Genomic DNA, 243,793 nt, shown 5'->3' on the forward strand with positions numbered 1-243,793 from the left:
GGATTGATATTACTAATAGAATAGTGTAAGGGTTAATTAAATATCCCTCAGAAAGCCGTAAAACTCACCATTTTGAACCATTTATCTTATAATTCCGCAATTTAGTGATCTCGCACCTACCGCTTATCCTGGTGGGTATTCCATACCCCAACACACTCCGGTATTAGTTGCACCTAAACCCCCTCCCCCCAGCCTTAATTCCTAGCTGCGCCCCTGACGATGGTGTAAACAGCTGTGGTCTAACCTATCGTAGCTTCGCTTTCTTTATACCTCCTCCAAAAGTTACTCGGTGCGATCAAAGAAGTTTTCGATCCAAGATGGGCAAAACATACTATAAAAGGTCGTGAGAAGTGCATCAAATTCTGATGTTTCCATGGCATTGATGGTCTGCTATATTGATGATGATCACACACACCTCATCTGGCGTAACTTATGTCAAATATTAGTGATATTTAAACTTAAATCATCAGAATAAACCCGAAAATAAACAAAATAGCTCTTTATTTTTTTTACTTTTCAGAATTTGATTGACATCACTCTTTGGACTTCATTGGCCATAGTTTCTTCAAAATACTGCATGCAATTTTCAGGTCGTATAATCTTAATCGCCTTAACCCTTAACTTTGAAAATATTTACGCTTAATGGTGACGGAAATCGATACATTTTCTAATTATTTCTCTGCTATCTACGACAAAATGTAGATATAAATAGCCGCGTTCCATACTATCGTACCTTCGCTCCTCCTGCTAAAGTTATTTGGTGCCCTCAAAGAACTTTTCGATTCAGGATGGGACGTGACGCTCATCAAGGTATGGTGTTTCGATCAAATGCTGGTCTGTGACGTTGATTATGATCCCGTGCACTGTAACCTCTTTGGCAGTGACACCTAAACCACCCGGGCAAAGCCGTGAGACTAACCGAATGCGCTCTCAAAACTGCGCGGAACAAAAGGCCCTGCACCAATATCGGTCGCTGGACCCCCTGCTGGTCTAGGCTTCTGGGGTTATGCATGTATTGGGGGAATGGAAGGGAGCAGAGGCCCTTATTATGGCATGGAGGTAGCAAGGCAGCAGCTCCAATATTGCCTTACGGTGCAAATGAAGTGTTGAGACGACCCCAGGATTGGATCCCCGATCGAGATAACGGATTCGGAAAATTAAAAGTTTCCCTGTCCTTTGAGCGCACTGCGTTATGTCGCCATGATGATGAGAATCCATGAACGCAAAGCTGTTGTCGCCCCAGCTGTGTTTTAAACGATATTCTATGATGTTGAACTTCAAAACAAGCTTGCTATCTCTCCTCTCTTCGTGACACAACTCTATTATTTTCTCCGTCCTGCGAAGTTCATTTACCGTTTCAAAAATGGATTTTTAATTGCCATTGCGTTATTTATCACTCATTCTGTCATTTTTTCAAGCTAAAAGTTTTTTGTAGATTGTTTGGAGTAAATTTCATCCAAAAGGCGTTCATAGTAAAGGGTCCTGATATTTTCCTTTGGCAATTCTAACGCTGTGAGGATTTTATTTGCCGCTGTGAGGATTTTACTCTCCTTAGGCTTATTATCGAATGCTTTGATGTTCGAAATATATATAATAAATGGTATACCCTATCATAAGTTATCTTTGGTATGCTATGGTATGGTATTTGTCGGAGGCAACTGACAGCTGAAGCCTTTTGCGTCATGAGGGAAGTCTAGATAGAGAAGGATGGAGATCCGGAATGAACGGCGGATCAGCTACAAGACCATATCGACAGCTATGAAGAATGGGCGGATGAGTAGAAATTATGCATCAATGTCACCAAATATTCCCACATAATATTCTCCAAAAGACCAAGAGCCGGCGAAGGATATCGCACCTATTTCCGCAACAAAACAATCCCAAAATTCCAAACAACCAAATGTTTGGGAGTGTTAATGGATAACAAACTCGCTTGGTCCACCCATATATCATCCGTAGTCCAAAAGCCGCAGTAATCATCACAGTTCTACACCCTCTTCAAAAGAAAAAATTTGCCACTTGGAATCAAGACTAAACTACTGTTAAATAATTCTGAAATCAAGTCCATCCTTACTTACGCGTCTCCTGCTTGTCTTCACGTAGCACCATCTCATCTAAAGAAAATTCAGGTTCTGGAAAGCAAAATTAGACGGCGAATCATCGATGCTCCATGGTTTATTAGTAACAAAAAATTCGGAAAGATCTTTCATTGGCCCCAATTTTAACATCTATGAAAATGGCCTTTTAAAAAATTTGAAAATACCTTTGCCGCTACAAATAATCCTTCATTGAAAAATCTCTGGGACTGCGAACCTCCTATAAAACCAAAATACAGGTTCCCTAAATGTGCCCTTAACCCCACCCATACTCCCAATCCCTAATTATCTCTAGCTATTATGCCATGACTCAATTTAAAATATAATCAAATTATTTTTTGCTGTCTGAAACCAACTAAAAAAGGCGAAACACCAAAAAGAAAGCTATTTTTGGCTGGAAACTGCGGAATACGAAAACAAGAGACAATAGGCTGTCCCAAAAAAACTTTTTTTTTTCAAAATTGTCAACCGGATTTCGATGACCCTCGGGTATACAAGGATAGTTCACGCAAAATCGTATGACAAATTAGGGGTGTTGGTATTTAGGCGCCTCTCGCTAACTAATTATTTAAAATTTTTCGAAAATCTTTTTGACTATTCTTGTATACCCGAGGGTCATCGAAATCTGGTTGACGATTTTGAAATTAAAAAAAATGTTTTCTTGGGACAGCCTAAAGAGACATACGTGCGAGTGGGTGGAGAGAAACTCGTCATCGCCATTAACCTGCTTCAAACGAAAAGTGCCAAGGAGACCACAGCTTCAACGTCTCATCCGACAGACCAAGCATTGCTCTTGAAGTGTCCTTCACACAGCATTCAAGCAAGTCCCGAGTAGTCCCTGAAAATTCTTCGCCACCGCCGAGATTTGAACCCGGACTTGTAAAGACAACGCCCTTGCTACCACAACAACTTGATTCCCCTTCAGAGCTATTAGCATACCTCTTATGATACGACCATCCTATGTTTTGTTGTTTTTAAGTTAAATGAATCATCTCTCATCTGTGGATAAGCTTTTTTCTGGATTCCCAACGGGCTAAAAAACTTCATTTCTGCCGACGTTTCGAGGTCCGACTCGGGGCTCATCCTCAGGGCTTCTGAATTTCGTTTTATTTTATTCGTTTATCTTTTAAATAAAACGACATTCAGTAGCACTGAGTATGAGGTCCTAGTCGGAGCTCGAAACGTCGGCAAAAATGAAGTTTTTAACCCGGTGGGAATCCCGGGAAATGTTTTCCCTCGTATTTCACCTGGGAAGCATCAAATATTATTATTTCATCTCTCACCATCTATCCATTTTATTTGCCCATTTTATCATTCTTTGTCCTCATGATCGTAGCGTTTAATATTTCATTATTGATGTTGATGTTGTTGGGAAGTTGTTGATGATAGGAGAGGAAGGATTGTTGAGGAGAGAAAAGAGGGAGAGTTTCTCGAAGTAGTGAGGCAAAAAGAAAATTTATCTTTAAGAATGTGAAGAGGATTTGGAACAAAACAAACGTCTGACGTTAGATTATGCTACCCTTTGGGAAAGGGTGGCCCTGAAGTAATTCGCAATGAGGCCTAGAACTTGATGCAAACGGTAATTTCACCTGTAGCTGATATAGCCGGGTTGTAACCCCGATCATATTTAAAAAAACAGGCACCAAGCTATACTGATCCCCATTTAAATTCTATTAGCACATTTTCATTTTAGGTGCTGACCACACTAGAAGCACGTGCAATCAACACGCTAGACTCACGGGAAATGTTCATATTTGAAACGTAATATTCCAAATATTTAGGGTGGAATGCCCAATTTTTTAACATCAATCAATAGAGGACAAACAATTTTAGATGCAAGGGTAATTAATGAGTGAAAAACGTAATTATGAGTAAAATATGAGCCGTAGTGGCTAGTAAAATGACCTCTGGATACTAATTACAAGAATTCGAATGCTAATACCTAGTTAAATACTCACGAAACTAACAAGTTTGAATATTTCATTTGTAAATTTTCTGTTTAAGACCAATCAAAAATACCCAGAGAAAGGAAGTGAGCCAATTGCAAGAATCAATATTTAATTTGAACAATGCATTAAAATTGATGTTTTCCTTATAAATTTGCTGGACTTATCGCTGGAATATTGTTAAAATCTATTTAAAATCCAACTTCATTTCTCGGTTAAATCTTAATTTCTGAACTAGCGCTAGAACCAGCAGTGTTCATACCACTTTTCCCTCTTATTTTTTTTCATTCATATTTTTCAGAACTAACACTCTTTGCTTTGTCTTTGTTGAACTTTCATGAAAAAAAACATTCTACTCTAAAGAAGTTTTATCCGAGTGTGTCCGCTTTGTCGATTTCTCTGTGATGATGTACATTTCCGGCATGTTATTCTTGAGATCAAAAGCAATTTCTTTTCTAACAATGACCGATACTACTCTAGGCATAGTGTATTTTATCACCATAAATAAAAAAGTTTACATTTTTTTAATTTCATCATAATTTGAGCCTGATTCCAACTCCGGTTGTCTTAAATGTGAGCAAAGAGCGTCATTTACATCGGAGAGAATATACCACAATTTTAACAAACGCTAAAAATGGTATAAAAATGTTTTTAGTTTGAAGCGATGCTTTTCCCTTACCACAAAATATGCAGCGAAATAAGGAAATTGGAGCTGTTAATCGTGAACAGCTATTAATTGAACAGCCAAAATAAACTTGCGATGGAATGAAAATATTATGAAAGGCAGTGGTCAAAATGATCGCCGACGCCGACATGGAATTTGAAAATTGTTCACGGTAATAGTGTTATAAGTGATTTGTGAAATTATATTAACACCACGGGCAAGAGAAAAAAATGATTATTTCATACATTCATTGTCTCTCAGTAAACGTACGAAATTAACAGTATTAGTTACTTATAACAAGGATAATCGATGGTTATTTGAACAAATATGTTTGAAAAAAATGCATTATATGTTCTAAGTAAAAGCGAAAAAATCAGATTCCGAAAAGATCTTATCTCGTGATATCAAAAATGCAGCAAAAACCAGTGGCGCAATTAATTATACCGGGAAATTAACTAAATCTCTCCTCAAAATTTATGCCCAACATATTTTTTCAAATAACCATCGATGCATGCATAGAATATTTCATCTTCAGGAATAGAAAAAAATCCATTTTTTTAGTGAAATTCTACCCGTTAAGGCCTGAAAAACATTTTTGTTGTAATTTGCGAAAGTATTAGCGAAGAAAATATCGTTTTTTATAATCTATTATCCAATTTCGAAAAAAAAATTGTTAAAAACTACATATTTTAAATCTTTTTTTTCTTTCTTTCCTTTCCAATGGAACTCTCAACGCAACCGCCATCAAAATTGCAGTCCCGCCCATGATATGGATCCAGAATCAGCTCGTTGGGGCTTACGAGGGACAGGAAATGACGTTGGAATGCCATTCAGAAGCCTATCCTAAGTCAATCAACTACTGGACGACCGACAAAGGGGAAATCATTGCTCAGGGTAAGTTCACCACGTGCTTTGATTGCCTCGCTGAATAAGTTCAGACATTGGACACAGGATGGACTCATTAAAGTCCAGCTGATGGACTGTTCAAGTTGATCGATACTTCAACGAATCCTACGGATCAGATTAAACCTTTCCCAAACTAAGCATTTTCCTCGCGTTGTCGTAATTAACTTGTAAAATGATATTCTTGACCTTTCCGGATTTCCTATCGGGCAGTGTGCATGAAATGACGTAATTTCAGCTCTTTAGTTTCTCCTTACACTTCTCTCTCCAACAAATAATTTTTAACGGGACGTGAATGTCCTTCCCCGTCTTTTGATTTTTTTTACATTCATGCATGGTTAGCTGAAGTAAATTTCAAACAACCTGCATTAAATATTTATAAATATAAATAGTTATAAATATTTGTAAAAAAATATTATGTATATGTTATGCATAAAAATTTAATGCATTTTATTTTATAAATTTGCATTCATACAAGCTTAACTGAAATAATTTGAAACAGCCGAATTTATTATTTAAAAGAAATGAAATGCGGAGATAAACTCCAAATATACGGATTCATTTTAAAATGTGAATTTCTTTCCATACATGCCTTAAACGAGATAAATTTAAACACAATCTATATATCGACCGCCACTTTATCATTTTGGCTTAATTTTATTTGTAAATTTAAGATAAAAATATTAAATATGGAGTCAATACAACTGTTTTGCAAAACTAATATCTCCATACCTATCCAAGTTAATTTCAAAATATGATATCCATCTTTGTTTTCCATAAATGGATGATACGCAAATCAATTTTTTTATGAATAAATTTTTCCATGTTCAGCTGAAGTTCATTCAAACTTCCAAACATCGCCAAACAGGTAATTTTAAACACGACATGAAATTCTATACTCAATTGAATTTCTAAATTGAATTCTTTCACGTTCAATTGAAGCCTCTTCAAAACTTTTTTCTGCAATGATTTTAAATTCAATATTAAATGCGAAGAGAATAAAACTCTCCCTGCATAAATATGTTCTCCCTATGAATCGCTGATTTTATTTAATAATTTATTTCTCAATTTGCCTCAAACAGAAAAGTCGAATATGACTTGAATTTCAGTTTACTCAGCTGATTTCATTTTAAAGTACACAATTCTTTTTTTATTTACCTAATACACATAATTACAATACTGTATCCAATGCATGTATGCAATACAGACAATACAATTTTAGGCACCCAACAAATTTTAATAGTACTCCGAGGCATTGAAGGCATTAGCGCAAAACCACCTTAAAAATATTATTGCCTCTTTTAAAAATGCCCTATGATTTTCTTTCTCAATTTGCCTGTAACAGAAAATTTAAACTTGCCATAAATTTCAATTGTCTTTTCAATTCATAAAATTCTTCCCTCTTTAAAATCATTTTAAACCTCTTGCCTATGGAATATGAAAACTTAAATACGATATGAATTTCAACTCTCTTTCCAAAAATAATCCATCCGTGCGCAGCTGATTTCATTTGCAAATACTCAATTCTTTCTTTAATTTCCTGAGGCAGATAATTTTAGCACCCAACAAAATTACAATAGCACAATGAGACAATAAAGGCACGAACGTAAAACCACCTTAAATCACATTATTACCGCTTTTCAAAACGCCCGATGATTTTCTTCCTCAATTTCCCTCGAACAGAAAATTCAAACACGACATGAATTTCAATTGTTTTCTATTTATAAAATTTTCCCTATTAAGTTAATTTTTAAACTTTCTTTATAATAACAACACAACTTAAATATGATGTTAATTTCAATTCTCTTTTCAAAAATAATTCTTCCGTAGGCAGCTGTTTTCCTTTTCAAATAGACGTTTTTTTTCCTGATGTAGATAAGTTTAACACTCAACGAATTGACAAGATTACCATGGGGTAATAATGGCAGTAACGCAAAACCGCCTCATATCACATTTTAGGCGCTTTCCAAAACGCCCTATGATTTTCTTTCTCCATTTCCCTCAAACAGAAAATTCAAACACGACATGTATTTCACTTGTCATTTCAATTCATAAAACTTTCCCCATTTAAGATCATTTTTAAATCTTTTAAATAATATAATAAACGGAAAATATTACTGAATTTCAAATGTCTATTAAAAACTTAGACGTAGTTCATTTCAAACAAGTACACCGTTGATTTTATTTTCATTAAGACAATGTTTTCTTTTTCCTGATAGAGATAATTTTGGATACCTAACGAATTTACAATAGTACCCGCAGTACGCAAAATATCCTAAGCTTTCCAAAACACCCTATGATTTTGAATAGAGGGGCATTTTCATAGCTTGCAATACATGTATATTTTTCTATTTTCTTTGTTATTCTTTCAGGGGATAAATATGAGCCTATACTGCAGGACAACGCTTACAAGGTGTACATGAAGCTGACGATAAGGAGCGTGGGACCATCGGACTTCGGTTCCTACAAGTGCGTTTCGAAGAATTCACTCGGTGACACGGATGGCAGCATCAAACTATACCGTAAGTGTCTGCAATTTGAATTTATTCGCACACATTAATTTGAATAAATTTTCCAAAGGGATTATCTTAACGTTAACTTTGCTCTGACACTGGTTATGTACAATCCTACTGGTGATTTCAGAAAAACGTTTCGATTTTGATGCTATTTTTTTCGTTCAATAAAACGAAAGATTTTCTGAATGAATATTAAATCAATTTAAAATGAAAAGTTTCCATATGCTAGACCTACTTTATCGGTTAAGTTTTGTAAGCGTTGACGTTTTGAGACTTTCATTGACTGACGTAAATAAAAAAAATCGAAAAAGTTCTCATTGAAATGTACTTGTGCTCAACGGCTAAAGGAAGAGTCAACACACTTCATATAAAAGCTGTCCAATCACAAAAGTTAAAGGTTTATGGCTCAGAAAACTATATCAATAAATTCTTTTTGTTGGACCTTTCAAAAATATCCAAATTCGATATGCATTTACATAATGTCAATAAGTGGATAATAACTTCACATTGTTTTCTTTTTCAAAAAAATATCTGGTTTATAGGGTTTTAAATGACAGAAATCTATCTCATATTTATTTAAAAATAAAAATATTTGAGAATTAACTTGTTTTAACATTAAATTCCATCGTGTTAATCTGTGAAACAGCAATTCAAGAGCATGAGCTTCTATTGGAATTGTTTTTCCATAAAATAAAATTATAAAATAGGTTATTCATTCCTCAAACTGAAAAAGTTCAGACAATGTACAAAAATAAAAATAAACTCGTTTCTTGTCCTTTCGCTGTTAAGTTAACAACAAAAAAGGGTTTACTATCAAGGTTATTTCAATATATTAAAATGGAGGCATTCAATGAAACCTTCATATTTTTTAAGGCGTTCCGAATCCGAGTTACATTTTCACTGTTAATGAATTTTTACGCGTTACTTTTTTAGCTTTTTTATATTTATTAAGTAGAAAACCAAACGTGGTATCAGTACAGCATGAACCGAGGTCTAAATTAAATATAACGTACCGTAATTGAAATGTTACCTGCGTAGTAAAGATATCAATATGGAGTTGTACCTCGGTCACAAAGTTGTGTAACGTCTTCTGACTTAGGAAAGTTTTCCAATAAAATGAGTGGCACTACTTATTGTCTTGGACAAAATTTGATCTTTTCCATTGTTGAAAGAAAAATCTGAGGTAACACACATGAAGGGTGAAATAAATTTCGGCGCCTATATTCTAGGAGGTTTTTTACTCTGATGTAAGCGTTTTCTAGAATTTAAGGAAAATCAAGGAGAACGTATAATACAGCACAGTGGAGGACGATATTTTTTTAAGTTTTCTCCGCTTAGCTATTTCATTGTTTGAAAATAAATTAATAAATTTATTACCATGGTTATGCACTATCCTATTGGTGATTTCGGAAAATTTTTCGATGTTGGCGCAGTTTTTTTGGTTCAATATAACGAAAGATTTTCTGCATGAATATTCCTTTAAAATTAAAAGTGTCTATATGCTAGACCTACTTCATTAGTTGAGGTTTAGAAAGCGCTGCTTATGTGTGTGGCCTTGGAATAATATACAGCAATAGAGAAATTCAAATTTAATCCAAGAGTATTACTGGCCCCGCTCAATTTTCTGGAACACTTTTTTGAGCCATAATAAATACATCCAAATGAAAGGCAAAGAGTGTATGATACAAACTAACATTAAATAGATCCACGATAAACCAGGTCTGAAGTACACTAACTGTAATTTACAGTAAGTACGGTACGTAAATGCTACCGATCACGGCGCTCACAGTTGTGCAGTTATAAATTACCATGGCTGCCGAGAAAAAATCTACTTTCATTCTATCATTCACGAGCGTCTAAAAAGTTTTAGTGATACGCAGTGGGTGAAAGGTTTTCTATTTCAGCATCGCCAAAAATGTCCGTTGCATCAATGCTTTGAATGTTTATGTGAGAGCAATGATTAGCATGTTATTCCAGAGTCGTATTCACTTGTGAAACCAATTCTGAGCACTGAACACGACAGCATGAAGTATAAACATCACTGTGCACAGTTTATTCGTAATACTGTTGTTATTCTTCTGTCAATCTGTCTCTCTTTCTATCTCTCACTCTCTCACACACAAATGTCATGCAATAAATATGAAGTGACTGAGTAGTCTTGTAGTCAACGTAGAGTTTTGTATTTAAACGCTACATCTCAGAAAATTATTATCTCCAGCAACACTTACACAATCACTGATTTCATACTTTCCTTCCCCATGTCTTAATTTCACAAAAACCTTTGCCAGATCCGTATTACACGGTCGAATTTTATATTATTTGTTCCATACACACTGAACGACAATTAATATAATATCTATGAGGACTTTTAAAGCGGCTTTGAAGGCACATTCTAGTATTTCGTGAGCACTCATTGGTTGCTTACTAATGCTGGAAGGTGGTAGGGTAGTGTCACAGCTTTCTTTGGACAAGACAGGAAGGTCATACGGCGTTTTTCAAAGGGGAATCTTATGTAGGAGATTGAATAAATTTTACTTAATTAATTTACCACGCCAGGATGTTGAATGTTCTTCATAAATTCCATTTTAGTTTTCGAAAGCTGTAGTAATTTATTTGACTTTATTTAGAGTTCCTTAATGACGTAGGACAACAATATCATGACAATTTACGAACTTCTTCAAACGGAGGAGGTATCTATCGGTCATCACCGCGTTAATGACGCCGGTAAAATGGGTTTACTATTGGAATTTCGACGCTCATTTTTTTAACTCGACGGTTGGTAATTCCGAAGGGACTGCATAGAGGATTCTATCCCATAGAAGGCTGATTTCTGCTACCGCTTCGGTCACATTTTAATAGGTTTTCAAAAATGTCCACTTGGTGATTGCAATCCTATCCACTTTTTTCCGATATTTTGCATTATACTGTTTGTAATTGCGAGAATTAACGTTAAAAAGTAATGAATTTGATAGATCACATCATCATGTGCATGAATTTTTGTCAATACCCCTAATTTTTCCTTATTTCCCCGTGAAACTCGGATCATTTTGTCCGACAGCGCTGCTAGTGGCGGCTTTTGTAAACCGATTTAAATCCGCGAGACAACACATTTAGAGGCCGACTTCAGGATCCTCTTTCGTAATAATCGCGGATAATTCTTTCGTTGGAGGTAGTTCCTAAATTATGATAGGAGATCGCTGTCCCATGTCATCAAAAGGACTTGAAATCAAATTCACTTTATAATTGGCTCTTTCGAAAACTAGCCTTCGTAAGACTGGAGGAGGTGACCGACAGCCAGGGTCATGCCCCATGAGGTAAAGGTAAAGAGAGAAGGGTGGAAAGAAAGGCGTTGGTATTAGCCTACTTTTAACGAAAGGCGCCAAGGGGACCACGGCTTAACGTCCGATCCGACGGACAGAGTGCTGCACTTCAAGTGTCCTCCACAAAGCACTCAAGCAGGGATCGGGCAGAGTCTAAAAAATCTCTACCACCGCTGGGATTTGAACCCGAATCGTCACGGTGGGAAGCCACGATACAAACCCGATCCTTTTCGGTAACTTCCCTATATCATTAGCGAATAAATAGATTAATCAGTTGGTTTTAACGTCCATCGTATTTTTTCATTTCTTTAAAGAACTACTTATGAGTAAATAGCGTTGCGCTTGCCAATAATAATAATAATATCTTTATTTTAATTTTTAAAAATTGTTTTAATTTTATTTACGGTTCAAAAATGAATTAAGGTTCATGGAAAAAAGTTGCCTTTTGTTATTTTATTTTGTGCAGCACTCTGTATTTATGTGTGGTGCGTTACTCTTATCCAAACCGTCGCGTCGCCTGGAGTCAACTAAGATGGTGTAAAATGTAATCTTTTCCCCGAAGAAATCTACTGTGAATAACATCAAAAGGTTTTTAATAGTATGATTTCTGAGAGTAACTATGTGAAATTGTTAACGTAAAAAATTTCAAAAATAGTAAATAATGTTTTGTATTATTTGTAAAGATCAAATGTAAACAAGGCACAGAAGGAAAAAAAAACGTTTCCCACGTAAACACACATGAATTACATTTTTTCGCTATTTATTTTTTCTTTTACTTCTAAGTTAGTCAGTTTTCAATCGGTTTTAAAATATTTCCTGAGAACAAAATGCACGATTTCACAATATAATCAAAGTGTTATCATGCATAAAAAGTATAGCATATAAGCTGTTATTCTTCAATATTTTTTGATTTAAAAATTACACATATTCATATGCCTTGCTTCATCGTTTCCGAATTTCCCTGGAGTTCCAGACAGAACCAAGTAGAGCATGGATTTTGCGCACCGACAGCATTAGCGTAGCGGCAAATTTTGGAACTAATCTACATATTTAATGTTTAATTGTTGAAAATTCTAGAGCTATGATCGGATAGAAATGCAACAATTTAAAACAAGCACTGTTGTTCGAGAATTGACCTTTCTTTAAAATTTCAAAAACCTATCATACCGGAAGCTAGTTTCAAATCGATTGCAGTATTCCACCGTAACACACAGACACCAAGTAAAAGACAAAACAGTACAAAAAATCGAAAACTGTTACTTTAGGACGTGGGGAAATATTGACAAGCAGTTTTTTTTGCTTACATAATGGGGTGAGGCATCAAATATTGGCTAAAAATGTTTGATCCCTCCCTCCATTACCCACTGCTTGAGGCTTACCTATTGCTTGAATGAAAAATATACTTGATACAAATATCGAATAGGAATTTTCAATAAGCCTACCTTTTAGCGTTAATGAAATGAAAAACTTTGTTGTGTTCCACCAATCAAAATCCAAAGACAAATATATATTTCAGGTAGTTTCGACACAGCGGCGTCATCCTCAGGAACTTTGCTTATTTTAGTTTTTTTAAACTTATCGTCTACTTAAATCTTATTTCCTGCTTGGGTTTTCTACAGTATGTAATTTAACGATGCTCTTCAGAGAGACACTTACATAAATGCTCACGTTTTTAAGCAATGGATATGGGATTTGTCTCTCTTCCTATAGACCTACTTAGGTGATTATATTTCTCCAGCACGATAGACTATTGGGGAGAAATGTTAAGTCTCTGACGTTAAAAATCGTGTTAGAGCTTTGTATATAGTTTATGAAATAAACGATTTAACACGAATCAAATATGAATATTGATCAAATGCTTAGGCGTACATTTTTACATATATGAGCGAAATATTGTGCATGTTCGGGTGTTATGCTGTTCAAAAGCAGTGTTCAATGATTATATCTTCGGAATACGCAGCCTGAAGTTTACCATTCATATATCTACGTATTCGTCAAAACTATCATGAGCATATCCTGAATCCTAGCTTTATGGATGGAACTTAATGTCAAAGTTCATTTTTGTGAAGAAATTATCGCAATTTTGTTTCCAACACGAAGTTGGTTCGACCGGTGGGATTATTGTATATCCTGGTGGGAATACCATTGGTAAGCCAGTGGCTAATGAATTTCCAATGTCCATTCTATCTACGAAACTTTTATGTTATGCCTTTTTTTTCGTTACCAGGAATAAAATTATTTTTCAGATAAGGTCCTCTTTGCTACCCTTAAATTCACTTTCCAATTGTCTTTTGGGATTTCAATAATAAGAAAACAATTTCAAAATATCCCGTAACGTAGAAAACCGATAACACGCCATTATTTTCTTATTTTATCGGAGGTTTGGTCCGTTTTTCATATTTATCAAGTAAAATTTATTTTTTCTACTTTCCTTTCCTTTTACAATTTTATCCAACTTCAAAGCTTTTACGGATTATAGTTATATGTATCTATGTACGCGTATGAAGATATGTGCTCATTTAATGCATTTCATTATCACGTTTTAATATACTCGCTTTCTTGTTTATCCTTCCGGGGAAACTCTTGCAACTGAAATTTCGATCCCTTCCTTATTAATTAGAGCGCTGAAATTTTCGGGATAACTCAGAACTGGATGAAGATGAAATTTTCTTACGCTTTTACCATGATTGGAGGGGTACCTCGAGTAATATTCCGATGTAAAAATTAAATATGGAGTTCAAAAAATGGCCACTTAATCCAATGAAAGCGCTGGAATCACAGTAGGTGCAATAAAGTATATGTTGGCAAAGTATAAAGTGCCTGTGTATTTTTTTGTCGTTTATCTTCAACAAATGCCGGCGACTTACCATTCCTTTCATGAATTGCTCTGAAAATTGTATATTATTTTATAAACAACAGTCATCTTCCTCTACCATTCTGAAGAAGGTAGATTTTTATACCTTTGCCAACATTTTTTATTGTCCTATTCCTACTCGAACATTATTATGTGACACCTTTTTACTACAAACTCAGCCCAGATATACAAATACTTTCCAGTGACTTTGACATAATATAACTTGCCTTAAGAAATTACTATCTACCTTTACTGCTTACAAAAACAATTCATTAATACAGATTTTTTAAATGCCTACAACCTCGTCGATAGAAATTATGATTATCATATTAAATATAAATTATATCCTACCTCACCTGGTGAAACTCTGCACCTAATTACCATTATAATTAAAAAATGCTGTATATACACAATGCGGAACCGTTAGCAAATCCAACATAATTTCTTATAAGTCAATGAATCCAAATTTAAAGGACAAAATTTTTAAAACACCTGCAATAAAAATGAATCAAAACATTATGTTTCACAAAATTTTATTTTCCTGGAGAAATCTTCGGCGTTTGTAATTTTTTATCAAAAATAATGAGCCAATCTCCGAGAAAAGGAGCAAACATTATTACGATGGTAAGATTATAAACATAAGCTAAATCAGAACTGTTGAAAAATACAAATATTTCTGTACAAGTGTCTCGCCGTAAAAGATTTCCAAAATCTTCCAAAAATTTCACTTGCATAGGAAAAGATTGAACCCGTTACGTGGATATGCCTACCAGTTTGAAATATTCTAATAGTGTAATCCATATGCTTAAAGTTGTCCATTACTTTTCATTTTAAAGATATGTGCAAATTTGTATACAAGTATGGCTGGATTTGTATTTATGTATCTTTATGCCTATCTTTGCACAGTAATATGATTGGGTTATCGTTTTACAAAATAGTTGATAGATTCAAGCTACTTCACATTTTCAGCTCCATTACTCGATTAGTCTATCCCGCTATTCTAGAGAAACTTTTGATTTTCATTCAGTAGGTATTCTTAACATTCGTTATAACCTAATAATATCACCAAAAACATCTGAATTTATTGTAATCAGTTGGTATTTTTTGTATTTTTAGATGCGCTTTCATCATTTATCTCTGAATCGTAAACGATTAACGTAACTTTTTTGTAAGAAAATACTTTGCGTGAAGATATCGCGAGCTGGAGTAGTCCATTGAAGTTTTCACATTCCATCCATTATCCGTACATCATACTCTTGAGAGCGTCAGGAAGTTCCTATTTTACCTCGTTAAGGAGTTGTTGACTTGTGTTATTCAATTGTTAATCGGGTCACTGACTCAATGATCAGTTAATCATTTGCTTCATTATTTCGTCCTTCAATGAATGCAATTTGACTCCCCGTGATCTCCAAAGATAATGAATCACTTCGCTCCATTAAACTTAATTATGTATACAATGATTAAGCGAAACTGTTGTGGTTCTTTTTTCTCCCATTTGGACAGGTGGAAATTTTTTTCAACCCTCCGAATGATTTATGGCGACGGAAACACGTCGCGGAAAACAAAGAGTGAAAGAAAGCGGTGGAATAGTAAAGGGTATTTTTTTGGCCACGTATTAGAAAAAGCAATTAATCATTCGCCCTCAAGGGCTTACAATATGGATGGGGATCATGGCGCCTATTACTTTGGAAAGGAAAGGAATCAAGATCAACTACCGAGGCTTTCAGTTATCACGGCAGATTTCGTTTCTCTTTTCTTGGGTACGTAATCCAATGAGGAACGGCCTATGACGGTACTTTCGTTTGCAGAAATCTTGCAACAAATCGAGTCGCAGCTCTTATGCTAGATTTTCGATTGTTTATGGCAATTCTATGAAATTAATATATGTTTGGCGATCCTTTTTATTCATTGAACGAGGTTCAGGAGTTCGTTGAATTGTTGTAGGAATATTTAAACAATATCGTTTCCTCCAGATATACTTTTTACCGTTATTATGAAATCTCTAAAAATACTTTTTTATTGCGGCTGTTTTATTTCTTTCGCTATTTTCCTCCCTTTCTCTGGTCGCAATCTCAAGTTACTCAATTAGCTTTGATTGAAAATTATAGCTAAGATTAGAAAATTAGTTTTAATCGTTTAAATTAAGATTGCGTAATTTAATACGTAACTAATATATAAAAATACATGCAAGAAAAAAATCCATCGAATGGAAGAGTTTCATGAAATGCTAGTTCTTAAAATACGCCATAAATCATAGCCTTCGTTAGCGATTTATCTCGTCATTATCATCGGACCAAATACGATTTTATGATGAGATGGTGTATAAGAATAAAAAAATTAATTTTCCCGTAGCTGTTTTAATCCTATTCCCATTTTAACTCTCGGCCGAGCATTCTATGAGCGAGGGCATGACTACAAAATCAACTGTAGACCCAGCGACGCTAGCATCACCGTATGCAACACTTAAATTTCATATCTGCGCAAATTTAATAAAAATACGTATCAAGCTAGGACCTTTTAGTGAGAACAGATTTTTTTCCATTTTCTAAAGCTCTATTGCCTACATTTTTTAACCACCGACATTTTCATTAACCTTATGCTCTATTTAATTCCTAGTATCATTAGCCTCTCGTTAGTTTATTCGGTTTAATATCACTCGTTACAATGGAAAATATTTTTTTCATTCGCAACAGCAGCAACTACAGCAACCTTAATTACCTTATTCCTTACGTTCAGTATTATATCAAATCAAGACTATTACACTCATGGCACCGTTAATAATCAACACCTCACAATTATTATAAAGTATTTATGTAGTGTATTATTGTAGGTTTTCAAATCGACATGTGCTATAAATATTATGCTTAACAGGTTTTAATATAACTCCGTGTACAAGCCCATTGACAGATGTATGATCCTTTTTAAAAATACATCACATAGCCAAGTAGTTGCTGGCCCCAAAAAGAATAATATCACGTAGAAGCTTCAATGCTATAGATTTCATACGATATAGAAAGAGAGACAGTGACATAAAGGCTAAAGTGGTAATTCTCACTGTGCTAATATCCCTTAGCTTCTCTTGGGTGAATGAATTTTTTAAATTAATAGCCAACTTTTCAGTTGAAATATTGCTGCATTTAGAGCTACAACTGAAAAACCAATGAAATGGATTTATCAACGTTAATAGGCAACTATAAGGAAGGTAAAATAGCAATTGGTATGACTATATCATTTTTCTACTCTTGAGATGATTAGTTGATAAATCCCGTATAGAGGCGGCCACAACGGAAGTAAACTTGCGAGTTATTTCACCAATGTGTAAGTATCCATAATAAAAAGCAAGAAAGAAAAACTTTTACACATTCAACATGGCAGCCATTTTTTGTGGATGATCATGCGCATCTACTGGTTGCGAGTGTACAATTAGTAGCCATCCTAAAGCTAGGTACATCTGATACTTTTAGTTTTGACTAATGGCTAGCTAATAATAGAAATAATAGTAATAATGAATAATAGACATTATAATAGAAAACAAAAGTTAGCAGTATATCGTCCTTATAGAGCAATGAGAGTGAAATTCCAATACCTATATGTCAATGAGATATCTGCGTTCGGAGAAAAAAATTGTCGCGGACCCTAATCAAATTATTGCAAAACTTAGTGTGGATTTTAGTCGATTTCAAATGAACGGGAAAATTACCGTGAAATGTTCGGAACTCGAAGTTCGCACTCACCTATTCCATTGCGCTTTGCATCCATTTTTTGTTAACTAAAGCCGTGAAACATTGAGGAAGAAAACTTCGTATGAAAGATAACGGGGATATAATGAAAATATTTTCCAAAATTATGTCACATGAATTGCGTATCCAGAGGAGGCTCCCAGACAACCGTTGAAGTCTCCGAAAGACTATTAGGCTGAATTAATTATTTCGTGTAGTTTTCCACACACTACAAGAGTCTGCAGGGATGAAAAGTACTCAAAATTAAACTTTTTGTCTCCCATAGAAGAGTCAATAAACCTTATGACGGTGGTTTGCCTAATACCGCAGGATATTGACGAGGCGCTTCGAGGACATGTTACTGTGGATTACATTACATGTTACTGGGGTGGTTTATGGACATAAAATAGACACACCTAATGAAACGTCAATTTTTCTACAATCCGAAATTACCAATGGTGAATAACCTCTATATAGTCTGGTCGTCGGAGGCCGTCGGCCGTGGGCGTATACGGAAAACAGTTATTTTCGAAATTTTGAATATTTTGAGGGGGAAGTAGGCGGAAAATCGAGGTTTACGGAGTTTAACTTCAAATCATTTTTTGGTTCCCCACATCTCTGAAAATTTTAAACTCTCCAACTCTTTTGGAAGTGGCCGGGATTTAGTATAAATCAGTCGATCAGTCACCGAATGGGATTTATATATTACGGACACTTTTTCCTGTTATTTTCGAAGTATAATAATGATATCTAATGATAAATGTATTTCAACGCTGTTAATACCACCAGTGTCCTAAAGCTTAAATTTTTCTGAAAAAAACGTCTACGGACATTAAGCAATTATACTTAAACTTCACCATAAACAGTTTCGCCCGCCTTCCAGCTGGCTACTTCAGGTCTTGAAAAATGAAACAACGTGTCAAAAACTCGAAGAGAATACGATATAAACCAGTAGGTGTAGTCAACCTGCATACCACCTGAGCACCCCTTAAGCAATTACAACTGCGGTCGTTTCGGTAAAAAAGCAGCGATGAGTACAAATTTCACCATTATTCAAATTGAATTTATTGCTTATTTAATGCAATTCATGGTTTCCCGATGCGTGAGAATTGACGAATATTTATCAATAGGTTTGCTATGGAGGCTTCCTCGGTATTTTCTTCGGGTTTTTGCCGCGTTGATTTTTTTGGCAGTAGTTTCGCCCGGCTCCCAACTGGCATTTCCAGGTCCTCAAAAATGAAACAATGTGGAAAAAAAACCCGAGGAGAATACGGTATTTACCCGTAGGTATAGTTAACCCGCATACCACCCGAGCACCCTACAACAGAATCAACTTTCTAGCCTCGTGCCTTGGTCACAGCCTCCTAAATACTACGCGTCTCCAAACTTTCTCCCGCTCGTAATGACTTTCATATGAGCTTCCATTTTGGTGTTTATTTGTGTCGTTGCAGAGATACCGCACCCCTCGACGCCGGCGCGGTTGCCAGCCACCACGGCGCAACCCAGCCCGGACACGGAGGGTGGCTTAGGGGTCGCAGGAGCAAGTTCGGGTAGTGGTGGAGGAAAAGGCGCGGCAACAGGTGAACAAGGCCCTAGTGAGTGCCGCACCCGAGTTGCTTTTCATTGACAAGGAGGGGGAGGAAAATTTTATACCATTATACATACGCATTTATGGGGAAAATATCATATCTGTCTCATCGCATAGCTTTCGTATCACATACAAAAAATAGGGCCATATTTATAGTCTTTGCCTGGGTGTTTAGGGCCCTTTTACGACAACACTAAATTTTATGATCGCTTTAAGCCTCTTCTAGATCCCTAGCAGTTCCCTAAACCGGTCAGGGAATGAATACTCATCAATATTTTATCATATATAGTCTTCTTGTTATCGACCTCTTCATTTATAAATCAGCCGAGATAGCGAGTATTGGTCAAAATAAATTAAAAACAACTCTTTTAAGCCAAAGTTTCGCAATATAAAATGTATTCCACCCCCAGGCCCACAAAATAAGAAACAATTGAATGGTGGTTTTTTAAGTAATTGATCCCTCCACACAATGATGTCTTTCTAACTGATCTTTGGAACCATGTTGTTCTTCATTTGTTTTCAAGTTTTGTCATGATTTTTTTTCTAATATAACTATGTATTCCAACTTATGACTGCAGTGGTCTTTTCTTATTTTAACATATTAATTAAGTAATACATTATTGATTTCAGTAAATCTTTTGGCAGCGTATGTTGTCTCCCTAAAATGAAATATGTAGACTGTGAAACGGCAGGAATCATTGCTACACGGCTCGCACAATTTTGCGCCCTTGTTGCATATTCTCGAGGATATGGCTTCCTTTGTCTCTCCCTCTAAAAACAAATCAACAATTTTTCTCTCCTCCATCAACTGCCAAAATGCCAGAGCCACAACCAGTATATGAAAAAATAATCCACACTAAATGTACCAAATTTAATTTCTCTAGCTTAACATTTGAGAGAGAAAAGAACAAAATGAATACAGAAAGACTGACTGGCACACCACAAAATTAATACGAAGAGACTCGCATTCACGTTTGCAGCAACTTCTTCCATTGCTAGGCTCTGAAAAGAGTGCAAAATGGGTTATATTGCCATTGTTATGTCAAATTGTAGTATCGCAGGTTGTACTAATCTCAGAGTTTTACTAGTACTCTCTGTCGATAAAATCTCCAAAACTAAGGTCCGTGGGATGCTTAAATAAGAACAGATATCTCTAAAAATTTCATTTTCTTTCAAACTGAAAAATTTGAACAAGGTGGTTCATGGTGCACTTGAGTACCTTCCCTAGCCGGAGACCGGATATATGCGATTGTGTCATTAATGATTGTAGATTTGATCTTTAGCTTAAATTCTCAAGTTTAAATGATTATTTAAATAAATACTAGGCAGAGTACATTTGACAAGTATATGGGGATTTTCAGGGGTCCAAAAGCAGCTGAGATGCATCATTTATATACTTTTTCATCGTCAGAGACCTCTAGAAATGGGATTACCAGCCTCCAGGCAACGATTTGAAATATGGCCCTCTCCGTCTTCTGCAAATTTTAGCTATCACCTTTTCGAGAGAACTGCTTTCCACAACAGCAATTTAATCATCCCTGCAAAACCTTAACACCCCTTCAAGTCTTTTTGCTTTGTAAATGTTTTCATCGCTACGCCACTATCTAGTATTTTACTTATAGCTTTTGCTGCTCCTTTAAAAAAACCGCTTTCGTAAGATAGTCCAGTAACATTTGAAAACATTTTTACTGTAAAGATTATTAGTAGTGTAATGTTCTCATGGTGGACCAATATCAGAACACTTCCTTCCCTGTTTTCACTCTTAATCTTTTGACTTAAAAGTCTGCTTAAATTATGACTGAACCATGATACTCATATTTTTTAAATATACTTTTTATTAATCTATCTTTTAACTTTATATTTATCCATATTTCTTCTATCATTCCATTTTTTTAGCTATACATGTTAACTGTACTTAATCCTTAAAAATTGTGCTTAAACACATAATTGCAAAAAATTGCTTATTTATCCGAATGGTAATCAATAATATAGTAAATATTCCACATTTCACTCTACACTGCCACAAATCTATACTTTCAGCTTTCACCCAAAGATTTTATATAGGTACATAATATTCACTTCTAAGAATATTGTAACATTTAATTTGACTGCAATGACATTATGACAATAATGAATATTTCCTTAAAAAATAATTAATTTCTCGATACAAGTTTTCAATTAACAATTTCGTCCTTTGATTTATATAATGTGAGGGTTCATTACTTATCAAAAATTTTACAATCTTATCATCCTTGGTGTAACAGCAAACAGGTGTCTCCAGACCCAAGGGCAATTTGTTGCACAACCAGAATTGTGAGAGCTGATCTCGCACACAAGGCATAGGTACCCATGTTGCGATGACATCTTGTCACCTCATACATGGGTTGCAGAATTAACAAGGACTAACTATAATGTCTAGGATAACAGCATGTCAGCCACTGCTCATCACTGCCAAATTCAACTGAAACAGCATTTCATGCTAGTTGTGTGGATAGCAAATAACAAAAGGTTTCAGAGTGAGAGATCTCGAACAACAATTGGGAATGACTATGATGAGGTGTAGCTTAGAATAAAATCACAGTTAATTCATTACAAGACTTCCAATTTCTATTATGTACTTCACAGAGAAAGGAAATTAGCCAGTAATTTGTGCTATTTAAACTTAACAAATAAAAATGTTCCTGGCTTCATAGTTTCTGCATTTCTTCACTATTTTTAGTATTCTTGGTGTTATTTACCATTTTTTCCATGATTTTGGTTATATTTCGAACTTGACTACCACATTAAAAACAACAAGCAATGATGAGATCACAAAACTTGCAATCTAGGAGCCCTACCAATTATCTAGACATTATTAACATTGTGAATGCCATTCTAGAAATATTAAATATCTAGGAAATAATCGGATTTGTTTCAAAATGTTTTCTGAAGCATAGACATGTTGAATGCTTTCTGTATCTAACATTTTTATTTATCAAATACGGGACAAACTACTTGAGCTCCTTAAAATACATACAAATATCTTGATCTCCTCATTTTTTTTCCGGGAGGGATGCAACCCATATGCCATTGCTTCCTAAATGACCACTCGAAATGGACACCATGACTTCAATGGAGTAGATGAGATCTCCATATCCTGATGTAGTTCCAATGGCGAGGGTCACACTCAAACTCTAAGCAATCATCTCCTCATACTGATAGCATCTCAGCCCATGCACATAAAATGAACCATTTCCACCTTCCCTATTTGAGGTCAAACATTTGGACGTAACAATGACACGTGCGCTCACACACAAAGCATATCTTTTTCCCTTCTCCCCTCCCCCGCTAAAGTTGTCTCTCTCCACAGAGAAGAAGCTCAAAGGGGCCAAAAAGGAGAGGAACCACTCGCACGAGACCAACGAGATCATGGACGATTCTGAGACGGAAGTGATGAGGGAGAGAGGTAAGGAGGTCTCCCACAAACGAAATAAAAAACAAATGAAGGGAGAAACGCAAAGGCAAAATGGGTTCAACGGCCTTTTTGATTTTTACATGAAGTTGTGTGCAAAGGCAGAAGTTTTTCTTTCTTTTATTTACATATTAGCTTAATTTTTTTCTTCTCTATAATTTTGGTGATATTCATGCCTTGTTTCTTGACTCATGCTTTTCTATACTCTTCACATGCTGCAGGTATTCCCAATAAATAATAATTCATATTTTTTGCAGGTATGGATGTCCTTTTTGTGTCTTTTTACATGAGAGTAAAATTGAAGTGTGGTTTTTAATCTGGTAACCATCCATTTCCATTTGATTTTATTCCTGTTTTAACTTGAAAACTGACTATTCACATGTGTCAGTTTATAGAAACTGATGCATGTGGTTACAAGACTACATCAAGGAACACAGCCTCCATGTAATGTGAAAAGTGGAATTATGAACCATAAAGTTAAGATACACATTTCTTTAGGCTCATCCTATCACATTTATCATTTGTGGTTCCAGTAATAGGGTGCACAATGTAATATTCCTAGCCTTGAGACAATGAAAATGCACCAGAAAATAGTGCATTCAGAAATGTAAAGCAATTTGACCATTTAAGACCATCCATCACTGATCCAATCAGTGTAAGACACTCATTAACACAATTTCTAAGGAAACCCAGTACTCTTGCTACTTTGGGTCCTTTTTCCAGAGTGTTCAGCAAGTCATGATCCTGACTCAAACTTTACTCACGTCAGTTATCGAGCTGGTATATTATGAGACCTCACTCAAGTCCCATAGCTTGCTAAGGCTATACTCCGCAATTTATTCGTTGAGTCCCAATTCAAAATGAGTTATGTACACACCAAGTTCCTAGATGTCTGCTGCTATCACCTCACACTTATGAAAAATCTCTCGTAAAAATACTTCCATGTAACAATTTACCATAGTAATGCTAGTTTTTGATAAGTGGCAGACTATTACTGACAAGAATTTAGATAAATGAAATGTTTTTGTAAAATTTATCACCGAGCATTACTCCAGCTCGAGATGATTGAGCTGAAGTTAGTCTATTAAGTACGAACTGTATTTCAAACACAATTTGAGTCCAATTTTTGAACCACCGAGGTAGAGAGAGGGCTCAAGATTCCTGTTATCTTCACATCATACACAATTTTCCAACAGATTAAAAATTAATTTTTTTATCAATTAATGTCATTTCAATTTATTGTACTGTAGATAATTAGTGTTGATACTCATTGGAATATACTCTGCTTTGACAAAAAAACTTAATATACAAAAGAAGCATAGATAAAGATAAGGTATTAGAAAATTTTAGTATGTACTTATATGCAGATGTCATATGCACATGAGTGAACATATACCCATTTATAAGCTTCCCTTTGGTTAAACTTTTATAAAGTGCCGGAGGAAATCATATTTAGATGAATACCCATCATAGAGACAGTGAGAACTGCCAAGCAGCTCATTCAATGCTGGCACATGCGTCAAAATGTGATGTGGAATCAATCCGTAAGTAATGTCAGACAATAAATAAGAAACTACATGCAATATTTACTATTCCTCGACCCATCTTATTCTTGGTTAATTTCTCGTCAATACTCTGCAAAATTCACAGTAACCAATCATCGATGTCTGAATTTATAGAAAGAAACTCAGTCACTTAAGGTAGCTACATCTGCTTAAAATGAAAATGCAGGTCAAGAATTAATAATATGTATATGGTTTTCCATGCATTTTTGGATCACAGTTTTTGATTGCATACTTTTCTATTTGTTATTTATCTTGCTTTACCATGATATGCATGTTTGGAATGCCCTTCTCAGCTGCTTCACATGTGTTATTTTCAAATTTCTGAATGTTAGTCATAATTATTATACCCGTGTATCCATATATGTAAACACTATGAATGTCATTAAATGAACAGTACCTCTTCCAGTAGGACCTTTACTGTTTATGTAATGGATTTTCCGATTGCTGTAGTCATGCAAGTGGAAGGAATGTCCCAAGAAAAAAACAGTTGATTTTATTCACTTGGAGCTATTGGAAAAACCTTTTTAAATTTTTTTCACTTGGAATCCAAATCATAAATAACTCACTAAGCCTGTAAAAACCTAGAAACCTATAAATGTCAAAATCAAATTAACATTTTTTATATAAATTATTCAATTAATCTGAATATATTTTACCACATGAGTTTCATGAGTTTAGAGTTATTGTACATTGTACCTATAATATATTGTAACCTCGTCCCTGTTTGGGCGCCATCTATGTAACCTACTTCTGGCCGCCCGCCCTTCTCTCCTCTCCCCGGTCTGCCGATGGGTGGGGTGGGTGAGGCAAGGTTACACATACAAGGGGAGAAGTGGGAGGGTTTGAGGTACTCGGGCATTTATGGGTAAGGCGTGGAATGCACGGGAGATCCCGAAGCACCCGGGTGAGGAAAAGAAAGCGGGAAATAGGTGAGGGAATTTTGGGACCTTTCAATGACTGGTGCTTGTAAAAAAGAGAACTTCCGACACGAGATTTTCATTCGATGCAAATTTAATGACAATTTGGTTCACGTAAAATACACACTGAAAAATACATATAATTGACCTTTCTGACGTCAGCAAAAATAATTAATAAGCTAAACCCTAAAATGACGTTATCAAAACAACAAAAGAAAACAACCAAGAAATAAAGAACATTTTTCTTTCCTTCAGTCCGTAGTCAAATTTCATACCAGATTTTGAGACACTTTTAATCTTTATTGAATGTATCATAATTACTTAAGCACTGCATCGATTTTAACAATTTGAATAACAATGAAATACAAACAAAATAAAATACACTCCCTATCCTTATACCACAGTCCAAAAAAAACATAAATCACACATACACGCGCAATCACACATAAGGGACAAGAGAAAAGGGGGGGAGGAAACAACGAATTATAGCAATCTTTGAATAAAGGGCTAAATGTTGGCTTTCTGTTTTTTGGGGGGGAACCTCAAACACTGGGGTTATATTTTGGTACCAAGAAATAGCACTGATGGGGACTTCTCATTAACTTGTCTCTTCCTTCTGAGGGCAAAAATTCAGATTTGGGGGCATGGACAGTATTTATCAGGCCTTTTTGGGTCCATAGTCGTTGGTACACAGATTCCTTTGGTCAGCTTGTACTATGCAGTTGATTCGCCTTCTGCTACGGGCGTGATGGACAGAGCTGCTGGTGAAGTGCGTGAGGTTGACCTTTTCCGAGCACTGGAAAATCTCCCGTACCGTCTCCTATTTCCAAAAAGCTGCCTCCTCCTTCTCAGTCCAACCTCCAACGTCACTTCAGAAATTTTCTCTCCTCCACCCACGTCTTAGTTTCCTTATGTCGAGATAGGCTAACTCAATGATCGCGATCAGCAATGTGACCACAAAAAATAGTCAAGAGCCGAATGATGAAGAGCCGTGACAACTGGTTGCTCATGGCAATGACTAAAGGTCTTGACCCCAAGAATATCAGCTATGTGGATCCTTCGTATAAACCACCCTGGGACTTATGCGCATAGACAATTTATACCCTAATGGATGGGTAAAAATCATGGATGGGGGGGGAAAGGAGGGAAAATGGGGAAAAAAAACCACACGTCACACATCCGTTGTCAATTTTTGGGAGGGGAATTTCTTCGTTCATCATAGGGGGTGGGGAAAACCTTGGGGGTTGAAAGCCACCGACTTGAGTCACTATGCACGGTGGTAGAGGGGTGGGGGGGGAACGCACTTCACTCTCCTGCCTCTTACTCATGCACTTGATAAGGATACGTTAGGTTGAGGAAAGGGAAGGGGGGGGGATTCCACACGCACACATCTACATGCACGCACATAACAAATGAAGAAAGACAAAAATTGCTGGTGATGTCATGTACGAAAGCTCTCCTTTTCCCAAAGCACCCATTTGAAAGGCCCTTATGGAACTGGCCAAGCAGCGACAGTTACAATATATGCCATCATATTCATCTCATATCTCTAGTTTTGGAAAGCAGGGACATTTTTGAATGACACATAAAATTTACAAAAAAGCATAATTGAAATCAATTGATGAAATAAACATATTATTTTCTTGTTGGGTTAATTTCAACCAAACAATCCAGTATGATTGCGACAATTTTCTATTGCATTTTTTGTTATTTTTGTTCTTATAATGCATGGAATATATGGATCTGTAGTGCATTTTGTAAATGTAGCATGTTCATACCTCAACTAACACACCTACTAAGGTAAACTTTTCTTGCCCTGATTTGTAAAGGCAAAATTTTTTTAATTGCAATGGTACTAAGTTTTTATACATGCTATGCCTAAGTGTAAATATTGGGATAGTATCAGTATAAAAATAATTAAAGTCTTCCTGTTCTACCTCAGATTTTTATAATGTAACATGTGCTGTTGTATCAAATCATTGAATATTTTAATAAGTTTCATATCTTGTTACATAGTCTGCTTGAATGCTATGAACCTGTCTTTGCTAGTCCATGAATGTATACCTAATTTGTCTGTTTTTGTGTTCTTTTTACCATTATCATCTTGGTCTCAGAATTCATTTTTATACCAATCATTGTGTTACAAGACTAAGCTTTATAAAATATATACAACTATTGATTTATCCAATGCAGTAATTCATTTGTATAGAGTGAAATTTTATAAAAAATCTACATATTTTGCTTAGTTGGTAAAATATCCCTTATTTTTAATTCCAACCTAAAATTTAACATAGATTTGGCCTTTACTTAGGGATCCTTGACAATGGAAAACTCGGAAATTTCCATAAATATCTTGTTGGAAATACAGCCATTGCTTTTATTATGGAAGGCAAAATCAATGCACCATTTAAAATTAACAAGTATGCAATATTTTTATCATTGATTTTAGATAACTTAATCGAATTTAGATAATAAGAGAAAGTTTGCATGTAGGCATAGGGTTTTACGCCTTCCTGGCATTTATGATGGGTGAGGTCTTCTTAGGTCTGCTTGACAGCAGTGACGTGGTGTCCAACATCAGAAATCCAAAGAAATATTCACGTCATAAGAAAATCCTGAGGCGAATATGGTAAGAGAGACAGAGAGCATCCAAATGAATGACAGATCCTTTTCAAATTCCACTTGAAAACTATATTTACGTTTTATATATGTTTCCACCACATCCAAGGATGAGTAGAGTACCAAATAAAGGTAACAAGGCTCAGTTACAGTTACAGTAAGTCCTCACTTAATGACAACCTATTTAACGACAAGTCGAAGTAATGACAGACTTCATTTATAAAAAAAGGTTATATAAAATTGTGCGCACTTAAGTATTAACTTCTAAAGAAATTGTATTCCAAATTACTGCAGTACACTGTAATATGATTAGTACTGTGCAGTGGGACAGATAAGTTGGATTATCCTAGAGAGTATAGAACACTCACACACACATGTGCGTGCCGGGCAGTAGATATTTCAGAAGTTCTGCTGTCTATTTCATTTTGGGGGACAAAATATACTTAACAAAATATTTAGCACTATCTTTCCAATGGCTCTCTTTCACTAAAGTGATGTGAAAAATATTAAAGGACAAGGTTTATTTTGATAACACACCAGGGAGATTCTGCCTGCGAAGGAGGCAGCAGGCGTACTAGCACCTAAATTAACTTTGGAACATGAGCATAATTCTTTGAAATAAATGTGGATGTGGAGATGTATGGATAGTCCTGTTATAAATAATCAAATTATCCTCATCAAGGGTAAATGCAGATCATATTTAAGACATCAAGTTGCTAACATATGGCTTAACCTTATTTGGATTTGAAATACCTGTGAAAATGCATTGCATTGCTTAACCTAATTCTAACTGGTAATAACAGCTGTGTAGCAATACATGAGTCTACACCACCTATAAATAGTTACTTATCTCAAAGCGAGCAAAACAGTTTCATAACCTAATTTGAGGGTTTTGGGCTAAGATTTAAGTTTTTTATTTTAGTTGCTCTTCTTTATTTTCCATGATGTCATACTCACACAAGATTTTATCAGAATTGTTTTTCTGGTTGTGATTTTAGATGTTACCATAGACTGTCTCTTTTGGAGAAGATAATGTGTACCTTCACGTCATCTTCAGAGAAGATTTCTCAAAATATTAGGTGGTCCTCAGTTATTATATATCATAGTTGATTAAGTAATGTTTGCATAAAAGTGCTTTTGGCTTGGCACAATGTTGCATCAATTTTGCTTTCCATTTATAAGGTATAATTTTAAATATAATCATGTACATTTCAAATGTATTTTTCCAATAAACTTCATGTTTTTCTCTTGAGTTTTGGCCAAAAATGAAAAATTCAAACAACTCCTCTGTCAATCTGTCAGCAAATTTTATTCTTCAAGATTTCAAATTTTGAACGATATTTACAAGGAGGGCAAAATTTCTATGCTGTGCTGAGACAATAATTAATTCCAATGTGTGTCTGAACTGCTTTCTCCAACTAAAATTTAAAAAATGAATTAGTTGAATTTCAGGTAGTTGAAACTTTGATCTATTTTTTGCCATACGTGAAATCTAACATTCAATTAATGTTCAACTGCTACTCTCCTCTGTAATTTTTCGCAAATACTTCTGTTTTTTTACAATAAAATTGCTGACATGTTGGCAAAGGATTAAGCAATTTTTTTTCATTTTGGATGAAAACACCAGAGAAGTGTAAGTGTATATATATGGAGAAGAGTTCTATTTCTATATCTAATAATTTATATCAATCGTATTTTTCTGCTTCAGATCTGAAACTTCGTGGGCGTCCGAATGACAGATCTTCGTACAGGCCTGGCGATGGAAGTGACAATGGTAGTGCAGGAAGATTCCTCGATCATGTAATCATTATAATGGCACCCTCAATACTCCTTATCAACTGGAGATTATCTTGGTTAAGGTCAATGCCTTGGCCACACCAGGTTCCTCCATAGTCGACCTAACTGATGATGAAGGCCCTATCCTCAGCATATACTCACAGACATTGTCCACATTATCATCATTGCTTTCTTACCTTCCCGATAAAATCCCACTCCCAGAATTTTTTTCAAGATTTCTTTTGCTTCAGAGCCATCTCGAATGAGATTATTGATTATTTGATGTAAAACTGGTTTTAAAAAGTATTATCATAAAATTTTTCATAAAATGTCAAAAAATAGTTGGTCTACAATTGAAAAAAATACCTGCATTATATTAGGAGCATGAGAAAAGGATATTAAAACTGTTGTCTGAGGAGAGGTAGCTGTTGTTACATTGATTATTTGGTACACATCACAAATTGAGATGAAGTTGAGAAATTAAGTTGAAGCAAAACAAGTTTACAAAAAAGATATAAATACAAAATTATATTTTCTTGAAATCCTCCTGTTCACTGGATCCTATTTTTTTTAGGATAAGCAAAATTTGGCTTGCCCATTGAAGCTATAGTGGAATGCATACCTATGAATTAATTTGCATAAGTCCATTTCAGAAGTCATGCGCAGTGAGGACAAGATTGCGAATGCATTGTAAATAATTCAGGCATATGATGAAATGAGTTCATGACGTATACCTACATTTGAGTAGTGACCTCTGTCCATACAATATATATACCAATGCAATTCTGTTTCAGAGAAAGGTGTTTGGTATACTATAACTACTCCAAGGAAAATCGAGCTTTGACTCCACTATGATTCATACAAATGTATTTTATTTTATAATGAATTCCCTCCTTCAAGACGAAAATTTCTCTTTAAATAATGCAATCAGTATATTTTTATGAACGTTATCTCACATGGGAATGGTTTCTATAGTTCCCCTGCCTCAAAATTCTCTCCTATTTCTCTTCATTTCTCCAAGAAGCTATTTAATCCTATGCCTTAATGAATTGTGGTGGGATGTGACCTTTTTTAATGCTGCACCTATTGAGAGGACAAGAATACAAGGTCAACCTTCTTACTGCATTGCTCTGAAGACTGTTAAGGGCCACATGTGCTTTTTCCACATGAAGTTATAAAATTATGCCTCATCATTGTACATAATACATACATTCCAGACTTTGGCAAATGCTTTGGTGCAAGGGTGCTTTACTGTGTGAAAAGGAAGACAAAGCTTTCGAAAGAAGAATGTTTGGACACCAATTTGATGCCCCATGAATGAAATACTATGATACAAGTGATACTTGAAAGGTTTTTTTAACCTGGAAATGACACAATGGAATGACTGATTTGTATGAAATGCTGCAGTGAAGTGATGTCGTGCGTGATTGTATAAATGTGAGCCTGTAACCTGTATAGATATTAGGTGCAAGTTTACTGACTGAAAAAAAATTTAATGCATTATTATTGAATGAACTGTAAAATATGCTTTGACCACCAATTGGTTAAATGTTGATTGACTCTGTGATGACTTTGTATCACACAAAACTGTAAAATAAGTTGTATAGTAATATTGGGTTAGGCTAACGAATTTCCCTAGTGCTACAGAGGAAGAAACCAGTTGTCTTTAAGTGGTAACTAGTTTTCAATGCTGCCACATGCTTGCAATACACTAGGCGTTGGATAATCATATTATGTATTGCAATACTAAGAGTGATTTTGAGAAGTCAGTAAAACAGTAACCTCATGTCCTGTATTATTTATCAATTTATAGTTGTGATAACATGGTCATGAAGTACATATTGGTTTTCTGCATATGTTGAAAATTTTTGGTTTGTAGTGTACATGAATAATCATCAACTGTTATTGAAGATTTGTCTATTTAATTTATTTTCCAGTATAAAAATGACTCCTATTGTATTTCTTGGAATCTATTGCAAGTACAATTGACCCCTGCTTTATGAGATGGGTTCAACTTACAATAAATTCGGCATGTGATCAGAGCTGATTCTGTGGGTGTTCTTTTAAATTTCAACTGTCACCGATAATGTGCCCACCTGCGTAATATGTTGTCAATTATTTAAATATATGGCATATTTATAAACGAAAAACATCTTGAACAGTCGAGGAACATATACATATCAGTCTGGTAATATGGCATATTCAACATATAATCGAATTTGCTCAAAAGCAGAACGGATTAGTAGCAAAAAGCAAGGGTCGACTGAATGCAATGTTTTGAATATTTGATTTTATTTTGCTATACAAGACTCAGTAGATAGGAGTTTTACATCGTCTGAGATTATCAATACATGCATGAGGCACAGAGCTCAGGGAAATATCTCTTAATAATCACCTATTAACCCTTTCAAGACGGCGGAGTTTTCGTCTTAGCATTACTGCTGTACTGAGCCCCAAGAGACTCATCTTTCTCGTGGTACGGAGCATTTTTTTAGGGTATTCGTTAAGAAGGGTCTAGCGGATTATTACACCCTCTGAGCTCCAACCTTTTTCGCCCCCTTGCAGCGGGCACTCCGCATTATCTCGGACTCTGAGGGTTGATGTGCTCCCTACTTTCCGGGTTTACCACCATACCTGTGGCATTGGTTCGCAGTCAACTAATGAATTGCTTATATGTATTTGGCACATGGATAATTGTTGCTTGCACGTAAATTGCAGACTTTGAATTGAATTCCTCATTTATTTCTGAGCATTGTCAAATTTTAAACGAAGTTCTAGGGTCAATATCAACGGATTTAATGCATCAATCATTTCAATGCCAAATATATGCTCCTAAAATTTTTCTTATCGAATTCGAACCCTTCCAAAAATCTCATTAACTATTTCTTCAAAATGCATTACTCGAGGTAGAAAGTACGCTCCACACGGGCATTCAGAACACCTGTGGAGCTTCTCTGGAATTGCATCCATCAGTATAATTGTTTTTCTCGGAATTTTTTAAATCCCTCATTTTGTTTGGAAAATACGCTCCACCACGGGCTGATATAACTCTTGAAGAGCTTCTCTGGAATTCCACCCATCAGTATAGAAACGTATTTCTCAGAATGGGTAAAGTTCATTCTTGTTCACATACCCACAATTCTTTTTGATTATAAAGTTTCCTTCACTTCTGTCTCAGTCGTTCTTGGGTTCAGACGTTTGACGTTCTCATTCTGCAAGTGATAACTTTACTGTATTCGTCGTGAGAAATTGGCAGTGTACCGCCAGTGTTTTTTAATCTCTGTTTGCTGCAGCTGGAATCATGGCAAAGAGATTGAAAATGGATCAACAGATATTGGAGATTTTGACCCAAAGTGGTAGTAAGGATGAGACCTGTGCTTCGATTCTGAGGACGATGATCTGGGAACGGAGGTTGCCGGTGAATTGACATCTATATCGCTGCCCTCGACATCCAGGATATCGCGGGAGCTGCGCTTCTCCGCAGCTACGTCTGACGATTCATCATTCGATGCGGAGGAAAATGCTCTCAAGAAAAGGAAGATAAGTGGAAAAGGCACAGACTATGCAAAAAAATATTTAAAAAACAATTTCGAGTAAGCATTATCAATCATAATATGATAATTACACTGAAATCGAGGTATAAGTTAATATTTATCATAGAATGTCGTTTAAAAATTGTAAATGCTGCTCAAAAGACAAATAATTCAATTCTTAGTTTATATTTCTTGAGAAATGAACAAATATTTATTTCGAAAACTGACTGTATAAACAATTGTATGACCACTGTCCCTTACTGCTAAGAGGGGTTATAAAAGACGAGGGGTTCGGGTACCTGCTCCCGGATTCCAAGGGTAAATCCTAAACCCCGAAGCGTTGGGTCCCGAGACAAAGACGATGTAAACCCACGACCATCCTAAAAGGGGGAGAGCTAGAAAATGTATATATGCGGATCCATTCTCCTGGCCAGGAAAATCTCACACGTAAACATACGGTATATATAATATATATATGTACATATAATATAATATAAATACGGCTGTCGTCTCCCAGGTCAGGAAACGTCCACACGTACATATACGTGTATAGTAGGGAAAAGGTTAAAACTGCCTAAGGTCGGAAAGTGTTCTTCGTTTGATAGGGTATTAATAATCATTATTTAAGCCAAACGCTACCTGCTAGCAGGATACTCTGCTACCTGACCACATAGCACAAAATATCTTCTAGATTATCTAGAAAATCTCTTAAATGTCTTGGATATTTTAAATATCTATTAGATGTCTAGAAAATATCTTCAATGTCTAGGATACTTTAAATAATATATCCTACTTTATCATGCCTAGAATATTCTTGTGTTGCACAGTGGGGACCAGGGAGTTCGGACCTACCCTACCCCCTTGAAATATTAAAACATGTTTACTTTGCTTCATAAAAGAAAAAAATCATTCATTTTTAAATTTGGGGGGTCCAGGAGTCCGGACCCCCCTGAAAAATAAAAACACATTCACTTTGCTTCATAAATGAAAAAAAATCATTAATTTTTAAATTTGAGGGGGTTCAGGATTCCGAACCCCCCCTGAAATATAAAAACACATTTACTTCGCTTCATACAAGAAAAAAAATGAAAAATCATCAATTTTTATACTTTGTTTGGGGGGGCCGGGAGGGACCGGACCTGATCCGGAACCCTCCCCCCCGAAATCCGAAATATAAAAACACATTCACTATGCATCATAAAAGGAACAATTGAAAAAAAATCATCAATTTTTATATTTTTGAGGGGTCCAGTGGGTCCGGACCCCCCCCAAATATAAAAACACATTTCTTGCCTTATTAAAGAAAATAAATTTTAAATTTGGGGGGAGGGGAAATTGGGGGGGAACCAGACCCCCCAGATCCACCCACTTGCTATTCCACTGATTGAGGCTCTGTAATACACAAAATAAAATGATCATAATGATAAACTGTGTTGAAATTCTTGCCTAATTTTAAATCATCTGGGGTGGGGCACATGCCCCCTTGCCATAAATCATCCTATGTTGGCTGAGATCATTAGCGTATCATTTACCCTGAATTTTACTGATGGATACAATTTGAATATCAATGTCTAGAAAATATCTTCTCAAAGACATCTTAATGTAGATATCGGAAAAGCGGACACTCAGTTATCTACAAAATAACTAGAAGATATCTGGAAGATATTACAAGATATTTTCTAGACATCTAGAGGATATTTTTTGCTATGTGGGCTGGTAGCAGAGTACCCTGCTAGCAGGTAGCACTTGGCTTAAATAATGATTATTAATACCCTATCAAACGAAGGAAACTTTCCGACCTTAGGCAGTTTTAATGGGTGATTATTAAGACATGTTTCCCTGAGCTCTGTGCCTCATGCATGCATTGGTAGTCTCAGACGATGTAAAACTCCTATCTACTCGTATAGAAACTAGGTCCCTGTAACGTCACGTGGAGTGGTATCGCATGGGCACCAATCTGGACTTTTTCAAATGCGGTTAAAATTGACCATTGCCATTCATCTAAACTGGGATTTCTAAAACCAAATAATTTGTATATTATGAATACAGTAATGGTGGGTAAAAAATTGCAATCAATGCCTTTTGTTTTCTTTGATGTAGGAAACTACCCTATTCACCAGGTGGCATCTGAGGCAGCATTTCTTCCTATTATCCTCAAGTGGACTATACCTGTTTAATATGATTGTTAGCTTGGAAATTTGTTTATATAGCCAGCATAACATATGATACATTGAAATATGAATGTCAAATATTTTGGAATTACATGTCCTACCATCTTATCAGCAAAAGGATCATATTTTAATTGCTCCTCCAAGGTCCTTCACTCAGCCTCTGTGGATGCACAATTTAAGAATACTCAATAAGTTAAAGTTTTTATTGTGGATTAATATTCTCTCGGGATTCCCACCAGGTCAGAAACTCCATTTCTACCGACGTTAACATGATCCAACTCAGGGCATGGAGCATCGCAATGACAACGCATCGGCAGAAATGGAACTTATAGCCCGGTGGGAATCCCAGGAAAAGTTAACCCACATCATTCGCCTTGAAAGCATCAAATATTTTTCAAAATTGTACTCACCTTCTATGAACAGTATGTGGGTGCTGGGCTTCACGGTACGATGGTCGCTATTTATATTTTGAGTCTTGACAACCCAGGGACTTGAAAATTTTGTCTCCGTGAAAGAAATGTGATTAACTCGCGGACACTTTCGTGCGATGACTTTTTATGATTTTCGGCGTGAATTATCAAGAGGTCCAATATATATATATATATATATTTGCATTAAATATATCTCTCTTTACGTCATTATACTTTATTTGATGAACATAAAACCAGCACGATGTAAATTCTTTGCTTAAAAAAGGGTAAATTAAAGAGTTCATATTTGGATTACTAAATTTTCATTCATTTGCGCCTAAGTGTGTGACCTTAAGAAATTTTTTTGAAGAAACTGTACACATTAATTTTGGTCCTATATAGTACTTCACAAGTATGGTCAAAAACTTTCGTACAGATGGGACACTGATTCAACGTCTGCTAGACGTCCGAGATCGGACAGTATGAGGATGGATGGCAAGGAGGGCAGCCAGTCGTCCTCTGGCTGTCCTGAAAATCCATGGCCAGTGAGAGGACGCACCGGACTCGCAGCGGACATCCTTTGGCAACAATGTACTGTATGGGATCAGTTGTCAAGTTTGTATTATGAGACCCCACTCAAGTCCCAAAGCTTGCTTAGACTATATTCCGAAATTTATTAGTTGAGTCCCAATAGGGTAGTTTCCTTCATCAAAGAAAACGAAAGGCATTGATTGCGATTCGTTACCCACCATTAGTGTATTCATAATATACAAATTATTTGGTTTTAGAAATACCTGTTTAGGTGAATGGTAAGGGTCAATTTTATCCTCATTTGAAAAAGGCCAGATTGGCACCCATGCGATGCCACTCCACGTGACGTCACAGGGACCTAGTTTCTACACGAGAGGATAGGATTTTTACATCGTCTGAGGTTACCAATGCATGCATGAGGCGCAGAGCTCAGGGAAACATGTCTTAATAATCACCTATTAAAACTGGCTAAGGTCGGAAAGTTTTCTTCGTTTGATAAGGCATTAATAATCCTTATTTAAGCCAAGCGCTACCAGCAAGCATTGTACTCAGCTACCTGCCAGCATCCTGCATCGCATCAATGCTCAGAGCCTCGCCCCAAGTTCACCTCAACTTGCGGCACCGTGAAGAAGAAAGACGTCACGCTGAGTTTTTCCCGGCATTCATACTTACCCGTCGCATTTTCACGCACTTGAAAATTATCACTTTTCATTTAATCGAAAAAAATAGATATCGTCATATAAAAACTAAAAGCGTGAAATACGTACTCCAGGAGTAATAATCTTTCGATTTAGGCAGTAAAAAAATAATAGGAAACCACCCTATTCAAAATGAGTGACCAATTGTTCCAAGATGTCCACTACTATCACTTCACACTTTTGAAATACCTCTCGTAAAAAATACTTGCCTGTAACATATACAATCATGCAATGGTAGTATACATCGTGTATATTCATGGTCTACATCGAACTTCCATCGGTTAAGTTACCTGTAGACTCGAAATAGACAAATTTTATATGCCTACAATTTTGTGTGTGCTCTCAAGGACCATGATCTGTGCATAGAATATTTTTCGTCCAGCTCCTATACCCTTAGCCTTATCTAGCATGGGTGGCCCTACCGGAAGTAAATGAGAATCACCCCGCCGGTGCATCTCTAGGGGTCATTCGAGCCGCCAAGCCTCTTCACCATGACATGATCTTGAACATGAGCCTGTTAAGGAAATAATATTAATGGCCATGAAAAGGTGCAACATAAAAATTCCGATAAGGAAAATCAGTTAACGGTTATTGATAATAAAATTCTACCTGAATCACCTCAAAGTTCTGATTAAGAATTACTCTTTTATCTCACATATGAATCCCGTTTTGTATATCCCTCCACTCCCACTGCTACTACGCTCGCGCCACTCTGTGCTCGCGTCGATCTCGGCAAGCTCCTTGAGAAAAGAGTATCGTAATCCGCAATTTTGGTATGGCTGCTTTATTGTTGTTTGTTTTGATCGTTCACAAGTTTTACTATGAAGTAGGAGATTACTTCTGAAGTACATAGCTATCGTATTACCAATCTTTATATTATCTGCAGTCTGCCAACCTGCTCTTAGTCAGTTGTAAGTGCTTTGATGGTTGTGAAACTAAGTGAAAATCATGACGAGAGTGTTCGTCGTGCACGGCAACATTAGTGTGATATATCCGGTTTGTTGTCTTCTCTATCGTTATTTGTTGTGTTGAAACTGTGAAAGCTTGGCTTAAGATATGGCTACGATTTGTGAAAACTCGACTTCTACAGATGATGGAAAATTTGTTATTAGTTTGATGAATCTCTCAGACGATGTTCTGCTTCACATACTGTCATATCTCAAAAGTAACGACTTATTGTCCCTTGGTCGGTGAGTACTTTCATTCTGACTATATATTAAGTAGCTGACCAAAATCGTAGATTCACTGAGAAATCTTTGTTTATATCCAATGCTCAGAAAAATGAAGTATTGATTTTTCTCTCGGAAGGTTGTTTGGTTTCCGCCGTGTCATCTTTTGTAATTTACTAGCTTTTATCTCTGAAAACTGAAATTTTTGCTAAAATAAATAATGAATGAACTGTTTGAAAGCTCTGAAATAACCTCCAATGATTTAATAGAGGCTAATGCTTTTGTGGAGAGAAATTAAGATCGCGTGTTTGGAAGCTCAAGTTAATAATTTATGTGAATTTTTTTTCAGTACATGCTCCAGGTTACAAAGAGTAACATCAGATAAATCCCTTTGGAATAGCATTAACTACAAGGCCGATGCCTTGTCTGCGCCATTCCTTTTTCTTCATGAAAATATGTGCAGTATCGGTAGTCACACTCGTTCAATCACTATCACTGGGAAAACGAACAGAAAAAAGTTCCCTCGGAGGACTGCTCGGAGTTCTGGATCTTCAGGCTGTGATTCTTCTTCATCGTCTGATGATGATTTTGTCGATGTCAAGTATAATATTGAGGGAAGCTTTTCAATGGAAAATAAAACCTCCGAATCAGTGGTGGAAAACGGTGAATCGCCTGTGTACCCTTTAGAAGATTTCCCTAAGCTGCTTAAAGATGTCAAGCATAACATTGACAAGAAATGGTTGCGGCTTCACTTGCTTAGCCCATTTTCTCAGCTCTGTCCAGGTTTGCACACACTCCAGTTGCAGTATTTGAGATTATTTTACTATGCTCCTCCGATACTCCCTATGTGGGAGTCAGTTACCAGGCTCAGTCTTCGAGGGTCTCGCCTTTTATCGAAGACTCCAGGAAAACATGGTCCTTTGTATGGATTGTCTGTAAAATTGCCCAATTTAGAGTGCCTCGACATTGGTTGTTGCTCCTGGGTGGAATCTCACTGTTTTATGGCCATCTCCAAGTTTAATAAACTGAGGTAAGCCTACCCATTGCATGCATTTTAAAGATTAGTCAAAGCAATTCTAAATCTTGAATGTATCGACTTTTTTATCATGAGAATTTTTTTGGCTTAGTTTTATTGAAGAATCCATTCAGCATTATTTTTTTAACGTGCATGACTTGGAATTGCCGAGAACAAAATAAATGATAAAACTAATGAACTGCAGGAGTTTATTCAATACTTCAGTGTCTCTCAATGCCTTGTAATTATTAACATGTGAACTGTAGAGATTTATTGACCATTTTTGAAGTCAAAAAGTCCAAACCTGAGAGTATATCATATTTAAATTATGAGGCACTCTGTGGAAGACTTGTTTTCAGTGGAGAAGAATCATATGACTATCTGCTGGGATCCTAATAGTCATCTGCAGATCTTTACAAAGGCATACAGTTATCCATGTTCCAGGAAAATTAGTAATTTTACCATTACATAGGATGGAGGTGGGGAGTGATCTATCCACAGGAGGATTATGCTTGAATCTCAGAATCGTTTTTTTCCATCCTTTTGGAGTGATAGTTCCACTGATAGTGGAAAAATGATCATTTCATGCTATCATTATATGCAATGGTTTTAGGGATACAAAATCCCGTCACTTTTTCCATCACTCAGCCCCTCCATTTTTCCCTTGCTGAAACCATCATTTCGTCTGACCATCTTTCAGCCAGAAGGAATGTACAGCCGCTAACAGTGATTAAAACTCCAAATTTTGCTTTAAATGGAATAAGGGAGGGTGAAATGACTAAGTGATTCATAAAATTTGGAGCTATCTTTTTTTTTTTGGTCCCTGAATAGCTGTTTCTGAAGCTATCAGTACTCAGAATGATACTCTAGCAATAGCTTTTCAGTGACAAAAAAAGTGACCACGCGACCCATCATTTTCTGAATCACATAGTCATTCTGCCGTCCCTTTTTCCATCACCTTTTTGCGTTGCTTTCCGCATTTACAACTGTCATTCAATTAAAAGCTAAGCGTGGTGTTACAATCACAGTTAGTGACCCAGCATTATGATTGGCTGAAAGACGATTTCAGTGATGGTTTCAGCAATGGATAAAGTAATGGGATTCCTATCCCTTGAGTCATCATGGAAATTATCGTATGAATCGTTCATTTTTCCACTATCATTGGAGATATCACTGGAGCTATTGCTCCAGCGGGAAAGAAAAATGATTCAGGCTGCATACATTTTTTAATTTTTAATTAATGTATTTTACCTCTGGTTTATAGGCATGTTTTTAACCCTTTCAAGACGGTGGAGTTCTCGCCTTAGCATGACTGCTGTACTGAGCCCCAAGAGATTCTTCCGTGCACTCCGTACGGAGCATTTTTGCAGGATATTCATTTAGAAGGGTCTTGCTGATTATCACGCACTCTCAGCAACAACCTTTTTCAACCCTTCCTAGCAGGGACTCCACATTATCTCGGTCTCCAAGGGTAGTTGGGCTCCCTCCTTTCGGAGTTTATAACCCTAACAGCGGCATTGGTTCGCGGTCAATCATGTTTTCTTTACATGAATAGGGTGGTTTCCTTCATCAAAGAAAACGAAAGGCATTGATTGCGATTCGTTACCCACCATTAGTGTATTCATAATATACAAATTATTTTGTTTTAGAAATACCGGGTTAGACGAATGGCAATGGTCCATTTTTATCCTCATTTGAAAAGGGCCAGATTGGCACCCATGCGATGCCACTCCACGTGACGTCACAGGGACCTAGTTTCTATAGGAGAAGATAGGAGTTATACATCATCTGAGGTTACCAATGCATGCATGAGGCGCAGAGCTCAGGGAAACATGTCTTAACAATCACTTATTAAAACTGGCTAAGGTCGGAAAGTTTTCCTCTTTTGATAAGTCATTAATAATCCTTATTTAAGCCAAGCGCTACCAGCCAGCAGGGTACTAGGCTACCCGCTAGCAGCCTGCGTCGTATCAGCACTAAGCCTCGCCTCAAGGTCACCTCGCAGGGCGGCAACGGGAACCAGAAATACGTCACGCAGAGAGACTTCCCGGCATTCATACTTAAGCGTCGTGTTTTCACGCGCTTGAAAATTTTCACTTTTCATTTAATCGCAAAAAATAGATATCGTCATTTAAAAATCTAAAAGCGTGAAATACATACTCTTTCGAGTAATAATCTTTCGATTTAGGCAATAAAAAAATAATAGGAAACCACCCTATTAGCTATATGGATAATTGTTGCTTAAACATAAATTGTAGACTTCGAATTGAATTCCTCGTTTTATTCTGAGAATTGTCAAATTTTGAACGAAGCTCTACCGTCGATATTAACGCATTTAATGCAGCAACGATTTCCATGTTGATGTCTATTCTGAAATCGAGATATAAGCTTATGCTTATCGTAGAATTTCGTTTAAAAATTGTAAACGCTGCTCAAAAGACAAAGAATTCCATTCTTAGTTTATATTTTGTGAGAAAGGCACAAATATTTATTTTGTAAACTGACTGAATGAGCGATTGAATGACCGCGGTCGTCACCAGGGTCAAGAAACGTCCTGCTGCATATTTTCATCATTAGTAGGGAAAGGGTTAATTTCCCTTTAGTCAATAAAATAGTGGGTCATTCCACGTCAAATCACCCAGAAATTTTCAAAATGACACCCACCGCCTCGGATTTTTATGAAATTTTTGTCACTAGCTACTATCACCTATCTAATGACCCATGTAAAATATTTCCTCTCTCACTCTCATAGTTTGCAAGATATGAGGAGTCAAAGTTTGAGATGTTTGCTCAGAAGTGGCGCTAGTGGGAGTCAAATTCCAGAGTGCAGGGCACAGGGTAAAAAGTCATAACTCAGAAACCACATAATATATTTGAATGAAATTTTGACCCCTTGTCTATCCAAGTGCATAGCTTCCTTAGTAATGTCTTTTATTCCCCTTGCATTGTTATGTTAGCCAAAATGATGTCAACAGTTGTTAATTAACCGATTTTTTTAGCTCAAAAACATTACTTCATATTTTCAGAATTAACACCAAAAGGCAGAGCAGTTAACTCATCCAATTTTTTTTTTAATTGAAGGTTAATATGTGCTCCAATATACTGTGAAATAAAAATGGTGGTGTTTTGACTGCCACTATGAGTATTTCAGGTTTTACTTTTTTTTCTGCCCCCGTGAGAGGGATTTTGGACACGTACTGTAAGACAATAAGTATAAGTGTATCCATACCTTCATGAGGATATATTTGAAATATTGGTCAGTAAATCTAAGACCAAAAATGTAGTCTAGTGAATGTGGCTCTTGTTCATACAATTTTTTTAATAACAATACTTGGCTTGTGGCAGCTGAGGGGAAAAGAGTCAAAATGGCTCAGAAATGTGAAATGATGCTTTTTCCTGGAATTTACCCATTTTTCAAGTGTTTAGCATACGGACAAATTGGTATCAACATACATTAGACTCTTACTGTGCATTAAGAGGATAAATTTAAATACTAATTTAAATAAAATTATTTAAATAATACACTTCAATGTGTTGAAGGCATCTCCCGAACATCTCTGGAGGCTCTCTCTGGCAACTAAATGCTTTACAGTACCACCAATTCCATCACATGGGGATTTTCCATATGGGTGCATAAATTTCACTTTCACATCATGTTCTTCCTCGTGGTTAGAAATCACTAATCCAAAAAACCAGTGGTCATCATAAGCACATGCAATGTTCAAGTTTGTTAAGATCTGTGAAAAAGTGATTAAATGAGTCCCGCTGAACTGGAGTTGTACAAAGTTAGCCTCACTTTCACAGAAGAAGTACGGTCTTCCAAACCCTTGGTGATGGAAGAGCTGGCAGAGCAAATGGTATTACTTATAGATATGCAGCAGGTTGTCACCAATATCCACATTCCTTGATGGCAACTGGAGTATTAAATTTCTATTTCACTGGGAGAGATAATGCTGACATTATGTGCCACATTGTTTTCTCCCCTGCCTCACATATGATTGTATTACATGACAAACTTGAGAAGGTAATACAATCCCACCTATTCACCCTCACTTTTCAGTGTTATTCCATCTCCCCAAGGTATAAGAGAATTAAGTGCAACCTCTACATTTGGAAGAATAAAATGTTACAATGTATCACAGTGAGGGCATGATAAATTAAAATAGATTCTAGGGTACCACTTTTAGTCTTCTGCCAAATCTTCTTGTGTGTAGATGCTCCATGGGTGTCCAAGTTTATTCTGTGTCTATGATCCGTGTATTTTTACCTGTACATTAATTGTGTGTGCTATGAGTTAGGCCAGCGGTTCCCAAACTTTTTCTTTCTGCGACCCATTTTAGCCCATACGTTTTAGCCGCGACCCCCTAAAAATGGTTGTCTAAGTTTAAGTACATAGTTCACTTTATTATTCGTATTCATCTCGCGACCCCCAGTTTGGGAACCGCTGAGTTAGGCGAAGCTGCTCATTGTGAACTTCAACATTAAAAAAGGTTAGTGTCTCCACTATGCTTCAAAATGAGCAAATTATTTAACTGTGCAGCATTGGAAAAGTAACTGCATCTGATTGCCTCAAAAAAACCTACACACCAGTGGTGCAACTGAACAAAATTGAGATCATGAGTATACTTGAAAAACAGCTGTTATCTCTCAGAAGTGGTGTACCCGGGGAAGTCCTATCCAATGTCTGCAAACATCACAGAATATACTATTTGAAAAAGTATGAAACCTACCAAATATATTGTCTTGATCCTTTTAACAGCCACAAGAAGAAAATATCAAAATCACTGAGAAATGTAAGTCTTGAATTTGCAGAAAAGGCCTGTAAAATCCCAACTCTTTGGAAATTAGTGCCAGGAATGAAAATATGCCAACCATGTAGGGAGGAAGTACAGAAACACTCCAGGTTTGGAAATGAGCTTTCTGATGTTGAAGAAGTAGATAGTGACAGCAATGATAGTATTTTGAATTTTGAAACAAAAGTATCCCAAGAAAAATCAACTGAGCTACGTGACAGAACGCTGCTAGATAGAGAGGAGTCACCTTTAAAATTTCATGGCATATCATCTCACAGAAGGTCAACCTACGCTAAAAGGAAAGTAGAGTCAGCATGCAGTAATTTTAAAAGGAAAGTTAAAAGAGTTCTTGATAAAGAATTATCTCACGAAAGGATGACCCAAAACTGCCAAAAGAACTACTTCAGAAAGTTCATGATATGGATGTGCTCATAGACTTAATCAAACAAAAAGTTGACACATCAAGCACTCATCAAGGAAAGGTACATCTGTTATCATTGGTACCAACTTCATGGAGCAGGAAGAAAGTAATGGAAGAGTTTCATGTGAGTGAGTACACTACCTGCCAAGCAAGAGAACTTTTCAGAGACAATGGAAAATTGGCTGCTCCTGAATTGAGAAAAGGGAAGGCAAATATAAAACATTACAATTAGTTAGGACTTTCTATAAAAGTGATGAGTACTCCAGAATGATGCCTGGAAAGAAAGATTCCATTAGTATCTCCAAAAATGTACATGTTCAGAAGAGATTATTACTTGCTAACTTGAAGGAATTGTATTCCACTTTTAAATTTGACTTCCCCAGAATTAAAATTGGCTTTTCTAAATTCTGCAACCTAGGTCCAAAATGGACTGTATACTGCGACATTGCTCTCAGTGTCCTTCACGTGAAAAATTGAAAAGCTTACTGCTGAAAAATTTTGAAGAATGTGACCCCAGAGATGAAGTTTCATACAGTCAGTGGGTTTCCAGTGACAGATCTCAACTGGTGAACTTCACTGCAACATTTGATGAGTACCGATTAACTTTAATTGAATGAGTGGAGAAACTGGTGCCCCATTCATTTATTACGAAGGTACAGGCAAACTACCTTAAGCAAATGAAAGAAAATCTTGGACCCCTTGAAGCAGTTGTTCTCCTTGACTCTATGAGAACTACTCATATGTTATCTAAGATGAGGCACAAGGGTATCATTGGACAAGTGATAGTTGTACGGTACACCCTGTTGTGATTTATACTCGAGATCACCTGACTAAACAGCTTATTATTTCCAGTTTATGCATCTTGTCAGATGATTTGGAGCATGATATAGCTTTTGTTTATGAAACCCAAAGAATAATATTTTGCTTTGTGAAGGAAAATTTTACGTTAGTCAAAAAATTTAGTTACTTTAGTTATGGTTCTGCAGGACGGTACAAGAACTGCAAAAAATTTCTCAATCTTTGCAAGCATTACCAGGATTTCTCTTTAATGGCATCATGGACATTCTTTGCTACAAGCCATGTAAAATCCCCATGTGATGGAATTGGTGGTACTGTAAAGCATTTAGTTGCCAGAGAGAGCCTCCAGAGATGTTCGGGAGATGCCTTCAACACATTGAAGTGTATTATTTAAATAATTTTATTTAAATTAGTATTTAAATTTATCCTCTTAATGCACAGTAAGAGTCTAATGTATGTTGATACCAATTTGTCCGTATGCTAAACACTTGAAAAATGGGTAAATTCCAGGAAAAAGCATCATTTCACATTTCTGAGCCATTTTGACTCTTTTCCCCTCAGCTGCCACAAGCCAAGTATTGTTATTAAAAAAATTGTATGAACAAGAGCCACATTCACTAGACTACATTTTTGGTCTTAGATTTACTGACCAATATTTCAAATATATCCTCATGAAGGTATGGATACACTTATACTTATTGTCTTACAGTACGTGTCCAAAATCCCTCTCACGGGGGCAGAAAAAAAAGTAAAACCTGAAATACTCATAGTGGCAGTCAAAACACCACCATTTTTATTTCACAGTATATTGGAGCACATATTAACCTTCAATTAAAAAAAAAATTGGATGAGTTAACTGCTCTGCCTTTTGGTGATAATTCTGAAAATATGAAGTAATGTTTTTGAGCTAAAAAAATCGGTTAATTAACAACTGTTGACATCATTTTGGCTAACATAACAATGCAAGGGGAATAAAAGACATTACTAAGGAAGCTATGCACTTGGATAGACAAGGGGTCAAAATTTCATTCAAATATATTATGTGGTTTCTGAGTTATGACTTTTTACCCTGTGCCCTGCACTCTGGAATTTGACTCCCACTAGCGCCACTTCTGAGCAAACATTTCAAACTTTGACTCCTCATATCTTGCAAACTATGAGAGTGAGAGAGGAAATATTTTACATGGGTCATTAGATAGGTGATAGTAGCTAGTGATAAAAATTTCATAAATATCTGAGTCGGTGGGTGCCATGCCTGGGTGAACTGACATGGAATGACCCAGTACTAATAGCATTGACAGCTATAATTTCATCCTCGTAGTTTGGAACTTAATGATGGAACTCAGAGAGAAAAATTGACCATTTCATTAATGATGAAACACATGGTAATATTTTTCAAGTGCTAAATGGCTGATGCACAAAGGTTAAGAAAAGACAAAATATTTTATTTTGTGAAACAGTGAAGTCTTTTCTTAACCTTTGTGCATCATGAAGGAGTTTCACCATGTTACGCCAACCACCATCGCATTTAAATGGCTGAATTTTATCTTGTTTCATTATTGAGGTCCAAGTTTTGATTATAAAAAAAAAGTGTAATTGGCAAAACATTGAAAAAAAACTAATTTTCTCTTTTACTGACAAACGCTTGAAATAAATTGAAGACGTAGGTGTAAGATATATTCCTGTATTTGATAAAATGTGTTTGTTTTTTCAATCCCAGAACTCTGCTGTTGGACAGCTGCCCAAATCTCGGGAACTGCGTGGCCTACATTTCTCTAGCAGCTTGCTTGGGGTTCCCTGTGATCGAAGAAATTGATCTGCGGGACACTCAGTTTGGTGACTCGGACCTGCTCAGCTTCAAGCGAAACGCAACCATCAAAAAGATTATCCTTGGAAGGCAGGTGAAGTACGTGAAGAAGCAAGTGAATTCGAGTGATTCAGAGGATGAGGAAAAACCTCAGAAGAGTGCTGCAAGGGGCAGTGGCGAGACATCCAGCGGTACGCAATGTAACAATGGTACCCTGGGGGGAAGGAAACGTAAGAAATTCCATCGAGTTCGCCCGATGGAGAGGAAGAGGGCTCGTTATGGGGAAGAAGGCCATCCAATGAATGCCCTCGTGATACAAGTCGATCTTAGATCAGGCGTTCGTGTCCAGCAGGCGCAACATGGTTATTTCAATGAGCTGGTAGAACTGGATGACAGTCACGGTAACGCTGTCACCGATGAGGGCATTTTTTCCCTCGGAATCGATGGTTTACCGGCCCTAGAGCATTTAGTCCTGGCAGGAAGCGGGTCAGGCATCACGGATGCATCTCTCAATGCTTTGAAAAAGCGTACAGGGCTCCGGTACTTAGACGTTCGGAGGACACGTGTGACGAAAGCTGGGTGTGAATCATTCATGAAGAATTGCCCAGATGTGAATCTTGATTGTGATTTTGGTGAAAAAATCGCGCAGCCCTCATCAAGCTACTGATGAAAAAGGGATATTTGTTTGTGTATTTATTTTCCTCTGAAGATGCTTTTCCAAGTACAAATTGGTTTATTCTTTGACTCAATAAACATAAATGTGAAAGCATTTCTGCCATCTAAGTTCATAGACACACTCTAGTCATATTGTTTATTGCATTTGGCTTTCCATTTTAAGTGGAATTTGATACTTTTATAATTTCTAAGGGAGGATGAAAAGGCCTCTGCCATTTAAGAATGTTACCTACGTACATTTCCTGTTGCCATTAACATTAATGATATGTTAAAATCTGGTCAATTTTAGAATCTGGCAGTCATGTATATTTTATGACATCATCATAGCCTTTTTGGTGGGTCCAAAATTTTAACTACTAGAGTACAATTTTTTAAATTCCCGTGAACTCACACAGTACTGCTACACGATGGTTGCTCAGTATATTTGAGGGTAGAGCTTGCCCCAAACTCAGGCACTGGCTTGTGATTTCTGCTGGTTTGCAAACATTCAAGGGGGGTGAGTTTCCTTCCCCTGGGCCCCCTGAAATGTTGAAAATGTCCGAAGTGTGCTCTAAGGATTTGAACTCAGTACATATAATCCTCTCTATACGTACATATAATGATCGCCAGGAAGCCATCATATTCCCCTTACTCCCATATGCCAAGAAAGTGACATATGCATAAAGGCTCCTAAGCTAGACACCATATTTGAAATTATCTGCTAGAAAATATATCAAGTTAAATTAAAGGCCACTCTGATATTGAACTGTGTTCAAATGCTTACTCCTCATAATTTTTTTTCGATGTGTTTTACACTTAAGAATCTTTTTCAGAATTGGTTTCAAAGCTCATGAGTCGGAAAGATTTTATTGTATTTATGTGTTAAATTAACGAATGAATGTACCAAATGAACTCATCTTATGCTTAAGTCTACTTTCATTGTGTTAGCTTGAAGATGTAGCTTCTACACATGTGAGGTGATGTGTATACGTCTTACTTTTGCATGAATTTCTCTTTTTAACTCATTCTCTTTGGAGCTTGTCTGTTGACCTGGTCTTCATTTTTCTCCTGTGGTATAGCACCTCCATCCATACCTGCAATCACCTTCATTGCTATAGATATGCTTAAATGTAATATGTATGTGTGAATATATTATAACATGTCTTTGTTATGTATAATATTTCTAGGTTATACTCAATTTTAATAAGAAAAAAGGGATTTTTTTCTGTTTTAAAAATTAATAAGTGATTTTTCTTCTTAAAATCTCAAAGTAAAAAAAATAAATAATTAAAAAAGGAATGAGTGGTGGAACCAGACAATAAAATTTGTAGTTTTCTTGGCAATAGGGGATATTGAAATTATAAAAAGACCAAATCAGAAGCAGGTTTATTCACTCCAGCAAGCCTTTGTCTAATTTCATTGATAAAGACTGATGAAAAATGCAGTTTTATACAAATTAAGAAAAGAAGTAAATTCAGTCTGAAATATTTTGCATATTCCTTAAGCAGCATTTTATGATTCATCAACTCTCATCCTCATAGCTACGATGATGTAATGAGCTTCATCAAGTTCAGTTATTTGATATACACGGTCCCCATGTTATGGATGACCCAAATTTTGTGTCCTTTAATCTTTTAAAATCAAAGAGCAATTTTCAAGGAAACTGAATAAACAAAGTTAGATTTTCGAAATAAATCACCATAACCTGATCTGGCAGTCAAGTTCAATGACTTCAAACTTTGTGGTTTTTTAAGGCTCCTATATTTCCCCGACAATATACTGATGAAGTCTTCACGGGTCCCCCACCAAAGGTAAGTGAGCTAGCAGCTGCCAAGGTATTAACTGTGGAAGGTATTACCTAACTGTGGAATCATCCTTAGGGTATATTGGCACTATAACCTTGGATGATACCATAATAAGGCATCAAAACGTTGGCTGATGCCTCCTCAAATACTCACCGGAGAATCCATGAAGACCTCATCAGTACTGTGTTTATTGCACATCTAATCATTTCCTTTTGCTACCGGCAAGTGGATGGTGCTCTTAGCTTCTGACCAAAGTAGGGGCTCATACAATAGGAGCCCGAGGGAGCCAACCCCTCCCTCCCAGAATGAGGAAAAAAAAATATCAAGTACAGTAGTCTAGATTCCTTTGATGATTCATGCGAGAGGTATGGCCATGGCATGCAGTGGCAGTATGTCGTATATATTACCATATATACCCAAGTAAAAAACAAACCCGAATTTTTCCAGTAAAATATTAATTTTGCATACACTTACCCTTTAAGACTTACTCTTCCAAAGCACACCAAATAACAGGGCTGCCCTGTGCATCAAAATACCTATACATTATTATTCATACGTATTTTGACGTAAATATCATGGGCTTCCCTTTTTTAAAGTGTGTTAACCTTACTTTACTTCTGCCGCCTCAACCATTATCAATCCAATTCATCTCAAGTAATTGCTAAGTACTATCTATCCTAACTACACACAAGACATCCTAAGGACTGAAATCGCCTAATTGAATATGACAAATCTTCATACCAAGATAGGCATGATCATCTCCCATCGCTAAGGCAGCAGCTTTGGAGCCAAACCAACTTTTAGAGTAGCTATTGGTGGGTCCTGGGTTCCAATCCAGGATGAAACCTTTGCAGAGCCAAAATAAAATCCTCTCCTTGTGCAAGGTGTCCCAGAAAAAGGAACTTGCCCTCTTACCTCAAGTGCTTGTCAATCACATTTCTGCAACTTAGTCTGGGCTTAGCTGTACACTCACCTATCCAAGGCAACCTTAAAGTTGACAAAATTGAATGAGTGCATTGGCGGATCTAGGAGGGGAGGGCATGGGGGCAACCCCCCCCCCCACCCAGACCCTTAAAAAATATGCAAGATTCTTTTAATATGGTCCCATTAACATTACGTTCATTTTGTATCACGACGTATCCTTGTGCCCCCCAGAACAAAATCTTGGATATGGCCTTGCTTGTGCCCCCCCCCCCCCCCAGAAAGAAATCCTGGATACGCCCCTGAATGAGTGAATAGTATATAGCGGTATATAGGTACAATTTATTGGCATCCATAATAATTTTTATTAGAAAGAAACATTCTCCCAGGCAGCATTCCCATTCCAACCCAACCAAGTTTCTAAGGCATGTCAACAAGGTAGTTACCAATTTTTTTTCTCATCTATATCAAAATTTAATCCCAGAATTAAGCATTTTTCATTGTTTGATTTTAAATTGACTACTGGTATAAAGTTGAAAATGAAATTTTATTCTTGCAAAAAATGTTTCATGGGTGACATGCACATGATGTAAATTACGCAGTTCACCGAACGCCTGTAGATGGAGAAGCAAGTGCCAGCAGAAGATCAGCAATAGAACCTAGTAAAATCAGTCATGGCAGGAAAGATTTTCAGTTTTAAAAACTATCATGATACTTCTTATGTTGATGTGCTAGATATTGTATTTAAATACTATAATTCTATTTTGCATCATGAAGAGTCTTCCTTTCAGTATAATAATATTGAAGTAAATGTACGCCACACTTCGAAGCTTACATCACATGGAATTGGACTTTTGACATGATATTCTTCGGGGTTTCTGAAGCCATGAAGTCCACTGCCTCTTAAAATGAACTTCCTTTCAAAAAACAGATTCTAAAGCTAATCACCCACTCCATTGAAAACATTTGTTTTATTAAAAATTATTATAGGTTCACTGCAATGATAGTGAAAAGAAACTGAAAGAATATTTCAGTCAATCGATGGAATAGGTATTTTTTAATTTCAGTTGTTTAGCTGTAATTATCGTATTAATGATAAGGCACAAGCTCCAATTAGATTTTGATTTGATTAAGGAAACTAGCCTATTTGCTTAAGTATTCTTTTCAAATTTACATGCATGGAATAGCATACATACATTCAAAAAATGTTATCACTTAAGTTGTGTTTGTAACCATTTCACCCTACACCACTATCACAATTTTCAACCAACTATCTTCAAGTCATCTACAACAGAAACTATTTTCAGGGAATAATTTGTCAATCATAATCTAACATGTTTCTTTCATTCATAAATATTTTATTACGTAAATAATTTCCATTAACAAAACTGTATGTTTAGGCCTTGCAGTAAACTTTTAGTGAAGAGAGAAAAAAATTCTATAACAAGTCTCAATTACAACAATGAAATGAAGCATTGATATCAGTGAACATTAGTAGTAAGTGATTACACGTGCATATACTGGCGATATTAAATTCATGATTTACAACCTAAAAAAAATACACTTCTAAACATTTCATGATTTTCTGATTGCAACACCTGTGTAGAAAATCACATTGATAGGCAGCCATGGCTTATGATGTTTAAACACAGAATTCTTAAATATGTACAGGTTAATATCCCACAGCATATGTAGATTATAAAAGTGTCAAACTAGTGGTGACTTATGAGAATATGATCGTGGAGAACACAGCCACAAGCATGGTATATATGATTATGAAACTGGAGAACTTCCGCTGTTTAAATTATCAAGGATATCATATATACATTATGCTCAAAGTCAAAGGGAAGGTTTAAATTCATTAAGGGCTGGGATTAGAACCCAACGTCTGGATTCTAAGAAAGTATTTCCCCACTAAAGCTGCAAAAACATCCATTTGTTTCAATTAAGCTTTGAATACCTGACTATACTAAGCATGCTAGAACTTCATGGATTACGAAGACAGCTTGATAGATTTGAGGCCTTCGAATGAATTTTAATATGGCCACAAATGCCAGCCCATGTAAATTATTATTTCAAATGAATAATGCACACACATACACTGAGGAAAACTGAGACCTCAAAATTCTATCACAAGATTCAAAACTTAGATTGAATAGCAGCAATATATGTGTCTTTAATTTGTCATTAATTGTAATTAATACCTATCTGTAATTGTGTGACCTGATTCTCTCTTACATATTTGTAATCCTTAGATGCATCTTCTCAGTCATTATCAATCTGTATGAGAAAAAATGAATGAAAGCCAATACTATATAACATTCACACATGCAAAAAATAAATGTGAATGTATTCTTAAATGCTTCACTGGTAGTAACACAAGTTAAATATCTAGAGCAATTACAATATGATAGGCAACAATGGCATTATATCAGTCAAAGACGTATGGCACTTGAAATTATATTTTGCAGATGGTAATTACCTGGAAAAATAGAGAACTCACAACCACTTCCATGTTCTAGTATTGCATTCAAAAGTTAAAGATGACAGGGCCCAATAATCATTAACTAAATCATAAATAAATGGGGTGAGTAGTGGAAATAAATGAAGTCAAAAAACCATAAAGTAAGACATAAGATAACACTATATCTCACTCATATTATTGAAAGTGATCATTGGAAACAATAAATTAATTAATAAGTTGATATATGCTGAATTTGAGCCCATTCTCAAATTTATGAAAATAAGGACAAAAACATGTATTTGCTCAATGAATTGCTTGATTAACCAAGACATTTACCACCTCAAAATCTTATCCAAGCCTAGTATTACTTAGGTATTTCAGTTGTCTGCCTCAACAAAAAATACAAATGCTCTCGCATATTAGCCTCAAAATATAGCCATTCAAAAAATTTCGAAGGGAGCAAGGGAGTATACAATTTGCTTCCTTCAACACCAGACATAATTGAAACAGTTCAAAGATTGTGGTTATCACTCACTTACAATCACTCAGAACCAAAATTGCATTGCATTTAAAGAATTCTGTGATGGGAGGGAAAGATAAATTATGACAGAATAAAAATCTTCCGCATTCAGTCATGCTCTTGTAAGTTATCACAAGAAAACATGTGTCGCCACCCACTATACCCGAGCTAGTGAAGTAATTTTAGTCCTGGTTCCTTTGCTCATCCAGGGTGAAGCTTTCATTAATGGAGGGAATTGCTCACAAGTGTGTAAACGACAACAAACCACATGAGGCCCATGCACAATGCCGAGGAGTTACGGAGAAGCAGTGATCCTCTCAACACGAGTTTGTTACAGCATCAACTTATCTGAGAAAGGGCTAAGTGCATTGATTGCAAACAGCTTGAGAGGTAGGTGACAGATCAAGAAATGAAACATAAGGGTCTCTTCAATTTTCTATCTCTATCATCATCGACAATTAAAAAACTGATGAATGAGCCCAATTGCTTCCTTCCATGCCAGATATTAAAGCCTTGCTTGAACCTTAAGTAGTCAAAACTAAGGATAACAGTGGCCCAACTAGGAATATCCTTTGGGTGGAGATGGGGGAGCCTGGGAGGGTGACCCCCCCAGACATGGGGGTGCAGGAAAATTTTTGAAAAATGACATGCCTGGAAATACATTTCACATTATTTTACCACTTAAAATTAAGCTTAAAGCAGATGCAGTTATTATTCGTCAAAACTAGACAATAACTTTAAATATTTTTTTTGTTTCTCTGAGGCTCTTGGGGAGGAGATCTATCCCCCTCCCCTCGATAGTTACACTACTGAATGGGATTTAAAACTCACAGATAGCAACTTTTGGTTCAAAACAACTTAAAATGGTATACCTCAACTTAGCATAGTCATTAGATATGAAAAGCTCAAATTTTTCTTGAAATTATCTGTACGTGGGGAAGATAATTTAGTTTATCAAGACATAAGTCCAAAGTTATCTTAAGTCCACTTAAAAGCAATTTTATGATTGATGTGTATAATTAAAGGAATACATCACTAATCAGTCTGGTTAATTAAGTCAGGATATGCTAAGATTTTGTAAATGGGGCAAATTAAAAGTTGTAAGAATTTTGGTAGTTAACTCTGACGACTACCTCTGCAGACCATATTCCTAACATAAAGGCACACACATAGTGTACAAAAGAAGGTATGATATAAATTCCCTAATCCCAAAGCAATCAAAACAGGAATTTACACAAGGTGATTATCCTCCCTCGTGTATTTTATGTATCAATAGAAAATGATGAAATCGATGGTTAGTTTTGGATGCTACTAAGGTCTCCCACCCAGTGATTGCTGACATTGCTGCTGACACTTTGACAACTGATTCACCTCCTATTATCAGCCCTGAAGAGGCACTAATGTCAACTATCAGCCGGTAGGAAACCTGAGTAGCCTTCTGAGAATCTGTATGCTGGGACATGAGAATACTTCAAAGTTAAGTTATTTTCTTTTGCTATAAGTTGATTATGCAGCAGATGAATAGTATAGTCATTCATGATTCCCGACAGTCCTTTTAGAACCAAGTTGTCATACGTGATATTTTTCATTTTCAAAGAAGTTAGGAATTTTAAAAGAACTGCCATAACCCATTTCAAGAAAAAAAGAATTAGAAGAAAACAATGAACTATTTGAATGATACCACAGACTTAATCCCATTATTTTCGAAGTACAGAAAAAGCACAGCAATTGGTTAAGCTTGTAACACCATTGATGATTCAATAATCAATAAAACAGCAATATAATTGACTTATATGGAAAAGATAAGGGAATTAATTTGCAGTTCTAGGACTTGGACCAGGAATAGGAACTAAAAATTAAAAAAAAAAACAGTAGATACATTATTTACGCAAAGCTTAACTTGAAAATTATTCCTGCCCATACTTTAAATTACCTGCTATGAATTGAGACATGTTATGGGTGATATCTTTCATGAGACAATTTCAAGTTTTACTTTAGGTAGTTTTCATGATACTCCAGCAAATATCATTTTTTTCTTTTGAAAACCAATCATTGAAAATAAAATATTGATTTTGAACTGGAACTGGGAGAACTGATGCCAGGAAATAACATAAAAGTGGACTGACCCATCCATAGAAGAATTCAAATGATAATAATATTGGAACCAACACATTAAAATCTTTTTCCACTGTGACATCCATAAAACTAAGCACAGAAATGAACACAACAATTATACTCTGTACCATCATAAGCAACTTATTTTGCATTACCTGGTGATATAGAACAATGAAAATACCTTTTAAAAAATGGAAAAGGAAACTGTAAAATGTTGCTTGGGCTTCCCACCAGGGTGAAGCTTTGCAATATCACCAAAGTTTTGAAAATAACTTATCTTCCATCACACAGTAGAGTTGTTCCTGCAGTCATGGTTTTCACTGATTCAAAGAAACTGTTTCTTATTCTAAACAATGGGATAATATTCAGGGAGGCCACTGAGTGATTCTTGCATCCCAATAATTTCAACAGGGACACAGGATTTCAATTGAGCAGCACCTGGTGCAAAATTCATAAGAAATTCCAGAGAATACTGGAAAACATTTCCAGCACCAGTGAGACATGCAAGCCCATTAGATTGTTCAATTCTTGGGAATAAAAAAGTTTGGAGCAGGGAGAACACGTCCTGAATATGAAAAGCAAAGTTTTTCCAAACACCAACTCAATTATGGAGCATCAGCTGGTGCAAAACCCACAAAACATTTTTACATGAACTCAATTCACCGGGAAAATATAAAATTATGTATTACAAAGGAAACTTCTCGATCACCAAAAAAAAAAAACAATAAAAAAGTCAAAGACATAAGATATGTAACAGGATTGGATATTTATTGATCATCACTGGGGCCTACAACATTTACTGCATAAGTATAAAGATCAACCCACAACATTATCATTTTAACATGGTTATTGAAATGGCTGGCCCAAGGGATATTTAAAAAGGCCATTATTGTACCAAATATACTCTTATATTTCATGCCCTCTCGAGAAATTGATGTTTTTTTTTCCTGTTGCCGTAAACCTAAGGTGGTTTTTCTAGGGAAGGTAATCAAAATAATGGGGGAGGCGATGAGAAAAACCAAAAAAATGAGCGAATTTTCAGACATTAGTAGGCATCAAAAGTGAGGCATCTTCGTCGCCAGTTCGGCTTCTGATGAGCAGGCATTGGATCAACCGGGGCAGGGTAGATATGGCCGCCACCCCCATAAACTGCTTTCATGCATTCCTCAGTCATCTAAATTCTGACTCAGCAGGAAGTTTGCAGCAAGGTTTTCATTCTTTTCACAGGCAAAATATGCTTGAACCACCAAATGTTCAGGAAATCCTAAGGCCTTTAACTGAAATCAAGGGAGTAAACCAAAGACAATTATACATTCATATTTTTTAGGGATGGGAAACCTGAATACAAGGTCAAATAATCACATACTACAAACATGGTGTCCACTGTGTAGCAATACACAAAAATTTCCCTGATATATCCAGGCTTCAAAAGCTTATTTGCTTACTATCCTTTTCATTCAACAAAATGTGGCGGATGCAGACATTGTAAATGAATTGATTACATGAAGAATTGTTCTGAATTGATAGCTCCTACATATTAAATCATAATTTTATACATTCATTGTTAATTGTTTGCATCGCTCCAATTGGTGCGTATTGCTTTTTCTTTTTTTCTCCTTGTCTGTCTGAATAATTGTAACATGTTCCTGCTCCAAAATGACTAATTTTCTTGAGTGAAATTACGTATCCCATAAAAATTTTGCATTAACCCCAGTTTCTACTCAAATGTGTAACTATGTGCATCAGACTTCCAACAAGAATAATAAGAGATTATCACTGAATTTGCTTCACTGATTAAATCTTACCAATGGAAATAGAACAAGCTCTGCTGAAAATAAAGAGTAAATTTTTGCCAATATGTCCAATATGAATTTTCTCCATGTTTCATTAATGTCCAAAACCCACGCGAACGAAACACTAAGTGACAAATAAATCAAAGAGGATAGGCAGATACACTTACCCTTTCGATGGCCTCTTTGTCTTGAGGTGTAATTTGAATTAGACTTGACTGGAACAGACCACCTCCAGCTCCACCTTTTGGATAATACAATGTCATAAATAAAATTAATTTAATTAGAAAAAGTACCAATAATAATAATGAGTATTATTATTATTACACTTGAAATTTAATTTAACTAGCTCTAATCAAAATATTAACAAATGGTAACTTATATTATTGATGACACACTGTACAACTAAATATTGACAAATTCTTTTTTAAATCTTTGGCTGCACACTTTGGCTACATTTGCCTTGTCTTATTATGCCATTCACTGAGGTAATCAAATTCACCTGAAGTTATTAAAATAATATTTTTTTCACTTAACAACAAAGAACACATTTTAAACTATTAATGATATCAATTTAATAAATAATCAGTAGCATTTAATATTGCACAGAATAAAAAAATATATTTTTACACCATATGATGAAAAATAAAAACCACCTCCACAGGGATATTTGAAACATTTGAGGAACTGTAATATGATTTATATCTACTGACAAAAGGACGTATTATTTTTTTAATATATGGTTAGAGGGGACCAATGAACACAACTAAACTAGTTATTTACTGTGATGAATAACTTGAAAATGAGTAAGTGGAAATCATAATTTTAGTAAGTGACCACCTCATTTCCTTGTTTTCAACTTTACTTCTACACTCAATAAAAAAATTAATAATGAAATCAGTAAAAATTTATGCCATAATTTAGCCTCAATGTCTTTTCTGAAGCTTACTTCTCCATTCCATATTATATCCATGTCATTTTTCATCCTGAGATGTCTTCCTGAATGACTCACAGTTTGAGTAAACAAAAAATGAAAGCCCTGACCAAAAGCACTTGAAATTAATGTCTAAGCCATAACGCATTTAAAAATTTTCACCCTAATTTTAAATCAGACTAACCAACCCTACTTTTTGCAGTAATTTAACCACGTCCTATGCTACTTTTACATCAATTAATGTCATTGACCTATAGGTTCCTAGAATCTCATGAGAAGTACTCCCTAAAGATAATTCATGCATTTTTTTCCATACATCAGTCTTAAGACTCAAGACCACTCATTCCATTTAAAGCAATCCACACAATGGCATCATAACATTCATAAATTTATGTCAGGATTTTCAAAGAGAACCAAGAAAGTATGATCCCAAAATACAATGAAATTTTGCTAAATACTCTAAGAATAGAAATTCTCTTCATTAATTTAGTAGCTGAATAATTTGAGCAACAAAATACATATAACCATTGATTAATATCAAGTTATTGGATAACATTTTAATTAAAACATTACTACAGAGTTTTTTTCCAAAGGTGAATCTGATTGACGATCTGGATATTTGACGTGTAAATTATTGATACTATACTACACTTGTTTAGAGACTAAAAGACATGAAATGGAAAAAGGTAAAACTTTAAAAGCCATATAACCATAGCAAAACAAGCACATTTATCCGCCATTTTGTATGCCACATCTACACACAATCTAACACTAAGGAAGCATCAATGCTAAAACAGCCATAAACATTTATGTGAATGCTTACGTCAATTACACATAACAAAATCATTCACAACATAAAATAACTATGATTTTAATAGCAATTAGCATTAAGAAACTATAGCAATGAGATGATTATAGTATGATAACACATGAATTTATGTGAGGAGAAATGAGTAGATACTTGATCAAACACTTTCACAAAGAAATCGATTTGATTGAAGATAATGTAACTGAACATAGGAGCTTCATTTATGTTGAATAGACAGCACTTGATTTTTCCACGGAATACCAATTTGTACAGCACCTGTAAGCATCCTGTTAATCCAAAAGTGTTCAAATTCTAAGATACAGAGATGAGGTAATATTAGGTAGAACTGCAGTTAAACCATTTTGAGGGAATAAAAAAATGGCAGCATGATCCACACCTTTGTTACACCTTGACCTGTCCTTTCCAAAATATGCAGTTCAACCAAAAATTTGACCAATGGAGATCTCACTATTCAGCTTGACAACCATGTTTAAGTCATCACAGACCTTCCACCATATCATTATTCCATTTCCATTTCTTCTCCCTCAATTCTCATTATATTCACACTGCTAGCTCCACAATATCCAATCATCCTACTAATGACTACATAGGTCAGTTCTATACTGTACTTAACGACCTAGCTAAGTTTTACGTGATAAAATTAGTGCAATACGAAGGTGGTTCTACTGAGTTAACTGACCATTGCTGACATACTAGGCATTAAATGCTGCATATACATGATATACAACCTCAGTTAAGGGCACAGATATTAAAATGTATTACAGTTTCATTATTATGCTCTATTTGGAGAAAAACTTAGCAACTACAAAATCAAAGTAATGAATCACAGCCACCACTAACAATACTATAAAAATCGAAAACTATATACTAAAAACTAAATACCATAAAAATCAAAAACAAAAGACTGTAATGGCCCATTAAATTGGTTAAGTTATAAAAAGCTTTGTTTCATTATTCATGTTTCACATTATTGTGATAACTTCAGGTGAAAAGATCATTTGCATACATCACTCACAAAATCAGTGGTTCAACCCAAACCTTGGGTTGAACCACTGATTACCTGGATAGATTGCCCCTTCCAGGACATGGGCGTGTGTGAACGTCCAAAGTTGATTGTTTAAACTCCCAATGAAAAGGCCTAATTGTGCTGTTTTCAGGGGTAATTGAGATAAATAAAAATAAATAAAATATAAAACTTAGGTCAATACAGTAAAAACTTGAACCATGTGGTCATTACTAGAATGGTAGAATTCTGTTGAGCAAGTAGAGTGGATATATGTAATGACAATTGAGGAAGAAATGGAGATGGAAAAGTAACATAATAAAAGGTCCGTGATGATTTGAGCACAAATGTCCAATACAAATAGTAATTTTTATTTCTAATTGGGAGAGGTTCTACAAAATAACAGTCCTTGCAAAAGCTTAAGCCCTCAGGTGCACAAAACAATATTGGTGAAATTTTAGGGAGGGGGCAGGGAAAAAGAATAAGGATTTGTATCAACTATACATTTTAAATTTCCCTGATTTCCAGTCTGAATTTTTTTTAACTTTATAACAATGGCGAAGCAGTTATATATAGAGATTTTATGGAGAAATCCAGCAATGAACACAGTTAAATAAAGTCAAGCAGCACCCCATTCAGCCCAGAGGGCAACAATATACCTACCTTGCTGTTCAAACACAGCACCACTCTGGGTGTTCAACACTATTTTTATCTCGTTTGTACACCATTAGAGTTTTTCCCTGGCAATAAACCTGATTTCCCTGAGATTTGATGACTTTCAGTCCTACTTTTTATTTCTTAGAATTCTCTGACTGGTATGAAAACTGGGAATGAAGGAAAAAGTGAAAGCTAATGGCAAGGAGAATGGCCAACAGAGAGCATAGGCATAGAAAAGGAATTTCACACCGTAATCAGCAATTCATCTCACTAAGATGCGTCAAGCAGGTGGCCAATCCAGGGTCATCACAAGATTCCCACATTAAAAATCCCATGACTAAATTTTACCAGATTCATTCTTACTCTCCTCCCAATTACTACGAAAAATTTCTGAAGAGTAAGTAAAATAAAAAATTCTTTACAAAGAATATTTGAATTCTTTGAACAATTAATTTGTTTGGAATGAACACACAGAAAAACTGTAACTTGTAAGCTTAATATAAATAAAATAATTAATAAAAATGCAAGTCTTCAGCCAGCCTCCAATTAGACAATTCTTTTGATTCGCGTATCTCTAGATAAATTTCCCCAGATGCTACAGAAGAGACTCCCCTCACTTATCCCTGACCCACTTCAAATCACCTGTACAGCAACGAACCCATAATCTTTTACCACCAAGTCTGCATCAGCTCCATCACTCTCTGAGGAAATTTAAATTCCCTGAAGTGATCAAGAAAATTTCAATGTTAGCGAGGAAAAATCCTGACAATGAGCTCACTGGTGCAACCCTTCCACCTAACAAATAAATTTTGCATGGACTAAAAACTGGTTTATATAAAAAATTAGCATTCAACTATCTGTATGGAGCTCTAAGCAAAAGATACCCACGTCAACAGTGGTGTTCACAGAAAAAATTAGCGAGGAACTGGACTAAATTTACTGGAAAAATAACATGGAACTTTGGAAGCCATAAGTAGTAATTTTTTTCTAGTGCTTTCCATCCGTGTTTCGTAAGGTCTAACCGTGAATCATATCAGAAGATATGGATACAGCTAAGAAACAACTCAACTCAATTTCAATACTTTACGTGGATCAGTTTGCTGTTAGTTCTGCAGATGAATATGGATAGCGTCGAGTATGTGTTTTCTATGTACACTCTAAAGCTGTGAATCTAATTTTTCGTCAAGCACTGAATTTACTGCTATTTTTTTTCTATACTGCCTTAAAGAATCTTCCAGTCAAAAAACTGTCCACTCCATCATGCTACAAGCTTTTACAAGGACAGTAATGGTGCTTCCAGATGAACTGGCTTTTTGCCATGCGACACTAACAGCACAGTCATATAGGGCCCTGAGTCTTGATGTGCCTATGAAGATACCCTTAAAAGAGCTATAGTAATTTTAAGTCAAGGTAACCACGGTGCATGGTGAAAAGTCGGATTGTCTGACAGCGGCCTAAGCCTGAATTTTAACCTTATTAACTATAGATAGGTTCTTTACACTAAGGGTATATTTTTCCATGAAAATATCACTTGGCATAGCCCAGAATCGAATCTGGATCTCCAGATTGATGGCCAGGGATGCTCTCAGTTACACCACCAAGCCATCTTTCTCCAAAATAAATTTCATTTTTTCATAGTCTTTAAATTTAAAGGTAGTTTTCAAATTTCAAAAACCTGACCGGCAACAGACAGATCCGCTTTTTGAATCTTAGCTAAGCCAAATGATTTTTTCGTAGTAAATTTCATCCTTAGTGTGAATAACTTTTCACAAGTCTGGGTGATTGTATATAAAGCCACTTGTAATACGCAGAGCTCTATAAATATGTTTTTTTTTCCACAGTTCATTTATGAAGCTCGGGTAGAGGTGGCATGTTCACCCTCTCCCACCTCGTGTCGCTCACCTGCTCCGGCCCCACCTCCGCCCCCAGACCTGCCGCTGTGTGGAGGCGTCCCGAGCAGAGGCTGTAGTGAGGGTGGGGTTCCCGAGGGTGGGGTTCCAGGGGGCAACGTGGATCCTGCGGGGGAAGACGCCGGAGGGGAGGTTTCGTTGAGCATGCGCACAAAGGCTTGCTGGTTGCGTGAGATGTGGTGCAGGAGAGCTGGGTTCGTCTGACCTATCTGCTGCAGCACCGGGTTCAACAGCTGCGGATTCTGCTGGATCACCGCGCGCATCTGCTGAAACTGAGGCTGGGACCGGAGGAATCCGAGCGGGTCGTCCGAGTTGCCTCCTCCATCCTCTGTTGTGATCACGAGAGCGCAAGGCCAAGCAAGAGGGCATCAGTGTATATGTCAATGCAAACCACCATGGCTTTACTCTAAATTCAACTGAACTCGGAAAAACTTAGGGGAACACGATCAGGGTTGTTACCAAATTCCTGATATCTAATTCCCTGACCTGTCCCTCACAAAAATCTTCATTTCCTCTAGCTTTTTCACACTCACCATTCGATCATAATGTAACATTTTTAAATAGTAAGAGTCATTAAAATATAGAATCCTTAAACTATATTTTAATTTTTTTTAAAACAATTTATTTACAGTGAAAACATAAAAAAACAGTAAGTATTTGAGAATTGCACTTTGCACATGATTATCACTTAAATTTTTTTTTCGATATACAACTGCTTTTGTCCAACAGATGATATCATCAGGCTTCTTGGGTGAAGGTCTGATTGATGTCTATCGTTGGATGAAACCAGTTGTGCAATGAAAGAAAAAATTTAAGTGAAAAGCATGGACAAGATTTAATCATCAAATCAACCAAGAATTCACGAAGTTGAGGTCATAAGTATTTTTTTAAATTATCTTAATTTATTTGGCTATCGGCTTGCACTTAAAATACATTAAATAAAGAACTTGTAGATTCCAAATTTCCAAAGACAAATTTTGAGTAAAAAAAACCCTACCTCTCTACGTCAAAAATCTAGTTCTAAGCAAGCAAACTGCACACAGATTCTTTTCATATGCTAGTAATGACAAAATTTCCCTGATGCCATCGAAGAGATTCCCTAAACTTTTCCCTGATCTATTTCAAGTCCCCTAACCTTTCATTTATTACCCTGAGATACAAACACCCTAATGATTAATACAATGGTGGCCCATAAAAGTTAGGTTCAGAAATTGCTCAACTCTTTAAACATCTATACGTAAAAAACTTTTTCTCAACACATTTTCGGATGAACATGTCTTAATCTGTTATTCTACATACATCAATTTATTTAGGTACTTTACATAACCAGAAATAGCTTTGCGATAAGAAATTAATGAAATGCCGCCGCCAATCCATAAACAGTCACAAAGCTGTGTATTACAAGCCAATTTTTCATGTCGGGGGACCCATGAAAAATGCTTTGGGTCAAATTAGGGCTACTAAGTGGATGGTGAAAAACATCTCATATACAACGGTCCAGAAGCTCGCAAGTCCATTTTGCAGTGTCCTTGAAGTTATAGCATATCACTTGACAGGGTGGTGGTTGGTATCTGTCTGGATTAGGGATTGGTTCTTTCATCTTTAGAGCTACCAGTTCTAAGCTTCGAATGGGAACCAAACCAAATTAAAAAAGAATCAGTACTGTAACACAATGGGTAAAACCCAATTCCTAAATTTTTCTTGATCATTATTGACAATCTAACATAAATATAATAATGCAATGGATGCATTCACCTTATGAAATTTTAGGAAGTTAACATAATGTCATAACCTAAATCATCAATACATTTTGAATAGACATGAAAAACACTTGATTAACCCTATCAGAGTGACGGGCAGATATATCGGCTCTTATGTAGTCCATTATTTAATTTGCTATTACTTATTACATTTATATTGAATGATGTATGTTTTTGTTCTTTTAAAAGTTTATATTCTCTGCTTTATGGGACACATTTTTATTATTTATATCATTTTTAAAATCACATTTGATAAAAGCATAAATGATACTTATATATATAACTTCAGTTGGTTCTTTCCTGAGTTGGTTTTCTGTTGACTTTTCTTGCCTTTACGAAAAGATACCACATGGCTTATAATCTGATAGTTCTGCTATCAAATAAAAGTGCTTTGGTGAAGTTGTTTTGATTCAGAACTGCTAACTCAGTATATTGTGTTACGTTTCATACATATGAAAGGATTACTTAGTAATCATTTTGGTATCTCCTTTCATCCTTCCAAGCTAATCATTTAGACCCAGTATAACGGAATTGCACTGTCAGCACATGGATATGTAATATAAAAGCTTTGTAGTTTTTTCCCCTAGTTTTTTCACCCTCCACATTTCTCGCCAGTAGCCCAGGAAGAAGGATAGTACTAAGAGGGTTAAGAACCGTATCCAAGAACCAATGCCAGGAACCAAACTGGTATAAGAACCGAAGAAAAAGTAGAACTGGCCCATCCTTAGTCAGGATATTTTTAATCATCCACAACTATCACAAATCTAATGGCTTATGATGGCAACACCATCATCAGCAGAAAAGAGATTGGATGCAATGATGATGGCCAGCCCTTTGACTGAAGGTAAAAAATCATTCAATTCCGATCAATTAATTAATTAAATGCATGTAAGGGATGTGTAGCTCATCTTCAAGAGTACAGTAGACTCTCGTTAATATGATCAACCTTATTACAAGGTTCTCGTAATTATGAAGGAAATCGTTAGTCCCGACGAAAAGGCCAATGCAATTTATAATAAAAGAAACGTTATAACGAAATTACAAACCTCACTCCCGGTCCTGGCGGTTATAAAAAAAGAACTTTATTACGAAGTTCCACTGCAAAGGCATTTAGATGGATATACACTACACTATGTTATAATCATTGCGCTACGTTAAAGTTCTCCTCATATACTGTGCCTGAGAGCGTCAATTATGGTTCTTTCATCAGTAGGAAATACTTCAGTCTGTACACAACATCATGGCGTAGAGGAACCCACAGTTAGGGCCTAATCTGAACCAAGTATCATTTAATCTGTTGTGAAGTCAGTAACTGTTCAGCATTTTGCCCGTCCTCCTTTCCTGCGGACAGCAATTTTTTTTTGCTCCAGCTTCTTAGCACGCCCAGCTAGATCAGTTCGTCACAATTGTGAGTTAACACACAATTGTACATAATACAGTGCTGCATTCTGTAGGATAACCGCACTTCCTGATGCCTTGCATAGGTTAATCAACTTACGAGCTAGGTCTCGGAACACATTTTGCTCACATATCGAGGACTTACTGTAATCGGGAAGATATAAACCCTCGATTGCCTTGTGCCGCATTCTTCTATTGATGAAATCAAGTAAATGTGCTTATTTTTATATATTTGCACATAATTTAATCGCATATATTATATACATGACTCTGAAGGTATACCACAGTGCGACTATAAGTACGGGAGATTGAAGAGAAAAGAAATTTTGACAAAGTATGTTTTTTCACAATAACACCTAAAAGAAAAATTCATATTAACTTTGTTATCACAAACCTCAGCTTTTTCAGTCCCATTAACCCCCATTACAAGAGTCTACTGTACGCGTCGGCTGGTATGGTCTCCAGACAGGAAAACTCAATAGGGAACCTCATGAGGCTACATTTTCTATATTGCCATAGAAGGATGTCACCTTCAATTTTATATGTAATTAAACAAAACTTTTGCAATTCTGTTTCGGAAAGATCTAAAGATGTTGTTGATGCTTCTGAAAGGCAAGTGTTCAGAGTCTATCTTTCATTATCCCTTGAAAGAGCTAATGAAAGATAATGCATTACTTATGATTCAAATCCAAGTGACAATAGTGTACACAAAAGCAAGGGCATGGGTTGTAACAGGGGGACAGAGATTGTCCAAGTGACATATACATATAGTTATCACAGTTCTCTGTTCCCTTCTTCTGCCGTTGGATCTGGTCGGTTCGACTATGAGTTGTACAATATGGCAGAAATCTCCAATTTAAATCCGTTTATGAAATTTCTTTAGCTCTAGGTACTATACATGTACATTTTTTGCTGTGTATCCAGGGTTTTTCCCTGAGCATTGCTTAATTTTAGAGAAGAGCGAATAGTATCCACGAATACTCGAATACAATAAAGTATTTGATATTCGAGATCTCGAATAATTACGCTCAAAGTACGATCTTGAATACCTCGAATACTTAGAATTTCGCACCATACACTTTCGCACGCATGTCGTTGGTCTAGTCCTTTAGTGCATGCACCACCGTTTTAGGCAAGTTGACGAACTGCATCATGTTCGCAGATTAGCGTGGTGAAAAGATATTGTTCAACGTGGGGAACCGAAAATGATCGGGGGAAAAAATCCGAAAATCCCCGGTTTCCCCCACGAAACCCCTCAACAAATTTAAAAATGGTGGGAAAAAATATTGACTTTTGGGGTTCCTTCCATTATGCATTGAGCTACTGCTCCCGAACCATTCCCCTCGACGGAAAGATCATCACGAATTTGATAACTGCAAGGATGTGGGCTTCCCCTGACGCCAGTTTTGTTTCTTTATGCCGGACAACGGCTCCACAACGACGCGTCAAAGTTGATAAAGGTTCGAAATTTTCATTAAAATAATTATTATAATAGTAAAAAACAGCATATGCGCAAGCCCCTGGCTAAATGCATCAATACACCAACATTCAAAAAATTATTTTCACCACTTCTCATTCTATGCTCATCCAGGATGAACCTACAAGATGGAACTCCCTTTTTCAAATGATAAGGCATCTTCCAGAACAGAAGCAAGCCATAACATTAGCTGCTTCTAACCTGAGTTCCTCGACCTCGACCGGAGAAATTTGCGGAAGCATGTACTCATTTTTTTCATATTTGTACATACTAACCACTTCCCTCATTTGCACATTAAAACCTCAAAACTTTAATCTTTTTTCAAGATGTTTTTTCTTCACTAAGCTATGAGTTAGACGGATTCACACTAAGAAATTATATTCAATGTTTTGTAAGAAGTATCGAATAAAAAAATAGATAATAATCAGTGCTGATTTTCGGGTTCCTGACCATGAGCAATGCCGCAGAAACCTACGCCAGAATAAATAATAAGTTGGAAGGAGAAAAACAACTGATGTTATTCACTCATAATAATTACCTAGGGTAAGTTCTCCATACCAATTTGAATAAAGTTATTTCCTGGCGAAAATAAAATTAGGCCAAAATTATGTTCCAATTAAATATTGGTCTAATACCATATCAGTAAATACTATTAAATTCTCTAAAGGCATTTTAAAGACACCCTTGGACAGATGTTACACCTGTGGATCAACATTCACAGGGATATATAAAGGAAATTTGTTACGCATCAGGAAATAATGAATGACCATTTTTGCAAATTTTATTTTTTGCAGAATCGTTAACAACATCGTGGAACAGGTAAAAATCACAGATTTGAATCATAAATACTATTTAGAGTTTTCTATCGCATATGTTATTTATTTCATTCCATTTAAGCATACATACATCACTAGTCATACTCATAAAGATATTTTGTATTACTGAAAATAAGAATTACATGAAAAATAAACTCATTTACCTATTTTTGATTCCCAGATTTTCCATGGATGACAAAAAATAACTCCAACTGGTTAGTTACCAGTACTAAAAAAATCCTGGTTTTCTCTGGCACTTTTGATAGATTCTTTAACGTTTCTACATGAGGAACAAATAAAATAGGGCTGTTATGAATGAATCAAGAAAAATCCTAAATAGTGGATTCAAAGATAGCATGATGATGATGAAAAATGGCCAAAAATGGGTGATGTTTAAATAGGATAAATTGCATTAGCTAATGAAATTAGAAAGCTAAATTGAAATTGCTGAAAACAAACAAGATCCACTTATTTTCCATGAAAATTATAAAAATGGTATTAATAATATCAAAGAACTTTAAAAAAACATAACCTACTTTATTTGCACAAGGACAATTATAAGTATACTATTTCTGTAAAGCAAGGCCCACATCCATCATTGAACCTCAGTTTCTTGGTCAAAGAAGCCACTAATTGATACCAAAGCTCATATGGTATGCTAGGAGTTTCAGATCTCCTAAGCAAAGTACTTTTAAAGGGGAGAAGTTTTATGTTACTACGATGAGGTAGCTAATGGAAAATTGTTACTATATGAAAGTGATGAGACATTTGCTTAAATGTGCAGTAATTTATTAATTGCAGGACAACCAAGGGTACGCATAATTTAAGAGTTAACTGACACTAATATCAAATAAATATAAAACACCTTACTCTTTGAGCCATTTTCTACTACAGGCGGTCCTCGACTTTCGTACAATTCGCACTTTCAAAATTGACACCTTTTACTTGACTTCCGTACGCTAAATTCGGACTTTCAGACGTTGGTCTGTATTTTTTTTTTAATTTTCATGATGTGTATTGCACATCCCAACATTCAATTTTTTCAAATGGCAGTATATGAGAACAATACGAACGTTTACAATGAAGGGAATTGTTGGTAGTTGACTCTAATCTAGGTGATTTATTTGGGGGAGGAACTGCCTGCTATAGGCTCCTTTATCAAGAGAAGAAGAAAGCCTTCATTGGAGAGATTTTTCAAAAAAGTTGACTAGACATCACCAAATAGCTTTCAATAAAACTAGTAAGATCTTCTTTCAAATTGTTTTTTTTCGTTTGAGTGCTATTTAATTCAAGTACACCATCACCAACGATATTGCGACATTGCAGGAAATATCACTCGAATTCCGTTTGTCTTTTGTCTTTTTTGAATAACATGCGAAATATGTATACGCGATCACGAATGTCACCTGCTGAATGTCGAATTTTGGTGTGAAAATTAAGTTATCCAGAATGCGGGTTCAACAATTACATTTTGTTATGCTTCTTGATATGTCTTTTTATTTATAGTGGGCGTAATAAGTAGAATGTCAACTTAAACGGCAAGAGGAAGTTTCACTCAATAGCCAACGGCGTTCTTGATTTTTTAACTTTTATTTACAGCATCTGCATATTTTCGCAAGAAATTAGATGATTTGAGGAATTTTATTAACATATTATTAACATTTAGTGAATTGAAATAAAATCCGTGAAAAAAAAAGGTTTTAGTACGTATATTCCGCTCTTATGGAACGTAACCCCTAATTAGTATGGAAGTCAATGGTTCGACTTTCGTACAAGTTTTCGGGAACGCATTGTGTACGAAAGTCAGGGACCGCCTGTATAAAGAACAATATAAGAAGACAATAATAGGCACTTTGCTAGAATATTTTGCTGCCAAGAAAAAGTAAGGGCAAAACAACGTCAACTCATGTTAAATCAAGGCTAAAAAATAAAGCCCAAGGAATCATGTAAATAAAATCACCATCTAGCTATGATAACGTAATTGATACATTAGGATTTTGGAAGTCCTTCATAAGTGATAGCTTATAGTCAAATGATAAACTGGTGCTTTTTCTCTTCATAAATAAAAATTAAAACTTTTAAAATAGAAAAAAAATCTGATTCTTAAGGCTATCAGTCAGCTGATTACAGAAAGCTGACAATGAAACTGACACTTTTCCTTCTACATAAATATAAAAAAATCTTTAAATTTACACTAAACTGGCTGGTTAGTCCAGTGAAACTTGCAAAATTTCTTTCAATTATAATACATCATTACCACCACATATCATCTGAAACCATTAGTTTCACTTTTCCTCCTATTGTTCAAAAGTTTACCAAGAAAAAGAATTATAAAACTACTCTTTTCGCATTTTTAACAAAAGACAAAATGCAGAGAAATAATTTCAAATGAATTTGATGTATGAGAATGTATTTTAACACTTTCCTGCTGGCGCCTACTAAAGGAAAATATTTTCCGTGCTACGAGTAGTGCAAGAATATTTAAAACCTCACTGTGCAGATCTCCTTTCGGGGAAGGAGTTCCCCTAGAATTCTCATCCCTCCGATTTGGGCCCAACTGAACCGCCTGGTCATTACCCTAGCCACTGGATTAAACCCTCAAACTCTTCTTTTAGAATGAGTCCACAGTCAACTTATTGCATGATCAGTGATTTTTTTAAATAAATGTCGTTTATGACTTTTAATAATTCATCTTATATAAGAATAACAAATATATATTAAGCATTGTAGAAATTTAAACAGATTTCTAGCATTAATAATATCAATGTTAGTTAACACAATGATCTAAGACTTATACTCCATAAGGCCGTTAAAAATAACACTTAACTTTTCATTTAAAAATTGCTTATGCTTATACCAAAACAAAGATTTATTTCCAAATTTAAAAATATCGGAGCATGCAATAAAATTTTTATTTGCAGAAATCATTGACACATCAATCACTTCACCAAGGATTCCTACTGGGAAGATCATAAATGAGCAGAAGGGTCGACCCCAATTGCCAAGGAGTGGCACTAAGTTCTTGCTAAGCTGGGTTTCAGGTAGGGCCCAAATACCTGCGACCATTGCTACCACAGGGGTCACTTCCCTTCCCCTGTGTTAGCTATTTTCATGCATAAAAGACGTAACATCAGCAACAGCCGCCAAGAATTTTTCAATGCAAACGAACAAATGTCAGCTTTAGCCGACATTCTTCTCTTAATACGAAATTATCAGCTGACCTGCCATTTTCAAAGATTAATTAAATTGTTTCTATTGTATATTGGAAGCCAGAGACCAGATTTCTTGTGAATACTTGCAAGGATTCATAGCCAGGGCGTTACGATCATAGTGATACTTTTGTTTCAGTAAAATAAGAATTTTTGTTTGCAAAGCATCTTTGAAACTTCTGGATCCACTGCAAAACATCCAAGTTGCAAAATTAATACCGACAGTTGTGTTCAAAGCATTATTTCCTTTTTATATCTAACTTTAATCCCTAGTTTCATCATATTTCCAGCATGTGGCACGGAAGCAGACGACATTAGAAATTTATGAAGTCTTAGTTTTTGGTTTCATTTCGCTATTATTCCAAAATTTAAAGTGCCGTCCTCCACGTGTTAGATTATTTATGAGGAGAAAAGGCTTAAATGAAAACCTTAGATCACATAGAGGATCAGCTGCTGTTTAACTCAATAGTTCTAAATTCAATCTGCAATTTCACGTACCCTAATTTGTTTCACAACAGAATAACCAAGGCTAGGCTATCACACATAAAAATTGATGATAATTTAAAATCATTATAAAACATCTAATTGTTTATGCAAGTTTCTTACCTCCAGAACACCACGAGACTAAGACGACGTTCTTTTTTCTGTAATCTTTTGTCTTTGAGAAAAGTTATGGCAGGCCAATATTTAACTCATCGCCAATTGAAATTGTAGAATTAAGTTTTCAAAATTATATTCATGAAATAACCATCTAGCCACAAGACGTACCACAATGTCAATGAAAACACAGGTGCTTTTCCAAGCCAAACCCTGGGTAAAGCAGGAAATTTTGTGACTTTACGCAAGTGCACCTGATATGTGATCAGTGCCAGTCTATTTTTCTTCAAAATGTAAAATAAAAAAATTCAAATTATGATACTACTATTTTTAACATGGGTTTTTGTTGCCAAGGTATCAGGGAGCAGACTCGGGTATCCATAATTTAGATTATGCAACCTACATTTGAACTTAAGAATATTTGTAACTTGCAACTCTTGTAATAGTAACTCTTTTATAGCAGGATTCGGAAGGGAAAAAAAACTCATCTTAGAATTGTGCAAATACTAGAGATGGGTTGGTTCTGGTTCCCGGTACTGCCAGTTCTTGGCTGTGGAACCGATATCAAGACCCGGTCGCATAAAGTCAGTACTTTGGAACCGACTCGGAATGGTCGCTAGGATTTGAATTTGGCACCCAAAGCCAAAATGATCTGCAGCGTATTTAACGCAAAAAAGTGAAAAGAGATTAAAGAACTCATATATTACTTTCCCCATGCATGGCTTCCACTTTTTTTTTCTTCTCAGAGTTTCTCACTAACTCGTGAATTTAAGGGTTCGTCAGTTTGTCGCTCTCACCAACATTGTAACATTTCCGTAGCCACGGCCTCTTAGACCTCTTTCAAACGAGCTGACTTTTTGCCTGCCGCCGTCCAAATCACAGTGCCATTCTTTCAACTAACCATCTGTCTCCATGGACGTCTTCAAACGAGTGGAATTGTGCCGTTGACAACACGGCGCCCATTTGGCCCGGTGATGTGCAGTCTACGGCGTGAAATACAGACAATGCTACATTAAGTCCACTTTCAGACGAAACACCTTTTTGTTGGTAGCCATTCACATGAAATTCCGGCGGCTTTCAGACGAGACAACCGGAGACGACTCTCTGCAATGCCATGTTCCGTGCTGTGAACTGCGGCCAGCAGAAAATTATTTTGTCTGAAAGTGGTATTACGATTGAATCATGTACATAAACAGCAATTCTTCGAATACGAGCAAGATGCATTCCAATTGGAACTTTATCAACTAGCATAGATTTAGACTACACAAGACTTTGTTCGTAAGTTGATAAACCTATGCTAGGCATCGAAAGGTGCAGATATTCTGCAGGATGCAACACTCCATTACAATCTTGCGTTAACTCGTGGCCGCCCAGTTTATCCACAGTGTCACTGTACCTACGTGTTGAGCAGTTTATTGTTGAGGTCATAAGAACTGTGACAGTGAAGCATGGGAATAAGTTGTCAATTTCAGTAACAATATAAGCTACATCACAGAATACAGAATATATTTTGAACTAACTCACAAGTTATAACAAATTAATGGATGATGTCATCAGAAGTTGAGGGAGTTTCCCTAATGATCCTGATGATATGCAGTATGTTTACTGTGCTCCAAGCATATTCTGTGAGGCCCTTCAAAATCAACATCGACCATTACTGTTTCCAGTGAATGCCTGTTCATGGTAATATTTCTGCCAAAAAAGACTAGATTAGACCCAGATAGGGTAAAAATGTTGAATGTTGAATCAAAACCTGGAAAAAGAGCCAGTGGCTCCATGATGTAATGTAACATATTGGTCGATCATACATTCTTTTACAATGGGTTATTTAAACTTTTTTGCTTGGAAAATAAAATTATGGAGACGATCTTAATTTTTTTACAAAGCTTTCTTGCTAATTTACATCTTTACATGGGCGTACCCAGCGAGAGGCCGGAGGGGGCAGCTGCCCCCCCCTCCCAGAAGCAAAAATCGCAAATGTTTTTAAGGAAAATACTATTTTTTCAAGCAAATTATTTTTAAATCTAATAAAGAGCTGTTAAAGTTTCCTTAAAATGCTGATTTCATTCACCTTTTCCATGCTTAAATCTTACCCACAACTTGAAAAACCATGGCTTGCCCCCCCCCCCCCCTCCCTAATTTTGATCCTGGATACGCCCTTGCATCCTTAGTGAAATTATTTTCATTCACTTCTTGCAGTGTTCATTTAAATTTGCCAATAATTCAGATAATAAGATTCAACCTTGGAACCAAGTATCGAGAACCGAGATCCGATGGGGGAGAGCCAGACCGGTACTGAGAACCAAAAAATTTAATAACCGACTCAGCCTTAGCAAATACGGTACATTTAAGCAATGACTTGATTAAAAAGTCACAAATTCAGTAATAAGTTGTCATACAGTTCTTAAAAATCAATGAAAGTGATCATTTTTTAAGCATATAATTGCCCAGATATCAACAAAATTACTTTCCATACATGGTAATATTCTGTCAATTTATTCAAGCATAAGAGCAAGTATCAAAAGCTATTTAAGGTAGTGGTTATCATCTACTTTTATTTGGGTATTATTTCTGTATGTTTGCACAGGCATAAATTAAATTGAGCTACCAATATGTGATTGCTAGTTTTTTTTATGAGTCAAATGATCTGATTTAATCAATATCCATACCAAAGGCAATATTAAAACCTGCAACCGAGCTAGGATGCAGGTTATGATCACCAAATGACCTCATAAACCATCACATGACATTATATAAAAATGAAATTCTTACAATGCATATGAGAGTGAAAACTGAATTGTCATTGAAATGATTAAACAAAACAAATTAAGTAGCTCACACTGAAAAGCCAAATGAAATACATTCCAATTGTCTTTCTGATGAGAGATTGCAGAATAAGCTTTACTAATACAAACCTTGAGGAAGGAATGTTTAAATGGATAAAAAGAAGTTCATAAAATGATTTAAAAAACAAAAGCAAATCAGTCATGCAGATGAGCTTCACACATGCGCCATTAGTTAAAAATACAGCACACTTCATCCAAAAAAATTAAAAGGCAAACATTTTAAAATTAAAATACACCAAGTATTTCTTCAGTCTGTAAAATATTGAAAATATGACAGCAATGCACAAACTGCTGAGGAAATAAAAATTGAAATAGTCGAGTATTATAGAATACGGATCTGCATCCAGAATCAGAATTTATATCAATAAGTATTTGTTAACTCGATCAATACAATACAATAATGAACTATGATGTGGTGTTCTCTTCATATAGTTCCACGAAAGACTTTGGGTTTTCCACCAGGATACTGACCACAATTTTTCAAATTTGAGTAGGGTCCAAAATGTCAGGAGTTCTGACATCATTAACCCATTGGAAACTCTGAACAACATTATAGATTACCATTGAATTTTGCCTTGTTTCACTACACAACCTGAGAAACATTTTTTCTACCCATCTAAGCTTCTAAGCAAGATTGCTAATTCATTAGGGAATTTTAGGAAAGCTAGCGTACTCTAGAAAATCGCAAAAGCCTTAACACCTCTTTATTAAGATAGCTGATTAGCAGGTACCATTCAATGGCACAGACACATGGCAAAAGACTACAAGAAAGAGTATTAGTGTAAAGTAAACAGCTCAGCCAACCTGTTACTGGGGACTTTCACAGGCTAAAATAATAACTATAATGCTCAATAATTCTACCTACCTTTCAAAAAGCCACGACAAAAATTAAATGTGCTCACTATGCCATAAAAGCATCAAACAGAGCCCTAAGACTTTAATTCTATAAAAATTCTAACTAATATCAAAAGATTAAATATTAATTCAAAATATGAAGAGAATAAAAATGCTGCATTGAATGCAAATTCAACGTCTAGAATACCTTGCGCATCACCGCCGGGCATTTCACCAGCAGGAGGTGGAGACGAAGACAATTCAGAATCTCTGTTGATGCTGGCCAAAGCTGCTCCGAGGGCTGCCCGAGTGGTTCCTCCCCCACCTCCTCCCGAGGAAGGAGATGACGTGGGAGGAAGATCATCCAACAGCGACGATGGTATTCCCGTGAGGAGGTATTCCACTGCTCTGTCTGGGTTGTTAAAGCTTGCCCTTAAAGCTTCTTCAACCTAGATGTGATTAAATTTTTTTAATGCAACCATTAAGAAGAGTGACTAGGACTTGGCTTTACGAGGATAGATCAGATTGATCAGCAACCACAACAGGTAATAATATTTGGGCAAAGCAAGGCCTGGATCTAGTAGTAAAAAAAACCATGTTATAATTCTTTCACTGAATGTACAACGAATATGAATACATTAGAGAAGGCAAATTAAAACTGAAACATTGAATTACTGCATTTCAAACATGAAAGGATTGTTGTGTAATGTTTAAGGAGTTCGTCTTTGCTTCTCTAATCATTTTGAGTTTTTTTGTAATCATCAGATGAAAATTACCTTGAAAATTTTTAACACATATATTTCGACTCTAGCTCTAGGTAGCTCTAAAAATTGTAGCTCCTTACAATTACTCCGAAAGTAATTCATAATTGCAATAATTTGATTTGCCCTGACAGGCAGTGACAAAAAGATGATATAAATGCATACATTACTATCCAATCGCATGGCATCCAACTTTTTTTTCTTTTGAGAGTTGCTCGCAAACTCAAGTATTTGAAGCTTCGTCAGTTTATTGTTCTCGCCAACATTGTAACAATTCCGCAGCCGCTTTCTATCTAGCCTGGAAATGTGCTGTCTCCGGCGTGAAATACACACAATGCTATATCGAGGTTACTTTCAGAGGATATGACTTTTTAACCACCTACCATTCACGTGAAATTCCGGCAGCTCTCGAATGGGACTATTCTCCACATTTCCCAGTGCCATGCCATGAATGGCAGCCGGCCAAATCGTTTCCTCTGAAAGTGATCTTAAGTGTGTGCACAGCAGTGCCCGCACAGAAAACATCTACCGCATAGGCTAAGCCACGGCCACTCAGTTTATCCATGGTGTCACTGTACAGGAGTGTTACGCAGAAATGCATGCGAATAAGTTGTCAATTAAAGTAAAAATTTAAGCTACATCGCACAATATAGAATACATTTTGAACTGACTCACAAGTTACAATAAATTAACGGATGATGTCACCAGAAGTTGGGGGAGTTTTATTGTTGATTCTGGTGCTATACTATCTATGCAGTATGAAAATTGTGCTCCAAGCATATTTCTCGCAGCCCTTCAAAATCAACATCCACCACTACTGTTTTCAGTGAACGCCTGTTCAGTACTGCAGGCTATACTTCTGTCAAAAAATGAAAAGATTAGACCCAGATAGGATAAAAATGCTGAATTTTTTAATCAAAACCTGGGGAAAGAACCAGCGGCTACCTGATGTAATAAGACATAATGGTCGATCTTGCATTTCTTGCATTCTTTAACATGTTATTTACACTTTTTCACTTGGCAAATAAAATTATAGAGACGATCTTAAGTTTTTTTAAGAGATATGCGAATAGTATCCATGAATACCTCAAATACTAGAAAGTATTCCATATTCGAGATCTCGAATAATTATGCTAAAGGTACGCTCTCAAATACTTTGAATTTTGTGCCATACACTGTCGCACGCACGTCATTGGTAGTTGACTCGGAAAAATGTAGAGAACTCTTAGTCATTCAGTGTATGCAGCACCGCTTTAGGCAAGTTTACGAACTACATCAAATTCGTGGATTAGAGCAGTGAAAAAGAGTTTGAAAGAGTCTGTAGTGTGGAACTGAAAATGATCGGGTGAAAAAATCTGAAAATCCCCGGTTTCCCCACCAGGAGAACCTCAATACCATGGGATAGTAACTATGTAGCACAATTCCCAAAATCCGCTACCCCCTCCATCCGTCAGCCCTCGGTCCCTCCTCTGATGCTTTCCTCTTCTCAAAAATCAAACAAAGGCACCAGCTCAGGCAGGGCTCGTATTACGAAGACCATAAATCAAAAGCTTCAAAAGAAAATATCAAGTTACAGGAGAGTAATAGAATCGTGTTTCACCCTTCCCTCTTTCTCCCCCACTGACCTTTTTCTGCCTACCTGCTTCGAAGTTTCCCATTTCTGGAGGACAACTGCTGCATGAGTCATCTATTAGCCCAAAACGTGTCTAACAATGACTTACAGCAATTGATATTACACTTTATTGGATTGAAATATTAGTAATGAGCACGTAATTTCAAAAAGAATAAGACCAAACACGACGTATTTCTAACTTTATGTAAGCATTAACGTAAGGAAATAAATGTCAAAATACGACGGAGACTGGCAAAACTCGATATCCTTGCAGCTAAGCTTCTCGGAAGTTTATGCGGCATTTTTTTCCGAAAACATATATCAAGTTACAATTTACGAGTTATGCTATAAATCTCTATTGTCACAGTCACAGATGAAGGGATATTTTCTCAGGACATTTGGTTTCTCCCTTCCAGCAATTTGAATTCATCTGCTATCTTGTGAGAACTTCCAAGATGGCCAGAAAATAATTGAAGAAAATCCAATGGAGAAGCGCGTGTATTTTGCAAAACACCTCAGATTGTCTACTAGCACTTCACCGCAGGAGTGGAGGTAAAGCGAGCTACCTGTTAAAAATAAGAAGTTGGATGAAGCTGAGTATCAGATGGGCGTGCGGCTGAAATGGCGTTTGGTAGATAAGAATGTATACATCAGATAGAAATCCATTGTAGCAGTGAAAATGCCAAGATGGCATGCAATCATTTTTTCGTGAGGTGGTGTGTCCACTTAGAATTTTTGAAAGAGATGTTAGTTGAATCAACATTATGCCCAATTGTTTCCATAAAATTAAAATATTCCACTAATCAGCTAAATTCCTGTTTGAATCCTTTAAAGGAAATTAAAATTACCCGCCAAAATCTTGTGTTCCCTGCTGCAAAGGCAACCAAGTCAAACATTCCTGCATTCATCATTTAGTATTCGAGGTATTCGAATATTCAAGCAATGATTTAATATTCGAATTCGATATTCGAGTTATCTGCTACTCGACCCATCTCTAGTTTTTTTTATAGAGCTTTCCTCCTTATTAACATCTTTAGTGAAATTATTTTCATTCACTTCTTATGGTTGTTCAATTAAATTTGCCATTAATTCAGATAATAAGAGTTCATCCTCGGACCCGAGTATCAAGAACCGAGAACCAGACCAGTACGGAAAACCAAAAAAATTTAAGAACAGACTCATCCTTAATTCCCGTAGTGTTTATTTTCGTTAAACAAATTCAAGCACTTTAGAATTGGGCTCCCAGATGCTCTGGCACGAAGAAAAATCAACCAAGATACCTTTCGCACAACAGCACAACCACATTCTACCGCACTCGTTTTAATGCAATGAGGTAAAAGAATTCTTACACAGCAAGCTTTAAAACGAAGAAGGAAAATACTGATACAAAATAGCACAAAAGAATATAAGAAATTGTCTATGCAAAGGCATGTGTGGTTAGTAATTCATAATGAGGCTAAAGAAGGAAAGCTACGAGTTCATTGTGTGGCAACGACAACTAGGTCGGCAAGGGGATGAGGTGGTGAGCAGGCTAAGCTATTGGCCCAAGGGTTCACAAGGTCCCACCCCACCCTTTCCCTTAGGAAACTGTCAGCTACCCAACACCATTTGAAAAAGAAATTCACCCTAAGCAGGCTGCCAAGCATCTGGGAACTTGAATATTTCCTGGGATTTCCAATTATGATATGCATTTTTTCCATAGAATTTAAGATTTTTTTTTGGCCAATTACAAAAAAATGTCTGATTATTAAATGGATATATTCAATATTATCAGATTTGATTCAGTGGAATGTTATGTCATGACAGAAGAACAGACCAACATATTTTAATTATCCATACTTTAATGTGACAAACACTGACCTAGTTTTCAATATGTTGCTGTAATTATCAAGGTGTTCAACAACACTTAAGTACCAAAGTATAAACCTGTCACAGTTGGGTGGGGGGGGGGGGGGAAATAAAAATTCAGGGGGTAGGGACAAAGAAGATTATGATATACACTGTAGATGACACTCAAACACGCTAGCCAAATACCAATTAGTCCACACATCCTAAACACCAGAGCACTATAAAAGGCAAACAAAATAGAATTTTAGGAAGGGTGTAAAGAAATGGTGGGTCACTTAGTTTATTCCATTGAGAACAGTAACTGCAACAGATATTTGGAAAATCACATTCCTTTTCACCCAATACATCTTTTCACTTAAAATTTGAGAATATAAACTGAGTTAAATAGCATTTTCGTAATATTTTTTTGGTAAAGAATCATAATAATTGAATAAAAGGACATTGTTCATAGTTCATGGAAGTCCAACAGTCTGCCACAATTGTTACAAGAGTGTGGAAAAGATTTTCCCTGATATTAGCTATACAAAAATTTTCAATTACTGAGACATTTTCATGACGCAAAGAGCAAATGTAAGAAGAAAACAAATCAAAATTACTTTTACGCATCAAATCTACCGAAAATTTTATGCAACAAAGACAAAATGAACACAAATGTATCTTTTCATGAAGTGGGGGTCCATTAAAAACTGATCAATTCATCCACTTTCATCTTTATATGATTTTACTATCAGCTCTTCAATTTCACCTGATGTTTCCCTGACAGTTATGAAATTCTGTGGCATTCCTCTGATTTGTAAGACCACAGGTCTTAAAAATTTTCAAGCTAAAATAACCACTTACCAGTTCACGTTCATAACCCATGTCGACGATATTGCGAACTATTTGATTATAGTCTTCTCCCATCAACAGTGCTGACTCAGCTTCCTCCAGGCCATGACCACCTCCCCCCCCTCCTCCAGCCTCTCCTTCTGATGGACCCACCGCAGCTGTATCACCTTCCACTCGACCACTGCAAATGCAATTCATTTGCAATTCAAGATACAAATTAAGCTTGGCAGGCGCACATTAAACAAATACGGTAGACCCTCAACTTTAAATTGGTATTGACTCATGATGGATTTGGTACTTGACCCGAGCTGATTTTTTGTGATTATTACAATTTTCCTGATTTTCTTTCTACTCTCAAAATATGTCATCACTTCTGTAACTCTATACTTTATTTGTTAACAAAATACACTGTCCAAACATTTACATGTGTTGACACTCTTTAAACCGACTGCTTCGTACTGAAATAATGCAGATTCAACATAAGATGGAATTTGGTTTATGACGAGTCCTTCGGAATGGATCAGCAATGCAGAGTGAGGTTTTACTGTATGTTCTTCTCAAAAAGAGTTACAGAGCTCTGGACTAATTCATATAACACCAAACACCTCACCTTTTGTCACTGTCTCATTTACCCCTGGATTATTTGCAGGGGTACACCACCCTCAGAATAATGCGGGGAGTTAACTCTCATACTTGGTAGTGCATTACCCTCCTTGACTCTACCCCTTCCCTCAGTTTTTGAGCTCCTAGTTCAAATTCATGGAAAAATAAAGACATTTCCTGTCCTCTCTTCTGCATAGGAGTAGGGTTTCATTTTCTTCGTACACTAATTTGTGCAGCCTCCAAAAGCAATCTGCAGGGTCTCACAGAATGAAGGAGCAAAAAACTTAACAAATCAACCAATTTCCACTTATAGTAAGCCACAACCTATGATTTGAGGAAAGGGGGAACTAGCCCCCACAATCATGCTAAGGGGTGGCCAATACCTTTCCAGTCTTCCTCTTCCTGTGCCCCTGTTAATAGTCACTGGAGTTAAGAATTTTTGCAAAATACTTTTGTTGCGAAAGATCAAGATATTTGGGAATACCTGACCTATTATTCTCGTAGCCAAAAATAACCAGATTCATTGCATGTCTAATGAGAACCAAGGTAAAATAGGAAAAAATCAAATACATGCACATCTCAACAAATTCCCACATTTACTTTACCACAATTATTTTCAACAAATCCCCACACTTCTATTTAAAGAACATACCCTATGCCATAAAACAACCTCCATGAAATAAACTATTTGATAACAATTGTTGTTCTTGCTCCCATATTACTCTTCTTACTCTCTTTTTCAAAAATCCTGCAATTGATTATTCCCGTCAATCACAGTAAAGGCAGTCAGAAATCTACCATTTTAATACATTCAAATACCCGAGCCACAGTCTATTAGGTTAGACCATGGCCTTTCTGTAGCTATCATCAGACAGGTTTTACAAATACACATCAAATAAACTTAATATATTTTAAGGCCATTTCATCCTCAATTACAAATTTTCCACCTTCATAAGCGCACATTCTTTCAATTTAAAACCACAAAATTTTTACACAAGAACTCCACACACATAAGAAAAAAAATTCCTCCAAAAATATACTTCATTCCTCAACCGTAAATGCTAGACTACTAAAACAAAGATGTAGCTAAAGAGTCTAGGAAAAAATGAAAAGGTAGGTGCAGCAAGGAAAGACAGTACTTATTTCTATGAATAGGCTCATTTAACACTTTCATTTTAATTTTAAAGAGTTTAAAAAATTAAGATACCCATATTTTCCTACTTTTTAATCCATCACTACTTTTTGAGCTAAATGCAATGAAAAATTCAGGCGGCTTAACTCATTCAGATAAGTTGATGACATTACTTGCTCTTGGCGAACAGACAGTTAATGCTCCCTAAAGCCTAGGCCACAGGAATGGGCTTTGTTTGGTTTGATGTTGAAGTTTTCAAGAGTTTCACACCAGATAATTTGGTTTATTTACGCCAACATTTCAGTAATTAGGTCTGCCACCATCCTCAGGGCACAAACCAACTTTTATTTCAATACTCACAAGGCCTGTTTACACGATACATTAACACGTACGAGTTAATGTCTGTTTGCATGAATGATTTTTGTGGACCTTAACATGTACAAATGCATGAACCAAATTAGAACAGGTTCTATTTTCTGTGCATGCTTTCGCACAAGTTGGGTGGTTACACGGTGCATTTTGGCGTTCATTTCTCGCATTCATACATTTAGACATTAACCCGTACATGTTAATGTACCGTGCAAACAGGCCATTACATTTACTAATAGCAAATTAAGTACATTTTGTGAGTACAGAGTTTTAGTGGCTGTGGGGTTTGCATGTTAAAATTTGGCAATTAGTGATTGATAAAAGGGTCATTCAATTCCAATTCCCCAAGAACAAAGTTTTGTCACCCACTGACTCAGATTTTGACAAAACTGAGAACATTTCATCCCTTCATCAAGATAAGATAAAGGCCAAATATTTAGCTAGCTTCAGTAGTTTTTCAGTAACAGCCTCTCAAACCTTGTAAGCCTTCTCAACTTCTTCCAACATCAGTTCTATCTTCCCAAAGTGCAGTATTTTACTAAAAAAAATTCTTTCTCATTTGATTCTCAAATTGGATAGATAAATTCTAATATCAGTGCTCTGGTAGCCATTTCGAGAATATTATATTGGCATGCAGTAAATTTTAAAAGAAAAAAAGCCAATACTTTTACTTCTGTGAATGAAAGGACATACTTTTAAGAAAATTACAACCCAAAATTTTTCAAAATTGATGACTACCCTTTTGGTGATACAGTAGACTCTCGTTATTACAAAGTTCACAGGACCAAAAAAACGGAGGTTCCTAATAAAGAAGTTTGTAAGAAGGTTTCTTTTGGGAATCATCAAAAAAAAACCGTACGTGATAAACGTGATTAAATTATGCAGAAATATATATGAATAGGTAAATTCGTGTCAGTTTCTCAACAGAAGAATGCTACACGACGCAATCAAGGGTTGATATCTTCCCGAATACAGCAAGTCCGATATACAAACTAGATGTGTTTCAAGACCTTGTTCCTAAGTTGATAAACCTACAGTCTGCCCGCCGAGAGTTGCCTGATGACAGGCAGAATGGTCTACGTTGGGATAGGGGGCAAGAAAGAAAGGGAAACGCCTACTAAGTGTTCCATGAAGAAAGGAGCCGGAAGGGACAACGAGCGTGAAGGACCCAGCGGAGGAATCACTTGTTTTGGTGGATCAGGTTCATTTCGGTGCTCCTTATGCATTTGACAACGTTGTTTGACTAGGCGAGGGTGTGAGGTGCGTTTGGGGGACAGCAATTGGCTGTAAACCGTAAGGGTTATCCGCCCCTCCTATTGTGCCATCATCGGACAACTCTCGCTGGTAGGACTGTATGCACTGAATCGAAGTATGGTTATCCTGCAGAATGCAACACTGCATCACACTTATGCACTTACTCACAATTGTGACGAACTGATCTAGCTGGGCGTGCGACGCATCTGGAGCCGAAGTTCCTAAATTCACACGTGATTCAATGATACTATGTTCAGATTGTGCCCACTGTGACAGTTCCTCTACACCACACCGCATAGCATCGGCCAAATCGAAAGGTGCCAAATTCAAAATTTGAAATTTTTGAATGCTTGTATCTCTGAAAATTCATAAATCGGATGTGCGTAGGAAGTGGACTAACTGTACATCCAATTTACGATCAGTTATGAGTTCACCATGACTCCACAGGAATGAAGCTTATTATATGATGTTGCGTGTAAACTGAAGAAAGAACCATAATTGATGCTCTTGGGCACAGTATTCTAGAAGAACTTAAACGTGGCACGATTACTAAAACTTAGCATTGTGAATATCCCCCTTAATGCTATTATTTGTGCGTGGAACTTAGGAATAACGTTCATTTTGTAACCACCAGGACCGTGACTGAGGTTCATAATTTCGTAATAGCGTTTCTTTTACTATAGATTGGACCGGCCTTTTCGTCAGGACAAACCATTTGCTTCGTATTAACGAGAACTTCGTAATAACGCTGTTCGCATTAACAAGAGTCAACTGTTCTGGGTTTGGTAGTTCACAATGTTTTTGTTACTGCTGTCAAAATACTACTAAAACAAAGTTAAATGTAATTAATGGCCTGATATAATTTTTTCTGCAATCCTCACACCCATGTAGCAATACCTGAAAATATTCAAAGGAAATAATGCTCAAACAAACAAGTGAGAAAGAATACTTTAGTAAAACAGAGCACCTTGAAAAGCATGAACTGAAATTGAAGGAAATTCAGAACCTAACCTAAAGTTTAATACATTATAACTGAAAATCTATTGAAGCTAGGTAAAAAATTATTTAATTCTCTTGATACCTTGGTAAAGGGATGAAAGATACCAAGTTTCACCAAACTTAAGTTGGTGGTTACCATGGTGTGCTTCAACTGCCAGGGTATAAGTATTTTAAAAAGACATTTTGAGCACTGAAGACAGTGCTTAACTTATCAACCAAATTTGTGCATTGATTAGCCCAATAAGCTCATGCAAAGCCTGAATAAACTTCATAAATGCAATCCATCAGGAGAGTATAAAATCATAATTTCTTTTTTATCAAAACTTCCTTTCCCTTCCAAACCAACAAACTCTTAAAATTATAATTCTTTTATATCAATTTCAAATCTTGGTCAAAGACTCCATTGAAACATAGTAGATAATATTGGTTAGAGTCATGCCATTGGGAGTAAAGTAAGGCCATTTTAGGGCTTTAAAATCTCCTCACCTAGCATCTTGTGAGCCAGCACTCCTGCTGCTATCACCGCCATCACCTTTGGCTGCGGACTCTCCTTTAGAAGGGCTAGAAACAGAAGTGCCCGTAGCTGCAGAAGGTTGGGATTCGTTAGTAGCTAGTACAGTTGGATCAGCTGGCACTGGTGGTGGTGGGGGGGCAGGCTTTTGCTTAGTCACCATGACCACAACAAACTTATCCTCTTCAATGTGAATCTCTGTGAGTGCCGATTCATCATTAAGTATTTTTCCTATATAAAAAAAATAATTATAAATAGGATATTTAAATAGATATTGATAAATTAGGTAAAACAAAAACACACAAGAAAAAATGAGAAGTGTAATAAGAAGCAATTGCAAGACATACTCCAAAATTTTATCTTGAAAAATGGATCAGTCAGTACTGTGAACGATGCATCTCTCAATTATTTTATTATTTTTTAGATATAATTCACCAACAAAAACAGCGCTTAGAAATTTACATTAGTTTAGCAATAAAACAAATAAAGACTCAACAATATACATTAATAACAGAACATCAAGATATAAAAAAACGAGGTAACACAACTAACCGATTTTACGATTTCTATTCCTAACATAGAAAATAATATTTCACGCCAACGATAATATTAGAAAAGTAAACCGCACTTCCATATCACATCACGAAAAATTAAGCTTTATAAATAATAACGAATACAACCCAGATACACAATAAGGCAGAGATACTTCGCATACAAATTAAAAAGCGATAGTGAGTCAGCACTTAACCGATGGGGAGAGGTTTTTCAATAAAACTTTGTTTCGATAACACTTTGAAATATTACCTGCATATATCAGTCTCTGATTTGAGGCTGGGAAGTCTTCCCCCTTCTCAGTTTCTATCTTTTCTTTCAGATGTTTGACCTGGAAGAAAATAACAAACTTAAAACGTATTTGGTTACACTTACGCCTCCCACACTAAGTAAAAGGTTTGGATTGCTAGGTCGAAGAAGACTCTGCTAGAAGAAATAAACAAATATCCAATACAGAATACATGCCAGGAGACCGATAAAATAACATCGAAGTACAAGGAGTACCTTGCAAAATCAATGCAAAACATGCAACCCATGAGTGATGCACCGGTATGGATTGAAAGAGCCACACATCTTTCGCATATTGCGATGAGTACAGAGTTATTATTTAACCTCATGATTACTTTTTTATACTACTAATTATTCTAAGTCAAAAGACAACTTCTACAAACGTGCATTTTAATTATACTAACGAACAGTCATTTGTTTTGTAACAGTCACAATTGCTTTTTGATATACTTACTGTCTGGCTTGCATCTATTTCCACTTGAAATGTCTGTTGTTGAAGGGTCTTCAACGTAATTCGCATGCTGTCCTGTTAAATTTTCAACCTAAGGCCGAGAAGGCGTCGGAAGTTCAAAACCCCTGGCGTGGATTTTCTCGCTGATTTCAGCCAGTCGCCATGTATTCTGACATCATGAGGTCACGTGACAGCTGTAATCCGCATATCCGCATTTGGTAGATACATCTACTCCGTTCTTATAAACATTAACGAGTAATATCGTTGTCAACGTTTTGTGTTGAGAAAGAAATCATGGCTTCTTCTTCTGAGCCATCAGAAATCAACATTAAATCCAAGCGGCCTTCAGGTGAGGTTCCATTCTTTAATTAATTGTCGCCAAGGGCAGTGATCCTTCATGTTTGTGGACATATTTTATAACCTTTGTTTTACCATTTCGAATTGAATTATTATCCTCACAAGTTGGGGCTTGTCATCTTCGAGTGTTTTCTTTTGCTAGATGAACAATTATGCTATGAGTATTGTATGATATGGCAAATGAAGAGTGATTTGTGCTATTTATAGTAACGCTGTTGAATCATATTTGCAGATAGTGCATTTAAACAGCAGAAGTTACCAGCATGGCAGCCTATTTTGACTGCTGGGACCGTTCTGCCAACGTTTTTTGTAATAGGAATTGCATTTATTCCAGTTGGGATAGGATTGCTTTACTTTTCCGATGAGGTAAGTAGGTGTAAGCTATCCACTTCCAAGTCATGTTCTCCTTATCTGTTGTCATTGTGGGGGTGAAAGAAATAATTTTATTTATTAATAACCTCAATACTAATTGTGTCGCGTTATGAGTGCTATAAGGTAAAGAAACTGGTTTAATTTTGCATTAGGTGAAAATACTTCAATTAATTACTTTGTGTCATATGTTGTTGCATTTATTGATGAATTGAATCATAAGTGTATACACCGTTTATTTTTAAGCATTTGACTGGAACGTTTCGCTAAATTGTATTTGGCTTGCGATATCCTACTGGGGATGCATCGGAAATACTCTTCACTTCCGTGAAAACTGGGTGTGAACTGTCATTTCCGATGTTTAATCTGGATGCCCACGCCCATGTTTTGATTTCATTGATATCTGAAATAAAACTCCGTAATCATAATGGGATAGAAGGTGACAGTAATCAATACCAAATTCACCGTGTTAAAATTATTTGATTAAAAGAAAGTTTATCCCTTTGACCTTGATAAAATAGGTCAATAACTGTGAAAATTCTGGTGCCCAAGTGATACTTATTGGTTCACATTAGCACTCAGTTATGAAAGAAATGGTCTTTGCTTTGAAATGACGAATTGATAAACCCAAGGAACTTACAGGTTTGTACAATATTTTCCCTTCTAAGTCATTAATTATGTGTCTGGAAACTTCTCTGCACCTTCAAATTTGATAGCAAATGACCAATCATTACAGGTGGTCATGTGTCACAGAAATGTTTTAGATGTCGGGAATTTTCATGGATTATCAAGTTAACTTATATCATGGGCCTTTGATTGATTTTTTAACCATAATAAATGGTTTCAACTCAAATATATTTTTTCTGAAGTAAAATGGTGGAATTCACCTACTAGCTGTGGGCGATTGGAATTTGCGTACTTAACTTAAGGATTTGAAAGTGGAAATTGGTAAGTATAGGAAACAACTGTGGATGAAGAAGAATAGAGTTTGCCTTGGAAATGAAATTAAAAAGGCAAGCACATGATTTCAGCATTATTGAGTGCATAGTTGCATGTCTAATATAGAACTTTATTCAACACACCTCAGTGTATTCTAACCTCTGATTGGTTCAATTAGTCATGGTCCTTGAATCTCTTAGGGAATTCATATGAGATAATTACTTCATGGATAGAAGGGTCAGATTAAGAAAAAGTTGCCGAAGAAGAGAGTTGGGTATGGTTAGTGGCATGGCTACAGCATGGCAGTTTACCATTTTTGGTGGGAGCCGAAGAAAAATGGTAGCAAAAGTAAGGTTTAGGGTGGAAAGGTGGTCAGAATTGTGAAACTTCAGTGTTTGCCTGGCTAATTTTTGAGGCTATGGCTGGTGGGTGAAGTCACAGCACTGGTTATACCGCTCTCAAGGAGTATTATCTGCAGGAAAACCTCTATTCAATGAACCTCCATGCAGCAAATTTTTAAGGAAACTTCCCTATTTCGAAGTGATTGGCCCGGTTCCGGACGCATCCAATGGGTAATGTACGCAAAAACACTTCCTGCAATGAACGTTATGAAAACTCCCAACTACGAAGTCTGCATTTGGGCCCAAAACATTGAAATTGCTCTCTTGAACAAATAGAAGAACTAGTAGTATTTTGCATGTAGTGATTATTTTCCATATATTTATTTATTGAGCAGGAAGTAGATTTGCAGCAGAGGATACTGTGTCTTAACTGTTCCGCTCGGAGCTTAGGAGAGTTCACATTCGAGACCTACAGAGCAGAGGGTACAGAGGAAACTTGACGCTCTTGCTCAGTGGAGGCTATAGTCAGAGCAGAGGCATAACTCTGATGGTTCCCACCATAAGAAATGTGCTAGGGAATCCTAAGTTCTGCTCCACACAGCACTGTCTATTGCTTTGGTCCATCTATTGCTCCGCTCTATATTACTGGATGAACGGCAACAAGGCATGTATTCAAATATTACCTGGCATACTCGTGGATGGTTCTTCATTTCGCTTCTGAAGAATGGGTGTGACTATCAGAAAACCAATCATGTTCAGCTCCTTTGAAGGCATCATCATCTGTGATTATCTCTGTGACCTCAATGCATTACCAACTGCCACATTTTTATTCGAGCTAACTAACATGCCGCACCTAACTTCCATTTTCACTTATCAATACATAATATGTATTTATCACGAGCGTAAATATTTACTAGTATTTCAATGGGATTCCAACTATTTTTTCATTTTATTCGTAAGTCTAAAGGCAATATGTGCTCTTTCAAGCAAAATTGCTGCATATAACTGCCAATTGATATCGACTTAGATCAGACCCTCAGGAAAATTATAGAGTACTTTAAAAATACCTAATCTGCAGGCATCAATTTTGGCATTCTTTTCATTTCATGATGTAACTAAAGGAAGCAATCAGGCCTAGATCAGAATGGATGAGAAATACAAAAATTTTAATTAGAAAGATGGAGATAGAAAATCATGCGGTGATAGCTACAGTAAATAATAAAAATTGTTTGTCATCCCCCACAGGAAAGTCTTTTTAGATGAATGAATTAAGATTGAGAAATATACTCAACTTGCATCGTGAAGTACATGGAACACTTGGATGCCCCTGTGAATATGGTTATGGTTATATCCATCATGGTTTTTCTGGTCTCAACGAAATCATTGTATGGAGGTTTTACTTTACTATAAGCCAACACAGTTAATTTAAACTTCATTGACGGAAGAGACTTTTATGAAGGCATCTGTTCTATTACAAGACTTCCTTGTCTGGTAAAAAAGTGAAAGAGTTGGAAAAACTAGTGGGGTTCAACATGACTCCAAACACTGTTGGCAGTGCCAGAAAAAGTATGCAGTTCTAATTTTTATCATTTCAGTGTCTCATATTTGGTAGATTATATTGAAATTATAATATCTAGTAAGGAATACTCATGGAGTACTGATCTTCTGCTACTGGGGTGTGGGCTTAACTTTATGTTATGATATTTCTTTGATAAAACTGGGAATGTGAAGTCACATTTGAATATTGCTTTTGTGTTCATGAAAAACCTTTTAATACATATTAGATATAATTCATTAGTATATTTGTATACATTTTTAAACCTAATCATCAATACTTACATTGCAGGTGAAAGAATTAATGATTGATTATACTGATTGTGAAAGTACTGTGCTAGAAGGTGGGAAACCAGTGAAATGTGCTGATGTAATTGCACGTAATGCTTCCCAGGAATGTAACTGCAGCCTCAATTTCACTCTTGACAAGGATTTTGATGTGAGTATTTTTTCTTATGTGATAGGTGAACAAATTTGTGATTCCTGTTGAAGATTGGGAGCATTCACTATGTTTACATTTAAAATGAATTCAAACCAATTACAAATTTCTCAAGAAATCTGACTAAGATTTACCAATGTCGAGTGATAATATTTATGTTGAGCCATCAGTTTCATATTAAGGGGGGGTTCCAAAATGTTGGTGTCTCAGAATTCAATCAAGCTTTTTAGACTTACAATCCATCATATGCTGCCCTTGAAAAAATCATTTAAACAATTGCAGCCTGAGTTATGGAGGTTTCCAGAGTGATTACATGAATAATTGTTTTTCAGGTTAATGTCATGTTGACTTATTTTCGTGGACGACAGTTTCAGGTGCATTCCAGCTCCAGTCTTTTATTAGCCCAAAAAACAATCATTCAATTTCAGCCTTAATTAATTCCCTTTAGCTTACACTATTCTTCGCAGTTGTTGCTCCTACAGTGATCATAGTAACTGGCTATAAGTTGGAGGACCATGTTTGAGTCTCAATCAATAAAATTATTTCTTCATATCTAGGCAATTTCTCTTTCACAGAAGCCTGCAATGCACCCTTGCTTTTTAGTTATTTTCCTCTGTAGACTTTTTTTGCTATGTATGTTACTTTATACCTACAGTTTTCAACATTTTATTATGCAGTAGCAGCCATTGAATTATGTTTCATCAGTATCTTAATATTCTCTATCTATGCACTTTATCGTATCTAACATATTGTGACAGAAAATATCAGGTGCATAGGTAATGCATTATTACGTCTTATTATAGTGTGGGCGTAACATGGCTAATAGGTCTGTGACTCTGTGAAAAAGTGTCAAACTGAGAGGATGCATAGAAAAAAAATCCCTTGCAACAAAGCAATAGTAGAAAATAACAATAAAGAAGAGGTATATTACAGGCTTTTGTGAAAGAGATTTAGCAAAGAAATTAAGAAAAAAAATTCTTGATTGAGACTAGATTGCAGGTCTTCCGATCAATAATCATGTATGGTAACCACTGGACTACCAATAACTATGAAGCATAAGGCATGCCTAAAGGAATTCATTAGGGCTGCAATTTTTAGATTCCTTTTTTGTATATAATATAGGTTATATTATCCCATATGAGGGCTTTTGCGCGGACAACATCAAACCGACTTCAAAGAGAGTTCAGATGGCAAATCTTCAAAGTTGGATTGAATTCTGAGTTCTGGATATCAGCCTCTTCTCTTGCCAGCTGGCAAAACTCATAGGCATATAATTATCAAACTTTTTATGCACAGGGTTGGGTAGAATGGACTCCCTGATTTGACGGGTGAACTGTAAAAAAAAAAAAAAAAACAGTTTTAAAACGTTTTTATTTCCCAAAACTACGTTCAATGCCATTTTATTTTCATTTGGATTTGAATATTAGTCCGTCCAGGTGACGACCTTGGCAAGCGATGCACATATTGAGTCATTAAAATATTAGAATGATCACGTAAATTGAGAACATAGAAAAATGGCTTCGTTGGTTGTACGTTGGCATAATGATTGACGAAGCAATGCTTTGCATGATTTTTATTGAGTCTGGTACTTAAAAATTGTTTGTATAGTTGTTATTAAAGTAAGTAGATTTAGTGATGCTAAAAACATCGCCTTTCTTCTGGATTTATGCTTACATTAATCTGATAGAAATTTCTCTGTTGCCGCACCACTCCTGTTTCTGGTTCACAATAGGTATATTGCTATTATTTGCTCCATCTCCGGTAAAGCGACAATTCAGTATATCGAGTGTTTATTTGAGCACCGTGGGGTGTTGTTTTATCGAGGTTGCACTGTATTTTTCAAATTCACACTTATAATACCAAAGTTATTTTGAGAATCTTTTGCAACATTGCTCTCAGAACTACCACTTGTAACTACCATAGCAATTTGCCAACCTGATACCTTGATGTCATGAACTGTTTGATAGATTGTATTATGTATGTTGTTGAACTTAAAATCATAGCTTGTATGTTTAGAAATTTTATTAAACCTAGCTATTATGGTTATGTATTTATTAAGCCTTTATTCTTTCCAGGGGAAAGTTTATATGTATTATGGTCTGACTAATTTCTACCAAAACCATCGTAGATACGTAAAATCTCGTGATGATAATCAGTTGCTTGGGAAGCTTGATCAGCCTCCATCAACTGATTGCAGCCCATTTGCTTTTACTGAGAAGACACCTCAAGGAGATGTCATTACGAATGGCTCTGGAATTATGCCAATAGCACCTTGTGGGGCTATAGCCAATAGCTTGTTCAGTGGTGAGTGATGGAAGTCCTTAAATCATGCATACATCCTTATTGAGTCACCTGTGTGTACTGTAACGATTGAAAAGTTACTCTCGGAAATTCTTACCTCAGCGTAAAATAGGTACGATCCGTACCTCAGGAGTTATATCTTACTTTTTTGTTTTGGGACACTGATAACTACATTCCAATACTGGTAACTGGTAGTTGTCAGTCACAAGTTCAAAAATATGAATATTTAACCTGGATTCAACCAAATGCCAAATGTAACAAAAATGTCACACCCAATATCGCTCCACTGTAATGACTTTGCATCGCTCGGGCACAGTGCGTATTTGTGTTTAATACCTTGTTAGGAAGAGGAATATAAGGGCTTCATTTCAGGGTATGAATTATCAAGTGAGAGTGAAAACGTATCCTTTAAGCACTCCTGATACATAGGTGCCTTCCGTGGACACTGAAATTTGACATTTGCTTTGTTTATATATTTAACTTTTTCATTAACATAATGCATTACTGTGACAATTTTTGGTATGTATCTACATAATTATACAAAATTATTAGTAATACTTTACTATGTTTGGCATTGATTTCCATTGCTGAAATATTCTCTGATAAACGCTAGTGTGACACAAATGTCACATCTCTATGCAATTCTTCAAAGCTGCAAAATTTAAGCTCTCGTCAAAATTTAAAGTTATTTCAACCTTTTTTCCCTAGTACCGTATATCTCCGAATATAGTCCCCCCTTTTTTTCCAAAAATGGCCGCGGAAAAGTAAGGGGGGGGACTATAATCGAGTGTAATCCAATTTAGCATACTAAAGGTGACCATAAAGTAATAAATAACGGCATAATGGCTAATGTTCTCGTAGTCTTTCTATTTGAGTATATTTATGAGGATTATAATCGGAGATATTAGTAAATACTGCCACGTTTTACCGGAAATTAAGACAATTTTTACCACAAATGTTGTACAGATACGATTATTCCGATTCAAATAGCATATCGAATATGCGTTTTCACGGAATCCATCGGGTAGCCGCTAATTTTTCTTGGAAAAGTATTGTTAGAATAATTCAATCCACACTGATCACTTAATGACGCAAAACAGTAAATAATTAAAATGAAAACTAAACACACACTATCATTACATTAATCGAACACTAGAATTGAATCAATAGTATATGTACCCGTCGCTCATTTAATAACTACACGATTTAAATAATTGCGAAAAATAAACAGATAAAGTGAACCTTTCGTGACGATTTAGCATTTCATTGCGTCCGTAGCTACTATACGTCCGTGCGGTTCGTGTTTACAACCACTGCCTTTACCGCCTTCACAGAACAAGAATGCGCAATAGGTGATGCATTTGTTTCTGAAAAGGCGCAATAATCGACGACTTTAAACCAGAAGCGCCGGCATTACTGCATTTGATCGAAATACAGCGACTCAGCATCGAAAGTGTAATCAATTTATTGAGGAATATCTTCAATTCGTCAGGGTAAATAGGATCGATAAATTACGTCGCATAACGTTTCGCAATTATTTCCGCGATATTTTCTTTATTAAAAATAATATTACGTTCAACAGTGAGGTGATGGATCAAGTAGAAAGATGAGGATCAATCCTGCCGCGGATTAGAGGCCTTCAAAGACGGAGTTTCGATGCCAATTTAAAAATAGCCGTTGCAGAATACGCCGTAAATCATAGTATTTACAGCGCTAGCAAAGCGCTAATACATCGCGGAAGTCATTTCGGGGGTCTCGATGCGGCAGATTCAAAGAATTAGAGGAAAATATCGTCGAATTTGTGCGCAAATGCAGAGCAGAAGCTCTTTGTGTAACTTATGCAATGATTCGCGACGAGGCATTGAAAATTGATATAATTTTTTTTCAGTTTTAATGTTTGTTGGAAAAAGTTTATTTCTTAATTTTATTACTTTGATATTTGTAAGTCCTGTAGTTTAATTGTTTTGCTTAGCAGGCATTTGATAGCAATATTTTTATAATATTTATAATTTATTTAACACAATTTTATTTAGATTTCCTAAATTCTTCAGGTCACTTGGATTTGTGATGACTTGATGGGTGTGTTACACTGGATCTAAAGAAGTTTCAGGGCCAAATGCAATACTGTTTATGGGCTTTAAGTTAAAGCTTATATATTGACATTGTCTGTAGTCATTTGGAAATCAAAAATATTAATAATTTGTGAAGGTTTAAAAAATACAATAGCCTTGGATACTTAAAAAAATTTCTCATTTCTTCATTACATCTGGTTAAGGAACTATAAATTACTGATACATGCAATGGATCACAACATGTTTTAGGTATAGTTATTTTGTTGTGATGGAAAATATGTGAACAGATTTGTTCTTAATCTTCACAGAAAATAATAGTTTTTATCGAATCTAGAATCTTAACTTGCTAACCACAGAAAAATTGCCTTCCTTTACATTTTAAAATTTTTCCCAAAACTGAGGTCTCAAAATTGGGGGGGGGACTATATTCGGGGGGGGACTATATTCGGAGATATACGGTATTCCCACCAAGTGATTTATTTTAATCAATTAATTGATTAATTTGCATTTATGAACTTTAATTCCGGTAATTCTGTTTAAATAAAAATTTTAAATCTTTGCGAAATCAATAGCTCAGGGATGTTACACTGCGATAAGCCAAAGAGCTTCGGGGAATGAAGACCTTGACAATGTAGAATCAATATTCCTTGAGCCACCAGAAGCAGCAGTTGTCACTGATGAGGACATTGCAGATGACGAGGCTGGTGGACTTTAGGAAAATTGAATGGGAAGATAACTTTGGGCAAGAATGGAGTTTGTTTTGTGGCTTGATGATGACAATGCTAATGAATTTCAAGGGAAGACTAAAATTTCGGTACCAGTAACACGTAAGGAAAAGGATTTAAAGTCAACGAAGCTTACACCACTTCACCATCATAAAAAAGTAAAATGAGAAGCAGCCAATTGGTGACGGGAAGGTCTTTTTGGAAAAAAGTTATTTCCTGAAACAGGTCTTCTTGAATTGAGGGACAAATCATGTGTAAGAATTTTTGAATGGGTTTTATCAGATGAAATATTTGATTTTCTCATTGCAGAAACAGACAAATATACTACATTTATTGGTTTTTCATCCTCTAGTGTCAATAAACAGGAGGTGAAAGTTTTCATAGGAATTCATACTTTCTGTTTTGAAGTTATATCAGGGTTCCATCTAAGAGATGCTCCTTGGAAGATTCAGGGTGATGTCCACAACTCAATAGGTGCCGTAGTCATGCAAAGGAATAGGTTCCTTGAGATAAGTAAATTCCTTCATTGTGTTGACAATGCGATACCCGATGTGAAAGACAAATGTTGGAGCTTTGCCCACTTATCACTAAATTGAAAGAATGTTTAAGGGGGGTTTTTCCCTCTGAGAAAACTCTTTTGATGAGAGTATGATTGCGTATTTTAGTGTCCATCCCTGCATGCAATTCATTCGGTAGAAGTCAATCGGTTTTGGTTACAAGGTCTGGTGTTTGAATACTCCCAGTGGGTACTTAGTAGATTTTGAGGTAATCGTTCATTAAGATAAAAACCCACATTCTAACCATGTGTATGAAATCAATTTTGGAAAATGTGCCACAATTTTGATTTCGATCAGTATTATCATTTCGGCTATATTTTGACAACTTATATACAGGAATGAGCCTCCTCACTATTAGGATTAAAGAAGGTAGACTAGTCCAGGAAAAAGCTTATATGAATTTAAAATTATTTTTCCTTGTTTTAGACAATTTTATAATATAAATAAATAAACATTATAAATTTAAATATCCCCCACATTTTTGAAATAATATTGAAAAATATCCAGAAAATGTATTTATTTAAAAACATCACACTTCTAATCGAAAAATTTATGAATCACAGACAATATGAAAATTATTGCTTAATTTTCAGTAACATACTTTAAGTTCAAATAAAAACTTGTCAATAGTATACGTAAATAATAAGTTGTGCAAAAAATACGTGTTTCCTATGTTTTTGATCTTTTAAATGAAGTCTGCAGCAAAAATGTGAAAAATATTTGCTTTATCTTGGGAAATATGTATTTCCTTGCACCAAAAGATAACAGATCTCCCCATTGTGACATTTATGTCACAGCCTGACAGAAACTACTCTACCGATCAATTTAATATTTTCAGAATGTGGTAAAAAAATAGGCCCTTATCATTCCCCTAAAATATCAAGCATTAATCTCAATAAAAATACTTTGGGCAGATCCAGGTTAAGAACCCAGACGGCACAGGAATTTTACGTATCTGAATACATACGAGGGTGGACCTTTTTATAATTATTTTTATAATTATAATTCAACTTTGAAACATAAGTTGAGTGTTTGTTGACTCTTATCATGTGTGTACGGATATGAATTCAAAATGAAAATCTAAGTTTTTTTGTTTTTTCCATTTCCAGATGTTTTAACAATATATTCCAATGTTCACCAAGCAGAAGTGACTTTACTACGCACAGGAATAGCTTGGCCTTCAGATAAAGATATTAAATTTAAGAATCCTAAAGGACCTCTCAAGGAAGGTAACAAAGGCTTATTCAATCTATCTTAATGTTATTAATCTTTAATTTATCTTATTTAATATCCATCTTACCAATCAACCAACTATTATTTCCTTCCCTACTACTAGGACATTTTCAAAGAGGCTAATAGTCAAGTTCACTTGATGATGAAGACCAATAATCCCTTATGAAAATGTACGAAGTAACCTCAACAGAGACATCTTATGTTCATCGTCAAGTTAAAAAAAATTGACTTCAAATTTCCAGCATTACCTATAGTACTGAGGTAGTTAACCACCGATGACTACCAGATGTCTCAGTTGTTTTTGGTAGTTCATAAAATGTTGCATGAGATCCTTGTCCTTCCTCACCAACTGAACGTAAACTCAAGGTTTTCATAGCTGCTGTGAAAATGCCCTTAGAATGCTGAGGAAGAGATTTGACATTTATAGATATCAGTCTGATAAATAATATTCATTGATTAAATTTAATGATTGATGTGTTTTTACCAAGGATGTCAGATATTCCTGAGTGGTGTTCATACTGGTCAGAAAAATTTTAGAAATATCAGAGATTTTAAAATTGGGATTAGAAGTTAGGGAAATTTCAGAGGAAAGCTACAGAGGTGCAGCCATATGACAATCATGGTTGAATAGTTGTTGTATAGTTGAGCAGCGAGTTGGGCATTTTGTTGTACTTTTGGCTAGGGCTTACAGGATAGTACCAAATTGGTGCTAGATTTTAAAAGCATATCTAAAATACAGAAAACAACCTTTCACGCTGCAGACTTCAAAATATTACACATACCACCATGTGCAGCTAAGTGCAGGTTTGAGGCTCTCAACCGGTTTTGGCTTCATGGAAGTCCTTTCTCCCTAGCGTTGGGATCCTTTATGGACTGCTAGGGCCTAACATCTAGCACCATGAGCCTTGGCACAACTACCAGGGGAATTCAGGAACCTGGATAGTGTAGTGGTCTGCACAGTGGCCTGGAAAGCCAAAGGTCTGTGGTTCGATTCCGGTCCGGGGTCCAAATCCACTTTCTCATGGCAATTTATGTGTAGTTATCTATGTATTTATACAAATATACTAGATATGGGTCGATTAGCTAATTTCTCGAACTCAAATATCGAATTCGAATAGTAAATCATAGCTCGAATAGTAAATCATAGCTCGAATACTCGAATATCTCAATTTTCAAATGCCTCAAATTCTAGAATTGCACAAAGCATATTAAATGTTATTCATCTATTTCACTTGATGAATATATAATTAAATTGGTATATACCAAATACATTTTTTAAATCAACTTTTTATTTCAAATTTAATGAAATAATTTGCATCAATAACATCATTAAAAACCGTAATTAAAAATAACATCATTAAAACGAAGAATCATTAAAAACTAGAAATGGGTCGAATAGCAGATTTATCAAACTTGAATATCGAATTCGAATAGTAAATCATAGCTCGAATATTAGCGTCGAATAATAGCGGTCCCGACATATAATTTTCCCGCATCCATTGTTTTATGAAAATGAGACGAAATATAAACAATGTCATTTATGGCTAATGACGACAGGCACATAGTTTGAATCTTCCCCACGAGATGAAACTACCATAGAGAGAAACTCAACGCCGTGGTATAGTAACATAAGCGCATTTCCCAAGATCCGCTATCCCCCTCTATTCAGCACTCACCTCCCCCCTCTAAGCTTTCCTTTTCTCCAAAATCAAACAAAAGATTCCAGCTAGCGCATGGGTTGTATTACTTGGCTTCGAAAGAAAATATCAAGTTAAACAAAAACAAAAGAAACCTTTTTTTCACGCCTCCCCCTTCCTTTCACTGACCTTTTTCAGCCTACCCGCTTCAAAGTTCCCCCTTTCTGTTTCTGGTGGTTAACTGCTGCATGTGCACCTATTAGCCCAAAAGGTGTCTAACAATGACTTCGGTTATTGGTATTATACTTTTATTAGATTGAAATATTAGTAATGTGCACATAATTCAAAAAGAATGAGGCCAAACACGGCATATTTATAAGGATATTTAAACATTTTAAGCAAGGACATACATAGTTGGAAAAATGCAATGGAGACTTTGATTTTTGCCTCCACCCATAGTACACCCATGCCTCGCCTAGTGCAATGCTGATATAGTGCAAATTTGTTCCTCTGGGAAACATCCCAATGCTGTGTATCCTAATCAAATACCTTTAATGCTCTTGATAAAATGTGAACTTGCACCAAGTAAACACGAAATTGCTATCATTTTATGCATGTTAGTAGTATTGCTTGCCTCAAATCTTCTCCTTTGTTAATATATTAATCGAAATCCATTATTGCGAAATGGCCAAAAGCATTACTCGTCATGCAGTCCAGATAGCCGGCCTACCAAAGTAATTTATCTCGCCTCCTTAACAGAATGCCATCGGTGAATTTAGAGCATTAATTAAGGGTGGAGCCAGTGGAAATGAGATTTTTGAAAGCAAAACGGTTCGAGTCGTAATTCTTTCCATCACAGGTTATTGGGCGAATTGACTTCAACGTAGAGGGTCTATGCTCAAGCCTTCAAGGTCATCGGTTTTCACGGGGAGAACTGGAGCGGTGCCCACGTTCTGTATGAATAGCGTCAACACTTAGAAGGGTCCGCTGGAGAGTCTCAAACACAATGGTGTGAGTCTCACGCTGACTTGCATTCCCACCATACTTACCTGTAGAGCAAGCAGATACCTAATGCCTTCCTCCCACCTCTCCCTGCATCCGGTGAGAAGAGCGGTGGGAACTGCAAGCTGGCTGACGGCGTCGGTGGGAAGGAGACACGACGTGTGGAGTTGGTTTGTAGACGCCTTGTGGAATGGTTGTATCTTAACTCGAATAAAGAGGAGTTATGGAAAGGACCGGGAATTGGTTATTAATTCCTTAATTCCCTTCCTCGCGTTCCCTCTGCGACCTCCGGCGGACCCGAGAGACTTTACAGTGGTGTCAGAAGCGCGATCAAACCGGAGATCGTAGATATCGTGAGGAAGCAGCAAGAATGGCGAGTCGCGTGAGTTTTGGGGGGCATGAAGTGCCGCTGCAGAGTGTCATAGATGACTTCGGGGAGAAGATCAGCATCCTGGCTAAGGAAAACGAGGAGCTAAAGGAACGACTCTGCAGCGCGACTCAGAGCTCTGCTCCGTCGCGGGGAAACAAATTCTCGCTCATCAGCGGCATCGATGTATTCACTGGCCGCCCCGGGGAGAGTGTTGTAGCTTTCATCGAGCGAGTGGAAAGCGTGGCAGAATTGAGTGGCTGGACCAGCGAAGAGACCCTGAAGGCAGCGAGAGTGCGTTTGGGCGGTGACGCAGCAGAGTTCTGTCGTATCAAGGAGGAGTGCTACCAGGCGGCTGATTTTTCAGTTTTTAAGAAGTACCTCCTTGATCGATATCGCCCGAAATTAACGGCTCGATTCTATCGAGAGCAGTTAGGATCGGTGAGACTAGGGCAGGGAGAGGACTTAGAGTCCTTCGCGGACCGGGTGAGATCGATTAACTCTCACACGTATGAACTTCCGACCCACGCTGACATGGCTGCCGCGATCAAGCATGAAGCCGACCAAAGGGCCCTGGACGCATTCCTTCGTGGTCTTCCCGGTGAGCTCGGTCGTCTGTGCCGCTTGGCCGTGCCGGCGTCGTTCGACGCGGCCCTTGAGACGGCTATTCGGATCCGCGAAGCTGATCGCAGTCCGCGAGCCCCCTCGCCGGTCCGCCGTGTTTTCCGTTCCCCAGCGGAGGCGGGGCGGAGGTGCTATGAGTGCGACTCTCCAGACCATCTCGCGCGAAGGTGCCCCCGCCGGAGGTGTTATGCTTGCGGAGCTTCCGGCCATATCGCTTATCAGTGCCAGCGGAAACCCTCAGAGAAGCCTTTAAATGGCGGCGGGTCCGGAGGCGCCACCCAGGCCGGACCCCTGTAACCCTGTTCCTTCCACGGTTAGAGGCCGCTAAGCGGACAGAGGATTTAGTGGTGGCAGTTAGCGTCGTGGGAAAAGACTGCAGATTTTTGGTGGATACCGGTGCCCAAGTTTCCTTGGTAGCGCGTGGTGTGAACGGGGGTGAACGAATTAGAAGATCCCCATATCGTATAAAGGGCATTTCGGGGGAGACTGTGTATAACCATGGTGTAGAAACGGTGAAATTAGTGCTGGGAAAGTGTTCTTATAGTATAGATATGATAGTGGTAGATTCGGTGGGAGAATATCAGGGGCTTTTAGGGTTAGATTTCTTGGAAAAATACGGTGGACTAATTGATGTGAGTAAAAAGACGATGAAATTGGGTGACGTTTACGTTTCGTTGAGAGGCAAGTGCAGCGCGCCTGAAGGATGCGAGGAGAGGAAAAAAAAGAGTGCAAGGGTCGTTGGAGTGGACGTTGAAGTTCCTATTAAATTAACTGATGAGACAGTGATTCCGCCCAGGAGCGAAAAATTAGTGTGTTGCAGACTGTCAGATGACGCCCCTCTTGAAGGAGAATACATTACAGAGCCAGAGGTGATAACGGACGCACACAGTTGTGCTGTAGCGCGGGGTGTGTGTAAGTTTGAGAGAGGACGGGAGGTTATGGTAAAAGTAGGGAATTTCGGACTGGATGAGGTTGTTTTGAGACGGGGAACAAAAGTGGCAACTCTCCATGAAGTGGAGAAAATTTTTAAAGGTAACTTCACAGGCATAAGGCACGTCCGAGCAACGACTACCGAAGAGCGAAAGATAGATTTCCGGGAGAAGTTAGCGGATCTGGATGAACCGGAAAGGAAGGCGTTGCTACCCCTGTTGAAGGAGTACCAGAGTTTATTCACTGAAGGAAAAATACCTCCGGCCACAACAATTACCTCTCACAGAATCCCCACGGGCAACTCTCCACCCATTTATCGCCGCCCCTATAGAGTGCCATATCACCAGAAGGAAGTGATTCAAACCCTTGTGGACGAGCAGTTACGGGCCGGGATAATTGTCCCTAGCAGTAGCCCCTGGGCTTCACCAGTCGTCATTGTGCCAAAAAAATCAGCTGACGGCACCCCATCTTATAGATTTTGTGTTGACTTCCGTGGCCTTAATGCAGTGACTACCCCAGACGTGTATCCCCTGCCAAATATAACAGAAACGTTAGACTATTTAGGGAGGAGCCGTTACTTTTCCACGTTAGATCTAACGAGTGGTTATTATCAGATCCCTATGCATCCTGACTCCAGAGAGAAGACTGCCTTTAATGTAGAGGGCGGACATTTTGAATACAACCGCATGCCTTTCGGATTACGCAACGCCCCTAGCACGTTTCAACGCATGATGGACGGCGTTTTGAGAGGACTAAAGCCCACACAGTGTCTCGTCTATTTGGATGACGTCATTGTATTTAGTTCCTCCATGGATGAGCATGTTGAAAGGCTGAGAAGCGTGTTCGATCGGCTGCAAGAGTCAGGTTTGTCGTTAAAAATTGAAAAGTGTCACTTTGCTAGAGAAAGGGTAAGGTATTTGGGACATGTGATCGACCGGGAGGGTGTTCGTCCGGACCCTGAGAAAATAAACGCGGTTATGAATTTTCCTTCACCAAGTAATACCAAGGAAGTGCAATCGTTTTTGGGACTCGCCAATTATTATAGGCGCTTCATAAATAATTACGCTGTGGTCGCAAGACCGCTAACGCGGCTCCTCAAGAAGGGAACTAAATTCATATGGACACCTGACTGTGACGCGGCGATGGAATCCTTGAAGGCGGCCTTGGTAAGCACTCCGGTGCTCGCCTATCCTGACTTCGCAAGGCCATTCGTTATCTCCACTGACGCCAGCAACTTTGCGGTGGGCGCGGTGTTGTCGCAAGAGATAGACGGCGAGGAGCATCCCATCGCGTATGCATCGCGGCAACTTCAAGCAGCGGAAATAAACTACACGACCACGGAGAAGGAGCTGTGCGCGGTCGTATTCGCGGTTCAGTATTTTCGCCCTTATGTGTGGGGTCGCCCATTCAAAATAATCACGGATCACGCCGCCCTCCGATGGCTTTTTAGTCTTCGCGATCCCAGTAGTAGATTAACCAGATGGGCGCTGAAATTAGCCGAATATGAGTATGAGGTTATTCACAAGCCAGGAAAACTCCACCTTAACGCCGACGGGTTAAGCCGAAAGATACGAGTGATGGAGGTAATGGATGATGAAGATTGGAAGAAGTACCAAGCCGAGGATATGGAATGCCAGGAGTGGAAGTCGTGCGAGAGTTTTGAAGAGAAAAATGGACTGCTGTTCCGATCGACAAGTGAGGGATTAAAGGTGGTGGTTCCTGTGAGCCGACGGGAAACTGTGTTCCGCCAACATCACGACCACGCTCTGTCAGGACACCTAGGAGTAAAGCCGACTATTAGACGAATACGACAGATGTACTGGTGGCCCTCCCTTGATAAAGATGTGAGAGAGATGATTGCTAGCTGTGTTCCTTGTAATCAACGTAGCCCTTACGGCAAGACGAGGGCACCCTTGAAGAAACTTCCAGTAAGTACCTCCCCATTTTCCTTCATCAGCATAGATATTGTTGGGCCCCTGCCGCGCACCTCGAACGGCAACCGGTTTATACTTACCATTCTCGATCATTTTTCACGATATTTAGAGATGGTGGCCATTCCCTCACAGACAGCGGAAGTGGTGGCCGACGCTCTACTTAGGCGGTGGATTTTGAAATTCGGTGTTCCTGATTATATACTGTCGGATCAGGGCCCTAACTTTGAGTCGGCTTTGTTCCAGAATTTGTGTAAATTTCTAGGGGTATCTAAATTACGTACATCACCCTTTCACCCCAGCTGTAACGGAAGGTGTGAGAGAGTGCATCGAACCATCTCGCAAATGCTAAGCCACTATGTTAATGGAAGAGACAATAGCTGGGATATGTTGTTAGCGTTTTCGGTGGCCGGATATAATTCATCCTATCATAGTAGCACGCGAGTGACTCCGTTCAAGGTGATTTTCGGTCGCGAAATGAAGACGCCCTTCCATTGCTTAGAGACCGTAGAGACTAGTACGAGAGATTCATATGTGGACGAACTGAGTGATCAACTCAAGCAGATTTGGAAAGAATGTTTGGGGAACAGTGAGAGGGCCCTTGAGTCGCAGGCAAGGCAATACAACAAGAGGAGCAGGGATGTGAACTACCAGCCGGGTCAATACGTTTACCTAAACGACCCCTGTATAAAGCCCGGCAGAATCCGCAAGTTCCACAAACCGTTTTCGGGGCCTTATAAAATCCTTGAGGTGCTCAATGACTCTAATCTACGTTTGCAGCTACGTTTTAGGACTATCGTGGTGCATAAAGACCGCGTTAAAGCACATAGGGGTGTGAGAAATAAGGAACATGAATTCGCAGACGCAATCAGGGGCGAGAAAAGGCGTGGGCGTCCGAGATTACTGATGGCGAGTGGGAAAGGAGTTGAGGAAGCATCAACGTCTCCGGAAATCGTTTCCACCTCCCCTTCTTCCACTCCAAATGCAACAACGAGGAAGAAAGAAATAGTAACAGTTTCCCTCCCTGTCCCTTCTTCGAAAATTGATGCCGTTTCCGATTTGGAGAGCGAGGCATCTTGGTCGGCGGTTTCCGATCATTCGGAGGACGAGCGCGCAGACGAATGGAAAGCCGACCGACCACGCCCACTCCGAGCAGAGCAGCCGTTACCTCAGCGTTCGCCGTACCCGCTGCGAAGTAGGCGGCGAGTTGCTGATAAAGACAAGGAAGACCCCGTGGAGATTGTTGACACGTCGGCGGCGACCTTGCCTTCCTCCCTGTCCCCACCCCATTTTGAAGATAGCGCGGACCGCGCGAAGATAACGCAGACAGCAGCGGAGACTCCTTCGACCACCATGCCCCCTGAAGCTCTCCCATCCCTCAGTGCAAATTCCCCCCAAGTGTGTCCCGGTGCATATGATGAGCAAAGCAGCGAGAGTAATTGTGAAAGTACGACGCTAGCCGTTTGCCCATATAATTTGAGGCCACGGCCATGTTAAAAAGTGAGTGATGAGGCCATTATGGTGTTGGCCGAGTGTTTGCCCGAGGGGCGTTGAGTGTTTTTGAGTGTATGTAAGTCTACGAATGTAGCATCTATGTAAGTGCGACGGGACAGAGTGTTTTCCATTTGGATGATGGAGTACTGGTTGAGAAAAATATTTAAAATTGGTGATTGCGTTATGTCTTTTCATGATTCGAACAGTGATTTTGTATGTTCTGGAATTTTGAGTTGGTAATGGTATCATCTTTGCCCAGTTGATTGTATGATAAGTACAGTGTTTGTGTTGATTCAAGGGGGGTTATTGGGTTTACTACGAAGCACGCAAATTGTTCAAATCTCTTTCTAAATGACTTGTGCTGACTTTGAAGGGGTTACCATAATCAATATAGTGTGGGATTGTGATTTTCTTCATAGCGTTATATTGGGTTTTGGGTTCATTGTGGTGTTGTATTCCTGTCTTGTTTTTTCGACATTTTATCCTATTCTCCTATCGGTGGTGACCAATGTCTTATTTTTTATCTTGACTTTTCAGTATAATCGATTGTTTGCAATTTTTATGGAGCTGTTAATGTTAAGTGGTATAAATCTCTATGTGGTGTGGGAATGCAAGTGGTCGGCTGACAGTTAGAAAAATTTCACTATGTTCAATTTTTCTTTTGGAGGGGGGAATGGTGTGAGTCTCACGCTGACTTGCATTCCCACCATACTTACCTGTAGAGCAAGCAGATACCTAATGCCTTCCTCCCACCTCTCCCTGCATCCGGTGAGAAGAGCGGTGGGAACTGCAAGCTGGCTGACGGCGTCGGTGGGAAGGAGACACGACGTGTGGAGTTGGTTTGTAGACGCCTTGTGGAATGGTTGTATCTTAACTCGAATAAAGAGGAGTTATGGAAAGGACCGGGAATTGGTTATTAATTCCTTAATTCCCTTCCTCGCGTTCCCTCTGCGACCTCCGGCGGACCCGAGAGACTTTACAATGGCTTCATTCCTTCCCAGCAGTCGTAGGCCCTCTGCATTTCAGGAATACAGTGCAGCAGTTGCCCAGCAGTAGGTGATTTTGATAGAGCCATAATGGTGTACAAACCAAGAGAACAATTTAAAAAAATAAGAATGCTGGTAGAAAATCTAGAAGCTATCAATAAAAAGCATAAACCTAGAAGAGAAATTTAAAGTGATCAATTGCTGTGAAAATGGAGAGCATCAAAGCTGTATTGCACGATTACATATATGTTTAAACTAGAGATGGGTATGAATAGCAGATTTCTCAAACTCGAATATTAAATCATGGCTCGAATATTCGAATATCTCAAATTTGGAATACCTCGAATACTAGAATTGCGTAAAGCATACTAAGCGTTCATTTTCAGATTTTCCCCCCAATCATCTTCGGTTCCGCACGTTGAACGATATCTATTCACCACTCTTTTCTGCGAATTTGATGTAGCTTGTCAACTTGCCTAAAACAGTGCTGCATGCACTAAATGACTAGAGTCCTCTACATTGTTTCCGAGTCAACTACCAAGGACGTGACAGTGTATGGTGCGAAATTCAAAGTATTTGAGGTATTCAAGATTGTACTTTTAGCATAATTATTCGAGAACTCGAAAATGGAATACTTTCTAGTATTCGTGGATACTATTCGCGCATCTCTAATATATACGATCCATTTATATATAATCCCTGTGAGTATGATTGCTTTGTCTTTGATATAAAATTTGGGGAAAGTAAACAAATTTGGATTGGAAAAGTGAGTGAAATAGAAAAGTTGGCATGAACACTGCATGGAAATTTTTTTGATGAAATTTATTGCCAATAATGCTTCCTAATATTTCCAAAATTGTATTTCTCAGCTTTTGCTGGTTATGCCAAGCCCACAAGCTGGAGACGTCCTGTGTGGGAGCTAGACTTGAATGACTCATCAAACAATGGGTTTGAGAATGAAGACCTAATTGTGTGGATGAGAACTGCAGCCCTGCCCACATTCAGGAAGTTATACAGAAGAGTTGACCATTCTAAGCGTGGCTATGCAAATGGCTTGCCTCGAGGGACCTACACCCTTAATGTTTTATACAGTAAGCTATATTGATTCCTATTTTTCTGACCAAGTAAATGACTTCATGAAAGTATACATATTTGGAATTATTTAGTTTGGATCAATATCACTTTCAATTTCCACAGAAAGACTGGTGTTTAATGCTTCACTGGTGAATAATATTAATTTATTAATGGAAAAAAATGAGAGTTCCAAATTTCATTATTCTTTTTATGTTTATTGAGTGGTAACTGTAACCTAGTCAGGTCTGAGGTTTTCCCTCAGGATAAAAAAGTTTAAATAATATTGAGATCACCACTGTTGTCAGTCTGGACAGTATTCAATTCTCCTGCAGAAGGATATGCATTTGTATAAATATAGAACCTCTAGTTAACATACTCTCCCACTTACAAACATGAACACTTTTTAAGCATAATTTTATTCTGTTACGAACACCATTGCCATGGGTTTTCTGACCAATCTCGCAAATATTGAGTTTTTTTTTTTTTAATAAAAGGATTTCATTCAGCTGGTCTGAATTCCTACAATATGTTATCACAGTTGCCCTATATATTGCAGTGTAACTTGCAGGATAATACTAAGCGTAAAAATGATGCTTTCTTTCTGTTACCTTCAACTTATGGACACCTCTCACTTACAGACACATTTTTGCAGACCATTAGTGTCTGTAAATGAGAGGTTTCACTGTAGTTATTTTTTGAAAGATTTTTGTTCTTAAAATTGTACCAAATATGCAAGTTAAGGCAAATACAACCTTTTTTCTGTGAAATAGCTCCAATATGAAATAAAAGTGATATGTTTAGGTGAAATATGGAGCTTTATCCATCACCTTTGGATATAACAAGCATCCAACATATGTATTGAGTTCTATTCTTTCTATAAGTTACTTGATTTATGGATTCTAATGCTAGAGAAAATCTTATGTCTGCTTAAGACTTTCAAATCACAAAATTGGTTTGTTAATGAACCATGACTACATAATGTGGTGATTTTAAAAACTTTTTTAACCTTGAAAACCTGAAGTTATTCATTAATTGTATCATATCTTTTGTAGTCAGTGATTTCATAAAATAGTAAAATCTGTATCTGTCAATTTTCTCCTACTATCATTTTGCTGTGCTTTTTTTCATTTCAGCATATCCAGTTTCATCATTTGGTGGCACAAAACGAATGATCCTCTCCACCACCTCTCTCCTTGGAGGAAAGAACCCATTCCTTGGAATTGCATATGTTGTAGTGGGCTGCATATGCCTTCTACTTGGTATTTTGTTCTTATTCATCCACATAAAGTGTGGAAAAAGGTAAAATTCTTGACTTCTATTTAGAAAATATTTGTTAGCATAGAAAAGGGTTCTTTTGGTACAATTTACTACCTGATAGTGATGAAATTTATAAATTAGCAAAACAACTGCAGAAGTTTCCACAACACTTGGTTGATGCTTCTTGCATTTTTGTGGTTATTGGTCTGTGTGTGTTGGCTTAATTTAAAAACAGTTTGGTTGACTATCCTGACAGTGTTTTCTGAAATGGATACTTGTGTTGGTTTCTGTCCCTTTTATATTTTTGGAGATCGAGCGTCAGTTCTGCACCAGAACCACGAGCAATATGAAAACAGGTCTGAAATCAACACCAGTATCTTTGATCTGAAGACACTAACCAGATAGCTATACTGTTGTCTATCCGAGTGGAATACATACAAATGAATACCCTCAAACGTGGAACAAAACAGTTATTTGGTTTTATGTGCAACCTGCACAATTTTATCAAAATATTTGATCAGTCCAAAATCATTTGCATAGCAACATCAAATCAGTAACACTTGAGTGGAATGCACAAGTTCTTATTCTATACTTGAGTAAATGAAAGATCGTAGCACTTTTCCACAAGAATTCTTGTGGAAAAGTGCTACGATCTTTCATTTACTTAAATATGTCTAACTTCCACCAATTGAAGCCTGAATCTGTTGATCTTATTCTATAGTCCAATTAATGGACTATCCAAAATCCGAGTCTCTGAATTTAATCTTTGTGGACTTGCTGTCCACGAATCAGCCTCCGTATGGCTTAATAAGACTAATGGTTTTATTAAGAATGGCATATAAAGAATTGCAGCTTCAATAATTACCTTCAGAAAGTCGATACTTTTCAGTCGTCCCCCCTAATTTCACATGAGGTATTTCAAAACTGGGTATTTTTAGTTTTTATATGTTAATCATTGCTTGATTGCTTCGGTTTTTATTAATTTGCATAATTATTTATATTTAAGGCTAGTATTTAAGATTTCTAAGAACATGGTGTAGAATCCCACTGAGAAAAGTGAACAATAAAATCCTCAATCACTTCCCACAATTTATATGCTTTCATGTAGAAAAAGAATGACATGATGTTTGCTCAGGGGCCGTATTTTGCATTTCCAAACCGATCAGTGCGGCACCAATTCGTCGGGTGGGACGTCACCAAAAAGGTGTCGGTACAGCCTCCGACTAGTGGGTTTCATGAATTCCTCGGTGTGCATTTTACGTTTTATTTTTGGCAAAATTATATTAACCTTAAATTACGGCAACAGCTGTACACATTTGCTTCTCGAATGAAACCATATCGATTGTTATATCAAACCATATAAAATGCAGGAGCTCAAATTTGTATGAGACATTGTTTGTATCTAACAAGGGGAATACACGACCTTCGCATCGCCGATCGAGCTCAAATTTTGCGATTCGTTAGTTTATGGGTACAAGTGTAATATGCCGAAGCGAGACGACGCACTTCTCGTAAAATTCCGAGAAAAAAGCAATTAAAAATCGTAAAAAATGAAGGTACGCTATATAAACTGTTCTGAACACCAAAGTTAAACAAGTGGGCGACAGCCCAGTGGATAAGGTGTCCGACTATGGAGGTGAAGGTAGCGAGATCGATGCTTGCTCAGGCAACTTTTTTTATGTTAATTTTTAAGAATTTTATTGTTTAAATTTTTAAAGTTCCTTTTCTTATCTTCGTTACTACTATGGAATATATTTTTAAAAGAGTTTTTCTTTAATATTTAAATCAGGAATGGATCAGCTTGGGTGCACCATGCCTCTCCCTTGTCATCCGCAAAAATGTCATCGTAAATTGCGGGGTTCGTCTGCATCTACGTCTACGAATTAAATGTCGATCATTTGACCGAAAGATTTAAAAATGTGTTTGTAACGTGCTCAAAATCGGGAAAACTGACGACAAATATTTATGAGACCTTTTTAGAAAATGTGATGAAACCACATGTCAACGGAGAGAAGTTTCTACTTTTAATTCGTAGACGTAGATGCAGACGAACCCCGCAATTTACGATGACATTTTTGCGGATGACAAGGGAGAGGCATGGTGCACTCTGAAAGTGATACCTCCAAAATGTACCCCATTATGCCAGCCATGCGACGTGTATTTTTTCAGGCAGGTGAAAATATTTATAGAACATTTACAGAATTCCTCGATTCAATCGGAGGAAAATCGGGATATTGCGTCAAGAGAAGACGCAATAAAAATACATGCGTTAATTCATAACCAATTAAGTGCTCCGATTTTCCAAAACATGTTAAAATACGCATGATTTGCTTCGAAGCTCGCTGGCACGAGACAATTTTTCGTAAATGTAAATGACGTGTGTTTTCCTTCAAAAATTATGGACAGTCGTTGCAGTTGTGGGAAAAACGCCTTTTCTGCTTGTTCGTGGTGCCGCAAATCACTTTGCTTTGCATGTCTTTATGATGAGTTCCATCCTGAAAATTGCAAATAAAGGATTAACTGGAGTGGTGAGGCAGTGTACTGGCCTTCCACATCCAAATCTCGGTAAAGAATAGGGAAATTGCATACTTTTTATAAACAGTATGCTGATATACTACAGTAAACACTTAGTACCGCAATATACTTTTTTCCGCTTAAAATTCAGTTTATACCCTAGAAAATGACTCCCAAAAGTCGCCCGAGTTTCGCGGGCTAAAAAATACCGCCCCCACTAATCTTTGGCTGTGACGTCATAGTTCAGTACGAGTCCAAGATCCAAGCCCAGTAACTGCAGGTTTGGAAGAGCCACGTTGCGTTTAAAGGAGAACGTGGGTGAAATAAGGAAAAATTACAAGTGGTGCATTGTTCCTCTGTGCAATAACACCCCAGAAAAAATTTTCGTCTGCATTCCCACGGAGGAAATTAGAAGAAAAGCCTCGATGCAAGCCGTCTGTCGGGATGAGCGTTACGGAAAAATAAGAGTATAATAAACGGAATGATAAACCCGTGTGCTATGTGAGCGAAGATAACTTTAATATAAATAATATTTCCATATTTCATTGACTGAATAACTTGAAACTGAGATTTTTTGATAATTCGGCCGCCGTAGAATAAAAACTCAACTTCCGAACAAAAATCGAGATAGGTGTTTCTCGATGGTTACGATGGACTCAAATTATTAAGGCACTTGTTCAATTTCAGTTACGGAAGGACATAGGAAATTCCATGATGTTTAAAATCAAAGTTAATGGTTATATTATGTTATTTATGGTGAATTTACTGCAATAATAAATTGCTTACAAACATCATTTACTAAGTAGGAGCTTTTATTTGCATTTACCTTTCTGATACTCTATATCGCAAAGTGCTACTTGGGGTATGGGGGTGCCAACCAGAGGGTATTTTATCGTATTTATTATGTATTTAAATTGAAGGTAAATTTGAATTTTTGGTTCGCATCTAATTTTCCAAAATATCATTATTTTTGCATTGATGGGCATAGTTAGGATTGAAGGAGGCATAATAATACTAGTAAAAAGGAATTATTATATGTATTAATATTAATATATTAGTGGTGGAGCATTGTGGCTAGCCAAAATGTGGCCATAGTGTGGCTATCCACACTAAAGCCACATTATGGCTAGCCACACTTTGGCCACAGTGTGGCCGGGGGTCAAAACCATTATGGCGCCATAATGGCAACCCACTATGGCCATAATGCCTTGCCACAGTACGGCCACAGTGTGGCCACATTGTGGCCATAATTGTTGTGTTGACTGGGTTGTCCATCATGCTAGCACAGACCACAGTGCATCATGATCTCCCTGTCACATTACCTGCACTGTTTATATGCCTGGGAATAGGCTTGAAGAATTGAGATTGAAGCCTTTTCACGCATTTTAGGCCATTATTTTCACTCTGACATTGTTATTTAATCAGCAATGTTACCACTGTGTGAAAACCATCAAAATAAGACTAAGGGCCCCCGCGCACTGGCAACTTTTTTAAAGCAACGATTTAGTTGTTCTATGGAAGTTCAAATGAAACACACGGCATTGACTGTGGCCCCGCGCACCGGCGAGTTTTTAGTTGCCGCAACTAAATAATTGCGTCCGGACCTATTCTGAGGGTGATTAAATTGTTGCCGGCAGGAATAGATCGCGTGGGTGTTTACCTAACCCCGCGCACTGTCAACTTTTCAGTTGCTTGACGGCACTTGTTCGGAGCGCATCTTGGGAAGTGTTTTGCAGGACGCGTTTTGCAAAGGTCTCATAGTTTTTAAGTTTTGGGATTATTTACGGCAATTTTAATTACTGAACATGCTCAGGATTGTATTTGGAGGCCATATATTTACAACTTCACTTACTTCCATTATGTAAATACACAACAACCTCAGAATAATTTTACTCACATAGTTACACCTTCCCTTCATTTAACACCTTTCATTAAATTTTCTCCATCTTGATTTTCTTTATACTCTTGAGATTCTTCGAAATTCTTTTCTTCACTTTCCTATTCTTCTCCTTTCTACTTGTCCAACTACTATTGTTTCACAGCACATTATACATGGTGGACCACGGATCTTTATTGTAGAGACTATATAATGCTGGCCTTGGAATTTCTCGCATTCCACCTACGTTTCTGATCTTGATTCATTTCTTTTTCTTCATTCAAGTCGACACCTTCAATTGTTTCAATCATTTCTGTTGTTCGAAATAGGATTTCTATTTAAAAACACCACATTGGGTAGGTTGATTTGTCCTTCCGCTACGGTATATGCGTTACACCTTCACTCGACTCCACCATTTCTTTAATTTTTTCCTTCCGTTCTTTCTTCCTATTTCTCAATTTTACTGCAAATGTTGCTCCGGCCTCATTACCTTTTGGGATTATTTGCAGTACTTTAATTTATTGAAAAAGCCCTGGATTGTATTTGGAAGCCATAAATTCACAACCAACGGTCATATACCCTTACGGAAAGATTCGGCAATCCATGTTAAAAATCGAGTCTTAAGTTCGACTGAGGCGGCGCCAATCGTTCCTGCAGCGAATTTGGAGCTAATCTGCACAGGTGTGGGTTAATCCATAGAACCACTCATTTTTCGTTTAAAATTTAATGCTGAAATATAATCCTAACGTTCTTCTTTATTTTCTGGTTCAGGCTCTTTTCAGGTTCTTATAAATTTCACATTTTTTTACACTAGTGAGCATTATAAAATGAAAGTTGTTTGAACGAAGCAAATTACAATTAATATAAGGCGGAAATCATGTAAAATTCATGCAAATTTATCATGTATATGATAGAGGAATCGTACTTACATGTCAAAGATAAGTAAGTGATTCTGAACAGAGGATTACCAAAAACATTAAAACAATATGTATACCCAAAGATTCCACAGTATTGGATTCGTGATTGCAATCCAAAGAATGCTGTACTGCAGCCAGTGACGTAACTAGGAATATGCTTTGGGGGCGGGAGGGATGAGATGGCATGGGGTGGGAAAATTTTTGACAAATGACATGCCTCGATATACATTTCACATCATTTTGGCGCTAAAAATTAAATTTAAGCAGATAAAGTTATTATATTTCAACACTAGGTAATTTTTTAAATATCTTTTTTTTCCTCTGATGGTTTGGGGGGATCTATCCCCTCACCCCCCATATTTACGCTACTGACACTGACAGCATCCCAATCTTTCCTAGCTCGCGTCATATTTTATTTTCTTCAGTTTCCTCCTCATGTGTTTCACAATCCAACATAGTTTCTTTTCAATAGTCTAGTCTCCTTTCCATGTATAACTAGATGGATGTATCTCTTCCCTGATATCTGGTCCCATATTAAATAGCCACTCCACCATTTTCACAGCTTCTCTAGTGCCCAATTTGCGGATAAAACTATTGAAGATCATTCCTGGTACATATGTAAACCAGATTTATTAAATTTGATTAAGATATCTTTTATATTTAGGTGATTGAATTTGTGATCATTTTTAAGTATCTTGATAATGAATTGGAATTAAAGGCAACAACATTTTAGATTAAACGAAAGTTCTATGAACTTCTCCTACCAATTTTACACATAGTATAGTTTATGTAAATTCCTCTAAAAAGAGGATAGTCCACAAGGACAAATACTGTACCCAAAACATTTTGTTCCTTTGCTTATTTTTTCGCTGTCTCAAAATGAGCGCAACAACACAACTTGCTTTCACGAGATCCATTGTAAACTGAGCTGAGGGGCAACTATTTAATCGCCAGTGCGCGGTAGCGAGCAACTCTTGGGTGAGTAAATTGTTTAGTTGCCGGTGATTAAAGTTGCCAGTGCGCGGGGGCCCTAATAGTGTCATTCACACTGTTACATTGTTAGGAAAACTTGAGGAGCAACAATGTGACTGCAGTGTGGTGAGAGCCTGGTTACATTGTTGGGCTCATTTTTCATGTTGTTTGTCACAAGGCCTGGTCACATACGCCTGTTTTAATTTGTTTATATTGGGCTTGAATAATTTTGACTTTGAAAACAGTACTTCATTGAAAGTTACCGAGGAAGTGGTCTTGTGCAATGATGATAATTAGCTGCAAATCATAAATTGTTTTTCCATTCCGTTAATAGTCGACCCGTTTCCCATTAGGAGTTCACATATCTTGTTTTGGGAAAAAATGTGCGATTCTCAGGTTTCTGTAGTATGTTATAGTATAAGGGTATGGTTTACCTGTGATACCTCTTCTTTACAGCACAAGTGAAATGCTGAATGTAACCCAAAGGACACCCTACAACTGAAAACCTGGTATACTTCCTTCCATCTCTTGCTGCATCATGAAAATGTCATGTCGACGTTTCATCATCACTATGTTCCAGCGTTTGTGTGAAAGCATTTTGCAGTATGTGCCTTTGGTACTTAAGTGTTGATTATTTAATAGAAATGAGCTCTTGTATTTATTTTAGATCTAGTCACTGTTAAATCTCTTGCGATGTGTGCGATAATATGCGAGTTGAAATGATGTTACCTTACATTCCTACTTTGAAAAGATGCTTTTAATGTATGCTAATAAAGAACATAGTTTTTTACAGTGAGCTTTCATTTTCTGATCGAATGCGAACGTCTATGGTCACAGATTGTGAGCGACGTTTGCTTCTGCACTACCTACACGGAAGTATGAAGGAGGGTGTGCAAACGCAATTTTGGATGAGCATTTATCTTCCCACACTCACTCCTCTCCTACAAAACCCATTGCCCATGGTAGCAGATTGACGAGATATTGGCTGAAAAACCTTAACCCCTCCCCTTTCCTGCGACTGCGCATCGAATTTGCGCAGCCGGAAATCTTAATCTCCAACACCGTAGCTTATTAATGATGTTTAATTAAAAAAAAACATTAACAGACATCACATAAATCCGACCATCAATTGATGGACTCTAAGATATATATTCCAAAATTACCCCTACGCACAATCAATACAACAAGAATACTAATGTCCTTAAAGCTGTTTAGCAATTGGAACGTCTCCTCAATGCTCGTGACGTCACCATCCAATCGGGTCCAAGGAATCCCTGAATGTATCCACGTAAACCCCGTAGGACATAGGCATGTTACATGACGGGTGAGTGTTTTCAGAATATTATTTTGTTGATAAAATTTTCGGGGGAAAACACAGAGCACTGAGGGCGTTGGGACGTATTAGAATCCATTCTGGCGTTGAGAATGCTGTTAAAACACAGTACTGCACCTTAAACAGGCTTCCCATCACTATTTCAGTGAAATCCGTTTCTGTGGCGCGAGAGAACTTAACGGCCATAGCACTGGTCGACAACTTACGGAGCCTTTCACTCGATACCCTCTTTTCTCGCTGTTATCGCGGAGTCCTCTCGGCTGTCGTGACGTGTAAGCGTGAATCGGTGTGTTGCAGCTACAGATTTCCTGTGGTTTTAAGTGTCTCTTTCCATCCCTCTCCCTAGTCACCCCTCCCACTTCTATTGGCCTCTCTCCCCATCCCCTCCCTCTCCTTTTTCATTTGCCCCTTCCCTTCCTCCTCCACCACCTCTCCCACGTTCTTTCGCCCAACACCTCCACACGCACCAGCCAAGACGTACCCTTGCAAGGCTGCATTTCATTGGGTTGGCTCCCACCTTACACATAAATGTTAAATCTTTGTGTCCCAACGTACCGTAACATGGGTCGACGGAATGCGTCCCCCAATGTGACGCCTCGTCATCAAATATGGCCCCCATGAAATTTTGGCTCTGTTGGTGAACAACTGACCCTTTCTGTCATGGACAGAATAATTTATCAACCGATTTATGTTTTAAGGGTATGCTAGAGAAAAAAATTACACGTGCTTTCACTGTTTTCCCCCATTAATGACGAGATATGTGTTAATTTTATGTGGTATTTGTATTGCATCTAAAAATGTTATCAGTTCTGTTACGCTTGTTTATCTGAATATTATGGTCTCTGTTTCTCCATTTACATCGTAGAATTGGATTTCATAGATATTACTGGCAATGAATTTTTTTTCATTGTCAAGGTTACTCTTAAAATGTTGAGGGTGGGGTGCAAGACCTTACAGTTAGCTTGGGGTGTTGGGTGATAATGGGGTGGAAACCGTACTTTTTGTAGGAAATGACAACAATGAGTCGCCGCCATTGGGGGATGAGGAAAGAGGTTGTAAAGATTTTAGTTGCCCAGCCAATGGAAGGGCTTTAGAGGTGGGGATGACCAATCCCATTCGTCGGAGTGTCATCCGTGGATGACATCGGGAAATCGGCCATCTTCGTGAATTTTCGCCTCGTAGGCTCTTGAGTTGGAACAAGGCCTATTGTCAAGATCCTTGTTCACTTGTCAATATTTTAATTCTCGACTTCTTTCGCACATTCTGCTCATTCGCATTGTGGCCAAGATGTTTAGAAATGCTATGCTTCAAGCTTTAGAGGGAATTCCAATAATAACAATATAAAAAATAAATGGATTCGTAATTGTTTGCTTATTACTTGTTTACTAATTGTTTTTGCTATTTTTAAGCAGCATCAATAATGCACTGATTTTAGTCTCCTATTAAATTCTACAAGTCCTCGAATCACGTCCTGTCGACATCTGCGTCATATTTTTCAATTAAGGGAATTTCTGTTGTAATCGTCCCTTTTTTAATTTATAAATTATTTTTTATTAAAAATAGTAATTTTCAGACTATTTGTAGTGTTTATATATCTGCATGTATTGATATCAACCATTAATCAAACGCGCGAACAAATCGATATAATGGGTGTTTTGCGAGAGGTCGTTACCGGTTTTTAATATGGATACCTGTTAAGTGTGTGAGTGGTGCAAACAACATACAGTGTTATTGTTACTGTCAAGCAATTTGTGAGATTTTCGGGATTGTGAAGCAGAATTGGAGCATAATGATGGATCATGATGCTCTAGAGATTCATTATTTTCATTCGGTTGATCGTGTTCTGTGTTTACGAAGCAGTGAAATCTACCGTCTACTCCTTGTTTGACTCAGAATGGCGAATTGAAAATCTTTATGTTGTATTATTTCCTAGCAATAATAGTTATCCTCAGATAAACAATGTCCATATCGTTCGGAACTGTGTATTTGTTCGCTTTAAAGTCTTGTACGGGCATCTTCATCAAACATGATGCATCCTACTACTTTACTAGATCAACACCTATCCAGCTTTCTTCCAGATAATTTTCAACTCAAGCAAGAGTACGTCCTATTGCTACATTTTATGTACACATATAATAATCCATGCCTATAAGTTATGCTAACCTTATGTTTTGCGTGTAAAAAGTTAGGCGTCGTACCAAAGGGTGACTTAGGATATCAATTTAGCAGAACTTGAAAAAAATATGTGGGGTTGGCAAGCAGTCAATCGTGGGTCATATTTAGTCATTCTAAGTTCATTCCGTGATTTAATTGCCAATGGCCCGTCGTGAATTTTGTCACGTACTCCACATATGGTCAAATTAATGACCTGATCTCAATTTATTCTATGTTTATTCTAAGCATGTATGAAAGAAAACTTGTTAAATGTGTGCTCCTTGCAATTTCTCTGCATAATTTTGGGTCCACAACGGTAATATGTCATCAGTTGCAGACTAAGTAATTTTTCTGTCAACAACGTATCTAGTAGTTTTGAGGTCTATACTGTTCATAATAATGGGGATTGTTAGGGGATGCCAATATGCTGTGATTCATCCCTATTTTGCCAAATTAACTGTAGGTTACTGTCAGGTGTTTGCTAGAATGAACCTTCTTTTATGGCGAATAATTGTGTATATTGCTGCTAGGCGTGGACGTTATTTATGTGGTGATTACCGATAGCAGGAAGTAGAATTGAAGAGATAATTTCATATTATGTCCCATTCAATTTACAGTGATCCACGGGCTCTGGAATCTTTGCTAGGACTCAGTGCTGAATCAGTAAGTCTCTACCCAGTAAACGGTTATTATTTGCCAATATGCCTCCTGAGTTTTATGTATTTCAGATCTTAACTTTTACGAGCATGCTTCATTTCCTCTTAATTTGAGACAGTTGTTATAGATAACGTATTAAGCATGCTCCGATTGTTTTGTAGCTTGAGACAACTAGTTGATTAATTACCAGTGTAGATAACTCTCAGAAAAATGTTGTGGTAGTACATCCTATCTGGAGTTTTCAGTTTATGTTATTGCTGATCATTGCCTGGTTTAAGTCTGATAGTCATTTGCCAGCGACACTAAAATGCATCAGTGTTCTTTCACTTTACCTCGTGTACAGCATTTGTTAAGTACTCCGCTATTCTAGAGTCAGGTATTCATGTATTTAGATAAGGAATTTGGGTTATCTAGATTGCATGAAATTAAAACTACTTTGACTCTGGCATGTCTTTCTTGAGGCTTCTTTCCTTCGGCAAAGTTTTTCCTTAAAACAATTTGTTACTGTTACAGTTATTTACTGGGATGGCTCGATTAAATAAATGACCATCTGAAGACAATCTTGGTGTTTTATCCCTAAGTATTTCAGATAAAGTAGTTATTTTTTCTTGTTTGCTGTGGACTTATTGTGTAGGGAATGAAAATTATATGCATCTCTCTGACAGTATTGGAATTAAATATGTACATGGTTAAATGTAACCAAATGACAAATGCGTATTCATTGCACATTGGTGCCTCTCACAATGTCGCCTTCTCTAAAAACTATTCTTAGTGGTGGGGTGTAGGAAGCTGAGGCCCTGGCTCCTGAATGTTTCTGGATAACCTCTGCCTCATAGTTGTATCTTACGTGCAGTCATTTTGTCCTGGGATGATTTTCATTATGTGTTCTGAGTCAGAACAAATTTCACATTAGTCTTATGTTGTCATGTATGCTCTTCAAGAAATTAGACCACCTCTGTGAATGTGTGTTGTTCTAAGGGCGTGCACATGAAATAGGGTGACATAGAAACCAATTCATTTGTTCACTTTACATCCAGAAATTAAAATTGGAGAATATTCATTTTCACCTAGGTACTGCACTTTCTCTCAGTAGGCAACAAAATTATGGCTATGGAAATTCATTGTTCCCTTAGATTTTTCGTAAATTGTGGATAATTTGGGAAATAAAATTAAGGATATGAATTTAAAATTATATTTATCAGTTATCTTGTTGCCTTGAAAACACAAATTTCAGGGATAAATTCAAGGCAACAAAATATCCCATGAAATGCATGCATCATGCTCTTTAATTTATTCTTATGGGTCCTGAACTGCGCTGCTTTCTGATGTATCTCCGTTAACATTATTCATGAGTGAAGCCATCCTCAAATGTTAAAGTCAGTTGTTAAAATACATTTTCAAGGTGAATTTTTCGCACAATTTGTGCATTGCGGGTGACTCCCGTAAAGTTATCGCCATGGCAAGTCCCAGTATACTTAAATAAGTCTACCTTGTTAGTTCTACCATTCATGAAGCTAGAGAAGTTCCCTGGTGCTGTGATATAGGGTGTACAGTGCCCTGGGAGACTAGCCAGGGTGTCCAGTAGCATGGAAAATCTGGAGTACTGACAGAATTAATAGTCTACGGGAAAAACTCGGGAAATGTTGCAAGTTTGCCATAAAAATCCATTTTTGACACACTACCTTTTGAAAACTAGTTCAATTCATTTCATTTTCTGCAAAGTATCCAAAGCATACTTGATATTCTTTACTTATTCACAGCTTATATTTGAAAGATTTAAACGTGTGAATTGAAGCAGAACTGTTTGTGTTCTGGGCTTCAGTGCTAGGTCATTTCTATCTAGGCTATTTCATTGTCTTGTTGAGAACATTTAGGCTTGATATACATATAATGGAGGAAGTAGTGAGGAGTCTCCTCCATGAGATTATGATCAAAATAATGTATGTGCTGTTTTTTTCTGATATGTTTTCGTGTGAGGATGAAGTTATATAGATTATGTTGAATGTTAATTGAAACTCATAATTTGGGTAACTTGCATGTATAGTTAAGAGTTTATCATCTAATGATGTTATGCAAGGCATTAGCTTGACAACTTAAAAGCTTTTCAAAGCAAGAGAGAAACATATCCATACTTCATAGGAGTCTTAACACATTCTGTGTTATTAAACGTGGGGAGGGAAAGATGGGAAGATTTGAAAAAGGTTGACAGTCTTCCCGTGAATTGTCAGAAAAATTCAGGTTCTGGGTTTTGAATGGTTAATGGTGCTAATGGCCAGGCATGAAGAGGAGCCAGTTATTGAACAGTTATCCCAGTTTTAGGCCTGATGTACCTAATTGTTATATCCTTTATTAATCTGTCATCATGTCCTCTATTCATCTGTCAAACGGACATCAATTTGACTTTTAAGAAGTATCTAGTTTATATCACGTTTAAATACTCCCAAAATAAATCACTTTTATATTGGGGAAATATATTAGTGTCAGTTTTGCATCAGCAATATCATCCAATTTAAAAATGATGTTGGGCCAATAAACAGGGAAGAAAAATTTTGTCATGAAATTTTAACCGTGGATAGCTTCTAACAGTATGAATCACCAATGATGTTTAGGTTGAAAATGCATCATTTATAAACTACAAATCCACGCATTCCTATTGGCCGCCAGTTTGCCCTATTGCCATATACTCTGGACTACTCTTGACTTGCCTGACAGAGATCTCAATGTATCCTACGCATGCAGCAACAGGGCAAACTGGTGGCCAATCAGAGTGTTTGGCTCAAAGTTTCTATAGTTTAAAAATGGTGCGTTTTCGACCTAAACTTCATTAGAAATTTTGGTTTTTACTGTCATGAGCTATCCAGAGTTTATTTTCATGACACAATTTTTCTCCAACTATAACTGACTTCCGATGCTGCTAGGGCAAGGTCTGCTCTATAATTTGCTTATTTATAGCCTTGATATGGAGATATAACGTCAGGGTTGTGAAGGGAGTGCATATTTTTGGGATGTAATGGTAATGTCAGGTTTTGAATGGTTGATGGTGCTAATGGCCAGTTAACAGCATGGAAAGTAGCCAGGGTTGGATGTAATCTTTTGAGCCTGTGAGGAAGTAAGTTGGTTTACAATGAGCAATGCCTGTGTCAAATACTTAAATACAAATGTGGAATGAGGTGTGATTGGGTTTCATTTCTAAGATCAAACAAACATTTTTCCTCTTAAGGTCTGTTCCATACTACATTTACACCTTCCCTCATTCCCAATGCCAACAACATCCCCTCTTCCTAAGTTTTATTTTAAAATATTTAATTTGTGCTTAGTATATATATTGGCTTGTCAATGGAAAGCTGATTGGTAAAATTTATTAGTGTTGCAGTTATTGATCAATGCTTGTGATTGTCTTATGTTAACAATTGTTAATGTAAGCAATCTTCTGCATCTTTATTTATTAAGTGATTATTCTTGTGTCTTTTCATTTGGATTGTACTATGAATTAAACTTCTGGCAGGTATCTAAAAAATAATCCTGTAATAGCTCTGGGGATTTTTTTATCTGGTTCAGTTATGTTGCTCATGGAAATTCGGCATATATTGATCGATAGCTGAGAAATACATTTTTTAATTTGAAAACAAGGTGGAATGAAAGACCTTCAGACTAGTGATCTATGTTAGATCCTATGATGCGTAAGGGTTGTCTCTGTAGAATAGGTTGGTGCTGTTGAGCCAATAATTTTTATTACTTCTTGCCAGGACCATGGCAGGAAACAATGTGAAATCAATAAGCTTACATCCTGTTCATATATGTTATTATTTGTACCTCCCACTTTTGAAGTAATCCATTATCTGATGAAAAGTGATGAAAATTAATTTTTTTCATTCTATGTAAGCCATTTCCAAATTTTTGCCATTTCTGAACTCATTTTGGTATCAATTCTTATTCATCAGTTGAAAAAATATGTTGTATTTCATATGTGTGGTATCTTTAACTATGTTATTCTCTCAGGCCACATAAAAATATAGAAAGAATCATAATCTGCTGGTAGTATTGATGAATCTCATATAAAATTATACATTATCTAGTGTTCAGTTTCAGAACAATGCTCAACTGAATTTCTGGATAGGAGTGGATTATCCTTAAAAAAAAATTCTTTCTCAAATATGTTTTGTATTGAATCTTTGTCTGGGACCTCAAATTCATGGATTGATAGGTTTTTTCTCGTGTATTTTTAGCCGCTAGTTACAAATGTCCTTAGTGTATCCTATGTAACCTTCAAGTATTTAGAAAATCAAGTTTTCATCTTTTGAAGAACGCACTTGACATAGAATTCAAGCTGAGTCATCTTTTTTTTCTCCAGTGTTGCATCTGTGCTTCCTTTTGCTTTTAGATTGAGAAATCATTTTGAAAAGTTTGAATGGTGTAAGGTGTGACTTAGTGGACTGCTGTATAGATGAAATGAATTTAAGTCAGTACGTTTCACAGAACTTCTGATCCTATGGAACTCGGATCCTATGGAAAAACTTATATAGTGTATCCTTGATAATGGAACCCAGTTCGGTGTTAAATTAATGACGTGGTAATATGTCTTATAATTTTCCATGAAGTAATATATATTGCTGAGCAATATTTTGATTTTATTTTCATTGTCAACGTTCATTTTTCTCTTCGAAAGTTACTGATACTAAGTGAGCAGTATTAAAATCTGTGGAAAGTGTTAAGTTGAAATTGTTTCAGCTTTGGTTATGGTAAATGCTAACCCTGTATTAATTATAAAATGAATCAATAATTATGGAGTTCTGTAGTTGGTCAATTAAGTATATTCATTGTTATTTGCCAACATTTTTCATAAAAATGTTTTATTTTAGCAAATAATTATAGTTACTAGCAATTTTTTTTCTTCGTCATAGCTTTAAATTGTGAACGTGTAATAACATCATGAGCCTGAAAGAATTTTTGTGCATTTAATAACTGAATCAGTTGTGAAAAATTCTCTGAGGCAAAATATACTCTTTTATCTAACTTCAACATTGGCTATGAACTTAGATTAGTTGACCAAAACTCAGTAAAAATTCATTATTGTAATGGAATATAAATGCCAAGTATACAGTGAGTTATGGGTAACTTAAAAATGTTTTATCTGTGAACAAAGAATTTGGGCATTAATCATCTGTTCAATTGCACCTCTAAGATGGGTATATGGTAGGGTTAGAGGGTCTTGAATAGTGGCTGGGGTGAGGGAGGGGTGCCCCATTGAACTGGGTCCCTAATCTGAGGGACAAAATTACCCAGACAACTCACCTCCAAAAAAGAGCTCTGTATAGAGAGGTTTAAAATATTCCTTTGCTACTTGTAGCACGAAAACATTGTCATATTGTAGGCCCCGGCAGGAAAGGGTTAACAATGAACAAGTTCCGCAAAGTTAGCTTGCAAAAAATTAAAGGTATACTTTTTTAAACAAAATAAAATATGTTTTCAGAACTTTTTTTTATCATTTTGCCTCCTCTTTAAAAATTCATGTAATTTACGAAAGAAAAGTGTGAAAAAGCGAGGGGAAATGAATGTTTTAGTCTGGGAAATTTGGGGAAAAGAAAATTAGACCTCGGGAATCTTGTAAGGACACTGATACCATTTGCTGGTAGTAGGTTCACTTGGATTGGTTTGGGCTTGCAGTCTAATGGCTCAATGAATACCCTCTCTATGCCCATGCTTTTATGTGTCATTTTGTGAACATTGCATTGACTTATTTCCACAGGTTCATCCGGAAAATGGTTCCAATGCAGCCACCGTGGATCGATTAGTAGACTCCCTGCCCCAGAGCCTCGTCGAGGCAAGGGGGGGAGTGAGTGGAGGCCTGCCGCCGCCTCCTCCCCCACCCCCACAGCAAGTCGCCATCTCATCAGCCTCCCCACAGCCGGCGCAGACGCCCATCCTCCTGACCGCTTCGCATGTACTTGATGGGCAGCAGGGCCTTACCTTCACGGTCGCACCCCATGGTGTCCACCAGCATCACTTGATGTCATCAGGGGGTGCTGTAGCATCAAGTGGAGGACACACAGCCCCTGCTGGCACACAGTTTGTCGCCTTCCCCTCACCGCTTAGCTTTGCCCCCGCTGGATTCGTGGCCATCGGTGGGGGTGGTCCTGCAGGGGGCGGAACAGGGGGTTCCCCAGCTACGCCTGTGGCTCCATCGTCCCCTTCACCCGTGCAGTCCCCCTATCACCTGCAGACACACTCCCCTCTCGCTCAACATGCATCGTCCCTGCCTCGTTCTTCCCCTGCGCCTCCTCCACTCACCCCATCTCCTTCACCTTCGCCATCTTCCTCTGCCGCCATTTCATCTGTTGCGCAGGCTGTGGGGCCTGCATCTGTATCTGTACCAGTTTCAGCTCCTACAACTCTTCATCATCTACGTCCTAATACTCCTATTCAGGTGAGAAGTTGTGCAGAGATATTATATATCATTTTACTTTAAATAAATGTGAATCGATCCTATTGCTAGTAGTTTCATCCATCTTTATTCCTATCCCTTTGTTCTAAAAATTTTTTAATGGCTTAGTCAGTGGCAGTTTTTTGTCACATCTGATTCCAATTTGGTCTCAGACATCAGTCTCAGTCTCGGTTCCCAGTTTTGGTTCTTTATCAAGTGTTTAATTTCATCAATTAATTTTCTCTGGTAATGATTATAATTTTCATTTTGAGATAATTACATAAACTGCCAAAACTATCTGGTCACAATTAATTGTATCCATTGCATCTCTCTATGTAAACGATGTTATGTGAAGCATACCCTAGAAAAGTTTTCAAATTGGTTTCTGTGCAAATTATTTTGGTACTCATTCTTATTGTCTTCAGTTCTGATTACAGTTCTCTGCTCAAGAAGCAGTAGCACTGAAGTATTGAACCTATCCATCCTTAATTGTGTCAATTGCTTTGAATCCTATTGAACCCATCGTTGGGACATTGTTTTGATTCTGTGGCCAGAAGCTTAAAATCTATGTAGTTTATTTGCTCTCAAGATGTTTGTTAGTTGTGTAAAGAATCGTCTAATTTAATGAGCTAATTTATCATTCCTTCAGCTCCTCTTCTTGGCTGTAATCTTAGATTTGAAGCAAGACAAGGTGAATTTGATACTCAGCTGGTCTTAAAATAATAGCTATTCTTTGCTTAATATTTATTAATAATTTCTTTTCCTCTACCATAATATTTATTAATGATTTTGTGCCCAAGTTCTGCATCACATAGTTGTCAAATGAACCCTCTTGTGATATCAGGTAACATCCTCTTGTAATGGTATTTATGTCTGAATTATCTGCATTACTAATCAGTTTATTGGTGTGATATTGGTTTTTCTATAATCGTGGTTGTGCCAATTTAAACATGGCATAAATTCTTACTACTATGAAACCATATCGTGTAGGTTAGTAGTATTCACTTTGTTGATTAACTTTTCATGTCAAAAAAATGTATGCGTATATAAGAATGCTACCTTTAATTTTATTTAATATTCTTCAGTACAAATTTTGAACTTGGTATGGAGAAATTTTGAATAAAATCATAAGGTAGTATTTTAATCGTATCAATTCTTTCAGAATTTCTACTTATACTGTTTTTCATGTGTCTTACATGCTTTTTTTTCAACAAATTTGTTGGTTGTCTGAAGAAAGTGAATATCTTTGTTAGGAAAAATTTAGGGTATTCAATATTGTTGTGATATCCCTGATACTAAAGCCAGCTCAACAAACCAATTATGAATAATGAATTATTATTGTGAACCATTAAAATAATCATTTTATTCCATGGAATGAAGTACTGTTCGTAGCCAGAGAAAATAACCAGGTCCTCCTGTATAGAAATCCAGCACTATCTGAGAGTCAAGGATTTGTGATGTCATCGCGTAAAATAAAATCAGAGAGGAAAACATAGGGGTCAGTTTTCATCTAAGTAAGATAACAATTTCTAATGTGTTATTTTCTGATACTCATGATTGTTTGTGATCTCTCAATATAAGATATGTAGTAAGAAAAATAAATAAGTAAAATGTAGTGTGGAAGTCAATTCAGTCTCTCCAACATGATGTAGTGAATTAGTCTGCCGACCAAGTATCCCTTTATTTTCTTAGGTTGAAATTTTTGCATAAATATGTCCTTCCACCAGTAATTTCTTGTTCATTAAATCCTGAACTCACAACTCTTCAAAGGAATTTTATAGTTGGATGGAAAAGATAAGAAACTTTGAAAATAATTCTTATTTTAGCTTATCTCTCGTGAGTTAAAACTAAAATGAACACAAAAGTTACCACCCTTCTTTTATGTTATGTTATTGATGTTGTCAGAGTGCTGGTTATTTATGATTATTTTTAAGTGGTAAGTGTTGCATGTGGAAATGGGCGATTCCACTTAACATATATGGAGAGGTTAGAGAAGTTAACATCGTCTCAGGTTTGTGAAGCTACATGTTTTTGGTGGAAAACATGTTTTTGACTTTTTCTGACTGAAATTTTTCAGAAAAAGTCAGCAAATTAGTGTCAGTCAGATAACATGGAAAGACACCATCAACTCCATCGAAACCTCAAGGCATCAAGGAACATGTTGTTCATATGTCTTTTACTCTGTCCATTCCTCAGGTTCAACTTCCGGCCTCTGCCTTTCCTCTACTGCAAATTCTGCAGCAAAGCGGGGCATCAGGAGGGACAGTGACAGGTACTCCATTCCGAGCGAATGCTGGCGCAGCCCCTCCTCAGCAACACATACACCCCCAGCCTCCCCCACCCCCTCCACCACCTCGACCAAAGCAGCCGCAACTCCTGCCCAAACCCGCTTCGGGTGCCCCACCACCCTCCGTCTCCAATCCCTCAATAGTCGTGTCGACCAACTCAACATGTATAGCATCCCCCACTGTGCAGTCTGTTGTATCCACCATGGCATCCTCGGCTCCTGGTGCTGTCGGGCCACATGGTGCTCAGTTGGTGATCGGGCAGAACCAGCACCATCACCATCATTCTCCTGCTGGCACACTAGTCTTAAACCAGGTACGTATTCCTTCAATGATTTTAGGTATAGCAATATACTACAGGGTTCATGCGATTAAAGAAATTAAAATTGGGAGTGGGAGTAATGGAAATGTTAGGTATATTATATTATTGTCGGGGAAAAACCCCAGAGGTGCAGCAAAAAGATGAAAATCATCATTCCACCAGCAAAGTTGCTTCATTCGAGGGGCAAGGTGGGCACTTTGTTTCTATCATGCCTGGGCAGCAAGGGCAGTGGCGCAGCGAGGTGGGGTTTTGGGGGTTAAAACCCCCCCAGAGCTCAGGGAAATATTTAAATTTAATCCATTTTACTTAATAGGATTGATGTTACTAATATAATAGTGTAAGGATTAATAAAATGTCCCCCAGAAAGCCGTAAAACTCACCATTTTGAACCGTTTATTTTAAAATTCCACAATTTATTAATCTTGCACCTACCGCTTATCCTGGTGGGTATTCCATACCACCACACACCCCAGTATTGGTTGCACCTAAACCCCCCCCCAGCCTTAATTCCTGGCTGCGCCCCTGAGCAAGGGTTAGTGCTGACTTAAGGTTTGAAATATGTCACATACAAGGAGGGCCGTATCCAGGATAGGGACAAGTGGGGGGCTATTTGGGGACCTGGGGGGTAACTTCCCAGCATTAATGGGGGTCTGAACATAATTACCATTTTATTTAGTGTAAATTGTATACCCAAAGGAGAGGCTATAGCCCTAGCCTTTCTGTGGTTTCGCCACTGAATGCAAACATGTGGCTCCACTTGATTTTATTTCATGGTATACTTGGATCCTTTTTTTGATAATTAATAATATGTAATAAATTTATTAACCTTCAATTTTGATAAAATCCTTATGCATACAACTGCTTTGCCTGTGATACAAAGTCAGGGAAGTATTAAAAAATGTGATTGAAAATCAGGGATAAGTATGGGAAATGAAAAATGGAAAGTTTTTATGAATCCTGTAGGACCCCCTGAACAAAGAAAGTGGACACTAATTGCTGAAGAATAATAGTCTCCCTGAACCCGGGCATGTTTGTCCATGAATCATTCAACATTATTTCTGGTATGTAACTAAAGACTCTCCTTATAAAAAAAGTGCAGTGGAACCTCAATCTATTGTTTTTCAGGGGGATGGATGAAAAAATCGATGAATGCGGGAAAACGATCAATGCTGGAATGTTTGACCAGGTTGCCTATGTCCCAGGAAACGCTGTATTTTTGCAAATTATGATATATATTAATGGATTCAAACAAGATTTTAGCTGATTACAAGAATATTATTACTTTATCGAAAAACTTACGTTATATTGTTGATTCGACTTATGTCTCTTTCAAATATTCTAAAGGAACACGCCACCTTGCTAAAAAATGTTTGCACTCCACTCGGCATTTTCACTGCTATTATGGATTTCTGTGTGATTTAAAAATTCTTATCCTTCAAATGCCATTTCAAGTACATGTATTTATAAGAGCAGTGTGCATGTTATGCCTAAAACAGCCTCTTTCGCCGATGCAGTGATTGGTTGTGAGATGGATCAAAAAGGCCAAAAATAGTTTATCCCATCTATATACAGCCCTTGTGGTGACTGACTCACTCATGGATACAAATTCCCGACCACTTCTAGAAGTGCTGGAGAGCTGAAATTTGGCACGCGTGCGGGGAACCCGAAATGATGCGGAGGAAAAATCCGAAAACCGGAAGTTTCCACCACGTGTCGACGCTAGGACGACAAAATGGCCGAAATCGGGCTTTTTCCGGGGACCGTCTTTCGGTTTTTATTTTACTGCGCGCGAACTGTGCGTTCTACACAGATCGTTTTTGTACATTTAGAAAGCCAATGAATGCTTCCATGTACGTCTGTATTTTTTTAAGTTAATTGTTAATTTAACCTTCGCAAAAATGGCGTCCAAAAAATGATTTTTCGGAAACATCTTCATACTTTCCGCTGCCATCGACCTAATTTTGAGTGTTGCACAACGAAAATGATTATTATATATCCTTACATGATTGATCATTTAACCTAGGAACAATTTCTTTTTGTCACCATTGGTTGCCGAGAAAAAAATTAAATGATGCTGAGAATCGCCAAAAAGTACAATTTCCAAAAGAATAACACAAGATTTCGTCCAGTTTAACACGACCGATTTCGTTTAGACTTAGTATATTCATAAAAGTATGCATTTTGTTTTAAGAAATGTAAACATTTTTGCAATTTTGCTATCGATAAACCAGAAAAAAATTAAAAATGGCGGACACTTCCCATTTTTTCCCTGGAGTCCGTTTACTATTTATCGAGGCGCAGGCGAGGGGGACCTTCAGTAACCCTCGGGCGGCGAAGCCGCCCCGATGTTCAAGCGGCGCAGCCGCTGTGGGCTCCTCCCACCCCTGGGCGGCGAAGCCGCCCCTAAAACGGTATAACGGTGAAACAGTTCGGAAATGCCCTCGCCCTCTGGGCGGCTACGCCGACCCCAAACGAGGAACGGCGAAGCCGTTCCGAGTAGTTAAGCGGGTTAGCTCCGGAGGGGTACACTAAACCCCTGGGCGGCGAAGCCGCCTCTGAACGAGGAACGGCGAAGCCGTTCCGAGGAATGAGTGGCGCGCCTCTCTACCCCCGGCCGGCGAAGCCGGCCCATACCCGAGGTGAGATTATTCGAACTAAAATTTTTCGAACGACCACAAATGTAGACGACGAAGCCGGAACCGGGGTTTTTAAGGGGCGTAGCCCCTTAACGAGCGCGCGGAGCGTGCGAGTTATTTGATATGTTCCTTTTTAACAATTAAATTTTTAATATATTGAGGCAATGTGTAAAGCGTTAACAAAGTTGCATTAATCGTCAGCGGCACGCCCTTCATCCCACTTCCTCGGCTTCATCCCACTTTTATATTCACCAGGTATGTCACTCTACCCCCACCCCTGCCATCATGTGCTAGCGGACTACCATAGGCGCTCGGCAATATTTACGCACTTCTAGCCCGTTTTCCTTTCTTCGTCTTCAATTATTTTCAGTCTTTCTTTTAAAGTTCTCACTTGTTTCTCACTTGGAAGGGGCATTGGCCGAAGACGAATAAAAATAAAACTAATAAAAATGAAACCGGACTTTATTGAACCCACATGGAAAACACTCACTGGTTTTAAGTCAACTCACCCTGTAAAGTACGGAACCACTCGTATGAGGTGAAGTTCGGCACTAATGCTATCGCGTACGGTGTAAGTAGAGCTTACTGCAGAGGGTGAAGCATGACCATATAACTGCACCATGAAATTTTTTGTTCTAAAGATAAGGCAACTTACCCATTCTTTTCTAATGAGCGTAGCGCCAGATGAGCAGATGAATTCGGATTGCTAGTAGGAAGAAACAAAATATCCAGAGAAGACATCACTTCGTTAGCAACTCTGACAAGTGAGACTTGTAGCATAGCTCGTAAATTGTAACTTGATGCCCTGTTTTCGAAAAAAATGCCGCATAAACTGCCGTGAAGCTCACAATCAGCTGCGAGGATATTGAGATTTGCCAGAAATCACCATCGTATTATTCCAACTATTTCCTTGCTTAAAATGCTTAAATAACATTAGAAATACGTCGTGTTTGGTGTCATTCTTTTATGAATTGCGTGCACATTACTAATGTTTCAATCTAATAAAAGTATAATACCATTGCCGAAAGTCATTGTTAGACACCTTTTGGGCTAATAGATGATTCATAGGCTGAAAAAATTCAGTGGGCGAGAATCTGAGAGGCGTGAAACACGATTCTATTGTTCTCATGTAACTTGATATTTTCTTTCGAAGCTAAGGTCTTCTTATTACGATCCCTGCATGATCTGGGTCCTTTTTTTTTGTTTCGGAGAAGAGGAAAGCTTCAGAGGGGGGGAGGCGAGTTCTGAATGGAGGGGGATAGTGGATCTTGGGAAATGCACTAATGTAACTATCCCATGGCCTTCAGCTTCTCCCTATAGTATTTCAATCTCCTGGGGAAGATTCAAACTATGTGTCTGTCATTATCAGTCACAAATAACACGTTGTAAACACTTCGTCTCATTCTCGTCAAATGATGGATGCGGGAAAATTATACGACAGGACCATGATCTTCAAAGGATCAATGCAGGAAAACGATATTTCGGGGGACAATGGATGGGGAAAAAAATTACATTGTCTTTATGGAACTTAATTTGGGACCAGGAACGGCAAACGATGAATGCGGGAAAATGATCAATCCGGGCACGATAGATCAGGGTTCCACTGTATTGAGAAATCAGGTTCATTCCATTTCAGAATCAATCTTGTATGTTTCAAGCATACCATATACTATCCAGGTTCCATAACTCCCATACCAAGTTGACCCACATTTTTTCAGCAGGTTTGAAATATATCATATACTAGAGCGTTTCTATGCGTCACTGACTGACCGTTACACCCAGTTTTTGTTCATATATTTCCCCTTTGACTCAATACAAATCAATGTAGGAACTTTCTTGAGGATTCCTCCAAAAATAAGTTAGTGAAAGCATACACTGGCTTTGGTACAACCCTGTGACCCCTGTAGAACCGGAGATTTTAAACTTCAAAGTCGTCGTCACTGACTGACAAAAATGAAACTCCGTTTTTGACATCGTCACGTTTCTTATGATTGCTCTGAAATTATTCATGATAAAGAAAATCCACGAAATACGTAAATTAGTTCTAGGTGTTGTCCAAACGTATGCAAAATCGTGACTTTGTGTAAGTAATGGTTTCCTCTCTTTGGTCATAAAAATGGAGTGTCACTGACTGACGGGAATTGTCACTGACTGACACATGTGATTTGACGCTTGTTAACTTTTCTTTTTCATGGAATGAGCATTGCAAAATATATATATTGAACCCAGAAATTCGTATAAAAGAAACATAAGAGTGGTATAGCCAGGAGGTTTGCCCAGGGGGTACGTCCAGGGGGTCCGGACACCCCCCTGCTTTCCCCCCCCCCCCCTGAAATGGTGTAAATATTTGAAATATTTACACCATTTCAGGACTTTGAACGGTCCATTTATCTCAAATTGAATTTTTGAACCCTGGTATGACAGTTACGTAGAAACGCTCACTAGTAGGTATACCACCCAAATAGACATCATACAAGCACAAAAGCCAAGTGATTGTATGAGGTTGACAACTGGCTGTGGCTTCATGGAAGTCCATTCTCCCTTGGTTCGCCATATCACTAGAACAGTTGAGTGCACCTCAGAAAACATATTTATAAAAAAAGGTATATCCTTGTGACCTTGCTTTGGTACCTTCCATATGAATTCACTTCAGTACTGAAAAATTCAATACTAATTCTCACCCTTCAATTCAATTATTAATTTTTAGCACTTTTCAATCAACGTGGCTTTGATTTTAGCTGGTGTATTTCTTTTCAGTGTCCTATTTCATCATTTCACCATCTTACAATTATGGATTTTTACTTTCATGTATAACCTCTTCATAGCTTTCAACAAATACTCTGTTTTTCTAAGAATTGTCTCCTTCCATTCATTCAGGTTAAATATTTTATCAAACAAACAGAAAAGTAGCTGCACATTTTTCGTTGGTGGTTTATTTCTCAATTTCCCTTGCAGATGATACCTGGTCTCTCACAGTCTCCTGTCATAATTCAGCAACCAGGGGGTGGTGTTCAGTTCATTTTACGTCAGCAACAGCAGCAGCAGCAGATAGTCAGTGGGCCCACCGCTGCAAGCGCTGCTGGGGGAGTGCTGGCTAACCCGGGTGTAGTGGGGGGGGCAAAGGGGGTAAGTGGTGGGCTGGTGCTAGCCGGGGCGCAGGGGCAGGTCCTCATACACCACCCGCAGCACCAGCAGTTGCAGCAACAAACACAGGGGAGAGCCCTGGGGGGCACGGCAGGGGCGGGAATGGCGGTGCAGACGGGTGCGGCAACGACGGCGGGGGGCCAGGTGGTGCGGTTTATCACTACCACTCAGGGACCCATGCAGCTGCAGCAGATCCAGACACCCTCGGGTCCTACGCTCATAGCTGTGCCCCCCGGCCAGACTCTCAGCTTCCAGCAGATACGGGGCGCGACCACAGGGGCAGGCAGCGTAGTCCCTGGCACCATGCTGCAGGGACATGCCCAGATCATCCAGGGTGCCACAGTCGCTGCGCCAACTGCACAGACCCTCCAGGGTCACATCCTACACCCCCAGCCACAGCAACCCCAACCCCTGGTGCACAGCGGATTGGCCAACCAGGTGAGGGCCTCCGGACCCACTGGTGCGATGCTTCCTAACCACAGTGCTGTTAATGTGATGGATTCTGTTGGGATGGTGCAACGGACGCGAGCCATGGCTCCCAACATTAATCCCATATCGGTGATATCCCCACCTCCATCTCTCCCCTTTCCTCCTCCACAAACTAGGAAGAAGCCTAAAAAGAAAAAGAAGAGAAAGGGATCTCGTGATGACGAGGAGGATGGGGAGGGTTCGACAGGAGGGGAAGTGGACGAGAGTGGGGAGGAAATTTGTGGTAGTGGGGGCGGCACAGTACCTATGAAAACTCTCAACCTGGCAGACATTATGAAGTCTGCAGGGATAGGTGACGACGAAGACCTCGGTCCTTTTGAAAGCAGTGGAGTGGATGCAGGGGATGATGGGTCTCTAGTCCAGGCCCCTCCAACGGTGGCCACGTCTCAAAGTAGTACACAACAGAACAGTGGGGGGTCGGGGAGTGTTCCTCAAGATATTTGTACGAGTAGTGGCCTCCAGCATCAAACACTTATTACTTCAGAAGCTATCAACTCGCATCCTGGGCTTAGCACAGGGACCAATCATCAACAGACTCCTTCAGTGCATCCTAGTGCTCAACAATCACCTTTGCTTACTCATCTGCAAGGTCCTGTAGCAGTGCAGCAGGTATTGTATTAGGGATTATATTTTTTTGTACATAGCAAGTGAAGGAGGTTGCACCAAGATACAATATTCAATACATCTCGTAGAAATAAAGATTAGGTCCATCCTGGAACTCTTATTTTTGAGTTAGCTTATGAATGCTGCAATTGAAGTTAAAATTAGGTAGTTATCTACTTGAAAATGGTGCAACAGTTGGTTCATAACTGGCAATGGTAATACATCAAAAATTTAAAGAATGAGTTATTCTCACAATTTTGATTTACCACCTCTCCGAATGTTTTCTGTGATGGCAGAAATATTTTAAAAGACTTGCTACCATTATGTCCTTGAATCCTAGTTGTGTGCAAGCTTTTTGTCACAACAAACAGGAAGAAATATTGATATTAAAATGTGATATGTTGCTATAAAGTTGTTTAAGCGATACACTCATTCTGAAAAATGTGTTGAAATACCATTTCTGACCATCCAATTAAATTATATTTATCTTGAAGAATTCTGTATGGCATTATTGGAATCAAAATGAACTAGCTATAATTATGTGTACTTCTTTTTAGAAAGATATGAAAAGTCAATGAGATGCTAGTCTTTGGTGACAAAATATTTCAATTGATAGTAAATTTAGTAGTGATGGGTCGGTTCGATTCCTCGATTCTTCGATTCCTCGATTCTCGGCCAAGAACCGGAATCGAAAACGAGTACTTGCCAAGGCGAAAAATCGATTCCGATTCCAGCAGTACTTCAAACAACAAAATATACGACCGCATTTCCAACAGTCATTTGAATTTTCGCGCCACGTAATCGTAATAACAAAACACATATCTTCTTGGGATGTGCGAGTACTCGAAAATACAAGTCGATCGAGTAGTTGGTACTCGACTCGAGCGTTTCGAGTAGCATTACGGATGTCGAGTCGAGTAGTTAAGGCTACAGAGCTTTCGAGGCTAGTAGGGCCAGCAATCTGCCGACAGGAAGCGCTATCATGAAACTCGTGTATTAATGCAGTTTTTAAAGCCGATAAGTCATTCTAATGCCTTGGCCTGGTAGTTTCAGTCTGCCGAATACACTATTGTTGTTGTCGATGTAGGCGCCGAATACCTTTACGCCAGCCGCGGCGGCCGATCGTCTTCCTAGTTCCTACCCCGCGCTAACTGGTCCGAAATCGGAAAAAGCTTGAATAAAGTCCAAAATGACCTTTTTGGGGATAAAGACTGGAAACTCAGCGTAAATACTCATAAATCATCAGCAAATATTGATTTATATGCCATTTTACATAATTGCGAACCTTTAGTGAGATACAGAGGCCCAAACATGACCAATTTTTCAATGCCACACGAGATATCGTTTTTCCTCAAAATCCTTTGAATTTGTCCAAGTGGTTTTCCGTTGATATGAGTTTTGTGGAATAAAAAACGCAATATCCCTTTGATCTGGTGCTTTGCCTATACTTTCAATGACTTTTGAAGATTTTGGCTCTCATCTGTCTGGTTTTACAACGCAAAATGGCCGACCCGTTTTTCACGTGGAATTTGACATTAAGTAGACATTATCTTTCGTTTACGAAAAATATAACTCGGAAAATTTGAACCACAATATAAAGTAGAGATTTTTAAAGAGTACTAAGTAGAAATCTTGAAAAAAAGTTTGCGACGAAGGAAATAAGAACGATTTTTCAATCGCGCGTCAAGGCTGACCTACACGCCGCGGATCTCTGAGGCTCGGTAACTGGGGCCGATTTTTAAGTTTTTTAAAACATTAGTCCTGCAAATCGTCATTTAAAGCATGGATAATCGTCTTCATTGACTTAAAACAATAAACTGAGGATGTTAAAAAGGATTATGTATAGATCGACTAGACCATTTAGCGCATTACTCGAGTGAAAATACTAAGGATTGGATATTTTTCGGAACCATCCCGCGCGTAAGAAATATGCCTCGGGTATTGAAGTAAAGTGAAGAGATTAAGTCAGCATGCTTAAGAGAGAGAAAAATGAACTGTTTCCGTGAAAGGCAACAAGCGATACCCTTTTTCCCTTTCCACCCTCGCCGAGGAGAGTCGCACGGTAGGGGGAGTTTTCACCCCACAAGGCTCTTTTAGCCTTTTTTATTACTGCGTCCGTCCGATGTAATATTCATTTGCAGCGTTTAGTTTCTTTCTTGAACTTAAAAAAGCAAGAGATTTTAAGGTTGATTGAATGACGTGAGAAGTATAGCATTTTTTTTGGCTCTACAAAACTAAAGTTTAGTTCTATAGTTGTTCGCTTCGTCCACTTGAATTCCATTAAGATTCAAGATCCAACAAATCGTTGATATAATTTTTAATAAAAATTCCAAAGTCTCCAAAATCTTGCAATTTTGGTGGGAAAGTACTTGCCCAATAACACACCTGTGTAGGAAAAGGCAATTTTCTGCAGGAATTAATACTGTAACATGGAGAAGTCAAAACTTGCAAAAGATTTGGCTGAGCATGTAGAATAATTGGATTTTCTGCTTGAGAATTTGAAAGGGCCAAATATTACATGATTCATATACGTAGTATGTAATCTTTATTACAGCTATGAAAATTCCTGTACTCAGGGCTCTCCCTTGTAGTTTGGATATATATATATATATATGTTGTCGACATATATGAGTGCCAATATTCTAAAGTAATACCTATCATGTAACACCACTTTTCAGGCATGTTCTGTTTTGAAATTTAGCTATTATATTTTAATTACATAGCAATGATATGAAAGATTCTTTTGTCAACTGACTCTTTCACAGAGTAATATTTAAAAAAGTAGTTTTCTTGTTGCCTGGAATTAATTGATATTTTTCTTGGAGCCTATGGCATCAGAATCGATGGAATCGGTATCGGTAGAATCGGAATCGAAATGTCGGAATCGGGATCGGAATCGATAAAATTTTGGAATCGACCCATCACTAAAATTTAGTTTAGGTTTCTTGTTAACTTTCCATCCAGGATTGTTATATCCTCTCTTAGATACTGATATTTTCAATTTTTAACATTGATGTCATTATTAAGTTGTAAAATATTGTGTGTTGAAGCACATTTTAACTGATCCAGTTTAAAGTCATTACTCGTTATTAAACTACCATTGGTGTATTGTAATTGCCCTCAGAATAATATTATGGCTTGATTTATGGGTTAAATTTCTGAATTTATTGTTGGCATCACAAATGAGAAGCTAAACTACCAGAATGGTAGACCTGAAATTATTATTGTTTTTAAGTGACTCATATGTTATTATTAAATGTAATAATTCTATTTTTACTAGGGTCAAGGTCAAGTACGCTTTGCTTTAAGCGAAGATGGTCGTGTGGTACTGCAAAGAGATTGTTCTGCTGCCATGCAGGTAAGGAGATTTAAGGTAAATTAACTTTTTATGACATAGCTCTTCATAAAATTACGTTTATATAAATTAATGTTTTTCATCTCAGGCATTGCAGACACTATAATTATCCATACTACTCAAATGGTTTTATTTTATTCATGGTCTTGTTCTCCTTTTTAATGTCAATTTATTTAGCAGTAGTATAAGGCTCAATTGAGTTATTACTGTTATTTATTTACAAGACCATAACAAGCAGATTTCAAAGTCTCCCTCTTAATGGGTAGAAGATAAAATCTAAGAAATAACTCATCCCCCTTTGAAATACAGTGAAACCTCGATTTTACATCCCCCCATTTTACGTTTTCCCTGATTTTGCACACTTTTTATGAGGTCCCAAACAATGCCGCCTTTAAACAATGACACTCTATTTTACAATTTCCTCAATTTTGCACTTTTTGTAAGTGGTCCATTCAAAAGTGTAAAATAGAGGTTTCACTGTAGTCTCCTCCAACTAAACACTCCAAAAATGTTCTATTCATGTAGAGAGCAGAATTTATTCTTGTAGAACTACTCAAATGTATTCTAAAAGGTTATGCATTTATTCTCCTTAGGTATGAGTAAAATTATAGTTGAAGTCTATCTTATAATTACTTTGTTATTATTTTTCTTTATAAAAATTAAAGTCAACCACGGTAATAGTTCTGTTGTCCTAAGATCAAAATACATCTTTAGTATTGGCTGAAAAAATCTAGATGCATAAAATGAAATTCAGCAGGTGAAATGATTTAAAATCTGAAATCTTGCAAATTCCAAAAATCATCCTTGGCAATCTTTGCACATCTCACCCATAATTGGCCTGTATTAAAAGGTGCCCATTATATGCCTATGTCACCATTATTTTTGCACTAAGCCAATAATTTATTTTTCTTATCCAGTAGAAGTAAACATTGAATTATCTGCAATGATTTGAATGGATTAAATTATTTAACTTAAATACATCAATCTAAATAAATTGTAGGAATCTCTTATACTTCATATTTCTATTAGAATTGTATTATCATCTTTCAGCCTCTTTCCCCACCAACGCAGCCCTCAATTGTTAGCAGTGGTGCTCCTATTCAGTCATCCCAGTCTCACACCATCCTTCTCCATCATCAGCAGTCGGTTGCCACACCCAGAGCACATTTAACGCCTCCAGTACCTCAGCCTGTCTCGCAGCTGCTTTCAACGTCAGCGAACACGCCTTCAGGGAACATAATGGGCGGGGGAGTTGGTAGTGGTTCTGGTTCAGGAGGATCTCCCTCTACTGGATCGCCAGCACCCAATAACCATGTGGTGCTCTCACAACTTCTTTCGCATAATGGCTGCGGTACAAATATCACGGGTGATACGGCTTTACCCACGTTACCAGTTGGCACCCAACTCGGAGGGGGAACACCTGCCAATCCGAACTTGAGGAATCACCCAAATTGTGGCCATCAGCCTTCTCCGCAACTATCTCTTCAAGAGAACCAGTTGCACAGTCCCATACAGTTGCCTTCGTCCCCTCAATTCCAGAAAGCCATTCCTCAGTCTTTACAACAGCCTGTGCAGCAGATCCACCAACCTCCCCCCCCATCTCCAGCAGCGGTGTCTCAGCACCAGCAGCCTTCCCCTCTTCCTCAGCACTCACAGCAGCCTTCTCCACTGCCTCACCATCAACAACCCTCTCCAATTTCTCAGCACCAGCAAGCATCCCCGGCACCAATGCATCAGCAGCCCTCTCCAGCACCCCCTCCTCACCACCAACAACCTTCGCCTGCTCATCACCAGCAACCTTCTCCGGCACCTTGTCATCACCAGCAACCGTCTCCAGTGCCCCATCATCAGCAACCGTCCCCAGCATCTATTCATCACCAGCAACCATCTCCTGCACCACTTCCTCATCTCCAGCAACCTTCTCCGGCCCCTATCCATCACCAACAGCCTTCCCCAGTGCCTATCCATCACCAACAGCCTTCCCCAGCGTCTATCCATCACCAACAGCCTTCCCCAGCTCCTATTCACCACCAACAGCCTTCCCCAGCGCCTGTTCACCACCAACAACCTTCCCCAGCCTCTATCCATCATCAGCAGCCTTCCCCAGCCCCTATCCATCATCAGCAACCTTCCCCAGCCCCTATTCTTCACCAACAACCTTCCCCGGCCCCCCCTCTCATCCAGCAAGTGTCCCCAGCCCCTCCCCGTCACCAACAGCCATCTCCAGCACCCTTGCATCAACAGCAGCCATCCCCTGTTCCAATGCACCATCACCAGCAGCAGACATCTCCTGCCCCAATGCACCATCAGCAGCCGTCTCCACTCCCAATGCACCATCACCATCAACAACAGACCTCCTCCGCCCCCATTCACCATCTGCCACCTGTGCAAGAGCAGCCACCCATCCCCCAGGCATCACAACAGCAGAGTCAACCCGCCAGCCCACCTCCTCCACCCCTGTCCCCCGATAATAATAACCATCAGTCCAACAACACCGTTACCATTGGTGGATTAGTGCTGACGCAACAACAGCAGGCACTGCTCCACCAGATCAAAATGAGCGACCTCGTGGCTGCTGGTGCGGCTAGTGGCTTGGGTGCCAAGTCGTTGACTGAGGCACTCATCCAAGCTCTCTCAGCTGTTGCGTCGAACATTAGCCTCGGCGGCTCTCCCACATCCTCCAGCTCTGATGCTAATGCTCAGCAGAAGGGCAATGCCAAATTCAATAAAGGAGGAAAGTCGCCACCTGGCCCTCCGACTTCCACTCAGCTCTTGCTCCAACAGCTGGGTGCGGCAGTGGCGGCAGCTGCGCGCAAAGTCATACCTGCTGGAGCGGTCATGGAACCTGGTTTGTCGCAGGACATCCGGAGGCCAAGTCCACCTGTGGCAAGGAAGAGGCGGAAAAAAGCTGAGATAACCCCTCCAACTATGCTGAACAGTCCAAGGCATCAAGGCTGTGGCTCTTTACATAATGATGTGGCTCGTGCTGCAGCAAGGTTGTGTCATCCTCCTAATCTTCCTAGGACTACCACGCCTCTTGGTGCTCAGTCTACTTCTGTGAATAGTTTTCCTGGCCCAATTCCCTCCGCAATGACTGAGTCGAGACTCTCTTCGCCTATCGTTCCCGCTCCTCCTTTAATTACAGATACTCAAACATCACATTCAAACACTTGTGATCCTGTTTCTTCCACCTCTCAAGAATCTAGACTCAGCCAAATTACTGTTCCAGTGTGTCAACAGTCACCTCCCCACTTAGTACCCATATCTTCAAGTGCTACGTTGTCTCCGTCCACAACAAGCTTACCTACCACTACTACGTCAAGTACACAAGTTGACTCTAAAGTGCTACCTGTTACATCTTCATCATCGTCATCACCTAGTGGTATGGTTGTTGGAGGACAATCTGGAATAATCCAAAGGGTTCAGACTATACAATTAACTGCTCAAAAACAGCAGGTAAGATTTTTACTTAAAAATAAATTTCTTGTATTAGCAACAAGTTAAACAAAAATTCTCTCAGCTATCTCCAGGTGAGCCTTGATTTGTATCTAGTGAAAAATGACCACTGGTAAAACTTCTTTTACTTAACAACCAAGAAATGTTGGCCATCATCTAACATGTGGTGGTTAAAGTAGTGTCCTGTCTTCTTCATAGACTTTTCTGAGTACTTACTTGTTCATGAATAAGTGATGGATAAAATTGATGAATGAAATTAAAGGGAAACGTAATTCTCATCAGCAACAACCATGCTGAACGAACTTTAGTGAGCCATGTTTCCACTGGCTGTAAGGTGTACTTGAAAAATTAATTGTTTTTTTATGCTCCTATCCTAAGAAATGACAAAAACTGCATGCATTTGCATGAATTTGAATTTAGCCTCACCCATTTTTGGTGTTCTTGAAACTGGAAGAATTTTTAGGAATAAATTCATTTTAATACTTTCTTCCATACCGATGTTACAAAAATTAATCACTAACCTTTGGTGCTATTTTGGGGCAATAAGAGTGATTGCCAGGATTTTTAATGTTCTTACCCACTCTGAGGGCAAGGGTAATGGTGTTTTTGGATGACATTCATATATCTTGTTTTGTCAAGGTACAAAAAATTTATTATTTAAGGCTTGTTAAGGTCATTTGTATAAACTGAAGAAAAATTGGTGTTGTGAATTATTGACTATTCTTGTGGATAGTCAGTAATTCAAAACACCAATTAAACAAGTGAGATTAATTCTCTCACCAACTTTGTCTTCAGTTTTTGCCTCAGATCATTACATTGTTTTGTCAACCGTATCTTAAAATTATTGTAAAAAAATTGTTCCATACCAATTAAGCCAATGTAAAAATGGATGAACCAATAGCAGTATGGTGTACTACGTGGCATATTAGCACTTGCAGTGCGGATGATGTATTATGAGGTATTGTATTTCTCCGAATATGGTCCCCCTCTGAATATAGTCCCCCCCTTTACTTTTACCATGGGCATTTTTGGAAAAAAGGGGGGCTATATTCAGACATATACGGTATGCGTGCTGCAGTCGGTGATCTATCTAGATGTTGAGACAATTTATGAGGAAAGAAGATAACCCATTCAATTCACCGTAAGAGCATTAATTATGATTAATTTTGGCTATATTAAATGGGTTAATCTGTTTATCAAGGGGCTTATGCTGGCATTTAATTTTCTGTTACTGTCAAGAAGGAATTATTATTACCACATTGGAAATAGAAGAATAAAACTTTGCAAGGTTCACTTGTATATTTGAATGGGTATGACCCATGTTTCATAACGTAGTTACATCTTCAGGTGACACTGAACTCTGAACTGAATCTACGTTACGAAACCCGGGTCATGCCCATTGAAATATACAAGGGAACCGTACAAAGTTTTATTCTTTTATTTCCAATATGGAGAGGTTTCACAGTGTCTAGCCTTAAGTTATCAGTTATATTACTACCACGTTTTAGTATACTCACTCTATTGTTTGTCCTTCCGGGAAAAATCTTGCAACTAAAATATCAACCACTTCCTGATTAACTAGAGCACTGAAATTTCCAGGAGAGCTCAGAACTGGATGACAATGCAATTTTCTTACACTTATACCACGATTAAAAGAGTACCTCGAGTAATATTCAGAAATAAAAATGAAAGATCCAATCCAAGACTTAAGTCCAATGGAGGCGCTGCAATCACAGTAGGTACAAAAAATTACCTGTTTGTAAAGCATAAAGTACCTGTGTATTTTTTCTGCTGTTTATCTTCAACAGAAGCCTGCGATTTAACATTCATTTTATGACCTGCTCTGAAAATCGTACATTTCAGTCAATTTCAGGACATCAGAACAAGGCTGGTTGGCAAGATGAACAGTTTAATTAGAACATTTTATCAGATTAGCCATTTCAAGCCAATATGTTTAAATTAATTTTAATGTAACGAATGCAGTGCACGATGATTTATTAAAAGTAATATCCATTACAAAACTCGTGATAGTTCTTGATGAAACTGCTTCAATTAGCTCTTAATTTCTCTTGTCGATGAAAAATAATAGAAATTATAAAATGTACTTCTAATTTTCCAGTCTGATAAATGATGAAAGTGAATAGATATTATCCATTTTTAAAGGTAAATAGAAACAATTGTTCCTGTTCTTGATGCAAAAAAGAAATTGAATGGAAGTAAATAGAGTAATTATGACAATAATAATAATTATCCTTCTTGATTTTAAGTGCTTTTATCATTAAAAGATAATCCTCTCTTGCTACGTAGGCTCTGGTATTTTAAATAAATTAGTAAACTTTTCTTGCTACTTGAAATTTTAATAATCGTCATCGCTGTCCGGTATAAAAGATAATATTTGAGTTACTATTAAAATTTTAATCAATTGCAAAATTCCTCTCTAACAAATCTAAAAAGTCTCAAATGATATTCAAGTATTAAAATTCCATTTTTTATGACGACCATGTTTTGTTAAAAAGAAGAAAATAGCTCCCTTAAATTATCGAAAATTTCAAATATGATTGATGAGAAAGTGAAATAATTTTTAAAAGAACATTTCAGGTATCAAAAGGTAAAATGTGGTGTGCATACATCATATTTGTCTCCTAGCGAAAACGTCTGTAATCTTACAATCTAATTTAAGAAGAAGAAGTTATCTTCTTCTTTTTAACAAAACGTTGTTTTCATTAAAAAATTTTTATACTTTAATATCATTTTTGTTTTAATTCATCCGTGTCATTTAATAACTTCATTTCAGGGTTAAAGTAAAATTGCTAAAATATGTAGAAACTGAAACATTTTACAAACAGGGTTTGTGCCGGTCAGGGCTGTCAGAGAAATAGAAGTCCGGATTGGAAGTTGGGGAAATTGGATTGTGCTCAGAAAAAACTCCATGGAGTCAGCAAAAAGAGGAAAATCGTGGTAGAAAGGCTATCAAATCAGGGTATAATTTGGGAAATTGAAAATGTGAAGTTTGTTTGAATCATGTCATAATTGTACCTGGGTCCCCTTTCATAGAGTTGACTGGGAAAATTGAGCATACAAAGTGTGGAAGTGTATGTGAGTAGAATATATATGAGTGGAATAACTCTGTGGGTACTGTAATACTGAAACTTGTCTTTGTGTTCATGTGTTTCTGCAGCAACTGCGGGAGGTCCAGCAGCAACTGCAAACTCTAACGAGTCGTAAAGGTCCACGCTCAGCCCAAGATAACATAGCAATACAACACTTGTACTTACAGCAACAGCGAATTCTTCTTACTGGGAAGATAGTTCCTACTATTCCAGGGCAGCATGCACAAGGCGTTCAGTTTGTAAGTTAATAATTCTTGTTCTTTACATACTCCATGATATGACACATGCATTATTTTTGTCCACAATTTTCTTTTGACAAAAGACTGAGCATGGATGTAGAAAGGCCTTTATGTCCAAAAGGATTTCTGCATTAATTATCAAGATCAGCATGATATTCCTGGGTAGGTTTTCCATGGCAAAGCTCGCGATGAGTGTAGGTTTCTAGGTGCTATTGATGCATTGGTTGACTCAAGGAAGGAAAATTTTCACTGGAGGATCTTTTAGCTGGCTGACTTACAAGATCGCTGTTTTCGTATGTCAAGACAGCAGCTGGAGAGAACTTTGAAAACCTATGCTTATCAAGGTCTTCATAATTTCCGGCGTCATCTAGTATGATTTTGTCTGTTAGCAAATTGGATTTACAGGAGTAGTTTAGTGAGTCCCACCTCAAGGCCTTAAACGTAAACCGTAGTTATTAAGTGGCCTCCAATCCTGTTTTATCCCTAGGATGAGTGAGAAATCTCAAATACCCAAAATTTCTGTGATCATGGACATCCTCACCCAGCTAAAACCCAGGAAGAGTTAATGATTTCCCTGTATAATCTTATTTAGTATCTGATAGCCTCATTGTAAAATGCTGTATCAGCATTAACTGTCAACATCGCCTTTGCATTGTAGCCCCATCTCAGCCCTTTGTATTGAATTAAGCTGTTTTTGTCCTCCCTTGTTTTATGGGTTCTAATAGCATGGAAGACCTGTTAATAATGATTCCAGGTGCAAAAAAATACAAATTTACTTGAAGTTTAAATCAATATACACAAAGTTCCAAATACCGGCCTATGCCCTTAATTCTTGATTTTCCTACCAATTAATTTGTGGACCATTAGTTGCTGTACCCATGGCCCTAATCTGGATCTTATCTGATTGTTGTATCATATTCATTTTCTTGTGTCTGGTAGAATGTTTTTAAGAATCGTGTGCTTGATTAGTGTTTGAATTGAAAGGGAGTAATAGGAGTTAGTGACCGTCATTATAAAGTTAGGTATTTACTTTCCTCTCAGGTCTTTGCTCACAAAAGTACCACTTATCAAAGTTTGCATACCAATGTTTAGGGGGTTCCTGTTTTGCTATTGACTTGAAATTTCAAATATCAACTTGGGTTCATCGAATATATTCTCAGCTCTAGCAATGAATGCTGCTTTTTATGGTTAATGCTGCTTTCTTGAAAAGATTTTTGGCTTCTTTATCTTAACCTATAGTCAATCTTGTAGAATTTTCTTAGTGTCATTCCAATGTACTATTTTTTTTCTTTTTTGTGTTATTATTGGAATTTAAATTTTTTCCTAGTGTGATTCGTGTTATTTCTCATGTACAATTTATTGCACGAGTGGTTTATTTTATTAATGTGGTGATAATTGTATTAGCCTCAACAACACCTTTTTTCGCTTTTACCTCCCTTAGATTAATCTCATTGCTTGGTAAAACCCATGCATTTGTGCAAAATTACTGCCTGTCTGTTTCGATATCTCAGCTAATGCTTTTGGTGGGTATTTTTTGCTTCCAATATAATCAATCCTAAGAATTTTCTCTACGGGAAACAGGCAGTTGTTGAAAGTTGTGGAAAACATGGGGAGGTGCTGTTGTGGTGAAGTTTATCTATCTTTGTTGTATCTGAATACCGCCCTTGAAACTGCAAAGTGATCATGATACAATCATTCCAGTTCAGAGTATAGATTGTGTTAGCATTGAAGTTTTAAAATTGTATGTAATGTTACGGTCTTTGGGTTTTTTACCATTATGCTACTGACTTTGTAGCTGCAATTTAGGTGCATTAATATAGTGTTTTTTTTAGTAATTTTTTTTTCATCTTACTATGCACATACTTAAAGCTGTATCAGCTACTAAAGCCAATGTTTATTACTGATGCTTAATGTCGACACAAACCATGTGCACTTTAGTCAGGCCAGGAATTACTTATTAACAAAGAAATACCCTGGAAAATCAATCTCACCATAACTTTCCTTGTTTAATTCTGCATTCAGTTATGACTAAACGTTAGTGATTCTTAAAATGAAATCATTTATAACATGAGAAAGTATATTTATTTTTTTCGACTGATATTTATGTTTACAGAAATGAGTGTTGTTTGTAATCCTTCTGGAGTTGTAACCTTAAACATAATAAGAACTGTGAAGATACATTTGTAAAGCTACACTTTGATATAAAACAATAACAACATAGAAGTGAAAAAAGAAATTAATGGTGCTATTAGCTTTTATGTCTCATTTTTCACTCCTTAGTTATTCTTATCCTAACTAGAGTGTTGTTTATTTCCTCTTTACAGTAGTTGATGAAATGGAACATCGCTCAATTTTCCTCTTAAATATCGGTGCACGACACGTTTTGTTGTATACTGTACCACTGTCAAGTGCCTTTTTGTTGTTGTATACAATAAAGCATTTTGATCGCCTATATATATTAAGTGGAAAATTGTGCAATCTCTCAATTTTAATACAGTGGAGCCCATTTATCATGAACCCGCTTATAACTAAGTTCCGCTTGTGCATATAAATTGGTCATGCAGCAAGATATATTTTATGTTTTCAACCTCTTCAAAGTTTTTATAAAACATTATTGCAATGTCATATTTATTTTTAGACATTGAGAGTTATAACTATATTCAATTATTTTTGCCCATGATTACTCAAGGAAAACTCCACCATTAGCTCCAGAGCTCATTTTCTCAGACAATGCGCAACCTCCCGTCTCTGCCCTGGGATGGGCGAAACCTATATCTGTAATAAACAAGGCACCTCTCACCCCCTCTCGCGAGCCTCCCCTCCCTAACTCCACCGTCGACCCTTCCATTGTGTCAGTCCATAGTGGGTTTTTTTAATCTTGTGCTGCGTTACTTTAGTTTGCAATCATATAGATGGTGTTATGATATTGATCACTACATAAAGCGATAAAGATAGAAGAAAGCGTTTAGTTTGAATAAAAAATTTGAACTTTCCATGAACATAGACAATAAGATTAACAAAACCGTTGTTGCAAATAAAGTGTGAATTTTCACTCAGTGCCTTATTAGGTAGATAAAAAATCAGAAGGTTGGAAGATGTAGTGCGCTTGTGACTTAAGAAGCTCATTGGAAAAAAAATCTGAGTCTTTAAGCATGCAGATATGGACGATCCTATGTTTCAAGTTGCCACAAATGAAGAAAACTCTGAACATCCAAAATCTCATCTTATTTCCTAATCCAGCTTTGCGTTGCTTTTCCCAAAATCCATGGTAGGGTCGACTCTTCCATTCAACCCACTTCCTTCCTGTCCAATCAAACCGTTCCTCCTTCCCCCCTTCACTTCTTGAAAGTGCCAAAAATAAATCTTACTGAAGTGGCTTTTTGGCAGCCAGCTTGATGATAATGATTAAAATGCAATGCATGTTTTATTTAATAATCAGGCTCTAATGCTTGAGCAGAAATCCGTTCTCAGTACTGTGAGTCCTCGTTCTACGTCACCCCGTTTAACATCATTTCGCAATAACGTCACGAAAATTTTAAGACCGTCATTCGTTTATCGCACCTACGATCTGGATAACGTCAAGTCTTTTAAATTTCACACGGAAAAAAAAGGCGAGGCGGTGGGCGTTGTAAGTTGTTCGTTTTGTGGGCGGTAATACAGTCAGTCTAAGCAAAGTGTAAAACGGTGTGTTTATTCTTAATTGCGATTACGGTTTTAGCAAAAATTTCTGCTAAATGAATTCTTGCGTAGGTGCGCAAGGTTTTACTTGGCATAATGGTTTTCAGGAACCTAAAAAGTGATTTCAAGGCATTTTTCCGTGTAGAACTCGGAGTTTTTGCCGTCACTTTTTTCGCCGAGTTTACAATTTTGGTACCTGTAACTGCGACGATGTTTCAGCGATGATGATGCCGAGGCGACGCTCGCCTGGGCAACCACCATAGCGAAGCCGAAAAGCAAATGCTGGAAGATACAAAAATGGAGAAGGATTTACGTCACTGCTGCTATTGTCGTCGATGAAGACAGGAACTACTATGCGATAGTTTAGCATTCCCACCGTAAAAAATGCCCCAGATATGATACGCTAACATTTTTTTCGCGCAGGAATTGTGAGGTCTAGGAGCCGATATTCACTTTTTTACATTGTTTCTTATGGGATATTATGCTTCGATTAACGTCATTTCGTTTATCGTCACATTTTTCAGGAACGGTAAGTGACGTTAAACGAAGACTCACTGTACATGAATTCCTCTTCCAAACTATAAGGACACGCAAAATCCCCCCACCCCTTTCATAAGCTGAGCAAAGCTCACCCAAATATGCCGGGCAACTCCCAACTCCTCTTAATCGAAGAAGTTGTGAATGTTCATTGATTGTTTGGTCCATGCTGACGGTGAAATAAACTTCCGGCCCCTTCAACTTCATTATGCACGAACTCCTCTGTATTATTATTGATATGCTTAATCAATGTTAAGGATCCAACCATATCAAGCCGCAAAATGTACATGGTACTATATTAGTATGTATTGGTCCTTATACATTTCTTATAAAGGTGCAAAAACTCTGTGCATGGTGATATTTTTGGGTGATCTAATAACAGGTTTTTTAAATAAAAGGTATCTTAACTGTGAATATACCTTCGATTAACTCTCTCCACTGGTGGACTCATAACTTGAAAACTTGTTTTGGAAACCATCCCCTGGTCTTATTAATTATCTTGTAGTAACAGCTAAAGCTTATTCAAATCAACATTGTTCGTAGGCTAAAGATAGCATTAACTAATTATTATTTCATGGCACCTCTTAGGGTTAGAATTAAATACTGATCATATTGGTGCAAATTAAATTCAAGCTTATTTATTTGTTAGTAGTATATTTTTCTGGAAAAACATGTGCAGTGAAGAAATGTGTATATTTAGTGTATCTTTAATTTTATGTTCATTATATTACAGTGGCGTAACTAGGAAATTGCTCTGGGGGGGAAGGGATGAGAGGGGATGGGCGAAAGGCAATCTCCCACCCACCACCCTCCCCCTTTTAGGAAAATTTCGGAAAAATGACATGCGTGCAAATAAATTTTACATAATTTTAGCACTTAAAATTTGGGTTTCATTAAAAGGTTACGTTAGAATATACTATAAGTCAAAACTAGACAACAGTTTTGAATAATATTTTTATTTCTCTGAGGCTTTGGGGGGATCTATCCCCCCCATAGTTACGCCACTGTTATATTATTTTGTGAATTTTCTACATGGCCAATTTAGATAAATCAGTTCTTAATTATGTGTATTTTACATTTGTATAGTGGCTTGAGTGCATTTTATGCTGTAAATATGTGGGTATTTAGCATTAAATTGTTCTAACTTTCATATGCTTAGTTTTTAAGGTATTGAATGTCTTTTTAAGTCATGTTTTGTTTAGTTGAAGTTTACATGTGATAACCAACAGCGCATTGGGTGACCGTGTACATAGACATTAATAGTTGCAAGCATTAGGTTTTGGAATCATTTGTGTATGTTCAAGCAGAGCAACAAGGGTAAGTGCAGCTGTAAAACTTAACTGAGTACATAGTTACCTTTGTTTTCATATTTTTTATTGCTTAAATAATGGCGTGAATCCGGGAGTAATTTGTTAGTCGACATGAATTCTGATTGTTTCTCTACTTAGGGAAACACTACTGACCCTAAATATAGCGCCTTAAGCCATGGACATTATTTTTAAGAAATGAGTCATACATGTCAGACTTATGATTCATTGTGCAACAGATTTTTTTATTTTCATCGATCTCCTTCAGTTTATGCTTTATGTTTTACAAAAGACACAGCCTATGAATTAATGGAACTGGCTATTGAATGTATGTCTGTTTCTTTAAATAGAATGGCAAGAAAAAGGGGAATTAAAGATGTTGTAATGAGTACTTGTCAATTTCATTGTCATTCATCATTCATGATGGTCACTGGGCTTATGAATTCATAGAAATTTTTTTCGTAAATGACTCAATGAGTACTACTTTTTGAATAATTAATAAGTGCAGCAGAACCCCGATCTATCGTTCCCGCATTGATCGTTTTCCCGCATTCATAATTCACCGTTCCTGGTCCCAAATAAAGTTCCATAAAGGCATTGTAATTTTTTCCTTCGTTCCCTGAAGTATCGTTTTCCCGCATTGATCGTTTGAAGATCGTGGTCCTGTCGTATAATTTTCCCGAGTCCATCGTTTGACAAAAATGAGACGAAGTGTTTACCATGTGTCATAATTATTGTTGATTGTAATAAAGTTTGAAAGATAAAGATAAATATATTTTTCTGTTTTTCGACCTGTCGTCTACCACATGAGGTATTTATGATGAAAATTTAACCCTTTCACTGATTAGGCACTGACGTCATCAGCTCCTGTGTGTGTCCTTTTCTCAGCTAATGCTCAGCCTCGTTTATTGGTGTTGCATGTTTAGTTTTTTTTTCACTCTTACGGGCAATTCTTTTTTCGATGAAATATACTCATGGAACAAGTTAGTGAGCCAAAATTCTGATGATGTAGCCAACTCAAGAACAATGTGGTGGCAACTGTAACATTTTTTTTCATTTCAAACTTATGAGAGAGAATGGCTGAATAGGGAATATTTTTTTGCTATAACCTATATGTCTCATCCATCCTCCTAATTCTTGTAATGAATTATGATTTTGGGTCAGAGTGAATGACAATATCATATATTTGACTTAGCATACCTTTGACTAAACAAGACATGACTGATAATGTGGCCTATTAGCCTCAATTATTTAATTAAGACTTTTTTTCACTGCCTGAAATGTGATTCCTTATGTGACTGTGACAGTTGCATGGCAAATCCGTAACTCTGCTACCTATCTTTTCTGCAGAGTCCCATGCCCCCCTCCTCTTCCTCTTCTGACCAATCCTCAGCCTCCCTGGTTTCTGGATCTGTCGGAAATTCCTGTGGTGGTAAGAGATTAAAGGCTGGTTCCTCCCACAACATATGTCTGGCTAACCTTCCTAAGCAACCAGTGAGTATAGGTGGTTGGTCTTTAGAGCTACATTGCATTGATTGTAATAAAGGATGGGTCGGTTCTGTTTTTTGTTGAATGAGATTCCAATTTGGTTTTCATTTCCAGTTCATAGGGCAAGGGCTCCAGCTCACACCAGCCCCGTTATATCACTTAAGTTTAGCAATGTTGGACTTTCATTGGGTGACCATTCATACCGCAATCATGATGTTCTGGTCTGCTTTCTGCAAGTTGCAGACAGTATAAAAATAGAATTGGCACAGTGTACCATGAAAGGTCCTAGTCCCAGGGCACATGATGATCTCTACCCCCTAAATTATCGGTCAGGCCCACCAATTTTTAACTTGGTGTTTCATTTTTATTGATTAGTTTTCAACAGCTGTTAATAAATTTTGGCCAGGTTTACATAGAAAAGAATGCAATATAACACATCTGAAGGGATAGTTCCTGTAACATCCCTTTTATTTTTTAGGGTAATTTTTTTAAGTATTTCGTGTGAATTATGCCCAAGAAAATTTTTCAAATTGGATTTTGTGCAAATTATTTCAGTTATGATTCTATTTTGGAGTTGGAGAACTGGAAACTGAACTGACTCATCCATAATTTAAAAGTATATTCTATGGTGGCTCTTGACAGCTGTATCGTGTGGTACTGATCCTGTGTTTAGTCATTAGTTAATGTAGAACTTCAATTATCCATTTAGTCATTAAATAATGTAGAGCTTCAATTATCCATTATATATTCTAATGGAGGGAAGACTCAGTTGATATGAATAAAAGATGAAACCTTTCAATACTCATTTTCTTCAACATTTTTACTTAACTTTTTGTGTCTTGCTTTTTCTACTTACTACACTGTGCCTAATCCAGGGAAGTATGACATCTTTTTATTTGGGATGGGGAATGAATGTAGGGAAGTCATTCACTCTCAAGTTGGGTAGAATCTATAATAAAATCAGTGATTCAACCCAGTGGTTGGTATGAATAGGCAAGGGTAGAACTCATATGAGACTTAATCACAAGTATGTGAAGATCACACGAAAGGGTAGGGGAGCCAGAGCCACCTCAAACTTCAAGAATTTACTCAGGGTTGTCCGAAGGTTTCACCCAGGATTTGAGAGGAATAGGAGTTATTTGATTGGACCAACTAGGGAAGTGATGCTTACTTAAATGAACAGTTAATAAAACGATGGATAATCAAGGCTCTGCTTTATTCGTTCTCAGCTAACCATGACACACAAATATTTAACCTGTTCTTAAATGAGACGTGTTTGAAATCTTGTTATTTGTAAAAAAAATTGATCATTCTGAGCTGGAAAATCATGAATGCTGTGAGTGAAAGGGTTTAGAATTGCTTAACAATGCTGTCATGGGTGGAGGAATAAATTATTTTCCAATCAAATTGCATATCTCCTTTAAAATCCAATTGCTCCCTTTCATTTAAGAGTATTCATTTTATGTGGCAGACAGTCAGTGCCCAATGAGCACAAATTCTTTCAAGGCAAAAAAATAATTTTTGGCTTGTGAAATTTGTAGACTTTTGAATTGATTCTTGATGGAATTTTTCCCAATATTTTGGTTGTTCCTCTTGTTAAGCCTCTTGGGTAAAGAATTGTAAGTAAGTTGATGGTGGGTCTTAAATTTTGCTCTTGTAGATAGGCATATGCTATTACTGAGGGGAAAATTAAAGGAGAAAAACGAACAGAAGATTAATGGGAAATATTATACCGTATGAGTTCCATTGATATATGGATTTGCTAAGGTCATGTTATAATGTCCCTTATCACTTCAATCTTTGGTCAATAATGGTGGGAAATATTTATTTTGGTTTTCCCAAGGATATGGGTCCATCTAATTGTCTAACAGTTAATTATAATGATTTAGGTATTATTATTAGTTAAGTTATCATATATTGAATTTCTGTACTTCATCGATAGATTTAATTGTTTTTTTGTGAAGTGGAGATTTTCAAATGGAACCAAATCAAGTCACACAACAAATTTTGTGCAATCATTCTGAATTGGTAAAAGTTTATAATCTAATTGACACAATATGATTCAGTTTTTATTAAATCTCCTCTCAGGATTCATATCGGTCAGGGAAGTCATTGAAGTGTCAGAAAAATTAGATGATGGTTAGGGTACCAGAGCAAATGGATGAAAATCATAGTTAAATACTGGATTTTTGCATTGTTCAAGTGCCCAGGTGAACATTTTGCTGTCATCCTGGCTTGGCCTAGACAGATTGTGCTGACTTGGTGCTAATTTCTACTCTTTTATTTCTGCCGCTACTACTATTACTGCTTGACTGTATATCACTACATATATACCTTGCTGCATTTTTGCAAAAAAATTAATTTTCAAATTAGTGCTTAGCGATTTAGAAGAGGACAGGAAATTTTTTTAAAAATCAGATCGGAAGTCGCGGAAGTGTGAAGGAAATTGGAAATCAAAATTTGGGTGAACCCTGAGTCTGTATGAAATGTTAATTTTCAGTTAGGTTAATGATGAAATCGTTGAATCTTTTCAGGAAATTATGGTTTATTTGAGCAGATTTGATTCTGTTTGGAAGCATTAGCACTGCAGTTTTTGATTCAATAGATACATATCATAAGTCGCCTCCCTTCAGTGATATCATTTTTTAAGGGGTCATTTTTTCCACTATTTAGCCTATATATTTTCCATTCAAGGAGTCAATGTAAATGTTCCCTCATTTCAGCCATCGCCTCAGTATATCTTTGCCCCTATGGTGGCTGCTTAAGGCAGCTTTAATTTATGTCCGTGTATAATAGTTAGGTACACAGGGTTTTCTTATCATTAAACGTCAGCATTTTTTGGGGTTCTCGCTTCCAGTGTGCACTCATCAAGTGATGTACCTTCATGAGAATGTCACTTTTAATTTTCATTCCCTTTTAACTTTATTTAAATTCTAACTTCACTTACTCCACTAATTTTTTAAAAAATAATTGGTGTGTGTCATGCAAGCAATACCAGTGTATATTTTCCTCATTTTAATTATTTTATTTTGTGTACTGTGTCTATTTTAAGTTGGGATGGTTTTTATAGTCCATTGTGTGAAAATATTTTTGATACTGTGATTTTTACCTATCTTCTCTCCATGGTCTTTTGATCCTTTCACCTTCAGTTAACTGAGATAGGGCTATCAGTTGTCACTTTCCACAGAAAGGTCATTGGTCAGATGTTGGGTGGTGCGCTTCTCTCTGCCAGTCTTAGATTATACTGCCTCTATTTAATCACACTTAAAGTTATTTTCACAGAGATTTCAGGCTTCAGAATCTTGTGTTGATAAAGATGCATTGAATGTTCATTCAAGTTTAAATAAATTCTTAGAAGTAGTAATTAGAAGAAGTTTTCTTTGGAATTTTTGAAGTTTTGAGGTAAAATTCAGTTAGTTAACTGTAATTGGTGGACTTTTATGAGCCTGGGGAGATAATATTTTGAAAAAGAAAAGCAATTGCTTGGAAAAGTAGCATATTTTGAATCATCTTAATTCACAGCTATACTCGCATTGATTTCAGATGGAAAGTAATGTGTTTTTCATTGACCTTAAAAATCAGAATACATAGTCAGTTGTAGAAAATAAGGTTTATTGAACCTCATGTAACAAGGGTAACCTCCAAATGTAGATCAGTTTCTATAATCTAAAGATGCTACACACAGGATGAAAATGACTTGAATACTATTCCTATGATCCTTAATTTCCTCCTCATTAACAATATTTAGCCAAAAATGTTTAGGACTCATGACTTCAAATGCATTGCCTTCATTTGCCTTTGTCTGTAGCATTCAGCGACAGGGCAAACTCAAAACCAATTGGAGTGCTTAACTAAAAGTTTCTGTAGTTTAAAAATGGTGCGTTTTTGACCAGGACATCATCAGTAATATTGTTTCCTACTGGCATCTGCTATCCAGGGTTAAAATTTCATGACTTAATTTTCCCCACCACAAATATGTGGAATAACAAATTTCTGTTTTGTTAGTAATTGATTTTGAGAAATCATTAGGTTTGACATGAGGTTAAAATAAGTTTTTCCTTGGGTGCTGAAATAATTATCATAATCCTCAAGAAAGTGCAACTGAGGTCTTTATAGCATAAGGTGTTGCACGGGCCCGCAAGCTACCTGAGCCGCAAGCGCTGGGGGGAGTAAGGACGACTCAGTCAGCTGGCAAGCCCGTGGGTGTCACCCTACAGTTACAGACTATAATACATTCAAGCTCCTATATTTTGTAACAGCGAGTCAGTTATATATAGTTCAAGTCATGCCTCCTATAAGTTCTTCTTCATTCAATATGTCCTAAGTAAATTTAGAAACCTCGTTGTAGCAGTTCTTTTTTTACGTAATTTTTTTTTTAATTCTTTGGATGATTTGGCCATTGCTGTAGACTTAATCTTTAAATTGTACCCCCTGATGTTTGCCGAACTGTATAACATTCTGGAATTTGTTTTTCCTTTCTGTAGGGCTGATGCTTGTGTAGTTCAGTTTAAAGACCCGACTATATAGTCTTCATGCAATTCAATCCTTAATTCGGCTTAGAGCGTAGGATGCTTCATTTTTATGTGATTTTTGGTTTCCCTATCATTATTTTTTCATTTTCGTGATTCGTAGTGATTTGCATCAGATTTGGGGCGTTTTCGATCAAGTTCACTTTATTCCAAGAATACTTGAAAGTCATGGTTAGTGATCTCATTCATGACACTGTTCAAACTACCCATAATAGAGAAATCATCTATTGGTCATCGCCATCTTAATTGATTAAGGTTCTGTGGGAGGTATCAGAATTTCAATGCTCATTTTTTGTAATGTGGTGATGGTTGGTAGGTGTCCCATCTGTTGGAGTTCGCTCTAAAAGTGTCATATTTGAGATCACTGCCCTTAATTTTCGAGTGAACTCGAAATCAAGTTGTCTTGATTATTGGCGCTTTCTGAAAATGCCCTTCGTATGCTTCATGACCCTTACCAATGATTGCCTTATCCCGTTAAATACACCACCATCTTCAGCATTCCTGTCTTGCTTTACTACAGGTATCCTCTTCCTCTCCGCAATCGCCCACCATTCGGTATTACCACCAAGTGGGGAACCAGATAATCCCATTGGCTCCTCAGCAGGCAGCGACCTCAACAGCAAACCAACAGCATGCCAGCGGAGTGTCAAAGAGCATCAGTTGTGAGGCGAGGCCAATTAAATCAAATGTGGGTCCCACGGGCAGCATAGCATCGCCTGAACCTCCGTCCCCATCAGCCACCGTCCATTCCCCATCTGTCTCCTCAGCTCCTCCCATTGTCAATGATTGTACTCCCATGACAACTTGTCAGAGTGGCCCGAATTCCCCAGTATCCACAAATAGTGTTGTCGGTGGGAGCATAAATGTGCAGGGTCCGCAGAGGGAGCTGTACGTTTGTATTGGGGGTAATAATGTTTCGGCAGAGGATGAGGGGGATTCGTCTAGTGTAGAGTCTGCTTTATCAAAGCAAATCCAGGTTTGTACCAGTAGACAGTTGTCTTCGTACCTTGTCGTTGTATTCTTTGTTTTTAATTGACCCTGTCATTGGCTAGTTTGTGGATGCAACTTATGACTCCAAACGTATGTTTCTGATATGACTGTAGGTGAGAACGTCGTGTTGTTGTAGTGGAATGAGGGACTTACCATATAATTGCCTGCCTCTTTCATTTTGTTGCTAATTGCTTGTACGTCCACTTCATTTGTTATATTTCTATGCTTGCTTTGTGTTTTTTGCTCGATAATTTTGAAATTTGGCATTTTTGCTCTAAATATCATTACTGTCCTTCCAGTGATACAGGAGATACTAGGGGATTGAATTATAAAATTTTGGGTAGTTAAAAAAAGTGTTGTGCTGTCATTGCTTTCATACATAACACAAATATTCTCAAGAAGAGGAGAAATGGTATCTATAATTTCAGATTTGGTTTTTGAAAGCATGAAAGTTTGAGGGATTACACCTAAAATAACTGGTCAGTCACGGATTTTAATGATTTTAGAGTAATTTTAGGTTCCCTTTTTTTACTGGGTGAAAAGCTTAGGTCTACAACTGTTAATTGGCCAGTTAGAGGTTTCAATTAATTTTTATGAATTAAATTTGTTTTTCATTTGTTTTTAAGTTATGGAAGTTCTTTGATTGTTTAGATTCCATGAGAGAAAAAAATGGCTCCGTTTCAGTCGTTTGGAGATTAATTGTTTAGTTAGCAAATGCAATCCATAATTTAACATCAAAACAATCATGCCATCGAATACACAGTATTCCATTTCTCTGTACCTACCCCATGTAGGTATGTGTGTGGTAAACTGAAAACTCAACCTTCTGTTACTGTTAGGTTTGAGGAGAAAGCAAGTCCAAGGTTTAAGTGAAATCCTAGGTCTCTTTGCAGAACAAATCAAATAGATTTTGCCGTGGTAGAAATTGTTTGAATGTGTTATGATAATTGAGGAATAAGGAGAAAATATTACGCATTCATACATTTTTAATGTTTTACCTGGATTAAAATAAAATACATTAGTTGAAGAAAATAGCATGTCTAACGTAAACAAATTTTGTTGGCAAAGTTATGAATTACCGAATACCTATTCAAAGGTATATACCTACCGAATACCTATTCAAAGGTGTGAAATTCACTGTCAAAACTTCCATCCATTGATTCATATGCAGTGTCATTTTTCAAAAGTCTATTATTTTATTAAGAATATTTTATTTTCAATTGTATCTTGTTGATAAATTTTCCGGTCTTCTCGGTTGAGGAAAATTATATATTTTTACTTTGTTTTATCACAGATATAAGTACTAATGAAAATGGTAAAAAGTTCACTCAAGGTAAAAATAATGTGTGTATCATGTCATGCCATTTCCTGTTTTGGAATCTAGGAGTCTTTGATGCCATTTTATTCCAAAGAGTCCTTGACTATCAGAAATAAAGGTCTTTGTTATTATTTTCTTCAAGTACTTTCAGAGCCCTGAGATTGAAAGGAAGGCTTTTACTCCAAAATCACTTTAGAATTAATTTGATCATTAAAGGTCTGTGAGGTCACAGCATAGTAAGTTTGCAATGCTTGAGAAATTAAAGTCGTTACTTTTCAGTATCTTACAATCACTGTACAGTTCAGGACAGAGGAGAGTATCAAATTGGTGCTAGTGTAAAGGGAGGTATTTTAGGTCTTACATCCTTTTAGCCTATCAAACTCATTCTGCCATATATCTCTAAACATTCTAATTCTGCTAAACCTTTATTCTCAACAAGTGTTACTTTTATTGGTATAACTTAATCTGAATTGGTAGCTATTGATACTTACTATCCAAATATTGCGAATATTGTCTGTTTAGTTATCTGCAGAATTTTATTGTGTATCTTCTCCAGGGTTTTTAGTTATAAGGTCATATTATTAAGTTATGTGAGTTAAATGTGTAATGTTGGAAATTGAATACCTGTTTAGCATTTTAAATTAGTATAGTAAGCGTATTTTACGTTAATGTAAGTTTTACAAAATGTATAACATGAAATAAGCATGCCTAACAATTTATGCTAGTGCATGGCATGTTTAATTTGGTGAATTTTGTTGCTGGACCTACTCTTTGCTTCTCCAGTAGTTATATTCCTCAGTTATAATGTATTCTTGCTTTTGTTTGTTTGTACATGTTTGATGAAAGTAATTGTTTTTAATTTTCATATGTGTCAATAAAAATAGTCATCTTTTTAGTTCATACAGCTTCATGTTCAACTGAAGCTTATGTCAAAACACAGCCTAGTTGATAATTGTCTTTATGGTTAGTATTTGTGGGTTTCATAAATACTCATTATGTCTCACAAGGGGAGACCACTTACCTTGCTCCGCCTTTTTCAATGCCGTATTTTTTATGGCATTCGGAATGGCGAACACATCTCTGAACTGATAGTGGTTCCATCGAATGGGCCTTAGTTTGGCTGTAATTAATTAATTTCCGAGCATTATTTTTAACAAGCGATATGTAATCCCAAAATAGCGCATCTCTGTAACAGCAACAGTTGGTCTAGTGGATTGTGTGTCAGGCTCTCACCTGGGGGGCTCGGGTTCGATACTTCATCATGGCAATATCTTTTGTAGTTATCATTTTGATCATACGGCGACAAGTTTTTCACTGTTGTTAATTGCAGAAGGCATAGGAGTGAGAGAAAAATTTTATCACAACGGCGTTTAGGTATTTAAAGCAGTGTCATTTTGATCGCGGAAATATGAGGACTACACTAGCAAATTTTGGTGTGCGCTAAAATGTTAATTTTTTGTATTGCTTATATTGATCAACTTCAAGATTAAATATAAAAACCTCTTCTTCCAAGAGCACATGTCCTTAAGGCCCGCGCCAAGCTTGCTGTAATTGACATTAGTTAAAAACTTGTCGCCGTATGATCAAAATAAAAACTACAAAAGATATTGCCATGACGAAGTATCGAATCCGAACCCCCGAGATGAGAGTCGGACACGCTATCCACTAGACCAACTGATGTTGTTGGAGAGTTGGCACTATTTTGGGATTACATAGCGCTTGTTAAAAATACTGCTTGGAAATTAATTAATTACAGCCAAACTAAGGCCCATTCAATGGAACCAATATCATTTCAGAGATGTGCTCACCATTCCGAATGCCACAAAAAATACGGCATTGAAAAAGGCGGAGCAAGGTAAGTGGTCTTCCTTGTCAGTGGTGTTTTCAAAGGTGAAGCTCATTCATGCGGTTACAGTTTTTGAATGCTGAACAAAAGTTATGGCATCCAATGAGCTTGTAGAAATTCTTTATTTTTAAAAGACACGCATATTTTCATAGTGGCTAAATCTAATTATTAGGCTCATGATTTGATAAGAGATTACTGCTAGCTTTTGTATCTGGTTATTGGTTGCATTTGATAGTACAATTTTTCTTGCCCTCACCTGTGTTGAGACTTGTATTCATTGAACCTACATATTTTGTGCAACCACAGCAAAGTCATAGAATCTATTTCGTTTTAAATCTTATTCAAGGGTGTTCATGTAATTACTTCCTAAAGTCATACTGAATTATGTATGGGTTTGGTAGGTCTAAGTTGGCCATTCAGCAGTTTAAAATTGTCAGTGAATATCCACTCATTGAGAAATTATTTTGTTTTTATAGCAGTCAGGGAAAGTATGTTATGGTCTTGGGAAAATTCAATTCCTGTGGACTGATTGTAAAACACATTCCCCTGTTCACCTTACCCTATTCTCTTCAATCTTGTCGGATATGTAAGTGACAATAGTATCAAAGGATTGTTGTATTTATGTAATACAAGGTTTAATGTCTCATCAGATCTATCACATGCTATAGTATTCATTCATTCATAGTAGATATTACAATTCTGGGATTGGTGTAATGCAGCCATCTATTTCTCCCTTTCACAATCTAGTTCCTTCTCTTCTGTAATATTCTTCTTCCTTGTATCCTTCTAATTATATGTCCAAAGGACATAGCGATAGGTCTATCCTGGAGAAATTTTCCTTCCGTTTTTCCCTCCGTGATATTCCTCACCTAATTGCTCAGTCTTCTTTCGTGGCCTGTTCACCATATCCTTCTCTGGCATATAGTACTTCCCAGTTTCCTTTTTTTCTCCCATTCTTCAATACTCCTCCTTGTTTATCACCCTGTCTATCCATTGGATCTTCAGGTGCTATGAAATAGTATGTGAATATGGAATTCTTCCCCTTTTTTAAACTTTTTTTTTATCACTTTTTCTAAACATGCATACTTTAATTTTGCTATCAATTTCTTTTCCCTTGGTTACATTTGGCTGGAACACATTCGTAGCAAAGACATCTAATAGAAAGATAATTACCATATAAAGTGATGGTTTTGTGTTTCTTAAATGTAATGCATCAAGAAAACTGTAGGTAGTTTTTATTATTCTTAATATTTCATATTCATTTTATATGCTCATTTTAATGCATAAAAAAGTTATCATATGTTAAAATCTGATAAACTGATCCTCTTCATCTTATTGTTGATTATATAACTTTAAATTATTGTGGGAAACTTTTTAGTAGAAAGCAAATGCATGGAATTGTTTAATTTTTTTTATTAGAATGTATTTGCATGGTTTGCCATTTTGACTGTATTATGAATTTTCAATTACATATTTAAATTATTTCAATTACATATATGAGTACTATCAGTATTAACAAATCATTTTTGTTCTAATTCATGATAAAATATATTTTTAACATAGAGGTCTGTCTCTTAATTGTCTGATTTGTGTTCTTGGTTAATTTTGAGGTAGTAATGCATTTTAATGTAGTCATTCATTTAAAAACAGAAGTGTTATCTCATAATATATTCATTCAGGGAGTCATGCAATCGTCATCTTGTCTGCGTAGCAGAGTAAAGCACTATCTTTGTTGAGATTGAATTAGAATGTTACCTTATTTACCATTCTGTTATTCTTCCCACCATTTTAGTCACTACCTATTCATCATTTTTCTCTCTATAATTAAGCCAACTCTTGGTAATACTGTTAGGATTAATTTTTATTTTCTTCTTTGTCACAGGGAGGAACCACCATAGTTTCAGAAGAGCAGTCCATGGGATCATCGCCTTGCTCAGCGGCACAGTCAAAAACCCCATTGTCGTCGTCATCATCTATCTCTCAAATATCAGCGAGTCCACCTCAAGTCACTAGTGGCAAAGTTTCAACATCAATGGTGACCTGTGGGGTGCAGGTGTCCAGTCCTCAAATCAACAGAGCATGTGGTGAAGCTGGTCAGCCTCTTTCAGAAGATACAACCGTTCAGCCGATGGATTCATCCAACGATTCAGAATCTCCTCGTGGTGCTGTGAAGAGACCTGCATTGTCACCTGTACGACCAACCATCAACAAAGTCTCTCTGTAAGTTTTATGAGTAGGCATGAGGATTTTGATTCACTTTGATGATTCAGGTCTTCAAATTTTTCTCAAGCCTTCAGCTACAGAAAATGTAGATCAGAGTGTCTGCTAACTTTAAATAATGGGGGAATTTTGATATTCTGATAAAACTCATGGAATCCAGTGTCATGGAAAACTAGGTTTTCGACACAAGTTAGGTCCAGCAAAAATTAGCCCAATGCATTGAATTCTCACAATGCCCCCAAAACAGCCAAAATTAAAATATCTCAATTCAATTTTTTCTATCATTCTTCTTCATGTTGAGAAAATATCTTATAATTCCTGTTTACTCTGACCTGTATGACTTTATGTCAAAATGTATGAATGAACACAAAATTACACCTTGAAACCTCCCTACTTATGCGAACGCATGAACATAAAATAGAACCGGTCCTAATTTGGTTTATGGATTCGTTCATGCAAACAGGCATTAACTCATACGTGTTACTGTATTTTGTAAACAGGCCTTTAGAGAAGGTAGTAAAGACTGTCTCTTAGGGTATTATAGGTAAAGATTAAGGTAATGTGAAAATGGTTGTGCTATTTTTTTCCTTGTGTTAATATGCAACTAAACTTTTTTTTAGAATGTACGGGTAGTTGATTGAACATCATATGTGTGGAGTGATTTGCACACACATAAATTATTATCATCTTAAGATGCTATAATCAGCATTGCAATGTCTTAAGACCTATTCCAGTGGTTGGTAATTTCTTATGTTTGCGCAATATTGACCCGAGAATGCTTTGCCTATGACTGCGGTGCACCCTTGAAAACAAAACAACCCCCCTGGAAAACCGTAAACTGAAAAAAAATAAATTTCAGGGAATGTTTTAATGGCTACACTGTGCACACCTTGGTAAATTTACAAGTGTTCCGGTGACTGAGAAAAATGTACTTGGTCATTCTACCCTCTTGTCTTATCTCTTCTCAACGTCTCGTCTCATCACAGTGGCTATAACCCTTTCTTTCTTGAGAGGGACAATAGTTTACCCAGGCTAGTCCCCTCCTTGTGTGCAAGGGGCCATATTCTATCGCCATCAACTACAAACATTAATATCAAGGATGAAATTCACCATGAAAATATCATTTGGGCCAGCCAGGATTTGAATCTGGGTCTCCCGATTGCTGGTCAGGTATCAACTATAAGTAGGGGCACTGAATTTTCGCGAAATGCGAATTATAACTAATAGTAGATAAATACATATTTGCGAGTGGGGCACTGAATTTTCGAGAAACACGAATTATAACTAATAGTAGATAGATACATATTTGCGAGTGTTGGTATTATTTTTTTGTGGAAGATCTTTCAGACTTTTGTTATCAATGTGTTAAGTGAAAACTATTAAGTTTTTTACATCATGCAGGCCAGTGAGACCGTGAAATTTAGACTAATCAAAAATATTCCCCATCTGTACAACTCCCGCATTTGTCTTGCGTTATGAGGTTGAAATACATGCATAGCAAAGAGTGTTTATGGTATGTGTATCTAACTAATGCTTAACTCATTCATTTGGCATTTGCTTTTACCTTTCTTTATCAAGGTTTTTATCATTAAAAATATGTTTATTACGCTAATAAGCATATTTATTGGTGAAATTATTGTTCTAGGGATAAAAAAAATATTTTGGACGAGTGAATTTTTATGACGAAACTATTTTTTACAACAAAATTGAAATTTTGTGACGAAATTTTAAACCGAAATTGACAGATTTTTATGATGAAATTCCTGGCTGAGCCAAATTTTTTCATGGCAAATTTACTGCCAAAACCTTTTTATGTACAAACCTTTCTTCCAGTAATCTTCTATGTACTTTGGTAGTCTTGTTGGAAATGCATTAATAATAATGGTTTTACCTGAGTTTTGGTGTTGAATCAAATAGAAAATTGAAAAAAAAACTTAAAATGTTGCTTATTTCATCAATCTTGGGCTATGAAAAAAAATAACCCTTGTTTTAAAGATGCCTTCATCACTCCATGGCCTGAATTCTCCCAATGGAACCTCAGGAGAAGGGTCGAGAGGGTCTTTGACTTAATGTAAATATAAATCTGCAATTTAGGCCATTTAATACTATAGGAAAACTACTGTAGTTCGCTAAGATTACTATTTCACTATTTTTCTTTTTTTATTGAAAATAAGAATATTCCATTTGTTGTGTTTGTTGACATAATTGTTTATATTTTATATGTTATAATTTTATATTTTCTTATCATTGCAGCATTGAGCAGCAGCTTCGTACTGATCAGGCTGGGGCTCTTAATCCAGATGTCCATACACCATTTGCGGATAGAGCAGATGCGTGCAAACGACTTGTTAGATACCATGTATTAAATGAGAGAGTCCTCTCAGCTAGGGACCTGGACAAAGCAGATGAGATCTTTGAGGCAACAGCTAGGCATTTGTTAGATAAATTCTCGCAAATGACAGCCAAGTACCGGTATCTCTTGTTGATGGAAAGTATGGTGAGTTAAGATTTTATATCACTTTCTTGACTAAGGGCCGTATTCTTAGTCGACCCTGTAGGGTCAACCGACCCTGGATACGTCATCAGCCCCTACATAAACCGATCTCGCCCTACATATGGCCGTATTTGGAACTAAACGGGCCCTACTTAATGTATGGTACCCGAACCAACCCTACACCCTACAAAAACATGGCGGCCAAATATCGTCTGCTGATCACTTCGATTAAAGAATCTATGTTACAATGGATATTCAGGGAGACGACCTCACACAAGCCATTTTAAAATGTACAGTAACGCAGCAGAAATGTAATAATACTACCACGTTATAACCACCAAGTTAAAAAAATTATAAAATTGACTGAACTAATAAGAACAATATAGCGGTATACATGCACCTTGATTCTACGAATATATAATAATATTTTTTACGTTTGGCACTTGGTATACTTTTGGGAAACCAATACTTCGTCTACGTAGAACCATAGAACACGTATTTTCATGCCACTATTTGCAACATAATAAATTTAACTACGGAAGGGGAAAGCGAATGACGAACCTTCATGATGCAACGTAAGTTCCCACGTCAATGCTCATATTTGCTCCGTACTTATTACTATCTTGTACAGACCGCTTTTGAAGTAATTTAAAGACAATTAGGTTCTACTTTTGGCTTGATATGAGAGTATTTGTAGCGATAATTAAAGTACCGACACGACCTGGCGGACAACACCTATTGTTTATTTACCTTGTGCCGTTACCCTAACAATACGCCTGAAAATTATCGAACGTCTTTTCTTAGTTTCATAGTTAGTTCCCATTACGCCACCAGAGTGGAAAATTGGCGCTGCGCCAACCTCTACGTCTTTTTAGAGAACTTGACGACGGAATCACCCCCCACCACTTATGTAGGGTCGACTGAGAAACGCATGTAGGGGCCTTTTGTTATGTAGGGACGGATATGTAGGGTTGACTAAGAATACGGCCCTAAGATTAATGTTTAGCCTTGGCAACTTCATACCTAGACTATTTATTATGTTACCTTGACAATTATTTTCACCTTCTATGCTAATTTCTTTCATTAGCATTGTATTTCTGCCTTTACAATTTTATTATTATTTGTGACTATGTGTATTTTGATGAGTTATTCGTAAACTAGAAAATTGGAGTTTAACTTGATACTTGTGTACACTTATGTATCCACGAGTCTCATAAATTAGTTATGGTAAATTCAGAACTATGCAATAGACGAAAGAGTTCCCTTTCATTGGAGCCCTGACAAACCTGATAAATTTAAGTCATTGGTAGAATTTTATTTTTAATCCTAAAATGAACCAAACCTTCTTGAATGCTACCCCTCCGTAAGATGAACCTTCTTGCATGAAGTTAATTCTTTTTAATTCAGGCATTTGAGTTATGTGTGCTATTACTAGTGATAGGTTTAGGTAAGATAAAGACAGTAAGAGGAGGCATGATTCTTCTTAGAAAGGTCAAAGTGAATCTATCCTTGGGGTGTCAATCTCAAGTAGGCAAATTTGTGAATTCAGTGCCATGAATTGGGGAACAAAATCTTTGTGAAATTCGGTAAAAGTGACAGGAGGATGGGAAAAATCCCACTTGAAAAATCAGCGAATGAGAAACCTGACAGCACAGTCCTCCACTTCAATAAAGGGCACAGGTGGAAAGGTAAAGCTGTTGTGACGTTGCTCACAACCCCTGCGTTCCCTTTCTCTCTGCATGCAATGAAACAGCACTTATTGTCATAATTTCCAGAATATAATAGAGCAATTCGACTGTGGCGTAGTTAATATATCTCCCTCTTCGCTCTTCACAATAAAAAAAATGAGGATTCAGTCTGCTGTGGTGCGGGAGGGCAAACCATCACGGCAGAAGTGTCATAATTTCTGGCATCGGCATAATATCTGCCTTATATTTTTTATGAAATAATATCAAGTTATTATCTTTTCTTATATAACCAATTTTAATTCAAATTTGTTTTTATTGCAGTGCCGGGGATACATTCAATGTATTATTTCAATGACGTCGCAGGCGTAAGATTCAAAATAAAACTGTTTTTGAAAGGATGGCAATCATTATGCATGCTTAGCAGACTCCTTAGTGTAGATAATGAAGATATTACATTGGATGATAGAAAAAGTCTTTCGAGGCAGGATTGTTTTACCATTTTCCACTGTTTTCGTCTGTAGAAACAAATGCGATACATTATTTCATATAACTTCTGCGAAACGTAAATAAACGAAAAACATACACTAATGGAAGCATTGAATAACTGCAATACAGTTTTATCAGTAATTTTTAGAATTTTCAGTAGAAAATACCAAAATGATTACATAAATGCCCTTAGCACATAGAAAAGTGGCTTCGCCGGTTGTGCATTGGGATAATGATTGACATAGCAATGCTTTGCATTATTTTGATTCAGTACAGCACTTATAAATTGAATGGCTAGTTTGCTATTGAGGTAAGAAAATATAGTGATGCAAATAAACATCCCCTTTCCTCTGGATTTATGCTTAAGTTTATCGGATAGAAATATCTCCTTGGCCACACCAATCCTGTTGCTACATAAGTGTTGACAATAGATTTATTGGCTATTATTTGTTTCACCACCGGTATAGTGAGTGTTTATTTGAGCTTCGTGGGGTCTCATTTTATCGAGGTTGCACTGAAGTCCATAATTCCAGTGACCTATTACTAACAATGACCAATCCAATTATCTTTGCAGAAAGAAGTGAGGACATCAGAGTTGATGATGATTGACCGCATGTTCGTGGCTGAAGAACAGTTGGCCCTTGAGAGGTTAAAAGAAGAGGCTCGTCTCGCTGAAGGTAAGTTGACTCGTAAGTTTGTAAGCTATGTTACTACATTATTGTTATTAGCAATATTTTCACCGGGTTGGTGTACTGGGGCCCTCCATTTCTCCTTATCCCATGCCAGTTCTTTTACTTTCTTGTGGTTCTACTTCCCTGCATCATCCTTAACTTCCTCCCAGTTCTGATTTCTTGTTTGTCCTCATGGAACTTTTCTTTCAACGTTTCTCTCCATTATGTGCTCCACTGCAGCAAATGCTTAACGGAATAATTGAATTTAGTCATAATTAAGGGGTAATTTTGCTTGAGGATTTCCGTAAATTATGTGTAATACGGAATAATTGAAATGCCTCCATGATGCTTGTAGAGTTGTCCATAGCCCAAGAATTTCCAATGGACTCTCCCCATTATGTTCTTTGGTATTACATCTTCTTCACTTGTGCATTCATTTCCTCACTCCTGAGTTATAATTGATTGTCGAAAAAATTAGGATATTTATTTCCAATTTTTTTATTAAGTCGCATGTAGGGTGATAGTGTTCACTTGACGTGCATCATATTGCTTTTTTTCTGATGAGTTAGCAATTTATTTTGCATTGTTGGAAATTATCCCTAAAGAACAATTCCATGTACAGCTCTTGAAAAGAAATCAGAAATGAGAGAACTTGAAAATAACGAATACATAGTCCCTAGGGAAAGGTATTTAGTGAACCGGCGCATTAAAAAACCCTTACAATCTGCCCAGGGTAGTTCTGTTATACTTGCCTGAAGTGGCAGTCTCTGCAGGGAAATGTAGTGCAGACAGCGGCTTTGAGAAAATTTTCCAACTTAATAGAGTTTTATTTCAAACTGCTCATAGCTTTACTTTCATTATTTTTACTTTGTAATTTTAATGCCTGCTTTTGTATTCTGATGAGGATTAGAAACGTTATATCATTCAAATTCAGGCACATGAAGTATCTCTTGTTTCCCTTCTCATGATTGCGATGAGCCGGGGTGCTACCTCAGGATTAGTATGCACCTCTTTTTGGTATTATTATTTTGTTTCATTTCAGGATGCAGTGTTCCAAAATCCCTCAACCCTTGAGTTTGAAAGAGAAGAGTGCGTCACCTAAATATTTGGGTAATTTGGGTTTTGTTATTTAACCCATAAACCGTGACGCCAATGTATATAGTAATCCAGTTTAGGTTAATATTATTGGTTACACTTGTTTCTTACGCATAACATACTTTCCATGGGTGTTGTTTTGGTTTCTGGGCTGCATGTAATTCCTTCTACCTAATGGTTTATTAAAGAACTAAAATATCACACAATGAGTAGCAGTTGGATGAGGCAAATGGCATATGCACAATGGTGAGAAGGTAATTACCATGGAATAATCGATTCCAAGGGATTTGCCAGTACTTCAAAGTGTCTTTTTTTTGTTGTGTATCGAATTATGTTACACAGGAAATGGGTTTATTTATAACATTTGAATTTCAAACTACTCTTCTGCACTTGAATGCCATGTATTAAATGACTTGAGGTACTAAGCAACTAGGACACTGCAACCCCAAGCCATTCAACATGTATCGATAACTGTTGGGTTGTGAGAGCTATTCCAGAGGGAACTCAACCTACTGAGATCCCATGCAGTGTGCATTTTATTTGAAAGTATGAGACTGTACTTTTCCACTGTGATTTTTTCGCCCAACCAGTTTCACTGCTTCAAGGAACCCTAAAAAGTGGCGCAGAAGAGCTAAAACCTGTTGGGTACCCTTTGCGCCAAAGTAGAAGTTTATTTTTTTTATTGGTATGGACTTCCACAAAGTGACAGCCAGAAGTGTGTTTGTAATGCATTTTATATTGCTGTCAGTGATATAAAATCTTATGATCGGTTAATTGTAACATTCCATTTTTGCTTTTCCCATGCCAGTCCTTTACTTCTATGTTTTACCTTTCCCTCAATTTACACAAGTTCATGCCTTTCCCCATTTTTTTGTCATTCATTGTCTATGCCGATAAATACCTGGTACTACTTAGTAGTATCATGGTCCTGGGATTGGTATACTTCAGCGCTACAATTCTTCCTATTCCATTCCAATTCTTTTACTCCACCATGGTTCCCTGTATCCTGCTTGACCTAGGCTCAGTACTTACATCGTGGTCTTCCTACATGGGAATTACACTTCAGTTTTTTCCTCCATTATATTTTCTGCTTAATTTGTACATCTCGTGGAATGGCCAGCCTCCCTTGTCCTTTGGTTTATGGTATTACGTAACAAAGTCCTCTAAATACTTAATGTGTATTACAACCCCGCACTTTCATTATGGATGTGGCCTGCTGAATGTTGTGTCTTTTTTTAACCTAACCTTAATATTCGTTTCAGAATTGGAGAAGAAGAAAGAAGAGAAATCCAAATCGGATGATGATGATGAAGGTGATACCAAGGAGAATTTATCCAGCAACTCAGCTGCCTTGAATCCAAATTCCAACGGCAGTGGTGAGCCAGGTCTGAAAGAAGTCCGGATCAGCTTGCATGACGTGCTGAAGAGTGAATCGATCAAGAAGGAGGCTGAGGAAGGTCGCTACACGATTGTGAGGAATTCGGCCATGCCCACAGTAAAGGAGGAGGAGGAAAGCGACAATGGTGAGGATGAGAAGCCCTATGACGAGTGGGAGGCGATCCAGAAGGAGCTGAGCGTTTACTGTGGGGTCAAGCGGGAGGAAGGGAGTGGAGATGCAGAACACCCACCGAATGGGGAGCCAGGTGCACGAAGAATGCCAGTCGGGCCGAGAGGGGGCGAGTCCTCATGTGAGGCGAGTCGGTCTCCTGGACTGGTTGGGCCGGCTCCACCACTGGACGATCCTGGAGGGGGTGGCGTGGGGGAAAACTCGAATCTATGTGAAGACGATGACATAAATGCTCAAGTGCAAAGTGCAATCGACAGTATATTGAATCTTCAGCGTGCGGAAGACGAGGGCTTGGGGCTCGAGGACGTGTTTGACGTGACGCTGGAAGAGGAAGAGGACGGTGGCGAGAGGCGGACGACAGCTGAGAGGAGCAATAGCGACCACCACGACAGGGCATCCCGCGAGATGGCATGCGAGGTGGAGGAGGAGGTGGCGATAGAAAATGTGGAGGAAGGCGTGGTTAGCACTCTGTCAAAGGAAGTAGGTGGCGGAGACTTGGCACTCGATGAGGCTGTGAGAAGTATACTGTCGTCCTGACGGGAAAGGTCGGTGGTCGGTGACTGGTCCGTGTGAAATTTGTTTCGGTAGCCCGAGCCCACCATTAAGAATCGAGAAAGTTGCGTGGAAATAAGTGGAAGTTGCGCTGTTGCCGAGCATTGAGCTGCAGCCGTCATCCTTCCGAGTTATTCCATCAATACAATGTGTTACTAAGTCTGTGATTGGTTCCAAGGGGAGTCTAATGCCCCGCTTAGGGACTCGAAAAGTTTAATGTTAGCTTATTCTCAAGCTGTGAGTATCGATATATAAAATAACCCTCCAGCACATTTGAATGCACTGAGGGTAGTGGCTGAAACTTCTTTCACAACGATTATTGAGTGGTGGTTTTATAAATGGGTCGAGTATTTATTTGCCTACCCACCACTCGTGCATGATGCATTCCAAAAGTAGGGCCTGGAGAAATAGTGTAAAGGAGCATTTTCTATGGATCTTATAACATTGAACATGCCCGTGAATCATGAATTTTTGCATGCAGGCATGCCTTTTTGTAGTCTTTCTTTTAAGATGATCCCATTGAGGGGGTGTGTGCATGTACAGGACCATTGGAAAATGCCAAATATCTCTCTTGTCCTATTTACTACTGCCTTCTACTATTAAAAAATCAATTCCCAGTACAAATCTGTAAATGTTGGGATAAAATGTCTGTTATAAGCCTAAGCACATATGTATGCTTATCCTCTTGAAAGCATCATGGCTATTTTGTCGCTAAGACAGCAGAAGTGCCCAGTTAAATGGTTTTCATATGATTTGTTTTTCTTGTTTTGTTTGTTTTTTTTCCTTGTGTATAGTATATATATTGTATATATGTATATATGTGTCTTGACCTCCACCCACGAGTAATCTGCCCCCTTGCAGCCTCAATTGACTAACTATGGTGCACGTTTTTAAACATTTAGTGGGTGGATGGATGGTTGGATATATATATTTTTTAATTGTTTGCACTTGTGAGTGAGTGCAAGACTTCGTAATTATGAAAAAGACTGAATCCTACTTAATAATCATCTTAAGTCCACAACTTTTGTCCTTGAAGTAACTTCTTCTTTCATGCTGCATCTGTCGAATGTGTCAGCCCAAGTAGGTTCCTATACAATAATAAGTATATTTGAGCATTTCCAACTTATGGAAACATGAATTTTTAAATCTTCATATTTTGGAACCAGAAAAAAATCAGTGTAATGCTTTCGAATATTTTATTGGATATTTGTCAAAAATTTTATTTTTCTAAATTAATTAACTTATTCTTAATGTTATAAAGGGTATTTCTATTATTTGTGGGTCGAATGATATTGATTCAAAATTATGCGAGAATGATTTTATCTGAAATTCAGAGGCCTATGTGTAATTCTGTTTGGCTGAACATTATAAACAAATTGTTTTTTTATATTTTTAAATCAGGTTTGTCGTTTCTAAATTTGTCTTTTATTTTCAGGTCAATTATGACTCAAAATTCTGTATTAATTGTGGTGATTGAAATGTGATTGAATTTATTGATTTTTTTTATGTTCTGAATTTTGATTTTCGTGTGGGTGCTGAAATGAGGGGAGTCTTTTAAGAACCTTTGTTAATTATCTCAGGGTTCCGTTTTTTCATTCAAACTATAAATCATGAGATCTAAAAGATGAATTTTTGAAACATTCAAAGCATAAAATGAATTTTTTAGTAAATGTCTTTTAAAAAAACATTGTGTACATTCATTTACTTCACCCTTCCGTAGGACATGTTTTATGTGAATTTCCTGATCCAGTGAAGCAACTTGATTCATCAAGAAAAGCATTGGCGAGTAAATCCCCTTTCTCCTGTGTTCCTTAAACTGCTTTACAGAAGATAAAAATGGGAGTAAATGTGGTAAATATTAATCTTACATGAATTATGTCAAAGCATAACATAAAAATTACAGATAGGCAAGGCGAGTACCTACTCGATGACTAAGAATAAGGAGTTATTTCGATAATAAAGGATGAAATTTATATGTAGTCTTGAATTTAGGACTTCGAAATTTTGGCAGTACATATTTGTTATTATATCAGGTAACCAAATACGTATGTTATTACAAGTACCATATGTGGTTATTGACAATGTTTTTTTTATTCTCACTAAGTCTTAGGGCTGAGATGAGTTCGGCTGAAGAAAGTGTTGACAGAACATGAATTGCATTGAACCCACTTTCAGAGATTTTTGCTTTCCACCAGTCACTATCCAAAGCATGATATCAAGGGTCAAAAATTGCTTGTGCCATGTATATTTCTCTGAGCATATTGTGCAGTGCCATACAAGACAAATGCATGCCATTATGATGGCCATGCATGGTGAGGAAGCATTCTTAGCTTGGTTCAGTGCATCAGAAGGCACCCATTTGTAATTTCAAGTCATCCACCATGCTGTGGACAGCATGTGGATAATAATAATAATACGTCTTTATTGGGCGAGATTGGGACTAGAAAGTCCCATCTTCCATCTACTATAAAGATCCAAGATAAAGGTCAAAGTCTAAAAGTAGACCTACCTCACTTCCCTTTATCAATAAACAATATTAATTGTAGTAATGGCTTGGGATAGGGAACTCAATTAGCCACATATGTATTTCTCTACTACATTTGATGATGTATTTGAGATATTTTCAACAGTCAATGAAGGAATCAAAATGTTGCCTCGCATATACAGTTTAGAACTTTTGGCAATATATAATTGGTATTACTTGCTTAACCAACATTTATAGTCATTAATTGATGATATGTTTTTATATTCTCACTAAAATTTACTCAATTTATTTTACAAGCCTTATTCAAAAACACAAGGCTACCAAAAATAAATCATGTTCTGAAACAAATCGTTCCAGTTCATTTCCATAGATTAGGCAATGGAGTTGCAATCCTTTTATCTACTCCAAATAATTGTATGATTGAATGAAATAATTACATATGTACTAGAAAAATGGGAGACATTTTCATCATGTCTGTTGATATCTAATCTAACATTAAGTCATTCAATATTTGATTCTGAAATTGAGGTAAAATTTTGTACATGAACTTAACATTTAAATTCGGAAAAAAGCGTTTAGGGTTGTAGGAGAACGTTGACCTCCGAGCCTATTGGCGGTTGAGACAAGACTCATATTTTGGTGATTAAAGCACAAATGGTAATATCCACACTATTTTATTTAGCACTTAACCGACCATGGTTTCGAAATCATGGATACAGCATTATTCCACAAAATTAAGCCTGAAACTATTTTATACCTCATATTATGGGATGGGACTTAGAGCATGGTGAGCTGGTTAGGAGTCTTGACAGGCCTTGAGAAGTCTTGCATCTCATTATTGTACAAATACAATGGAATTATATCCAACAGTCAAGAGTGAACACTGGGAATTTAAATCCAGCAGCTCAAGGTTAAAATGCTTCCCTTTAAAACAGTGAATTAATCCAAACAATTGATCCTGGATAAAAATCGGACTCACAAAATCAATGAATACACACACTTAGAAAAATAAAAAATATATTTTTTATTTACAATTTTTACAGTGACAAAAATAACCTTTAACACATTAGATGCACGGATGCCAATCATGAGCATATACATTTCATTAACGAAACTCCTTTGCTTTCGCAAAGGAGTTGGGTTATTTTCCCCGCAGTCTTGCCAATTGGGTAACAAAACCAAGAAGCAGAACAACCAAGGAGAGGCCACACAGGGAAGCCAGAGTGAAGAACGCTTCATATATTAATTTAGGAGCAAACACTGTCCATATGAAAAGATGATGCCTTTGTAAGATGATGAATGGAGAGTAAACGACTACAGGATAGAGCCGAGAGGAAATAACTGAAGTCGCAGCTACATCCACAGTTCTTTGGAGGCACCTGAAGAAAGACATATCAATATAAAAGTTGCTGGTGCTAAGATAACCTCTACACCTTAGCAATGGAACAACTGATGATTGACTACCAAAAAAAGGCACTCTAAGGTTTATTTGCCAAATCAGTTTGACTTGCCAACTGCAACAGTGATTAGAAGTGGAGCACAAAAATTGCCAACCCCTCCATTTCGGAGAGGAGAAAAGGCTGGGGAAAGGCACTTAATGCACACAATGCACTTCATTTTATTAAGTAGTAATTTAAAAAATAAAGAGACCCATATTTTACCATTTTTCAATCCATCACTGACTTCTTGAGATGTACACGATGAAAAATCAACTGCCCTGACCCTTTTGAAGACAAGTTGATAATGTAACAAACTCATGCCGAGTGTCCCTGCTTCTCCACTAATTCTTGCCCTCATTCATCAGCCTCATGCGGTTCATTGTTGTTCACTCTAGTTAGAAATTCCTATCTTCAATGAAAGATTCTCCCTAAACGAGTAAATTAACCATAACCCACCAAACCCATTCATAACAACTTAACTTGGTGTAATATCACGCTGACTTACATGTGAAGTATTCCACCTGTCACAGCAATCATAGCATCAGAATAATAGAACTTCCGACAGTTCCCTTGACTTTCAATACACGTTACTACTAAAGAGCTGCTGGCAAATTCATGAGAAGTTGGTACTTTTCTCAGCCAATGTTCATTCCAAGTTGAGCTACACTGCTTTCAGTAGTAGCGAATCAGTATGCATTTATCATGTTTTCAATTCCTTAGTTATGCCAATTTAAGGTGTTACGTTATTGTGAATGAGGCCTAATGACTTAATAAACTTATGGCAACTTTCGCATTTTTTTTTACTTACCAGTGAATCGCTCAATGAGGAAGATGTTATTTTGTAGCAACTTGTCTTTCCCTTCCATCATTATCATCACTGGTCAATAATTCTAAGATTAGTTTGATGCAGCTCTCCACTCAATTCTCCAATCAGCTAATCTTTTCACACCTACATATTTCTTCTCTTACACAGCCTTCATTACCAATATATTCCACACATTTTATTCAAGGTACATATTCCTTTTCTATTTTTGACACCTACTTGTCCCTCGATGATTGTCTTCATTAGGCTATTATGTGCATAGATATGGCCGATTAGGTTATTCCATCTTCTTATCAGCAGTTATCAAAAGGCTTCTCTTCTTAGGACTTCCTCTTAAGTCACTCGGTCGATCCAATTGTTCCTCATCCTTCTTCTGAAGCACCAAATGTCAAAAGCCTCCACTCTTGACTTCTCAACTGCTTTCATTGTCCATGCCTCACTTTCATAAAGAAGCATACTCCAAATGTAAGTTCTGATAAATGAATTTCTTTATCTCCTCCGGAAACAGCATATTAAAGGTGTTTACAGCAGGGGAAACTAAGGAATAACAACGAGAAATGATCACCAACACCCATGCCCTGAAGAGGGGCAACCTACCATGGCAGGTCTTGAATCCACGACCTTCAGTTTGGCAGGTAAGGACTTCACTCCACTGTCACCAAAGACAGAACATTGTTTTTGGATAAATTGTTTCAAAATTTTTTAAAATGACTTGCTATCATAGCATAACTGATAACTTCAGGCTTTACTTTGTGAAACCTCTCCATATTAGAAATAAAGAAATAAAAACTTTGTAAGGTTCACTGTTATTTAATTATGGGTACTACCCAGGTTTCGTAACTTCGACGATGTAACCAACCATGAGAGCACACGAAAAATTATAGACTTACACATTTGGGATATTTCTAGTCTACAGGTAACTTAACCGATGGAAGTTACCAGTAGACCATAAATATACGCGATGTACTACTACCGCAATTGGGATATTTCAAGTCTACTGGTAACTTAACCGATGTAAGGCTGTAGACCAAAAATATACGCGTGATGAAAAGTAAAGAAAACATTAAGTTACGAAACCCGGATCGTGCCCATTATTAAATAACAGTGAACCTTACAAAGTTTTTATTTCATTACTTGCTATCATAGATTTGAGCAAATGACTCCATTGCATTCAGCTCCCCGCTCCAAACCCACTTGACTACACTTATACCACTGCGGCTCCAGAGCAGTTTAGCACCACTGAGACAAAGATATAAGGTGGCCTTAGTCATGCATATAGCCAGAACTTTGCTTGAGGGGGGCTTGAGAAGTATACAGGTTCCCTAGGTCAATCTCCAATAAATGTACATTTTCTACAGGCATCTCTTAAAAAATTTAATATTTGGTCACAAATGAACCAAAATGCGTAATTAGTTTGTCAATCATAATATCTGATGACGTTAAGTGGCAGAGATCATTAGTAATATTTACACTGTTTTTCTTTAATTTTTACTTTCATATTGTCTACAGACATGATTCATTTGTCAACGAACATGATATATATGTTCACTGGGTTACAATACTGTCCTTACTACATTGAACTTGCATCTTATAGCAGAAAAAAAATCCTATTCGTAGTTAATTAAAACATGCAGAGTTACCTCTTTTTACTTGTCCACGGAAATGACTTATAATCTTGGCTCTTTCAACAAACGGAACTAAACTTTTTCGTCCAGCATTAAAACATTCACTAAATCATGTATAAACTCAACACAACCCAATATATGTAGGTGACAATCTCCTTCTCAACATACCAGGGCTGCCACCATCTCCCATGAATTTTTATTATAAAATAAATATAATGAAATAATAACAACCCAAAAAGGCTATTAGGGAATGTTTACATCGCTGTAACTAGTTTCATGATAAATTTTAAATAAATTATTTAGTAAAGGTTGTTTAAACAATGAACACCTTTCCTAAAATCTATGCAGGACTGTCCACAGACATGACGAATCATAGTCAGTGGACATTAAATTTGGGGAACATATTTTTTTTCTCTTTACTAATTTGTCACTAAAGGTAGTAAAAGGATATATAAAATAATAAACTAGTTTAGTTTTGTTGTAACAGTTTCAGTGTTTTTATGGCAGTCCATGGACATAATTTTGTATGATTATGGGAGAAAGACTCGCCTATACTGATATTTTGTTATCAATGTGCACACATCGAAAATCATATATTTAATGAAATCAATCATATATTGCATTTGTATAGTGATGAAATTAAAATTTATCCTTTGTTATTGCTAAAAATAAAAACTATCGCTTTCAGAAACCAGTGTATCAGAAGAAAAGGTGCCCCTGGTCTAATGGTCTCCTCAGCTAACATTTTGCTGGTATTTGCTAGGAAACAACGAAAAAATATTTAAGCAGCCTGAAGTCAATCAAAGGTCAAACCCCTCAGACAGTCTTCAAATTACTATAGTGAGTGAAAACTTTTTCCACCATCCCAAACAGACAAGGAATCAAAACTTAACAGTCCTTTGCAAACCTATAATAATGCGATCCAATAATCCAATTTTAAAGAAATTTTCAAGACATTAAAAAAATTGAGTGTCACTATTTAAAATATTATTACCAAGGACTTACCTCAAATCAAATCCATGCACACATGATACTGCCATTGCCAGGTAGTGAAAGAGAAGTAGGAGTGCTAAAATTGGCATGCTAAAAGTATGGCAGAATAGTAAAATGCCAACAGTTAATGCACTATAATTGTCTTGTCCTGTGTAAGCAGCCTTGAGATCAACAGAGGCCAAGCTGTTTGAATTTCCCTGCAAAGAGATACATGCATTGCCAAAACGCAATATCAAATACCATATAGTTGGCAATCTACAAGGTTACTGTACCATTTAATGGTTATATATTTTAAAAAAATAACTTAAAAAATTTCAATATCAAAACAAAAAAAAGTGTTGCACAAAATCATCTCACAAGGTCACAAAGTGGTGTACAATACAGGTTTGGTTGCACTAAAGTAGCAAAAATGTGCCCATAAATATAAATATATATTGTAATAATACTTATAAAAATATACTAATATTAATATAAATAATAAAATATCTACAGGCCTTAAAACTGTGAATGGCATTCGTTTCCATTGAAATAGAAAAGACTTTTACTGGCCAAGATGTGGAGTTCAATTCATGAAAACCTTAATGAAGCAATTTAAGCTCTTGTGTGTAAATTTTGTGCACAGGTAATTATGCTAGATGCTGTGATAGTATATACTCATTAGTATATTGACAAGACTTATATCAGGCCCATTATAAATGTACTACATCTTTGGTATTATATATCAAGTATTATTAGTATTAGCACAATACCAATTAAGACTCACCTTGAAAAAGTAAAATGCCATTCCCATCCAAACAAAGGTTTTAGACATTGATCGAACATCAAATCTCCCAGTTTTCATCATAATACCAGCAACAGTTTGACAGCAAAATAAAAATGCCAACATGATGGGAGCATCAGCTGGCCGATTCAAAGATGAGCATAAAATCACCCACAGTTTACAAAGCTCATGGGAAAGGATCACAAAAGAAGCCAAATGTGCTTTCCCTGGAGCCTCCTCTTCCTTCATTTCCCTCCTGCGGTGATTTTCGATGGTTTCACTAGGAGATAGGGCTTTAAATACTTCATGGAAACCACTGACCATTATCAGGGCTAGCAAGATTAATAAAATGCGAAATTCTATTGTCCCCCTGCAAAATAAGTGAAAAAGTTTAATCATTGCAATAGCAAACATTAGGGATGGGTCGGTTCCACTTTAATGTTGGTTCCAATTCCATTTTGATTCTTGGCATCAGTTCCTGGTCTTGGTTCTTTGTCAAGAGTTTCATTTTCATTGCTTTCCATTATTTACATGATTATATGCAAAACATCAGAATAATTCCTCCAATGCATATAAGCTGAAAATCCATTCAAATAAAATAAAAATATTGGTCTTTTAGAATCTAGGGAAGAAAAGTCTGTCAGTCCCTCGTAATTTAATTACATTTTCATTGAGAAGGCTATAATTGAAATCAAAGACGAAGCACCAGGAGTAAATATCCATAGTGAAAAAAAAACAAGCATATTAGGATTTGCACATGACATAGCAGTCACAGTAGAGGAAGAGAGAGATCTAAAGAAAATTTAATGAACAAGGAAAGGAAAATGATTAGATACGGGCAGAAAATTAATGTGAAGGAAACCAAAATATATGTATGTAAGTCTGCACTAGAATAGATAAGAGGCAAAGACCAACTTGAAAAGAGGAAAATAAGCTTGAGTAAGTGAAGAAGTTCTGCAGTCAGTAGAATAGCCTGGGCAAAGATTCTCAGCTGTTTAGAGATTCCTCCTCAAAAAGAGGAATCTCTAAACAGCTGAGAATATAATAGGTAGTTGAGGAAAGGAAGCAATTCATTAAGGCTTACGTTTGGAGGATTCTCCTTTACAATAGTGTGACGTGGACGATTACAGCACCATTGAGATCACATTTGGAGGCTTCTTTAATGTTGTGTTACACAGAAATGACGAAGGTAAATGGATAGATCGTGTGAGTAATATAAAAGTTCTAAGAGGAGTAGGAGAGATGAAAAGTCTTTTGGAAACCTTGGGTAGAAGATGGGAAAATTTAATCCACCATGCCATAAGTTACCATGGTCTGATGAAAATTATAGTAGAAGGACATGTAGAGAGGAATACATATTGGCATAGGTAAGCCTTATACACAGCAGATACATTAAGCAGGTAATATAGGATGTTAAGCAGTAGAAATATCCTGATGTTAAAAGATTAGCTGATAGGAGACTTGAGTGGAGAGCAGCGTCAAAACCATCTTCAGATTGATGACAGTTGATGATTAAGAAAACTGCCTAGAATAACAATTAAAGATCCCAAAAAAGACAAAATCCTTAAAAACCCTCTCTTTAAAGAATGCACTGAAAATTAGGCACAAGAATAGGTTTCAAATTGGATTTTGCATAAATAATTTTGGTACTGATTCTTTTTTACTTTGGTTCCTATTCCAGTTCTAAGCTCAAGAAAAGTTGGAATCGAGAACTGAACCTTCTCATCCCTAATATGTAAATATACAAATGTAGAGTCAAAACTATTTTAAAATGCAAATTTTACCTTGAGGATGGATAAATATTGAAGGACGAGACATCACCAATCGCTGCCCTGTATGCATATATACACGGTACAACTAAGATTAATGGCAATTCATTAGAATACTGGAGCTTGTATGGAGAGTTCAAGATTAAAAAAATTGTGATTCCAATCAATGAAAATAGCATTACAGCAGATCGAATGATGATGTTTTCCGATTCAGACATCCAATCTCCGATGTCAGGCAGGTGGCCCCATTTATCACCAGTGTGATTGAAGTCTCTCAGGATTCGATGAATAAAAAGGACTACAATGATACTTAAACATTCTTTCTTGTGAGAAAATGCTTTTTCATCATTCATGGTAGTAAAATGTACATTCTGGTTCCCAAACTTATACTTGAATGATGTAGACAGAGGGTTGGAGACAAGGTATCTCCTGGCCGCTATGTAATTTGAACCTGAAAAAGAGAGAAAAGCTTGTTGAGGCAACCTAGAAAGAAGAGCTCTTTCATCAAGAATGCTACCACCTTAGTCAATGGTTTATTTTTCAATTTTTATGAAAAATAGCTACAATAGCATGTGATCCAAGACACTTCATGACATGAAGGAAGCATTGTTGACCTCATCATCATAGATGTGCCAACAATGGGTGACAAACAATCCATGTGTGATTTCCAAAGGGTGCAAAAGTAGGTTTCAACGCCCAAACTATCAGGTACAAGAGCAAGGAATACAATAGACCCCATTTTATGATGAGTCTGACTTACAATGAATTTGGCATATGATCTCAGCTAATTTCACATGTGCATTTCATAATTTCAAATTTCACCATCTGGTTTCCATTGGCACAATCTGTAATCACTTACGTAATTGTTGTGTTAACAAAATTCATTTTTTACATAGCAGCATTTACATGCAGTGATGCTCATCAAACTGATTCTTCAACTGGAAATAGTTCAGATTCAACTTATGAAAGAATTTGCTTTACAATCAGTCCTAAAGAACATTTTAACACTGCAGAGCAAGAGTCTACAGATCATATTTAAATTTTCAAATAAATTACATATGTATATTATTCATAGTTCTGACTAAAAACTTTATTTTATTAAAAAAAATAACTCACCATGCTTACATTGAAATTCATTTTCTTAATTTGATTTCTTGAATAATGGGAAAAATTGATTCATGTCATTAATTCAAAAATTTTCTTCGCAATCATTCATACAAGAGACTAAATTTATAGAGCTCATATGCACTCTCGTTCAGTGGCGCAGCTGTTTTGGGGGATAAACCCCCCCCCCCCCCCCCCCCGCCCAGAGCTCAGAGAAATTTTTAAGTATAATACATTTTACTTAATTCAGTAATTCATTTAAGATCAGTATCACTTATAGAATAGTGTTAGGAGTAATCAAATATACCTCAGAAACACGTAAAACTCGCCGTTTTGAACCATTATTCTTAAGATTTTTCTGGAGGATGGCCCCCCACAACTCCTGCGTGCTCTTGTTGCACCACACGAAAAACTCCTAAACACGCCTCTTGCTCATCAAAAAATTATAGAACATTACTTTAAACTTGAAATTGACTTTTAAAGCAGTGTTTAGGATGGGATGCTTGAGTGATATATTTGACCTTTTAAGCCAAGATTCCAATGATTAATGTTGCCAACAATATTCTCTTTAGATTTGCAAACACTATTTAACCCTTAACTGCATGAATTTCTAAATACATGCCAAAATATTTTTTCTTTATAAAATATACCCAGAAACGCTTCAATTACTATGTACATTATAATAACTTCTTCTGCAATTTTTTATTTTTAAGGAAACATTTTAATATGTATACATGATGGTTATAGACAACTTTAACATTAAATGGATATGTATGTATCACAGATTTGGCAAAATTGCACAAAAGGTTTTCATTTCATATACTCATTGACACCCAACATTGACACCCAACACCATTGACTTTACTAATTACTAGGGATGGTCAGATCGGATACCTCGTATCGAAATATCTGCGGATACCTATTGCCTTTCATAAGATACTTTGGATCCAAATTCGCAGAAGGCATCAAATCTGAATCCGAAATTTTAAATTTATGCTTCAGTGAATGCAGCATCCTATACCAGAGAGTGGAAAGAGTTCTGATCCTACCTCTGCATGTGCCGTCGCACTGCGATGCTTGTCCTACTCATTAACCATTTTGTTTAAAAGCTCTCGTAGGGGTTATGCAACAGAATTTCAGCCGCAGAAATTTTTACCGCAAAGTACGACAGGATTGAGTCACCTCCTCCATCATGGGGTACTCACTTTTGAGGGGAACCTGGCGATGCATTTGCAGGCCAAGAAGAATTATCACCGAAATAGAAAGGAACTGCCAAGTCTGGTGCTCCTCTTCTATGAAACTACTTGAGAACAAACTTATCACATGCAGAAAAGTTCCAAATGTTAGCATGGCATACACAGGGCAGCAAGTTATCGTTTTCAAACTTTCCTGAAAAGTAATGGCGAGAACTTAGAATTTTTTTCTTAGAAGGTAACTGTTTCTTAAAGACAAGCATTGTATGCTTGAGACAGATTTGAAGGGGGTGAGAGAGGGAAGGGCAACCGACCAGGAAAAAATGAAAAATATAGAAGTGTGCTATGCATCTTACACAACTAAGAGCCCTGCCGGCATGAATGTAAAGCCTGCCTGAACAAAATACAGTGAGCCTTTACAACAAGTAAACAACTGATGACAGTCTTCCCAGTATATATAAAAAAAATTGACAGCTTAAAGCGCCTTGAGGTTAAGTAGTAAAGGGTAGAATGTAATTTTTTATGTATAAAGAAAAGAAATAGCATTACCAGGAAACAAAGCTTCGACCTTTCAATAGGAGCTGACCACGCTGACCACTACAATACCTTTTCAAATGATGGAAAACCGTATAGGTATTCATTTTGATTGTAATCATATATGTAATCTAAACTTAAATGCTGTGTGCATGGAACTAACTTACTTCATCCAAGGTACACACAATCTGAAATTTATTTTTTTTTCCAAACTAACTTAACAACTGAATTATTGATCATCATTTGTCAACAATCCTAACATTGGTTTGATGCAGCTATCCATTCCCCTCTCTCCTATCCGATTGCCTTTTCACAGCGATGTACATACAAACATATTTCATACTTCTTTTACATCCTTAAAAACCTGTCCTATGTAGCTCATTTGGGGAAGTCCCCTGCCCTTTTACACTTCCACCTGTCCTTCTACAATTGTTTTCATCAGCCCATCATGTCTCATAATGTTACCAACTAAGTGGTTCAATATGCTCCCTCCCTCATCGCAGCTACTCAAACTTTAAATAATCAGAAAAATAATTGATTACATATATTGTAACCGTAGCCGATTGGCACGGTTCATGGGTGTTTAAATCGGAGTTTACGAGGTAGGGAAGGCTTATGTAATTTTGTGTGAATGTGTGCTTATGAAATTTTGTATGAATGTGTGCTTATGTAATTTTGTGTGAATGTGCGCGTGTGAAAGATAAGTGAAGCGTGAATGACCCGGTGCTGTATTTTTCCATCCCCCTCCCCCTCCCACGATTCTTCCGCCTCGGAAGAATGGAAATTTCCGATGTGTAAGTGATTCGCAGCAAGTTTACCCCACCCCACAGTGAAAGAAGAACACCTGCACATGGCAAGCTGAAGGTGATGTAACTCGCCAACCCCGCCCTCCACAGACTTTGGCGAAAACCCCCCCCTCCCCTACTGAAGAATAGCCGAGAACCTGCTATTCTGGGTTTTCCCCTGCTCACCCCCCCCCCACCCCAGAAAGTGACCCACGGGGCTATAAAAGCGAAGTACGGGCGACGACCAGCTCTATTCGGCTTGGTTACGCGGCCGGAGGCTCTGGATCTCCCCGGAGGCAGTCCTGTGGACGAGAGAGAGAGAGAGAAGCAGCAAGGCGTGGAAGTCGACGTAATATTTAAATACGGCAGTAACTAGGAAAGAGGAGACGAGAGGGAAGTTTTCCAGTACGCACAGTAGAAAACGTCACTCCACGGCGCCCAGTGAAGAAGTTCTCTCATCCCACAGCGAGACCAGACGCAACAACGATTGATCGGATCCAGCAGAGGAAGCCTTATCCATCCGCAACTCAGCGATAAGTATTCTAGCCACCTATAATTCCCCCCCCAGAAATTCAGAAGAACCAGAAGAGCGCCATTTCCCCCACTATCCAAGATAAGAAGAATTGTGATACATTCCCGTGCATTTTTTATATATTTTTTTTATGCCCTCCCTTTTTCCCGTGTGTGTGAATGGTTAATTGTAGTTATTAGGACAGAAAGTGATCATTTGGAATTGGCGTTTGTTATTATTCAACCATTTTACTATATTTTACGCCAACAATTGTTAAACAGAGTTTATTTTCTTTTGTTATTCATTAATTGCTGTCACATGGTATTTAACTGGCCAGTAGCAATAGTTAAATTTCTTTTTATGCAGAGAATAATTCATTTATGTATTTTGTTGTTCATTTTCAAGTCGAAGTGTTTATTAAAAGTGTCATTGAAATTGTAAACTGTTACGTAAGCCTTCGTTATTTCGTACGCGCCAGCCTCCATTTAGCAAGTGAACCCACCCCAAACTCACTTTTCCATTTCCGTTTCCTCCACCTTCCCTTCTCCCCGAACCACGACCCGCTCACCTTGGGCGAACCCTCCAAAGAATCCTCCCCCACCCCCCACGAGGCCCGTCTGGACGGACGGGTTACAATATAGTTTTTTCTGAGATATTTACAGCATGCATTGTTATTCGTTTGAAAACATGTTTCTTCCTTACGACCATGCCTTCTACCCATCAGTTAATATATACAAATGACTTTCAAATTAAGGTCTTGTAATGTAATTTCTCTTCAAAATGTAGTTTTTCCAAGAATGGAAACATAGTTCATATACATAAATACTAGTGATGGGTCGATTCCAAAATTTTATCGATTCCGATCCCGATTCCGATTCTGACATTTCGATTCCGATTCTACCGATACCGATTCCATCGATTCTGATGCCATAGGCTCCAAGAAAAATATCACTTAATCCAGGCAACAAGAAAACTACTTTTAAAAATATTACTCTGTGAAAGAGTCAGTTGACAAAAGAATCTTTCATATCATTATACTATGTAATTAAAATATGATAGCTAAATTTCAAAACAGAACATACCTGAAAAGTGGTGTTACATGATAGGTATTACTTTAGAATATTGGCACTCATAATATGTCGACAATATATATATATCCAAACTACAAGGGAGAGCCCTGAGTACAGGAATTTTCATAGCTGTAATAAAGATTACATACTACGTATATGAATCATGTAATATTTGGCCCTTTCAAATTCTCAAGCAGAAAATCCAATTATTCTACATGCTCAGCCAGCAGGTTTTGACGTCTCCATGTTACAGTATTACTGCCTGCAGAAAATTGCCTTTTGCTACACATGTGTGTTATTGGGCAAGTACTTTCCCACCAAAATTGCAAGATTTCGGAGACTTTGGAATTTTTATTAAAAATTATACCAACGATTTGTTAGATCTTGAATCTTAATGGAATTCAAGTGGACGAAGCGAACACCTATAGAACTAAACTTTAGTTTTGTAGAGCCAAAAAAAATGCTATACTTCTCACGTCATTCAATCAACCTTTAAATCTCTTGCTTTTTTAAGTTCAAGAAAGAAACTAAATGCTACAAATGAATATTACATCGGACGGACGCAGTAATAGAAAAGGCTAAAAGAGCCTTATGGTGTGAAAACTCCCCCTACCGCGCGACTCACCTCGGCGAGGGTGGAAAGGGAAAAAGGGTATCGCTTGTTGCCTTTCACGGAAACAGTTCATTTTTCTCTCTCTTAAGCATGCTGACTTAATCTCTTCACTTTACTTCAATACCCGAGGCATATTTCTTACGCGCGGGATGGTTCCGAAAAATATCCAATCCTTAGTATTTTCACTCGAGTAATGCGCTAAATGGTCTAGTCGATCTATACATAATCCTTTTTAACATCCTCAGTTTAGTGTTTTAAGTCAATGAAGACGATTATCCATGCTTTAAATGACGATTTTCAGGACTAATGTTTTTAAAAACTTGAAAAATCGGCCTCAGTTACCGAGCCTCAGAGGTCCGCGGCGTGTAGGTCAGCCTTGACGCGCGATTGAAAAATCGCTCTTATTTCCTTCGTCGCAAACTTTTTTTTCAAGATTTCTAATGAGTACTCTTTAGAAATCTCTACTTTATATTGTGGTTCAAATTTTCCGAGTTATATTTTTCGTAAACGAAAGATAATGTCTACTTAATGTCAAATTTCACGTGAAAAACGGGTCGGCCATTTTGCGTTTTAAAACCAGACAGATGAGAGCCAAAATCTTCAAAAGTCATTGAAAGTATAAACAAAGCACCAGATCAAAGGAATATTGCGTTTTTTATTCCACAAAACTCATACCAACGCAAAACCACTTGGATAAATTCAAAGATTTTTTGAGGAAAAACGATATCTCGTGTGGCATTGAATAATTGGTCATGTTTGGGCCTCTGTATCTCACTAAAGGTTCGCATTTATGTAAAATGGCATGTAAATCAATATTTGGTAATGATTTATGAGTATTTACGCTGAGTTTCAAGCCTCTATCCCCAAAAAGGTCATTTTGGACTGTATTCCAGCTTTTTCCAATTTCGGACCAGTGTGCGCGGGGTAGGAAGATGATCGGCCGCCGCGGCTGGCGTAAAGGTATTCGACGCCCACGTCGACAACTATAGTGTATTCGGCAAGCTGAAACTACCAGGCCAAGGCATTAGAATGACTTATCGGCTTTAAAAACTGCATTATTACATGAGTTTCATGATAGCGCTTCCTGTCGGCAGATTGCTGGACCTACTAGCCTCGAAAGCTCTGTTACCTTAACTACTCGACTCGACATCCGTAATGCTACTCGAAACGCTCGAGTCGAGTACCAACTACTCGATCGACTTGAATTTTCGAGTACTCGCACATCCCAAGAAGATATGTTTTTTTATTACGATTACGTGGCGCGAAAATTCAAATGACTATTGGAAATGCGGTCGTATATTTTGTTGTTTGAAGTACTGCTGGAATCGGAATCGATTTTTCGCCTTGGCAAGTACTCGTTTTCGATTCCGGTTCTTGGCCGAGAATCGAGGAATCGAAGAATCGAGGAATCGAACCAACCCATCACTTATAAATACATACCTAAATGAATTCTCTGAAAATCTGTAATGATAGCATTATCTCAGGAGATGCTGAAATTTGGGCTTCCATATCGTAATCACCCAAAACATTTACCAGGGCGGCCATGAGAAACCCATAACAAAATACTACCTGCTTACTAATAAGCAACTTCCTTATCTTTTCCTTCCACCTAATGTAAAAACTTATAATGTCCTGGCTGGGACTCCAACTAAGAAGCAAAAAAATTACCTTTAAATGAGTTATCATCTTCATTGATTGATACCCATGATGAATTTTGAGAGTGCTGGTAGACAATAAAAAAGCAAGACACAGCACAGATATTGATGAGACTGGATTGAGATGGTCAAGACTGGAGGCAGATATGAATGAAGAACCATAAGAGCAGTTGCAAAAGTGGAATGTCGTAAAGACAACAGCAAGGAGTGCTATCTTCTTCAGATCATACTTAAACACAGCAGCTTCTCCATCCAGGAATAAAATCAAAATTGCCTGAAAAAAGAGTGTAATACAGTGCTCCTTCCTAATATCAAGTACATGAATTAAATCAAAGGCTTTAACTTATTACACTGGATAAGAAAGTCATGCTTGCAGCTGATTCTGTAGAACATCTTAATATCAGTTAAATGAAATTATGCAAATTTCTCTACTGACTTCATTTAAAGGGTATGAGTTCCATTGAATTATACAACATGCTCAAGTAAACTGATGTTATCACATCTCATTTAAAAATGGATTAGAACAGGGGTCTCCAATTTACTAGGCCATGAGGGCCACATTCCAAGCTCTGAATAGCCCCGCGGGCCAGATAGCAAATTTGCCGATGATTGAAGTATACGATATTCGATACTTGAAACGAGTGCGTGGGCCGGATGAAAGTCCTCCACGGACCGGATCCGGCCCTCGGGCCGTATTTTGGAGACCTCTGGATTAGAAAGGTTTCAGATGGTTTGTTTAAGCTCATGTTCATATTCAAAATTTGATTTTTTCAATGAAATTTTTACATTGTACAGCATGAAAATGAAAAAGCAGGAGCAAGTAGGTCCTGATGATGCTGAAAAGCGAAACCGGTAGTATTAATAAATGTAAAATTGTGGAAATTGCTCCTGCTTTTTCATTTTCATTATGTCACGTTTCCACTCCATCTCGCCTGAAACCTCAGACTATATTGTACAGCATACCTGCCAAGTGATGGACACTCCCAAAAACATAGAATAGTAATCAAAGTTGATCATGGACTCAGCCACTTTTGAGGTCATTTGAGAAATGCCATCAACATATTTTTCAGCTATTTCCTGGACAGTTTCATCTTCATTGGCCATTTTACTGTCATTAGAATTTATCATAGTATTTTTGGATAGAATCCACTTTGAGTGAAGCTCACTGGCCTCTTCAAAGGAATATAATCCATCTAAGAGGAAAGAAAAACATACAAAATTGTACATACTACAATTGATTTAAAATTTTGAAAATACAATTAAAGATAATTAGTACCCTAAAACTCTGCATAAACCAAAGCTCAAGCTTATTTTTAACTGCAAAATTGAAAATTTTATTGAAATTTGTAAAAAAAAAATTGACTAAAATACATTTTATTTCCACTGTCACCAATCACATTCTTTAAGTCATTTCTTCCAGCCCATTACGATTTATATTACACGCGTATCCACATACATCCCACTTTCTTCTGATTAGCTTATAAAAGTATAACTGCATTTGAAGAAAAAAATATTCCTTCAACATGAACGCTTTGTAAAAAAAATCTATCAAAGAATCCTTTTTCTTGAAAAAAAAAAAGCAATTCAGTGAGGGAAAAAAGTCCATCATAAACAATAAATCATAACTATAAGAATAAATGGTGATAAAATAGATTAAGTAAAAAAAATCCTTTTAGTAAGGAAAGAAACCATCCATTAGAAAGAACCCATACAGAGGAAAAAAAGGAGCAGAAGAAAAATCCAGAGTAATACAAAAAACTGGTGCACTGCCAACAAAAACAGTATTTTGTGAACCAAGAACTGGTACACGATTTCCAGAAATGACCAGCACTACCTCACATAAATCATGGAAACCTTAGGAGCTTTGAAAACCCACTGTCCAGAGTTCCATTCCTAGTCCAGGGGAATTTTTGCCCACGGTACAAAATTAATGTTTAAATCATAAGATGAAAAAACATTTATTTATGATTGCAAACCTTTGGAAGAGCCATGTGCACTGTCGAGAAGAGTAGCTACCTGCCATGCATTCACATGGAGTGCATATAGAAAGGCATCAGGCTCAGGAATAAACTTGTTGAGAATACATGGAATAGCAGAGCCCAGGTTCATAGATGGTGGTGATAAGCCAAAAAGAAGTGATAAAGTGGGAGCCAAGTCCCTCTGATGGTAAACTCTTGATCCAACATTTGATTTCCTGCAAAAAGACAATGATGACTAGAAGTAACACACTTCACTACACACTGAAAAAAAAACCCGAAGGATTTTGTATTGACCATAGTGATTTATTTTAGATTAAAATTCTGTATAAAGTATTTTTATGTGAGAATAATTTTTAAACACTTACTTATAAAAGAAATAACAAAAAAAAATGTTCATTCATATATAATATTATCAAATACCAAGGGTATTTTCAAAAGTTCCAATAATCAAGTTAGCTAGATTTCATTTCATGATGCACGACAAGGATCTCATATGACAATTTACGAACTACCTCCAATGGAGAAGACAACTAGCGGTCATCACTATTAATGACTTTGATACTGTGGTGACTTTTGGATATTTGATCCTCATTTTTTTAATTCAATAAAGACAAGATCATTAACATAAGAGATTGTTGTCCTTTTTCGCCAAGTGAACTCAAAAATGAGTTTTCTTGATCATTGGTACTTTCGGATATGTATGTTATATGTATGTGGAATCATAAAATTCCTTAAAAAAACATATTTAAAGCCTTGACTGGGTATTACCATACTTACATACTTGTAAATAAAAGGAAAAATGTAGAATTGATGAATGAATGAACATGAGTATAATTGTAACATTGGGAATTCAACATTTATTAGTTTGAATTTAACTATGCCACCTTTACTGATTGTAAACTTTGGCGGATAATTTTTATTTTCATCTAGCTAAAAAATAAAAAAAAACGCCCAACTACCCACCCAGCTCTACTCCAACAAGGCACCTCCAAAGCTAAAGATATCTGGGCACTCTTCATAAGTTCAACTTTTAAGTTACAGAGGCTCACGATCTCAGTGCAAGGCCATAGACTGCAGGAGAGGAGGGAGGTTCAACCTACCCCCAAAATGACTCGTTAGTACAGTCATGTTTGTGCCCTCGAGCATGTTTAGGATTTTATCGTTTTAAGTTCCAAGTAATAAGGAGTCACTCAAAAAAAATTAGTTTCTTTTATGAATAATTATGAACAAAAAACCCCCATGAATAGGAAGTTAAAAGATTTAAATAAAGATGTAGCAGTAATACCTTTTGCTGAGATTTTTGATACCTTGGGTTTTTAGGATTTGCTAACTCACTAAGTGATTCATCCAAAAGTTCATTTGCATAGGTTAGGGTAGAGCTCACCCCAGACTAAAACACAGGCATGTGAATTTCACGCAATCAGGTTAAAGTGGCCTGTTCCAGTTTCCTCAACAATTTTGATTTGGGGTGCCCAAAGACTTCACCCAAAATTTGAACCCAGTACCCTCGATCACCAGCCATAGTGCTCTACCCAATAAGCTACGACACTCCCATTTTTAGGATAAGAGTTTAAATTTTAAAGTGACTAGAGAAGGTATCTACTGAATGTCAATGGGTACTGAGGACTGAAATATGGCTTTACATTCATTAAAGCAATGGTTTACTCTTTACAGAAGTTTATATAAAAGCAGTTAACTTTTGTTACATGTTTTGAATGAATATTTGTGCATAGTTGCTACAGTTAATGTCTACATTTGAAATGGTTGCAAAATGGATACATTTGGATCTAAAAATACAATAATCAGAAGGAATCAAAAAGCATAGAAAAATATAATGAAGTTATTGAATACTGCATTCCTTTTTCCATGCACATATTCTCACCTAATACATAGTTTGATTGAAAGAAGTATAATGGAGCAATGATAAAGGGAGTAAAGAATTCAGTGAATTTCTGATGGAAGTCTAAAAATTAACATAAATGGGATAAAAAAGAAAACAAAATATTTTTTTCACAAAAACCCTTCCAAAATTTGCCTTTACATGACACAAGGATTTTATCCTAAAATTTTTGAAACAATTTATACCTTCAGTAGTTTGGGAATTTAATCCGAAAGTTGGTAACTAGGTACCAAGAAAAAATAGTAGTACATTCTAGTTAAACAACAAAAAATGTTGGCATTTCACCCAGCTAAACAATACACATGACCAAAAAACCCCCGCGCGATCTTTTCCATGTTCACCTCTGGGGTACCGATGCTTACAAGAAAAGCAAACAGGAGCATTTTAAAAATACGTCACTAAGGGAGAAACTCCCCTGCCTGCCGCTTGTTTTTGACCTAGGATTACAGATGACTGACTCGCACTGAAAACCAAGGCCATTCAGTTCCCCTTAGACTTACGACCGGTGAAGGGGAGGGGGGAAGATAAGAAGTTTGTGTAAGAGGCGCACCCTCATTTTTGGCGGCAATTTCTGGGAAAAAAGGTGCGCCTCTTACACGCGCTTATACGGTATTCTATTTTTTTTTAAATATATACTCATGTAATGCTGTATATTAGGCCCAATAATTTCTTTCAATGAATGAAATTTATACTTGTAGTTGAATAGAATAATAATCAGTGTCAGTTTTTAATTGAAATGTATTGCCCATGATTTCTATGAATGTGTCGTCATTGAAGGATTATGTATAAGGTAAAATTAATTAAGGTAACTGGTAAAAGAGTTACAGACAGTGCTTTGATTAGCCAGTGAATCAGTGATTCAGGACACTTCCCTTTATTTAGGAGATAATTTGGGTTTCGAAGACTACTTTTGTGCCTCTTGGCAATCACTCACCATAGATACTTATGGGTGTATCCTGTGTCCCCCTCCAAATGGACCCCCCAAAATGTCTCACTCAGTTTATTCCAGACTCAAAAAAAAATTTCCAGCAATGGCCGTGAAGGGCATTAATCCCCTAACCAATTACTCACATGCAATATCTTTCCGAGGGGCCAGAAGATGGTGAAATGAATACGAGGGGAACATGCGTCTCCGCATGGGTTGCGCCCCCATGCCCTCCTGTGTCTTTCATTCCATGGTCTCCACATACCACCAGGAGAGTTGAATGACCCTTAATCATGGAAAATAAAAGGTATTAATATCGTAATATTATGTGAGCAAAAAAATAGTCATAAAGCTTTCTCTAGTTGGTTCAACCCAGCTGGTCAAGTGAGCCATACAAATTTGGCTCAAGCCTAGATCACAACAGAATGACCCAAATCATGAAAAATAAAAGATACCGTCAAATCTCCCTTAATGGACACCAATTAGTGGATTTTGTTAGGTCCAGCCAGCAAAACATTGACCTTTACAGAACTAACACCTTCGAATAGCTGTGAATCTCTTAATATCAGGACAGCAGAAAATGCATATTTTGCCCCAGTTATCACAAATAATGGACACACATTATAATAAATGAACAATCCTGTGAAAAGTTCTCTTTCCCTAAAAATTCTATTTCCTGAATGCCTATTTCTTAGTCAAGTGTGTCCTTAGGGCATGCGCGCACCAGCGTGACCACGACCACGACAGATCTCTGTCACACACCTTCCGAGCAGAGCATGACCACAACCATGACCACACCCACGACAGCAAAACACATTCACCATCCACTTGCTCAGTTTGTATGGTCAGGTCGGAGTCAGTGCGTGGCGTGCCATTAGAGTGTGTGTAATTTCTGGCCGCAACGACCGCTGAGTCGGGGACGACCAAATTCAAAAATTTTGGTCGGACAACTCGGGTCCAACCAACGAGTGGGACTTGGCCTAGTGCGAGTCGCTCCATTAGTTGCAATGCTATAACTGGTCATGTGCCACAGGTCGTGGTTGTGGTCTTGGTCGTGCTAGTGCACGTGCCTGCCCTTAGTATAATTTGTGTCCATTATTTGAGATAACTGGGACAAAATATACATTTTCTGCTGCCCTGATATTGAGAGAGTGACTGCTATTCAGAAATGTTAATTCTGTAAAGGTCAGTGTTCTGCTGACTGAACCTAAAAAAAAAAAAAAAAAAAAAAAAAAACATTAGTTGATGTCCATTAAGGGATATTTGACAGTGTCTTTTATTTTTCATGATTTGGGTCATTCTGTTACACTTAAGTTGTCCATGAAAATAATCAAACAATTTGATACATAGATTATATTCAATGAACAAAACCAAAGAAACCATTAATACGTAGAAATTCAGGCAATTGATTATTTCTGAGCCACATACTCATGAGAACAAAATTGTTACCACACCTAATGAGGAGTGCATCAATAGATTTGGTCTCGATCTTCCACCATTAGTGGAGCAAATTGTTAAAAAGCCTCAGCCTCTTTCATTGTTAGTTATGTAGTGAAAATGTTGGAAAATCAAAAGCTACATGACACCTTCCACATTTTTAAATGGGTTTTTAAAACAAGTGACAAGAAAAAGTGAATTTTAGATTGTACTCCTAGTTAAACACCATAGTTTAAATTTTTATCAAAACTTAGGTTTTATTCAAAATAGTTGGTGAATTTTTGGAGTACAAACAAATATGTACCTATAATATCATCAACGTTGCTTTTAGAGGTGAGACCACTTCTTTTGAAAACTGTCACAGTGAAATTGATAATTACATCATAACTTTCCTATCGACCCAAAAATGAATACAAAGATGAAAAGATTACATTGGGATACAAACCATTTTCTTTAAACCTTGATGAAGTTTTTCAATCACTCTGTCCATTTCCAACAACTTTGTTGGCACCAGTTTGCTGTATGGACCATGAACATGGCCAATATGATCTAGCCCAAGGTAATGAAGAATCATAATGTCCCAATCATCTTGTCTCAGTTCATTATCTAAGTGACGTGTTACATTATCATCCACCTGATACGAGATACAGGAAAAATTATATTAGTTCCTTAGAATCCTTTGGTATTCACATGCATCGATGAAAAATAAATTAGTTTAAAAATGCCAAATTTTTTGACAATAGGTACAGATGGTGATGAGTGATACTGATGAAATTCTCCATTCTGAACCCATTCTTCCAGAAATCAAAAGTTAGGGCCAGACGTTTGTCCCAAGAATTCAGTGCCATTGAGGAGAGCTCAATTTTCCCTATGTTAGGTAAAACAATAACTACAGTCCCATTAATACTAGGAAATGGACACTGATAATAAATTCCTAAAAATTTATAAAAGAGGACTGTGTTTAATGATATAAAACAGAGGTGACCACTATCTCTTTTCAAAATCTCAACACAACAAATGACCACCATGTGGTTGAATAATGGAAAAACACAAATTAAGGAATTTCAAAAATATTACTTCGTATAAATTAATCAAATAATTGCAAGACATTTGGTTTGCACAAAAGTACCTTGTCATTCAACTTTCTAACATTTGAACCTAGCTTTAGATGCATATTTTGTCACCAAGATAGCACTCAAGCTTAATTTTTTTTTCATTTAAAATTTATACGTACTGCATACTTAGCCTAAATGGTATCTGACAATAGTTTCCTTGAATAGGGGTTATCATGTGCTACAGACATGATATACGGTTTGCGTTTCCACAGGATTAACCAGGAGTTTGTACTGCTTTCAAGTTGCAACTATGCTTTAAAGAACACAACATTTCCCACAACATTGCAGCGTAGTATGAACTGCCCTAGTAATACCATTTAGAAGCCCCAAGGGATAACTGAATTAGGTATAAACGAAGCAAAAAGTTCCTGTCTTGCAAAAGCATAAAATTACTTAACTGACAACATATCGTATTGAGAGTGAAAAAATTTGCGATATTGAAATTTTCAAAAGAGAGCACAAAATCAGGTCAGATCATATGCTGAATCCATCTCAGGTAGACCAAATTGTAAATCACAGGTCTACTGAATATCATACATCCATCAGTGCCATCCTAGGGCTCTTTGCTAACAATGAAGCAATTTAAATGTGAAAAGCATACCTCCTTGAAGTCGGAGACATAAAAAGAGGAAGTACCATCGGAGCGCAGGAATGAATTTGGAAAGAGCCTCAGCCAAGTGTCATCTCCATAGAATATGGTATGCAGTCCATGAGTAGATGCTCTTCCTATGAAACTATCTTGTTTGGAGCTATTGGACTCCTGTTCCAGAACATTTAATATCACATCAGCGTAATTTGGAATTGTTCCCATTGTCATTGCCTGCTCAAAGAATAATAAAAATAATGAACCAAAATATATATATGCATGTATATTAAAATATGGATCCTAAAATATCCACTGCAAATACAATAAAAAAACAGATGAGTATATACACCCCTCACAATAGAGCTGGAAAGAATTTCGGAACAAAACCATGCATATATTATACCTAAAATAATGTCAGTTACTGGCATCACACCACACAGTTTCAAGGAAAACCGCATCCACCTTTACCGCAAGATAAAAATCCATCCAATAATCCAAAAACAAATTTTATTAAAGACAGGGGTGGTCTGGCCAGGTTGGCTGGCTGGCTATCTCCAAGGACCCTGAGCTTAGACTAAATGCACAAGTTAACCGTGAATATGATAGATGTAATAAAAAAAGACTCAAATTACTTCACTCAAATGTTTTTGCAACCATAAAATTCTACATTTTCATCAGTTATGTACTTAATTTACAACATACTCAAGAGTAAAATATTAAATAAAAATAAAATAAAGGTATCAGAGGACAAAAGAGAACCTGATCATTTTTGGGTTATTCAACCAGCCCGGGGTTATTCGCAAAGGTTATTATAGAAGTTTTTTTTAGATTTTAGCGCAGTTTCAAGGAAAAAATTCACGAAATACATAATTAACAAATAAATGCATGTAAGAGACGTACCCTTATTTGGAGCATTGGAGCTAAAAAAAAAGAAACTTTTTGCTGCATTTTTTTTTTTATCATACGGTGTTGCAGACACATGCCTGGACTTTCGACAGTTATAAAAATTTCCACTTTCAACACTAAAAATTTACGTGGCATTTTTCAGCTAAATCTGCACAATATGTATAGTGCTCGGAGATAAGTAGGTATTTACTTGTAGCCTTAAGCTTATGATGCTTAATAGGGACGGTCAGATCAAATACGTCGGATCCAAATATCCACGGATAACGCCCTTCACCTTATACTTTGAATCCAAATTCATTGAAGAAATTGAATCAATTTTTTATTAAATTATGCAAGCTGTGACATTCTCACTTTTCACAGCATTTTTTTACGAAATCACTATTTTTTTAGTAACTTTTATATAGTTTTTAAAAGCCAGAATAGCATCAAAATCCATTTCGGAGCATTAAGTTTCCTAAAATTTTTTGGGGAAGCACCCTCAGTAAGAAGGGTTCTATCATGAGTCCTAGCCAAAGGCCCCCAATCACTCCAGACCACTCCTGATTAAATGCAACATTTTCAGATTATTTCTTACACCACTGTAGTTACAAAATCGAGTATGACTTGGCTCCTCCCCCTTATGTTTGATTATGCCACAATACCTTTACTCTGAGATAATCATATAAAGGTAATAATAATAAACAATATATAATGTCACCATACCCAATGCTGGCCCAGAATAATGGAAAAAAATATAAAAACAGACACGATCAAGTTGAAAAAACAATACATCACAAGCTAACCATACAAAATCAGTCGTTAACAAAGTTCACCATGATTTTGGTCAGGCTTCACATATGTATACTACAGATTACCCCTTTATCTTGAGCCAACAGGAGAGATCAATAGATGGAACTGGGGCAGCTAACTATTCAACAACAGTAGAGTAGCAGGAGGCAAGCAAAGATACACCTACACAGATATAAGAAAAAGGAATATGGATTTGGATCCCACCTGAGCAACAGTGACATAAGACAATATGGCCATCCATTTACATAAACCCAGAATACGGGAAAGAAATAACTCGTCACAAATTGACAGAAAAGGAAAGAAAGGTATTAGAACAAAAAAAAACTTGACAAGGACAAATGAAAAGTGGTGGATGGTAGAGGTATTCCAGGAGGAATTAGAATTGATTACAGTGGAACCTCGATTTATCGTTTTTCAGGGGGATGGATGAAAAAAACGATGAATGCGGGAAAACGATTAATGCGGGAAAGTTTGTCCGGGTTGCCTATGTCCCAGGAAACACCGAATTTTTGCGAATTATGACATTCATTAATGGATTCAAAAAAGATTTTAGTTGATTACAGGAATATTATTCCTTTATTGAAACACTTAGGTCATATTGTTGATTCGGATTATATCTCTTTCAAATTTCCTGAAGGAACACGCCGCCTTGCTAAAAAAATGTTTCAATCCACTCGGAATTTTCACTGCTATTATGCATTTCTGTCCGATGTAAAAATTCTTATCCATCAAATGCCATTTCAAGTACACGTATTTACGAGAGAAATGTGCGTGTTATGCCTCAAACAACTGATTTTGCCGTCGCAGTGATTGGTTATAGGATGGATCAAGAAGGCCAAAAATAGTTTATTATTTGAAGTGTTCCTTTCTTGCAATTAAATTTTTAATATGATTGAGGCAATGTAGCGTTAATCCTCAGCGGCACGCCCACCACTCAGCTTCTCCCTATCGTATTTCAATCTCCTGGGGAAGATTCAAACTTTGTGTCTGTCGTTATTAGCCGTACACAACACGTTGTAAACACTTCGTCTTATTTTTGTCAAACGATGGATGCGGGAAAATTATGCGACGGGACCACGATCTTCAAACGATCAATGCGGGAAAACGATACTTCGGGGAACGATAGATGCGGGAAAAAATTACATTGTCTTTATGGAACTTTATTTGGGACCAGGAGCGGCGAACGATGAATGCGGGAACGATAAATCGGGGTTCCACTGTATCTGAGGAAGAGTCTTGGGTGACCTTTACCCTAATTATTCAATTATGTCAGGCAATTTGAAGTTTGGCTTTGACATAATAGGTAAATTAAAGAAGAAAAGGAATTTCTCAAATGGCCGTATAATTCTCCCTGCTCGTCCACCTTGCAAGTCGAAAAATTTTGCTAATAATAATAGGTAAAGCTCACCCTAGGCTCTGCCACAGGTATGTGCATTTCACAAATTCAGGGTAAGAGTACCAGTTTCTTTCCTATTCCATTTGAGTATTTTTGTTTGGTGATGCCCACAGGCTTCACCCAAGATAGAACCTGTGATCCTTTGCTCAGAAGCCAAATGGTCAACCCACTCAGCTACCAAGCTCCCCAATAAATATTCAAAAAATCATGATTATGAGCAAAATACTACCTTTATTCTTGGAAGTGTTACTGTTGGTGGTTCCACCTTCGAAGTAAAATGAACTCCTTCTCCATTCTGAATCAGTGATGCGAGGTAAGGCATGTTATGCACAATGTCCGGGCCATTGATGAAATCATCCCGTAGAGCATCAATCACCATTAGGATTAACTTCTTGACTCCTGGCTTGTAAAGTGAATGAGAGTTGACCCTGAAAATTTAAAGATTTCAGTGAAATTACCACATTTCTGTAGTGATTGAGCTCTGATAAGAAGAGTGACGAGACATAAAAATAGATTTTTCTTGCATTCTTGCCTCTTGTTTCAGGAGGCAAAAAATCACACTCAGATATTCAAAATCTTTTACACAAATTTTCATCATGATCATAAAGTCAAGGATTGGTTTGATGTAGCTCCACACTCAATTCTCCTCCTGGCTAGTCTTTAAACGTCTACATTATTATTCTGCTTCAGATCCTTCATCACCAGTTCAACGTATCTCATCTGCAGCCTACCTCTGCTCTAGTTCCCTTCCACCAGTCCTTCAACAATGATTTCATCAGACCATTGCATCCTTCCATTTAATTTGCCCATCTCCTACCCAAGGCTTTCAAAAGACTTCCATTATCTCCTACTCTTATTAGAACTTCCACATGAATTACACGTTCTTTTTTAATGACTCTTAAGATCTCACAATTATTATTCTATTAATATTAATTGGGTTCTATATATGTGAAATCATTTAACTAATCCTGTTACTATTATCCCGTTAAAAATCAAGGTCTTTAGTCTACTAAATGGTAATGGTGATTTTGGTGTGTTGACATTAATTTACTTCTCTAGAATATAGAGTTCTTAATACTGCAAAAACGTAAGATTGAATAATTGCTACTGCTGATTCTAAAACTAATAATGCGATTTGTGTAATTAAAAGAAGAGATAAAATTGAATATGAAAATGAAGGTCACGTATTTCCTAATAAAGTTATTAATAGATGTCCTGCTATTATATTGGCAGCTAATCGTACAGCTAATGTTCCTGGTTCCAGGCACAGTTTTGCATTTCTTACTATGCTTACACTCAGCTCAAGAACATATGTACACAATTTTATATCTTTTGTTCTTCTCGTAAATTTTTTCAAGATTAAAAGATAAATAAAATCAATGCATCGACATCATGGATAATGGTAATAATTATTTAACTTTCATTTAAGTGTCCCTAGTCATTATACCGTTACTTACGCTTAACTTCCTCATTGCACATTTTTTTTAATCCCATAGATAGAGCTTTCCACAGTTTTCAACCTATGCATTGGAATTTTACATTAATGCCTCACCCTTTTAATATGGTCATCTTCAATTTTATTCAGAATGAATAAGTCTTGATGCTTAAGAACATACTTCATCACTCCATGCATATGTCATGAAGATAATATCAACATTTTCAATTGTTTGAATTATGGCATGCAAGATTCCGTAGTTGCAATAAATTATTAGATGAATTGATTTTTTGCAGCTTGAATATTTTCTCCCATCCAACTGACATTCCAGAATTTGTGAGCCTAAATGAATAACCAAAGCAAAACAACGCTCTCTGAGAAATATTGCGACCTAGAAATGGAAGAACTCCATTGCTCAAAAAATGCATAAAAACGACCAGAAATGTGAAACAGGCACAATTGATGCACTTGAATGGCATGGAACCATAGGCCCATGCTTCAAGTCCCACTGATGGCTACATTGTGACAGAAGCATCAGTATATGACCCAATAATGGGTTTATGACCTAAATGAGTAAATCCAGATGACTGATGAGTTGAGAAGAGACCAATTACCAATGAATGACCATTAGCATCTCACACACCCAGCCACTATTTAAAAATGGTGCAACAATAATGTTTTCAACACAGAGACAAGGATAAGATGGGAAGGTTACATGTTTGCAATATGAAAAAGTATAGTTTTGCATTTCTCACTATGCTTACACTCAACTCGAGAACATATGTAGGTACACAATTTTATAAAAATGGAGTTCTTCCATTTCTTGATCGTAACATTTGGAGTAAAAACACACCAGAAAAGAAATGGAGGTCTACATTGGAGTACAATAGACTTATTTCCAAAGCTGCTTCCTCAAAAATAAGGAGGGACCATATTCAGAGAAATATGGCAATCAAATAATTAAAAATGAGATGGGTACTGAGAAGGTTCTGCATAAACCTCGTTTATTCAGGTAGTGTACGGAGGAAATAGTCCATCATGAAAAGAGATAGAGGAGGTTCCTCAAAAAATTTTATTCACAACTCTTCACATCATTTTCAAGAGTAGCCACACCAAAAAGTGTAGTGTAATGTGGTGAATAATGGTTTTTGTGGATTCTGACAAAGTCTTTCATTTACATATCCCACATAAATATAACGACCTACCAGTGATTATAGCATACCCTAATGTAGCTCATACACAGATGAAAAAAGTGCAAAATATGAACTTTGCACTGTGCCTCATTTCGTTTAAGTTTAGGGCTGGTTGTCAGTATTGACCCTATCACTGCTGTGAACATACCTGGTACGTTCGCACATCAGGCTGCTATGAACGTACCTTTTCTTCCTGCCTGCCATGCGCTTAGAACTTTTGCGACATGTGACAGGTAGGTTTCCATAGAGTGCGCCGCAGCGAAAGGGTTAATTATGATAATAATTCTTTTGTCTAAAGATATTACAATAAATAGCATCAGGCATATAATAAAAAAACACAACACATTAATAAATGATATTTGGCCACAAAGAAATAAGTTATGAATGCTTAGATGGAACAATCAGGTGGACATTCATTCACAGAAAAATAATATTTACCCTGTAACAGAATTTTTAACATCCTATCATAAAACACAATTGCATAATTAACTTTCTAATGACAAGGAAATTTATTGTAAATTGCGGGTCCCAATTCACATGGGCATAACTTTGATCTGGCAGTCCTAATTAAATGATAACGCAGATAACTCCTATTTCTAGCTTATCAATGTTAACATCACAACTAAGAGTAAAAATGATTCAGACTATGATTTAATAAAAATTGATAATAAATGGATACAGGGGAGTGGGAGAATATTCAGTGCTTTCGAGGGAGTATCATAAGGTTTCTGTGCAATGATTCTAATTGCAAGTTTTTGTAAGGTGAACATCTTCAAGGAATAACTTAAAGCTTCTAACTCCCCCTAAATGTACCCTCTCCATAAGTGACTCTACCTCAAAAAAATTTCTACCCACAAGTATGCTCATAACAATGATGCTCTCATCCCATATCTACATAATTGAAACACATAGTTGATATTATGGAACAAGATATAATTTTTGCAAGGATATCCATCAAAAATCCTCCCAACCATTCAGTCTAACCATTAACCACAAACCAGCAGAGTATTCAGCTGATCTCACACCTCAATGGTAAGAAATTCCTTCTTTTTTCAATCCACTTGCTATGCTGTTATGCCTCCCATGCTTCAGTTTGATTTGCTAAACATTTCTATCCTGCTGCATGAATGGCAGTGAATTTCACTTTAAACACCCTGGGAGAAAATTTCCCCGAAAGGTAATGAACAAAACCTTTGGTTTTCATAAAACCTTGCAACATGAACCTCGGTAAATGCCTCGGGAATCTAGGAACTTGGCATAGTATACATATCATAGTGGTAAGTACAGTGTATTGGAAATGGTGCATTTCATGTTTACATTTCATTCTCAATTTATTTTTATTCTGTATTTTTCTTTGAGATATTTTTTATTTACCACGAATTTTAAGTTACCATGCCTAACAGACTATACACATGCCTCCTTGATGAGTACAATGATAGATATTTATCTTTTATGGTTCTTTGTAATAACCTCAAAAAATGTATCTCATGACCTTATCTTACCTTCCATGTCATGGCCTGATTTTATTCTATTTTTTTAATAGGACTAATCCTGTGAAATAAAGATTATGAAAAAGAGTGGCCACTAGGGTGTTGCTTATTTTTTCTTGGATATTTGATTTCTACCTCTTAAAATATGCTATAGGGTGCAGAATGGATATCCTAAAAATTTCATCTCAATTGTTTAACATTTAGAGGTCGCTCAAAGAGCATAAATGCAATAACATTAAATTTTCCCGATTTTTTGAAGTAGCATCATTTTCAGGGGTAACGCACGATTTTGCGGCCCTTAAGGGTAAAAATTCGCTCCATTTTAACATCCGCTCAACAGTTTTCCAGGAATACAATACTTTTCCGCGAGCAACAGCAGCGCGTCACACCCCTGACGGCGAGCTGGTCGCTCGGAGTCCTGCGCTCCTCACTGCCTTACGCCCCCATCGCGCCTTCCCTAACGACAGTCGGTGGAAGAAGAGAGGAGTTACCTGTATTGTTTTACATTGTTATAAATTCATGAGACTTTCCTTGAGATTAAGCAGAATAGATGTAACCATGGAGAATGATGTTTAAGAGACAACTATGTGTGTGTTTTCTTACTCGGGTTTCCGTGTTTCACACCCCCTTTAACCTCATCGCAGTTGGATTTTGAATGGCGTAGAGTAAATTTTCGGAGTCGAGACGCTATTGATAAAAACAATGTCGTTTATCATGCGCAAGTCTATAGAAGTATTCCTAATCGGCGTCCCAGCAGCTATAGCCGCTTGTTTCGCGAAAAAAAAGTTCCCTTTGATTCGCGAAGTGCTGCAGGTGTTCTATCACCACCACTTAACCCTGAAACAGGGAGTGTGTGCAAATACGAGACTAACGATGAGGTTCGTGGCTCCATTGCTGACTATTATGTCAAGAATTCAAATTATTCAAGAAATACGTGGAATATATAAAATAGAGGCACTGTGTAGTGAGCTGTAATAATTCAAGATTTATTTTGGACGGCGACCTATGCAACAGCTAAAGAATGACATGGAATTGAATGAAAAATTGAATTGATTGTTTGATATTGCCGCGGTTAATGCTCTGGAAGTTATTCAAAATGATGTGGATAAAGAGCTATTGAAAATACATAGGCGACCAGGATACCTGCTTCAAAAGATAAAAAGTTAGCACTTAGAGCGTTTTCAAAATATTTTTCTTTCTGAAAGACTTCCTTACAATTATTAGTTTCAAGTTTCTGCTAGCACCAAAAAACCAATCTCCCACATCATAGACAAATGCACATTATATGGAATGCATTGTAAATTGGCTGATTGGGGTGGACTTGGTTTACCGGGACAGCTATAACGCGCCTTTGGCTTGCCAAATAATGAGATCCTTATCTAGCACTTAATAGAGAGTGAGGAGTCAGAGAAGTCGGCACGTCGAGTGGAGAGGAAGAGAAGATATGAAGAGTAGATAGAAGAGAAGATAGATGGGTAGGAAAATCCTAATTACACCCCAAATTGCATTGATCTTTGATGCCTTGGGCATTAGCGCGAGAGGAGCGGCAAGGGTTCTTGTTGCTACTATGTTGTGGTAACAGGGGTTACTCTCTACTAAAGGAAATATTTACTAATTCGTTGAATCAAGTAAGTATATATTATTTTGCATATTACGTCATTAAATGAATCTTTAAATCTCATGGCCGATTGATGAAATAAAAACAACATTAAAGATTCCATAACTCACCGGAACTGCCAGTGGCCACTGCTGAGATTGCTCACGACTGCGTTGAAGGGTGGAGATTAGCGAACATAATAAAGCATTTCCAATTGATTTTACAAGCGTAAATAGAGTTAACTACCTACTTTCATATCTGAGGTTCTCAATCTACCATATTTTTTGGATTCTTGACATGAAAATTTCTTTTTTATCATTAATTAGGTACGAAGAACTGTGATGTAGTTATTTTAAAGGATAAACCACAGCAAACACTCGGTATGAAAAACGCCAACATAGTATTCGACTCCTCCTTTCTTAAGCCGACTTTCGCTTGTAAAGGCGCGAGGGGCGTAAGGCAATGACGGTCGCTGACCGTGAATGCGGCCTCCGAGCGACCAGCTCGCCGTCAGGGGTGTGACGCGCTGCTGTAGCTCGCGGAAAAGTATTGTATTCCTGGAAAACTGTTGAGCGGATGTTAAAATGGAGCGAATTTTTACCCTTAAGGACCGCAAAATCGTGCGTTACCCCTGAAAGTGATGCTACTTCAAAAAATCGGGAAAATTTAATGTTATTGCATTTATGCTCTTTGAGCGACCTCTAAATGTTAAACAATTGAGATGAAATTTTTAGGATATCCATTCTGCACCCTATAGCATATTTTAAGAGGTAGAAATCAAAAATCCGAGAAAAAATAAAAAATAAGCAACACCCTAGTGGCCACCCTCCACAATCCCTTAGCACAACTGCCCCCAATGGCTGGCAATGAGGTTGTAAAGCACATCAGCTGATTTGTTTGTGGCAATGCCACCTTTCTACCTGCAGCCCTTATCTACTAGGCTCCATCGCAATCAATGCCCAATAATGAGCAGCATCGCAGCTGGCTCCTGGTGGCCCAGTGTGATCTTCTCAGGAGGTTCCATCGAGAAACGAAGAAATCTTCATTTTATTGAAAGTTCCAAAATATTCTCCTTTGAAGGCTTGGTTGCATCATATATGTATTAATGATAGAAGAGCCAGGGAGATCAATTATCATTTTTTGATTTGACATTAATGCCAATTGATAGTGGTCGTACTCATTTTATTTTGTGACTTTATCTTTTTGTAGTTAATAAGTTGACATAAAAGCAAGACCATCACTTCCTACCACTTTGCATGGAAATATGCCTGAAATTCTCCCTAAACAGCCGCAGGGATCAAATTGATCGTTCAACAAGGAGAGATTTAATTTTGAAGAATGGAAGATTCTTATATGAAACAATTTCTGCAACAAATTCAAGTTCTTGACTGTCCGTTATGGAATTGTACCACAGGAAAAGAATAGTTACTTAAAGTTATTACATCATCCATGTTAAGCTAACTTAGCATTAATTTGACCCCCTTGGTTGTTGGATGGGGAACGCCAAGTCCAGCTGTTTTAGTGTCTAAGGGATGAGGCTGGTGTGGTGGCTACAAGGTTGGCTTCTCACCTTGCAGACCCAGGTTCAAATCCCAGTGGTGGAAGAGGTTGCCCAATCCCTGCTTGAGTGTTGAGTGGAAGGCAGTTTAAGCACAACGCTCCGTCCGATTGGGATGTTAAGCCATGGTACCATTAGCAACTTTCGTTAAAAGTAGGCTAATGCCAACACCAGGATACCCTCCACCCTTTCTTCCCTTGGATGAAAATGGTAACAGCTTTGATGCGTAAATGCATCAAAGATTTTGGTTGTATAAATGCATGAACCAAGTTAGAAAACGTTCCATTTTCTGTACACGCATGCACACAATTTGGTGATTACACAGAGCATTTAAGCATTTACATATGAACTTGTGCAACAGGAAAAAAAATTATCATGACGAAGTTTGCGATGCCTTATTGGTCAATATGAAAATCAGATTTGTTTCTTATGGTGGCATATAATTATTGAATGCTGATTTGGATTTCAAATCTAATGATTTTTGAAGTTATAATTTTCCCTCCATATGATCCCAGGAAACACTTTTCAAAATCAAAAGTTGGGCGTAGAAATTGTAAATCTCATCTGATTTTGATCATATGCGTTTTAAAATGTTCAAAAATAATTAGAAATAGTTATGTAGATTTTCTGTGTGACAGATTTACAACCTTTGAAAATATTGTATGATAGATGTATAACAATGATGCAGCGTGTACCTTTGTCCATACATACCATTGATTATATCCACACAGGTGATAAACGACTAGGATGAATAAAAATGATGATATGATTAAGCCAAATCCTGATGAGGGAAATTCAAATGCATTGCATCATCTTCCTCTTTAAACCGTACAATTTCGTAATAAATTACCCACAGCTTGCCTGCAATAAGTGTAATTTAAGCAGGTCCCTGAATATAGCTGCATTATATAATCCTCACTTAATGTCTTTGAATCACTCAATCAACTCTCGTACCGAGATGTCCCCGCATTTCTCTTATCCCCACTCTTTTTACTTCATACCAAGTTCAATTTTCTTGTTCTTGTAGGTCCAACCATCCACTGGCATTAAACTTTTCTGGTGACCAGCACAAATTACACTCTGTGCAGGAAAGCAGAAGGTATTCCATCATCAACTTTTACAGTGATAAGTGGAAGGTGACGTACCATCATGGTACCATGCCAGAATTTCCCAAGTCAGGATTTGGCTAGAGAATAAAATGCCTCAGGTAAAGTAAGCAATTTTCTTGTAGACCAATAGCAGCAGTACACTCTTTGTAGGGAAACTTTTTTCCGATAGTATAAACACACTCTTATAACTTCTCTATGAAAATGAGGCATGGACAATGACAGCAGAGGGGAAATCAGGAGAGGATGCTTTCAAAATTGAGTCCTTAAGTAGAATGATGAGGATCAAATGGATTGACAGAGTAAGTAATTTAATAACATTTCCAGTTTTCTTTGACCTGTTTCTACCCTGAAAACCTAATTCCATCATTTGGATTATAGGTGTAAGTTCTACAATTATATCCTATAGTTTGAATTTGTACATCCCCATATGACTTCTAAAAATTATATGGTAATATATAAATTTTTAAAAATAAAACAAAGTGTACAGTAAACAAATACAACCTGCCAAAAGGGGAGTGTGGTAGCTTAGTGGCTGGAGTGCTCAACATCTGATCAAGGGATTACGGGTTCAAATCCCAGGTGAAGCCTTTTTATATCCCCAAACAAAATCCTTGAAGTGTGAGGTGTCCCAGGGAAAGAAACTTGCCCCCCCTCCTTGAATGTTCAAAGTTCACACACCTGCGGCTTAGTTTGGGGAGAGCTCTATCTCACCTATGCAAAACAAACTGCACTTGATTGAGAGATATACCACCAAAAACAACACTTCAATGACATTTACATTGTAGATCAAAACGTGCCAACAACTTATATACATCAATGTCCTAGATATACATACTCAAGGTGATAGAAACTCCTTAACCCTTAGACTGCGGGACCGTTTTTAAAAGTTTTGCATGCTGACTGCAGGAAAAACATTTTCAAACCTTTGATCATCGTTCGACTATCTAATTCAGTTTCCCAAAATTTTTATTGCTATCCGGGCAGAGCCCAAGTGCACTTTCCCTCTCCCTTCAAGATATCTTTGCGAGATCCTGAGTGAGGGACAAAATAAATATTATACGAGAAATAAATAACACCTGATTAGGATGACAACCAAATACTAGCCAAATATCAAAATACACCTATACATTCAGGGTTGTACTTTGTTTCCTTGCTCTCAGGATCCAGAACCACACCAAGATACCAGCAACGGGGAAAATTAGGTGAATTATCATAAACTAAATCTGTTATTGCCATTAAGATGCCTACTTAGGGAAACAGACAGTATTTTTTCGATGAGAAATATATCACTCTAACTTATTACAAAAAAAAACATCAAGGATTGTTATTAACAAAGAAAAGGAAACTGTCTACAAATGAATAAGAAAGAGATTGATTCAGCGATTAACAAACCTTATACCACCTATACTGTCAGGAAGGAGTCTATCTTCGAATGCCTTAAAGCCAGCTGTGCTAATGGGTAGAAATCCATAAATGAAAAACACCTGTCCAACGAATGCAAGGATCAGTATCCACAGTGGCGTCATCGTAGAAATTCAGACACCTTAGCAATGCCAGCAAGATATTACTTCTTGAAACGAAAAGAGAAATGAACACGTTGGTTTTAATTATGTTCCTCACGGCTGTTTCAACCTGCTTCGAAAGATTATAAGTACTTACATACAATATTCGATGCTCCATATCCTGTGATCTAAGCAATTTCACTTCTTACGCTAACCGAAATAGTAAATAACATAAACAGCAGGAGGAATTTGATCCTTCTACACCGGTCTCCATCTCTTGAGCGCAAGATAAAAGGGGAGTCTATACGTCCATGGCATTCGTTGTGCTGAGTCGCAGCATTGTTCAGAGAAAATAATAACCTCACTTTAAGTGCAACATTCTATACAAACCAGGCCTTACTTAAATTATTGAATGGTTCCCACATTCACAACACATTATTGCTAGCAGTTGAGAAGCAGTTTAACATGAGGGGTCTCAATGACATAAAGTCGGTTCCCATAATATAGGTGCAAGATGGCAGGAAGATGAAAGAATGCACGGTATATTTTTATTAGAGTAATTTCTCTGAATAATTAATCAATTTCTTCCGTGCCCCTTTAACTTTAAACACAGGCTTCGCTAGGTCGTCGCCAACATATTTAATCAAGTACTATGCTGTGATTGGTGATTGATATTTGAATGTATCACTGGATTGGTCATAATTGTTCGCAGCGGACGATACGGCAATTCCGATTTAGCGTTGGCTCGATTGGACAAGCTGGTTGGCTGAACTTGTTGACGGAGTTGCCGCAGAAAAGTCTTTCGGGCTATTTACTGCGGCGCATGTCGATTTTGGCCGATGTGGCGGTGGCTGTTGTGCGGCAGGAGTGGCGAACGCAGGCCAAATGGGTTGTTTCGCTAGGCGTAGGAATATCGGAGTTACCCCCTGTGTGTGTTGCGTAGGTGAACGATATTTACGTCAAAAATTTAGATAAAATACGAAGAAAGATGATAGAAGTGAAATGACTTCGAATAGTGCCAATTTTCGTGTATTGTCTGGAATAATATGAATGCTGTGTGGTGATGTTTTATCGAGTTTTAATTTGTCCCGTCGGATAGGTGAAAGTTGAGCGTCGCAAACACTACTGTTTGGACAAATTTGTCGTAAGTGCGGCGACTTTTCCATTTGGTCATTAGGTTTAAGGGAGTTAAATTATTATCTAAATAGTTATTTGTAGTATTCCATTCATCAATCTGATGTTTTCTTGAAACATTTTATTGCACTCGAAATCCGAAATGCGCCATCTTGTGCAATGCAAATAAATGATAACACAAGCTGATCATAACATTCTTCATTATGTCATATTTATTGTTTAGAGAGTTAAGGCGTCGATTAAACCCATCCAAATACTTACCTAATGTCGTTATCCATGTACTTAACCCTTAGCTTCTGCATTTTCATGTAATTTGAGTCAATTCCTTGATTTAAATGCCCTTATTGACGCGTTATTTAAAAACCCCTATGACTGCTGTTATTGTTTTTTCGTGTTCGTTAAACTGAATGATTGTAATGAAAGTTATATGACTATTATACTAATGCTAGAGTATGCTAATGCTCTAGTTCTCAAGTCATTTCATTTTCATCATAGGAAGAATACTTGCAAGACGATTGAGCACCGTGAGGCAAGCATGGAGGAAGAGGGAAATTTGGGTCCGGGGGCCCCAAAAATAATGGTTTTCCGACCAACTTACGAAGAATTCAAAGATTTCACCAAGTATGTGGAATACATGGAATCTCGAGGTGCTCACAAAGCTGGTCTTGCAAAGGTAGGGATGTTACTTTGTTACGACTAGTGCTGTGCCGGTGCTATAACATTCTTGGTTCAAGTTCTCGTATCTTTACGTATAGTGGGTGACTATCATGATTATATATTATTGCAACACTTTCGAAGCGGTTTCATACCACTTAATTTCATGAATTTGTGTCTCTTATTTATCAAATGAAGTGATCGAATGACTCTGTAATGCTAGTATATCTAATGTAAACACTCATTGTTTTTGTTTTGAAATGTATCGGGAACGTTGAAGGAACTCTAGTCCGTGAACAATTTACAAATTCTATGGCAGATAGTGACTGATGCAATCGGGAATTTGACCGCTTCATAATTCTTAATTTTTTCCTTTAATTTTCTCGCCGAAACAGGTTATACCTCCTCCGGAATGGAAACCTAGGAAAGCCGGTTACACGGATGAAGAAATGAACTTGACTATCCCAGCACCTATTTGCCAGGTGGTCACCGGCAAACAAGGGCTTTACCAGCAAATTAACATTCAGAAAAGGGCCATGACTGTAAAGGAGTACAGAGCATTAGCTGAGAGTGACAGGTACGTCACGAGAAGTTCTGCAATCAAATTTTTGTATTAACCTCATGTGCCTACTATATAATGCATTTTGCCCTCGCGCTAATCAGAGTTGGTGTCCGCCAAACGATAAATTTAAGTGTTTAATATTATTTTATCAACTTCCCTTTTAGAAATCTTAATTTTTCGACATTTTTGTCATCCTTGGGCTTGATTAAAAGATACGTTGTTGCATGGGTGATTGCTTGGAATTACTAATCATTGTGTGAAATAATAATAATATATTCGTTAAACACTTAAGATGTGCATTTGACGTATGTGGAATGACCAAGTTTTTATCACTCCTTTTCATATTGATGGAAACATGGATGTCCTGCTCTAATTTTTTTTGTGGCTCTAAGTCAAAGTTGAGGCCGCACCTTGATAATGATTGGACTTAGCCTGCATTTATCTAATGGCATTAATTCTGAAGTTATGTTAAGGGTGTTGGAGGCAAAATCTGTGGATTTATTTGATGATTTATTTCTTTTGAAGGCACATAGTGTTCTTCTGTGATTGTCAGATTAATAGTACGGCTCCATTTGTGCTGTTGTATGTACATGTATGAATGTTTGATTCAGGGCATCATTCTGTTTGAAGTTTGAATGGGGCTGGTAAGAGTACAGTCACCTCAGTCTAAGCCACTGGGTTGTGAATTTCACTCAGTCTTCACTCTTAATCATTGGATATTTTACTTCTTTGCTCAGTGTTTCCCTTGGTTATATATGTATACCTAATATTTCTCCTTTTATGCATATTTTCAGGTATAATACCCCTAGTCACTTTGACTATGAAGATCTTGAGAGGAAATATTGGAAGAACATTACTTATAATTCGCCGATCTATGGTGCTGATGTCTCTGGGTCTTTGACTGACAGTGATGTCACTGTAAGTACGGAAAAAGTACCCTTGTTAGCCAGGTTAATTAACTCTTATATTGGAATATGATAATTGGGCTTAAATTTATATAAGCGAATACTATTTATGATCCTGTATTATATAGGTAATTGTGAGTATATAGGCATGATACAGAAATTATTATCTGGTTAAATTACACAATGGTAAATGGAGTCCATTTATACTTGAGCAATAGTGCCCATTAGGCTCTATCATTTTTTATTATTATCATTGGTCTATGGAGTTGTTGGCTTTTGAATTAGGCCAAAGAGTGGATTGGTCATTGCTTTATCTTGCTAAGAAATATTTGATTTCTGTCATGAGAATCTTCTTTTTTGTAATTACAAAAATTTTAATCTTAAACCAGCATTAATTAATCATTAATCGGCTAGCTTAATCTTTGCATTTTCTTGTATTTTTAAAAAGAGATCAAAGGAAAAAATATGGGGAGTGTGTGTTACTTTAGCTTGCATTTAGTAAATCCTAAATGAAATTTCTATTAGGTAAGACTGCAGGCCTGTAGTGGCTGGTTGGCTTAACCAGTGGTTGGTTGCCTTAGTTTAACTAGTGGGAACTTAGGAAGGAGTTGTTATATATGTAACATGATTTCATTGATGTCATGTTAAGTGATAATAATGACTTTAATTTTTGTGGTGGTACAGGACTGGAACATCAATAAATTGGGGACAATTCTGGATTATGTGAATGAAGATTATGGCATCAGCATTGATGGAGTTAACACTGCATACCTGTACTTTGGTATGTGGAAGACCACTTTTGCTTGGCATACTGAGGACATGGATCTATACTCCATCAATTACCTTCACTTTGGAGCCCCTAAAACATGGTGAGTAATAACAGGTCTTTAGAAATTACAGTTTGGTTCCAATCATCATTTTTTGGTCCTGATTCTGGATTCTAGTTTTACAAGTTTTTCATTTTAATAATTACATAATTTTCAAAGTCTATTTATGATTTCCATTTCGGTCCACCAAAATTGTACATACTTTCACGAAGTAACTGGTAGGTGTTAGTGTGTAGTGTAGCGAGAAGTTAGGAGCCCCAGGAGCCAGAGTCTGAACTGATCCATCTCTGGTGATAAGTACCTATTGATTTCACATCTGTTTTATGCCATCCTTTTTAATTTGATGAAATCGAACCTTAGGGAAGAAGGAATTTATTTTATTACTTCTCTTTGAGTTCTCAGTCATCAGTTCCATTTAAAAAATAGTATAGTTATAATTTAACCACATTTGGTTTACTATGATGGTTTTATTTTATGATTGGTGCATTTGTATACTATTGATTAGAAATAAACTTCCATGTGGTTTTTTTTAATATTACTTTCAATGACACTTCCCCTCTCTTGCTGTAGGTGTTTTTGGAATGTATTTTTTTTTTTTTACTTACTAAAATATCCAGAAGATACCCAATGAAGAAGTTTCTTTATGGAAAATGAAATAATAAACTTTGTAAGGGAGGAGGAGTGGGAGGGAAGCACTTGCTCGTTAGCCAAGGAGGTGTTGTTCTTGAAGTGCTGAAAAATCTACGACGTTTCTAGGATCTCGAGTTCGAGTCTTTTTTTTCATATTTAATACAGTGGAACTTGGTTAGTACGTTCCTCCTTAGTACGTTTTCCTCTTTAGTACGGCGATTTCTCTCGGTCCCGGTACCATCCGAACAAAATACAGGCAAAAGTATTTGGTTGGTACGTTTGAAAAAATTGCGCTTTCCTGGTTAGTACGCTCAATTGCTTACGTCACGCAACCCGCAATTCGTTCTCTAATATCTTCTTAAGGGTCGTAAACCTCCGAATTCATGATGTAATTTATTATTATTAGCCATTAACATATCTCTTTCTTCGACCGTGATTTATCCAAATGCAATTCTTGTGACGTGATGAATAATAAAATGTGGTCATTTTTCGGGAATGTCTGACTATGAAAAACTACAGCCAATGAGAAGCCCCAATTTTCCCCACCCCTAGCTCCTCACCTTCGGTTGCCTTTGCAGTGCCCGCTCCTGCGCACAAATTTCGCTCACGCGAGTGCTCAATTGTTGCTATTGCACGAGTTATCATGATGAAGAAATGAGTCTTATCCAATTCCCACTTTATCTAAAGCAGTACTGCACATACTCCATAAACTCGACGTCGAGTACGTGCGTATTTTTCTTGACTACCGTTTTGGGAGCAGACGATGCTCTGGATCTCCGCGCGAAGCTTAGCTTAAAAATACTTGATCTCGGAACGGAAGCAGACGACATTAGACAAATGTTGAAAGTAAATTTCAACAATAATATAAAATCTTCTTGTAATTACGTCGTAATCTAATAATCCTGTGTGTTATCAATCGATATGGTATCATTCCAGAAGCGAATGTGTACGGCTGTTGCCGTAATTTTAAGGTCATATAATTTTGTCCAATTTTTATGATTTATAAAAACAACCAATTGACATACTCAGGGTTGTTGTTATATTCTCTGAGAACGCTGTGAGAAAGAAGAAATGACTTAGCTTTACTTGTATATATAAGTATATATATATATAGGATAAATCGCGGGAGATAGACGCCTTTTTCAAGTAATTGTCTTCAGGAAATCTATAAAACATTGTGATTTTTATTCACATGGTATGGTTTTTCAGTGTAGCACCCATTTTCTTGATTTTAAATGTGAAAAGAGTTCAGGAAGGCGATCTTGAATGCGTTTCCTATGAGAACTACCCGTAGTAATTGTAATTATGACGACTTTTCCACAGATTGCCATTACCCCGACTGCTATTATTTACTTTCCTCGTTAGTACGTTTTCCTGGTTAGTACGTTCATTTTTTGTGGTCCCTTCAGAAACGTACTAAACAAGTTCTACTGTATTCATTTGGACACTTGCTTCATGAGCATCTTTATAAGGGACTAATTTAATGGGGTATGGGACCTCATGCGAACTCTTAACTTATACGTATGCTCAAGAATAGTATGGGTAGCATCTTCTATATAGCATCCTTCTCATAGCTATTCCACAGTATTAACCTGTTAACCGGGGAATCCCCTTTTTAATTACGCAGCATACAACGGGCGCGCACACTTTCGCTAGGACGTATCGGTACGTCACGCCCGGAGGACGTAATTTCATATTATTATTTTTTTATTTATGCTTAAAATAAATGAAAAGACTATGAAATATATATTCTTTCGTTTATTTATACATATGGCACAAAGGAATGTATAAAATTACAAGCAAATAAAAAAGAATACCAACCATAAAATTGAAACATCGAATTAAAGAATTATAACTTTCAGAAGTAATGATAAAGATTACAAAATATATTTTTTTATTTAGATAACAAATAAAAAATTTAAAAAAGTTATGAATTACAGAACAATAAAAAACCAAACAAATAAAGTAGAAATGTTGTTTAAAACATTAAATTAAATATACATATATACGTAAAAACTCAAAACTCAATTTCCGTGTGATATATTTTAAAACAATTGTTGATACATAGTGCTACCTTACAATCTGGACACCAGTATGTAGATTCTTTCCTAAGACCTTTTTTGTAGCAAACTCGGCATTTTCTGGATTTAGTTTTTCCTACATCGCTTTTCATTTGTTCTGGAAAATGCCTTTCAACTAAGCGTGATGGTTTAGGTGTAGAGCTACTTGTTGATATCTTTGGGTGGGTTTTCATTATGTTGTTATCTACCAATTTCTCTACACACTCTATCAAAAAGTGTAATCGATCCAAATGACCTTTATCTTTTTTGTTTATAACATATGCATTGAAGCAGCACATATCAATTAATCATAGAAAAATTTTCTTATAAAATTTTTTTAGCCTATTACGGGCAGCCGTGTAGGCCACCATAACTCCATCTCCCAAATCTACGCCGCCCATATTCTTGTTGTAATCCAGGACAACATTCGGTTTTTCTTGCCTTCTTCCTCTCTTTTCAATCATTGTCTTTTCGTCATTATGAATAGAACTGAGGATCAACAAGTCTTTTTTGTCCTTCCATTGTAAAACCATAAGTTTGTCCTTGAATCTTACTATATGTTCATTTTTCTGTAATTTTTTTGTTTTTATTTCCTTGTGGATTCCGACTCTGTTTATCCTCATTGTTCCAATAATATCTGTATTTTTTTTACACAAGAGTTCAGCCAAATGAATTGAGGTATAGAAATTATCTAAGTAAATCCTATATCCTTTATTCAGTAAGTCATGTGTTAACTCCAAAACAATTCTTGTTGATTGTTTTTCTTGTGGGTAGTTCGAACCATAATTTGTGTCCTTCCCTGTGTACAAAATTATATTTTGGACGTATCCAGTTTGGCTTTCACTCAAAATAAACAACTTCATTCCAAATCTAGCTCTTTTTGTACAGATATATTGTTTCCAAGACAAATTCCCTTTCCACAATAAAAGAGATTCATCTACGCATATTTCTCGTTCACATACGTAAAAACTTTTAAACTTTACTGACAAATTATTGATGATTGGATCAATTTTATATGTTTTTCTATTACATGTGTTAGGATCAAAACTTAGATTGTCTGCAAAATGCAAAAATTTACGTAATAAACCAAACCTGCTTTCGCTCATAGTTTCATAAAAAAATGGTGTTTCAATTATTCTTCTCCTTGAAAAATAAAGTTCCAAAGCCGGTTTTCCAATTATTCCTTGTAAAATTAGGAGCCCCAAAAAAATCTTCATTTCAGCTTCATTTGTATCCTTCCATTTTCGAATTCTTGAACGTGGTTTTAACTCAGGATTTTTATCAAAAAATTGAGCGGCGTACAAATTTGTTTGCTCTGTAATTAATTTGATAAGTTTCTCATCTAAAAACTTCTCAAGATAAAACAAAGGAACTTTTTTTGGAGGAATATCGAAAGTTTTTCCAGGATGTGCAGTGAAGGGAAATGGTGGTCTTTCTGCATTTTGAGGTAGCCATTCTTCAGAAGCAATGCTGTTGCTAGGGCAAACTTTATCAACCTCTTCACTCTCTTCATTCTCAGTATCACTCAATTCCGTATCATAGTCAAAATTACTGTCAGATGAATCCGATGACGAACTCATAATACGTTTCCTTTTTCTACCTGCCGGTGCTTTGATTTCGTCATCGCTGATATCACTTTCATTCATTTTGATGGATAATTATAAAAATGTATTCTAAAATAAAAATGTTGGAAATGTAAAAAATATAAGTAAATGATATATAATATGAAAATAGGTAGGAAAGTGTAAGTACGTACCCGCCACCGCTCACCCAGAACACGTCCAGCCACTCCCAATAGCGAAATGATACTGATTCTCTCCCTGTCTTAAAATCAAGTCGAGACATGCATGGATGGCTAATACCTTTGTCGTTCGAAAATATACATCCCGCCCGTTCCAGGGCGCAACTTATATTTCAAGGACGTATTCATATGTCCTACCCGTACCCGATATTGATTACGTTAGACGTATATATACGTCCCGCTGGGTTAACAGGTTAATTAGTAAAATTAGAAAATGGCTAAGTATGTATCAGTTTTAACTTTTATTTTCAGTAGATAAAGATTTTCATTGCTAGTATTAACATTCTTTTTCTCAATGTTTCAGGTATGCCATTCCACCAGAACATGGAAGAAGACTGGAGCGCTTAGCAAATGGATTTTTTCCTGGAAGTTATCAGTCCTGTACAGCATTTTTAAGGCATAAGATGACTCTCATATCTCCTCCAATTCTGAGGCAGTATTCAATCCCATATAACAAGGTGAGTTTGTTTATAGTTGATGCAGGCTTATTCTGGTGGAATTCAATCATATCACAAATTAAAAATTACTACAGTATATATTGTCAGACGACAATATGAAATGTATTTAAACCAGTTGAGTGAATTTAATTATTTGATGAAAATTGCTAATAAGTTTATAATTACAAAGGTTAATCTGCTTGGAAATTTTGTAATAAAATATGGTAGATTGTTTGAAATTCCTATTATATTATATATTTCTTATTTGTACCAATAGGGTGGTAAATAGAGATTTTTTTACATTTTCTTACGTGTTGCCTATTGATCTAGAAGTGAGATTGGCAAAGATTCAGCTTGACATACACTTTACACATGCCTCATTGAACCTTAAGTTTAGAAAAAATATGATTTTCAAGGAAGCATCTCAGTTTTCCATGATGAGAGGAAAACCATTAGCTGTGGAAACTTAATTCTTATGTAAAGTAATCGGCAATTTTATTGTCCTCAAGTTTTGTTGGAGGTAGTTCTGTATGCATACATTTATATCAGTGGAATTAGCCATTTTTCAGGTGAGGCAGGCTGTATTTTCCTTAAGGTACTTTTAATAATGAAAAGAGACTTGATATGCTTTGACACAAATTTTTTACTTGTATGTAATTCAGCTTAATAAGTGAGGTTTGGTTCCCGCAGGTTTAATATTATCACAAATTGAGACTTGGTTCTATTAATTCACCCAAGCTTAACTCTCAATGAGGCATGAGTTAGCATTATGGGTTGAATGATGAATCAAATTAAGTGCAGCCTAGCCCTTACTTTTATTCCCTTCCTATATTTTGTTTCCAATAATGATCAAAGGTTTACTTCATGCTCTAAAATGGTGCCTGATCGATGCCATGGCATGTTTACTCAGTTGTTTTATCAATGCTTGCAACTTAACAGCTAGGGCTTATTTCAGTTGCTTTTAAATGTCTTGTTTAAGCTTAGGATATTAGTGATATTCCACTGGCTCTGCCTTAAGCTACTCATGTGTTTTATTTTAGATAACACAAGAACGAGGTGAAATTATGGTGACATTTCCTTATGGATACCATGCTGGTTTCAATCATGGATTTAACTGTGCAGAATCAACCAATTTTGCCACCCCTAGATGGGTTGAGTATGGAAAAAGAGCATCGCAGTGTCAATGCAGGTTGGTTTCTATACAACTCACTCCATTTATTCCTGTTTAATACTGAGTTTTCATCACAACATTGTGACTTATGCTTACACAGGACTTCAATAAAAGATGGTCAATCTTTTGGATTCTCATCATGCGCATGCTGTTATGCAGTGGAACCTCGGTAAAGCGAGTACAGGCTATTGCTAGACCCCCGCCATTACGAGAGATAGCCTAGGCACCGTCATTTAACCTTATAATAAGCATGTAAAAAATTGTTTTTACGAGGCCCTTTTGGTGTCGGCACTCGCCATAGTGAGAGTTTCTATCGCCGGAAATCCTTCACAAAGAGTTCCTAATCTCTGTAATTTCTCTCAATCTGTTAGAAATGCAGTTAATATGGTGTGCTCAGTCTCAAATTCATGTAGCAAACTGTCGTTCGATAAATAAGAAGTTCATTTTGGTGAAAATATTGTGGCATAAACATTCGCGAATGCTTGATCTTCTTTTGTTCCTTGGGCGGCAGAAAGCAGTTGGCAGCGTACCCACACGTCCGTGGGTGCGTGAATAGAAAGCATTTCATGGTAGACCATGGCCAAAAAACACCAAATACGTCTTAGCAAGAAAATAAAAATAATAGATTAATATGAGAGTGGCGTAAATAATTTATCTTCCCATTCGATCATCTCAAAAAAAACAAAAGCGCCCAAGGAATGCAGACCATGAAGAGTTAGGAGGAGCTTTGTTCGGGTGGATTTGCCCACTTCAATCTGCGGGAACTTCTGAGAAAGGGGCTATGCCTAAGCCTAAAGCGGAGTATTTCAGGGATAGATTGCGAATCGAGAACTTCAAGAGTTCGGAAGGTTGGCTATACTAATTCAAAGCACCAAAGCGTAATATCCCATCATAATTGCTGGTCGTCGTCGTGGAAGAAAACACTCCGATCCTAAGTATATTAAGAAGTATTCCCCGCGTGACATAACATAGACGAAACGGAAATCTTTTACAACCTACTAAAGCCTAGCCAAAACCCTTTCAGTATGAGGTATTTCTTGCAATGATGCTTCTGAGGTAGGTAGTGTCCCTTAGCGATGGTGTAGTATGTACGATACAATGATACTCAGCGTGAATTGTCCGGATGGACTTACTAATTCTCTGTTGCGGTAACAAGTAATAGTCACGATCACAATGTACTATTCACAAGGGTGAACTATTCGCATCAGTGGTCGGAGTCATTCTGGCACTTTCTTCCGTCACCCGGGTGGCCGCTGGAAGAACTCAGAGAACAACTAACTCTCGTTTGGCACCATGTCGTATGTATTCGGCACCGCCACAGAGGGCATGTGAAGAGCTGATGCTGCGCTTTTAGTTTATTTAATTTAAAAAATTCTGCATTCTTTTTTCATGTTTCTCAGTCATTTATGAGAATGTTAAATCGATAAATTCAAACTCGTAAGTTTTTTTTGGCCTTATGGTCCATTAGATGCGTATGCCTTTCCGTTTCTTTGTTGCAAATATTACCCATGTTAGTTGTATTCGTAGCTCTTTCCTGCATCTTGCTTTTGTTTTACTTAAATGACATCAGCATAATATCTGCGTTATATTTTTTTGTGAAATAGTATCACCTCAATGTCTTTCCTTTTATTACCAATTTTACTTCAAATCGTTTTTATTGCAGTGCCGTGGTAAACTCAGTTTATTATTTCAAATACCTCCCGAGCGTAACTCTCAAAAAGGAACTTTTTTAACAACGGCAATTTTAATCACATTTTGCACGCTTAGCAAAATTTTTACCATACATAGTGTAGATGTTACATTGCATGATAGAAAAAGTCTTCCGAGGCAGAGTCGTTATACAACCTTCCACCGTTTTCGTCTGCAGAAACAAATGCGATATGTCTTTCAATAGCTGCCGCTGATATATTATCTGCTGCGTAACGTATAGGAACAATAAACATATGCCAATAGAAGCATTTGAGGCATTTTACCGCGATACAGTTTTATCAGTTATTTTTTTAATTTTCAGTGGAAAGCATCAAAATAATAGAATGATCACGTAAATGCTCTAATTAAGTACAGTGAGTCCTCGTTCTACGTCACCCCGTTTAAGGTCATTTCGCGATAACGTCACGAAAATTTTGAGACCGTCATTCGTTTATCGCACCTTCGCTTTGCGATAACGTCAAGGCTTTTAAATTTCGCGCGAGAAAAAAAGCGAAGCGGCGGGCGTTGCAGGTTGTTTGTTTTGTGGGCGGTAACACAGTCAGTCTAAACGAAGTGTAAAACGGTGTGTTTTGTTGTTAATTGCGATTACGGTTTTAGCAAATTTTCTGCAAAATGAATTCTTAGGTAGGTGCGCAAGGTTTTACTTGACATAATGGTTTTCAGGAACCTAAAAAGTGATTTCAAGGAAGTTTTCTGTGTAGCAGGCGGGTGCATCTCCGAGTTTTTGTCGTCACTTTTTTTGCCATGTTCACAATAATTTTGGTTCCTGTATCTGCGAAGATGTTTCAGTGATGATGATGCCCAGGCGACGCTTGCCCGGGCGACCACCATAGCGAAGCCGAAAAGCAAATGCGGGAAGATACAAAAATGGAGAAGGATTTACGTCAGTGCTGCTATTGTCGTCGATGAAGACACGAACTCGTATTTATACCGTAGCTTGGCATTCCCATTGTAAAAAATGTCCCAGATATGATACGCTAAAATTTTTTCGCGTAGGAATTGTGAGGTCTAGGAGCCGATATTCACTTTTTACATTGTTTCTTATGGGATATTATGTTTTGATTAACGTCATTTCGTTTATCGTCACATTTTTCAGGAACGGTAAGTGACGTTAAACGAGGACTCACTGTACATAGAAAAATGGCTTTGTCGGTTGTGCATTGGTATAATGATTTTCAATGCAATGCTTTGCATGATTTTTATTCAGTATGGCGCTTATAAATGGTTTGAATGGTTAGTTGTTGTTTAAGTAAGGAAATTTAGTAATGCAAATAAACATCGCCTTTCGTCTGAATTTATGCTTACGTTTATCAGATATAAATTTATCTGTCGCCGCACCACTCCTGTTTATTTTGTTGACCTTGTGGGACAGATGGTAATAATATATTTAATTGATTCCTTTGTAATATTTTGTTCCTATAAATTATATTTTTTCGTGGCACTGCAGTAAATTAAAATTCTCTCAAAGTTGTCCCTGTTTTGAAAAAGCAATTATTATAATTTTGAAATTTAATGAATTTTGATGATAAAGGAGCAGGGTATTTTTTTAAGGTGTTTAAAGGCCTGCATCTGTTACCTCGAACACATGGAGACTGCCACAGCTTTTTGTGTAATTTGTATGATTTTACTGATAATGTTGGCAAAAATTTCTATATGAATGTGTTGACACTAAATTTATTAAAATTGCTTTAATTATATATGCATTTGAAAAACAACAGTTCCTAGTATATTGACCTGTGGAATTCTTTGTGCATACTGCTGAGACTGGCTGGTACTCAAGAGGGTGAAGAGATAGCAATAATAATAATAATTTAATTTACGAGAAAACTTGAAATACAAGTATTGGTTTTGTATTTAATTGATATAAGTTGTACAGATATGCAGTAAAAACTATTTTTTTAAATATTTGCTGTTATAACATATGTAGTCCAAATTGCTTTTCCCTAGAGGGAAGCAGTGGTAACCTCAATCAACTCACACTCCCTCATATTCAATCCTATTCCTTACCAGATTGAAAATGAAAGGAAAGGAATACAACTTAGGAATTTTCTATTCGTTGAAAATCTTTTTTTGAGTCAAAATATGTCCTAAACATGCGTCATAGTTAAGTGCTGTGTTTACTTATTTTTTTTACATTCCTTCGGATGTCTAGGAGGGACATGGTTAAGATAAGCATGGATACCTTTGTGAAACGTTTCCAGCCGGATCGATACGAATTGTGGCTGCAAGGGAAAGATGTTGGGCCTCATCCTGAAGATCCTACAAGACAATCAGCTGCCCCGCCCCCAACTCACACTGATATTCTCTGCAATAAGAAGTAAGGATATGTTGCATGTCATTGATTGGCTACATTTTCTCTTATATTTTGCTGTTGATGCACATTTCATAGTTTGAGGTGTGGAAAACAAAAAATGGTGTAATGGTGTGAGTAAAAAATTCCTTTTTAACTCGGGGAATTGCTAAGACCTTCGAATAATTCTGATCGGCTGTTATTCTGAATGGTGGATTCCCACTGGTTAGCAATTCAGTTGGAGTATGGTGTGCTTGAAATTTTTCATTCTATGTTGGAATAACCCTTCATGATGATATGCCATTCTTATTGGTAGATAGGGCAACATTGAGTAGATTGCACAATGTTGCTCAGATTGTGCATAACTCATATTTGTTAATATGATGAAATTGCATGTAAAAAGAAGGGAATAACATTTCATAACATAGCTTATGGCACTGGCTACTTATTTAATTAGAGTTATTGATTATGCATTGCTGACAAGTGTCTTAGCTACACTGTCAGAAATAGCACCTCTTCATTTTGGCGAATTTAAATTTGTCAAAGCAGTATGAATAAGAGCCTAAAATTGTTATAAAAAGTCTGAATAAAAATCCAGTTTGCAATGGGAGCAGTAAGTGAAATCATTAAATGAAACCGTATCTGCTAACGAAAGGAAGATTTTTATGCCCCATCATTGATGGCCTTGGTGGTGGCGGGGTAAACTCTTCCCCTGCCAAACATTAGTCACTGTTTCGAATCCGACCTGGATAAGACATCCAGGGCATGATTTTTCGTGTGCACTTACTTGTTAAATTTGTTGAATGCCCTGATATTAAATGGCTGATCGGAAATGTATTCAGTAGTTAGGGAATAAAAAAAATATTTAGCATTTTAATCCGTAGTTTGAATTTAAAAAGTATCTAATTGATTCTTCAATTTAATATATATATATATATAACTTTGCTTTAAAACGGTTAGAGAAAGAGTAGTACATTGAAGGAGTCAAAAATCTTGCCTAATAAGTCGTCAAATCACAACCGTAGCTACCACAGCATAAACTATATGTGCTTAATACTGAATAAGAACGAGTAATAAATGCATCTTTTTCTTTATGCTCAATAGTTTTCGTTGATAGTATTCGCTGGCAAACGTTGCGATATCTATCGATATCTTCCTTAGTCGGACAGTGAATCTGTGCAAATGCCTCTATATTTTGTTAAATAATTAATTTATAAATGCATTCAGGTTCTTGATATTTGAGATCCCTATATGTCCCTGCCTAGGTTGTTAGCGTATGTTCATAGCATGTGCTAACTTCCTACTCGTCCCAGAACAAGGCTCGGAGAGTGGTGCCACAAGGTGGCAAGTAGAAACACTACGCAGAGGAATTTGCAAACGTGCCAGATTTTTGGATTCCGAATTGGAGGTCCTCAACTGTATCAATTAGGAATTGTATTCACATACTTAAGCTGCTAATTATTTTTACTGCTAAATCAAGTCGAATAACTTACTGTGTTAGACGTATTAAATGAATTGCAATCTGAAATATACTGCATGCTTAAAATATTTATAGCTTCAAAACTTAGTTTTACTATCAACATTTGCGTAGAACATTTGTTGTTTGTGTTATTTGTCGAATGCTAAAACTTTTTAACTTCTCTACTCTAGCAACACAGAGATTCCTCAGTCATTCTTTGAAATACGAAAGAAGAAGCCCAAACGGCATCCCATTCATAAAAAGAAGGGAGCGGACGATGGTGAAGGCAATGAGCTGGATGAATATGATGAAGATGGGCTCCCATGCAATGATAAGAAATTGGTCCCAATTCCACCTGGTGTTCAAGAGGCAATCAAAGAAATGGGAGTGGAGGATGATGGCTGTGAATATCTACCTGATGAAGAGCAGCTGGAAGTTTTGGAGGATATTTGGCTGAAAGCAGGTGAAACAGGTGTGTTAGCATTATGCTTGATCCTTTGAAATGTGGCTTTGTATTGCTTTTCATTGTGAGTTTGGATTGTTTCATGCAACTGCTTTATTCCCATTTTTTTTAATTCTTAATTATTTGTCTTCTGGTAATCCCAGGGGTTGGTTGAATATTTGAAAATCAATAATTAACAATACAACTACATTTTATATTTTATCCATTGTTGGTGTTTTTCAATTATCCAAGCCTCGCCTAGCATCCATTAGGACAGGAAATGGAGAGTTGACTGTTATTTCTTAGCTGCCAATATTTTCTTTTTCATTGTAACAATATTCAGTTCCTCAGAATTTTTGTCTTCTCCTTTAAGTCAATTTGGTTGTTTCATGGGATTAGATCAAGAGAATATTTTAGATCCCTGAAATGGTTGCTTGAAAATACTTAGCATTATGAGTTATAGTCAGTTATTCATTAAGAAAAAAAAAAGAATTTGACTAACCTTCAAGAGATCCAGAAGGCATCTACAAATTCAGTGATTAAGATATAAATAATGAGCAAATCTTATTTATTTTTACTGAATTACTGTTCAATTCACTTTCTTAAACATTTTTATGTGCTGTATTTGAATATATTAAGGATTTTTACCATTAGGGAAGCCCTTTTAGATACTTAGTTATTTGAGTTTTAGGTGAAGAACCTCTACTGCTTGGCATGTTCGTTAATGTTATGGCCCTTATGTTTTATTGATTAGTATTTTTTGCAGTAAGTATGCTCTCATAATCTTAAATATTCTATTTCGCTCAATTAGGGAACTCCCCTGATGAGTATGAGGAGGAGTTCAGCCTGAAAAAGAAAAAGCCTAAAAGGAAGAAATCTGTCGGAACAGAGGATGGATCAGTGATTAAAAAGAGGAAGTCAATCAAGGTTGAGGGAAAAGTTGGTCACCAATATAAAATGTATGAGCCCAAGATCAAGATTGAGGGGGATTCTTCAGCCTCTACCCCACCAGCAATTGCCAAACCTTACTCTTTTGGTAATGGAAGTGAAGAGGAAGGTGGGATGATTGGCAATGGTAGTCAGTCCATTAGCCCCCAGTTTGTTTTGGATGGCAAAGGAACTGTAGTACCTGGAGGTGGGAATGCATTGGGGAATTCAAGGATTGCTGAAAATAGGGGCAGTTCTTATATGACATTAGTTGCTCCGCCGAAGATAGGAGCCAATGGTGAGGTGAAGAAAATAGGTCCACGTTTGAAAGCGGAGCTTCGTGTCAATCAAGATATGGAGGAGTCCAAGTCAAATATTTCCCCGGGAGAGTTGGAAAGCAGAGTTCCCATTCTTGTGCCAAGCACTTCACAGGCCAATTACCCTAAGCATCAGAAAATTGTCGTTAGGCGGGACTTGGGAGGCCATGGTTGGACCACAAGTACCAGTGCCAACGGCAGCAAGGTGCTGGTTGGAAAGGTTGTGCCTCCAGTGACAACAGTATCTTGGCCAAAAATAGTTCAGAAGGCTAATTTTGGAATGATCAAAAACATTAAGCTTGGTGATAGTAGTAATCCTGGGAAGATCATCTTCACTAGTGATCCCAAGAGTGGTAAGTTTAATAGTGTTGCATTAGCATCGGCGGGAACTGTAATCAGTGATGGTAAACCAGGTACATCACCTGCAGCAGGAAATACAACACCCAATCCAGATGTAAGGAATGCCATGCTGCTCCTCAGTCTTGGGAAAGAAGTGCGAGTAGGTGAGTCTAGTCCGAGCTACGTCAACATTCAGGTGAACGAGAATGCGTCGTCTCTCCAGGTGGTTTCATCTGAGTCCATTTCAAGTCCAAACCCTCAGTCAGCTCAGCCTACAGGCACAGCGTTGAACTCTCCATCCGTTGTCCGCAAGCCGTGTGTCGTCATACTAGGGGGTAGAGGAAGGGGTCGTGGTGGTAGACCTGGAAGGGGGGGTATGGCCATGCGAGGACAGAGGGGGAGGGGCAGGGGAGGAGGTGGTTTCAGAGTCGGTGCAACAGGCACACCTCTCTCCACACGCCCCAGTTCCACCTCATCATCTGTGTCGCCAAGTGCACCAAAGGGTCGTGCCATATCTTCCGGCAGGTGGAAGAGTGAGAGTAGTAGTCAAAGCCTTCAGGCTGCCCTGGACAGTTTTGTGGAGGAAGTGGTTCTAGAGAGTAACGTCCCACCAAGTGAGGATGATGAGTTGGGTTTGGGTTTGGTGGGTAGCTTTAGTTCTTATAAACTCAGTAAAGGTAGTAAGAAGAGTGTTTCTCACGATCCATGGCATGGGTTTGATTTGAGTAATGTGAAATCGGAAGAGACTGCAGCTGTGGCTCATGCTACCACGGAGAAGGACAAGGTTGTGATGACCCCGCATCCCCCGAGTGTTCCTACCTCGACTGCAGCTCTCCTGAAGACTGGATCATGTCCAATGAAAAAGACCCCCCATGTGCTCCCTAAGACAGTTGCCACCTCTTTGAGTTCATCTGCTCCCTCAACACCCCCACTACAACCTTACCCGAAAGTGACCGTGCTGAAAGAGAAGGTTGAAGAGCGGCCGGCTCCATTGCTGGAGCCTGTGGCAGATGGGGAGGAGGCTAAGGTGCGGGAAGTCGACTTCCCTCCTCATCTCATCCCAGAGAACCATTGCAACAGCTACTCTGATGCCACCATGCCGTGGTCTCCGGCATTTAGGAGTGGTGAGTGGTGTCATTTTATGTGTCTTGAATATTTTATAGAAGACATTTAAAACCTTTTCTCCTTAAACCCCTTTACTTTGTAATCCTCTTGGTGTAGGCATGATGGCAAAGTCCCGGGCATACATAATGTTTCATAATAGGAAAAAAACCTCTTCACATGTTAAGTACCTCTTTATTCAGTAATTCTTCGTGTGCAGTATTTGTAACATGGCCTTATGGTGAATCATTACCGCTCTAATTCACATATTGATCTTCTTTTGCTGTAATTTCAAAACTATTTTGCATTTAAATATGAATGAACTTCCTTATCTAAATTCTGAGCTTACAATTCGGGCTCCATCCACTGTCTGTAAAAAAAAGGCGAGACACCCAAGTTTGAGGTGCGCTATCATCTAAACGAGATAATCACTTTCAATGCAATAAAAAGCATACGAAAGAGAATTTATTACTACATTGGATCATTTACTTAAAAAATTCTGCCCCATAGTATTTCCTGTACTTAATTTTTTCTAAAAAGTACCCGGTTTTTTGCATGTAAAATCAAGTTGCCCAACTTTGAGCTCGTGGTATTCTGGTAGTTTTTGCCTCAATAACTTGGAATTTAGATATCAGAAAGCCAGATCTATTATTGAAAATATGCAGAAAACAAATTGTTTATTCCGCGAAAATTGATAGATTTGTTGTAAACAATGCAAATCTTTGCTAACTTCTGAACCAATGTATCAATTGAAAATTTATTAGTACCAATGTATGTTGTACGATGAATTGAAGACTAGTATTTATAACATTAACATTAAGTATCGCTGTTAAAGTCAATATGCTTAATATTTATCTAAATGTTTCTACACCCATACCGGCAGCTCCGTCGTGGGAGAGGGAGGAGAAAAGAGGTGCTTGGTTGCCACCGACTTGGCCGAAGCAACCAATGGATGATTCATAAACTGCCAGGGCACTAGGCATTATGATGTGCGAGATGGCAGCTGCGCACAGCTTTGAGAGACTTTCTCTTTTCTGTTGCTTTGTTTTAGCATGCCCCACTAGGCAGAGCAAAAGCGACAACCAGAGCTCATAGCAAGAATAAATATCAAAGGATATTGAATATACTGCTGACATTTAACTTGTATGATCTGCGTACTTGTATTACTTACATTCAATGGAACACAGCAGTACCAATAAATTTTCAATTGACCAAATTAGCAGAAATTCGAAATTAGCAGAGATTTGCATTGCTTAAAACAATCCGTCAATTTTTGTGGTGTAAACAATATGTTTTCTAAAAACTGTTAATAGTAGAACTGACTTTCTTGTATCTAAATTCCAAGTTATTGAAACAAAAACTACGGGAATACCAAGTGCTCAAAGTTGATCGACTTGATTTTATGCGCAAAAAAAAGGGTACTTCTTTTAGAAAAAATTAAGCACAGGAAATACTATGGGGCGGAATTTCTTTTTAAGTAGATGATTCAACAAAGAAATAAGTTCTCTTTTGTACGCATTTTGTTGCATTGAAATTGATTACCCCATTTAGACGATAGAGCCCCTCAAATTCTGATGTCTTTCTTTTTTTTTACATACAGTAGTTGTCCATTCTGTAGGTTACTCTGGCTGCACTAGCTACTTTTTACTTTTATCACCCAGTGGCAAGCACATTAAAAGTTCTTTTATATTGTGACGGTACGTGTTGAGTGCGGCTTACATGAGTATTGCCATCTCGGGTGTGCCACCAAACATAACTAATGGCCAGGATCCAACCCACACTTCCCTCCCCGCTCCCTGCTACTACCTTGGAAAAAATGCCTAACAAAGAGAGGCGAGCGAGAAAAGTGATGCGCTTCAAACACACTGAGCGACCAAGGGCGCCACACAAAACTGTGGCCTTACTACCAGTGAGTAGACTTATGAGAAGATACCTTCTAAGGGAGTGACCTTTACGAACTTTCGTATATGCGGTGATGGTTTTTTAAAAGAGTACTAAATTTAGAAATATTGGGATACCCTGTAATATCCGTCGACACAAGTACGAAATTCAAAGTAATAATTTCCCTCTTAATAACTAATGATAGATGAAATGGCTGATGAATTATGAAACATAAATGGTTAAATCAAAGAAAGCACTGAATGATAACCTTTGGGCAAAACATAAAATAAATTAAATTAACCTTTATAAACTATATTTGCAAGTTCCTCGTCGTGTAAAGTAACTGTCTTTTGTAGGAAAAATGACGGGAGATCATTGATACAATATGGAGTATAGACTCCGCACAAAAAAATGTGGCATGGGAGAACTTTCTACCCCAAAAGCATTTTATTCCGTCAGGACTTATGTGACCGTAGATGTTGGCATTGAGAAATTGAAGCACATCGCCCTGCTCGACACCAGGTGATGATTTTTATAATCAACTTGGAATAAAAAATCACTACACCTTTCGATGGAAACAATTGGATGGATTTAGATTGTGGCAGAGGTGACTGAAGGCAACACTCGCTATTGAATGAGTCGATGGAGGGAGTGGGAATGTGCCCGTGATACTCACTTCTTTAGATGAGCAGCATCTCTGAAACTTCTTGTTGCCGCTTCCACGGATGGGTCGTAACTGTATTCGACTCCCAGCAGGATACTCATATCCAATCGCTGATGTCAATAGATACCTCCGCACGATGCGTAGCCAGACCGCATGCTCTTGAATCACACCATCGCAAGAAGAGAGTGGTAATGCCTCCTTGTCACCGGTATTTATAGGTTTTTACGATGATCTCAATGCCTCCTTTTTACAAGCATCACCACAAACAATTGAACCACAAAAATACAATGGGGTAATTCAAAAACATGGCGTGAGCCTTTCTCCAACAACGCACGCGGATAACTTACAGGGAGAAATAGGATAAATAAAAATAATAAGATGGATATACCACCAGTATGTCACAATATGTATATAGTATTTCTTTTTTTCATCATATGATACACTAATTTTATAAAAACATTTTTACTCTTATCATACGATCTTCTGTTTATGTACTTTTATTTAGGCCTTTATGGTTACATCTTATGTATTTCTTGTTTATTAATTTATTTTAATGCATTCTAGGTGGTGCAGGTACTGGAGGCAACTTACCATTTCTTAAAGGCTTGAAGAAAGACTCTGTTTCAGATAGAGCTTTGGAGAAAAGCTTTAATTCATATTGGAGTCAAGATGAACCATACTGTTCCCTTTGCACTGTTTTTTCCCATCATGAGGTAATTATGCATCAATATGAATTTGTGTGTACTTACAATGTTTGAAGTCATTTATCCAGAAAATAATGTGAAATTAGGTGAAAATATTAAGCTTTATCATTTCAAGTCAATATCAGTTAATTCATATGGTTTGAATTTACATAATATGCATACTACTTTACATTCGAACATAAGTTCAGAAATGCACCAATCATTTTTAAGATTGTTAAAACGTAACATAGATTGTGCATGTATGGAATATAAGCACTGTGAAATGTTACCTTAAAAGGAACTTTTTATAATGTTTGAAATCACTTTTAGTTCTCGGATATAGAATGATATGGAATATTTATCATGAGAGCTTATTTTCATTTTGGAAGTATTCTCTTTTTTTTCATTTATTGTGTTTTTGTTGGGTAGCTTAATGTGATACTATGGTGGGGACTTTTTTTGTTTGTTGCAATTTCTTACTTTTATTATGAATTTCTAAGTAATCCCATGCATTCTGCATGTGTTCTTGGTGGTTAAGATGGAACAGATGGTGTAACCTATGGATAAATTCAACAGCCTCAAGGCTTCTTTCTGAAAGTTTACGCATTAAATCAGCATTATCTGTCTACTTTTTATATTTTCTCCAAATTTGTTTTTAGTATCAATCTTAATAACTTTCATGTGTTATTATTTAGAAAACTACTCCAGAACCAATGCCTCCCGGTTGGAGGAATAACTGTTTTGGAAAAGACATAAAGCCCACTAAATCTCCTACCTGGCTTACTGCAGCAAATTTTGCCAAACGGAAACCTTGCAAGGTAAGTTTTCCATGCAGAGGTGGTGGTATCTAGAATACCTAAATGGTAGTAAAAAATTCTGTTTGGTAGTAAGCCCCACATAATCTCCAACCGCTTGAATTGAAAAAGTGTTACATAGTTCCCTTTACTTTTTCGAATACATAAAAGACAAGGTACTGGCACTCAGGCTACATAAAATTGAATCTTTATCTTAATTATATTTTATTTTGGATTGATAATTTTTAGTATTTACATTTTTTACCCAATCTCCAGCAAAAACATTTGCTGGAGTTGTTTCATACATTCAGACTAGCATTCATGTGGCAATTTGGGTGTGCCCATGTAATTTCCAATTATCGTTTAGTAAATAAAAATACTTTTTTTATAAATTGAGAATTCAACTCAAAATTAGCTCTCAGGCCCTGGGGATCTTGTTACAAAAATAATGTATATAGGAATTCATTTATTATTCTTCTGAAGAACTAACAGCAAATTGTAGCATCTGCAGCTGTGAAAGTTGTTTTTTCTTAGCTGCCTAGATGTCTTTTCCAGAGTTAACTTATCCATTCCATATTATATTCATGTCATTGTTCATCCTGAGAAGTCTTCTACCATGATTCCTGTTTTGAGTTAACAAAATATGGATGAAAAGTATAAATGACTACAACTCTGTATAATTTGTAAATTTCACAGGAATTCAACATCAACCCACACTAATTTTCACATTCATATATTCAGGTTCTGCTCTGATTCTTTCTTTGAATGGCACCACTGCCTATCAATTGTGGAATCTCGTGCTAATTGATCCATACAGTCTTATTGCTTATTTTTCCAAATTCAGGTTTTTAGGAATGAATTTAGATTTGTAGATTTTGCTACTTGGGAAATTAAGTAACATCATTACTTGACTTATGTTAAAGTCTCAAGGTGGACGATATGTATGAAAGTCAAGGACTCCTTTTTCTCTGTCGTTACTTTGTGCCTCCTACAAAGTTATTTTGTTTAATTGAAACTTAATCTCTCTCTTTGTAGATTGAGCTGCAGACGGACAGCTCATCAAATGCTGCTGATATCAGTGCAGGTGTATCATCCATTCTTACGTGTTGTGACTGTGGAGTTTGTATCCATGCATCGTGCTATGGAGTTACTCTTCTACCTCTTGAGATAAAGGATTGGAGGTGTGACAAATGCTATGCCGGCATGTATCAGGCTGTAAGTAGTTTTCATGCACCTTGTTTCATGTTTTTCATCACTCTGGTTACAGCAGCAACATGAAAGTGCAAAGATTTACCCTTACAGCTTTCTTGACCCCCTTCACCATTACAGCACATTATGTGATTTAGATAAGTATCTGTATACCATGAATAAACATGTCATATTCCTGTAGTTAAGCGAAGTTGTTTTGGTGCCTTATTCAATTTTCACAGACAGAGAGAACATTTTTCTGAAACCTGGACTCAACCTTGACTGGAGTCAACCACTGTGGTGAAGTAGGCATAAATATAGGTTAATCGATATTTTACAGTTGCAATTGGTTTTTGCCCCTTAACTTATTCTTCCTGTCCATAAAATGTTTCTAAAAATCAACAAAGTATTCAATGTGATGCAGTAATAGTTCATCAGTTTTTTGTGTTAGCAAAATTTTGCTGTATTAAAGTGTATGCTGGAGAAAGTGCAATATCAAGGATACTGTAAAATTATGTATAGATTTGTTATAGGTGTGGGTAAATAGGAAAAAGTTTGGGTATTTGAATTGCGACAGGGAAATTGGTAAAAATCAGGTAATCTCATCAATGGCATCAGGGAAAATGAATTTAATGTGAGCATTAATCGAAAGAACTGCGGTGTTGTTGGCTGGTTGAGGGCTTTCATCCTTGAGACTGAAAGAACTTGAAATGATAATGATATTAATAATGTGTATTTACAGTGGACTCTCCTTAATACGAACAATGGTATTACGAAGTTCTCGTTATTACGAAGTCAATCGTTGGTCCCGATGAAAAGGCCTATCAAGGCTAACGTTATTTCGAAATTTTCATTTTACAAAATTACGAACCTCTGTCCCAGTCCCGGCAGTTACAAAATAAACTTAATTACGAAGTTCCTCACATAAGCAATGGCATTTAGGTGGATATTTACTACGCTAAGTTATAATAATCACACCATGTTTAAGTTCTTCTCGTATACTGTGCCCAAGAGTGTCAATTATGGTTCTTTCTTAAGTTAACACACAACATCATATACAGTGGAACCTCGATCTATCGTTTTTCAGGGGGATGGATGAAAAAAACGATCAATGCGGGAATGTTTGACAAGGTTGCCTATCTCCCAGGAAACTGGCGGGAAAACGATACTTCGGGGAACGATGGATGCAGGAAAAAATTACATTGTCTTTATGGAACTTAATTTGGAACCAGGAGCGGCGAACGATGAATGCGGGAAAACGATCAATACGGGAACGATAGATCGGGGTTCCACTGTAATAAGCTTCATTCCTGTGGAGTCATGGTGACCCACTAATAACTGATCGTAAATTGGATGTACAGTTAGTCCACTTCCTACGCACATCCGATTTACGAATTTTCAGAGATGCAAGCATTCAAAAATTTCTAATTTCAAATTTGCCGCCTTTCGATTTGGCCGATGCTATGCAGTGTGGTGTAGAGGAACATACGTGTGATGCAGTGTTGCATTCTGCAGGATAACCATATTCCTTGATTCCATGCATACAGTCCTACCAGCGAGAGTTGTCCGATGATGGCACAATAGATTGGGCGGTTAACCCTTACGGATAACAGCCATTCGCTGTCCCCCAAATGCACCTCACACCCTCGCCTTGTCAAACAACATTGTCAAATGCATAAGGAGCACCGAAATGAACCTGATCCACCAAAACAAGCCCTTTCTTATTGACGTCTAATTTTTCTGTTCCTTTTGTCATAGCTGCTATGTTATTTTAAAATAAAGTAGCTTTGGAGTTGAATTAAGTAACCAAAGTAAATTGAGTTACTGTTTTCTGTGTGTTCATTGCAATCATATTTAACGAATCATGTATCAATCCTGTTGTTCATGTTAACATATTTGGTGGGAATAATTGTCAAACAGAGGAAAGAAGTAAATAAATGAGTTCAAAATTGAGGTATCTCAGTATCATCATTATTTCTGTCTCAGCATTTTTATTTTTAGAGTTTTTACTATGAGTAATGCTTCGTTTTATCCTATAGTGGTGTTGTCTCTGCTTGTGGCGAGGCGGTGCATTGAAGAGGACAAGTGACGGACGGTGGGCGCACTTGTTATGTTCCCTTCTTGCACCTGATGTATCCTTCCGAGATGTCCGCTGCAAGGAACCAATCCATGTGCCAATTGGGCTAGATAGACCATTGCCACCACCTCATCAGCCAATGCTACATCATCAATCTAATCAGCCATCAGCTAATCTTCCGAAACCAGACATAGGATCATCAGCTCTACCTTCTGCATCTCATGTGAGTGTAGTACAAATGTATCTTGGATTATTATGCAATCAAATTTTATTTTTTATTTAAATATTTACTTAAGAAGGGCAACTTGAATAATCAAATACTCGAATGCCATGAGTAATGAAGTACTTGTGATGTTGGATGATCGAGGAAGAAATTAAAATGTTGCCTTGTATATATGGCTTCGAAATTTTTTCAGTAACGTTAGTGTTTGCTCAGCCAAAATCTATAATCTTGGTGTGGATATTTTTTTTTATCACTAAAATTTACTTAGTGATTTTACAGTTTGAATTATTTAAACTCATTAAAATATACAGGCTCGCCAAAAGTAAGTTGGAAATTGAGCTATGATACTCCATTGATGTTTCTAAATAGGAATAAAATAAATAGGAATGGAGTGGAATAACTCATTAACTAGAAAAATGTTTGTATCAAAAATTTTTGTTGGTATAAGGCTCGAAATTATTATTATGATATTCACGGTAAAATTTTGAGTTCGAGCCCAATATTTGAATTGGGAGTTAATAGTTACAGTGGAACCTCGTTAAAGCGAATAGCCCTTTTGGTGTTGAAACTCGCCATAGCGAGAGGTTCCATCGCCGGAAAACCTTCACCAAGAGTCCCTATTTCATTTCTTTGTTGAACCTACATTACCCGTGCGTGTTAAATTAGTCAGTTTCTTGCAGCTTGCTTTTGTTTTACTTACGTGAAATCAGCATAATATCAGCATTATATTTTTACGTGAAATAATATCAAGTTAATATTTTTTATGTTGTCAATCGTTATTCAAATCGTTTTTTATTGCAGTGCCTCAACGTCACTGAAATAATATACTCCGTCATTATTTCAATGACTCCGTGTATTATTTCAATGACATCGAGGGCCTAACACTCAAAATGAAACTTTTTTTTAAAACAATGGCAATTTTAATCACGTCGTCATACATTCTTAGCCGACTTTTTAGTGTAGATAGTGAAGATATTAAGTTGGACGATAGAAAAAGTCTTCCGAGGATGTTTCTACCACCTTACACCGTTTTCGTCTGCAGAAACGATTGTGATACGTTATTTCACATAACCTCCGTGAAACGTACAAGTACAGTAAATATACACCAATGGAAGCATTTGAGGCATTAAATAATCGCGATGCAGTTTTATCAGTAAATAATTGTTTGAATTTTTAGCAAAAGATTCAAAAATAACAGAATGATCACGTAAATACACTAAGCACATAGAAAAGTGGCTTCGTCAGTTGTGCATTGGGATAATGCTTGAAAAAGCAATGCTATGCATGATTTTCATTCAATTCGGTGCTTATAAATTGAATGGCTTGTTTTTTATTAACACACTCAATGCGGATGCCTTGAATTCAAGGCATCCCGCGCTAGCCCAGGACGCGGATGCCTTGAATACAAGGCATCGGTCTCGTTAGGTTTCTCGGCCCGCCATCTGCCTCCGCGTCTTCTACTAGACCCTGCAATTGTGCCCAGCGTCTCAGAGTGTCCTCTCCTGTGACTGGATACAAGTCGTTTGCTTGCAGCAGATTTTTTGCCTTCTTTTTATTATAATATATTTATTATAATTTTATTATAATGTTTAATATTTTCTTTAATAACAGTGCAAATTTTAATAATTTTGAACTATGTATGATTGTATACGATTTAGGAAGACATAATATCTGATATTATTGCAAAATATTTTTTCCGCGTGGCGGTGTGTTATGATAAATTTTCTCAGCATTGAGTGTGTTAAGGTAAGGAAATTTATTGTTACAAAAAACATCACCTTTCGTCTGAATTAATGCTTAAGTTTATCGGATGGAAAATGTCTCGATTGCCGCACCAATCCTGTTCCAACATAAGTGTTGACAATACATTTATTGAATATTATTTGCTCCACCTCCGGTAAAGCGACAATTCCCTATAGCTAGAGTTTATTTGGGCACCTTGGGGTCTCGTTTTATCGAGGTTGCATTGTGTTTAACCCATTTTATTTATTAACGTAATTGAATATTTTTTTATACTAAACGGCGTGTAATTTTTTATATTAATTCTTCTCATCATTGGTATACCCAAAATTATTATTTGTTAACAATGAAAAACATGGAACTGGAGGGTTCAAATTTTGTGTGAAAGTTGCTTTTAAAGCTTATATGTTGTGTCTTATATTTCCTAATTTTGTTTCCACATTTGGACAAGAGTTTCAAATGCTTTCTGGTTTGTGTCATCAGGTCTAAGTATAAATTGGTCTATCAAGCTATTCTTCTCTAGTGTAAGCAGGATGAAAAGGGGAAAGAATTTTTTGAACTTGCACAGAGCATGATCACGTGAGTGGAAGGGCTGATTTTTGTCTGTATTCAAGATTTTTTTAGAAAAATCTGGGATCATATTGTTCTGTTTATGGCACCATTTCTATTATAAGTTTTAAATGTTGGTATTGCTTAGAGAATTACGATTTTCCTTGATGAAGATCAATATACCTAACCTTGGAGTCAGCAATGTATTGGACTATGATATTTTTGATTAAGTTATTGGACAGTCATAAATATTTCATTTCAATGTAAAAATTTTATTTTTTTAAATATTTGTATTTGCCTCTTTATTTGCAGACCTGTGAATTGTGTAAATCTGTTGAAGGCTCCTGCATCCCTTGTAATTACTCTCCTGGGAAGTGCAGCTCATATTACCATCCAATGTGTGCCCTGATTGCCGGTGCTCGATTTATCATGATTGAAGAAGATGAAGGTTGCAACAAAAATGCAGAATTCCAAATTACCTGTGCCAGACATCTACCAAATCATGTAAGATAGCTGCTGTGACAATTTTGACAACCAACTGTACTTCTACCTCTGTAAAATGTTTAAAACATGTTTCTTCAAATGCATATTTTTTTTTTAATGAGGTCCCATATAATACGACCATATACCGACAAAACTGTCTGCAAAAAGTCATATGCATATAAGATGCACTTTTTTTTCCTAAATTTGGTCTCAAAAAAGTTACCCGCATCTTATTCGTGAAGGACACAGGTTAACTTTCAATACTGAATGTTATTTTTAGCCTGAATAAAAGTCTAGACATACATAGCTTTTTCTACATCTGCCATAATTATTTCATCAGGTTTAACTTAATTTTTCCCTGCAAAAATATAGCTCAAAAGAGAGAACTGGGATGGTTTCCTTCCGGTACCACACCGTTCCCCTCAAAAAGTAAATGAAACTAGTAGCACTTGCTCCACCCTCAGTGCGGAGAAGCGGTGCGGAGTAGCTCATAGTAGAACATTGTACTACTCGTTCAACATAAGACGCCCAACACTCGACACGACGACACGCATGTCGGTGTCGGTACTACTCTGTATAAACGTGTCGGTATCGGTGCTTAAAACTATTTATTTAAAATCAATACTCAGGAAAATATGACTACAGGAAACAAGAGATTAGGCTATACAATTCAGTATAAACTTGGCCAAAGTGCAACAGCAAGGCCTTTCGGTCCACTGCCTTCCGAAAAAATTATACATACCTGGCGACTGCAGGAAGATCAACTGAAGACTGCTAAAAAACAAAAACATAATGATATTCTTGTTTTCAATGATGATGACGATAGTGAAAAGGATTTTTAAGGTTTTGAAAGTGATTAAATTCTAATTTCATGATGGGCAACGTTTTCCTTGCATCTGTGTTTTTTGTTGTTTCTGCTTTATTTTGTATTATGTGCGGTTGCTTGCCATCTTGCCGTTTATTCATTTATTCGTTATTGAAATTTTCATATCATGTTGAAAATGGCTTACTGTTTGTTAATTTTCCTTAATAAAAATGTTTTTGGTAATTGCATTCAATGATTGTTTATTTGGCTTTTATGAAATGTGAGAACAAAAAAAAAACACATTTTAAGTTATTGTGGTACTGTGCTGTCGTGCAGACTATTGAAACTTTTTTTCCTTGAGTGTGGCCTTCTAAATAAGGGTGCATCTTATATGCCGTCAAATATGCTAATTTATTGCTATTTTTTTTTAAACCAGCCTTAAGTTCTCTTCTTTATGTATGGAGGTGATTTTATTTGGTGTTTGTTGACATTAGTTAGATATGAATGAGTATTGTCTTCGGTAAATACAAAATGCAAATCATCTCTAATAATTTTCCTCTTGTTTCCTTAGGATCAAGTGCAGCCGTTATCTGAGGGGGAAAGGGTTTGGGGTAGGAAGAGTAATGATCATCTTTATCCAGGTCGAGTGTCTTGGGACTGGGTGGTGCCAGCTCTTCGTTGTTGGGTGTCATACAGCGATGGATCTCTTGGTGCCAACTTACCTCCTAGTTCCATTCAGGTATGCTGATACAGTAGTTCATTCAGCAAACATTGCACTAAACAAAATTTCTTGGTCTATATGTGCTTTATCTGGAAAATTGGTATTGATAACCTTTACTGTGAAGGTGTTGTGTTCATTTGCCTTTACAGTCACATAGGCCTTTGGTTAATTTATCAGTCCGGGTGAATTTTTTCTTGCTCCCCATTAGTATGAATTATTGAGATTTCACATGTGTGTCATTATGAAGTATTGATGATTTGTAGGTTTCCACTTGTGAATAATGAAACTTGAAGTGCCCACTGCTGAAGATCTCTGTACTTGAATGAAATGGCTAGTTTATTTCTATAATATTTCTTGTGAGTCATAACATTTTTATTATATGGATTTCAGGGCTTAGATTGGGAAAACAATAAGCTGCCAAAACCAGGAAGAGAAGTGCTGGTGGTTACTGGAAGCGATGCTTCTCCTGTCCGGGCCACGTTTTTAGGATCCACAGTGAAAAAGATGTACATGGTATGTTGATGCAATAAGTTTTGATTTCCTGTCAGATGTGATATTGATTGCAACATTTTTTTAAAATTGAATATAAATAATGTTTACTACTGCGGAACATTTTCACAATCACTTAGCGTTGAATTATTGACTGCTCAGAATATTGTTCCTCTACCTGAGTGTGTCACCAAGAAATAGAAGAATTAACAGCTTGTACTGGGTTAAGACTGTTGAAAGTGTGTCCATCCACTGTCTATCTTGATTTATCCATTTATGTCAGGGTACAAACTCATCCTGAATGGACTCTTAACTAATTAATAGAATTGCGTCATATCAACTGTGAAAAATTTTAAAGGCAATAGAAAAAGTCCTCATAATTGTAATAGAGCACTATGATCATCATCTTAGCAGTGTGTTGTAAAGGTTAAACTGTGAGAAAATGTGGGTGTAATAACCAACTGTTAATATTTTTAATTATCTTTTTTATGCACTATTTAATTGCAATGTAGGCAACACTGGTGGTCCCTCATCGGTCTGTATATGCCAAAACCATTATTTCTTCTAATAAAGTCTTTTGAAAATGTTTCTTGGAAGAGAAAAAGAATTCTGAGCACTCATGACTCAGTTTAGCAGTGATCCAGAAAATGTTCCTGAGTAGTTCTTAAATTTGCTGTGAAAGCCTGAGAAACTATATGAATTTTACTGTCGATGATTAGTTCATGTTCTACAACTATTGGGTACAAAATTTCTTCCAGGTCTGCTTTGATGATGGGATGAGTCAACCACTTTGCCGTGAGGATATCTTTAATGTAATAGAAGATATCCCAAGTATGGTTCGTGGAAGTCTAGAAGTTAAAGATCTCAAGAGTAGCTGCTTGCTGCAAAACTCTCAAGAGCCACAGATACTGATTAAAGAGGAGCCATTGGATTGATAAGGATGATTAAAACTTAATTTATGAAGTGTTTTTGTTAACACTGATGATGTGTAAAACTTTGAAAGTGCAATGTGTTTTTTGGAATCATTCACTGGTCTCACTATGCAGTGGTACTATGATCTATGCAAGTGCATGTTCTTGTAGGCTATAGTTCATGTTAAAATATAGTTGCCACCAGTGGCATTATCTGGAGACTTATTTGGAGAATTATCTATAGAAAGTTGCAGGATCAATTTTACTTCATTTTCAAGTGCATTATTTAGAGCAATAAATGTTTTTGTCTGTTTATTAACTTAATTTTAGACTTGATGTCACTATTGTGGGATGGTGAAGGATCAGTTTGAAAAGTCCCAAATCATTTTTAATTCACCATGTATATACTTCTTGCCAATTATGATATGAGATGTTTAGGGATGATCATCAACTAAAAGTTCATTTGTGTATGTGTTGTCTTTTCCTTGGAAAATCAAATATTTCCTGCATTTCACTTATTGACTTCAAAATTGACTTTTGCTGTGGAACAGTGATGTAAATGATTATTAAGAGTACAAATGTATATTTCCTCGTGAATTCTATCCTGGATACTTTGATAATGCTGTGTGGAAAATTTTTATATAATGATAATATGTAAAAATTACATAGTTGTTGCACTAGTGAGCTATGGAAAGTGTTAAAAGACCCTTTAAGATTTATTATGGGGAAGCAGGATTATGGAAACAGCTTTCCCCATTCGTAAACTTATTTAGTCAGACAATTTTACTGCTTGGATATCTTGTAAATAAGCACAAAGAGAATTTATTTATAGTGTAGTAAAATGTTTTGTCTGTGCTAGTATGATGTTGATGGGAATCTTATTGTTACACCATGGTTTAAATATAAATTGAAACTGGCATGGAAGAAAATCGAGTCAAGAGTATAATGATATAAATATATTATATGAGTAGTGTAGTCCCAAATTATTATTTGTGGTCATGTATTTTACTGAAATTTTACAAACCACTTAAATGATTGTAATATTTTGTGAAATCAAAGAATAAACTATGCTTAACCTTCTAGATTTTATTTCGTTTGATGAGCATTAGAAACCCATTTTTTATTGCTAGGCCATGCGTAAAACAAGTAATTATGTATGCAGTCATGAGTGCTGGTGCAAGTTTATGTACACCAACCACGAAAATATTGTTTAGCTTAGACTGGGTTCGAACCTGGATCTCCTGATAGCTAGTCAGGTATACTAGCTAAGCTATCTTCTTCCTAGGTGAATCTCAGGCTGGGTTTAACCCAAATAGATGTTGACGTATCAAGTCCACACTGTGGCACAGGAGATGGAAGTTGCACTTAATAAGTCAGGA

At 37.0% G+C, this 243,793-nt stretch overlaps 7 protein-coding genes and 1 long non-coding RNA gene across 25 annotated transcripts in view; 5 read left to right on the forward strand and 3 right to left on the reverse strand.

Moving 5' to 3' along the window:
• The window catches only part of LOC124166723 (neurotrimin), a 313,058-nt gene extending 281,214 nt beyond the window's left edge, over window positions 1–31,844 (forward strand). Inside the window, exons 5-9 of one of the 5 annotated variants that reach the window (XM_046544386.1) lie at window positions 5,463–5,600; window positions 7,982–8,131; window positions 19,470–19,613; window positions 22,956–23,051; window positions 29,867–31,844. In XM_046544386.1, coding sequence (XP_046400342.1) covers window positions 5,463–5,600; window positions 7,982–8,131; window positions 19,470–19,613; window positions 22,956–23,051; window positions 29,867–30,051 — 713 coding nt within the window. In that variant the 3' untranslated portion in view covers window positions 30,052–31,844. The remainder of the gene's footprint in view (window positions 1–5,462; window positions 5,601–7,981; window positions 8,132–19,469; window positions 19,614–22,955; window positions 23,052–29,866) is intronic. The other 4 variants (XM_046544381.1, XM_046544382.1, XM_046544383.1 and 1 more) reach the window with 4 other exon arrangements.
• A 6,201-nt stretch (window positions 31,845–38,045) lies between these two features.
• LOC124166805 lies at window positions 38,046–49,132 on the forward strand. Its single transcript, XM_046544497.1, has 3 exons — window positions 38,046–38,467; window positions 38,796–39,476; window positions 47,194–49,132. The coding sequence occupies exons 1-3, from the start codon at window positions 38,334–38,336 to the stop codon at window positions 47,945–47,947; spliced, it is 1,569 nt and encodes a 522-aa protein (XP_046400453.1). The 5' UTR covers window positions 38,046–38,333; the 3' UTR covers window positions 47,948–49,132.
• Window positions 49,133–56,501: 7,369 nt separating this feature from the next.
• LOC124167064 (UV excision repair protein RAD23 homolog A-like) lies at window positions 56,502–87,199 on the reverse strand. 2 transcript variants are annotated; one of them, XM_046544850.1, is made up of 8 exons: window positions 87,030–87,199; window positions 86,540–86,618; window positions 85,711–85,966; window positions 80,880–81,048; window positions 76,027–76,267; window positions 62,875–63,210; window positions 57,720–57,793; window positions 56,502–57,036 (listed from the first exon to the last, which is right to left on the reverse strand). In XM_046544850.1, the coding sequence occupies exons 1-8, from the start codon at window positions 87,093–87,095 to the stop codon at window positions 56,926–56,928; spliced, it is 1,332 nt and encodes a 443-aa protein (XP_046400806.1). In that variant the 5' UTR covers window positions 87,096–87,199; the 3' UTR covers window positions 56,502–56,925. The 2 variants fall into 2 exon arrangements, with proteins under 2 accessions (XP_046400806.1, XP_046400807.1); XM_046544851.1 differs by lacking the exon at window positions 62,875–63,210.
• Window positions 87,200–87,220: 21 nt separating this feature from the next.
• On the forward strand, window positions 87,221–116,284 carry LOC124167065 (cell cycle control protein 50A). The gene is made up of 8 exons (XM_046544854.1): window positions 87,221–87,375; window positions 87,616–87,749; window positions 90,879–91,025; window positions 93,101–93,329; window positions 97,790–97,909; window positions 107,754–107,975; window positions 109,092–109,257; window positions 115,951–116,284. The coding sequence occupies exons 1-8, from the start codon at window positions 87,321–87,323 to the stop codon at window positions 115,994–115,996; spliced, it is 1,119 nt and encodes a 372-aa protein (XP_046400810.1). The 5' UTR covers window positions 87,221–87,320; the 3' UTR covers window positions 115,997–116,284.
• On the reverse strand, window positions 87,664–117,807 carry LOC124167066. Its single transcript, XR_006866600.1, has 2 exons — window positions 117,034–117,807; window positions 87,664–90,166 (listed from the first exon to the last, which is right to left on the reverse strand). It is a non-coding gene; the product is annotated as an uncharacterized LOC124167066 (long non-coding RNA).
• LOC124167063 (trithorax group protein osa-like) lies at window positions 116,490–173,670 on the forward strand. 8 transcript variants are annotated; one of them, XM_046544849.1, is made up of 15 exons: window positions 118,462–118,927; window positions 119,599–119,644; window positions 125,385–126,062; window positions 128,256–128,660; window positions 134,258–135,544; window positions 138,819–138,911; window positions 139,944–142,349; window positions 145,528–145,698; window positions 152,571–152,714; window positions 157,758–158,213; window positions 163,274–163,611; window positions 165,865–166,108; window positions 168,854–168,956; window positions 169,993–170,060; window positions 171,308–171,394. In XM_046544849.1, exons 1-14 carry the CDS (start codon window positions 118,854–118,856, stop codon window positions 170,022–170,024), a joined length of 6,477 nt encoding a protein of 2,158 aa, XP_046400805.1. In that variant the 5' UTR covers window positions 118,462–118,853; the 3' UTR covers window positions 170,025–170,060; window positions 171,308–171,394. The 8 variants fall into 8 exon arrangements, with proteins under 8 accessions (XP_046400800.1, XP_046400805.1, XP_046400797.1 ...); XM_046544844.1 differs by lacking the exons at window positions 118,462–118,927; window positions 169,993–170,060 and adding an exon at window positions 116,490–116,818 and having other exon boundaries at window positions 171,308–173,670; XM_046544841.1 differs by lacking the exon at window positions 169,993–170,060 and having other exon boundaries at window positions 118,465–118,927; window positions 171,308–173,670.
• Window positions 173,671–175,649: 1,979 nt separating this feature from the next.
• LOC124167010 (GPI ethanolamine phosphate transferase 2) lies at window positions 175,650–211,241 on the reverse strand. 5 transcript variants are annotated; one of them, XM_046544771.1, is made up of 15 exons: window positions 210,864–211,241; window positions 210,598–210,766; window positions 210,331–210,508; window positions 200,786–200,984; window positions 197,481–197,699; window positions 196,210–196,398; window positions 194,474–194,613; window positions 191,500–191,717; window positions 190,487–190,716; window positions 189,537–189,797; window positions 184,368–184,551; window positions 182,074–182,509; window positions 180,293–180,659; window positions 179,542–179,726; window positions 175,650–176,028 (listed from the first exon to the last, which is right to left on the reverse strand). In XM_046544771.1, the coding sequence occupies exons 3-15, from the start codon at window positions 210,462–210,464 to the stop codon at window positions 175,791–175,793; spliced, it is 3,000 nt and encodes a 999-aa protein (XP_046400727.1). In that variant the 5' UTR covers window positions 210,465–210,508; window positions 210,598–210,766; window positions 210,864–211,241; the 3' UTR covers window positions 175,650–175,790. The 5 variants fall into 5 exon arrangements, with proteins under 5 accessions (XP_046400727.1, XP_046400730.1, XP_046400728.1 ...); XM_046544774.1 differs by having other exon boundaries at window positions 210,331–210,505; window positions 210,602–211,241; XM_046544772.1 differs by having other exon boundaries at window positions 210,602–211,241.
• A 108-nt stretch (window positions 211,242–211,349) lies between these two features.
• Window positions 211,350–243,496, forward strand: LOC124167009. 2 transcript variants are annotated; one of them, XM_046544769.1, is made up of 18 exons: window positions 211,350–211,584; window positions 212,070–212,247; window positions 212,624–212,805; window positions 213,585–213,708; window positions 214,380–214,564; window positions 219,318–219,471; window positions 220,491–220,639; window positions 224,484–224,648; window positions 226,272–226,552; window positions 227,334–229,229; window positions 232,316–232,464; window positions 233,130–233,252; window positions 234,264–234,443; window positions 236,456–236,716; window positions 239,318–239,509; window positions 240,865–241,032; window positions 241,405–241,527; window positions 242,262–243,496. In XM_046544769.1, the coding sequence occupies exons 2-18, from the start codon at window positions 212,110–212,112 to the stop codon at window positions 242,436–242,438; spliced, it is 4,647 nt and encodes a 1,548-aa protein (XP_046400725.1). In that variant the 5' UTR covers window positions 211,350–211,584; window positions 212,070–212,109; the 3' UTR covers window positions 242,439–243,496. The 2 variants fall into 2 exon arrangements, with proteins under 2 accessions (XP_046400725.1, XP_046400724.1); XM_046544768.1 differs by lacking the exon at window positions 211,350–211,584 and adding an exon at window positions 211,786–211,882.
• Window positions 243,497–243,793: the final 297 nt, after the last annotated feature.

Source organism: Ischnura elegans, chromosome 10 (genome assembly GCF_921293095.1).
Source record: "Ischnura elegans chromosome 10, ioIscEleg1.1, whole genome shotgun sequence".
Taxonomy (NCBI): Eukaryota; Metazoa; Arthropoda; class Insecta; order Odonata; family Coenagrionidae; genus Ischnura; species Ischnura elegans.

What these genes read in the sequence shown, in the direction of transcription:
- LOC124166805 (XM_046544497.1), top strand. Translation starts at nt 38,334, where the DNA reads ATGGCTACGATTTGTGAAAACTCGACTTCTACAGATGATGGAAAATTT. An exon ending in GACTTATTGTCCCTTGGTCG is followed by an intron (nt 38,468 to 38,795) that starts GTGAGTACTTTC and finishes ATTTTTTTTCAG; the next exon opens with TACATGCTCCAGGTTACAAA. An exon ending in TCCAAGTTTAATAAACTGAG is followed by an intron (nt 39,477 to 47,193) that starts GTAAGCCTACCC and finishes TTTCAATCCCAG; the next exon opens with AACTCTGCTGTTGGACAGCT.
- LOC124167064 (XM_046544850.1), bottom strand. Translation starts at nt 87,095, where the DNA reads ATGCGAATTACGTTGAAGACCCTTCAACAACAGACATTTCAAGTGGAA. An exon ending in TGGGTTATGAACGTGAACTG is followed by an intron (nt 76,268 to 80,879) that starts GTAAGTGGTTAT and finishes AATCACATCTAG; the next exon opens with GTTGAAGAAGCTTTAAGGGC. An exon ending in ACAAAGAGGCCATCGAAAGG is followed by an intron (nt 57,037 to 57,719) that starts GTAAGTGTATCT and finishes CCTTGATTTCAG; the next exon opens with TTAAAGGCCTTAGGATTTCC.
- LOC124167065 (XM_046544854.1), top strand. Translation starts at nt 87,321, where the DNA reads ATGGCTTCTTCTTCTGAGCCATCAGAAATCAACATTAAATCCAAGCGG. An exon ending in TAAATCCAAGCGGCCTTCAG is followed by an intron (nt 87,376 to 87,615) that starts GTGAGGTTCCAT and finishes TCATATTTGCAG; the next exon opens with ATAGTGCATTTAAACAGCAG. An exon ending in TGCTTTACTTTTCCGATGAG is followed by an intron (nt 87,750 to 90,878) that starts GTAAGTAGGTGT and finishes CTTACATTGCAG; the next exon opens with GTGAAAGAATTAATGATTGA.
- LOC124167063 (XM_046544841.1), top strand. Translation starts at nt 118,854, where the DNA reads ATGATGCATCCTACTACTTTACTAGATCAACACCTATCCAGCTTTCTT. An exon ending in GTCCTGTAGCAGTGCAGCAG is followed by an intron (nt 135,545 to 138,818) that starts GTATTGTATTAG and finishes TATTTTTACTAG; the next exon opens with GGTCAAGGTCAAGTACGCTT. An exon ending in ACCATCAACAAAGTCTCTCT is followed by an intron (nt 163,612 to 165,864) that starts GTAAGTTTTATG and finishes TTATCATTGCAG; the next exon opens with CATTGAGCAGCAGCTTCGTA.
- LOC124167010 (XM_046544771.1), bottom strand. Translation starts at nt 210,464, where the DNA reads ATGACGCCACTGTGGATACTGATCCTTGCATTCGTTGGACAGGTGTTT. An exon ending in GACAGTATAGGTGGTATAAG is followed by an intron (nt 200,985 to 210,330) that starts GTTTGTTAATCG and finishes TTAAATTTTCAG; the next exon opens with GGTCAACTCTCATTCACTTT. An exon ending in GAGTGTCCATCACTTGGCAG is followed by an intron (nt 189,798 to 190,486) that starts GTATGCTGTACA and finishes CTCTTTTTTCAG; the next exon opens with GCAATTTTGATTTTATTCCT.
- LOC124167009 (XM_046544768.1), top strand. Translation starts at nt 211,839, where the DNA reads ATGTCGTTATCCATGTACTTAACCCTTAGCTTCTGCATTTTCAT. An exon ending in TTTGGAGCCCCTAAAACATG is followed by an intron (nt 214,565 to 219,317) that starts GTGAGTAATAAC and finishes TCAATGTTTCAG; the next exon opens with GTATGCCATTCCACCAGAAC. An exon ending in CCAGACATCTACCAAATCAT is followed by an intron (nt 239,510 to 240,864) that starts GTAAGATAGCTG and finishes TTGTTTCCTTAG; the next exon opens with GATCAAGTGCAGCCGTTATC.